The 258,929-nt window shown below is 41.2% G+C and overlaps 5 protein-coding genes across 12 annotated transcripts; 2 read left to right on the top strand and 3 right to left on the bottom strand.

Moving 5' to 3' along the window:
- Positions 1-20,120: 20,120 nt before the first annotated feature.
- Positions 20,121-22,925, bottom strand: LOC135480377 (alpha-1A adrenergic receptor-like). Its single transcript, XM_064760206.1, has 3 exons — positions 22,652-22,925; positions 20,842-21,071; positions 20,121-20,315 (listed from the first exon to the last, which is right to left on the bottom strand). The coding sequence occupies exons 1-3, from the start codon at positions 22,923-22,925 to the stop codon at positions 20,121-20,123; spliced, it is 699 nt and encodes a 232-aa protein (XP_064616276.1).
- Positions 22,926-110,522: 87,597 nt separating this feature from the next.
- LOC135480622 (uncharacterized) lies at positions 110,523-125,545 on the top strand. The gene is made up of 14 exons (XM_064760508.1): positions 110,523-110,806; positions 111,186-111,297; positions 111,945-112,159; positions 113,431-113,632; positions 115,013-115,165; positions 115,488-115,630; positions 116,820-117,045; positions 117,365-117,502; positions 117,950-118,102; positions 119,268-119,383; positions 120,418-120,634; positions 121,822-121,938; positions 122,749-122,928; positions 124,478-125,545. The coding sequence occupies exons 1-14, from the start codon at positions 110,804-110,806 to the stop codon at positions 124,783-124,785; spliced, it is 2,283 nt and encodes a 760-aa protein (XP_064616578.1). The 5' UTR covers positions 110,523-110,803; the 3' UTR covers positions 124,786-125,545.
- A 3,633-nt stretch (positions 125,546-129,178) lies between these two features.
- On the bottom strand, positions 129,179-173,451 carry LOC135480110 (endoplasmic reticulum transmembrane helix translocase-like). Its single transcript, XM_064759868.1, has 26 exons — positions 173,194-173,451; positions 171,518-171,607; positions 170,348-170,535; positions 169,488-169,716; positions 168,752-168,821; positions 168,026-168,132; positions 166,803-166,932; positions 162,423-162,605; positions 161,470-161,607; positions 161,019-161,139; positions 158,628-158,779; positions 157,634-157,809; positions 150,118-150,228; positions 148,733-148,858; positions 147,494-147,602; positions 143,540-143,649; positions 142,547-142,639; positions 141,455-141,551; positions 140,360-140,424; positions 139,011-139,136; positions 138,627-138,744; positions 137,921-138,117; positions 136,574-136,716; positions 133,414-133,525; positions 132,898-133,041; positions 129,179-131,245 (listed from the first exon to the last, which is right to left on the bottom strand). Exons 1-26 carry the CDS (start codon positions 173,449-173,451, stop codon positions 131,138-131,140), a joined length of 3,501 nt encoding a protein of 1,166 aa, XP_064615938.1. The 3' UTR covers positions 129,179-131,137.
- A 184-nt stretch (positions 173,452-173,635) lies between these two features.
- LOC135480712 (coiled-coil-helix-coiled-coil-helix domain-containing protein 5-like) lies at positions 173,636-184,066 on the top strand. The gene is made up of 4 exons (XM_064760620.1): positions 173,636-173,760; positions 176,814-176,954; positions 177,773-177,921; positions 182,825-184,066. Coding segments are annotated over exons 1-4 (330 nt in total). The 5' UTR covers positions 173,636-173,758; the 3' UTR covers positions 182,863-184,066.
- A 1,813-nt stretch (positions 184,067-185,879) lies between these two features.
- LOC135480701 (pre-B-cell leukemia transcription factor 1-like) lies at positions 185,880-238,351 on the bottom strand. 8 transcript variants are annotated; one of them, XM_064760608.1, is made up of 8 exons: positions 237,923-238,351; positions 236,172-236,245; positions 203,129-203,379; positions 201,637-201,827; positions 200,628-200,763; positions 199,633-199,777; positions 198,792-198,922; positions 185,880-185,933 (listed from the first exon to the last, which is right to left on the bottom strand). In XM_064760608.1, the coding sequence occupies exons 1-8, from the start codon at positions 238,129-238,131 to the stop codon at positions 185,895-185,897; spliced, it is 1,176 nt and encodes a 391-aa protein (XP_064616678.1). In that variant the 5' UTR covers positions 238,132-238,351; the 3' UTR covers positions 185,880-185,894. The 8 variants fall into 8 exon arrangements, with proteins under 8 accessions (XP_064616678.1, XP_064616675.1, XP_064616676.1 ...); XM_064760605.1 differs by lacking the exon at positions 185,880-185,933 and adding an exon at positions 185,986-190,554 and having other exon boundaries at positions 237,929-238,351; XM_064760606.1 differs by lacking the exon at positions 185,880-185,933 and adding an exon at positions 185,986-190,554 and having other exon boundaries at positions 198,816-198,922.
- Between the last annotated feature and the right edge of the window lie 20,578 nt (positions 238,352-258,929).

The raw sequence follows: 258,929 nt of genomic DNA on the forward strand, positions 1-258,929 counted from the left end.
TCTAGACATAATAACACACAGCAAGACAAACAAGGACCAGGAAGACGTTTATCCGCCATGACCCTGGTTGATTGTGTGACATCTGCAGAACACTGACTTAAACCCTTGGCGAAAACTGTCAGTCATCAGGAAATAGACAACAGGGTTTGAGGCGTGGTTCACGTACAGTAATGTACGTACGAACCAGGAGACAATAAATTGTGTCTTTCTGTTCATCGAAGAGATAACATTTGGTGCATAGAGAGACAGCAACATGAATATGTTAAGCGGTAGAAGGCAGACAATAAAAACTGTAAGAACCACCATGAGCATCATGGCGACTTGAGAACGTGACTTCGCTGTACCTCTACCACCGCTGCCTTGAGAGTCGCACCTCTGTGGCACCTTTGATTTCAGGGAAATTATCATCTTACTGTACAGCCAGATCAACACGGGGGCTGGTAAGACAAAGAAAACACAAATCAATACTGTGTAGTAGTGAGGGACCCAAGAAATATCCCGGGGGATAAAACAGCGTGTTTTGGTTACATTGCCATTAATGTCAGCAGCATCATATCTGGTGACTATTCCAATTGGCACGGCCACCCCAGCAGAGGTCACGAAGATGATGACCAGTAGTAGACAGACTTTCTTCCGTGTCCACCATCCTAACGACTTTAGTGGCTTGCACACAATCGTATAGCGCTTCACTCCTATCAACAGGAAAATTAGAACGGAGCAGACCAGGACTGGTCTATCCACAAACCCTAGGAAAATACCTGCAATCCAAGAAAAGATATAAGATATGGATGGCGCCTGACCAAACACAGAATTGCTCAAGCAATGTGGAGAACATTTCTAATAAAATTTTGTGTTTATTTTCTTTCTAACACTTTTTTGCATAGCGGGAAAAGGTTATTACTATCATGAATGATGGTCAGAATCTGTTTATGCATTAAGTACGTACCAAAACTTGATGTAGTTACTAACGCGTTCTTCAAATCAATGGATGACTCAAGTCATGGGTTTGGAAACCGCCTTAGTGACTGCACCAAAATTGCTATTATGATATGAATTTTATAGTTGGATTACAAGAACTGAATAACAGTCTTTATCTTATGACGGTTTTCGTTACCCACGTAGTACAGAAGCATCCTATATTTTTCCGTATATTCATCCTCTGGAAACTGGGACTACTTTCAATGTTTACGTTCAATGCGCCCTCTTTCGGGGAAAACCCTGAACTAACATGGGAATTCGCTGTTTCATCATTACTTTTCACCGCTGAACTATCACTGTTCATCAATGGTTTGGAAAATTTCCAGTACCAGCAACAGACACACATGACCAGAGGTCACACAGCCACATGATTTATTCATTTATTTGATTGGTGTTTTACGCCGTACTGAAGAATATTTCACTTGTACGCCGGCGGCCAGCATTATGGTTTGTGGAAACCGGGAAGAGCCCAGGTTGCAGTTCTTCCCACCTACGGCACAGCCGCATGAGGATGACATTGTCACTAAACAGATTTTACATCACTGTTGTTGAGCCATACTTTCAGTCAAGTCATCGTCATGTCGTTGTTCCCTTTAAACAAGATGTGATTATGGTCTACCGAATGATGAAACACCGCGTTTTCTTTGGTCATTTAGCACCAATAAATAAAGGTTTATGATAAATATCATAGGAATGTGTTTTCCCCGATGCTATACTAGTTGTCGTTGTCTGATGTAGACAACGTTAGCTGATACATCACACACTCTTATCATCATCTCTATTAAGCAGCTTAGTTTGTATTAATGAACGACATCTCTAACCGATAATGTTAGTTTTTTTAATGTTTAGTCTTCAGGCTAATATATGCGTAATTTTTATTGTGACAATTTATCCGAAATGACCCAAAAAGAACCTATCCTGCTCACAACATTTTTCCTATCGAACGACGCCACTGAGCTTTGTGAAAAGGGAGTAATTTTAATCAACAAAGCGTGTCTTTTTAGAACATATTTTAGCAAAAAAACTTTCTGTAAAAATACAGAACATTCGTAAAACTAAAAACAAATCCAGCAAGGTCATAAAGACGTTTACATGTCGTCTCTGCCAGGTAAGAACACACTGTCAAGGTCTACAAAAATTCTCATTTCTGACAAAGATGTTTTACAACAATACGAAATGAATCACAGACGTGCTCGGAGCTCAGACTCCGGCATGCATTCCTTCAAAGTAATCTGACACTTTGTGTAATCCCTGCTGGGGCATTCATACTTATTTTTATATTTATTTATTTATTTTTTTTTTTTTATTTATTTATTTGTTTATTTTTTATTAACTTAATTATCTCTTAATAACTTACAGAAGTTTCGTCCTAAAGATGAGTGTCCCATATCGTAAAGATTAAGCCACGGAGTAATAGGCAGGAACACCAGCACCATCAGATCCACCACAGCCAGACAGCCCAGACACAGGTTCACCGTAGACTGCAGCTTCTTCACCAGCACTATCAGACTAATCACCAACACATTGCCGATAATACCGATGAGAATGATGCTCCCGAAGATGACAGAGATTATAACTCTGCCGGTAAGATCAGTGTGCCGAGTATCACTGGTTTCAGTAGTGTTGTCCATGATGGCCGAGATAGCAGTATGCACTGCCCTGAACTCACCAACTGACCATTTTGCAGAGTTGCCGTCGAAGCAGGACAATAATATATATAACGGTCCTGGTCACTTTGTGGTACTTGTCATTCTAAAGGTCACTGTGGTGAACTCGCTGTCCCCTGGCTAGTGTTAATGGGCATATTCGTAACAGTAACCATTCTCATTTAAATCATATGCTTTTGAAACCAATCTCATCGGCACTCGTTGAGCTTTATATGATATGTGGAAACGCAGGTAAGAATTCCACAAAACTGATACAATTTACATCGAAAAGGTTGTAAAATTCATTATCACAGCTCAAATTTCACTGTTTTCAGTGAATCAGTCCCCAGCTCATCTGTTAAAATGCCGGGAAACATCTAGTTTACCTTTCATTAACAGATTTCAACTCATGACGTGACATTCCCGTTATTGCTCGTATTTTCTGGCAATTTTGGTGTGCTTTATAACTTAACAGGCTAACTGCCTGACTACGAATCTTAGAACTTTGGATGATTTTGCCCACAGAAGATTCAGATGTAAACAGTTTTATTGTGAAAACTCTCTCTGGCCGAGTGTTTAGAGGGCTATTGCTATTGACTGTCACCAATTCGCCCTCCTTTGATGGCAAGTCTAGATCATGATGGGGTCCTCTCCGGCCATATCACGAACCTGCTGATGGTCGTGGTTTTTGCGCGGTTTCCTCTCACCATGTTGTATTGGAGACTAAAGTCTCCTTTTCGGACGCATAACACAAAAAACTGGCCACCGATATAAAAGTTAATCTTTCTTGGATACTGTGTAAAACACCAATGGCAAGGATAAATGATCGCTTGAAAGAAACCCAAAAAAGTATCAGTTAACATTCCACTAAAAAGTTACCACTTTTTGGGCTTTTATGATTTAATACAAAACAACCAGTTACTTACATTCTAAGATAGTACACATTAATTCAAGAACTCTATACTGTTTTCAGAGCGGAGGACCCGTGTGGCCACAAAAACGTAATGCCTTCCTCGCTTCAAACAAAGCTCATTCTTGATATCCATCCAGGGGCTAAAAGGCATAGGGACCTCATTTCACCCATGTCTGTAGCCATGATGTTTTCTTTACGTAAATTCGATGGAGTTAAGCAAAACAGACAGTTTATTGATAAGTCAATAAAACTATAAATATATAGAGTGTATAGATTGTTTTCTACTTTTGGTTTTGCCTTAGCCCAGTCAGCATGTCTGCTGGGTAAACCGGACGTCATATTTCAGCACAGTACACATGTACATGGGTTTACTGGCAGGCTTGACTGTCCTGGACACTTATGTGTTACCTGACAACGACTAAAGAGGAGAACTACGAAGGTCACGAAAATGATGACCAACAGAAGGCAGACTTTCTTCCATGTCCACAATCCTAAAGATTTCGGTGTATGACACACGAGCATATAGCGCTGCATTTCCTGATACCGCTAACAGTTACTGCAGGTAGTGAAACTATCAATCAAAAAGTCAGGCCACGCTGTCATTGAAAGATGTCAAACTATGCAGTCTATTCTTATTAATTATACAAAACAAATTTCACCAGTATGCAAACTAGCCAGCTGGCATTGGAACTATCCATAAGAAAGATTGCCATGTCATTATCACCTGGATTTGATAGACAGAACATAAAAAGTCAATCGCATTCCAAAACAACCTAAATTAAAATAAAAACATCAGGTATTGTGAATTTTGAATGCTTTTTCCTAATTCCATACATCTTTATGCATGCAATCTTTCCGAAGGCCACTTTTCTTCTGTAATTTATCAGAAACTCAAAAAGAGACTGACAAAGATGGTGCTATATAATGACGCCCTGTGACTCCGAATTTTCTCTGTCCAACTCTGCCCCTCTTTTTGTGTAATGAGAATAACTTTAATCAACAATGAGTTTCTCTTTAGGGCAAGTTTCAGATACAGTATAGGCAATCAACAGCAAACAAAACCGTGTCTGAGATCAATAATAAAAAAACATTTTGGATCTATGGGAAGGTACACAGCTGTCATCAAGTACTGAACATTTATAAATCAAGATTACAATCTGACAAAATTATTTGTCTCGCCAGACAAGAGGGGAATGGAAATGCATGCATTAAACCGCAGTTGTCAAACAGCCAGAGTCTCTGTAGTAATGTCAAATAAGTCACAGACATGTACGCTCCCAACGTACAAGGGTGTCTCACTAATACAGACATTCACCACATCGTGTAAACATTAGGTGTTTATTTTTATTGATTTATTTGTGGTTTCACGTTGATTTTAAGGTCCCAAGTATAAGCAGATTGAGTCGTGTTGTCATCAATGAGGGGCGAGGTACTTGTATGTCCTCACTCTTCTAAGCTCACCAACTAACCATCTGGTAGAGAGCAACCCAAGGGATGCACGGAGCACGACAATGATATATGTTCATGTAACCGTGTAGTGGCGCCATGGTAAAGGGCATGTTGAACGTCCTCCCACTGAACTCACCTTCTAATGGCTCATACAAATCGTTACATTTATACAAATAATTAGTACTATATTTTTACTAGCATTGAACGATGATGTATATAGTCTGGGGAAATGCACACTAGAAATCCACCGAACTCATGCAATCTTCATGAACAAATGACAATTTTATTCTGCCTGTTTCCAATACCTCTATTTTCCAGTTGAATGATCTCTAGATCGTCTGTTAACATGTTAGTTAGCGAGATAGTGCTGGATAATAATACCGGAGCCTCTCATCAATGCGGTCTTTTGGAAGTTCAAGACCGGCCTTAGACTGGCTTCAGGAAGATCTATGGGCAACAAGCGGATGGTCGTGGGTTTCTCCGGGGCACTGTCCGGTTTCCACTGACCACAATGCTGTTCGACGTGGTAAAAGTGAAATATTCTTCAGCACAGCGCTGAACACCAACTACATAAATAAATGAATAAATAAAGCGTTCGCGACGACCAAAGAAACCATCTTGATTATCTCTACCAAGCAAACGAGTTCGTTATTCCATTGGTTTTCCGGGAATTTCACATAATTTTTTTCTGGAGTACTTTACAAAAATACGTGATCAGTGGCGCGAATAAGAATCTAAGGCCTTTAAATGATTTTACTTATGCATGTAGTAGGCTTTGATGTAAACATTTCCAAAGCAACAGAATGTCAGCTGACAGTCCACTTTAACCTATATTCTCACTTATCATAATTTTTTTTGGATTCGTCTGTTTAATAAAATACAGTTAGACATTTGAATGTACGTTCATAATGCCAAATAATATTGACAATATACTATAATATTCATAATGTAACATATTGTTGATAATGTAGAAGATATGTGATGCGAAATCGAGGTTTCATCCTGTATAATTCACATCTTGTAAAAAAACTTCTTTGTGAAGTATCACAGAGAAATGTTTGCTCGTGCGCCTGTGTCAACTTGATAACTTACTTGTACTGTAGGACTTGTCTGATCAGAACACCAGCAGGTATACCTGATAATGTTTAAAGGTGAGAAACTACATAAAACTCTTCATGATCCACCCCCTTCGTGTGTTGTACCTGTAAGGGTATGCGCATGGTGTTGCAAAGTAGTTCCCACATACAACGTGTATATTATGTCATATAAAAATCTGTACTGAAAAATCAATGATTTACAGTTCACCCCCTTACTGCAATGTCAGGTTATCTGCTTTCACACCGACAGCAGATACGACACTCTACATGTACCCACAGCCACAGACCGCTAACACTCGACATGTCAACCCACCTGCTGTCACAGTGCACTAACACGTGCCGTGACACCCTTCTCCCTGTCGCAGTACACTGACACTAGATACATGAATGACAACCGACCTGCAATCACAGTACAAAGACACCAAGATTGATACTCATGTTGTCACAGAACGCACAAATTAAAGTGTCTCGTTTCAGTGTCTTCTGATATGGAAATTACAGAATTTACAGAACGCAGGCTGTGAAATTTGCACTTTTTTTATTGTACCTCCCAGGGGCCGATTTCCCGCCTTACCGTTCCAGAGGCCCTTCCAGAGCGGGGGATGGGGGGGGCACCGAGTGGAGGATCTTAGCCGCCGCTGGAGAATAAGTTCAACACTGTGAGGTTTTTTTTTTACGTTTATGTACTTATGCACAAAGACCGTAGCTACAATCCATTGTAAGCCCTGAGAGTAAGTTTAGATATGATTGTAAAAGGTTACACCGCTTACACAAAAGATTGTAACTTTTTGGAGTTACCATCGCGATCGTACTCCAAAGTTGACTCGTACATAATGTCAATGTGTGAAACTGGAAAATGTACCAATGACCTTTTCTGGCCATCCCTTTGAAGAGAGTTCTACATCGTAATGATTGAGAAGATAAAGAAGAACATGTGCAAGAAATTCTCGCAACATCTTCATGAACCAATTAAATTGCACATCACTGCAAACAGAGTCGAACGTTATTAGCAAACAATCTACCGATATCTCTAACAATAATTTTGGATCGATTGTTCTTACCCGATAGTATTTTTTTATTTCTTGATTGATTGGTGTTTTACGCCGTTTTCAAGAATATTTTACTTATACAACGGCGGCCATCATTATCGAGGAAACCTGGCAGAGAAAAGAGGTGGCTAGCACTATGGTAAGAGGAAACCGGGAAAAGCAAGGTAACGACCAGCATTATAATGGGAGGAAAGCGGGCAGAGAAAGGAGGCGGCCAGCACTATGGTGGGAGGAAACCGGTAAGAGCCAGGGGGCGACCAGCATTATAATGGGAGGAATCCGGGCAGAGAATGGGGCGGCACGTAATATGCCTTGAGGAAACCGGACGGAGGACGCAACTATAATCTTTGATGGTCGATTACGACTATTCTAGTTTACAGTCTTTTCGTGCAAGATGGTGTCGATTGTAATGGAGGACTACGATCATGATTTTAATCATTTATAGTCAGTTTAGGCTTACTATCCCTTTGTGCAAGCGGTTCCTGGGAATCATTCGTAGAAGCGTGAGTTTGATTGTGATAAAAATGTAATGATCAGTTTGATAGAGATTGTGTCACTATAGTGGAATTCTAGCGTGCATTTCTACAGATCGTCCGTATCAACGAGTGCCAATGGGATTGCTTTTGCAAACATGGTTAAATGAAAGTGACTATGTTTATGAATATCGCCATTAGCAGTAAGCATGCGAGGGCGAGTGCTTTGTGATGACATTCAAAATGCCCTTTACCATCAGGCGGCCTGGCACTTGCATATGGCAATGTCGTACTTCGTTCATCATTTGAATTGTCTCCACCAAATGGTTAGTTGGTCGGTTTAGAACAGGGCGCATGTAGAAGTATCTGTTCATGGACGACAACACGACTCAATCTTCTTGCGACCAGTTTGATCTTAGCAGTAGAGTTATAATCTCTGTCATCTTCGGGAGCATCATTCTCATCGGTATTATCGGCAATATGTTGGTCATTGGCCTGATAGTGCTGGTGAAGAAGCTGCATTCAGCGGTGAACCTGTGTCTGGGTTGTCTGGCTGTGGTGGACCTGATGGCGCTGATCTTCTTGCCTATATTCCCGTGGCTTAATCTTTACGATATGGATCGCTCTTAAGTAGGGAACTTCTGTAAGTTTTCTACAGATATGGATAATGTTTTACAAAAGTTGTCATCGTGACATTGTCGTATCTGATTTTAATATGATGTAGGGCGTCACTGTTGATGTAGGCGACATCCAGGTGCCTGTTTGAGTCTGCGGCTTCAGATGTAAGCCGGGCTATGTCGTGTAGTGGGTAAATGGCGATGATAGTCTTCTTGCTCTGCCTCGTCGCCTACTCATAAACCTGAATCTGTAAGTGAAATGGCCTAACGTCATACGTGAAAAGACAAAAAATATAAAAACAAAATCATAAATGTGAATGTGAAATGCATATCCCATTTATGCCATAACTTATATTACACGGTTTTAGATGGTTGGTAAAGAAACCGTCTGCTGGTATGACAAGGATCCAAGGATGTGCAACGATTGGAGCCGTACCACACATTTCCCAAAATATAGTTCTAGAAAACATTGAAAACATCTATGATTTCTATGAACAGGAACATAACACATTCCATTGGTGTGATAAGATGACGAACTTCAACTTCTTTCGAAAATATCAGCATTCATATCTGCTCATTTATCGAATCATTTGGCTCCAAAAGTGTGACCAAAATCTTGACGTCACACGATGACTTGAAGAGTGCGAGGAGTGGTGATTTCGAAAATTAAATTGAACGAAAATATTCAACTTTAGGCTTTTAACGCGACCAATTCACATCAACACTTATGTGCTGGCTTATTAACCATCATGGAACTGGAAGAATCCAACAAAACAGTGTCTACGATTCAAAAGGCTTTATTTTTGTTTCATTTCCTTTCCCCAACCATGGCTATTTTTCACATGTCCTGAAAATTTTTCACATGTCATGAAAATAAATTGTATTCTTATCCGGTATACCAAAAACTTCAACTTTTGATACCAAGAGCGCGCTGTCAGGGTGTAGTAAGGGATCACTAGCCTGGCTTTTTTATCACTGCAACAAACAAAAGAAGTTGTTCGGTATGCCTTTATACTTTTTCATTGAATAAGCTTGACAATAAAAGTTTAGGTAGCCAATGAAAATTTCGGGTATTTATATACTCGGGTATTTATATATACGTTATATATTGATTTATATAACGTGTGATATACTGAAAATTTACATCACTGCTATTATTTCGCGGACACGGGCAAATTGTGGGATAAATAAGGTTAAACCATCCGGTTAGAGCAAGCTCTTCGCGTGACGGAGCTTCCCCTAATGTCTCCGCGAAATGACTTCATTGCTTTTCATGACAGCATACCGCACACATCCAATCTAAAACCATATTGGCGTGCAATTATGTTACAATAAATAAAATTTTAAAAATGTGAGATAAAAAAAATTCATTTATTAAAGTTATAATATACTAAACGTGTTAACAATTTCTAACATGTCAGTTTCTAGAGAAACGGGGTTAGAGTAAAGGTTTAGAGTATTGCAGGTTAGGTAACTGGTGTCGCCCTCTGTCAAAACATTAGAACTCCGCCCAGTATTCAGTACGCCACTGCTTCTTAAAATAATTTTTACGTCACCCGAAGAAATGAGTTTATGGTGTCTAAACCAAGCATATGGAGTTTAACATTATGAATGTGAAAAGATTCTCTAACTGAAGTTTCTTACAAGAATATCAATGTGTAGGTCTTGTAATGTTACGTGTTACGAACGAAATGCAATTCTCGTATTTATTTATTTATTTGGTTGGTGTTTTACGTCGTACTCAAGAATATTTCACTTATACGACGGCGGGCAATTCTCGTAGCCAGTATGACTGATTTTACACACATATACAGCTGAAGATAGGCGACTGCCTAAAAGAAAGAGACAATAGAACGGGGCGTTTGTGTTTTAACTGCATGCAAGTCCGAGGCTTATTTCATATTATTTTACAGGTTCTGACTACTTATTTATTTATTTATTTACTTATTTATTTATTTATTTATTTATTTATTTATTTATTTATTTATTTATTTATTTCATTGGTGGTTTACGCCGTACTCAAGAATATTTCACTTATATAGACAACGTTATGGTAGAACCATCAGCTGGTTGCTGCAAGATTATCCCACGTACAGCCTCAGAGGAAGCCAAAACGAGCTAACCTTGAACTCACAGCGACCGCATCCGTCAAGGGCTCCTGGGTCACCGCGCCGCGCTCACACGCTGACTACCTCGGCCACGGACCCCAATCGGACTATATTTGACAACTATAGTTTAATGTAAACACTGACATTGTCCGCGTGTGTGTGCGCAGGTGTTCACGATCGTAGAAATCCAAATTGTTTTTGGGACTGTCTCAGACAGGGTTGTCTTTGGTTTGGGTTTCTGTCATCTCCTTAATATTAACAGCTTTTCTTACGTTTATATTTTCTATTTTGACTGATTTTGTAATGCAGTACGGTCGCAAAGCACGAGACATTATGGTGTATCTCGCACAGTAACGTTTACCTACCTATAATATACTAAAGTTTCAGGCTCCTAGCTGTAGTGGCTCAGTCGGTTAGCGCGCTAACAGCGTAATGACTCAGGAGCCTCTCACCAATGCGGTGGCTGTGAGCTCAAGTCCAGCTCATATCAGATTCCTCTTCGACAGTACGTGGGAAGGTCTGCCAGCAACCTGCAGATTTCACCCGGGTCTACTTGGTTTCCTCCCACTATATTGCTGGCCACCGTCATGTAAGTGAAATACTGTTGAGTATGGGGTGAAACGCCAATCAAATAAACAATCTAATCTAACGCCTTGAAGATTTCATGCTCTTTATTGCAGGCGCTTTCCTCGTGTCTGTAGATAGAGGGATCATTTTCTGCTCCGTTTTAATTCTCCTTCTGATCGGAGTGGAGCGCTATACGCTCCTGTGTCATCCACTAAAGTCGTTAGGATGGTGGACATGGAAGAAAGTTTGCCTGGCGCTGGTCATCATCTCCGTGGTTTCTGTTGGGACGGCCGTACCATTTGGAATAGTCAGCAGATATCACGTTGCCACTTTTGAAAATGTGACAAGAAATTACTGTTATCTACATATGGATATTTCATGGGCGTATTACTATAGCGTAGCATCTGATTGTGTTGCCTACTTCTTGCCAATCCCCGTGTTGATCTGATTGTACGGAGAGATGATCGTGTCGCTGAAAACAAAGGTGCCACAGAGGAACGACCCGCAAGGAGGCGGTGGAAGAGGTGCAGCTAAGTTACGTTGTCAAGTCGCCGTGATGTTCGTGGTGGTCCTGACAGTGTTTGTTATCTCCATTCTGCCTCATTGTATATTCACGTTGATTTCTGCCTGTGCCCCGCATGTCTTCTCTTCAATGAATTGTAAACCTTATTTAATCGCTATCTGGTGTTTGCGGATATCACGTTACATAAACCAAGTAAGTAAGTATTTGTCTTTTTGACCTTCCCACAATTCCACCATCGGCTTACCATCCATTGTGTAAGCTAGCACCGAAAAACCTTTGGTAGTGTGACTAACAATTAACAACAGTTCACTTCTGACATGGAATCAGGAAGATGCTGATGTGTTTTCTGACCAGCTTAAAGATCCGGGCAGATCTGGGATCAGTCCGAACTCAGGCCATTGGTAAGAGGTTTAATTCTAATGTCAACCATAACTTAGGCTGCCGTCGTATAAGCGAAATGTTCTCTAATCAAACAAATAAATCACTAAGTAAGTCTTGTACAGTATATTGGGATGGTGTGGCCCAATGTATATGTATATGTAATTGTTGCGAACCTGGACGGTACCAAAACTTGTATACCACACCTTTTCACTACCTATGTTCACGAGATTTTTCACAGAACATGTACCTAATGTGATGTATTTTTCTAAGCTTTAGCTGCTGTAGATAGTCTCGTGGAACCGTGATATAACTGAGTACAGATTTCCGCACTGACCACAGATATTAAAGTTCGATTTGTCCATATATGCGAGTAAAACCTTTTGTAAATGTATGTGGCGGTCATGATTTCTGTAGGCGACCCTACTTATCATGTGACTGCCGTAGGAAATTATTTTATTAATTGATTGGCATTTTGCTATTCTCCTTTCAAGCTTTTGATCAGAATGCAATTATTGTTGTTGTTGTTTGATCATATTTTATTGCATTTCATGCAGATAAGCTTAGTAACCACTGTATAAACTTTGCGAAGGACCACTATATATGTGCGAAGTTGTGCGGTCCTTCGAACAGAGGCAACCTAAAGTGCTTTCTGCCAGAGTACGTTTATTACATATGTGCTATCTCACTGAAATGCCTTTTGACTCTCTAAGTCTCATAGTCACTGTTTTAATATTGTGCTAATTAGTGCAGCGTGATTAGACGCTCAGAAAATTCTATATTACTGTTCGGCGGTTATGGATTGAGGTACTTTTGAGTGGAAAATATGAAGTTCATCAAAAGATGGAACCCTATGTTATCAGGATGCTTTGATCTTCTGAATAAATTTATTCACGCATGTTTGATGCCATATCAAGCATAACAAAAAAAGACGATTATAATGTTAAGACCAGAAATGTCACAACAGCCAGAAATGTCACAACTGCCAGAAATGTCACAGGTGCCAGAAAGGTCACAACTGCCAGAAATGTCTCGATGCTCAGAAATGTCACAACAGCCAGAAATGTCACTACTGCCAGAAATCTCACAATGGTCAAAAATGTCACAACAGCCAGAAAGGTTACAACAGCCAGAAATATCACAACATCCAGAAATGTTACAACAACCAGAAATGTCACAACGGCCAAAAATGTCACAATGGTCAGAAATGTCACAACTGCCAGAAATGTCACAATGGTCAAAAAATGTCACAAATGCCAGAAATGTCACAATGGTCAAAAATGCCACAACAACCAGAAATGCCTCCACAGCCAGAAATGTCACAACAGCCAGAAATGTCACAACTGCCAGAAATGTCAGAACAGCCAGAAATACCACTACTGCCAGAAATGTCACAACGGTCAAAAATGTCACAACTGCCAGAAATGCCACCACAGCCAGAAATGTCACAACAGCCAGAAATGTCATAACAGCCAGAAATGCCACTACTGCCAGAAATGTCACAACCGCCAGAAATGTCAAAACAGCCAGAAATGTCAAAACAGCCAGAAATGCCACCACTGCCAGAAATGTCACAACGGTCAGAAACGTCACAACTGCCAGAAATGTCACAATGGCTTTAAATATCAAAATCCAGACATAACAGGGTCTTCGGTAACTTGCCAAAGGTCGGTGTATTATTTTCAAGGCATTCTGAATCCCCCGATTGTTAAATTGACTGCCATTGTACAAGTGAAACATTATTTTGTGTGGCCTAATACAACCTTCTTATAAATCAATAAATGTATAAATACAATGATATCTGTATCAAAACAAAATTCTAATGATGTGTTTGTCGAATTAGCTTCGAGTTATCCAAGAATACGTCGGTGTCAGCTAGTCACGTTGAATAAGCCTATATGTGTACGTCGGTGTGCCGATAACAATCTATTGTTGTAGAGGCCTATATATGTACGTCGGTGTCCTGACAGCAAGCTATTGTTGTATACGCCTATATATGTACACCGGGAGAATGATGTTGTTGTATAGGCCTATATGTGTATGTCGGTGTCTCGATAGCAAGCGCGATGACCCACTAGCCTCCCATGAATGCGGTTGCTATGAGTTCAAGAGCAGTTTATGCTGCCTTCCTCTCTGGCAGTAGGTGGGAAGGTCTAACAGCAACCTGGGGATGGTCCTGGATATCTCCCCTCAGCTCTGCCCGGTTTCCTCCCACTATATTGCTGGCCGTCCTCCTATAAGTGAAATATGCTTGAGTGCGGCGTAAAACACCAATCAAATAAATAAATAAATGATTTGATCAGAGAATATTTCTAAAATCAAGCAGTCCATTTAACTCAGTAATGTCAACATCTGTATTATAATTTGCGCCTCTAGGAAGCACACGGAAATCAGAAAAAGCTGTTTTACCAGTACCACGCTTCGACCACTTTATCATCTATTCAGCGACTCTCTCTCCTTATTCAACAACAAACAATAACAAGGGAAAAGTTGAATGCGTGTCTCCGGAATTAGATCTGAAAATGCATTAAATAACTATTTTAATAAAATTTCGTCATATATAATATGAATAATTTTTTAGATTAATGCACTTTTTCCTGTTCAAATTTAAATATTATATTCGGCATCAGTACATGAAAAAAATATGTTGAAATAGTAAACTTATTTAAATTGATAGAATTTACTACAAACAACAAAAACGCTGTTATCCTGTAACTGACATAGGTGTAAGAACTTTAATTTTAAAACTCTATTGCTTGTTTGTTTCGATGTAGAAGTAAGTGATATTTTAACTATTTTCTAAGCATGGTAACTCATTGTCACGGTTTTGTTTCTTATGTAAAAGCGGTAAGAAATGTACCGATACGCGATGCTGAAAAAGTTATAAATAATGAAATATAAACGATGAGATGATGAAGAGTGAAAATTGATTTGATACAATTATAAAAAGGTTATAGAGTAATACACTCAGTGGCTTGCTCAGCACATTGACTCAGGAGTCTCCTAGAATACTGAGTTGCTGAGAGTTCAAATCCAGTTCTTGTTAGCTTCCTTTCCAACCACACGTGGCAAGGTTTTCCAGCAATCTGCGAATGTTCGCGGCATTTCCCTCTACCCGGTTTCCGCCTGGTGACAGTTGAATCAATAAAACACTATTGAGTAATGCGCAAAAACACATATCAAATATGTAAATAATACAATACCGTATAATGTAATCACTTTCATTAATGCTGTTCTCCTGTGGTGTCAGTAAGATCCTCTAAATGCTAAACATTCATCTTACGTAATATTTATAGTAAGAACAAATAGTCACATGATGGAGGTCAACCAGTCAACGCCTTTTGTAATGGTAACGAACTTGACAACTAAAGAACTTTTACTTAGCTAAAGAACGTACTTATGTGTGTAACAAATGACACATTCTAGGAATATGAGAATACAAAGACAGGATTTTCCTGCTTGGCGAACTTAAAATCTATGTTGTGTTGTATGTACATCAATCCATAGCTACAGAACAGTGTTGTATGTACACCAATCCATAGCTACAGAACAGTGTTGAATGTACATCAATCTATAGCTACAGAACAGTGTTGTATGTACATCAATCCACAGCTACAGAAGAGTGTTGTGTGTACATCAATCCATACCTACAGAAGAGTGTTGTATGTACATCAATCCATAGCGACAGAACAGTGTTGTATGTACATCAATCCATAGCTACAGAACAGTGTTGTATGTACACCAATCTATAGCTACAGAACAGTGTTGTATGTACACCAATCCATAGCTACAGAACAGTGTTGTATCTACACCCATCCATAGCTACAGAACAGTGTTGTATGTACACCAATCCATAGCTACAGAACAGTGTTGTATGTACATCAATCCATAGCGACAGAACAGTGTTGTATGTACACCAATCCATAGCTACAGAACAGTGTTGTATGTACACCCATCCATAGCTACAGAACAGTGTTGTATGTACATCAATCTATAGCGACAGAACAGTGTTGTATGTACATCAATCCATACCTACAGAACAGTGTTGTATGTACATCAATCTATAGCTACAGAACAGTGTTGTATGTACACCAATCCATAGCTACAGAACAGTGTTGTATGTACACCCATCCATAGCTACAGAACAGTGTTGTATGTACATCAATCCATAGCGACAGAACAGTGTTGTATGTACACCAATCCATAGCTACAGAACAGTGTTGTATGTACACCCATCCATAGCTACAGAACAGTGTTGTATGTACATCAATCTATAGCGACAGAACAGTGTTGTATGTACATCAATCCATACCTACAGAACAGTGTTGTATGTACATCAATCTATAGCTACAGAACAGTGTTGTGTGTACACCAATCCATAGCTACAGAACAGTGTTGTATGTACACCCATCCATAGCTACAGAACAGTGTTGTATGTACATCAATCCATAGCGACAGAACAGTGTTGTATGTACATCAATCCATAGCTACAGAACAGTGTTGTATGTGCACCCATCCATAGCTACAGAACAGTGTTGTATGTACATCAATCAATAGCTACAGAACACTGTTGTATGTGCACCAATCCATAGCTACGGAACAGTGTTGTATGTACATTAATCCATAGCTACAGAACAGTGTTGTATGTACATCAATTCATAGCTACAGAACAGTGTTTTATGTACATCAATCCATAGCTACAGAACGGTGTTGTTGTATGTACATCAATCCATAGCTACAGAACAGTGTTGTAATACCAAATTTTCCGGCTACCTCATGACGCTACAGTAATACAATAACAATGGTCAAAACATTGCTAAAACAGTAAGAGTAGTTAATTGCTACAGGCAAACAGGTAAATCATTCGACCAATGAAAAAGGTGCCAACTGGTGATATGTTTAAAAGTAAACTTTCCAGTTATCTGAAGGACCACTAAACTTCCAAAAATAGCGTATCTATGCAAAAGTTATACAAGTGGTAACCGGCTGATATGTGATAAAATAATTAACGTGTTAACCGTAGCAACAATAATTGCCCCATGCTAAAGCCGTCTGGGCATGGAAAGAATATTAGAACACTGTAAAATATCAAACGATTGATAAAATACTGTACAAGGCTGGTAATATGACCAAACATTTAAAAAAGATCAAACATGTATTACTCCACATGCATTAGTATTTAGAAAAATTGGGTTGTAAGCCTTACATCAGGATAATGTTTAGATCCCAAGGTCAGATGTTTACATTTATTTCCTTAACGAATCCCGAAGGCTATTCACAGCCGCTAGAGGTCAGCAAATACATCATAATAAGTCCATGCCCACTACGGATCACGTCAACAATGACACAAAAAAGAAGATTTAATGCACGTGAATTTATGCTACGCGCAAATCCTAATCCTTATCCTAATAATAATCCAACCCAGCGGTCTACTGTACACTCCCTCACAGGTAACATCAAACATGACACCCCAAGCCAAATATGATACCCCACCTGGTGTCACAGTATACTGACACCAAACATAATATCCAACCTCGTGTCACTGTATACTGACACCAAACATAATACCCCACCTCGTGTCACTGTATACTGACACCAAACATAATATCCAACCTCGTGTCACTGTGCACTGGCACCTAACATAATACCCCACCTCGTGTCACTGTGTACTGACACCAAACACAATATCCCACCTCGTGTCACTGTGTACTGACACCAAACATAATACCCCACCTGGTGTTACTGTATACTGACACCAAACATAATACCCCACCTAGTGTTACTGTATACTGACACCAAACATAATACCCCACCTCGTGTCACTGTATACTGACACCAAACATAATATCCAACCTCGTGTCACTGTGCACTGGCACCTAACATAATACCCCACCTCGTGTCACTGTGTACTGACACCAAACACAATATCCCACCTCGTGTCACTGTATACTGACAATAAACATAATATCCCACCTCGTGTCACTGTATACTGACACCAAACATAATATCCAACCTCGTGTCACTGTGCACTGGCACCTAACATAATACCCCACCTCGTGTCACTGTGTACTGACACCAAACACAATATCCCACCTGGTGTCACTGTATACTGACAATAAACATAACATCCCACCTCGTGTCACTGTGTACTGACACCAAACATAATACCCCACCTGGTGTCACTGTGTACTGACACCTAACATAATACCCCACCTGGTGTCACTGTATACTGACACCAAATATAATATCCCACTTCGTGTCACTGTATACTGACACCAAACATAATACCCCACCTGGTGTCACTGTATACTGCCACCAAACATAGTACCCCACCTGGTGTCATTGTATACTGACACTAAACACGACCAACCTTGTGGCAATGTATTCTGACCACAAATATGACAAGTCATGTACTGTTCAAGGATACTAACACCAAATATAACGCCCCACTGATGTCTTACTATACCGGAATCAAACCTTTCACCCTACCTCGGGGCACTGTAACTGATCACAAATATGGCACCTCGCCTGCTGCCACAGTACACCACATAAGACACCCAAACTGTTGTCATAGAAAACTGGATCCATACATATCTCATACCTCGCCTACAGGTACAGGATACCGACATCAGATATGACACCCAGCTGCAGTCACAGTACACCGACAACAGACATAACAACTAGCAACAGGCACACTACACTAACATCAGACAGAACACCCACCTGCAGTCAGAGTAAAATGACAACAAACTAAACACCCAACAGCAAACACACTACACTAACAGCAGACAAGACACCCACGTGCAGTCATAGTACACCGCCAACAGATATAACACCCACCAACAGACACACTACAATAACAGCAGACAGGACATCCACCTGCAGTAATAGTACACCGACAACAGACATAACACCCACCAGCAGACAGACTACAATAACAGCAGACAGGACAACCACCTGCAGTCATCCACCTGTAGTCTTAGTACACCCACAACAGACATAACACCCACCAACAGACACACTACAGCTGTATACTAATAGCACACAGAACATCCACCTGAAGTCATAGTATACCCATAACAGGCATAACACCTAGCAGCAGACACACTACAGCTGTACACTAACAGCAGACAAGACACCCACCTGCAGTCATAGTACACCGACAACAGAGATAACACCTAGCAGCAGACAATCTACAGCTGTACACTAACAGCAGACAGGACATCCACCTGAAGTCATAATATACCCACAACAGGCATAACACCTAGTAGCAGACACACTACAGCAGTACACTAACAGCAGACAGGACATCCACCTGCAGTCATAGTACACCCACAAACAGACATAACACCCAGCACGAAACACACTACACTACCATCAGACAACACACCCACCTGCAGTTATACTACACCCATAACAGACATAATACCCAGCAGCTGACACACTAAACTGACATTAGACAGGACATCTACCTGAAGTCATAGTACCCCCACAAGCAGACATAACATCCAGCAAGAAACACACTACAGTAACAGCAGACAGGACACTCACCTGCAGTCATAGTACACCCACAACAGACATAACACCTAGCAGCTGACACACTACAGCTGTACACTAACAGCAGACAGGACACCCACCTGAAGTCAGAGATACAATGACAACAGACATAATAGCCAGCAGCAGACACACTACAGCTGTACACTAACAGCAGACAGGACATCCACCTGCAGTCATAGTACACCCACAACAGACATAACAGCCAGCAGCTGACACACTGCAGCTGTACACTAAAAGCTGACAAGACATCCATCTGCAGTCATAGTACACCGACAACAGACATAACACTTAGCAGCTGACACACTACAGCTGTACACTTACAGCAGACAGGACATCCACCTGCAGTCATAGTACACCGACAACAGACATAACACCCAGCAGCTTACACACTATAGCTGTACACTAAAAGCTGACAAGACACCCACCTGCAGTCATAATACACCCACAACAGACATAACACCCAGCAGCTTACACACTATAGCTGTACACTAAAAGCTGACAAGACACCCACCTGCAGTCATAATACACCCACAACAGACATAACACTTAGCAGCAGACACAGTATACTGACACCAGACTTGACTCCCACCCCCTTTCATAGAACACTGGAGCAATATTCATGTGGTTAAGTGTAACATTTTAAAAGAAGAAGTGATATTTTCCAAAAATTAAAAACAGCAACATGTAGTCTACAAGGACCAGAAACACGTTTTGTTCCTAGAAAATATGACATCCGGGGCTTTGAAAGCAAGGAAATAAACCTTTTTACGAGGCAGATTGCAGATAACAAATACTGTAAGGAACACCACGAGCATCACAGCGACTTGAGAACGGGACATAGCTGTACAACTTCCACCGACTCCTGGACAGTCGCTTCTCTATAGCACTTTTGGTTTTAAGGATAGGATCATTTAACTGTTGATCATTTATCAGATCAACACGGTTATTGGTCAAATTTCTCTAGACATAATAACACACAGCAAGATAAACAAGGACCAGGAAGACGTTTATCCGCCATGACCCTGGTTGATTGTGTGACATCTGCAGAACACTGACTTAAACGCTTGGCGAAAACTGTCAGTCATCAGGAAATAGACAACAGGTTTGAGGCGTGGTTCACGTACAATAATGTCCGTAGAAGCCAGGTGACAATAAATTGTGTCTTTCTGTTCATCGAAGAGATAACATTTGGTGCATAGAGAGACAGCAACATGTATATGTTAAAAGGCAGAAGGCAGACAATACAAACTGTAAGAACCACCATGAGCATTATGGCGACTTGAGAACGTGACTTCGCTGTACCTCTACCACCGCTGCCTTGAGAGTCGCACCTCTGTGGCACCTTTGATTTCAGGGAAATGATCATCTTACTGTACAGCCAGATCAAGACGGAGGCTGGTAAGACAAAGAAAACACAAATCAATACTGTGTAGTAGTGAGGGACCCAAGAAATATCCCAGGGGGTATAACAGCGTGTTTTGGTTACATTGCCATTAATGTCAGCATCATCATATCTGGTGACTATTCCAATTGGCACGGCCACCCCAGCAGAGGTCACGAAGATGATGACCAGTAGTAGACAGACTTTCTTCCGTGTCCACCATCCTAACGACTTTAGTGGATGGCACACAATCGTATAGCGCTTCACTCCTATCAACAGGAAAATTAGAACGGAGCAGACCAGGACTGGTCTATCCATAGGCCCTAGGACAATACCTGCAATCCAAGAAAAGATATAAGATATGGATGGCGCCAGACCAAACACAGAATTGCTCAAGCAATGTGGAGAACATTTCTAATAAAATTTTGTGTTTGTTTTCTTTCTAACACTTTTTTGCACAGTGGGTACAGGTTATTACTATCATGAATGATGGTTATAATCTGTTTATGGATTAAGTACGTACCAAAAATTTGGTGTAGTTACTAACACGTTCTTCAAATCAATGGATGACTCAAGTCATGGGTTTGAAAACCGCCTTAGTGACTGCACCAAAATTGCTATTATGATATGAATTTTATAGTTGGATTACAAGAACTGAATAACAGTCTTTATCTTATGAGTGTAGCCGTTACCCACGTGGTACAGAAGCATCCTATATTTTTCCGGATATTCATCGTCTGGAAACGGGACTACTTTCAATGTTTACGTTCAATGCGCCCTCTACCGGGGAAAACCCTGAACTAACATGGGAATTCGCTGTTTCATCATTACTTTTCACCGCTGAACTATCACTGTTCATCAATGGTTTGGAAAATTTCCAGTACCAGCAACAGACACACATGACCAGAGGTCACACAGCCACATGATTTATTCATTTATTTGATTGGTGTTTTACGCCGTACTGAAGAATATTTCACTTGTACGCCGGCGGCCAGCATTATGGTTTGTGGAAACTGGGAAGAGCCCAGGTTGCAGTTCTTCCCACCTACGGCACAGCCGCATGAGGATGACATTGTCACTAAACTCATATTTTACATCTCTGTTGTTGAGCCATACTTCCGGTCAGCTCATGATCATGTAGTTGTCCCTTCAAACAAGATGTGATGTCTACCGAATGACTAAACACCGCGTTTTCTTTGGTAATTTAGTACGATTAAATAAAGGTTTATGATAAATATCATAGGAATGTGTTTTCCCCGATGCTATACTAGTTGTCGTTGTCTGATGTAGACAACGTTAGCTGATACATCACACACTCTTATGATCATCTCTATTAAGCAGCTTAGTTTGTATTAATGAACGACATCTCTAACCGATAATGTTAGTTTTTTTAATCTTTAGTCTTCAGGCTAATATATGCGTAATTTTTGTTCTGACAATTTATCCGAAATTACCCAAAAAGAACCTATCTTGCTCACAACATATTTCCTATCGAACGACGCCACTGAGCTTTGTGAAAAAGGAGTAATTTTAATCAACAAAGCGTGTCTTTTTAGAACATATTTTAGCAAAAAAACTTTCTGTAAAAATACAAAACATTCGTAAAACTAAGAACAAATCCGGCAAGGTCATAAAGACGTTTACATGTCGTCTCTGCCAGGTAAGAACACACTGTCAAGGTCTACAAAAATTCTCATTTCTGACAAACATGTTTTACAACAATACGAAATGAATCACAGACGTGATCAGAGCTCAGACTCCGGCATGCATTCCTTCAAAGTAATCTGGAATCGTCTGGAATAATTTATTTATTTATTTATTTATTTATTTATTTATTTATTTATTTATTTTTTTATTCTTTTTTTTTATTTATTTGTTTATTTTTTATTAACTTAATTATCTCTAAAGAACTTACAGAAGTTTCGTCCTAAAGATGAGTGTCCCATATCGTAAAGATTAAGCCACGGAGTAATAGGCAGGAACACCAGCACCATCAGATCCACCACAGCCAGACAGCCCAGACACAGGTTCACCACTGAATGCAGCTTCTTCACCAGCACTATCAGGCTAATGACCAACATATTGCCGATAATACCGATGAGAATGATGCTCCCGAAGATGACAGAGATTATAACTCTGCCGGTAAGATCGGTGTGCCGAACATCACTGGTTTCAGTCGTGTTGTCCATGATGGCCGAGATCGCAGTATGAACTGCCCTGAACTCACCAACTGACCATTTGGCAGAGTTGCCGTCGAAGCACGACAATAATATATATAACGGTCCAGGTCGCTTTGTGGTACTTGTCATTGTAAAGGTCACCCTGCTGAACTCGCTGTCCCCTGGCTAGTGTTAATGGACATATTCGTAACAATAACCAATCTCATTTAAATCATACACTTTTGAAACCAATCTCATCGGTACTCGTTGAGCTTTATATGATATGTGGAAACGCACGTTAGAATTCCATCATACTGATGAAATGTGTATCAAAAAGGTTGCAAAATTCATTCTCACAAGTCTGGTTTTTTTTACTGTTTTCGTTGAATGAATGTTCAGATCTTCAATCTTCATCAAAACAGCTATAAAATTCATTATCACAGCTCAAATTTGACTGTTTTCAGCGAACCAGTCTCCAGTTCATCTGTTAAAATGTTGGCGACGACAAAGGAAAACATTTAGTCTAAACCCAAACAGATTTCATCTTGTGACATGACCAACATTTTATTGTCCGGATTTTCTGGTGAATTTGGTGTACATTACAAACTTAACCGGCCAACTGCCTGACTACGAACCTTAGGATTTTGGATGATTTTACCTACAGACTCACACTTCTCTACAACAACATCTCCCCCACCCAGTCATATGACGACGAAGGAGTCCTTAGAAAGTATGTAATACGTCTCCTTGTTGCAGGACGGACTTCTCTTATTTAGTGCTGCTTCAATGAGACGAGTTACCGAAAGTAAGTAAGCCGCCCCGCCCGAGCCATTATACTGATACGTGTCAAACAGTCGTTGCACTATCTCTTTACCGCTGAACGCCAAGCCAGGAAGTTACAACTTCCTCTTTGAAAGTCTTAGGTGTGACTCGACCCAAGATTGACCCTGGATCTACCGCTCCCGAAGCGGACGCTCTACCAACTGTGCTAGCTGGGCCGGGACCTCTTACTATAAGTGAAATGTTTATATGTACTACGTTAAATTATAAATAAAAAAGAAATAAACAGGAATGTCCCCTGGTGATTACATGTACATAATGCCTGAGATTTCTTTACTAGGAATACATACTTGTGCACGAAGTCCATGCAATTCCGTGGCTCATTTCATATTGTTTTACAGGTCTTTGTCACAAAGGAGGCTTTATGTAGACCTTGACAATGTTTCCTATTCTGGAAGAGATGACATGTAAACGTTCTTAACACCTTGTCAGATTTTGTTGGTTAATTTTGTTTTACAAATGTTGTTTGTGTGTACATGTGTGTGCGTGTGTGCGTGTGTGCGTGTGTGCGTGTGTGCGCGCGCGCGCGTGTGTATGTGTGTGTGTATTGTGTGTGTGTTTTCCTGAAACTTGTTCTAAAGAGCACGCTTTGTTGATTAAAATTACTCCCTTTCTACGTAGCTGGAAGGCGTAGTGACAGAAAAATGCGCACATGTTCTTTTTTGAGAAGTTTTGGACAAATTAACAGAACAAACTCACGCATATACTTGAGTCATCTACTGATTTCGAGAACATGTCAGTAACTACACGAAATCTCATCCAGAATACAGTGAGACGTAGTTAATCCCCAGACAATTCAGAATTTCCCAGTTAATTCATAAACGTATTATCGTGGCCATAATTCAACTAATCCATTTTGTACAAAAATTGCTACAAGTATGTTACAAAAATAATATTAACAAAATATTACCGTAAATTGTGTCCACTTTGCTTGAGCATTTCTGTTTATAGTCTATCGCCTGAACATCTTATATTTTGGGGCTTGAAGGTATTTTCCTGTGGTCTCTGGATAGACCAGTCCTCGTCAACTCTTATAATTATCCTGCTCATCTGAATGGAGCTCTATTCGCTTGTGTGACATCCACTGAAGTCATTAAAATGGTGGACATGGAAGAAAGCCTGGAAGATTGTTTGACTGGTTCATGTAAATGCGGTGAAAGACATTTATCCACCTTCGTTGGATTTCAAGGAAACCACAGACTCTCCAGATGGTACATTTTATCTGGACCTATGATTGTACAAAGACCAAAACGGTTCCGTACGCTCTTAATTTTCGTGGAATTGATTTCACGACATGACGTGTACATATTACGGGTTGGAGCATTTGTTACATTCTACGACGATTTCAATCAACGTCACAACTTATTACTGCAAAAACTAGTGTCGAGTTTATTCCATCAAACGCCTTCACTCCAAGTTTCTTAAGTTTTACAATAGGTATAATTCTCTTTTACGTAATTATGGACAAAACGTGCAGAAACTCTGGCGATCTACTTCATGATTTTGTCTAATTCCGCTTTAACTTGGTCTGTGATTGTGTACTCACCGTGTTGACTTAGATCACCACGTCGGATATATAAACATTTGAGATGCAACTGAGATGCATAGTCTGTTATCCACAAGTGATATTCTAGCATGGTGCACGATCTGAATTCTGATTTCGCTTAGTCACCTAGAACATACCTTGCATCTTTCCTGCATGACTAAAAACTACTGACTACTTTTCTTTACATGATTCCGTCCTATTTTCGTACTATATGCACTTTCTTAGTTATATTGTAATTGTGTTATTCGCCGTTGTTGAGAATTGATCTTATCGATTATTGATTTAGAAAATCCTTATTTGTCGACGTCTGGAATACGAATGTCTGTTTCCACACATAGATTTACCCACAATTCTGTGGTTTTGTGTCACGGTCAGTTGTAAATATCAGCGAAAATGTAAAACCACTGAACTAGTCTTCTGTCATGTGATCAAGAGGCCAGGCTACGTATGTAGCATACTTGTTATATTCAAATTTAAACATTTTTGGTAAAGTAAAAATATGGTAATCAGTTCATTTGCACAATTTTAAACATATAAAAGCGGTTTTTGCACCCCACACATATGTACTTGTTCTATCTACATAATAATTTCATCAAAATAGGCTTCGTGGTTCTCGGAAACCAGATTCTCCAAGGGTTTTCAGATATATCCGACATGATCCAGAGCTCGGCTCTTTGACATTGTTCCTATAGTTAAGCACTTTCAGCAATTCCAGAAGAATTCCAGACATACTGGATCCCAAAGGCCCCGTACTCATATCTTATATACTTGTATCTGATATAATTTTGTTCAGTTAAAATATCTCAATTTTTAATTTATCCTCATTTGTCGTATTTTCATTGGTCTAAATTTGTCTTGTTTGCATACTGACTTATGTTTAATATTTTTCAACATCTCAAATTTCAAAAATTCTGATGTATCTTTCTCTTATTCTAACGCTTTTACGGTCTTATTGCCAGTTTTCGATTGCAGGTATTATCCTACGTTGTATGGATAGACCAATCCTGGTCTGTTCCTTTTTAAATTTTTCTGCTGATCGGAGTTGAGCGCTATACGCTTGTGTGTCGCTAATCTGGTTGCACGGAAAGATGATTATGTCCATGAAAACAAAGGTGCCACAGAGGTGCGACTGTCAAGGAGCCGATGGAAGAGGTGCAGCAAAGTCACGTTCTCAGGTCTCCGTGATGCTCGTGGTGATCCTCACAGGGTTTATTATCTGTCTGCTACCTCGTACCGTATACATGTTGCTGTCTTTCTACGCCCAGAATAGTATAAATTCGATAAGCGAGTATACTCATTTCTTAGTGGCATGGTTTTTACGGACATTACTGTTCGCAAACCACGCCTCAAACCCTGTTGTCTATTTCCTGATGACTGACAGTTTTCGCCAAACGCGTAAGTCTGTGTTCTGTAGATGTCATACAAGCAACCAGGGTCATGGCGAATGAGATGTTCCTGGTTCTTGCACATCTTGTTGTTTGTCTATATTTTTGGAAAAATATGACTGTTCACGGCCTTGAAGCAAATCTATTGAACTTTTTCCCGTAAATATCTAACGTACTGAACTCAAGAGTTGTTTATTGAGAGTTAGGCACATTTGAAGTGTGCCTTTTACTTTGTAGGTTTGTATGTCTTTCAGAGGCTTTCGAAATGTTTGTCCATAGTACCAAAGCAAATCTTTGAGGCTATACAAAACTAGTTGTCTTTATTACATCCTCATCATTTTGCCACCGGCTCACCACGCATTGTGTAAACTAGCACTGAGCAAGCTTCGGCACGATAACTAACAGTTCTAACAGTCCTCTTCTGACACGGAAACAGGAAGAGGTTTGTGTGTTTTGTGAACAACTGTAGACAGGGCAGATCTTGGTTCAATGCTGGCTAACCGTCATTGGTAAGAATGTTAATTCAGCCATAATGTAGGCGCATATTACAGTGAAATGATTATCCAAAGCATTGACCAAAGGATGTCGTTCGATGACAGACACTCTGTTTTCACCTTGTAAAAGTCACTTTGTCACCTTCCATAACTACCAAAATACTTTCTATCGTGCCAGTATAAAAGGCTTCAGCAGACAGGGAAACCAGAGAAAAGACTACTGTGAGATAGCTGACGTGTGTTCATACCTAACCGCTAAAATATGGCCTTTCTTAAACATCTCTCAGTTAGGGTTTTATTCTAATTTTTCATATATATTCATAAAAATTATTAATGTAGAGGTATAAGCAGCATGGCTCGAGTGGAATAACGTAAAAACTGCAAAATTTAATGGACCTAACTGGTGTAGAATTATAAAAAGCGTCTTGCCATCACATATAATAAACAATAAAATGACACGTATGCAAAGGGACCAGGCCCCAGGGATATGTAGTCCACCGACTTAATTCTGATTTATGCACAAATACAATTTAGAACACTATAAGATGACAAATGGTCACCGTTGGGTGAAGGCTTTTCCTCAACTTAAATCACTTACGGTTTTAGTCTTATTTTGGCTTTAACAATTAGTGTTCAGATTTAGCAAGTGGTCCTAACTATAAAGATTATAATCTGCTTAAACAGTATATTACTGGGAGAGCTTCTGAGAAGCGTAATGATTTCTGGCGCTCTGCTTCATGACTTCCGTTTAACCCGGGGCTAGAGACTGCATAATCATCCCGTTGACTTATAACCTCCACTTTGGATATATGAACAGTTGGAAAGCGCAACTGAGATACACATTTTATCATCCACAGCTAATATTCTAACATGGTACACAATTTCAGTACTGATTTCATTCAGTCGCCTAGAACATATCTAGCATCTTTCCTACATCACTGAAAACTGTTGACTGCTTCTCTTCGTTTGATTTCGTCATATTTTCGTGCTTTAAATACTCTTTTAGTTCTTTGGTAGTTTGTGTTATACGTCATTCTTGACCTTGTGACAACTGTTATGTGCACGACTGCCGTCAGTTTCTAAATTTAGCTTGCCATTGTTTACATACGCTGAGTTCAGCGCCTGCTGTCTGCCTCTACCTTAGAATATTCCAGAATGCGCTCAGTTCGGTGCCTGTTTGTTTACATCAAGTGTTCAGGAATTTTCTTATTCTGGACAATTCCACCAGGCTATATAAGACCTATGAAAGCAGGTCAAGCGGAGAGAACAGAGAACGCAGAATTATTGAGAGTTTTGGATGCTTTCGCTGTGTATTATTTTAGTAGGCCTTTTGTGCTGAATTTTGGTGTCTTTATAGCCTCTGGCTTTGTTATATCCTATCTCCACCGAGCACTTGTTCAGTCTGAACTTGTATGTTTAATTTGTACTCTTGTATACACAGTGCTTATTAGTACACGGACCCTGTCTGTGGAATTTTGTGTATATTTCGTCATACACTCAGTTATACTGTGGATTTCCCTCTCGTGAATTTGCCTCTGAGCATTTATGCCTGTGTGGTATATATATTGTGGAATATATGCGTCCGTTTGGACTTGACACCGTAAGTACCTTAGTATTTGTATATATACTGCTATCCTTTCTTGTTAAACTTAAGTACTTTAGTATTTGTATAAGTCTTATTATCTGTTCTTGTTAAGCTAATAAATTGTTGTAAAATAAAATCTGCTGGTTTTGGTTACTTTTTTTTGTGCGGCTAAACTGTCGTGTATTTCGAACAAGCCATCCCTTTATAATACAGGCAGTTTGGGTCGTAACACAACTCACCCGGAACATCCTTATTGGTCGACATCTGGTATACGAATGTCTGTTTCCACGCATAGATTTAAATTGACCAAACAATAGATTTATCGCCCAAGCTGCTCTACAGCCGGTCGCCCGGAACGGCTCAGCACCTAACGCCACACATGGCCAACCCAGTCTAGCTGACCTTAAGAACCTGTGAATTCCTATCAAAACGATGTCATTTTGTTATATAGATTCTAACTACACAAAAGCAAACATACTGCTGTATCAACTTGAACCTATGGACGAGGATGAAGTTTCCATTTATGACACTGGCATCTCTGGGAAGGCTTCAGAAACTGTACAATTGCACTGGCAATACAGATTGGTAAGCTACAGCCTGTACTGTACAGCTCCAGTCGCACTGGCAATACAAACTGGTAAGCTATGGCATGTACTGTACATTTCCAGTTGCACTGACAATACAAACTGGTAAGCTATGGCCTGTACTGTACATTTCCAGTCGCACTGACAATTCAAACTGGTAAGCTATGGCCTGTACTGAACATTTCCAATTGCACTGGCAATACAAACTGGTAAGCTATGGCCTGTACTGTACATTTCCAGTCGCACTGGCAATACAGACTGGTAAGCTATGGCCTGTACTGTACATTTCCAATCGCACTGGCAATACAACCTGGTGAGCTATGGCCTGTACTGTACATTTCCAGTCGCACTGGCAATACAACCTGGTGAGCAATGGCCTGTACTGTACATTTCCAGTCGCACTGGCAATACAAACTGGTAAGCTATGGCCTGTACTGTACATTTCCAATTGCACTGGCAATACAAACTGGTAAGCTATGGCCTGTACTGTACATTTCCAATTGCACTGGCAATACAAACTGGTAAGCTATGGCCTGTACTGTACATTTCCAATTGCACTGGCAATACAAACTGGTAAGCTATGGCCTGTACTGTACATTTCCAATCGGACTGGCAATACAAACTGGTAAGCTATGGCCTGTACTGAACATTTCCAATTGCACTGGCAATACAAACTGGTAGGCTATGGCCTGTACTGTACATTTCCAATTGCACTGCCAATACAAACTGGTAGGCTATGGCCTGTACTGTACATTTCCAATTGCACTGGCAATACAAACTGGTAGGCTATGGCCTGTACTGTACATTTCCAATTGCACTGGCAATACAAACTGGTAAGCTGTGGCCTGTACTGTACATTTCTAATTGCACTGGCAATACAAACTGGAAAGCTATGGCCTGTACTGTACATTTCCAGTCGCATTGGCAATACAGACTGGTAAGCTATGGCCTGTACTGTACATTTCCAATCGCACTGGCAATACAGACTGGTAAGCTATGGCCTGTACTGTACATTTCCAGTCGCACTGGCAATACAGACTGGTAAGCTATGGCCTGTACTGTACATTTCCAGTCGCACTGGTAATACAGACTGTTAAGCTATGGCCTGTACTGTACATTTCCAGTTGCACTGGCAATACAGACTGGTAAGCTATAATATTTATTGTACATTTCCATGATTTATCTTACAATGTAACTTTTATTCACTCTTTTTTCCCTCCGCCGTCTTCCCAATAAATATCGTTCTATTCCCGAAGTATACTACATTCATACCTGTATGCGCAGACAACTGCATGTTATTGTCGGCATTGCTAATAGCCTACAGGTATGCCTATATAGTAGTGTACAATGTATATGTGGGCGTCGACGTTAGTGTACAGAGATTTCCTATGTGTCAGTTTTAAGGTCAGTTAAGCTTGAGCTTTTAGTCGACTGTGGCCACAACTGCAGCCAAGTCTTTCAAGTCCAGCTAGCTGTATTCCTCTCGTATCTTTTAGATGAATAATGGCAAGAGCTAATGCTGCTGGCTATCTTTTGCGGGTAGAAAATGCTTCCATCTTGTTCAGTATATCCACGTTTTCCTGAGAGTCAAACTGTCTGGAAACTTTAAAAAACATAACTATAAGCTTCTTCGACGACCTATTTTCACAAAAATGGGCAGAGCGGTAAACCATTTCGAAGGGAATTCGATGAGCTTGTTGTCAGCCTTATAGTTCTTTTTTAACACTGAGCTAAATGGTGAAGCTCTGACACCTCGTAACGGTTGGACTTAAATGACGTTATTCGGCTAAGACTGCCGAATGCTGGCAGAAAAAATGCACAAAACCATCCTCGTTATCTAGTGATTTGAAGTGCAATATTGCTGCGATTGTTGTGCCCTTTATTATTATTCTTTAAACTCAGTTTAATAATATATACAGAGGTAGCAAATTATGACTAAATGATAAATCTGGACACTAGTCATTTAAAAGGCAGCACATCACACATAGCGCGATGGTTTGAGGAGAAATAGGTAAAAACGATACACAACTATGCCCATGTGTAAAGTTTAAACACTTACGTTATCACATCTACAACACAGGCTACCTCTAGGTCATAGCTATCATCCCTACCTTATACGCTACCTCCGAGTCACAGATATCACACCTACACCACAGACTATCTGCGAGTCATGGCTATCACACCTACACCACAGGCTATCTCCGAGTCATAGATATCACACCTACACCACAGGCTATCTCCGAGCCATAGCTATCACACCTACGCTACAGGCTACCTCTAAGTCATAGCTATCATACCTACCTCATAGGCTATCTCCGAGTCATAGATATCACACCTACACCACAGGCTATCACCGAGTCATGGCTATCACACCTACACCACAGGCTATCTCCGAGTCATGGCTATCACACGTACACCACAGGCCATCTCCGAGTCATAGATGTCACACTTACGCCACAGGCTATCTCCGAGTCATAGATGTCACACCTACACCACAGGCTATCTCCGAGTCATGACTATCACACCTACACCACAGGCTATCTCCAAGTCATCGATATCACACCTACACCAGAGCCTATCTCCGAGTCATAGATGTCACACCTACACCACAGGCTATCTCCGAGTCATGACTATCACACCTACACCACAGGGTATCTCCAAGTCATGGGTATCAAGTAGTATGCAGAGTATAGGTTCTGGCGCACGCCCCCCTTGGGGCCCTCCCCATAACAAATAGAGGCCCCCACCCCCCTTTCCCTGCTTCCCCAGGCCAGGCCGACAAGCTTATTTACAAGTATAGCCTACACACACACATTGATATGAAGCGACCTAGTTGGCATTTAACAGACAAGGCGTATAGTCTATATATAGGCCGGCTGTGTTGCACAACAGCGTGATTCAGCTGATTTTCTCCCCAGGATAGGGCTTAAAATACGGGTTTTTTATGAAAAATAAATGTGACAGCCTTTTTCAGCGTGTCTTGTTTGATAAGATCCAGTATTTTTAGGAGGATTAGAGATATTGTGTTTATGCGGAAAAGTCCTTAGCCCATGTTTCGTGGGTCTGAGATATAGCTCAGTCGGCTGACAGAGGTGGGAAAGGCGCTGGGTGTAAGGGGTGTATTCATATACTACATGTATAAGGGGATGTTTGCTAGCTCAAATCCAGATTTGGTCTCCTGTATATGTAGTATATGAATGCGTTACCTGCATATGGCGCCGGGCTCTACACACTTCTAAGGAATCTCTGCAACTTTCGACAGTTTCGGAGGCAGAGAGACCTTACCAAGGGGTGTTGTAGATGGCCCAAAGGTAGTGGGATGTGTCAGCGCCAATTAACCCCCCTAACGATGGGTCGATAGCGCAAAAAATCCAGAGCCCGCCGTTAGTGTGGTGATTAATTGGTAACAGGCTGAGCTATAAACCAGGCCTTTTGCTTTTTTGGACCATGGGTTCGAGCCCCACACTGGGCAGATTTTTTTTTACCCCAGGACACCAGGCTAGCCAGACACCCGTCCACCCGTCCAACTGGACGGGCAATCCAGCCAAAAGGAGTATTTTTGACGGGCAAAATTTTGAATCAACATTTTTTTACGGCGAGTCCCAGCCCACAGACCACTACACTGTTTCAAAGTGTATTAACATTATATGTATGTATACTAGATTGTGAATATTTTTCTAACATGTAAGTTTTCAAAGTATATTCATATATGTATTCAGATGACAGAAATGATGTTTGACATGCACTACTGTGCCCAGAGTTAATTTCTCGACATAGATATGTGACTGATAGTACATGTATTTGAATTGTTTCTTGTTTTTTGTATTTTACAAAGTTTATTTCTACCTACTGTGACTGAGCTGCTCAAATCGTATGGTGATTCGTGCCACTACTCTTTTAGTGAGTGACAGTCACAGATTCAGTGGTGAGAATTTTGCCTGTTCTCAGTATCAGTTGTAAGAGCTATGTAAACTGTATTCTGATTTGGTTCCGTTGCATGTGAAGTAGTGTAACTGTGAGTGACATGCACCTGCTGTGCCAAATACCATGCATTTTGATTGTTTTCCTTTTTGTGTATTTTATTGTTCATTTATTTCTACCTCCTGATTCATAGCATTCACACTTGAACTGCTGCGCCAAATTGCCATTGTTTTCCTTGCATCTGTATTGAATTGTGTATTTTACAGTTCAATTTGTTTTTCTACCTCCTGTTTCACACTTGGTTGTCCAAAGCATGACAGATTGTAACCTTCCATAGTTTAATATAAAATTTATGTACTCTTTTTTAGTGATTCGCACTCAGTGTCAGTCATTGGTGGGAAAAGTGTGATATATTGGGTGGCCCTAAAAACTGTCAATTTCTTGGGGTCCAATAGTAATACATTATTTCCAGTGATATAATAGCAATTAAAGCTATTAAAAGCTCTTGATTTTCAATGATACAGTGGCGATGAAATGTTTCCGGCGGCAGACCCCCTGCTTATTTACGGGGGCCCCCAAACCCCCTGGAGGCCTTATTGTCAGATCCTGGCTAATGCCCTGCCCCCGGGGCTCTCGAGACATAGCATGGGGGTTGCGCTGGGCACCTCCCCAGAACATCATTCGGAAAGAGCGTTTTTCAGCTCTTGCCGTGCTAGTTTTCGGCCGCGATCTATAAGCTGTTTTTTCGTGCTTTCATCGATCTCTACGGCGTTGAATACCTTACGAGACTTGGCGCGTATCTCCTGCTTCAGATCAGAGTAGTTCTTGAGCTCCTGAACGATTTGCTTGAACTCTGCGTCCGAAATAACACCATCAGATAATGCCGTAGATACCTGCGCACGGATGCTGTTAAGTTTGGCCTCAGCCAACAGCTGTATATCGTTATGTTTCTTGGCCTTTGCGTGAAGTCGGCGGCTAACGAATTTTCCGGCGATATTTAAGACACCGCAAGCTAGGGCCACAGCTTAAATGGCCAAGACAGCAGGGGCTGCAATTATTGTTGTGAGTAGTCCCACGCCTGCAACCCCTAGCCCCAAACCGGCCGTGAGCATGGCCGAATCAAGGGCCTCGGCGGTTAAGACACCGCGCCGGTACTTTTTGTACAAGGCCCGACGGAGATCTCGCTCAGATTCAAGCTGATTCTGTATTTCGCTGATATACTGCAGACGATGGGCGTGCGCCACGCTCTCCGGCGGCGCGGTCGGGGCCAAGGGGTTTTCAACCATAATCGTCGGCGCGGTCGGGTCCAAAGGATGGTCATCCTTAATCGTCGGCGCCGCGCCCTCCGGCGGCAAGGAGTTTTAATCCGTGATCGCCGGGTACAGTCGTCCCATATTGTCCGTCCTACGAATCAATAACGTCGGTAAACTCTAAATCGTCTTCGGGACTACTAACACGAAAGCTGCGAAGTCTTATACCGGACCCTAAATAGATGTCATGGAGATTTAAAACGCCCCCTGCAAAGACCCGTATATCCTCGAGAGAGCTCCGGATGACTGGGTCGCCCTGGGCCGGTAATTTGATCATAAGTCTGAGCTCCTTTCCATCGCGCTCTGCAGGCCACTTTAGTCTCACCCCGGTAATCATGGAGGAACGGCGCTGAGAGGCCGCGCCAAGTATGATGTTGAAGATAAGTATAGATCCAGGGTTTATTCGTAGCATGGCCATAGATATGGTTTGCGCGCTAAGACGCACGGTCTCTACACCCGGCGCCGCAGAAAGTGTGAAGTAACCTACTCCACCCAAAGCTATATGACATTCGCTGGTTGGTACCCACGACACGAAAGAGGTTCCGGAGTTGAAAACTTTTTTCACATCGACCCCGGTGGCCTGGACCGACATCGGGGTCACCTTCACATCTATCAACCAATCGGGGTCGCGAGCTCTGGTAAGAACAAAGCGATCTTCAAGGCGAATTAATGAGAGTTTTTGTTCTTCAATCACCTTAGACGGCGACCTGCGCTCTTGCTCTGCAGAGGATGAGACATCTTGAAGGGAAGCAAACGTGGCAGGTTCTGCTTGCCCACCCCCCCCCCCCCCCTCCCGTAATCTTTTTGCGGCTGTACTTGCCACTTTGAAACTGGAAGGCATAGATTTTACCTTCCTAGCCTTGAAGTTCGAACTCCGACACATCAGCCAAGTCGCTTAAAGACAGGCACGCAGACCCGGGACCGGCCGCGTCCACCATACTCATTGTATTTCTAGGGTAGCACTGAGGTACCCTACATTCATTTACTTGCCGTCTTTGCCTAAAAGCGCCACGGTCAAGTGCGTTATATAGTCGGCGCGCAAGGTTTTGTACTGTGGGTTGGGAAATGAAACCGTCTTCCCGCAGTTAATCCCTTCACCAGTCAGGGCGATGGCCTGAAGTAGTGTTGAACCGCCACTGAAACCTGAGGTTATTCTCACGTTTTCTGAGGTGATCAGTTCATCTAAATGCACGAAGGCTTCTTTTTGCGGGACCAAGATAGATGGCTTATCACCTTCCACAGTCCCCTCTCTAGGCCTATTCCCGTTGGAGAACCCTAAGATGGGGGCAAGCTCTAGGAGCGTTATTATGGAATTTCTAGGGAGGGTAAGGACTAGGCGGCCCGTAGCTTCAGTTATTTCCAGAGAAACCCCATGCGGGCGGAATATACCCTTGTCCAGCATACAGACATTGTAGTAGCCCGTCGGCACTTCAACATGTTTCCCATCAAGCAAGAAGCCCACTCCGGTGGGGATATTCACCCAGTTCGGGTAGAATGTTATCTCGCGAAGGGCGGTTTTAAGGCGGCCGTCGAGGTTGTTAAGGGCATGAGGCAGCGTGTGCTGTGCCCCATTTAGAATGTCAGTCAATGTGATGAACATCTTAGCCACGATGAACAGCGAGGCTTACAGGTTCAATAGAGAGGCCACTTACAAGGCCGGGGCATTTCATAGTATCCAAACCCATGCAGAGCAGCTCACGCGATTTGACATCTACATCGATGAAAAGAAGGCCTTTCCAGTCCAGTTCACAGATGTATTGGCCAAGTACCGGCTGCCAAAGATAACCAGCAATGACATTGTTCGGGCCTGGAACACCAATCCTATGCAATTCTGGCAGAACCAAGTGAACTTCGCGGTCTGGTGCGCAACCACGGGCTGTGGCGTCTCTGCAAAAGACCATCTTCTCGTCCCCGACCAACGAATAAGGGCCCTGTACACGTTCCATGTGTATTACCAAGTTAGGCGGATCTTGGAAGAGATCCAGGCCCCCCTGCCGCAAGACAGAGCGTGGGCGACATTCAAAAACCCCTACGACGAGAGGGTCTATGAGAGGATTTGTAGAGAGTTCCGCTTAGATGCGCACACAGACTGGAGGCGTAGGGGGGTGAATCACGGCCTCGGAGTGGCATATTTCTATATCACGAGAACGGGCTACAGCCCCATTTTCGATGGGACCTTCGTTCTGAGCAGGATGTCGTTCTCTAGAAAGCCTACAGCGCTCCACGTCGACTACATCGAGCAGGACGCCGAGGAGGCTTGGACGTCGTTGATTGTCGACACATCCCAAGGATTCACGCAGCCGGGCGTAGAGCGCCTAAACGATTCCATCCGGACATACGTGTGGGCTATTCTAGGCGCCCAAGCGCAAACAAGGGCGCGTATTCTAGGCACAGGCACAGCCTTCAACGCGCAAAAACAGTTTGCCGCGAACGTTGAAGACGCCAGTTCCTCTCCGATCGACCTTCCGTCTGCAATCAAACGCTACCAGGACGTACTACAGTATGCCGGGAGCGCTGTAGACTTTGTGTATGGCATAGGCCTATATATGGCCCAAAGCGACATGCTTCTACAGACCGGCCATGTGGCGAACTACAACAACAAAATGGACGTGGACACAGAGGACCAGAAGCTAGGCGCCAATGAGGGTGTGAACGCTAAAGTGCCGCCCACTTTGCACAAGCGCGCAACTTCCCACGGGATCGTTGAGCCACAAGAAAGCGTCCCACCACCCACCGCGCGCGTTCAGCATGTTGCTGCCGCCAGAGGCAAACAGGAACCCCTATTTCCAAAGCAAAAGAGTCACGATGCGGAGAAGACAGCCATCGTCGTCGCTGGGGTTGGTATCGGCTTACTGCTGCTGTGGACTATGCGTTAAATACTTGCGAACAGCCACGAGCATTAGGCCACCTACTGCGACGACTAGAGCCCAGACATTATCGGCCAGCCACCCAGCCGCTTTCCCGAGAAGGTTCAGTAGCCAGGACACGATACTGCCAATAATACCCGGAATCGCAGCGGCAGCCTTCCCAGCCAGCTTGCCAAGGGCGCGCGCCAGGGAGTGGAGATGCTTTTTCACCCATTCTTTAAGACCACGCCCGTCGGATGGAGGTGGTGTTGGCTGGATGCCCCCGCCGGACCCGCCAGTCAGCGCCAACTTTATCGCTAGCCCCAGTGTCGAGATCGCCATCCCAATTGCCGTGAGAATGGAGACCACGGTTATTCCCTGCTCCTAGAAGAGGGTGCGGACGAGCTCGGCCAGACTGGTATCCTTGTGTAGAATGCGATCGATCGTCTGCTTGATGCGGCTTATTTGCGTGCGCAGGGCTTCGCCCGTTGAAGAGGCTGCTTCGAGCCGGGCCACCCTCCCGTCCTCAAGATTCCTTATCCGGTCTGCGATCCGGCGCCGGGAGAATTCATCAGTGGCCTCCTCCAACTTCTGTTTTTGTTTTGCGATGTTCTTATCGAGACTTGACAGCTTGGCGAGGTTATTCGCGTGTTCGCCTTCCGAGGTCTGCAGTGCCTTGTCAAGCCCCAGAAGTTCTCGCATGGGAAGAGGGGGGTCGTTTATCGTTTCAAGAGCCCGCCCGACCTCACTATCCGTCAAGCTTGTTTCCAGTGTGTGGACAGCATCAGCGGCCTTTTTCGCTGCTTGGTTTAAATCCTTCAGCTCCATGGTATCTGCCTCGGCGGCCGCGGCACCGAGTTCTAAACTCGCTGTCTCCGGGCTGTGACTGATGCCGGATGCAACGATGGCTGGATTGTCTTTCTCTAGCTTTCAAAGCCCAGACCCAGTCGAATAGCATCACCCCCTCCTTTTTGGTTGGCGATTGATGTGACGGCTCGCGGTCCACCTGTTCGTTTGTGGATGATTTTCACATCGCGGTTATCCTTGAGTCGCACTTTCCCTTCTTCGCTAATCTCAAAATTCATGTAATAGCGTTTGAGACTTTTGGGTCGGAGGTCATACATCTCCTCCAAGTATTTGTAATAATCATTAACGGCTTGCGCTAATATCCTTCCTTCTGATGATTTGAGGAACTCATCATCAAAGCTTTGTTGCTCGGGAACATTATTACCTGCAGGGAGAGGGGTCCGCTCGTCGTCGATGTTGTTCTCCTCTCTGGCATCGTCTTGGACGTTGTCCTCTCTGGCGTCGAACGCCTGGTCACCAATGTCAAAGTCTGTCATAATCCTCGTATTGAACATTGCAAGGTATACCTTCAGTACACACAATGGATGCATACGGACGCAGGCTAAACCCCTTCAGAACACTCCGTAAGCCTCGGGGGGTACAAGGTGTACAGCAGTCGTTGGTCGTCACCAACAACCTGAACGATCGACCAGAATCAACAACTCTTGGCCCGCTTCCCCAACCTCGGCGCAAATGACGTTATTGTGCCCGGTACCGTGCGCTTGGCCTTCTCGATCACGATCAATTCATCCGACCCGAACTCCACAGTGGTCGGGAATCTCGGACGCGCAGTAGTCAAGAAAACAACGATCAGAATCAGCGGGAATGAGGTAATGTCCATCGACGACTCTGATGTGTTTCATTGCTACGGCGACTTATGGCTGACCAAAAACGAACGGCGGAATACGGCCTACCAAGCCATCGGCAGCGAAAACATGCTTAAACTTCGAGTCGGAGCGGAGGACGCAAGTGACGACGATACTGGAGAAAAAGCCATCGCTCGCGCCTTTGGCAGCCGGTTCCACATCCCGCTAGATTTTGAGCTTCTAGATAACCACATGCCATTCTACCAGAGTGGCTTGGCCGATCGACTGGAGTACGAACTGACGTTCAACGATTACGGCCGGTTCATCCAGGCAACAGCCGACGCGACTTACACCATCGACAACATCAGCCTGGAGTTCGATATGGTCACCGAAGAGGAGCTCGCTAGACAGATCCGCACCCAGTTTGCCGGGGGCGTCTCCATTCTGTATGATCGCGTCCTCCGCCACCGAAAGTTTGTGAAGGACAAGTCTGATACTCTCTGGAACATAAACCTGAACACGCCCGCAAGAGCAATGAAGGGCATCCTCATGCTGTTCGAGACTAAGGGAACCCCATGGAAGAGGAGGTCGGAATCCTTCTACAACCCGAAGATCATCAAAGTAGAAGTCACAATAGAAGGGGTCCCAAATCAGTTGTACAGCCAGGGCATGCGGGCTTACCAGCAATGGGGCGAGGTCAAGAGGTTCTTCGCCAGCTCACCCTTACGGAAGCGGGACCCTGAGGTGGCCAGGGTCGTAAAAGACTTAGGCCTGGCAGACGTCTCCCTGGAAGAGTTCTTAACGCACAAGCACGCCTTCTGGCTTGACCTTCGGCCAAGCGACGATGACGAGCTGCATGGCAGTGGGAGGCGCGTTCTGAACGGCAGCGAGGGGATTACGATACAGGTGACAAAAGAGAGAGAAGATCCCTGCGTGTTGAACGTATATCTCTATGTGATCATGAACGCAAAGCTGCACATCCAGAATGGTAGATTCGTTAGCGCGCTGTATTGATGACGCCCACTGCGCGATTATCTGTGGGCAGACGAACTGTGGCAAAACAGTCTTCGTGCTGGGCCTGCTTGAGGGCCCTTTCCGCGGTTTCTTTCATCACATTGTGATCCTGTGCCCCACTCTTATGCATAACGAGGCGTACCGGCGGCGATGGATACTGTCTGACCCTGAGGTTTATTGTTTTCATCCCGGCGAGCGGCTCAACGACTGCCTGAGAGCTTTCTACAGATTGTTCGAGGGGGAGCCCACCCTATACATCATCGATGATTGTAGCGCGTTGGAGGCGATGAAGAAGAAACAAAAAAAAAATGCTGTCATTCATGGCTTTCTCGGGCCGTCATGCAAAGCAAAGCGTCTGGGTCCTCACTCAGAAATACAACGCCGTCCTCAAAGACTTTCGCGAGCAGACAAGGTGGGTGGCTTTATTCCACTGCAAAGATCGGCACTCGTTCAACGAATGCCTGGAGGAGAACCACATCATCGAGGCCGAGAGCGAAAAGGCGGAGGTTCGACAGAAGCTCAAGGACAATCCGCATTCTAAGCTCCTGCTAATGACTGATACGCCCGCCACATCTAAGATTATATATTAGACGTAGGCGCCCCTACGTATGAGGCATGGATACCGACGAGCTTATAGACGAGATTCTGGGCGCAGAGAAGGAGCCCGACCCCAGCCAACAGCCCGGCCCCAGCCAACAGCCCGGCCCCAGCCAACAGCCCGACCCCAGCCAACAAGATGATGCACGGCAGCTCAGGGATAGGCTGGCGGCACTTGCGGTGGGTGGGCAGGCCAAGCGATATCTGAGAAAAGACGTAACAGCCGCTGAGATCGACGCCATGAGCGACGAAGACGTTGAAAGGCTCCATTCCCGGTACGAGGCTAAGCTCGGTGCGCGGATGGTTAACGGTCTCGGAGATATATCTTGAGATCATATGTAAGGGCGGCCAGCTGGCTCCTACCAATCCCACCCGAGAATCGACCAATGCTCATTGCACAGCTCGCCACCGACCCATTTGTTGAACAGGCGCTTAGCAGTGCTAGCTGCTGGCTATACTACTGCTATGGTAAGTACTTGACACCGTTAACCATGGCGCTGACCACTGCTGAGCACTGCTCATTTGAACACCACTGCTGTCCTTGAAATGAGCCGTATGATCCGGAGGAACATGAGTACAACGATTCCGGAAGGCCCGAAGGAAGTGGAGGAGGTGACAGCGGATTCTACAAATGATGGCCCTGCAAAGAATCCCAAAAAAGTCGCTGCGGGTCGATAGGGTGCTGCAGAGAGAAAGGCCAAGGCTAAAAAGCTCAAGGATGAGGCCACAGATTTTGCGAAGGAACCGGATTCTACGAGGGCACACCAAATCACCCACTGGAGGGCGCCCCTGGCTTTATTAGGCGCTGGCAGCCTTGCAGTGCTAGTGTTGCTACGCATGTGGCGCAGCCGCTATACAGCACATGCACGAGGTGCAGATATCACGCCGCAAGAAAAGAATCTCCATTTAAATACACGTCGCGACCATTTCTATATAAAGCAGCATGTCTACTCCACCCAGTAACGGAAAAGTGCTAGTCAACGCGGCCTACCACGCCGCTGTGGTCTCTCTCCTGGCTACTGGGTACGCTCGTCTCGGCCAGATGTTCCTGAAAGGAGCCCTCCCGAAGCTGGACTTAACACCCCGTGACGTCGGCATGGTCATTGCAGATGTAGGCCTGGCCATGTTATCGAAGGAACTGATAATTAAACAAGGGCTCCTTCCTCCCAATATAATCCAGTAGTAATGGCCTCCATCGCAATGATGATGGGCGGAGCCCTCGTAAACGCTTTGGCCTTCAGCGGGAGCAGCTATATGTTTTCGATGCTGAGCAGTTCCGGTGTCGACGAAGAGCGGAGGCGCCATGACCGGGCTGTAGAGCAGCTCCAAGCCGCCCAGGAAAAATGGTCCCGAAAGCGCACTGAGCGCTTGGACTGGATCAACGATGAACTCCACCGCCAGGGCCACGCTGTCCAAACGTTCCGGGATGTCGACGCTGCAATCCGCGAGTATTCTAGGGTCACGGGCAAAACTCTTACACGCGATGCACGCGAGGCGCTGCTGGGCACAGAGCCACAGCTCTCCGATTTTTATGTGCCTAGTGAAGATCAAAAACACCGAGAGATGACCTTCGTCATCCTGGGAATGTGTGTGGTTGGGGGTGTGAGTTACGGAATCGCAAAACTCACCAAGTAATCCGACCTGATTGTGCCGGACTCACCATCGAGCTCCTCGCCGTATGGCAGGCACGATCTTAGTAGTGAGGTGGTTCTGCGCACGCAAATACGCCGAGACGATTAACATCTTTTTCGTCGCAAATCTGTTAGAGGGCTGTTAGAATACTTTGATGACATGGCTAGTAAGGTGTCTGCTCGCCTGGCAAATATCTACTACAGCCCTCGTGGGTACTGGAAGGGCCGCGCGGCCATCCAGAAACTTGCCACTGCGGCTAAAGTCTCCGAAGATGTGGTCCGGGCCTGGCTGGAAAAGCAGGCTATCTGGCAGATATACTAGCCCCGTCCCCGAAAAATACCGAGGCCTATGTTCGATGTTTCCACGCCGAATGACATCCACCAAGCCGATCTTCTAATTCTACCACATGATCGGCGAGGCCGGAAGCTGTATAAGTACGCGCTGACAATTGTTGATGTCGCTTCTCGCTACAAGGAGGCGGAACCTCTGGCTACTAAAGATTCCAAAGAAGTCGCTGATGCTCTCTCTCGCATTTACAAGCGGGGACCCCTGAGATGACCGAAGCTTCTCCAAGTTGACCCTGGGCGCGAGTTCATGGGTGCACTGAGCCAACTGCTGGCCAAACACGATGTCACAGTCCGCCGAGGCCGCGTGGATATCCACCGAGACCAAGACATAGTGGAGCGTTTCAACCGTACTCTGGCTGAGCGGCTCTTTGGACATCAGTACGCCCAGGAGATGCGCCTCCCTCCAGAACACCGGTCTACTGAATGGGCGGCTCGGCTGCCCTCTGTTGTGGCCGCACTGAATAACGAGACAACGAGACTGATCGGTAAAAAGCCGAAAGACGCCATCAAGGCAAAAGGGGTGCCCCATAAGCCTTCCTCGACGGTTCCAGGTCGTCCCGTTGGACTTAATGAGCGGAAGATCCCCGAGGGTGTTGGCGTTCGTTATCTCTATCAGCCTGGAGAGCTGGAGGGCGGCCGCCGTCGCGCGACTGATCCTGTGTGGTCTCTAGAGATATATCGGCTTGGGCGCTCAATCACAAAGCCTAATGAGCCCGTGCTGTACTATCTAGACGATACGTCGGATGGCCCGCGACGGGGATTCGTTCGTGAGGAGTTGCTTAGTGCCTCCCGATACTCAGCTTCCCCCGGATGGGGTTCTACGGCGCTAGTAGTTCCTCGATGAGGATGTCCATTCCAGCCCATCCTGCGGGCGCCGCATCTCTATGGCCATAAGCCAACGTGTGAACACACCATCGGCGGTCCAGCGCTTACTATCGAAAGGGGACGGTGAGACCTTATTCAGGTGCTGTCCGTAGATATGGTGGCGCTCTGATCGCAGCACGTCCATACCGTGACGGTATTCTCGAAGAGGGCCTCTTTGTACTGCTTATGGCGGATGCGCTTTTCCACAACTCCCTTTTTCACGCCCTTGGCCTTCTTAATGTTGGCTCCACCTGCCTCCACAATGGAGTACATCTTGGGACGCAGACCAATGTATTCGGCGATCGGCCGCCCCGCGCACTCGTCCTTCATTTTCCCCAAGACCTTCATATTTGCTACGCTGTGCAGGAAGTGGCCTTGTGGGTAACCTGAGGTGTCGTACAGGTTTGCATTCTCAGCCATACCCCTATAAACATCCTCAGTCTGAATCTCGAGTAGCAGACTATCTGTGTCAGTGTAGAGGAGCTGGCAGCGCTCTCCGTACTGGGCCTTCATGTGGTTGTAGTAGAAGTCGTACATCAGGTGCTTTGAGAGATCTAGAATGCTCATGCCCACGTAGATAGGTCGGTTTAGGACTAGACGGGTCTTGTGCATCTGAATCGCTGCGAGGTCATCATCAAATATGTTTGCCGGTGCGAAGCTCGGGCTGGCTATTAAGCGTCGGAGCTTGTCGTCTTCTCCAGAGCATACCAGCTTGACGTCCACACGCTTCCGAATGTTCTCCATGGTTTTTCCGAAGACCGAGTTGTTCATTAGCTTGCACAGGTCCTTCTCGAATTTACTCGCGGCCGTTTTTCGGAGCTCGGCGTTCATCCTGACATAGGGTTCCATCCAAGGGCTCTGGGCGAATCTCAGGGCCCGGTCAACCTTTGTCAGGTGCATTCCCAGAGATAGATACAGCTGTAGGTTCCGGTAGTGCAGGACGTACCGTTCCTTGTTGCGGAGGTTGGGGACCAGCTTTTCGACCTCGGTAGGCGCTTTCTTGCCGAGAAGGCCGTGCTGATAGTCTGACATCCACTACTTCTCGACCACCAGACGCTCCGGGGCTAATGGGTAGCCGTTATGTGCGTTATGTAGGTCGGCCAGATACTCTAGGTTGACCTCGAGGATGTAACCAGAAGGACTGTCGTTGGGGTGGGTAGCAATCGTTTCACCGAGACGCGGCGCGTCACTTACCCACTGAAAGCCGCCCGTCGGAAGAACTCATAGCCCAGCCATATAGATTATTGGCGTCTAGGTATTGGATGTAGCTGTTAGGACTTTCGGGGTTGTATCCCTCCACCTGCGGATTATTGGCTTTGGCGTGTCGCTTACTTACCATGGAGATTCCTCCTCGCAACCCCTTCTCAATAAAGAAATTTTGGTCATAGTCCGTCAACAGCTCCAGCTCTACCCCGGTCTTCTTGAACAGCGCATCCCACGAGAGAACTGGGCTCGTAAAGTAGTGAGCGGGGTCCAGTCCATACTGCCGTAAACAAGTCTTCCGGAAGGCCTCAAACACATCGGCCAACAGGAGCACGTCTGTGCGGCAGTAAAGGTCTGTGTAGTCTCCCAGATTGGTGCAGTCAAATACCTTCCATACCTGTTGAGCGTGGATGTAGTCCTCATCGCTAATGCCTCCGACTTTGAGCTTACTGTAGAAAGCCTCTTTGAGTGGGAGACTGGACTCGTCGAAGCGCTCCCAGGAGTCCATATACTCATAGGGGTAGACACCCTTGCGCATGAGTAGCTTTCGTTTTTCTTCGGCGGGCTCATACCGGGCTGTGATGTGGAAAGCCTCAGGTTTGTTGGCCTCAACCAGATTGTCAAGGGAAGTCGGTAAGAATTGAACGCTGTCGATGAAGCGGAGCTGCCCCAGCGAGAAGGAGATGTAATTTTCCGTGTTGTTGGGGATGCAGGAGATGCGGCCCTCCACCTTACTTATGGCTTGCATCAGGAGGTGCCCGTCGTAGCCCCGTAGGTTGTGGAAGACTACTGGTATGGCTGTCTTGAGACCCAGCCACAACTTTAGGTTGCATACGTTATGGGCCGCGCCTCTGGTGATATGGCAGTGATCGCGCACAGAATCGACGCCTAGAGGTTTCTCACACACGTGACAGGTTGTGGCGTTGTTGTGGGCCTGCCAGTCTTGGGGAGTGATCCTCATGGCTATAGGGTTGGCTAGAACATTTTTGATTTCCTGCTCCTCCTGTTGGAGAGCTCTGAGGAAGTGTTCCGTCGCGTTAGGGCCTCTGTATTCCACGGGGCGTTTTGTGTGGCCGTTGCAACGCACCACAACATAGCAGTAACTGCAGGGCTCGTGGTGCTTAGTCTTTTGAGTGCTACTCTCTGTGGGGCTGGGCGGCGGGCCTTCAACCTTTTTGGTCAGAGCCTCGAAGTCGGCATATATGATGAACGGACCCGGTAGCTGTTTGTGGTGGTTCTGGAAGGAGAACTTGTTTTCCGCCTCCTGGGGCATTTTCACCCTCACCGCCATCTGGCCAATCCCTCGGCATTCCGGCTTATGCGCCTCGAGCAGGTCCCCCTTTTTGTAGCCGTGTAGGCAGCGCTCGCAGAAGTGTTTTGGTGCGATTTGGCGCCTTACTTTCTTGGTATAGGAGCCGATTGAGGTCTTTTATCCACGTATAATGGAATTTGCCTGCCTTCTCAATCAGCAGCAGATTGATTCGTGGCGTGTCGCCGGGCTGCTTGCTGAGGCGGTGCACGATCACGCCCTTGTCCCACCCGAACACGTTGATGGCGAGGCCGTTCTTTTCCTCCACTTTAGGGATCTGAGAGGTGGGTGTGGGGGCGTCGACCCCCCCAAAGTCAAGACCATCCTTGGTGGGATACTTTGTTGGTCTCTGAGGGTCCCGGGCGGCTGGAAATAAGGCAGACCGGAGTGCCCATCGGAGGTAGTCGTCGTCTTTGTTCTTTATGTTGATGACTGCTTTCTTGTTACTCACGGCTGCAGGTAGGGGATGTAGGACCCCCCTTTCAGCGGCTGATACCTTGCAATGTCAAGCCAGAGTGTTTGCACGCTATTTACAGCCCACCCTGACCCTCGCTGCGTCCATTTTTCTAGCGTCTCCTGGATGGTGGGGAAGACCTTATCTAGAGCCCCATCAATGCCACCGACCTCTAGGGGGGCCTCCTGTTTGCTGCGGAGTACTGGGCTGGTATACTCTTCACTGCCATCGGCGTGGGCCTTTCGCAGCTGAACCCTGAGGCCTAGTTGGAACTTAACCCCGCTGAGTGCCAGGATCTCTTCTTCTAGCTTCTGGCGAATAATAGCTCGAATTTCTTCTAAGAAGGGTACGGGGTCCGTCCAAACACCTTCGGGTACGCCCATCTGCCAGATCCGGAGGAGATTCCTTATGGCCCTGCCGGTGTTAGTGAATTCTAGTTTCTTTTCACCCTGTATTCCGCCTAGCAGTTCATCCAACTCCTCGTTACTGAGTAAGTTCTTGTTGTCTTGCTTCAACTCCTCGTTACTTTGGGAGTTCTTGACGTCTTGCTTCAACTCCTCGTTACTTCGGGAGTTCTTGCTGTCTTGCAGCCGCTTCCACTCAGCCACAGCCGTTTTATACCTGTCGAGGATCCCCTGCAATTCTTCCAAGGCATTGCGGGACCGTGGGTACTTGGGCCGCACACCTAGGAGCGTGTCAAACTCCTCCCGTAGTGCTCGCGCTTTTTGATGGTGCCTCATTGTACGAGTCGGTGTAACTATGCACACGACTCTCTAATTGTAAATTTCTATAACCGCCAGCCGTTTGAACTCGTCCAAGAAAGCCTTGTGCCTCCACTTCCTTTCACGCGTCTGGACCCTATTATGTCCGCAGGCCATGCAAAGCCGAAATCGGTATTTAACGCCCCGACCACAGCTAATACATGGCTGGGTGCCAGGACCCTGCCACAGACGGTATAGGTGACCCCCGCAGTACTCCCCCAGACAACTCTTACCACAGAGCTCCGTGGAGCCGATGAGAAGCAGCCGGCAATTATTGTAACCCTTTCGCATCTTGTATACACGCTTGGTGTAGAAGCATACCTGGTGCAATTGGTATGTCTCATAGAACCCGAGAAGGGGGTGGGAGCCTCATATCAATGTGTGTGTGTAGGCTAGACTTGTAAATAAGCGTGTATGCCTTGGCTGGGGAAGCAGGGAAAGGGGGGTGGGGGCCTCTTTTTGTTATGGGGAGAGCCCCAAGGGGGGGGGGGGGGATGGCGTGCGCCAGAACCTGTACTCTGCATACTACTGTATCACACCTACACCACAGGCTATCTCCGAGTCATGGCTATCACACCTACACCAGAGGCTATCTCCGAGTCATAGCTATCACACCTACACCACAGGCTATCTCCGAGTCATAGATGTCACACATACACCACAGGCTGTCTCCTAGTCATCGATATCACACCTACACCACAGGCTATCTCCGAGTCATAGCTATCACACCTACGCTACAGATTCCCTCTAAGTCATAGCTATCATACCTACCTCATACGCTACCTCTGAGTCATAGCCATCACACCTACACCACAGGCTATCTCCGAGTCATAGATGTCACACCTACACCAAAGGCTATCTCCGAGTCATGACTATCACACCTACACCACAGGGTATCTCCGAGTCATGGCTACCACACCTACACCACAGGCTACCTCCGAGTCATAGCTATCACACCTACACCACAGGATATCTCCGAGTCATGGCTATAGTATCTACTATGTCATAGGCTATCTCTGAGTTATAGTTTTAATACCTACCTACGTCATACGGTATCTCCGAGTCATAACTTTCCGCCTATAGTCTTGCATTTGGCACATCCAACCATACTTTTCCTGCACTTGGTAAGCACCAAGTTCGCGTGCAGCCAATCACTATATTTGCCGCCTTTTGAACAGCGTATCAATCTCATCTAGCAAAGGGTACATATATGGACATTGTATCAAGTGGTCAGGTGCTCATACAAATCCTGACGTAGCGACCACGTAGGCCTGCAGTACTGAGACTACACAAGTTCAATTTCGAACATGTTTCGAGAGCCCTACGCAGGAAAACGCCGTCTTCACCTTGTCAACACTAAGCTTCATGCGACAGAGACGAAGCTCATAGCCGCACCAGCAGTGTGGCTCCAACGTCTGCCGCCATTCCGAGAGCATGGACTCGGAGAAAAATTACGGTGGATCGGTGTCAAGATCCCTAATGCTGGCTTTCCAAAGGCGCAGCTAGTGTCTTTTGTGACAGTTGAATATTTATTATATGCATTATATTATGTGTATGTAATTATTTATATGTATGTAGTCGAATATAGACCAGCCTTACACCACAGGTCGACTCAAGGGCTTCATGCAGCCTTACACCACGGGCCGACCCAAGAGCTGCATGTCTTTATGCCGTTGATTAGCTAATCCCAGGTACATCTGGGATTCATTTACTACTGGTACTGACCTGTTCTGTAGTATTCGCATTGGAACGCAGTGAATTTGTGTGCACCGGACACTGCATTGGGCATGCCGCCTATTACGCGGTCTTCACACTAAAGGCTTCCCACCTTGAGAGCTGTGTGCGTACCAGGCTTTTCCAAATTCCCTGTCAAGGTCATCTGATCCATAATCGGGAGAACTTCCACCATCCAACTGCGGCCACCATATTTGATCCATTATCGGGAGAACTTCCACCATCCAACTGCGGCCACCATATTTGATCCATTATCGGGAGAACTTCCACCATCCCACCGTGGCCACCATATTTGATCCATTATCGGGAGGAGTTCTACCATCCCACCGCGGCCACCATATTTGATCCATTATCAGGAGGAGCTCCACCATACCACCGCCGCCACCATATTTGATCCATTATCGGGAGAACTTCCACCATCCCACCGCGGCCACCGAATGGAGTTCCACCATCCCTCTGCGGCCGCGATATTTGATTCATTATCGGGAGAACTTCCACCATCCCACCACGGCAACCATATTTGATCCATTCTCAGGAGGAGCTCCACCATATCTGATCCATTCCACCATCCCACCGCGGCCACCGAATGGAGTTCCACCATCCCACCGCGGCCACCATATTTGATCCATTATCGGGAGAACTTCCACCATCCCACCGCGGCCACCATATTTGATCCATTATCGGGAGAACTTCCACCATCCCACCGCCGCCACCATATTTGATGCATTATCGGGAGAACTTCCACCATCCCACCGCGGCCACCATATTTGATCCATTATCGGGAGAACTTCCACCATCCCACCGCCGCCACCATATTTGATCCATGATCATGAGAACTTCCACCATCCCACCGCCTCCACCATATTTGATCCATTATCATGAGAACTTCCACCATCCCACCGCGGCCACCATATTTGATCCATTATCGGGAGAACTTTCACCATCCCACCGCGGCCATCTGATCCATTATCTAATCCCATACCAGGACTTCGCCTGCTACTCCAGAACCGCACGTAAGAGACATTTTGAAAACCATGACTTCAGCTCCTCAGCTAGGTACTCGTTTATTGTGGAAATGTGTTATAGTTGTAGAATGTTAATTTTCGGTATAGTATTATTGTCATTAATTTAGACGGGCGTCATGTCCTTTGTGCTCACTGTTGATAACTCGGAGCACTTTATACACGATAATGCAGGCAAAGACGGTGTTCACGTAGGCCAACTCGCTCAAATTCTGTGCCATATTAACGACCTACACTGGGATAAATTACCTGAGAAAAGGACGGATCCAGTGCAGCCCGCACGCAGAAGAATCTCCGTCCGGCACCACCGCACTTGGTGACCCATCATACATCGGGATTTGCGACTTGTGTTGACAACCAGTAGTTCACTCAGCATTTTCCGATACCTTTCGATGGGCGGGTAACTCCACTGCGACTTAGGGCGGGTAACTCCACTGTGACTCAGGGCGGGTAACTCCACTGTGACTTAGGGTAACAGTTAATGCAACTCGTTAATCATTACTGACCACAGATCTGGGTCCTTACTAAGAGGACTGGGCCGGACAGTCTAACCCGGCGGACATAGAGGTGTTAAGTTACCACAAGCCATGAGATCTTAGCGAGGCCATAGTGCCTAAACCAGTACCTCTTCTGTTACCACCTCGCTGGAGCTTCATACACGCCGGAATCTGTTCATACTCCACATCACTGACCGAAGGGGGCAACTCCGGGTTTGGTAAAAAAAAAAAAGCGCAACTCCAAGTTTGGTACAACAATCGCTGCACGTCACTTACCGACGGAGTCAACTCCAAGTTTGGTACAACTAGCGCTACACATCACTTACCGACGGGGGCAACTCCGAGTTTGGTAGAACAAGCGCTGCACGTCACTTGCCGACGGGATCAACTCCAAGTTCGGTACGAAAAGCTCTGCATGTCATTTACTGACGCGCAACTCCGAATTTGGTACAACAAGCGCTGCACGTTGGGGGCCAGTTCAACAGATGCAGGTGATTTACCGACCATTGGCAAAGGTGGCAACTTCCAGCGGCCACGTATGGCAGAATTGGTTAACGCACAACCCGCGGAATGGGAATAGAACAGATACTAACCGCATTATTCCACATCGAAACCAGAGAATCCCAACAGGTGAGACTTTTAAAACTCATCTGAATATTCATAAGTGACAACTGAAAAGCATCCTTTGGGACTTTCCCCTGGGCTGCCCATGTGATTTGCCTGACCTTCCAAATGCTATTCAATTAAGGAATGGTTACAGGGGACAGTTAATCGTGCTGGTTACTTTCTATACCAGATATTAAGTTGATCAGTTGAGGACAATACGGACATACATGTACCTCGTCCGTTATGGATAGCAACGCTACTCAAACTGGAGATATTTGGAGGACAAGCTTTACCGCCAGAGTTATAGTCTCTGTCATCTTCGGGAGCATCATTCCCATTGGCATTATCGGCAATATGTTGGTCATTAGTCTGATAGTGCTGGTGAAGAAGCTGCATTCAGTGGTGAACCTGTGTCTGGGCTGTCTGGCTGTGGTGGACCTGATGGTGCTGGTCTTCTTGCCTATTCTCCCGTGGCTTTATCTTTACGATATGGGACACTCATCTTTAGGACGAAGCTTCTGTAAGTTCTTTAGAGATAATTAAGTTAATAAATAAATAAATAAATTTAAATAAATAAGTAACGGCACTTTCTTTAGGAAGTAACTTTTGTAAGTATATTACGAATTTGCATGATATTTTTTCAAAATTTTGACACCGTGAAATTGATCGTATTTGGTTTAATGATAGTAGGCGTCACTATCGTTGAGGCTGCAAAAGTATGCCGGGGTACGTCAGGTAGCTGAACAATGGTGGCGGTATTCTTCTTGCTATGTCCCACCTTTAACCCATAATCCGCTATCCTCCTCGGTCTTATGTATTCGTTTATTCCATTGGTGTTTTACTTCATACTCAATTTAATTAAAGACGCACATCGTACAGAGAAAGATCAAAGCAGCGACGACAGTGTGATAGATGGAAAACGGCAACACCAACCGGTCAAACTCCGCCTCTTGTCAATTTAGAAATAGAGTTTATTTCAGTCCATGTTCAGTCCACCAGCAGGATCCTGGTTTATGCAGGACTACAATATCTTTATAGACCTACAGCATACAGAGTAAACAAGACTAGTGACGACAGTGTGGTAGCTGGCAAATGGTAACAGATTACCGGTAAAATTCGGCCTCTTGTTGATTTACATCACTCAGGGTTTTGTTCCAACTCTTCGTGTAAATGCATAAATAGTAGCAATTTGCACGCCCGCTAGCACCACCATTTAGGCAGAATTAGGGGAAATAAATGCAATAATGTTAATTGCAATTTATTAGACGCCTGTGGTGAAAATGCTAAAAGTAAATGGGGGCCTTCGTGGCTCAGTTGGTTAGCGCACTAGCGCAGCGTAATGAACCAGGAGTCTCTCACCAATGCGGTCGCTTTGAGTTCAAGTCCAGCTCATGCTGGCCTCCTCTCCGGCCGTATGTGGGAAGGTCTGCCAGCAATCTGCGGATGGTCGTGGGTTTCTGCCGGGCTCTGCCCGGTTTCCTCCCACCATAATGCTGGCCGCTGTCGTATAAGTGAAATATTCTTGAGTACGGCGTAAAACACCAAACAATTAAATAAATAAATGTAAATGCCAAATAAAAATGTAAATGCTCAAATGTAACTACTTAGACCTTCTCTAGCTCTATGATATAAACAATGATGGGCAACGAAAGTAGGTTTAACATATAGCTATGCATGTAGCGACGCCGTGTCCTGCCTGCTTTAAACTATCTGTATGTAGCAAAGGCTGTAAAAGACATTTATCCACCTTCTTTGGATTTAAAAGAAACCATAAACACTCCATAAGGTACAACTTATCTGGACTTATGTTTGTACAAAAGCCAGAACGGTTCCTCCCTCGCAGACTTTACGCTGTTAATTTTCGTGGAATTGATTTCACGACATGGCGTGTACATATTTCGCCTTGTAGCATTTGTTAGATCCTTCGTGTTATGTGACGATTTCAATCAACGTCACAAGTTATTACTGCAAAAACTTGTGTGTCAAGTTTATATAATCAAACGCCTTCAGGTTAAGTTTTACTACAGGTATAATTCTCTTAAAAGTAAATGTGGACACAACTTGCAGAAACTCTGGCGCTCTACTTCATGATTGTGTCTAATTTCGCTTTAACCTAGACTAGAACTGAAAATTCATCATGCTGAATTAGATCGCCATGTCGGATATATGAACATTTACAGTCAAAGCGCAACTGAGATGCATAGTCTGTTATCCACAAGTGATATTCAAGCACGGTACACGATCTGAATACTGATTTCACTCAGTTACCTAGAACATACCTTGTGTCTTTCCTACATCACTAAAACTGCTGACTACTTTTCTTTACATGATTCCGTCCTACTTTTGTACTATAAATACTTTCTTAGCTCTTTGGTACTTTGTATTATACGCTGCTTTTGAGAATTGGTCGTCCGATTATTTATCTGTAACGTTCTTATTGGTTGACGGCTGGTGTACGAATGTCTGTCTTCAAGGGTTTTCAGATATATCCGACATGATCCATAGCTTGGCTCTTTGACATTGTTCTTATGGTTTAGCACTTTCCTTTCTTTGTTGTATTTTCATTGGTCTAAATTTGTCTAATTTGCATACTGACTGAGTTTTAATATTTTTTCTGCTTCTCAGGTTTCAAAAATTGTGATCCATGTTTCTCCTTTTTTTAAAGACCTTGTGTTTTCGATTGCAGGTTTTTTCCTAAATTGTATGGATAAACCTGTCCTGGTCTGCTCCGTTTTAATTTCCCTGCTGATCGGAGTTGAGCGCTACACGCTTGTGTGTCATCCACTGAAGTCAATGGGATGGTGGACATGGAAGAAAGTCTGTCTGGCGCTGGTTGTCATCTTCGTGGTTTCTGTTGGGGCGGCCGTACCTTATGGATTCTTCATCGGATACCAGAAGGTTGTTATGTCTGACAATACCACAAGAGCAATCTGTTACCTTTCCCAGAGAAATAATTTGGTGGTTCACTACGAATTAGTATTGTCTTGTGCTGCCTTTTTCTTACCAATTCCCCTTTTGATCTGGTTGTACGGAAAGATGATCATGTCGCTGAAAACAAAGGTGCCGCAGAGGAACGACGCTCAAGGAGGCGGTGGGAGAGGTGCAGCAAAGTCACGTTCTCAAGTCGCCCTGATGCTCGTGGTGGTCCTCACAGTGTTTATTATCTGCAATTTACCGCTTCATATATACACTGTGCTGCATTTTTGTACCCCTCAAGTTATCTCTTTAATGAACAGTAAGACACAATTTATTGTCAACTGGCTTCTACGGATATTATTGTACGTGAACCACGCCTCAAACCCTGTTGTCTATTTTCTGATGACTGACAGTTTTCGCCAAGCGTTTAAGTCTGTATTCTGTAGATGTCGCACAGTCAACCAGAGTTATGGCGGGTAGCGTGTTCCTCGTTTTGCACGTCACCATGTTTGTCTTTATTGTTTGAAGAAATATGACTGTTCACGGCCTTAAGACGAATGTATTGCACTTTTGCATGTAGATATCTAAGAGTTGTTCCTTTATGATTGGGCACATTTTAAATGTTTCTTTTACTTTGTGGCTTTGTAAGTCAGCCATAATGTAGGCCGATGCCGTATAAGTGAAATGATCTTTAAAGCATTGACCAAAAAGTGTTGCTTGATGACGGACAGTTTCTTTCCATCTTAAACAAGTCACTTTGTCACCTTGCATAACCAACACAATGCTTTCTATCGTGCCAATATAAAAGGCTTCAGCACAGAGGGAAAACCAGGGGAGCAACGACAGTGTGATAGTTGACGTATGTCCACACCTAACCACTGAAATACGGCCTTTTTAAACATACCGCGGAGTTTTATGTTCATCTATATGTTTAAAAATAGTAATGTACGTGGTATTAGAAGTATGGGTCGAGCAGAATTACGAAAAAATGCAGAATCTAATGGACGAAACTGGTGTAGAAATATTAAACAGTATGTGTTGTTATCAAATTTAATAAACAATAAAATGAAAATTGTAGTAAGGGCCAGGCCCCGGGAGGATTTGGTCCACTGACTTAATCCTGGTTTATGCACAAATACAATTTAAAACACTATAGGGTGGTGTTAAAGGTGGCAAATGGTTACCGGTGAAACATGGCCTATCATTAACTTAACACAGTTACGTTTTTATTCTTTTTTTTCGTTTTAAGGATTAGTTTTCAGATTTAGCAAATGGTCCTAACTATAAAAATTATAATCTGTTTAAACAGTATATTACTGGGAGAGCTTCTGAGAAGCATAATAATGACTTCTGCCACTCTGCTTCATGATTGTGTTTAAATTCCGCTTAACCCGGGTTACTGACTATATATTCATCCTGTTGAATTAAAACGCTCTATAGAACCTCTTATAGGCTTAGACAACATACAGTACAAGTACAAGATTGATTAATCGACAGTGCTGTGTTCATTCTTCATATTTAAGGCCATTTTAGACCGTCTGCTACTTGCTACGGTGTCAAAAATGCCTTTTCAAAACAGCCAGTGTCTAGTTGACCTAAATAACCTTTGAATTCTTGTAAAAACGGTGTCATTTTTTACATGGGTTCTACCTACGAAAAGCAAATATACTGCTGTATCAATTTGAACCTACAATGGACGAGGATGAAATTTCGATTTATGACGCTGGCATCTCTGGCATTTTCCTCAAGGAATTTCCAATCGCATTGACAATACAAACTGGTAATTTATAGCCTGTACTGTACATTTCCAATCGCAATGACAATACAAACTGGTAAGCTATGGCCTGTACTGTACATTTCCTATCGCACTGACAATACAAGCTGGTAAGCTATGGTCTGTACTGTACATTTCCAGTCGCACTGACAATACAAACTGGTAAGCTATAACATTTATTGTACCTTTCCAATCGCACTGACAATACAAACTGGTAAGTTATAGCCTATACTGTACATTTCCAATCGCATTGACAATACAAACTGGTAAGTTATAGCCTGTACTGTACATTTCCTATCGCACTGACAATACAAACTGGTAAGTTATAGCCTGTACTGTACATTTCCAGTCGCAATGACAATACAAACTGGTAATTTATAGCCTGTACTGTACATTTCCTATCGCACTGACAATACAAACTGGTAAGCTATGGCCTGTACTGTACATTTCCAGTCGCACTGACAGTACAAACTACCGGCCCAGCTAGCACAGTTGGTAGAGCGTCCGCTTCGGGACTGGTAGATCCAGGATCAATCCTTGATAGAGTCACACCTAAGACTTTAAAAGAGGAAGTTGTAACTTCATCGCTTGGCGATCAGCATGAAGGGGATAGTGCAACGACTGGTTGACCCGTATCAGTATAATGGCTCGGGCGGGGCGGCTTACTTGCCTTCGGTAAGTCGTCTCAGTGAAGCAGCACTAAATAAAGAGCGGTGGAAATCCGTCCTGCTACAAGGAGGCACATTACACGTACACGCACCCTAAGGATTCCTTCGTCGTCATATGACTGAAAAATTGTTGAGTACGACGTTAAAACCCGAGCACTCAAGCAAGCAAGCACAATACAAACTGGTAAACTATAACATTTATTGTACATTTCCAGGATTTATCTTAGAATGGAATATTTATTCATTCTTTTTTTTTCTCTCCGTCCGCCTCACAATAAATATTGTTGTATTCTCGAGGAATTTTAAATTCATACCTGTATTCGCAGACAACTGCATGTTAATGTCGGCAAAGCCTACAGATAAATGTGGACATCAGTGTTGGTGTACAGAGATTTGCTATCTATCAGTTTTAAGTTCAGTTAAGTTTAAGCTTTCAGTCGACTGTGTCCCCAATAGTAGCCAAGACTTTCAAGTCCAGCTGTATTCATCTTGTGTCTTTCAAACTAATAATGGCAAGAGCAAGTGCTGCTGGTTATCTTTTACTAGTACAAAATTCTTTCATCGTGTTCCGTAAATCCACGTCTTCCTTATGGTCAAGCTGCCTGGAAACTTCTTGAAAAAATATTTCCAGGGTTCTTTGACCACCTATTTTCACTAAAATATGCAGAGCGGTAAACCATTTTTAAAGAAATTCGATGTGTTTGTTGTCAGTCTTGTATTTTTTTTGTAACACCGAGCTAAATGGTGAAGCTCTAACACCTCATAACGGTTAAACTTAGATGACGTAATTCGCCTAAGACTGCCGAGTGTTGGCGGAAAAAATGCATGCAACCATCCTCATTATACAGTGACTTTACGTCACTTTTAGATCATATCAGTATGTGTATTTTAATATAGGTGTTTGGAAATGGTTATGCTATTGCATGTACTTATTATTACTGTCAATCCATTTGCCCCGTTACCTTGCCCCGACTATTACAGTAAGTGAGGGATTATGTTATTATGCTTATGCGGTATTATGCTTACCACTTTGTATGTCAAATAAATGTGTTAACCTTTACGCTTTTCTCCTGGTTGTGTTTGAACTGTTTAAACTGTGCCAGCAGGTGGAATGCCATGTCTGGTGTCCATTAACTATGCCAGCAGGAGGAATGTTATGTCTGGTGTCCATTTCCCGTGCCAGCAGGTGGGATGTCATGTCTGGTGTCCATTTTCCGTGCCAGCAGGTGGAATGCCATGTCTGGTGTCCATTTCCCATGCCAGCATGTGGAATGCCATGGCTGGTGTCCATTTCCCGTGGCCAGCATGTGGAATGTCATGTCTGGTGTCCATTTTCCGTGCCAGCAGGTGAATGCCATGTCTGGTGTCCATTTTCCGTGCCAGGCAGGTGGAATGCCATGTCTGGTGTCCATTTCCCGTGCCAGCAGGTGGAATGCCATGGCTGGTGTCCATTTCCCGTGCCAGCATGTGGAATGTCATGTCTGGTGTCCATTTTCCGTGCCAGCAGGTGGAATGCCATGTCTGGTGTCCATTTCCCGTGCCAGCAGAGGAATGCCATGTCTGGTGTCCATTTCCCGTGTCAGCAGGAGGAATGCCATGTCTGGTGTCCATTTCCCGTGCCAGCAGGTTGGTGCAATATCTGCTGTCAGAGCCAAGTGACCGCAGCTGGGATCAGGGTTCGCTCGCTTCCTGGAAACTCCGTAAAACTCCTGGATTCTAATTCCTCTCCCACCAGGAAACCCCTGGAAATTTACAAAACTAAACATCCTAAGTTTATTTCAAACTACCATCATGCAGATCTCATATAATTAAGGGGTGGAGGGAGGGATTTATTACTTTGGTGCATACGCAAGCGCAGTGCGTAAGTGTGTGTCTCGATGCCCCCAGTCTGGTAGCCGAGCGATTTCTGGCGTAAGGTATACTACTCTGTTGATGAGGTGGGGCATATATATATACGACATTCATGTGAAATCCACGGTGGCCCATAGATGACATTTTCCCTTTTTCTTAACTTTTGTAACTTTTTCTTAGGTTTCCACCTGGGTGAAAACCTTTTCACCTGAGTGAAAACGTTTTCACCTGAGTGAAAACCTTTTGACCTCTGTGAAAACGTTTTCACCCAGGTGAGAACCGTTTCCACGCAGGTGGAAACCTAAGAAAAAGTTACAAAAGTTACGAAAAAAGGAAAATATGATATATCATATAATCTGAAACTATAATCATGAAGATCATATAATATAGGGCCACGTAGAAATCATGTCTGATGTCAATGTCTCCTCACGGCATTTAGATGTAACATTTGGTGTCAGTGTCCTGAGACAGCAGGTGGGATGCCATGCCTGGTGTCAATGTCTCCTCACGGCATTTAGATGTAACATTTGGTGTCAGTGTCCTGAGACAGCATGTCTGATGTCAATGTCTCCTCACGGCATTTAGATGTAACATTTGGTGTCAGTGTCCTGAGACAGCAGGTGGGATGCCAGGCCTGGTGTCAATGTCTCCTCACGCATTTAGATGTAACATTGGTGTCAGTGTCCTGAGACAGCAGGTGGGATGCCATGCCTGGTGTCAATGTCTCCTCACGGCATTTAGATGTAATATTTGGTGTCAGTGTCCTGAGACAGCAGGTGGGATGGCATGCCTGGTGTCAATGTCTCCTCACGGCATTTAGATGTAACATTTGGTGTCAGTGTCCTGAGACAGCAGGTGGGATGCCATGCCTGGTGTCAATGTCTCCTCACGGCATTTAGATGTAACATTTGGTGTCAGTGTCCTGAGACAGCAGGTGGGATGGCATGCCTGTGTCAATGTCTCCTCACGGCATTTAGATGTAACATTTGGTGTCAGTTGTCCTGAGACAGCAGGTGGGATGGCATGCCTGGTGTCAATGTCTCCTCACGGCATTTAGATGTAACATTTGGTGTCAGTGTCCTGAGACAGCAGGTGGGATGGCATGCCTGGTGTCAATGTCTCCTCACGGCATTTAGATGTAACATTTGGTGTCAGTGTCCTGAGACAGCAGGTGGGATGGCATGCCTGGTGTCAATGTCTCCTCACGGCATTTAGATGTAACATTTGGTGTCAGTGTCCTGAGACAGCAGGTGGGATGGCATGCCTGGTGTCAATGTCTCCTCACGGCATTTAGATGTAACATTTGGTGTCAGTGTCCTGAGACAGCAGGTGGGATGGCATGCCTGGTGTCAATGTCTCCTCACGGCATTTAGATGTAATATTTGGTGTCAGTGTCCTGAGACAGCAGGTGGGATGGCATGTCTGATGTCAATGTCTCCTCACGGCATTTAGATGTAATATTTGGTGTCAGTGTCCTGAGACAGCAGGTGGGATGGCATGTCTGATGTCAATGTCTCCTCACGGCATTTAGATGTAATATTTTGTGTCAGTGTCCTGAGACAGCAGGTGGGATGCCATGTCTGTTGTCAATGTCTCCTCACGGCATTTAAATGTAATATTTGGTGTCAGTGTCCTGAGACAGCAGGTAAGACGCCATGTGTGGTGTCAGTGTCCTGAGACAGCAGGTGGAATGCCATGTCTGATGCCATTGCCCTGTGACAGCAGATAAAATTCCATGTGTGGTGTCACATTGTCGTGTGACTGTAGGTGGAATGCTATGCGTGCTGTCACATTGTCCAGGGACAGCAGATAAAATTCCATGTGTGGTGTCACGTCGTCGTGTGACTGTAGGTGGAATGCCATGCGTGGTGTCACATTGCCCTGAGACATCGGATGTGATGCCATGTGTTATCTCATTGTCCTGAGACAGCAGGTGTGATGCCATGTGTAGTGTCACATTGCCCTGAGACAGCGTGTGGAATGTCATGTGTGGTGTCACATTCTCCTGAGACAGCAGGTGTGATGCCATGTGTGGCGTCATTGTCCTGAGACAGCAGGTGTGATGCCATGTGTAGTGTCACATTGCCCTGAGACAGCACGTGTGATGCCATGTGTAGTGTCTCATTGTCCTGAGACAGCAGGTGTGATGCCATGTGTTATCTCATTGTCCTGAGACAGCAGGTGTGATGCCATGTGTGGTGTCATTGTCCTGAGACAGCAGGTGTGATGCCATGTGTTATCTCATTGTCCTGAGACAGCAGGTGTGATGCCATGTGTTATCTCATTGTCCTGAGACAGCAGGTGTGATGCCATGTGTGGTGTCATTGTCCTGAGACAGCAGGTGTGATGCCATGTGTTATCTCATTGTCCTGAGACAGCAGGTGTGATGCCATGTGTGGCGTCATTGTCCTGAGACAGCAAGTGTGATGCCATGTGTGGCGTCATTGCCCTGAGACAGCAAGTGTGATGCCATGTGTGGCGTCATTGTCCTGAGACAGAAGGTGGAAAGTCATGTGTGGTGTCACATTGCCCTGAGACAGCAGGTGTGATGCCATGTGTTACCTCATTGTCCTGAGACAGCAGGTGTGATGCCATGTGTGGCGTCATTGTCCTGAGACAGCAGGTGGAAAGTCATGTGTGGTGTCACATTGCCGTGAGACAGCAGGTGTGATGCCATGTGTTATCTCATTGTCCTGAGACAGCAGGTGTGATGCCATGTGTGGTGTCATTGTCCTGAGACAGCAGGTGTGATGCCATGTGTGGCGTCATTGTCCTGAGACAGCAGGTGTGATGCCATGTGTTACCTCATTGTCCTGAGACAGCAGGTGTGATGCCATGTGTTATCTCATTGTCCTGAGACAGCAGGTGTGATGCCATGTGTGGCGTCATTGTCCTGAGACAGCAGGTGGAAAGTCATGTGTGGTGTCACATTGCCCTGAGACAGCAGGTGTGATGCCATGTGTTACCTCATTGTCCTAAGACAGCAGGTGTGATGCCATGTGTGGCGTCACATTGTCCCGAGACAGCAGGTGTGATGCCATGTGTTATCTCATTGTCCTGAGACAGCAGGTGTGATGCCATGTGTTATCTCATTGTCCTGAGACAGCAGGTGTGATGCCATGTGTTATCTCATTGCCCTGAGACAGCAGGTGTGATGCCATGTGTTACCTCATTGTCCTGAGACAGCAGGTGTGATGCCATGTGTGGTCTCATTGCCCTGAGACAGCGGGTGGAATGTCATGTGTAGTGTCACATTGTCCTGAGACAGCAGGTGTGATGCCATGTGTTATCTCATTGTCCTGAGACAGCAGGTGTGATGCCATGTGTGGTCTCATTGCCCTGAGACAGCAGGTGTGATGCCATGTGTTATCTCATTGTCCTGAGACAGCAGGTGTGATGCCATGTGTTATCTCATTGTCCTGAGACAGCAGGTGTGATGCCATGTGTTATCTCATTGTCCTGAGGCAGCAGGTGTGATGCCATGTGTGGCGTCATTGTCCTGAGACAGCAGGTGTGATGCCATGTGTGGCGTCATTGCCCTGAGACAGCAGGTGTGATGGCATGTGTTATCTCATTGCCCTGAGACAGCAGGTGTGATGCCATGTGTTATCTCATTGTCCTGAGACAGCAGGTGTGATGCCATGTGTGGCGTCATTGCCCTGAGACAGCAGGTGTGATGCCATGTGTTATCTCATTGTCCTGAGGCAGCAGGTGTGATGCCATGTGTGGCGTCATTGTCCTGAGACAGCAGGTGTGATGCCATGTGTGGCGTCATTGCCCTGAGACAGCAGGTGTGATGGCATGTGTTATCTCATTGCCCTGAGACAGCAGGTGTGATGCCATGTGTTATCTCATTGTCCTGAGACAGCAGGTGTGATGCCATGTGTGGTCACATTGTCCCGAGACAGCAGGTGTGATGCCATGTGTTATCTCATTGCCCTGAGACAGCAGGTGTGATGCCATGTGTTACCTCATTGTCCTGAGACAGCAGGTGTGATGCCATGTGTGGTCTCATTGCCCTGAGACAGCGGGTGGAATGTCATGTGTAGTGTCATATTGTCCTGAGACAGCAGGTGTGATGCCATGTGTTATCTCATTGTCCTGAGACAGCAGGTGTGATGCCATGTGTGGTCTCATTGCCCTGAGACAGCGGGTGGAATGTCATGTGTGGTGTCACATTGCCCTGAGACAGCGGGTGGAATGTCATGTGTGTTGTCACATTCCCCTGAGACAGCAGGTGTGATGCCATGTGTGATGTGATTGTCCTGTGACTGTAAGCCCTTTGTCCTGAGACAGCAGGTACGATGCCATGTGTCACATTATCCTGTGATAGTAGGTGCCTGTGACAGTCGGTTGGTTGTTTGTCTGGTGCCAGTGTGTTGTGAAACCACGTGGTATATCATTGCCGAAGAGTCGTTGCCCCATATTCTCTTATTCCTTACCTCCTTCGCTCTGTCACAGTTTCTAGACGTTGATTGCAAGATCTACTTAGCAACATGATTCGTGTGGCCTGGTGTAGGATCAACATCCCACGAATGACAAACTGCACGAAGAGACTCTGGTGCCAAATAGCATTAGCCTGGATCGCAATTTGTAAAAACGCAATAGTCAACAAATATGCTGTTAGGAAGTTATAATCATTATTCTCATTAATGACATCTGACAGTTTAGGCATGTTCATTTTCAAGTGTCTTCTTGACATGCAAAAGGTATTACAAGAAGCCATTCTAGGAGTTACATTTTGTAATAATTATTTTTTAAAAAGCCACTGTCACAATGGCTATTGTGATAATTATTACAAATTGCTGAGATTTTTTGGCCGCCGTCGTATAAGTGAAATATTCTTGAGTACGGCGTTAAACACCAATCAAAAAAATAAATAAATAGAACAGTGCGAAAATATAAGTACCTCGTCCGTCATGGATGACAACACGGCTTAACCTGCTTATACATGGCAGCATGGCCTTACCAGCAGAATTCTAATCACTGTCATTGTCGGGAGCATTGTTCTCATAGGTTCATCAGTGCTGGTGAAGAATTTACATCAGACGGTGAACTTGTGCTTGGGCTGTCTGGCTGTGATCGACCTGGTGGTTCTGGTGATGAATCTACATTCGACGGTGAACTTGTGTCTTGGGCTGTCTGGCTGTGATCGACCTGATGGTTCTGGTGATGAATCGACATTCGACGGTGAACTTGTACTTGGGCTGTCTGGCTGTGATCGACCTGATGGTTCTGGTGATGAATCGACATTTGACGGTGAACTTGTGCTTGGGCTGTCTGGCTGTGATCGACCTGATGGTTCTGGTGATGAATCTACATTCGACTGTGAACTTGTGCTTGGGCTGTCTGGCTGTGCTCGACCTGATGGTTCCGGTGATGAATCTACATTCGACGGTGAACTTGTGCTTGGGCTGTCTGGCTGTGATCGACCTGATGGTTCTGGTGATGAATCGACATTTGACGGTGAACTTGTGCTTGAGCTGTCTGGCTGTGATCGACCTGATGGTTCTGGTGATGAATCTACATTCGACGGTGAACTTGTGCTTGGGCTGTCTGGCTGTGCTCGACCTGATGGTTCCGGTGATGAATCTACATTCGACGGTGAACTTGTGCTTGGGCTGTCTGACTGTGATTGACCTGGTGGTTCTGGTGATGAATCTACATTCGACGGTGAACTTGTGCTTGGGCTGTCTGGCTGTGCTCGACCTGGTGGTTCCGGTGATGAATCTACATTCGACGGTGAACTTGTGCTTGGGCTGTCTGGCTGTGCTCGACCTGATGGTTCCGGTGATGAATCTACATTCGATGGTGAACTTATGCTTGGGCTGTCTGGCTGTGATCGACCTGATGATTCTGGTGATGAATCGACATTCGACGGAGAACTTGTGCTTGGGCTGCCTGGCTGTGATCGACCTGGTGGTTCCGGTGATGAATCTACATTCGACGGTGAACTTGTGCTTGGGCTGTCTGGCTGTGATCGACCTGATGGTTCTGGTGATGAATCTACTTTCGACGGTGAACTTGTGCTTGGGCTGTCTGGCTGTGATCGACCTGATGGTTCTGGTGATGAATCTACATTCGACGGTGAACTTGTGCTTGGGCTGTCTGGCTGTGATCGACCTGATGGTTCTGGTGATGAATCTACATTCGACGGTGAACTTGTGCTTGGGCTGTCTGGCTGTGATCGACCTGATGGTTCTGGTGATGAATCTACGTTCGACTGTGAACTCGTGTCTTGGGCTGTCTGGCTGTGATCGACCTGATGGTTCTGGTGATGAATCTACATTCGACGGTGAACTTGTGCTTGGGCTGTCTGGCTGTGATCGACCTGATGGTTCTGGTGATGAATCTACGTTCGACTGTGAACTCGTGTCTTGGGCTGTCTGGCTGTGATCGACCTGGTGGTTCTGGTGATGAATCTACATTCGACTGTGAACTCGTGTCTTGGGCTGTCTGGCTGTGATCGACCTGATGGTTCTGGTGATGAATCGACATTCGACGGTGAACTTGTACTTGGGCTGTCTGGCTGTGATCGACCTGATGGTTCCGGTGATGAATCTACATTCGACGGTGAACTTGTGCTTGGGCTGTCTGGCTGTGATCGACCTGATGGTTCCGGTGATGAATCTACATTCGATGGTGAACTTGTGCTTGGGCTGTCCGGCTGTGATCGACCTGATGGTTCTGGTGATGAATCGACATTTGACGGTGAACTTGTGCTTGGGCTGTCTGGCTGTGATCGACCTGGTGGTTCTGGTGATGAATCTACATTCGACTGTGAACTCGTGTCTTGGGCTGTCTGGCTGTGATCGACCTGGTGGTTCTAGTGATGAATCTACATTCGACGGTGAACTTGTGCTTGGGCTGTCTGGCTGTGATCGACCTGATGATTCTGGTGATGAATCTACGTTCGACTGTGAACTCGTGTCTTGGGCTGTCTGGCTGTGATCGACCTGGTGGTTCTAGTGATGAATCTACATTCGACGGTGAACTTGTACTTGGGCTGTCTGGCTGTGATCGACCTGATGGTTCTGGTGATGAATCTACATTCGACGGTGAACTTGTGCTTGGGCTGTCTGGCTGTGATCGACCTGATGGTTCTGTTGATGAATCGACATTCGATGGTGAACTTGTGCTTGGGCTGTCCGGCTGTGATCGACCTGGTGGTTCTGGTGATGAATCTACATTCGACGGTGAACTCGTGTCTTGGGCTGTCTGGCTGTGATCGACCTGATGGTTCTGGTGATGAATCTACATTCGACGGTGAACTTGTGTCTTGGGCTGTCTGGCTGTGATCGACCTGATGGTTCTGGTGATGAATCTACATTCGACGGTGAACTTGTACTTGGGCTGTCTGGCTGTGATCGACCTGATGGTTTTGGTGATGAATCGACATTCGACGGTGAACTTGTGCTTGGGCTGTCTGGCTTATGATGCTGGTCGTTTTATCAATTTTTGACTGACTTGACCTTTACTATTCTGAATGTTGTTTTAGTAAAGTTGACATAATGACATTATCGTATCTGGCTTAGTGATGTTGCGTGTTTGAATCTGCGGCTACAGATGTAAGTCAGGCTGTATCCGTTAACTAGTAAATCCATGGTGGTGGAATTTCTTCTTGCGCTGTCACGTCCTTTACTCATAAACCTCTAACTATCAGTCAAACTGTCATTAGGCACTGCGAGGATCGCGGATAATTAATAAAAAAATAAATATGACTCTCCACCAATATTTATATTAGGTAGTGAAGTTCTTCTCCAAGAATAGGTTATTGTGCTTGACTTGAAGTTCTGGATAATCTGGTGTTGTTTTACAAACGTATAAATTATTTAACGACGTGATCTAGTGTAGACATTCACATTGTCCTATTGTTTGGGACAGACGATATGTAAACATGTGAAACCCTTGTTCGATTTCCCTTCGATTTTGCAAATGTATATGATTTGACGACGGCTGTGTTAGTCCATAGAAATCCGAACGAATTTAATTTACTTTAATGTCTTAGACAGGGTTTACATGTGTTTACTTTATGTTTCTGTCAGACAGGTTTTACATGTGTTTACTCTATATTTCTGTCAGACAGGGCTTACAAGTGTTACTCTATATTTCTGTCAGACAGGGTTTACATGTGTTTACTCTATATTTCTGTCAGAAAGTAACAGGTTTATTCAGCGATTAACTAGATCGCTTTAATTTCCTAACATCCATCTCTAAAACCAAACCATGGTTTACAGTGAAGTCACCAGCAGTTAAGGTAACAGGTGTTACCCTCGTTCAAAACGTTGAACTCCGCCTAGTTTCGAGCATTCCACTGCTTTGGGAATAATTATGACTTCACCCGAGGCAATTGGTTCTTATCGTCGAAACAGAGGATATGGATTTTAAAATTATGAATTATAAAAAGTGTTTTCTAACTGCAATTTCTTTGCTATATATGGACATCCAACGTATCAATGTGTAAAGCTTGGGTTGTTACGGGACACTGACTAAAGGCAAATTTGGTAGCGAGCTTCACTGATTTTACCGACTGCTGAATACAGACGACTCTCTAAAAGAAATAGACTATACTGATCAGGTTGTCATGAGAAATATAAAAATACGTTTCATCCTTGCACGCAATCGTGGCCGATGAAATTAGTTTTTGGTACTTTCCACTCCACCCCTAGAGGGCTGTGCGCAACTATGGCACTTAGAAATCGCCATTTTGGCGTTCTGTATGTTCAGTGCTCCAAACCTTTCGTGCGCGACCTGACTGATAAATCTCTGCCTGTTCCCGGACTAATATAATAATAACATGTGCCATTGTACTGTAACCATGGGTGGGTTATCATGTCTCGTGTATTGTGACAACGGGTGGGTTATCATGTCTCGTGTATTGTGACAACGGGTGGGTTATCATGTCTCGTGTATTGTGACAACGGGTGGGTTATCATGTCTCGTGTACTGTGACAACGGGTGGGTTATCATGTCTCGTGTACTGTGACAACGGGTGGGTTATCATGTCTGGTGTACTGTGACAACGGGTGGGTTATCATGTCTGGTGTCAGCTACTGAGACAACGGGTGGGTTATAATGTCTGATGTCAGTGTACTGTAACAACGGGTGGGTTATCATGTCTGGTATCAGTGTACTGTGACAACGGGGGTTATCATTTCTGGTGTCAGTGCACTGTAACAACGGGTGGGTTATCATGTCTGGTATCAGTATACTGTGACAACGGGGGGTTATCATTTCTGGTATCAGTGCACTGTAACAACGGGTGGGTTATCATGTCTGGTATCAGTATACTGTGACAACGGGGGGTTATTATTTCTGGTGTCATTGTCCTGTAACCATGGGTGGGATATCATGTCTCGTGTTAGTGTACTGTGACAACGGGTGGGTTATCATGCCTGATGTCAATGCACTGTAACAACGGGTGGGTTATCATGTCTGGGGTCAGTGTACTGTGACAACGGGTGGGTTATCATGTCTGGCGTCAGTGTACTGTTACAACGGGTGGGTTATCATGTTTGGTGTCAGCGTACTGTAACAACGGTTGGGTTATCATGTCTGGGGTCAGTGTACTGTGACAACGGGTGGGTTATCATGTCTGGGGTCAGTGTACTGTGACAACGGGTGGGTTATCATGTTTGGTGTCAGTGTACTGTGACAAGGGGTTGACTATCGTCTTTGGTGTTAGTGGACTTTGACAACGAATGGACTATCATGTCCGGTGTGAGTGTACTTTGACAACAAATTGGGTGCCATGTCTGAGTACTGTGATAGCAAGCGAGGTGTCATGTTTGTGCACTGTGATAACAAGCGGGGTGTCATGTCTGAGTGCTGTGATAGCAAGCGAGGTGTCATGTTTATGCACTGTGATATCAAGCGGTTGCCATGTCGGAGTACTGTGATAGCAAGGTGGGTGGCATGTCTGAGTGCTGTGATAGCAAGCTGGCTGTCATGTCTTGTGTCTGCATACTCTGATAGCAGGGGTGCCATGTCTGGTGTCTGTGTATTCTGATCGCAGGGGTACCATGTCTGGTGTCTGTGTATTCTGATCGCAGGGGTACCATGTCTGGTGTCTGTGTATTCTGATCGCAGGGGTACCATGTCTGGTGTCTGTGTATTCTGATCGCAGGGGTGTCATGTCTGGTGTCTGTGTATTCTGATCGCAGGGGTGTCATGTCTGGTGTCTGTGTATTCTGATCGCAGGGGTACCATGTCTGGTGTCTGTGTATTCTGATCGCAGGGGTGTCATGTCTGGTGTCTGTGAATTGTGACATGAGGCTGATGCCATATCTGCTGCCTGAGTACTGTGGTAACAAGCGGAGTGTCCAATACTGGACCGTCCGTATGTGTAAGTAGCCTTGTGAAACTACACTTATTTCATTTATGTAGAATACTATTTGTTTGGACGAGACCAAACACTTTGACAAACCTAATGACGTAAAGTCAAACAATCTGAAGGTGGAATCGAACAAAGTTGTTTATTAGTGGTTATGAGAGGAATTAAACTAGAGCAATAAGAAAATATGGTAAGTATTCATATTGTCAAATATTAGTGTTTAAACATCTTTTTACAATTAGCGCATTAGTATCAAACGTGCTGTCTTGTAACGAACAGTTTTTGTGTAAATTTACGCTGAATCGCTTTAGTATGCGTTATTGTCCGAACTCACTTAAGAATGCACTAATTATCAGTTTTAAAAAGCGAGCGAGTAATGATAGTGTGAATAATTCAACAAAGAATTAAAACCAAGCGGTTACATCTGCTGCAATACGATACAGAGATGGTGAACGGAATCAGGAAAGCCGCTGATAGAGGAAATAATGGCTGATAACGATACTTGGGGTAAATAATTGGTTTTTACTGCGGAGTTTTAACAATGGGGGTATCGTTGGCAGAACGTTGGTGTTCGCTAGGGTGGCGCGTTCCCTCTAATATTGATTAGCGAAAACAGCACGCCTTCAACGGCATCGAGTTTGGATGGCTACTCGGCTTGGCTTACATGGTCGATAAAGCAGTTGAGAAATTAATAAAGCATCACAATGGCGGGGGAGAGCGATTAAATTACGCCACATCGATTGAAGCGATGTCAGTCTGCATACGGACGGCTAGGGTTGAGGCTGAAGCGAGTTCTGTACCTCCAACAGAGCGTGAGTGGCTTCATGTTGGCCGCGGTGTGGTTCAAGGGCCTTAATACGGTAGGCTAATGTGACCGAAACGAAAATGATTTATTGTATAATTCAGAAAGATTTACCATCACCGCCTGGCCGAGTGGTATGAGCGGTGGCCTCGACAACATTAAGCCATGACCGACCCCTCCTGTATAGGTTGCAAATTTACGATCGCAATTTTTTTCAGGATTTGTTGTTGAGATGTTTGAGAAATAGTTTTTCCTGGGGATTGTTTAGGTGATTTTCTCACTTCCGAAAGCAAATATACAGACGAAATAAATTCGACTTTACAGCCACTGGGCTGGAAAGTGGAATAAATATACAGCTCTCACTGTATATTCCATTTACAAATAAGTGGAAACTATGTTATATAGATGTAGATGCAGTGAAATTTGAATCATTTATGTGCGTTCACAAATTGATGGGGATCATGCCGCCCACATTTGTAAACGTTGCGCTTGCTGTTATTTTTTAAACAATAATGTGCTGGTACTTTGATCTATTATGAAACATAACCTTAGTTTAAATCTTATTCTCCCTAATTGTGTCTTTCGAATTTATCCACGGTGTAAAAGCAAAATGGCCCTTTTGAGAAGAAGCCAAGTGTTCGAACCATATTCTTTTCTACGCTAAAATATTTTTGCAGTTATACATGGAAGAAATTTAACTGTTCATTTTCTAATAGAAAAATGGCTCTTCTGAGAAGACGTTAAGTGTTTAAACCCATGACCTGTGGACTATTTCCTTGATAAAAGAGTTCATTGCACTAAGAAGAAAACTATGGGCAAGAACAATAGTGAAATCATTATATTGATCCGGTGGAGCACAGACAGATCTGATTCACACATGAATGTAACCCAAATTTTATACATTAGTTTTGAATTGTTCTTGGATACACGACTTCAATTTCTACCTTAGAGTGCCATCGTCCGCTTAATATGCTTAACGTTTTGTGCAGTCTTATGATTGGGAACCTCCGTGGCCGAGGTAGTTAGCATGCTAGCACGCTGCAACCACCCAGCAGCCTCTTACTAATGTGGTCAAGGTAAACTCAGGTCAAGCCCATGCTGGCTTTCTCTTCATCGTATGTGAGAAGGTCTGCCACAACCTGCGGATGGTCGTGGGTTTCCCCCGGGCTCTGCCCCGTTCCCCACAACATTATCCTGGCCGTCGCCGTACAATTGAAATATTCTTGAGTACGGCGTAAAACACCAATAAAATGAATAAATAAGTCTAACGTTCGTTCAATACTACTACTCTGCTACACACGTACATGTAAAAGTTCGCCAGTACCTTGCCAGAGCTCGGGGGCTTTACTCTCAGCCATTCGGTTTCATAAAATTGGCAAACCGACATCATGCCTTTATTTCAGTTTTTATTTGATTCAGTTTTACGCCGTTTTCAAGAATATTTCAAATATGCTAGTGTGAGCAGCATTATGATGAGAGCCCGGGGGAAACCCACAGTCAGCGGCCGGCGAGTTTGGCTTTAAATGCTAAGCAAATAAACTAAAAAAAGAAACATAAATAAATATGAGGATTTCCGCGGGATGGTCCCTCTCTGCCTTCCATACCTGTCTCTCCGCACCACTTCCGTAAACGCTTCAGAGCTTAGATGAAGAGTCGTTCGTTCTCGTTCACACCGACCACCGTGTCGTAGTCCGGGAGCTGAAAAGTGTCGGGGGAAGGGGAGAGGTTCTTGAGGAGGGGGAGCGGAAGGGAGGAGGTGATTTATGACCAAGTCACCCCAACCTGTGATCTAGCCCCTGTTTAACTCTGTCATTCCCCATATCACACTCAACCTTTTCCCCCCGATTACCTGCATATTCAGTTTCTGTTGTATCCAGGGTATTGACTCACCAACCATATGCCTTCCTGCAATATTGTCTCGGAGTACAGCAGGCGTCTGTCCCTTAGAACAGGTAAACTCACGGTGCTCAAGTAATGCCTTCCACCGAGAAGCCATTTTGTTATCTGAAAACACCACGAATAAACCAGCAGATAAAAACTACACTCATTTAGGAAGTTCACATCACTGACTGCTACAGTATATAGCCATTTTACATTTAAGCCATTAGAGTTTAACTTTATTTATTTATTTCAAGAATATTCCACTTATACGACTGCGGTCAACATTACGGTGATATTCCACTTATACGACTGCGGTCAACATTATGGTGAGACGGAACCGGACGCAGGCCAGGGGAAACCTGTCTGTACAGTACATATAGGTTGCAGAAACCGTATGCATAAATCAGTCAATCAAAAAATCATTATGAATTCTGGTGGTTTCTCACGCTACCTTTATTTTTAATTTCTAATAATTAGCGGGATTTTTCTTCAAGCGGAAAGTTACATTAAAATAATTTTGATAAGTAGTATATTAAATTGTATTTACCTCACATCTGCAGATCCGACCATTCTATACTCGGTCAAAAAAGTAACTCCGGATTGAAATTTTCTTAAATACTAGTAAGGTTATAAAAGTAGAGTCAACATTAATCTAAGGTGCAGACAACAATGGCCATTAATCTAAGGTGCAGACGACAACGGGCATTAATCTAAGGTGCAGACGACAACGGGCATTAATCTAAGGTTGCAGACGACAACGGGCATTAATCTAAGGTGCAGACGACAACGGGGTACCCAATGGGGGGGGGGGGGGTAACTTCATGCTTCATGTTTTCCATCATTGGGATCGACTACGTGTTCTCTAAAAACAAAGTACACAAGATGTCAATGAATGAATGAATGCTTGGGGTTTAACGTCGTACTTAACCATTTTTCAGTCATATGACGATGAGCAGTCATTAGGTGTGTGTACATACACTGTGTATTCTTGTGGCAGGCGAGTCTGTGCGGCTAAAGTGCTACGGCCACTGAATTATCATGCCGAAAACACCTCATGACATAAATCCCCACACAGTCACATTGTACCGACACCGGGTCGACCAGTCATGTTTCCTTGCTCTAACCTCTCAGCGCTGGGCGTCAAGCGATGCAGTAACAAGTACCACTTTTAAAATTTTTTTGGTATGACCTGATCTGGTTTCGGCAAACAGCCAACAGTCCACTTCAAAAGGCAACGTCATGACATATTGCCACACTTGACGTTAAATGAACGTAACCGATCCGCTGCTATACTTGCCGTGGGATTAACACAACAGGAAGTCACAAAACGTATGCGTTGTGACCGAAATGAGATTGCAGCAACATCAGAGAAATTTTCAGTACCTCGGGAATTGTTCCCGCTTGGACTTGCGTGGGCATATGGACACATCCAGCATTAGGCTCACAAACTTTTAGATATTGACCTTAACACTTCGTCAGAGACTCAATATTAACAACAATTGGTGATATTTTGTTTACAAATAAGCCGTTCGTTGGCCCTGAAAAGACAAAATTACAATAGATGCGTGTTAAAGGATGTACAAGTACATACAGAGTCTGAAAAGCGTCAGATGATAGAAGAGCTGAGTCGCCGTGACCATTAGGCCTTTACTTCTACAAGTACATACAGTCTGGGAGGGGTCAGATGATAAAAGAGCTGCTTTACAGTAACCATTAGGCCTTTACTTCTACAAGTACATACAGAGTATGGGAGGGGTCAGATGATAAAAGAGCTGATTCGCCGTCACCATTAGGCCTATACCTCCACAAGTACATACAGAGTCTGGGAGGAGTCAGATGATAAAAGAGCTGGTTTGCCGTCACCATTAGGCCTTTACTTCTACAAGTACATACAGAGTATCAGAGGGGTCAGATGATAAAAGAGCTGGTTCGCCGTCACATTAAGCCTTTACTTCTACAAGTACATACAAAGTCTGGGAGGGGTCAGATGATAAAAGAGCTGGTTTCCAGTGACCATTAGACCTTAACTTCTACAAGTACTCATAGTCTGGGGGGGGGGGGGGGGTCAGATGATAAAAGAGCTGGTTCGCCATGACCATTGGTCCTTTACTTCTACAAGTACATACAGAGTTTGGGAGGGGTCAGATGATAAAAGAGCTGGTTCCCCGTCACCATTAGGCCTATACTTCTACAAGTACATACAAAGTCTGGGAGGGGTCAGATGATAAAAGAGCTGGTTTCCAGTGACCATTAGACCTTAACTTCTACAAGTACTCATAGTCTGGGGGGGGGGGGGCGTCAGATGATAAAAGAGCTGGTTCGCCATGACCATTGGTCCTTTACTTCTACAATTACATACAGTCTGGGAGGGGTCAGATGATAAAAGAGCTGGTTCGCAGTGATCATTAGGCCTTTGCTTCTAGAAGTACATACAGAGTCTGGGAAGAGTCAGATAAAAAAAGAGCTGGTTCCTCGTGAACATTACGTCTTTACTTCTACAAGTACATACAGAGTCTGGAAGGGGTCAGATGATAAAAGAGCTGGTTTGCAGTGACCATTAAGCCTTCACTTCTAGAAGCACATACAGAGTCTGGGAAGAGTCAGATAAAAAAAGAGCTGGTTCCCCGTGAACATTAGGCCTTTACTTCTATAAGTACGTACAGAGTTTGGGAGGGGTCAGATGATAAAAGAGCTGGTTCGCCATCACCATTAGGCCTATACTTCTACAATTACATACAGTCTGGAAGGGGTCAGATGATAAAAGAGCTGGTTCGCCGTCACCATTAGGCCTTTATTTCTACAAGTACATACAGAGTCTGAGAGGGGTCAGATGATAAAAGAGCTGGTTCGCCGTCACCATTAGGCCTTTATTTCTACAAGTACATACAGAGTCTGAGAGGGGTCAGATGATAAAAGAGCTGGTTCCCCGTCACCATTAGGCCTTTACTTCTACAATGTACATATCGAGTTAAGGAAGCGTCAGATAATAAAAGAGCTGGTTTGCAGTGACCATTAGGCCTTTACTTCTACATGTACATACTGAGTATGGGAGGGGTCAGATGATAAAAGAGCTGCTTTACAGTGATCATTAGGCCTTTACTTCTACAAGTATTTATGGTGTGGGAGGGGTCAGATGATAAAAGAGCTGGTTTGCAGTGACCATTAGGCCTTTACTTCTACAAGTACATACAGAGTCTGAGCAGCGTCAGATGATAAAAGAGCTGGTTCCCCGTCATCATTAGGCCTTTACTTCTACAAGTACATACAGAGTATGGGAGGGGTCAGATGATAAAAGAGCTGGTTTGCCGTCACCATTAGGCCTTTACTTCTACACGTACATACTGAGTATGGGAGGGGTCAGATGATAAAAGAGCTGCTTTACAGTGGCCATTAGGCCTTTACTTCTACCAGTACATACAGACTATGGGACAGGTCAGATAATAAAAGAGCTGGTTTACAGTGACCATTAGGCCTTCACTTCTACCAGTACACACAGACTTTGGGAGGGGTCAGATAATAAAAGCGCTGGTTCGCCGTGACCATTAGGTCTTTACTTCTACAAGTACATACAGAGTATCAGAGGGGTCAGATGATAAAAGAGCTGGTTTACAGTGACCATTAGGCCTTCACTTCTACAAGTACATACAGACTATGGGAGGGGTCAGATAATAAAAGAGCTGGTTCGCCGTGACCATTGGTCCTTTACTTCTACAAGTACATACCGAGTCTGAGCAGCGTCAGATGATAAAAGATCTGGTTTGCAGTGACCATTAGGCCTTTACTTCTACAAGTACATACAGAGTTTGGGAGGGGTCAGATGATAAAAGATCTGGTTTGCAGTGACAATTAGGCCTTTACCTCTACAAGTACATACAGAGTCTGGGAGGGGTCAGATGATAAAAGAGCTGGTTCCCCGTCACCATTAGGCCTTTACTTCTACAATGTACATATCGAGTTAAGGAAGCGTCAGATGATAAAAGAGCTGGTTTGCAGTGACAATTAGGTCTTTACTTCTACAAGTACATACACAGTATATCAGGGGTCAGATAATAAAAGAGCTGGTTTACAGTGACCATTAGGCCTTTACTTCTACAAGTATTTATGGTGTGGGAGGGGTCAGATGATAAAAGAGCTGGTTTGCCGTGACCATTAGGCCTTTACTTCTACAAGTACATACAGAGTCTGAGCAGCGTCAGATGATAAAAGAGCTGGTTCCCCGTCACCATTAGCCCTTTACTTCTGCAATGTACATATTGAGTTAAGGAAGCGTCAGATGATAAAAGAGCTGGTTTGCCGTCACCATTAGGCCTTTACTTCTACACGTACATACTGAGTCTGGGAGGGGTCAGATGATAAAAGAGCTGCTTTACAGTGGCCATTAGGCCTTTACTTCTACCAGTACATACAGACTATGGGAGAGGTCAGATAATAAAAGAGCTGGTTTACAGTGACCATTAGGCCTTCACTTCTACCAGTACACACAGACTTTGGGAGGGGTCAGATAATAAAAGCGCTGGTTCGCCGTGACCATTAGGTCTTTACTTCTACAAGTACATACAGAGTCTGGGGGGGGTCAGATGACAAAAGAGCTGGTTTACAGTGACCATTAGGCCTTCACTTCTACCAGTACATACAGACTATGGGAGGGGTCAGATAATAAAAGAGCTGGTTCGCCGTGACCATTGGTCCTTTACTTCTACAAGTACATACAGAGTCTGAGCAGCGTCAGATGATAAAAGATCTGGTTTGCAGTGACCATTAGGCCTTTACTTCTACAAGTACATACAGAGTTTGGGAGGGGTCAGATGATAAAAGATCTGGTTTGCAGTGACCATTAGGCCTTTACCTCTACAAGTACATACAGAGTCTGGGAGGGGTCAGATGATAAAAGAGCTGGTTCCCCGTCACCATTAGGCCTTTACCTCTACAAGTACATACAGAGTCTGAGAGGGGTCAGATGATAAAAGAGCTGGTTTGCCATGAACATTAGACCTTTACCTCTACAAGTACATACAGAGTCTGAGAGGGGTCAGATGATAAAAGAGCTGGTTCGCCGTCACCATTAGGCCTTTACCTCTACAAGTACATACAGAGTCTCAGCAGCGTCAGATGATAAAAGAGCTGGTTTGCCGTGACCATTAGGTCTTTACTTTTACAAGTACATACAGAGTCTGAGCAGTGTCAGATGATAAAAGAGCTGGTTCGCCGTCACATTAGGCCTTTACTTCTACAAGTACATACAGAGTCTGAGCAGCGTCAGATGATAAAAGAGCTGGTTTGCCGTGACCATTAGGCCTTTACTTCTACAAGTACATACAGAGTCTGAGCAGCGTCAGATGATAAAAGAGCTGGTTCGCCGTCACATTAGGCCTTTACTTCTACAAGTACATACAGAGTCTGAGCAGCGTCAGATGATAAAAGAGCTGGTTTGCCGTGACCATTAGGCCTTTACTTCTACAAGTACATACAGAGTCTGAGCAGCGTCAGATGATAAAACAGCTGGTTTGCCGTGACCATTAGGCCTTTACTTCTACAAGTACATACAGAGTCTCAGAGAGGTTAGAGGATAAAAGAGCTGGTTTGCCGTGACCATTAGGCCTTTACCTCTACAAGTACATACAGAGTCTGAGAGGGGTCAGATGATAAAAGAGCTGGTTCGCCGTGACCATTAGGCCTTTACTTCTACAAGTACATACAGAGTCTGAGCAGCGTCAGATGATAAGAGCTGGTTCGCCGTGACCATTAGGCCTTTACTTCTACAAGTACATACAGAGTCTGAGCAGCGTCAGATGATAAAAGAGCTGGTTTGCCGTGACCATTAGGCCTTTACTTCTACAAGTACATACAGAGTCTCAGAGAGGTTAGATGAGAAAAGAGCTGGTTCGCCATGACCATTAGGCCTTTACCTCTACAAGTACATACAGAGTCTGAGAGGGGTCAGATGATAAAAGAGCTGGTTCGCCGTGACCATTAGGTCTTTACTTCTACAAGTACATACAGAGTCTGAGCAGCGTCAGATGATAAAAGAGCTGGTTTACCATGACCACTAGGCCTTTACTTCTACAAGTACATACAGAGTCTGAGCAGCGTCAGATAATAAAAGAGCTGGTTCGCCGTGACCACTAGGCCTTTACTTCTACAAGTACATACAGAGTCTGAGCAGCGTCAGATGATAAAAGAGCTGGTTCGCCGTGACCATTAGGCCTTTACTTCTACAAGTACATACAGAGTCTGAGCAGCGTCAGATGATAAAAGAGCTGGTTTACCATGACCATTAGGCCTTTACCTCTACAAGTACATACAGAGTCTGAGAGGGGTCAGATGATAAAAGAGCTGGTTCGCCGTGACCATTAGGCCTTTACCTCTACAAGTACATAAAGAGTCTGAGAGGGGTCAGATGATAAAAGAGCTGGTTCCCCGTCACCATTAGGCCTTTACCTCTACAAGTACATACAGAGTCTGGGAGGGGTCAGATGATAAAAGAGCTGGTTTGCAGTGACCATTAGACCTTTACTTCTACAACTACATACAGACTATGGGAGGGGTCAGATAATAAAAAAGCTGGTTCGCCGTGACCATTGGTCCTTTACTTCTACAAGTACATACAGAGTCTCAGAGAGGTTAGATGATAAAAGAGCTGGTTCGCCGTGACCATTAGGCCTTTACTTCTACAAGTACATACAGAGTCTGGGAGGGGTCAGATAATAAAAGAGCTGGTTCGCCGTGACCATTAGGCCTTTACTTCTTCAAGTACATACAGAGTCTAACAGGGGTCATATGATAAAAGATCTGGTTTGCAGTAACCATTAGGCCTTTACCTCTACAAGTACATACAGAGTATGGGAGGGGTCAGATGATAAAAGAGCTGGCTCGCCGTGAACATTAGGCCTTTACCTCTACAAGTACATACAGACTATGGGAGGGGTCAGATGATAAAAGAGCTGTTTCACGGTGACCACTAGGCCTTCACTTCTACAAGTACATACAGAGTCTGGGAGGGGTCAGATGATAAAGGGGCTAGTTCCTCGTCACCATTAGGCCTTTACTTCTACAAGTACATACAGAGTCTGAGCATCGTCAGATGATAAAAGAGCTCGTTCCCCGTGACCATTAGGCCTTTATTTCTACAAGTACATACAGTCTGGGAGGGGTCAGATGATAAATGAGTTGGTTCGCCATGACCATTAGGCCTTTACCTCTACAAGTACATACAGAGTCTGAGCAGCGTCAGATGATGAAAGAGCTGGTTCGCCGTGACCATTAGGCCTTTACTTCTACAAGTACATACAGAGTCTGAGCAGCGTCAGATGATAAAAGAGCTGGTTTACCATGACCACTAGGCCTTTACTTCTACACGTACATACAGAGTCTGAGCAGCGTCAGATAATAAAAGAGCTGGTTCGCCGTGACCACTAGGCCTTTACTTCTACAAGTACATACAGAGTCTGAGCAGCGTCAGATGATAAAAGATCTGGTTCGCCGTGACCACTAGGCCTTTACCTCTACAAGTACATACAGAGTCTGAGAGGGGTTAGAGGATAAAAGAGCTGGTTCGCCGTGACCATTAGGCCTTTACCTCTACAAGTACATACAGAGTCTGAGAGGGGTTAGAGGATAAAAGAGCTGGTTCCCCGTCACCATTAGGCCTTTACCTCTACAAGTACATACAGAGTCTGGGAGGGGTCAGATGATAAAATAGCTGGTTTGCAGTGACCATTAGACCTTTACTTCTACAAGTACATACAGACTATGGGAGGGGTCAGATAATAAAAAAGCTGGTTCGCCGTGACCATTGGTCTTTTACATCTACAAGTACATACAGAGTCTCAGAGAGGTTAGATGATAAAAGAGCTGGTTCGCCGTGACCATTAGGCCTTTACTTCTACAAGTACATACAGAGTCTGGGAGGGGTCAGATAATAAAAGAGCTGGTTCGCCGTGACCATTAGGCCTTTACTTCTACAAGTACATACAGAGTCTAACAGGGGTCATATGATAAAAGATCTGGTTTGCAGTGACCATTAGGCCTTTACCTCTACAAGTACATACAGAGTATGGGAGGGGTCAGATGATAAAAGAGCTGGTTCGCCGTGAACATTAGGCCTTTACCTCTACAAGTACATACAGAGTATGGGAGGGGTCAGATGATAAAAGAGCTGTTTCACGGTGACCACTAGGCCTTCACTTCTACAAGTACATACAGAGTCTGGGAGGGGTCAGATGATAAAGGGGCTAGTTCCTCGTCACCATTAGGCCTTTACTTCTACAATTACATACAGAGTCTGAGCAGCGTCAGATGATAAAAGAGCTCGTTCCCCGTGACCATTAGGCCTTTATTTCTACAAGTACATACAGTCTGGGAGGGGTCAGATGATATATGAGTTGGTTCGCCATGACCATTAGGCCTTTACCTCTACAAGTACATACAGAGTCTGGGAGGGGTCAGATGATAAAAGAGCTGGTTCGCCGTGACCATTAGGCCTTTATTTCTACAAGTACATACAGAGTCTGGGAGGGGTCAGATGATAAATGAGTTGGTTCGCCATGACCATTAGGCCTTTACCTCTACAAGTACATACAGAGTCTGGGAGGGGTCAGATGATAAAAGAGCTGGTTTGCCGTGACCATTAGACCTTTACTTCTACAAGTACATACAGAGTCTGTGATTGGTCAGATGATAAAAGAGCTGGTTTGCAGTGACCATTAGACCTTTACTTCTACAAGTACATACAGAGTCTGGGAGAGGTCAGATGATAAAAGAGCTGGTTCCCCGTGACCATTAGGCCTTTATTTCTACAAGTACATACAGAGTCCGGGAGGGGTCAGATGATAAATGAGTTGGTTCGCCATGACCATTAGGCCTTTACCTCTACAAGTACATACAGAGTCTGGGAGGGGTCAGATGATAAAAGAGCTGGTTCCCCGTGACCATTAGGCCTTGATTTCTACAAGTACATACAGAGTCTGGGAGAGGTCAGATGTTAAAAGAGTTGGTTCCCCGTGACCATGTATGTATGTATTTCTACAAGTACATACAGAGTCTGGGAGAGGTCAGATGATAAAAGAGCTGGTTCCCCGTGACCATTAGGCCTTTACCTCTACAAGTACATACAGAGTCTGGAAGGGGTCAGATGAGAAAAGAGCTGGTTTGCAGTGACCATTAGACCTTTACTTCTACAAGTACATACAGACTATGGGAGAGGTCAGATAATAAAAGAGCTGGTTCGCCGTGACCTTTAGGCCTTTACTTCTACAAGTACATACAGAGTCTGGGAGAGGTTAGATGATAAAAGAGCTGGTTCGCCGTGACCTTTAGGCCTTTACTTCTACAAGTACATACAGAGTCTGGGAGAGGTCAGATGATAAAAGAGCTGGTTCCCTGTGACCATTAGTCTTTTGCTTCTACAAGTACATACAGAGTCTTGGAGAGGTCAGATGATAAAAGAGCTGGTTTGCAGTGACCATTAGACCTTTACTTCTACAAGTACATACAGACTATGGGAGGGGTCAGATAATAAAAGAGCTGGTTCGCCGTGACCATTGGTCCTTTACTTCTACAAGTACATACAGAGTCTCAGAGAGGTTAGATAATAAAAGAGCTGGTTCGCCGTGACCTTTAGGCCTTTACTTCTACAAGTACATACAGAGTCTTGGAGAGGTCAGATGATAAAAGAGCTGGTTCCCTGTGATCATTAGTTCTTTGCTTCTACAAGTACATACAGAGTCTGGGATAGGTCAGATGATAAAAGAGCTGGTTTGCCATGACCATTAGGCCTTTATTTCTACAAGTACATACAGAGTCTGAGTGGGGTCAGATGATAAAAGAGCTGGTTTGCAGTGACCATTAGGCCTTTACTTCTACAAGTACATACAGAGTATGGGAGGGGTCAGAAGATAAAAGAGCTGGTTCACCGCGACCATTGGTCCTTTACTTCTACAAGTACATACAGAGTCTGGGAATAGTCAGATGATAAAAGAGCCGTGACCTTTAGGCCTTTACTTCTACAAGTACATACAGAGTCTGGGAGAGGTCAGATGATAAAAGAGCTGGTTCCCTGTGACCATTAGTCTTTTGCTTCTACAAGTACATACAGAGTCTTGGAGAGGTCAGATGATAAAAGAGCTGGTTTGCAGTGACCATTAGACCTTTACTTCTACAAGTACATACAGACTATGGGAGGGGTCAGATAATAAAAGAGCTGGTTCGCCGTGACCATTGGTCCTTTACTTCTACAAGTACATACAGAGTCTCAGAGAGGTTAGATAATAAAAGAGCTGGTTCGCCGTGACCTTTAGGCCTTTACTTCTACAAGTACATACAGAGTCTTGGAGAGGTCAGATGATAAAAGAGCTGGTTCCCTGTGATCATTAGTTCTTTGCTTCTACAAGTACATACAGAGTCTGGGATAGGTCAGATGATAAAAGAGCTGGTTTGCCATGACCATTAGGCCTTTATTTCTACAAGTACATACAGAGTCTGAGTGGGGTCAGATGATAAAAGAGCTGGTTTGCAGTGACCATTAGGCCTTTACTTCTACAAGTACATACAGAGTATGGGAGGGGTCAGAAGATAAAAGAGCTGGTTCACCGCGACCATTGGTCCTTTACTTCTACAAGTACATACAGAGTCTGGGAATAGTCAGATGATAAAAGAGCTGGTTTGCAGTGACCACTAGGCCTTTACTTCTACAAGTACATACAGAGTTTGGGAGGGGTCAGATGATAAAAGGGCTAGTTCCCCGTCACCATTAGGCTTTTACTTCTACAAGTACATACAGAGTCTGGGAGGGGTCAGATGATAAAAGAGCTGGTTCCCCGTCACCATTAGGCCTTTACTTCTACAAGTACATACAGAGTATCAGAGGGGTCAGATGATAAAAGAGCTGGTTTGCCGTCACCATTAGGCCTTTACTTCTACAAGTACATACAGAGTATGTGAGGGGTCAGATGATAAAAGAGCTGGTTCGCCATGACCATTAGGCCTTTACTTCTACGAGTACATACAGAGTCTGAGAGGGGTCAGATGATAAAAGAGCTGGTTCGCCGTCACCATTAGGCCTTTACTTCTACAAGTACATACAAAGTCTGGGAGGGGTCAGATGATAATAAGATCTGGTTTGCAGTGACCATTAGGCCTTTACTTCTACAAGTACACACAGTCTGGGAGAGGTCAGATGATAAAAGAGCTGGTTTGCAGTGACCATTAGGCCTTTACTTCTACAAGTACATACAGAGTCTGGGAGGGGTCAGATGATAAAAGAGCTGGTTCACCGCGACCATTAGGCCTTTACTTCTACAAGTACATACAGAATCTGGGAATAGTCAGATGATAAAAGAGCTGGTTTGCCATGATTATTGGGCCTTTAATTTTACAAGCAAATACAGAGTCTGGGAGGTGTCAGAAGATAAAAGAGCTTGTTCGCCGTGACCATTAGACCTTTGATTAACGGTCTAGATAACTTGTTTATCGATCTATTTGATTGGTGTTTTACGCCGAACTCAAGAATATTTTCATTTATACCAGCATGATGGTTGACGGAAACAGGGAAGAGCCCAGGGGAAACCCAAAACCATACGCACTTTGCTGGCGTTGATCAAGGACTGTGGCTTTAAGTAAGAAAGTTTGTCAGGTACTGAGCGGGGATCGGTGGTTTACTCCCGCCACCCCGATTTCCTTGGATTAAATACATCAAACTGAAATTGAGGAATATCTGGTGTTTAGATGGCGTTTAACCCTAATGGAACGAAAACATCAATCTGAAACTGAAGAATATCTGGTGTGTAGACGGCCTTTAACCCTAATGGAATGAATACATTAAATTCAAATTGAGGAATATCTAGTGTTTAGACGGCCTTTAACCCTAGTGGAATAAATACATCAAACTGAAATTGAGGAATATCTGGTGTTTAGACGGCCTGTAACCCTAATGGAATAAATACATCAAACTAAAATTGAGGAATATCTGGTGTTTAGACGGCCTTTAACCCTAGTGGAATGAATACATCAAACTGAAATTGAGGGATATATGGTGTTTAGATGGCCTTTAACCCTAGTGGAATAAATACATCATACTGAAATTGAGGAATATCTGGTGTTTAGACGGCCTTTAACCCTAGTGGAATGAATACATCAAACTGAAATTGAGGGATATATGGTGTTTAGACGGCCTTTAACCCTAGTGGAATAAATACATCAAACTGAAATTGAGGAATATCTGGTGTTTAGACGGCCTTTAACCCTAGTGGAATAAATACATCAAACTGAAATTGAGGAATATCTGGTGTTTAGACGGCCTTTAACCCTAATGGAATAAATACATCAAACTAAAATTGAGGAATATCTGGTGTTTAGACGGCCTTTAACCCTAGTGGAATGAATACATCAAACTGAAATTGAGAGATATATAGTGCTTAGACGGCCTTTAACCCTAATGGAATAAATACATCAAACTGAAAATGAGGAATATCTGGTGTTTAGACGGCCTTTAACCCTAGTGGAATGAATACATCAAACTAAAATTGAGGAATATCTGGTGTTCAGACGGCCTTTAACCCTAGTGGAATGAATACATCAAACTGAAATTGAGGGATATATAGTGTTTAGACGGCCTTTAACCCTAGTGGAATAAATACATCAAACTGAAATTGAGGGATATCTGGTGTTTAGTTATCCGCTTGGGATATTTCCGGCGTGAAACTGAATGACCGTTGTCTGTACGTTAATAAAACTAATGGGCTAGCGTCCATTGCATGTCTATTTACAAATTGTCTCTCTGAAATTTCCACGTGAAATCAAAAGGCGAACACGAGATGAAAGGGCCCGTGTTAATAGAGCGAGGTGTGTAACAAATCCAATCGCTGTACACCCTCGAGCTAAGCAACAAACAAGAACACGTCGGGTGGGGACACAAACATGCATCTACTTGAACGTCTATATATTCGGGTGAGGCCTTTGATCTTCTGTCGCCATACACGTGCCACATACCCATGGAAATTGGACTGAATTAACAGTGCAGGTGTGAAGTGTTAATTGAGTCGACAAACAGACAGGTAATGTAAACGAGTGAGTTTAACTTGTAGGTTTCATCAAGTTCTGTTTGGGTCACAAATAAAATATACATGCGCGTTATAATCACAATTAACAAGGTCTACAGCGACGAAATGTGCACTCAGCCATGTCAGCTGAATGTATGGTATGTGCGAGACTACAAACATACAGCCTGTCTATATGTACTCCATGTAGGCCTATACGCTGTGTGCAAAAAACAGAATGCTGTAATGACAAATGGTGTTGATTACAGTACGATTTGCTGCCAGTTTAGGATACAGTGTATATTTACTCTACAATTTTTGTCGTTTTGTGCTACAGTGTATGATTACAGTACGATTTGCTGTCAGTTTGGGCTATTGTATTTTTACAGTATGATTTGCCGCCTGTTTTCTGTACCAACGTCTTTTGGCTGTAAATTTACAGCCAACTGCGTAGATAAGCATTGCGCTGTTCAGCGTAGCATTGCGTTTTTCCGCAGCCAAAGCGCTGTAAATGTATGCAGTCAGAAGAGAGCTGTTTGAACGTGCACAAAATACAATCTTGCCCAAACTACCAGCAAATCTTACTGTTGAACTACCCTAGACCACTTGTCATTACAGTGTGGACAAAAGTTGGCACGATGGCCGCTTTTGCCACGGTATAGTCATGTTTAGGGAGAACTATAATCTAGACAGGCTCCATGAGAAGACTTACATCAGATTAAATGTGTAGCTAACACACCAACACGTATCTACAGCTGAAAATTGATTAGCGAGCCAGGAAATCGAACTAATGATCGAGACAACTTCTCTAGGCTCTAGGATCGGCCTGCATGCCACAAGGAGGCACCGCCGTAAAATGAGCGTTGCGTTTTAGATGTTAATCCAGACACTGTCAGAAAATGATGGCACAAATTACATTTTTCAGTGTAAATTTACAAGCTGTAAATATTTCTTTGTCACAGAACGCTGTAAATTGTAACTATTTTCTTTAATAATATATGTATTATTAAAAAATGTTTGTGAGCCTTCTCGTTTATGGCTCTTTGGACTGCTGTCTTATATTTTCCAGTAAAACTAACAATTTTTAAAGTGTAGAAAAACAAAATAAAGAAACAAAAAGTGATGCGTTTCTTAGTAAAACAAATAACATGAAATTCGGAGGGTTTTTTGTTTTGTTTTTTTGGGGGGGGGGTTGTTTTTGTTTTTGTTTTTTGTTTTTGTTTTTGTTTTTTTTAGACAATTAATTATAACATTAGGGAAAAGTTAATTCGAACTATTTTGTCAATGTTTTTGCGTTCATATACCTGAAGGTTTATTTGATTTGTACAAAGCATTTACATGTAGATTAGAAATGTTCATATTTGCAGTTGTGTTTATAGTTTAAGACAAGGGCTCGTAAATCTAAGCGTGAACGACATTTACATTTGAGCAAAGTTTCGTCAAGAGTCGATGTTGTATGTTGGCCATATATTACAAACAAAGCTTTATTATTTACAAAGAAATGGTCAATTTGAGTCGCCGGGATTGGTCCTATGTCATACGTCTTCTGAATACCGCATGGGTACAGTGTAAGCACTAAGAATTTGTAGAATACTCATCCCGAAACATTCCGCATTTGAAATCACATTTGAAATGTTTCCGTCAAGATCATGTAACAAAGATATTTCGGTGTAAATTACATATCGACAGATCTCTAATGCTAACCACAAGCTCCTTGCTCAGTCATCGAATGTCTGGACAGTGAAGATCATAGGACTTGATTCAGTTACTTGCCTTCAACAGCTCAAAAGCTTATTTCCAGTATGCTGTCGTGGATTTCCCGCCGGGTTTCCTCCCACCATAATGCTGGCCACCGTCGTATATGGGAAATATTCTGGAGTACGTCGTAAAACACCAATCAAATATATATTGCCGGTATGTTTTTTTTGTTTTTTTTTTCATTTGTTGTGTTTGTAGACATCAGACTTATTATTGGGGCTCTCCACAAGATATACTTTATAGATGCCATGAAAAACGTTTTGGTAGTGTTGGAAGGGTTAAAAAACGAATGGCCCATCTGAAAGGTTAAACAAAACGCAGAAAAATAGCTTGTGGCGACTTGTAGTAGCTGAAGGGCGCATACCCTACTCTAGGAGAAAGAGAAGTATGCCCTTTTGGGATGCCCTTACCTAAATCGTCGGAAACAAGATGGCCGTGGTTTTTGAGCTGCATTCAGCTCTCTCCAGCGACACCATTAATCATCCGGGTAACACCGCCACAAACATTTCATGTTTTCCTCGTTGCCAAGCGATGAGGACAAGCCTGAACTGAGGAAAATGCAAATGAACTCGGCAGCGGAATTCTGAATAAGCTTTGAATGACAGCAGATTCTAGAGCAGCCAAATTTGATGTGATCTCGGATGATGAACAATTCCAACATGGGACATGCACATTATATTGTAAGCAATGCACCGCCATTGCAACCAGTCCCCCATCAAAGGCAAAGATGGATTTTGGGGTGTACTTAATTTGCACATTACACCCTACAAGTCGCGTTTTATAACATCGAAGCCCAGTTAGTAGCTAGAGGGAAGGCGAGTGTCAGGTGACTAACTAAATGTGGATCTGAAAATAAAATGCTTGTATGTTTAGGGGTTAGTCTCCGTAAGAAAACCTGTCAAATAAACACCTACTGATCCCACGGACGCGTGTAGTACAGGCTCCAGAATAGGCTGACGTAACAAGCCGTATTCGCACAAGTGCGAATATCGAGGCGACACGTCATATTCGACTTTTCGAATGTAAATAGGACGTGCTATTTCACGAAATTGCAGCTTTCGGCAAATCGCATCGTCTGAACACCGATTATGTAATAAAAATGTATTAAATTAGTTCAAATCTGACATTTGTAATCTTAATTCTACCCACACTTTTTATATAAGCAAGAAAACAGCCGGGTAAGCCAACAATTTAAATTCATCCCAAACTGTCACATTAACAAACCACCAAACTGAGCTCGGCAAACAAGTGATCATAGCATCCTAATGTATTCACCAAGTATTAGTACAACAATAAAACCAGCTTTTGATTCCAACACTAAAGCAAATCCAAACAATAATCAAGCAAAAGACAAACAAACAGCTGAACATGAACCCAGCAATCAGAGAGGGGAAATTAGAAAATAATACATGCAGGATTAATGTTAACGACGCAAACATGTATTTATAAAAGCACACGTAATGTGCAAACTCCTTGTTGTTTTTATTTAAACGCACACGTCATATCCATAAACGCGTTACATGTACATGGTGGGACTATACAGGCATATGTTTTTGTGGAAACATGATGTTAAACTTTGTTAAAACTTTGTTAAAACATTGCCGTTTTTAGAAAATCATTTCCAACGTTTTCTAAAAAAAAAACATTGCTGTTACAGAAAACATCTGACAAATCTACTGGAGTGGTCAAATAATTGGTTTTATTTGTCTATTAGATTTTGGTGTATAGTCATGGTAAAGCCAGAGACGCAACTGCAATGTGTCGCAAAGTAGTCACACGTCACCGGCGAAACCTGGCCTCTTGTCATTCCTCATGCAGTTATCACGATTTTACTCTGACTGTTCATGTAAATGCTTGAATGGTAGTAACTCTCACGCCCTTAGCACCATGGCTTAAGCAGAATTAGGCAAAACAAATACAATGGTGTTATTACAGTTTATTGGCCACACTAACTAGAATTACTCAGAAGGCTGTGTTGTCATCACGTTTAATAGACAATGACATGAAAAGAACGCAGATGAAGAAATGTAACCGACATAAACCGTAAACTTTGGATGATTAGTATGACACTTATTGTCAGAAATTTCCAAACATGTAGATAGGGTGCCCTAAAGGGATGCACAAGGCTTGTTTTGTGCCATAGTCTTCGTCGTTAAATTTAAAATTTAGAAGGCTCTGCGCGTTATTGTCCATGCCATTGTGTTACAAGATAAAGCCAAGCACGGTAGTCAGAAACGATTTCGTTAAAATAGTCTGGATATGGTCTGTATACCCTATGTATTCTGGGTCTGGACGTTCAAACTTATTGTAAGACTTAATACCAGACTTAACTTTAGGTCAAATCTTCCATTTTCTACTTATTTAAAAAATAATAGCGTAACAGTATATTAAATATGAAATTAATGTGCTACTGTCATACTTTGTACTTTAACAGTTGGATTGTCTACTGAGTTTGGCTAAGATTTTAGATATATAATATGACGTAATACCCGTATTAGCTAATAAACTTTCGAACAGCCGAACCCAGAGGATTATTTTGATGGTTGGTTGTTGTGCAGTGCAAAATAGGGGACAAAGATACAGTCATATACAGATATGCATATTTTCTGACAAATACCACACAGGATGTACTTGATATAGAACGTCAAAGTCACACTTCGTACAATCAACATAATGCAGGAAGTGTACATACATTGCGCTGTTATATCCTGAATTCCAACGTGTCTTAATACATGACTATACACGTGCGTAGTTTCATTAAACTCTGGACTTCCTCCACCCACAAACTTAACCACCTGACCAAAGTGAATATTCCTTGCGGACAGAGTTAGACATCAATAGTCAGTCAATCCATCAATCCGTCGTTTTTTCCAAGCACATGTTTAGACGAAAATAAAAAGGGTTAAAGACATACCGTACCGTCACAAGTTTGCAGGTATGTTCATGCATTGGTAAATTGATCTATATATATACCTATATATTCTCTATTCGCGCCCATGCGGGAGTACGCTGAGTGCGCTGTGTACAAAAGGCTAATAATTTCCGTGTCTGATTGTAATATAGCAACATGGGGGAGTTGTTCGCAAAAACGCGTGAGGAAGGTGGGGGGGGGGGGGAGAGGGAATATTTCAATCTAGCTATGAAGTTGAAGGTCGCGTTACACTTAAAGTCAGGCTTGTATAGTCATGTTTTGACAACAGATCGCGTTCCTTTCGGGTGGGGAGAATGGGGCTGTTCAGATATTCACGCCCCGATGGAGATTTATGACAATTTCATCTCACAACCGGCCTCATCCCGCGTCTATGTCATATTGAACACAAGCACGCGGACCCATGTGAAAACCGCAATATATAGGCTGATAACCTATAGTCATCAACATCCCAGCCTGATGCGGAGTAATGTTACGTTTTGCACGCTTGGCCCTTCAGGTATTATACCGCTCTTGTACTTGAAAATGCTTGTCTTCAATGAAAACGTTTCATCAATCAAAGACGTAACGAGTTAATTAGTTTCATTAAAAGTGATTCAAATATTGGTTATTTATACGAATTAAGGTTTCTATTTTTGTGCGTGTCATACAAAATCTATTATGCACGCGTTTAACTTGTAACATCGAGACTTTACCCTGATCTCAGACTGTGAATGCTTCTTATATGGCCTTTAATGCAAAGCTTATCATTTTACATTATAATTATATTTATTAACATACAGGAAAATGCCTTGTAGGACAAAACAGCACCTGGTTAAACACACATTTAAATCGAAAGCATGGAGGATACTCAAGCTTTCTAAAAGTTATCATACTTTATTATTTTAATGACATTTCCCCTAATAACATATAGAACAAAATGACAATACTGCTCAAATGACTGGTGTAGGTCTAGGCAGCCATCTTGAGAATATTATCCAATCAAACACGTTGCTATCAGGTTGAGCGATCTAAGTTGTGACGTAGCCTATACCCATTCATTCCATGAAGTGAAATATGATAACACAAAATTACAGCATAAGACATCATTTTGGGATCGTTTATAACGATTTAGTTACGTGTTGCCGAAGGGCCATGTCATAAATTGTTATGGGGCAGGTCTGTATCATTTGCGGATGACCACAGGCTTGAAATCAGTTGATTTACAAGCCGTATAATATTCAACGATGATATCACAAATTATGTCAGACAGTAGCGTACCGTCTCGGCCCAAACCACATTAATCTCCCAAATACATTTTTTGTCGTTCATTTTAGCGTTCAGTCAGCAGTTACTAAATAACAAATATCAGAGTCAGCGCAAAATTCATTAGGGAAGCCGAAGGTTTATGGGAATAAAAAGACGGCATCTCACTGGACAATGCTTAAAATTAATTACAAATCTTATGATATAATTTTTTTCTCTGCATTTATTGCAACTGAAGAATTTAAACTTTGCTCCTTGGTCTTTCTCCCATACAAGGGATTTTTTCTGTTTTCTTTCATAAAATACAGTCAAATTATTGACACGCCGTGATCAAGCCGAGGTGCTATCTCTGACATTCGCGATAACTTGGTCGGCACTGATTTCATCTTAAAAGCCGCCGCTACAAAACTGAAGCATAATATCCAGCGACAGTGGAATGCCTAGATCAGCCTCAGTATTTAGATTTATTGAGCATGAATCTAGATGTACAGCAATCGCATTGTAATTCTGTAAACATTTAATAGGGGTCAAAATCACAAGCACAACCTGTCCGGTGCCTACGAACTGAACCACGAATACCCCGGCCGTGTATTTGCAGCTATGCTATTGAAACAGGGTCGCTGTAGTTCCTTGTAAATGACATAGCAGGCCTACTGTATCAAAAGTTCAGGCGGTTGAAGAAATATTCTTCCAGTATGTCCCATTTCCGAGAAAATTATATTTATCACTTAAGCCTTCATAGCCGAAGTCCACAACTAATATCTGTCATAGGGTATGGCTTAGACTATTATATGGAAAATACCTTCGACGCTAAAGCTAGAGTAAACGTTACGTCACCTTGCCCTCGATAATGGAAACGTGCTAAAGCTGTGTCAAGACGAAGTTTCACTAAGCTATTACTATGTTGAAAAACTCTTTAAAAAATATTTAATGTCAGTTTAAGATACTTTAAATCGTAGTTTTTCAGTGGTCATAAGCATTTGTCACGTGCTGTCTTTCACTTTAAATTTCTCTCAGAAATTTGCAGTGTTCAAGGTAAATAAATGTCAGAAAATGCTACTTTTGGTGCCAAAACGTTTACCCAGTGCTGTAATTCTTCAGCATTTAGACATGTTTGCAAGGTGTTTATTCAAGCATATTCTGACAACATTATTCTGTGTAGGCTGATAAAATTCTCAGCTTTTTGTGATGCCCTGACACTGGCCAATCCAAACAATGTTAGTAGTTTTGTCTTCAAAATCAAATTAAAAATGTGCATAAACTGCAGTGAAAGTTGCTCTTTAATATGCGAAAAGGTTGAGGAATTAGGGTAGTATATCTACCAAAGAAACCTCAAAACACTTTTCTGAGAGAATCAGAGCTCTCAGAGTCAGGTAATATGAGGAACTAAGTGATGGAGGGTCATTTGCCATAATGAATACGGAAAGCTTCAAAACCTCAGTCAACTAGAAACGAAAACCGCACACATCGACAGTTGTACATCGTTTGGAAGATAAACAGAATTTGTCTACTTTCTGTTTCATTTAACTAGGGAATGTATATTATGCGTCAAGTTGAGCTAATCACTGTTCCTGTTGGAATAAATCCAGATCACCTGAGCTTGTAAATCGGCAGGTTTATAATAGTTCCCGCCATGCACGAGATGCACGAGATGCGGGTTTCCTGTCAATTGTTTTGGTTTGTATCGACTTGGTATACGGTGGTGCACAGCAGGACGATCCTATATGTCAGCGTGTGTGTGTACAGCCTGCCAGTATGCAGGCTATAGGACGGTCCGTTCCGCCCAACTGCCTCTCTCCCTACCTTTCTGTCTCCCCGTCTCTGTGCTGATTGCACAGGTCGGCAGCACGAGTGTGTATGTGTTTCTCTACCCCGGGACACCGGCAACGCTGCTGAAATTAGGGCAGGGTGAGTTACAGTACCTGTCCCACGTGATGTATTGTCGATAGTGGTCAGCTAACCCCACGGATATAAAGGATTACAAACAGCGATACAGATAATTTCATTTGGACAGGTGAAAATGACGCTAGGCCTCGTGTGATGTGATTACCACTTGTGACACTCGACGCCTGGGGCTGATACGTTGGACTATCGAGGACAATTTCCCTAGGAGGGAGACGGGACGGACCCATGGGACGAACAGACCCTGTATCCTCACATATTACCTGAGGACGAAGTGATAATTTCCTTGTAGCTTGACCACATCCTGCCTGTCACTGGAGTGAGATGTACACTCTATTACATTTTACATTTTAAGCACTCAATGCAATAAACAACAAAGGATAGGCCAGCTTTTGATTCTTTTCTAATTTAATTGGTTTAAAGTATCTCGAACGTTCGCTAAAATGACAGGTTTTGTCATTCCTAGGCAAATGTTTATACCTGTTTGATAAAATACACAAGGCACTCTACCCGAAGTAAAACTGTGGCCCCACAGCAGTGTGTAGAATAACTAAGCGGCTGTTAGTCTGAAAACTTGGCGGCAACAGACGAGTACGCTCTGAAGCCTCGCCTTACCTGTGCTCTGGTCTTTGAAGATGCCGCCTTTGTCAGGTAAGTATGTCTTTATTCAACCAGTTTTTCAGGGTATGGTTCATTTTATGACCTGGCTTCTCAACAGCAAACATACTTGGCTGCTTATACATCATTCAAGCAATCATTCAACGCTAGAGTTTACAAGCATTGTGGGATCTCAAAACATCCTTGTGCGCATACTACAAGTAATAGGCACTTGTCCATTCTCATTCTGCTAGATTGTCTTTGTTATTTGAAAAAACAAATTTCTAAAAATATCCTCCGTTTCGAAAACTCCGGACTGCAGACCTAGGAAAAACAGAAGTTCAAGCAAAACTGTGCTAATCAAATTGCGTCCTTAAAATTTGAAGTTTAGAACAAAGAACTTTAATTCATAGGAAAAAAAATTCTCGGACTGTATACTTAGAATTCTAATTTTTCAGCACATGGCTTCAATTAAATCAGTCTAAATTTAATAAGAAATATTTGGATAGAATTATATTTATTGACTGATGATTTGGGGAACTGTTGAGCGTTAATTAGAAATTTAGAGCCCTCCTATAAAATTCGATGCCATTCGCGATTTGTCTGAAACCCTCCAGTTTGTCTGAAACCTTCATTTCTGGGAATATTTCTACTTCATAAATTTTCTGTAAAAAATTGACTTAAATTTATTTGTTATATTCTTACGCAAAGCGCAGTAGCTTTATAGTCTACAGACTCGGCATTGATCTGCTGAATGCTATATTGTAATTTGTTTCTTAAACTAACGTATAGACATCGAGCAAAATGTCAAACAATGCTGAAATACCTATTGCTTAACCGTCGATTTACAATTAAATGACAGTAAAAGATTTCTTAATGACAAGTAGCTCGAAACTATCGTTGTTAATCTGAGTTCCCGGATGTAAAATACTTTTCATTTGTATTTTTGTTTTTGATAATAGCTTAGACCAGTCGAACAGGCGTGACTAAGACATAGTACAGTCCATACTCTCAAAAAATAATCCGTTAAATTTCACATAAATTTTGTCGTCAGTCATGCTAGAATTATTCTATTAATAATAATAATTATTATTGCAGCAGAATATTCTGTTAATTATAGTACACATATTCTATTAATTCAACGTAAAGATCGCTGTAAATTAACAGGATGTTACGTTGAATATGACACAGTATGATGTTATAGTATCAAAATACATTTTACCATCACTCAGACAACAGATTTTCTGTTAAAATTAACAGATTTTTTTTTTATTTACAGTGTCAGCGAGTTAATGTTTAGGGGCTTGAACCGTAATGTTTAAAGGTATATATATCGGTTATGTAAGAGCTTTACAGAATACATACATATAATTAACATTATATATAGACAGAACCCATGCAAAACTATGATACAAAGTCAAAGTCAAAATAGTTAATTTTAAAAATTCGGTGAAAAAGCTATCTGTATATATTTATAAAAATATATATAAAGACTTGGAATCTTGTGATCTAATATAGATGTCCACAATAGTCCGTAAATATTCTCTTCGTGGGAGAAAAGTTACATTTTTTGCAACCCCAAAAAAAGGAAAATTACAAAGCCAGAAAAGTCAGTACGAGGAATAATTATCACACAATGGTCGTTAAACTTATTAAACAGCTGGATTTTACATAATAAAATGCAGCTCATGGTGGGACGTGGGAAGGTCTGACCGGTAGATACAAAAAAGCCTTATTACAAATCACATGGCATATACAAAAGCTATTCTCAGATGTTCGCCATATACGTGGCGCAAATATTTTATTGTATGTCTTTTACCTTCGCCATTTTGAAACAGGTAGGCTACTTAGATAATAAAAGTTGATTACAAAATCACTATCAGCCTGCGAGCAACCTGCGCGTGGTCGTGGGGCCTCCTCGGACTCTTCACATCATTATACTGACCGGCGTCGCGTAAGTGAAATACCCGTCAGTGCTGCGTAAACACACCTAAAAATAATAAATAAATCAAAATAACTATCAAGGGTGAATCCGCGAAATTTAGACTTTTAGAGTTTAGACTTTATGCAGGCGTATCGCACCTGTTCTGACTCGCTTGGGATTGTAAGGTGCAATGCGTTCCTCTCTAGTCCTTTGTGTCAAGATTGGATGTACAGCTATAAAACATAAGTTACATAGTCTGACTCGCGGTGCGTGTCCTTGTGGTGTCTGGTACCTAGCTACAGCTCATGTGACCACAGATCACCCAATTACCTCTGCACACGCGGCGACACGGAATCCGGTCCATTTTTGGAACCTTTATTGTAATAAATACTATTGTTGATAAAACGTGTAACTGCTTGTATAAGTATAAGGGGTGTAATAATATCATTAAGACATGCACTAGAGAAAAAGTAATAAATTTGTATACAGTAGACGAAATCACTGTTTGAGCTGAAGTCTTGTTACTGCCCATGCTTTATGATTGTGTCCAGTTCCGCGTTACCCGGGATAGAGGCTGGATATTCATCGTGTTGAATTAGATCGACACGTTAGATACACGAACAGTTGCAATCAAAGCACAACTGAGATACATATACTATTGTTGACAACTTAGACACTAGCATGGTTCACATACATATACTATTGTTGACAACTTAGACACTAGCATGGTTCACATACATATACTATTGTTGACAACTTAGAAACTAGCATGGTTCACAATTGAATACTGATTTGACTCATTCACCTAGAACACTCCTCGCGTCGTTCCAAAATCATTGAAAACTGTTGACTGCTTCTCTTTGCAAGATTTCCTCATAATTTCGTACTTTATATACTTTCTTAGTTCTTTGGTAGTTTGTGTTAAATGTCGTTTTGGGAATTGCCTTGCGATTATTGACCTGGAACGTCCATCTTGGTTGACGGCTGGAATAAAAATGTCTGTTTAGACTCATAGATATAGCTGGAAAACAACCTTAACCCACAAGTTTGATAATTGTACACGATATGTATGAATTCAAACGGAATAAAACTGTTATGACTGTAATGACTATGTTTGTATTTAATACAATTTTAACACAAAATAGAAAAACACGTAATCATTTGTACATTAACACACAATTGACGGAATAGTAGAAGTGTTTTTGTTAATCTATATATAAGATAAATGTCGAACAGAAAGACACACCCTGATTTACCCATTTGTACACAAATAAGAGAATGGAGTCATCATTATTTGTCCAAAACTAATCTGCTGAGTTGACAGCATACTTTTTCTGAGTGATGGCAGACCACGACATTGCTACAAACAAGTATGTGATATATGACAGATTTATTCTGTACATTCCAACAGAATACCATGAACGTATCCGGTGAAAAAGAGCCTCTTGTCATTTACCTCAGTCAGGGTTTTATTCTAACTGTTCATGTAGATGCATAAATAGTAGTAATTTACAGGTCCCCCTAGCACCTTGGATTAAGGAGAATTAGGTGAAAAAAATACAGTGATGTTAATAACAATTTAGTAGACGCCACTGGTATAGAAGTGCTACATACTTGTAGCTTATTGAGGATTGAAACGAAAATACAAAAATGCTAAAGTTTAATTTATTGAAGAGTAAAGAGAAAGACTAATCTGGTAATTCCTGGAAGAATGAAGGTAAAATGAGAAGAATGAACTGTTAATTCATTGGAGAGTGAAAAGAAAAGACATTCTATTAGTGTGGGGCGAAGGGGACGTTCATGTGTGTACCCTGAAACTTTTACCTGTTCAGATTTAGATATGCCCGTAAACACTGTATAGCCATCGTCTACTGTTATATGATTCTGTGGACACCGTGTAACTGTTCAGTGATTCCCACGGACACCGTATGTCATTTACCAGTTATTACATGTAAACACTGTATAGCCATCGTCTACTGTTATATGATTCTGTGGACACCGTGTAACTGTTCAGTGATTCCCACGGACACCGTATGTCATTTACCAGTTATTACATGTAAACACTGTATAGCCATCGTCTACTGTTATATGATTCTGTGGACACCGTGTAACTGTTCAGTGATTCCCACGGACACCGTATACCATTTACCAGTTATTACATGTAAACACTGTATAGCCATCGTCTACTGTTATATGATTCTGTGGACACCGTGTAACTGTTCAGTGATTCCCACGGACACCGTATACCATTTACCAGTTATTACATGTAAACACTGTATAGCCATCGTCTACTGTTATATGATTCTGTGGACACCGTGTAACTGTTCAGTGATTCCCACGGACACCGTATGTCATTTACCAGTTATTACATAATCCCACGGACACCGTACATCCTATGTATCCTTCAACAGTTATTAGATAACCCTGTTAGCCAATGAAGGCTGTAGTCTCCCTTGGTCTGGCACACTGACACGTGCTAGAACAGAGGTCGTAGTATGTTGTCACATAGGCTTGGTGAACTTATTTTCACTGCAGGCCTAATGTCCCTTACGTCACTGTAATCACTGTGTTACAATGATTACAGTGACGTGAATCATTACGGCATGAAAAAGAGAACTGACGAGGTCTAATGCATTATCAACATACCGAAAAAATAATGAACGTCAATGACGTTCAATGACGTCTTAACTTAACGATGGTTCATTTCAGATGTTCATTTGTTGAAATACTCAAATTATTCCAAATCGTGATGCTACATTTCCTTTTTATTATTTTTAATGTCAATATTCTTGTTGGATTTGTACAGTTATATATATATATATATATATATATATATATATATATATATATATATATATATATATATATATATATATATATATATATATATATATATATATATATATATACATATACACACAAATGTAGGCTTTTGTCCTTGCAAATATACAATGCTGTGTTGGCCTTCCTTATTATACTCTGTTATAATGAATTTACTAGCTGTTGCGTACATACATTATCAACAGTTTCGACCTGTCAGCTGACTGTGACAGACCACTCATTTACAATATGCTAATTCCGACATATACTGCATGATACCACAATATGTCGCCGAAAAAATATTCAATAATAACAAAATGTTGCACGCTGGCTTTTATCTTAGGAAAACTGACACTTCAAGTTTAAAAATTTAATTGAATAGTGAAATATCATACTTTTTAAAATAAACGCAAAACCAGCTCAACGGCCTGTTTAATTAAGCTATACAGTTACGAGGATACTTTGCTTTGTTTAATTATGTTGAAAAATCTGCTGTCAAACGTGGACGCCATTTGTAATTCAGATCAATACTATACCGTTGCTCGGCTCGCAAATTAATCTTTTCCGCCACCAGATGGCGCGGTGTTGAGGGAAGTGCAGAGGGAAATACAGAACGAGGGAAATGTTGTAACAGCGGGAGGTATGGTGTCACGTGACTTGACGAGTACCTTGCCAATTATGACACAAAAGCAATAATATCCTGATGTTCATAGCTCACTCTGAAGAATTAAGCTATGAACGAATTTAAAGTGAGAAGGTGCGGAAAAGCTGTGATTGTCTTGTGAGCCCTGTTGGTTGAGTCTTGTGACATTTAATACAGCAGATTTCTCGAATAAGTATGAAATAATAATAACGTTAAAACTACAACCCAAATACAGAAATAGACATGATCAAAATGTTGCAGGAATTAAAGAATAAACGATTAGGTTCTAACGCCACATAGAAAGTATGTCAGTCATGTCCTGGCGAAAATATGTTAGAATCAGGTGATGGTTGTCTTTCTACATGAGAATGATAACATTCAAAATCACAATAAACAGACGCTAAAATAAAAATAAAAAATAAAAAAAAACAATAACTACAGTTAAAATTCTATAATCACATTAAATAGGGTTTTTATACAATATCCTTACAAATATCAGTTGATTATTTAACTGCAGCATCGTCAGCCATGCTGTCATATAATTGAAATCCAGTTACTTTCATTACGCCAACTCGTAATGTATAGTATAGTAATATATAGTAATATATCGGCAAAGCATTGCGATTGCGGAACTGTTGAAACATTACCCCTCGTTTCATTTATAATGCGAGATTCCGGACCATGCTTTCCCAACTAAGGCCCACATTTTCCTTTACTGCATTGTAATAGCGATAGTACAGACGCATTTCTGATCATTGCATTTCGATAGCAAAACTATGAACACCTTGCTGCTCATTCCACTGTGCTGCGAAACTATCAAGGCCCACATGACTCCCCATTTCATTCAGAACGCGAGTACATTGCCTGTTACACCACGCTGCTATATTGAAACTACAAACACAATGCCTCAGCTTCATTGGAAATGCGAAACTATGGCTGAATTGCCCAGAATGAGATTTGACATGCATGCATCATAATAAACCAGGATTTGCTTATTGATCTTCCTATGTATGCTAACCATACCGTGCTGACTTAATATAGCAAATGTACTCAAAACGTGAAGCTTCTTCAAAGCGCGCATGCGTAGAGCTAACTTGTGATCACTGTAATCAAATCAGCTCTGCACCGAAATAGACTACAGACGAGATCTAATGCATCCCGAACCTAATGAAGAGAGTTGCAGTCATTAATCGTGCAAAAATTAGCCCACAAAGGAGAAAATATCGGCACAGGTGTTGTGGAATTGTGGATATTGTGATGTACGGAGGTATATTAATATGATTTATTAAACTCAATAGTGGATCTCTCTCTGGCCCAATCAACTACAGCCTTGGTTTTACGGGTTCCTTCCAGACCAATGAGATCGCTGTCTCGCATCCAGCTCTCAATAGTTCGACTGCGGATTTAAGTGAAGAGGCTTACATGTGAGCATTTGCCAGCCACACTGTCGTCGCTGCTTTAGTTTTACTTCCTGTGCTGTAGTCTTTTATATTGTCCAGTATTTGGTGGTCAGTGGTTAACCCCTGGTTCTGTGGTTTCCTCACCAACAAACTAGACTGCCTTCGTATAAGTGATGACTCCTTGAGTAAACCGTTAAAGTAGATATTAATTCCACGGATTTTACTATCCGTCCTCAATCAACTGTCATATATAAGAATCGGTAAATAAAGTAAACAAAAAGGCAGAGTATACCATACTTGACAAACACACTTGACATTCTACAAGAATTCCAAGAAAAGGCGATTCTCGATGTTCTGTCTGACTTCCGTCCGTGGTTTTAGGTGAGATTGGTTGTGTGATACCTGGTGATGTGTGGAGGACTATTTAGGTTTCGATGTCAACATCCGGCCCACCGCCGGTCCACATCCGGCCATAGACACATTGAAAAGGCTATACAAGTCTCCTTATATTATCTTTTATATTGTATTCTTGCATAAGCCATGATTCTGCTGGCCTGGGCCCTTTGTATTGTTTTCATGTTATTATATATTAAATGGGATGATAATACACCATTTTGAATATCTGATTCGTGCTTTACGCCGTACTCAAGAGTATTTCACATACGACTGCCAGCATTATGGTGGGAGGAAACCGGGCAGAGCCTTGGGGATACCCACGACCATCCGTAGGCTACTGCTAGATCTTCACACGAACAGTACACCATTTTGAGAATCGGTGTTTCCGGATTAATTCAGTGACGCCAAATGAATTGTATCACTTCATTTTTATCTTTTTATGTTTAAACCATGGTTCCAGTGGAAGTATACGTTGCTATTAATTATGCATTTACATGAAGAGTTGGAATAAAAACTTAACTGAGGTAAATTGACAAGAAGCCGTATTTCACCGGTTACGTGTGACAACTTGCCGGGTATCACACTGTCGCCACTGCTCTGGTTTTACTCTCTGTGCTGTAGCCGTATTTCACCGGTTACGTGTGACAACTTGCCGGGTATCACACTGTCGCCACTGCTCTGGTTTTACTCTCTGTGCTGTAGTCTATTTCACCGGATACGTGTGACAACTTGCCGGGTATCATACTGTCGTGGCAGCTCTGGTTTTACTCTCTGTGCTGTAGCCGTATTTCACCGGTTACGTGTTACAACTTGCCGAGTATCACACTGTCGCCACTGCTCTGGTTTTACTCTCTGTATCCATGTGTATTCCATTCAGTCAGATCTCACTTCCTTTTGTCCGAGCACGACTGGTTAGCAGAGCCGAGTACTACCGGTTAGCAGAGAAAGTCTTGTGTTGTACAGGGAAACTTACTTACCGACCAGCATTCTACCATCTCATTCATTAGCATTAACTATGTATAGCATAAAGCCCCCAACCTCCAGAATTAGTATTAGTATACAACTGTACAACATTCCATATATACACAAATAATTTTATTTCATATTTTTATATATTATTTAATCATATATTCATTATGATGCTAATTCCCGCGGGAAAAAACCTTAATCTGACGAAATCTGCCTTTGACCTTTGTTTGTTTTCTGACAAAACAAAAAGGATAAATCATAACACTCCAATTTTTCAAGTGAGTTTTCCTACGTGAAAAATACACCTCACTACAGCACCGCATGGGGACGATTTTATACAGTAGGAAGAGGTCCTTTGAAACTTTTTAATCTTGAGGGTTTGGATTTAGGTAGAGTCAGGAGCCCTTTATTCCCACTGCGGACTGTACAGACCTGTATAATTTTGCCATATGATGATAGATATTGTCCTACCATATACAGCCAATGACCCCACAGTAAATCGCTTACGTACAGTGTAGTTCTAAACAGAGAAGCACTTTACTCGTTGTGTATGACATTCTAACATTGTGATTATTCACGTGTATCTGTCTCCAGCCTTTATGAATGGACTCATAAATGCGCTCAATTTGAAATGTTCTGTTTAATGGATCTGTGTGGTGCCCTCTACAAGATAAAAGCCTCCTTCGTGGGGGTCGCCAGCTGTCAGAGCTGGCCATTTGTGTCGTGGAGTATGTCAGCATTAACCTGTCGCAACCTTATACGAACTGGCATCCATTGTATAGGTTGCACCATGCCGAAATCCCAGGCTTACGGATTTGTATTTAGGTGTTTTTTAGTTCAAAAGCGAATTTCACGTTTAAATATCAGAGTTTTAGAATGTCACCGGATTGATGAAGCAGAAATACCGCTTTTAAATCTAGTGATGCTCACTCCCGATTTTGTCATTGAAATTCCCAAAACGTTGCTTAGGTCTTTGTTGTAGACTTCTATTTGAGTGAAAAGCGTGTCGGGTTGATCGCGGGGTACGGTCGTGTGTACGTTCAGACTGGTACACAACATCAAGACAACAAGAGTATGTTTATTTATGTCGCTGGTTTACTTCCACAGAGTGCCATGGCAAATGTTTCTGGCATAAAGGAAATTTGTGAGAAAGAGATGGACATATCCTGAAAATGATCTTGAATCCTCGATCATGGTCACCTTGAATTCTAGTCAGACACATATAAGAGCTGGGGTTTTTTTTTGGGGGGGGGGGGGGGGTTGGGGGGGGTCGGTTTCTTTGGCTTTTGGTGATTATAGCATCTGTTCGTTTTGCCAACGTTGATGTAATAGGTCGAAGATAAAAAAGCTTAATCGTTCAGTCAATGAAAATTTGAAGAGAAGAAAATCGATGCCAAAATCAGATGAAAGAGCATGAAGTCTTACATGCAAATATGGCTTTAAATTTTTTTTTTCAATTTTTTTGTTTGAGGAGAAAAGAATATTTGAGAATGTGTTTGTAATATGCGCATTTGGGATCACAATTTGATATCTATCGTTGTTGGATAATAATGTTCTAATTAAGAATGTGAATTTCTAATTTGAATGAAAAAATGGTCGAAGACCACTTATTATCAACCAACATGGTGTGCATATCTGTATGCGTGGCGTGTGGGAATATTCGTCATTACGTTGTTAAAGTCAGATGGGTTACACCGAAAAACCGAGATTCTTTCTTCCATTCTTCCCTTCCTCTCTCGCCGCTAAAGTAAAAGTAAAGATAATGTGATAATTTTCGATGGCAGTGTCCCTTAAAAGGAATTGTGACGTCTTCATTGCTTAACTTACTGGAACAATTTTTCGATAGCCCACACTAATGCTCTCTCTTTGGTCCCTAAGCAATACACGCCCGTCCAGGGTGAAGAATGAACGGTTGTAGAGAAAATAAAAATGTATACAGAGAGAGATAGTTGTCCAAAGACAATCGTGTTGGTTGCTAAGAACACGCTTTGTGAATTATGAACATACTCTCTGGTCGTCTTCCATAAACCTGTTTAGGAACAGGTCGGCTTAAAGTGAAAGAAAACAAAGCATAAAGGGTCAGCCAGTTTGCTGTTAAATGTATCCCAAATTCACTTTATGTATTATTAGAATTCCAAGCTGTCCAAAGATGAGTGTCAGATAGAATGGTTTGATTCCAGAGTCACTTTAGAAATTACAGCTTCATGTGAAAGTGTTTGAAATGTCAAATACAGGTAGTGGAGTTTGTTAATGGTTTAGAAAGCAGGAAAACGGAAACGGATAGTTGGTGTTTATATCTACACATTTGCGGTCAACCATGCTTGAATCATGGTTCTATAGTGGAATGCTTTTCCGTGAATGATTGTTTGTAAGATAAACTATTCCTGTGTGATAATGAGGTGGATGGTGATGCTCATGATGACAGAAATGGCGTGGCACGTGTTCACTAAGTTAACATCTGTACTTTCGTGTCATTTAAATGAAAAGCATAGCCTAATTAACATTATAAGTCAGTTTTAAGGTCGGCCTTTTCAAATTTGTATTCTAGTGTATAATGCAATTTTAAAAATAAACTTGAACTATGATAAAATGTTAAACTCCAAATTTCTGACAAGAGGAAGCCATTTCCCGCGTTGATGAAGTCAATTTTGTTGCTTAGTACACTTCTGCACTGCACATTCAGCCCAGTTTACGTCAGCGGAAGTTGATTTTATTGGCTACTGCAATATATGGCCAGGCTATGACCTCATATGGATGTAAACATTGCCCCATAGAACAAAAACAATTAATATGACTGACAGCTAAGGTCGCTTGTTCAAAGTGTTAAAAGTTAAATCAGGTGAAAATATTCTTATTCAAACTATAGTATAATAACAAATATGACTTGAGCCCAAATCTAGAACAATATATACCTTTAATTGTCATTAGATTTTTAAAGAAAAAAAAACCTTCAGGGTTTGAATTTTGGGTAGAAAATTATTATATTTTGGGTAGGATCATTATTATGTTAGATACGAAATATAGTGTGAAGGTAAGCAGAACAATACGAAATATAGACAAAAAAGTGAGTAGGATAACATGAAATATAAACAAAAGGTAAGCAGGACAACATGAAATATAGACAAAAAAGTGAGCAGGACAACATGAAATATAGACAAACGGTAAGCAGGACAATATGAAATATAGACAAAAGGTAAGCAGGACAACATAAATATAGACAAAAAAGTGAGCAAGACAGCATGAAATATAGACAAAAGGTAAGCAGAACAACATAAATATAGACAAAAACGTGAGCAGGACAACATGAAATATAGGCAAAAGGTAAGCAGGACAACATGAAATATAGACAAAAGGTAAGCAGGACAATATGAAATATAGACAAGAGGTAAGCAGAACAACATGAAATATAGACAAAAGGTAAGCAGAACAACATGAAATATAGACAAAAGGTAAGCAGGACAACATGAAATATAGAGAAAAGGTAAGCAAGACAACATGGAATATAGACAAGAGGTAAGCAATACAGCATGAAATATAGAAAAAAGGTAAGCAGGACAACATGTAGCCAGCGACATATATTTGTAAAGGGAATGGCAAAGCAGACCAAATTTAGTCTTGACAGTGGATATAGATATCAGTAGGAGGAATGGATATCAGGAGGAGGAATGGATATCAGAAGGAGGAACGGATATCAGCAGGAGGATTGGATATCAGTAGGAGGAATGGATATTAGTTGACAGGCAATGATTGTCCAAACGCAATTCTTGTACCTATTTTAATACCAAGAACTGTGCCTGGACATCAGTGTTTGAAGCAATATTCGACCCATTCAGATTCATAGGGAGAAAGGATTCCACTGAGAATCTGAAGCAATACTCGACCCACTCACATTCATAGGGAGAAAGGATTCAACTGAGAATCTGAAGCAATACTCGACCCACTCACATTCACAGGGAGAAAGGATTCCACTGAGAATCTGAAGCAATACTCCACCCACTCACATTCACAGGGAGAAACGATTCCACTGAGAATCTAAAGCAATATTCCACCCACTCACATTCGCAAAAAGAACGGATCCCACTGAGAATCTGAAGCAATACTCCACCCATTCACATTCACAGGGAGAAAGGATTCCACCGAGAATCTGAAGCAATACTCCACCCATTCACATTCACAGGGAGAAAGGATTCCACTGAGAATCTGAAGCAATACTCGACCCACTCACATTCACAGGGAGAAAGGATTCCACTGAGAATCTGAAGCAATACTCGACCCACTCACATTCACAGGGAGAAACGATTCCACTGAGAATCTAAAACAATATTCCACCCACTCACATTCACAAAAAGAACGGATCCCACTGAGAATCTGAAGCAATACTCCACCCATTCACATTCACAGGGAGAAAGGATTCCACTGAGAACCTGAAGCAATACTCCACCCATTCACATTCACATCGAGAAAGGATTCCACCGAGAATCTGAAGCAATACTCGACCCACTCACATTCACAGGGAGAAAGGATTCCACCGAGAATCTGAAGCAAAACTCGACCCATTCACATTCACATCGAGAAAGGATTCCACCGAGAATCTGAAGCAATACTCGACCCACTCACATTCACAGGGAGAAAGGATTCCACCGAGAATCTGAAGCAAAACTCGAACCACTCACATTCACAGGGAGAAAGGATTCCACTGAGAATCTAAAGCAATATTCCACCCACTCACATTCACAAAAAGAACGGATTCCACTGAGAATCTGAAGCAATACTCGACCCATTCACATTCACATCGAGAGAGGATTCCACTGAGAATCTGAAGCAATACTCGACCCACTCACATTCACAGGGAGAAATGATTCCACTGAGAATCTGAAGCAAAACTCCACCCACTCACATTAACAGGGAGAAAGGATTCCCCTGAGAATCTGAAGCAATACTCGACCCATTCACATTCACAGGGAGAAAGGATTCCACTGAGAATCTGTTGTATTTGTCCACTAGGAATTTTCTATAGCCATTGGCAGAGCAAATGAGTGCTGAATAAACGGAATCTTCCGTCATTATAGGCAGATCAAATGACTACTGTTTTATCTTTGCTTTAATTCGAATTCTTTAATTCGATCGTGAAATAAAACTGAACTTTGCTCAGTCATGGAACAGAAACGGAATTTCCCATGACTACAGTCAGGGCAAATGGCTGCTGACAAGGAGATTGTTTTATCTTTGCCCGATCTTGAAAGGGAATTTGCTTAATCATGCACCAAAAAACGAATGTTTGAGTTGTATAATTCTCTCAGAATCTTCCAGGCAAAGTTTCGTGCCATTTACCTTGTGCTAACCATGTATACCTCATGGTTTATTTTTCAGGGTATTTTTTTTCGAAGACCCTTCTCAAAGCCATGAGAGGCCTTCGTGGCTTAGTTGGTTAGCGCGCTAGCGCAGCGAAGTGACCCAGGAGTCTCTCACCAATGCGGTCGCTGTAAGTTCGAGTCCAGCTCATGCTGGCTTCCTCTCCGGCAGTATGTGGGAAGGTCGGTCAGCAGCCTGCCGATGGTCGTGGGTTTCCCCCGGGCTCTGCCTGGTTTCCTCCCACCATAATGCTGGCCGCCGTCATATAAGTGAAATATTCTTGAGTACAGCGTAAAACACCAATCAAATAAATAAATAAATCAGCACCACGAAAATCCTAGACTATACGTAAGTCTGGAGATAAACCACAAATAAAATGTTTGGATAAGATATTTTATACATAACAACCTACGCTTTTGACATGTCTGAGTGAAATGTGTATCATGCACACTGTTTGATGGATCTATGATCACGTTACATTTCTGCGGTGACCATACTTGCTGAGAGTGACCGACGAAAAAGCATTTAAAAGACAAAACAGTACTGAACATCGCAATATGACCGTGACTAGCAACAAATCGGTGTCATTCCTATTGCCAAACCCCCAATGTACTGAAAGACATAACCCACAGGTTTGGACGTGTTGCCAGCAGACGGCCAAATTTCTTTTTGTTTTGCGCCTCCTGTGAAGTTTAACGCTTACATGTGACCACAACAAATGTTATATATGATGTAATGTATCATTATATACATCGCTGTGTCAGTATGTCGGTGATATATTCAATGATATATTCACTGAAATACCCACGCCATGATTTATTCAGTGTATCGTGACCTTGAACAAAGTAGACAAAAACAAAATAAAGGTTAGCCCTAGCTTTCAAAAAAAAAAATGTTCAGCACGCTTACAAATGTACAGTAATGGTTCACGGTGTGTGGTTTTATTGATTTCACGCATATATCTAACTGATCCGAATTGTAATTTCATCAAATGACCGATATGTCCACCATTTAAACTGAAAACTGCTTCTAGGTATTATGTGTGTTCGAAATGCCGAAGTGATTGTCTCGTGGCTTTGTGTGTGTGCTCTCTTTGTGACGGTGGCACGTCCAGTGAATCCACGTGGAGGGTGGAGTATGTTAAGACAACCGTTATTAAAGTTTAACAATGAACAATACTCCTTTTTTCTCTCTCTCAGGCTTTTTCTCTCGTGACTTCAATTATGGATAAGCAATTGGACACGAGGTATCTGGCATTCTCACGATCCATTCTCTGAAACTTAACCGGGTGACGTTTAACTTAATGAAAAGGGTAAAAACTAAAAAAGCCATAAACGTTTCATACACCTATACAAATTGTAACTTGATAATTTGGCGGAGTCTTTTTGAAAATAACATACGCGGACTTGTCCCCAGCAAGCCCCTACGAGAGATGGCCATTAAATGAAACCCGATACTCATACACGAGTTGTATTCCGCTCAAAGTCGTACCGGGACGATTCAATGCATGTCAGTACCAGCACAGGCTTGTCCTCGATTATACTGGTCTGGCCCAGTGACTGCACGATGTTATCCAGAACGAGGCTCCGCTCATGCGTCCTTGTTACCTAATACCATGGAAACTTGATTCGACAGCACATTTCATTTGTACGGATAAGCGAAAATGCGACAGACTAAACGTGTATATACCGTGTCATATGTGCCCCATGGACTTCACACCATTTAGAGCTAACAGATTATCCTTGCGAACCAAAAAGAAAATAATAAAAAGACGTGGAGCAAACAAAGTAATTTATTAACATACACGTATTCCATTTCTATATTTGTTGCCTAACGCTATACTGAAGAATTTTTGACTTCCACGTTGGCGTTGGTATTGACATGGTTGGCGTTGGTATTGACATGGTTGACATTGGTATTGACATGGTTGGCATTGGTATTGACATGGTTGACATTGGTATTGACATGGTTGACATTGGTATTGACATGGGCGGGTGGTATTCTTGACTAAAGTGTCAGGAAAAACACAACAGAACAAATATCAATTAAATAAAGATACTTAGCGTGTGACTTGATACTAATTAAGTATTTACATGAACAGTTAACAAATAAAATCACAATTGAGATAAACTGAGAACAGGCCATTTTTCACCGGTTACGTCACCTATTACATTGTCGTCCCTGCTCTGGTTTTATTCTGTGCTGTGGTCTTTTGATGTTCATGAACTGTCTTTGTGGTAATTTTAAGCTTTGGAGACGATAGGTCTGTTTTATTGTACGATACGATAGATGTGATCGGCGTCTTTTATATCGCTATCACTCATCTACCTCGCTATGTAAATGACGCCTGTTTGTAAGGCGCGAAACAGCAAATGAGTGAATGAATGAATGAATGAATCAATCAATGAACGAATTAATCAATCAATCAATCAATCAATCAATTAAGATGTCCATTTACAACCAAACTTAAACGCTATAGCATATTGCCCTAGAATATGGCAAATGCTGAACTTTCAGTCAGAGGCCATCTTCTTCAAATATGTTCAGACATTGATATTTCTGGAATATACAATTGTATAAATCTTAATGAATAAGGAGTACTGTTGGGCTGTTCAGCCAGTGCCCTGTTGGGCTGTTCAGCCAGTGCCCTGTTGGGCTGTTCAGCCAGTGCCCTGTTGGGCTGTTCAGCCAGTGCCCTGTTGGGCTGTTCAGCCAGTGCCCTGTTGGGCTGTTCAGCCAGTGTCTTCCTTCTTCTTCTCAATACATCTGATGGCCTAAATCATGAATAAAACTTGTCCACATCTCGTCTCCCGTCAAGTGATGAACGTGCTATTGGCATACTGGAAGTTCGAAAGCAAATTTCGAAATGCTCTCTATCCGGACTTACGTGAAAGTCATGCAAATTATCTGCACAGTATCATTTCAAACGACCTATATCACAACGACCTGGAATATCCCCTGTTTTGTTTTGTTTTTTTTCATTACATGTAGTGTATTGATCTTATAAGTGGTGGACATTGGAGACAAGCAGGAAGACACTGTAGTGCTTATACGGTGGTACTAAAACTATAGTCCGGAAAATGCCCAGCTGTCATTGACAATGTCAGCAAAGGAACATTCACGTTTGCGTTGATGAGAACTGTTTAATACACCTGACGCTGACTGTTACAACAGACGTCAGTATAGACTGTTACTTAACGAGTGTCAAATGTAATGTTTTCGTCAGTATGTTGTGACTGGATGGATTGTCATCCAGATTGAGTCCATGTCATGTTTTATTCATTTATTTATTTATTTATTTGATTTGATTGGTGTTTTACGCCGTACACTAGAATATTTAACTTAAAGGACGGGGGTCAGCATTATGGGAGGGAGAAAATCTGGCCCGGGGATCATACTTTGATGGTTCTGTACATCTGGTGTCCGTGCCGTGGTGATTCAGTACATCTGGTGTCCATGCCGCGGTGATTCAGCACATCTGGTGTTCATGTTGTGGTGATTCAGTACATCTGGTGTCATGGTGGTTCAGTACATCTGGTGTCCTTGTCATTATTGTTCAGTACATCTGATGTCCATGTCATGATGGTTCAGTGAATTCAGTGTCCGTTTCATGATTATTCTGTGCATCGGGGGCCCTTTTTTGGCATCTGGTCATGATCGCTCAGTGCATCTGGTGTCCGTTTCGAGATAGTACAGTGCATTTGGTGTCCAGGTCACTCATTACATCTGATGTCCATATCACGATATCTCACCTGCTGTACCCTAGGCAAATATGGATGTGATATGACCGAACTAATATGCAAGAAAAGAGCGGGAAACAAATCACCCTAGCTGGGTACTGTAGCTTACGTGGCTTACGGATATGATTGCTCTGGAGATGGTCTAAGTTAACATCTGATTGTAAATTTGTGAGTTTATCAAAGCTCGTGTAAAATGGTTCGTTTGAACCCATTTAGTTGATTGGATCTTCTTGATCTACTTATCGTAGACAACTGCTGCATAAAATGTTAGCATGTTGAGTCAAACTCACTTGAAGCAGATGTATTTCCCATTGTAATACATACATATACATCCTGACCCACATGGATCGTTCTGTGTACGTTGTATCCGCTGCAGTAGGCTGTATAGATCTCCCCAGTGCAGTACAGACGATCCGGGCTCACTGTTCATACAGACACATACTTTAACCCCGTGACCTAGTTTGCAGAACATGCTGGTGATCAGGTATTGCGCGATAAACGCCAGCAGCTGTACAAAGGTGTTCCGTGCATGTGTCCAGTTTAACACATGATGTTCAGAGGTGTGAAGGGGTGTGCTCGCAGTGATAAAATCTCATCGGAACCAGTACACAGGTATCTCTACCGGTTGAGTCTCGGAATAGCGCTGCTTCTGCCTGATCTAACAGACTGACGGTCTGTCCCACGTCATACCTAACAGAACCCATATCAGCGCAGACAAGAATCATTTGTGAAGCGTAGTCTCACCACAAGAGTTATCGGCCCTGACACCACAATATGGTACGTATATGTAACTCTACTTATATTTTTATCTTCATGGGCTTATGTTCAAAGAGATAACCTTGACCTCGTGCACTCCTCTACACCACCGTAATAAGAAACTGGACGTGATTTCGTTTGTTATCAGAAAAGATTTTACACATGGATTAGAAAGACAATGGATACTGTACCTTAGCTTCAGTCGTATTTATTTATTTATTTATTTGGGGTTCAAGCCTTTCTGTTTACCCCCTGCTCTGCACAGTTTTATAACTGAAATATTCTTGAGCACTCATGAAACACCAATCAAATAAATAAATTAAGTTTTCATTTAAATTCAGTAAAACTGGAATAATTTAAGTTTTACTGAATTTACTGATAAATAACTGTGTTTCCCTAGGCTGTAATATCTAAATGGATCCTGCTGTGTTGTCTTCTCGTGCGATCTCGAGTGACCACGGAGAAGGCGGAAGATATTGACACTGTTCACGTGATCTTCATGAATCATCTTGGTAAGAGAAATTACCCTTTTGCATGTGTTAAATATGTGACGTTATTTGACGTCGATTATTTTGCGCACATGGTGATATATATAATAACAAGCACTAATTTTGTATATCTACAATTTTCAGCTTAAATATAATTACATTTCAGTGAAAACTGAAATTCAGTAAAGACATAACAAAGTTCAAAAGATTTTCTTTTGAAGCTATATCGAAATATCGAAGCTTTCATTTGAAATAACAAGTTGTATGATGCTAATGGCATATTTTCTCTTCAAATGTTGATTACAACGGCATTTCTTCTTATTTTAGTTTATCTACATATCCCAGTATTTCCCGAGATTTTGGTTACAACCCGGTATTTCGTAACATCTTGTTTATCCCAAGAATTACACTGATACATTGGTATCTTTAACATCAGGTGTTTGTTTCATCACATCTTGGTTACTGAGACATTGGTATTGTCTTCTGCAGATGTTGGCTACAACGGAATTTCTTCTCCTCTGGGTTCATAATTAAACTAAGACAATGGTATTTCTTCTCCTCTGGGTTCATAATTATACTGAGACAATGGTATTTTTTCACAGGATGTTGTAATAGTATTTCTTCTCATCTGATTCATGATTCCACTGTAATATTGATATCTTTCTTCACAGACATTGGTTATAACGGCATATCCCCTCAGACTGGTTTCATCAACAACATCCTCAACAAATACTTCAAGGAGTACTTCCCACGGGCCGCCGCCCTGGCGGACACCCTGAGGAAGAAGAAGTACGAGAGAGGCTTTATCTACACCACTCACCCCTGGGTGACCAGCCTGTACGTGGACTGTCCCCCGAACCTTGTTCTGAACGGAATCAAACTGCAGGTAAATGTATGACAGACATAGAACTGGTGATGTGATTGGACATTTCAGGTCATGATATACATCACAGCTGAGTATTGTAGATACAGACGGCATCACTAGGCTCCTTACAGCACTAATTTCTTCGTCTGCGTTATTTATTTATTTATTTATTTGATTGGTGTTTTATGCCGTACTCAAGAATATTTGACTTATAAGGCGGTGGTCAACATTATGATGGAAGGAAAGCAGACAGAGCCCGGGTAAAACCCATCACAATTCGCAAGTTGCTGACCAGGAGATATTGGAGAAATTGTGGGCGAGGAACTGTGGAATGCAAACAATGAAATCTTTAAAGCTTACCCTTCAATTTTACTCGTCCCTTGAAAAATATTTTGGGACACATAAAATGAGATCATTCTTAGGTGGCTTCTCAAACGGTGAGTGTAATGATTTGAAATGAATACCAGATTGTGTCAATATAATGTAAGTTTTAAATTATAATGGTGTGGCCATTCGTCGAACAGTTAACATTGTAAATTGGACTGTCTTTTGGTGATGAAGTATTACCAGAAAGTCATAATCATGTATTACTAGAAGGTCATGATAGAGTATTATTGGGAAGTCGCAAAGTATTGCTAAAGAGTCGTGATGAAGTATTACTAGAAGATCGTGGTGAAGTATTACTAGAAAGACGTAATGAAGTATTATGAGAAAGTCATGGTGAAGTATTACAAGAAAGTCGTGGTGAAGTATTACTAAAAGGGTATGATGAAGTATTACTAGGAAGTCGTGATGTGTTGCTAAAGAGTCGTGATGAAGTATTACTAGAAGGTCGTGGTGAAGTATTACTAGAAAGACGTAATGAAGTATTATGAGAAAGTCATGGTGAAGTATTACAAGAAAGTCGTGGTGAAGTATTACTAAGAGGGTATGATGAAGTATTACTAGGAAGTCGGGAAGTATTGCTAAAGAGTCGTGATGAAGTATTACTAGAAAGTCGTAGTGAAGTATTACTAGACAGTCAAGAAATAGGTTATTCTTTTTGTAGCAGTTTGAGATGAATGGAAGAAAGTGTACCCATAAATCATTCATACCTACATTTATACAGAAGTTTTACTTAATTTTGACTAAAAAAATAGCAATGTATGAGACATGTAAATAGAATGAAAATGAATACAGCTATACTTGAACTAAATGGGACGTTCACTCTTCAAAAAATAATTTTGGCGTTCTCGGAAATGACATTCGTCTTACTTAGAACTGTAAGCCTTTACCGTCCTTTGCCCCACCAGTGTCCTACATCGGACGAGCTGGCGACGTTTGAGCGCGCGGTGCGCCTGGGAGATATCACGTGGCATGCTGGACCAATGAACATGCAGCCTGAAAACATGAACGAGATGTTGTTCGAGATGAGTTTGAACATCAGCCTTGACCTTGACAGCAGGTTTGGCATTGACCGACGATTCCGAACACTCAGTCAGAGGGACGTCCCGGGTTAGTCTCTGGAATGTTTCTTGCCGATCGGCAAAACCACTTCGCAACTGTTTTTCTGAGAATTCATTTCTTTTATATTTTTTGTTCCAAACTTATTTTGAGACAGCCAGTGGACTATAAAATATACTCACTTTTAGAGAAGATTTTGTAACCCAATTTATTTACTCCAGTTAACTCCTTGTAGCATGCCCGTGCTCTCACGACGGTGTCTCCTTGTAACATGCCTGTTATATCACGACGGTGTCTCCTTGTAGCATGCCCGTTATATCACGACGGTGTTTCCTTGTAGCATGCTTGTTATATCACGACGGTGTCTCCTTGTAGTAAGCCCGTTATATCACGACGGTGTTTCCTTGAAGCATGCTCGTTATATCACGACGGTGTCTCCTTGTGGCATGCCTGTGTTCTCACGACGGTGTTTCCTTGTAGCATGCCAGTTATGTCACGACGGTGTCTCCTTGTAGCATGTCTGTGTTCTCACGACGGTGTCTCCTTGTAGCATGCTCGTTATATCACGACGGTGTCTCCTTGTAGTATGCCCGTTATATCACGACGGTGTTTCCTTGAAGCATGCTCGTTATATCACGACGGTGTCTCCTTGTAGCATGCCTGTGTTCTCACGACGGTGTTTCCTTGTAGCATGTCAGTTATGTCACGACGGTGTCTCCTTGTAGCATGTCTGTGTTCTCACGACGGTGTCTCTGACTCCTAGTGCTGACCTTATGACTCCCATTGCTGACAACCTGTGCTGTCTGACTCCCAATGTCGACTATCTGACTCCCACTGCTGTCTCTCTGTGCTGACTATCTGACTCCCAGTGTTGATTACCTGACTCCCAATCCTGTCTGACTCCCTGGGTTGACTATCTGGCTTCCAATATTGTCTACCTGATTACCAATGCTGACTATCTGACTCCCATAGCTGAGTATCTCCCTCCCAATGCTGACTACCTGACTCCCAATGACGCCTACCTGGCCCCCAATGCTGACTACCTGACCACCAAGGCTGAGTACCTGACTCCCAGTGTTGATTGCCTGATTATTAGTATTGACTACATGACTCTCATTCCTGACAACTTGACTCCCTGTGCTGACTACCTGTAGTTTAGCCTTACTGAAGCATCCAATATAACATCCAACATCATAGTGACGCCAAGCCTACAAGCGAGTGGCCTGAGCACCAAACCAAGAAGCTTTGGCACCAAGATTGCCAATTTTTAAGCCAAAGGTTTTAATTGATTTGGATTTGAACCCAAATCTTTCGCATACTAAAGCCAGTTAAGAGTGATATAATTTCATGCGGTAGAGTAACTCAGTATTTCATAAATGAAATTCCACTTTCAATAAAACTCCTTAAATGTATTTTTCGTTTTCTGTTTAGGCATGAGTCAGGCTGTCATCCCAACCCTGGTGAAGAAGCAGGTGCTCGCCGTCTCCGTGGGGGTCAACCCGGACACTGCCCCGCCCGCCGTGCCCCAGGGGGTGTTCCTCTGGGAGTTTGGGCAGTTTTCCGCTATAGCCATGTGGCACCCAGGTAGGTGTGGCACACCAGCACTCCCTGAATAATTAATTATCACGGTAATAACTGTACATTCTTTGGCCAATCAGCTTGGACTGCGCGGATTAATCATAATATTTACAGTTCAATTTATTGGACGCTTTTCTTGTTCTTAAACAGTCGCCTATCTGACTTTCGCCACAAGAAGATCGTACAAGAAGAATATATTTCTGGTTGTATGCACTGGCGACCACAAGTGGGTGTGCCAAACTTTGCAGGATACAAGTAAATTACTTACTGACAAACTCTATAAGTTTTACTGGGTACAACTCGTGCATTGGGCATCATTTACCCACAGGTGGCTACCCGCTGAATCCAGGCCCGTCACCGAGGCAACCAGGCGGTCTGTCACGTGATGACTGCATCACCACAAACAGTTTGAATCATGCGCTGTGCTTCGCCTTTCGGACGGATAACAGCGGCCCTCCAGTAAATATAACGGTAAGTAGGTGAAATAGTATCGGTGGAAAAAGACAATCTGGCACAGAATGTAGCCTTGCATAGAAGCCGGTATAAATAAAGCAAACGATAAAAGTGTAGTGTATCATTGCATACAAATGAGAGGACGTGCAACTGTAGTAATGTACGCTGGATACCCTGGACGAGTTACGCCTGACGAGTTATTACCTGGTTATCATCATTCTTCGTTGGCGTTCATGCACTATTATGGTATGAAGCAAGTACTTACATCCTGATCCACAAAACTATCTTGAGGTAAGGAAATCATAGCTACCATGATAACACGTGTTAAAGATACACGGCAGTTACAATCAACTTGACCTACGATCGACTACTCTGTGGCACAAATCCCAGGTCTGTATCGTGTGACAGACTGGAACGTTATGTTATATGTCTTGTGCATGGCGTTCCACTGAGGCAGCACTATAGACATATCGCCATTGCCACCGGCCAATTATATATATATATATATATATATATATATATATATATATATATATATATATATATATATATATATATATATATTGTACAGCATGACCGTGATGTGACTGAACATCACAAAATCTGTGTTAAAACCAATCAAAAAAGCAGCCAACAATAGCAAATAGCAGGTCAGTTAACATTTAGGGGGCCCTCTGTGGCCAAGGGGCTAGCACGCCAGCGCGGCGCATTGATCCAGGAGGATCTCCCCAATGCGGTCGCTGTGAGTTCAAGTCCAGTTTATGCCGGCTTTCTCTCCGGTCGTACGTGGGAAAGTCTCCCAGCAAGCTGCGAATGGCCACGGGTTTACCCCCGGACTCTGCCCGAGTACGGCGTAAAACACTAATGAAATCAATAAATAAAATAACAGTTAGTGGATGGGAGACGTGGGGGGGCCCTTTGTACATGTGTGAGATGCATCTGAGAAAAATAGGATTTTGTAAAACGATAATAAACCAGTATAAAAATGGTCAAAAAGCTTTACCGGTACTACGTATGATACGCTCTCGCCGGTTTCAGAGCTGTTACGTAGAAGTGTACTAATCATCTCGAGATTCAGATGAATTATACACTGGCAACGAAATGCAACTTATTGTCTGACGGTTTCGGAATATTGTAAAATGGTAGGTGATTATTTCTGGAAAAGGACACATATTTTATGTTTTTCCTTTCCTTTGTGCACAAACAGGAAATTATAGAAAACTACGGCATCCTGGAAGCTGAATTTCCTGAGGCCACCATTAAGGCCTCGACCTTTGAGAACTTTGTGGAGGCCATTTTGCCGAACGTGAATAAGCTACCAGTCTACAGTCAGGAGATCGGTGACACATGGATTATGGGCGTGGCCTCCGATCCTAGGAAAATGGCGGAATACCGAACAATTAGCGACACTCTTATGTCTTGTGTCGTAGCCGGTATGATTTTTCTCATATTCCTTTTTGAACTGCATGGTGTTTTAAGTTGTTTGTAAATTTGTCTTGGGGTTATCAAATTGGAAGGCCCTTCATGGACTCTGAGTGGTACGCGAATGTTGGACATGAGGCTTCAATTTTACCGAACATTGGCCGTTCCTTTTCACTCATACGACGCTGTTCAGGTTTCTGGGCGGAGGAAACCGGAGCTCCAGGACGAAACCATCGACCATGTGCTGTTCTCACAATCTCCTGACTTAAAGTCGTAGCCGAAGCTACCTATGATTGTTCTTGTATCAGCCTGACCTTCCATATTTTGCAGGTGACTGTGACAGCCGGGACGCCAGGATTTCCGGGGCCGTCCGGTTCCTCATTAAACCCCCGGAACACACATGGGGACTACCAGGAGTTAACGATAATGTCAACTGGACCAACACAGACTTCCAGAAAGCAAAATCAGGTACAGAAGGGCAGGTGGAAACGTTATCTATTTAAAGCCGAGTGTTCTGAACTTCTGGGTATTTTTAAAAACAGTATATACCTCTTGTCCCGGATATAGTTCAAAGTTGTGTTAAAAGTTAAATTAGGCGTAAAGCTTAATACGTTACAAATGGCACTGTAGCCATGATCAGGTAACCGTTATTATCAGGCGTAAATGTAAATAACGCATTGGGTAAAGACGCACCCCTTTATTCACTGTGCATAGTCATCAAATGATAACTATTGTATTATGTGTATAATTCAGAATTCAGAGTAACAAATGGAAAATCAACTACCCGTAAGTAAAAGTAAGATGTATACCTAATTGAGGAAACTAGTCTTTACCGACATAGCACAATGGAATACCAATACGCGACACAGAATTACCATGGCAGATTCCTGTACAGATTGTATGTATGTTGATAAGGTGCTAATTTCAAGAACAGTTCTGCGGCGTGGGCTGAACAGCGTCGCTTCAACCAGTTAGCCGTGGAGACGTTGGGAAACCACTCAGTTGTGGAAGAAATAAAGACAAATTTGGCAGATTTGGCACCGCAAGAGCCTAAACCGGACAAAGACGGTAGGACTGGGAGTAAGCTCCTTTTCCACGCCTTCAAAGTGCTAGATTTTAGTGTAAGGTGTAAACCCACTTGCTCAAAGTGTCAGATAATAGATCTAGAAGCTATGCGGAAGTGTAAAATTCACTTACGCAAATTGTCAGTCGCTAGGTCTAAAGACTATGCGGAAGTGTAAAGCTCACTTATGCGAAGTGACAGTTAATATCTAGAGAATATGCCAAAGTGTAAAACTCAAGCGAGGTGTCAGTTAATAGATCTAGAGACTCTTCGGAAGTGTAAAACTCACTTACGCGAAGTGTCAGTTAATAGATCTAGAGACTATTCGGAAGTGTAAAACTCACTTACGCGAAGTGTCAGTTACTAGATCTAAAGACTATGCGGAAGTGTAAAGCTCACTTATGCGAAGTGACAGTTAATATCTAGAGAATATGCCAAAGTGTAAAACTCAAGCGAGGTGTCAGTTAATAGATCTAGAGACTCTTCGGAAGTGTAAAACTCACTTACGCGAAGTGTCAGTTACTAGATCTAAAGACTGTGCGGAAGTATAAAACTCACTTACGCGAAGTGTCAGTTAATAGATCTAGAGACTATTCGGAAGTGTAAAACTCACTTACGCGAAGTGTCAGTTACTAGATCTAAAGACTATGCGGAAGTGTAAAGCTCACTTATGCGAAGTGACAGTTAATATCTAGAGAATATGCCAAAGTGTAAAACTCAAGCGAAGTGTCAGTTAATAGATCTGGAGACTATGCGGAAGTGTAAAACTCACTTACGCGAAGCGTCAGTTAATAGATCTTGCTAGAGGCTGTGCGAAAGTTCACAGATGTAACCTGCAATACACATGCTTGGTAAATAGCGTAAGCCATACAAATGCAAATATCTGTTTAGTCAAACATTACAGCTCTACACATGATGTTAACATCAACTCCGGGAATTGATAGTCCTGAAACCTGGAATGTAATCATTTACCCACCTAGAAACTTCTTTGTGCAGATTTTTAAAGACTTTTTGGTGTTTCGAAAATGTAACCCTCTGTTTTTTTATGAGCTACAATATAATACCATAATATCAAAGGCAGGATAGTCTTGCTTGAGACTTCGAAATGAACTCGTGGTAAAATTAAAGCGCACACCATTTGGCACCCGACAATTATGGTCGTGTTTTCAGAATACGTGGAAATTCCGTACACACCAGACAACATGTTTTCCTGTCCGACAAGAGGAATAAAACTTTCCTTCGGGCCCGGGGGTCAAATCAAATATCTGTATGACACAGTGAGCCAGGTAGGTGCACGTCGTGATTTAGTCGAAATGATCCATGCTTAGATCTACTTATGACCAGACTGTGTGGGTAGGCTGTACAGTAACAGTTTGACATCAGAACGTATGGGAAGGCTGTACAGCAACAATTTTGTTGGCAGGCTGTACAGTAACAGTTTGACATCAGAACGTATGAGAAGGCTGTGCAACAACAATTTTGTCATCAAATTGTGTGGGCAGGCTGTACAGTACCAGTTTGACATCAGAATGTATAGGCAGGCTGTATACTGACAATTTGTCATCAGATTGTGTGGGCAGGCTGTACAATAACAATTTGTCATTAGAACGTGTGGATAGGCTGTATACTAACAATTTGTCATCAGAATGTGTGGACAGACTGTACAGTAACAATTTGTCATTAGAATGTGTGGGTAAGCTGTGCACTAACAATTTTTGATCAGACTGTGTGGGCACGCTGTACAGTAACAATTTGTCATCAGAATGTGTGGACAGACTGTACAGTAACAATTTGTCATTAGAATGTGTGGGTAAGCTGTGCACTAACAATTTTTGATCAGACTGTGTGGGCACGCTGTACAGTAATAATTTGTCATCTGAATGTGTGGGTAGGCTGTACAGCAACAATTTGTCATCAGAACGTATGGGTAGGCTGTACACTAACAATTTGCCATTAGAATGTGTGGGTAGGCTGTACACTAACACTTTGTCATCAGAATGTATGAGTAACCTGTACAGTAAAAATTTGTCATCTGAATGTGTGGGTAGGCTGTACAGTAACAATTTGTCATCAGAATGTGTTGGTAGGCTGTACACTAACAATTTGTCATCAGAATGTGTTGGTAGGCTGTACGATAACAATTTGTCATCAAAATGTGTAAATGGGCTGTACACATACAATCGTTAGTACACTAGGTAGTATTTTATACCTTAAAAACATTAACATAATTTTATCTCCTCTTTAGCTATGAGGTTGAGTGACATACTTAGTCTAAGGAGTGACTGTCCCAAAGGCACAATATACATTTTTGCCTCATCAGATCACGTGGGCTAATGGATCCAATTCCCTGGCGGAATTCCTCTACCGGACGTATGACGAACAAGACTTTGCTGCTATGGTAACGGAGTACAACTACCGGCCCGGGAACACATTTGGAACTGGAATTCATAAAATAGACGCTGACAAATACGCTCATCCCGAGTCCAAGTTCTGGGAGAGTCAAATTACCAGATTATACCAAAGAACGGCAACCATCAGTTAGTTTGACACGAGTTTTTTTTTATCTGTATCCTTTGTCTAATTAAGATGAAATTTGTTAATTTAGCAGGTGGAGGGGGAGGGGATAACAGGGTGTTGATGTAATGAGTAAGTTGTTACGGTATATATTAAGTCCACTTGCATTCCACCAGGTTCACATATTTATTTATTAATTTGACTGGCGTTTTACGCCATACTCATGGGTATTTCACAACCACCAATGTTGCATGTGCAATCTACGCCACAGTTCGTCAGTTACTTGCAAACGTATGGTGGTTTAAGACCGAAAACCGTCGTATGTAAGTGACATGTTACTCGGTTAAACTGCGTAATATTAAAAATATCAATAAGTAAATTATTTAAATTAATAAAAAAGTAAGTAAAGTATTTGCGGACTAGAGTTTGTTAGGTTTTTTTTTGTTAAGTTAAATATTCTTGAGTGTGACGTTAAACCAAAATCAAATAAATCAGTCAATGGACCAATACACTTTTTATCAGGTTTTGAAACATCCCTGGCCTGCCAGTTGCGAGCGTGTGAACCTAACACTTTTTGGCAGGTTCGTACGCAGTACACATCCCCCTTCCCTCCCTCTCCCCATCTCCCCCTCCTCCGACAGCAACCTGCGACACGTTTACGTGACGTGATGAGTTATCCATATAGGTTATAGTAAAAGCCAAGAAAACACTAACGTGAAGTATATGTCGAATGAATGCCCAATACAAACTGTCCTCAAAAATAGTTCTATCTATTTTCTTTATTTTTTTTTCAACTCAGTAAAATGCATTTTGAACTTTGGATTCTACGGAGACCTTTTTGTGGCCATATTGGGGCCAGTGACGTAACATGTCACTTGACACACATAGACCGTACGATTTCATCGTTTTAAATGCATGTACATATTGACTTCTGCACGCATTCGCCGAATGGTCCTTGAAAAGAACAATTTCTAGGAAAAAATATGAAGGTGACGTAACTGATGCCCTCTGGGTCACTACACACCAACGTAGAATCTGATTATTCAAAACCATTTTACTTGATTGGAGAAATCCACTGGAGTTCGATCCAGAAAAAATAAATTGAACCACTTTCCAGGACAGTGTTAAATGGTCTTTCTTTTGGTATAAATTTCACTTTGGTAGTTTCTTTGCCTTAAACAATTCAACTGATTGCTGACCTTTATCACAGGCGACATGTGTCACTTCCTGATAAAGATAGAGCTGGTGAAGGCAGAGGCACACACATACTACGGCGCCCCGGACAGGATCTGGCTAGAGTACGTGGTGAGGAGGTCTCCCGATCCAGGTATGGATCACACACACCATCGTAAACATCATGACTTCTTCAGAAACTTTCAGAGAAAAATCGCTGCGACGTCAAGTAAAGGTGTTAATCTTAAAGGTTTTTTCAAAATAGTTTTTCACCGCCAAATACTTGCCAGTGATGAATTAATGACGCAGCACTGACTGATAGTGTTGGGACAGATTTCACGCAAAACCCGAACTCGGGTTCGACCCGGGGTCGCGTCATACCAAAGATTTTATTTTTACCGGCCCGGATAGCACAGTTGGTAGAGCGTCCGCTTCGGGACCGGTAGATCCAGGATCAATCCTTGATCGAGTCACACCTAAGACTTTAAAAGAGGAAAAATTGCGGAGGAGTATGACGTTAAACCCCGGGCACTCACTCACTCACCAAAGATTTTAAACATGGTACTTGTTGCTGTCTCACTTGGCGCTTAGCACTGAGACGGTAGAGCAAGGGAACAGGACTGGTTGGCTCGGTATCAGTATAATGTGAGTGAGTAGGGTGTCATATCTGGTGTCTTCGACATGATACTTCAGTGGCGGTAGCACTCTGGCGGCATGAACTCGCCCTGCCACAAGAAAACATGATTCCTCGCCCTCATATGACTTAAAATTTGACGTTAAATCCCAAGCGTTCATTCACTCATTTATGGCGTGCACTCTGCCCCTGATATGAGTGAAAAGTTGCTCAGTATCGAGTCAAGCAACAAAAATAAATAAATAAAAAAAATTAAAAGAATAAAACTTCACTCAGAGGAAAAGGTCATTAGATGTGAATTCACAATGATTCACCGTTCTGGTTCTCTAGGCCTCTTAGAAGTGGACATCACGCTTCAGTGGTTCAGCAAAACAGCTACCCGGCTTCCAGAGGCCATGTTCTTCTCGTTCCGACCAGAGAGTCAACCAGGAATGTCCTGGAAGATGTCTAAATTAGGTCAGCTGATCGACCCCACGATGGTCGGGTTGAACGGCAGCCAGCACTTCCACGGTGAGTTACATCAAGTTTCATGTGCAGTCAACTCCCCCACGGGCTGAACGGCAGCCAGCACTTCTACGGTGAGTTACATCAAGTTCTTTCTGTAGTCCACCCTCCCACAGGATGAACGGCAGCCAGCACTTCCACGGTGAGTCACATCAAGTTCCATGTGCAGTCAACCCTCCCACGGGCTGAACGGCAGCCAGCACTTCCACGGTGAGTTACATCAAGTTCCATGTGCAGTCAACTCCCCCACGGGCTGAACGGCAGCCAGCACTTCCACGGTGAGTTACATCAAGTTTTTTCTGTAGTCCACCCTCCCACAGGATGAACGGCAGCCAGCACTTCCACGGTGAGTTACATCAAGTTCCATGTGCAGTCAACTCCCCCACGGGCTGAACGGCAGCCAGCACTTCCACGGTGAGTTACATCAAGTTTTTTCTGTAGTCCACCCTCCCACAGGATGAACGGCAGCCAGCACTTCCACGGTGAGTTACATCAAGTTCCATGTGCAGTCAACTCCCCCACGGGCTGAACGGCAGCCAGCACTTCCACGGTGAGTTACATCAAGTTCTTTCTGTAGTCCACCCTCCCACGACTGAACGGCAGCCAGCACTTCCACGGTAAGTAACGTCAAGTTCCATGTGTAGTCAGCTCTCCCACGGGGTGAGTGACGTCAACTTTCTTGCGTAATCCACGTTTCTCAAAACTACGTTTAACAAATTTTCTTCCGATTTTTTTCTTATCCATGCAGCACATTAAGTCGGAATGGTTCCTTAATTCACTTAGTCTGGTGAATTCTTAAATTCAAGTATTGAAATCGTTTAGTCGGAATGGTTGCAGAGTGCGTCGAGAAAGGTTCGCGAATGCACGCCGTCGGAAAGGGTTCGTAAATTTCTTGAGTGCAGCAAAATTCACTCTTGAACTGGTTTAGTGATGAAAAGTGACAGCATTCATTTTGATCTAACAGATGCTCACATTTGATAATAGGCCAGTTTGGGGCCATGCACCCATCAGAATTTTATGAAGTGCGTCATATGATAGGCATATATGTCTTCTCTGACCCAACAGAGATTCCTTGTGAAGCAACACGTGGTCTTTGTGAAGTACGTGTTCATTTTGTAGCAGCATATGTTCCGTGTGAAGCAGCACATGTTCTGTGTGAAACAACGCCCGTTCTTTTTGAACCACATGTTCATATTGAATCAGCATATGTTTTGTTTGACGCAAGACATATTCTCTATGAAACGGAACTGTTCTCTTTGGGAAGCAACACATGTTTCTTGTGAAGTACGTGCTCACGTTGAAACAGCACATGTTCTCTGCGAACCAAGACATATTTTCTCTGAAGTATCGCATGTTCTTTGGGAAGCGAAACGTTTTCTTTGTGAAGCAGCACATGGTTTTTGTGAAGCAGCACGTGTTCTTTGTGAAGTAACACATGTTCTCTGTGAAACCGCACGTGTTCTTTGTGAAGTAGCACGTTCTCTGTGAAACAGCACATGCTCTTTGTGAAATAAGACATATTCTCCGTGAGACAGCACGTGTTCTTTGGTTTCAGGTATTGACGACGCCATTTACTACACTAGCGAGGACATGGGAATGGGGTTAAAGATCACATCTCGTGACGTCCCCCTGGTGTGTCCATTCAATGTCGACAGCCCTCCAACCCCGATCCCAGTACCCTTATCTCCCATCAAGCAAGTGGACGGCATGGCATTTAACTTATATAACAACGTGTGGGATACCAATTACATTCTATGGTATCCCTATTTAGATGATGATGAAAATTTTAAAAGTCGTTTTTCGATTTCACTCCTTAGAAAAAATACGAAAAATGTTAATGATGAAAAACTAACTTTTATATGAGTGTATGTATATTACAATTAAGGTCGTGGTTGAATATTGTATTAAGGATTGTATACATTGACTGGTATCAAAGACTTCACACTGGTATTGTTAATTCAATGTTTCAATCATGGAAAATTTAGGTTTATTTTCGAAATGATGGTCCTTCATATGAAAGCATGGCTGACACGCCTGAAATGTACAGTACGTACATCACCAAAGATAAATAAAAACGCCGCACATGGGTTTCAAACTCAAAAGTTACCTGAAGAATACACGGGAAATATTTCGTGCCTGGAAGTTTTTTATTTTATTATGAGCCTGCTCACGACTCGGATTGAGTTTTGACTCCAGTCCTTTCAGATTTGGAATGTGGGAAACTCAGGAAAGAGCCTATTCAAATTTGGAAATCGTGTGTGTCAAACGATAAGGCTGTGTTTTTGACGCCATTCAAACTTTTTAATCGAAACTGTAACAGTTGAAAAAGGAAATTGCAGTTCAACCTTCTACACAAAATATGAAATCTGAACTGTACGTAGGAAGGTCTACCAGCTAACTACTGGTGGTTGTGGGTTACCCCGGCCTTTGCCAATTTTTGTTCCACCATAATGCCGGGCGCCGTCGTATAAGTGAAATACTTTTGAGTGTAGTGTAAACACAAATCAAATAAATACATTTATCTGAAGAGGTTTGACTTCTATTGCGATTACGTCTTAAAAGCTTGTGATCAGTTGCCATGGAAACCAGAAATGTTTCCGCAACGCCACCAGTTTAAATAGGAAGCTAGTTCACCTCATTAAAAAAAAAATGCATGCATACATATTGGAATCTGCTCTTCATTTTATCAAGGCAGCCACTTCGTGTACAGAAAACGGAGTGATATAAAAACTTAGTACTGTCCATGATGTCTATCTTGTTTAATGAAAATGACCTAACGTAAAATCCTTAACCCATCCTTTCCCATGTTCTCTCCAGATCTTTCAAATGCGAATTGTTGAAAATAAAGGAATCATGGGTGCTGCCTGGATACTTCCCAATGATGCTGGTAAACAAATGTACATCAGATATATAGATATACTGAATAACTGATTATCAAAAATAACACAAAGAGAATAATAAAACTTAAAAAAATTATTTTGCTTGCACCTGAAAATGGAGAGGTAGTGTGTGTGTGTGTGTCGCACTGGCCTGTGACGGGCTGTAGTAACAAATAGTTTTGTTTATTTTCATCAAAACTCTATGATTAACACCCACTTGAATAAGTTATGCGAAGACACACCCCCGCGTTTTTGTTTATGGCAAAGCAGGTCGCAGCCTTGACCCATTGAAAAAGTCTTGTCGGTGATTTGCCTGTGACGAGTGTTTGTAAATACGGCACACATTTTGACAGCTGAAATGCTCACCTAAGACTTATGGCCACACATGGCTTCCACATTAATCACATGGTACCCCTTCCTTCCAACAAAACTGGGCTTGTATTCGACAGCTGTAGATGCTTTAATATTGACGACGATTTTGTATGAGGAGGTATAAGTATGGTTTGCATAACTTTCAGTTTTTCAGACAGTCTGAATATTTCTGCGGAGCTTTCGTGATACTATTTTGTACACATAGGCCTTACTGGTGGCAAAGCAAAGTGGTAAAATATGACCTTTTCAAGCATTGGGTGGCCATTTTGTTTTCGACACGAAAGAGTGGTCATGTGACCCCCAACTTCCGACCCGTCAGAATGGAACGACACATCAATGGCCACTACCTCCTCCCGTGGCCGCCTGGGAGCGAATGGAACAGGCCTAAAGGGAGATAACAGTATTATCGTTAATAGGGATTACACTTTCTGAATATAGCACAGATTCTAGTGCTGAAATTTGGCTGAGACCACTGCGGGTTTCGAACCAACGACCTCAGAGTCAGGCACCTAACCGCCAGCAATACATGTCAACCGTCTAGACCACTCGACCAACAGGCCTTCCACAAAAATGGAAGGTAGTTGACCAGTAGACTTTACAGCGAACATGCATTACCCCTCTGATGATCACAAACGACGTCACTCCCCTTAGGTGAATATATCAGATAGGCATAGATGTCATTTAGAAAGTGGATTAAGTAACAGTATTATCGTTAATAGGGATTACACTTTCTGAATGACATCTATATGTAATCCCTATTAACGATAATACTGTTACTTAATCCACAGTAAGTAACAGTATTATCGTTAATAGGGATTACACTTTCTGAATGACATCTATATGTAATCCCTATTAACGATAATACTGTTACTTAATCCACTTTCTAAATGACATCTATACCTATCTAAAGGGAGATAACCTGGCCAGAAGACATTTATGACGTCAGCTACAGGACAGAATATAAACGTCGCGCATGTCATCGATGTTGTCAAATGAAAAGATAAGTCGGCGAAACACGTTACAGAAAAGTAACAACACGAAGAAAAAGATAGTACGGTAGTTTTAGTATTTATTTTGTGTCCATCGTGAGATGAAATGAAAATCAGTTCACGTTTATAAAACATTTAACAATCGTGAGCTGGTCTTCACGGCACAACCTTACCAGTATATATACAATACCCCATATACACAACAGCAACTGCTTGGCAAATACAAATTCAACAAGTAGGCGGTCTAAATAATTCATCATCAACAAACTTTGCCGAGTTGTCTCCCCACAGGATAAATATGAGCCCGTAAACGCGTTAAAGTGATACCGAGACTTGCGCACTCAAAAAATCAGTGTTAATTTTAGCAGAGAGTCTGTTGTCTGAGTGATGCTAGCACGTATTCTGTTATTATAACACAATATTCTGTCGTATTCAACATAATACCGTGTTAGTTTAATAGAATCTTTATGATGAATCAGTATAATATGTGTGTAATATTAACAGAGTAATCCGCTTCAATAGCAATTTCTAGCATCACTAGGGCAACAGATTTTGGCAAATTTAAGAGATTATTTTTTTTTGAGTGTATATTATTAGGATGTTATGGTTTTAACATTGTCATATTGCAAATGATTCATCGAACATGTTTTACTTGAAAAAAATGACGTAATTTCTACACGTAAAAAATTAAATTAAAAAAAGTGAAAACATAAAAGGGCGTTTTTAATACTTGGCCAGTTTTTGTACGGTTGCTTTTTAATCAACAACAATTCTCTTCCGCTTGAAATATTTTAGAATAATTTATTATAAGGCAAACACTTATCAAAGTGCTTAGTGCCTGGGATAAGCCGTCTGCCTCTGGCAAGTTACTGACCAACTTTCCCACGTATGACTTACACACACATGCACACTATACTGACGACAAACGGTCTCCGACAAACGTCATAGACTGCGCAATCCGTCAGACAAGCATCGTCGTCAGCAAGGTTTACGGATGCAGTAACACCCCTCGCCTCATCAGCTACCTGACAAACCTTCTGACCTGAGAGAAACGCGCAACCCTGATGTTGGTTGAAGGATGGACCTCTTCCTGAAGAGTTAGGAAAGACGGTCTGGACAACGGGAGATTGAGAGGTAAATGACCTTGAGAAAAACTGCTACTCTGTCCTATTATCTTACAAACGGCTTGGTCAGCGATAGCCTTACAGTAAATGACCTTTACAAAAACAACAAGATAATAATTTTGAAGATAATAATCAGCTTACAAATGGCTTGGTCAGCGATAGCCTTGCAGTAAACAAAAACGACAGTCCTATTGCGTTTCCCTTTTTTTTTGGGGGGGGGGGGGGTAATAATCAGCTTAGAAACTGCTTGGTCAGCGATAGCCTTCCAGTAAATGACCTTTACAAAAACAACATCCCTATCGTGTTATTTTGAAGATAATAATCAGCTTAGAAACGGCTTGGTCAGCGATAGCCTTCCAGTAATTGATCTTTACAAACAAACAACAGCCCTATCTTGTTATTCTGAAGATAGTATTCAGCCCACTAATGTCTTGGGCAGCGAGAAACTTAATGTCCTTGACAAAAACAGCCCCGTTTTTCTAAGTGAATGTATGTTATCAGCGGTTAGGGCAACGACAGCCTTACTGTACATGTCTTAGAGAAAAACTATAGACGTAACTTATTGTTTGGATGTTATTCAGCGCACTAACGAAACAAGCGAAGATAAAGGAGGTGAATACCTACATAAGTAACTCGATACTGTAAATCACATCCACAAAGGGTACGGTGCAAGGTGATCTGTTCTTTGAAGGTGCCGCTATTTGAAAATTTTGCTATGGGGAAAATTAACTTCCTTAGATGTTCATATACAACAGTCCATCTTATCAACTTGATACACATCATTATTTTCAAATGCATTCCGAAAAATATTTTTATATATTGTGCAGATTTTAAACAATCAATCCCCAAGACATTTATAATCCATCGTAATATTGTAGTGTTTTTTGTTGTTGTTGTTGTTGTTGTCGTTGTTTTGTCACCAACACTTTGACACCGAGGGCATTCTATCTTGTCCCCAAGCCATAGTCTTCTTAGTAACATGCACAATCACATGTTTACCTATTGTCATATTTGTTTCTTTACTTGACCGATGTTTAACGTGTTTTTCTACGATGGCGATCAGTTTTATGGCTGGATGAAACCGGAGAGCCACTTGTAAACCACTGGCCTTTGGCAGGCTACTGACAACCTTTCCCACGTGTGACGTACAGACAGGCACACTACATCAGTGGAAGACAACTGGTCTTTATCAACAGGCAAGCGCCCATGGACCGCAATTTCTCACCAGGAACAGCCAGACCTGGAAATTTACAAATTCCATGTCCCAGACCGGGTCTTCACACGCATCTCGTGTGACTTAGTGATTCAAAAGAAAGACCCTTTTAACGACCTGGCCACGGCATGCTCTCACCACGGAGGTATATACCTCCACGCTCCCACCAACAAGGTATACGCAGAGGCAGTGTAACGGTGCAATGTAAAATTTTGGCATTTGGGTGTCTAAGAAGCATGTTTATAAAACAAAGAAAATACCCATCAATGAAATGAACTTCATTCTAACTTCTATCAGATATTTATGGTGTTCTGTACATTTCTATAAACACATACGCTTCCAAATTCTTGCCTCATAAAAACTTAGCATAAATAAATTCTTATTTCCAACAATTTGATATATATCACATAATCTATGCACGATGCCATACCATAAGGGACTTGACAAATTGGCCTCCGCAAACTTTTGTACACACTTACGTTCAGATCGTACTTACACTGCCCAGGCCGGAACCTCACTTACCTTTTGGTACATATATTGATCCAATTGTTACGAAATACATCATATAAAATCACAACTACACACAAATATAGGTGTTTCTGGGTGAAAATACAATGTTTAATGGAGGGAAATGAAAGCTTGTAGTGTCATCCGTAAACAATACCATGTATTTGAGCCTTAAGGCCAATTTTAAGACTGACATACTCGAATGCATTTCATTCTGTTAGAAAAAAAAAGAGTGCACTACATACAAGAACAGTTGTTTTTGGTTTGTCTGATAAGAATGACGCAGTATAAAAGCAGTTCAGTCTAAAATGAATAAACCGTGGACTGATGTTGACCACTGTTTTGGTGATTCAAGCTTTATTAACCCCAGATCTTGAAAAAGAATGTGTCCTGTTTTGATGTTCTCCTTTGGTTAAGAACACTTCACCAGAGATTAACTGATTACAGGTAGTTAGAAACACAAATACTGAACAGGGTCCATACACTTTACAGACTTCAAATACCCAGGCTCCAGAAATCAGTTCTAGACACTTATACAAAACTAAACCCATGTGAAATGACTTTTTTAACCAATTTCAAATATGCTGGATAGGAAATGTCGCCGTGAGAATCTCAGCTATGACACAGTGGCTCAACTTAGTCACATTATATACATGTACATCAATCTACAATATGTATACCAAGTTGGTTCACAATTTGATGGCTTTTCTACGTCCAACTACAAAAATCTTCATCGTTTTTCAAGGCCTGGGACAGACTCCTTCGATTTCCAAGCTTTTCAGGGACCCACATAAACCAGTGTTAAAACTATACTCGAGTACAGAAGAAACATGGAGCCCTGTATCCAGTTTTGGTGACTTTCATTTCTTCCAAACTGAAGTCATAGTTTGGTTCACAAACACAACTGAGAGGATTCTAAAAGACCGTCAAAGTCCTAAAACGTTAATTCCCAAAAAGGGCATATTTATTGGTAAATAAATAAGATATCAACCTGCTTTCCAAACAAACCTCCAAACACCAACAGGACTCTCAGAAGAAAATGAGCAATTTAGTTGCGATAGAAAGTTCTGGGTCATTAACAGTAATACATATTACATAATTAAACAACTTAATTTGTATTCCCTATGTCTTTCAGCCTGTCCGTAGTCTCCCTCTCCCAAACACAAACTGCAGGATTCGGTCCACAACAAATGCTGTTGAAATGTCCGCTGACAACACCAAGAGAACAACTACACAAAACTGAAACAGAAAGTAACGAAATTAAACTTTCAGGCCACAACAGTGAAAGCCAAGTGGAGTGTCAGACTGGAGTGTCATTATCAAGTCCCTATCAAATATACTGGATGAATAGGTATTTATTTATTTTATTGATGCTTTACAAATTATTCAAGAATATTTCACTTGTTTGATGGCATTCAATTTTGTGCGTGGAGGAAATTGGAGTGCACACGGAAACAGTAGAGGCCAACCTTTGGCAAGATACTGACAACCTTTCCGTACAGACATGCACGCTGCATTCACCGAATAAAAGCCCCACCCACAGATAAGACATATGCAATTACCCAACTTCTTCAACCACTTCAACGGCCCCTGCAAACCAATATTTGGAAACATTCTGAGAGAACTGTGGGGTGTTAAGAAATAATTTGCACAGTTTTATGAAGCTTGCAGAACACACGTAAATCATTTTTAGTGTCTTTTTCATAACACACTGTAATTGTATGCACAAATTCCACTAAAAAAAGTGCTTTAGTGGTTGAAAGGTTGAGGATATACAATATTTGATTTGTTTGTGTTTCACACCATCCTCAAGAATATTTCATGTACAGAATCCCGTTATGTTTAATGGAGAAAAATTAAACAGCGCCATGAGAAAAATACTCAATGGCTTAAACCACTATATTAACAGCACAGCTGGATTTGAACACACAACCTTATCATTGGTCCCGGGCTATTCATCAAACGGCCCTGCCAAACTGCACGTCAGCGAGACCCTCAATACAGTATTAACTTGTCATAAAACACAAAATGTAAGTACATGTAGTCAGGCATTCCCTTTCTTCTACTCAAACACAAACAGAATGGTCAGCCTTTCTTATCTAAACTTATTTGGGCCAAAACTGGCTAACCTAGTTTACAATATAAAAATGAAGATATCAAAGCATTACCACATGAATGTAAAAGCTTTCAAAAGCTTTCGACCCTTACAGCCCGGTTCTCTGAAATATCGTACTGTCTATCGCTGTCTTTGCTATGATGATTCGCTCACAAACTGGTAACATAGTACCCTAATTCTTCTAATTTTTGGCAGATCTGGTCTGCTCTTATTAGCTAATATTAATATTAATATTAACACTATGAATACCTGTCCTGAAAACTGGAAGAATAAGGGTACACATAATAAGAGAGCAATGGGCAATCCAGCTGGGACGTGAGTACCCTGACATGGATCACCTTCCATCACAGCCAATCAGGGACTATTCTGCCTCCTTATACGTCTACAGGAAGTCAATCATTTTTATATGTGTGCATGCCTTTGATGGTTTAGTCATGAAAGTGTCCACCTCAAAGTGAAGAGATTGGGATTAAAACCCCGGTCGAAAAGACCAAAGGCTTACTAAAAGACATACTAAAAATAGTACTTGTTGCTGCTTTCAGCACTGACAGGTTAGAGAAAGCAAACAGAACTGGTTTGCCCGGTGTCAGTTTAATGTGACATTTTGGGGTGTCATGTCTGGTGTCTTTGGTGCCACAAGATGACACAATATATATATATATATATATATCTACACACATATCGCATGACTCCTCATCGGCGTAAGCCTGAAAAATTGCTAAGTTTCACATAAAAATCCAACCACACAACCATGTTTAAGTACACATGTACTTACCTCCTCTGGTAATGTGACTAACTCAAAATGGTTGTTGACATCGGGCACAACTCCACTGGCCAGAGCAACGATTGCTGAGACGGAAAATATCAAGCTAAAGAGCAGAGGCTTGTTTTCTGTCAGCCCCTCCATGAATGGAATCCCCTGACGACAGAAAATAGTTTATATGACAGATATGTTGTGTTGAAAACGAGTCCAAGAGGAAAAAAATTATTTTAAGTTGAATTAATCAGTATTTCAAAATTATCAATTAAAAAACTTTTCATGAGATATTAAAGTGAAAGGTCTGAACTGTCAAAAATAGTTTTTAGAAAGCATCATACTGTGGCAACAATAACTAGTGATTTTCATTCAGAAGATCACATGAAAGGTATGGGGTTCCGCCAGCACTCGCGAATATACAGAAATAATGTCATCAATGGACACAGTTGATACCCTAAACCAGCTTAGTGCCCCCAATACAGGCTAAATTCCAACTCTGTGTGAGGATGAAACAGGCAACCAACAAGTTTTTACCTTATAGTTAACTGCAAATGTTGAGACTTGTAAAGCCATGGATATGATATATACAGTTGTGTTGAGTATAGACGGTTCAAATTCCTTCTCTAAATCCACAAACTCTTCCTCCCTAAAAAAAACAAAAAACAAAAAAAACCAATCTATACGGATGGTTAATCGGGGTTCACACCAGTATCCTAACAGAACACCTCTGGAAATCATTCAGATTATTATTATTATTATTATTAGTGAAAAACTGCAATATCTCAGAAACTGGTAAACGTAGAAAAACCAAAGTTTGCAGTCTTAATGAGGAACATATGAAGCAACTTTTGGCATTTTGTTCTGTTTTAACAGTCACATGATGAATCTAAAAAAATCTTCTCAAAAAAACTAAACCTATCCAGAAAAACTCTTTTTTTTTTACACCTTTTAGGTGGATCGCCCTACCAATATTGCAAAAAAAACTTTTAGTTTGGTATGCTAATAAGGCCAAAACTGACCAATTAACTTGGCTCAAAACTAGGTGAATTTTTAAAATTGTTTAAATTCATTAAAGAAACACACTACCTGGTGCCCCTTGAGGTCACCATTGCAAATATACAAGAATTATTTTTGTACTTTGTGTTATTTTCATATTATCAAAAAAAAAAGAACAACAAAAATTAGACAAACTGTCCTTTGTAAATAAGACAGGAGCTTCATGCTAGACTGCATAAAACCATTCACTGCAGTTTATGGTCGGAACGGGTATCAGCTCTGCAACAATGTATTCTTTCTGTCCTTTGTGTCTTTGGCTACCAGCAGAAGATCAAAGCCACTTAATCTCTATGCTAGCCTTCAGTACTTGACCAAAAGTAAATGATACCTGGCAGTGTGGGGTTCAAATCCAGCACATTTCTTTTCATTTTTCTGGTGTTTTTTCCCAATTATCATGAAGTCTATCCACACCATGCTACCAGAACTGGTAAAAGACTAGTGGCGTTGACCCCGGCAACAATGATAGATAGCAGTTTTAATTTATTTATTTATTTTTTCAACATTACTACTTTTGAAGCATTTTTGCAACAGATACACCAGAGAATGTCTGTGTCTTGTCCTGAAGTCTGAATACAACGGAATGTTACTTTAAAGGCAAAGAACACACTAGCATGAAGTACAAATCAGATAAAAGACCATTAAATATTGTCCGGGAAAATTGTTTGATTTATCTTTTTAGAATATTTTCGATCTTGTAAAATGCATTTAAAACTTTGGATTCTACTGTGGCTCTTACTGACCATGCTGGAAACAGTGATCTCACTTCAGCTTTTTGCCACTTAACACATAGACTGCTATATTTCATCGTTCAAAATGCATCTTCATTTAGCGCTTTGAATGCTTTCAACAAATGGCCCCTGAAACGAACTATTTTCAAGCCAAAAATATTGCTGTGACTTTACTGATACTCTCTGGGTGCCCACAGACCACCATAGAATCTTATGTTTTCAATGTATTTTACTCGGTTAAAAAAAAACAAGGAAGTCGTAGAGGAAGCCACCATGAACTGGACTTGAATTCACAGCGACCGCATAGGTGAGATGCTCCTGGGTCACTCCGTTGCGCTGGCAAGCTAACCACATCGACCCGAAGGCAAACTGATACGAGTACATGTTTAAGTGAATGCTCTGACAGTGAACACTAAACTCATTTTTTTTTTGTATCAAACATATTCATATTAAACACACACAAAACAGCTAATGGATTTAAAATACAAGCACATGACAAAAAAAACCCTCACTTTTGGTTAGAAAACAAAAAAAACTCATTACCACAGGTAAAATTATCTTTAAGATCCATCTGATTTTTTGGAAAAGGCCTTTTAAGTACATGTAAACAAAGACTGGTGTAGAACAATGGTGAAGTAAGATTCTCTATCAATGTCATTACAGACCCATACCTGAATCATTTATTTGTGATTCTAAACACTGTAAAGCACCATATTCGAGAATATATGGGAAGGTCTTTTAACAACTTGTGGAGGGTTGTGGGTTTCCCCAGCCCAGTTTCCTTCCATCACATTACTGGCCTCCTCTCCGGTCATATATGGGAAGGTTTTTCTACAACCTGTGGAGGATTGTGGGTTTCCCAAGCCCAGTTTCCTTCCATCACATTACTGGCCTCCTCTCCGGTCATATATGGGAAGGTTTTTTTACAACCTGTGGAGGGTTGTGGGTTTCCCCAGCCGAGTTTCCTTCCATCACATTACTGGCCTCCTCTCCGGTCATATATGGGAAGTTTTTTTTACAACTTGTGGAGGGTTGTGGGTTTCCCCAGCCCAGTTTCCTTCCATCACATTACTGGCCTCCTCTCCAGTCATATATGGGAAGTTTTTTTTACAACTTGTGGAGGGTTGTGGGTTTCCCAAGCCCAGTTTCCTTCTATCACATTACTGGCCTCCTCTTTGGTCATATTTGGGAAGTTTTTTTTACAACTTGTGGAGGGTTGTGGGTTTCCCCAGCCCAGTTCCCTTCCATCACATTACTGGCCTCCTCTCTGGTCATATATGGGAAGGTTGTTTTACAACTTGTGGAGGGTTGTGTGTTTCCCCAGCCCAGTTTCCTTCCATCACATTACTGGCCTTCTCTCCGGTCATATATGGGAGGGTCTTTCAACAACCTGTGGAGGGTTGTGGGTTTCCCCAGCCCAGTTTCCTTCCATCACATTACTGGCCTCCTCTCCGGTCATATATGGGAAGTTTTTTTTACAACTTGTGGAGGGTTGTGTGTTTCCCCAGCCCAGTTCCCTTCCATCACATTACTGGCCTCCTCTTCGGTCATATTTGGGAAGTTTTTTTTACAACTTGTGGAGGGTTGTGTGTTTCCCCAGCCCAGTTTCCTTCCATCACATTACTGACCACCATCGCTTAAGAGAAATATTCTTGAGTATGCCATAAAACACCAATAAAATAAATAAATAGATAGACAGATAGATATAGTGATAAGCAGGCCATGCTTGTGGAGGACAAGAGGTCTTCAATGAACAAATGGCCACAAAAGTGACGTTGACCACTTATAGTCCCTCAGGACCCCCAAACAGTTAGAGCAGAGGAAACTACAAATTTTTCTGCTGCCCAAGGCCTGGTTTCTACCTGCACTGTGTGTCCTAACGACTGCCAGTATGTATGAATTAAGCTTACCTTGGAGGTGACCTGGCTTTAGACTCTTGTACCAGGTAAACTAAGGCAGTAAAATGTACAGCAAACTGGAGAAACACAGTCAATAAAGTATACACATTGAAGATGTTTGGGAGTGGTCGCTCCTTGGACAACACCTTAAGGGGCTAAAACAGAAAATGACATTAACTGTTACAATGAAAGAATACAAAAAACATACTGCACAAACTACTAAATGTACATACCCCATTGGCCATAAAAATAGTTGCAAGAGATTGTTTGTTCACAAATGTTAATGGAGGCACAGGTGCAAAACTTAGGCCAATTTCAATGAACAACAATAGTAATCTTCAAAATGTGGTATTAGTTTGATGAGCATGGCTTAATAACTTCAGATATCACTTTAACAAACCAGTCACAAAATGAAGCTAAAAATCCATAACCCTACCAACCTTAAAGAAATTGGCCAAGGTCAAAAGAAATTGGCCAAGGTCAAAAGAAACTGACCAAGGTCAAAAGAAATTGGCCAAGGTCAAAAGAAATTGGCCAAGGTCAAAAGAAATAAATGGGTTCTCCCAAATGCATAACTGTACATTTGTGTGGAAATCTATAATAAGTGTCCATGATGTAGAGTCTTAACAAAGGTGTCTAAAAACAGGCCAATTTTTGCCTCAATGAACTATAAACCAACCCCCAGCCTTGGTTATTTACGTGAGCAAACTTTGAATTTTAAAGGAATGATCAATATCACTCCCTACAACAAATCATACTAAGTTCAACACGTCGTTCATTGGTCTCCGTTCCTAGTGGTAAAAAACCAGTGTACTTGTCGGTCTCCGTTCCTAGTGGTAAAAAACCAGTGCACTTGTTGGTCTCCATTCCTAGCGGTAAAAAACCAGCGCACTTGTCGGTCTCCCTTCCTAGTGGTAAAAAAACCAGCACACTTGTCGGTCTCCGTTCCTAGTGGTAAAAAACCAGTGTACTTGTCGGTCTCCCTTCCTAGTGGTAAAAAAACCAGCACACTTGTCGGTCTCCATTCCTAGCGGTAAAAAAACAGCGCACTTGTCGGTCTCCCTTCCTAGTGGTAAAAAAACCAGCACACTTGTCGGTCTCCGTTCCTAGCCGTAAAAAACCAGTGTACTTGTCGGTCTTCGATTACTGTTGGTCGGTTAACATTTTGCGGTCATGCCTTTTTCATTAGTTAGAATATTCATCGTATAAGCTCTGCACAGGACTACTGAACCATGAACAAACCGGAGCAGAGAAACAGCAAGATCTATCTGTAGATGTAAGTTATTACTGAGTAAGAACACTCAGTAAAGGTTCAGTTACAAACACATAAAGCTGGGAATACATGAATGAAAGTCTCACCTTTGACCTTGAAATAAATAAGAAGCATCCGGCCAGGAGCAGCCCTTGCATGGTGGCCTGGCTGTCACTGAACTTGATCCCATCCAAGTAGAGAACACTCTGGCTGTAGGCAAGGATCAACGCATTCAGCGCCAAGATCTTGAACATTTGTAATGTGGTCACCAGTGTGCACCGGCCCTGCTTGATGATGTGACAGACTAAGGGCAAAAGAGAGAGAGAGAGTGGTCACCAGTTTGCACCGGCCCTGCTTGATGATGTGACAGACTAAGGGCAAAAGAGAGAGAGAGAGTGGTCACCAGTTTGCACCGGCCCTGCTTGATGATGTGACAGACTAAAGGCAAGAGAGAGAGAGTGGTCACCAGTTTGCACCGGCCCTGCTTGATGATGTGACAGACTAAAGGCAAGAGAGAGAGAGAGAGAGCTGTTTAATGACCTGAAATCCTAGACAGCTTCCCATCACTGTGTATAATGACAAGGTGTATCAAAACTGATCAATTTGTTTTTTCATGCAATAGTTTGAAGAACTGAAAAAAGACTGATCTTACTATTTAACGCACTATTGAACAGACATTGGCATGCCATAACTCCTATAAAGATACTGTGAATTCCTCCACTGCCACAACAATGACTGTGTGGTTAGCGAAAAGTTCTTGAGTATGCTGTTAGACAATATCAAAACTGAAGGCGGACAAAGAGCTGTACTTACTGCCCATGGGTGAAGAAAGTTTAGAGGTGAATGGTGAAGCTATGCTGGCATCCCCTAGCCTAACTACTGAGGCTTTCTCTTCCTCCTCCATCTCTTTTAGCAGATTCTGGAGTTTTTTCTGTAAAAGAACAGAAAATTCCACTTATGGACCACTGCACATTTGGCAACAGCTAAGCAACCCAGTACATTCAGACACACAAACAATCAAAGACTTTATTCCACAAGTTAGACCAAAATTAATAACAAGTTTATCACTATACTAGGTGACACCACTGACACAGCTACATGTATATCTTTTCTGCACCTTTCTGCCTGCCTGACATTTTTTTTTTCTGACTCTGTACTTTTTTCTGCCCAGATGTACTTTCAGTGGTGAATACTCACTTGTGATGAAGGAATGGCTTGGTTACCGCCCCGTGACTTGCTGGCCCGACTTCCAATTTTGCCCCTGGCCGCCAGAGCTGCCAGTCTGTCATTCGGTGAACTGCTATCATCCACACTGCTGGATGGCTAGAAGAGAAGAAGTCATGCATGTGTCAAATTTATCATTTGGGGAACAGCTAGCATCCACACTACTAGGTACCTACAAGAGATCAAGTCACACATGTGTCAAATTGTTTACTTGGTGGATATGGACTAGTATTGTCCACACAAGAGATGAAAGTCACACGTGTCAAATTTTGTCATCTGGTGAACTGCAATCGTCCACACTGCTAGATGGCTATAAGAGATGAAGTCTCAAGTGGGTCAAATTTATCTTTTGGGGATTCTGCTGTTGACATCCACATTGGCTATAAGGGATCAAGTCACAAGTGTGTCAAATTTATCATTTGGAGGGGGGGGGGACTTCTGTTGATGTCCACACTGCTAGAAGGCCATAAGAGATCAAGTCATACGCGTGTCAAATTTAGCATTTGAGGGAACTGCTGTTGACGTCCACATTGCTAGAAGGCTATAAAGGATGAGTATACATGTGTCAGATTTATCATTTGAGAGGACTGCTGCTGACGTCCACACTGCTAGAAGGCTATAAAAGATGAGTATACACGTGTCATATTTAGCACTTGAGGGAACTGCTGTTGACATCCACATTGCTAGAAGGCTATAAAAGATGAGTATACATGTGTCAGATTTATCATTTGGGGGGACTGTTGTTGAAGTCCACACTGCTAGAGGGCTTTAAAGGATGAGTGTACATGTGTCAAATTTATCATCTGAGGGAACTGCTGGTGACATCCACATTGCAAGAAGGCCATAAGAGATCAAGTCACAAGTGTGTCAGATTTATCATTTGGGGGGACTGCTGCTGAAGTCCACACTGCTAGAAGGCTAAAAGAGTCATATGGGGGTCAAATTTATTGCTCAGAAAAAATCACAGAATGTTTTATAATTACTTAGATGATGTTTGTTTACATTTTAACATCCATTTGTTTTTAATTTATATATTTATTTGACTGGTACTTTATGCCATAGTCAAGAATATTTCACAATGTATACAATGGTGGCAGCGTTATTGTAGGAGGAAGCCGGCAGTGTCTGGGGGAAACCCATCATCATCCACATGTTGCTGTCAGACTTTCCCAAGTACAGCTGGTGAGGAGGCCAGCATTAGCTGGGCTGCATTGGTGAGAGGCTCCTGGGTCATTGTGCCGTGCTGGCACGCCGGCCACCTCGGCCACAGAGGCACCCATTTGTGTTGAATAAAAGTCCTGTTTGACTGTCTGTATGCTCACCTCTTCTTTCTTGGCTTTCCTCCTATCAGGAGGCCTCTCTGGGGCATTGGCTAACAAAGCCACTCCTGCAAAATACACAGTATTACACGGATTATAACCAAAATATTTCCCTTCCTATAATATTCTTTCTATTTTTCAAAAATAAACAAAAAAAGAACGACACAGAACATTTCAAATTTTCAGCTCTCACCATTAAAGGAATGAATGGATGACTATGGCTTAATGGTTATTACATCAGCCATATCGTGGCGAGAACATGTTTAAAACAAGAATATGTTTAAAACAAGAACATGTTTAAAACAAGACGCAGTACATAGTTTTTGACATGATAAAGAGAACATTCAAAATAAAACAAAATATACAAACTTTGTTTAAAGCCAGTTAGAAAGAACAAAACTTTCGTTAAAACTCAAAAACCACAATAAAATTATACATTATCTAGAGATGTGTACATATACGTATACATAACAAACAACTACATTTTTTTATTTTTCATTAAATTACACCTCATGATAACACAACGTTTAAGGAACACAAGACTAGCTACCTACTCAGACTTTATCATTTCTCTGTGTTTAAATATAACTGTCACATGACAAAGACAATGATTTCCAGTGGTTCCATGAAATTCATGTGCCTCCCAGAAACATGTATTTACTCGCAGGTCAAACTTGTTGAATGACCTGAAGTTTTGCACATGACTAAAATTGCACATTTTGCCTGATTTCAAAAGTTCCAAAAATCTCAGACAGGCATTCTGATGATTAAAGGCAGGATAATATCCTACTTGAAAAATGAAAAGCTTAAGTACCAAAAGTAATATTTTATGGCATTCATTTGTTTTTCAAAATGGACTTTTTGAGGCAAAATTTTAGGTCATTTTTTAATACCGTAAAAATTACGTGACATGACTGGAAGAGCAATGATTGAAATAGTATTTCATATTAAGGCCACCTGAATGACCTTACACATGCAGCTGTCTGTTTAGTCTCATCAAGGTCTCCAACAACAGTGCATGTAACAGTCACAAGACAAGCAAGCCCTCATCCAAATCTTACACCATTGGTCCCTTCTCCAACACATAAATGTTCTCACCGACATGAGCGTGTTTTAAGGCCCCCACATCATTGGTTCCGTCCCCACACATCAGAGTGGTGTATCCCAGGTCCTTCAGTGTCAGAATCACAAACTCCTACAACCCAGGTCAAAAGAGCATCATGCAGACGAAGGTACAGGTACATGTAAAAGTCCTGGTCATTTACACCACGGTCAAGTTAACAGCTGACTGATTAACTGGGCCCAGTTGTTTAAAAGTGTATCAGCAGTTAAGCCCAATATTAACATAAGTCTTTCCCTTATATGTCTATGACAGGGATCAGGTTTATGGCTTGAGTAAACAACCAACCTTAGCCAGGTACCGGACAAGTCTCCTGACTTAAAACTCTGGGCCCAGTTGTTCAAAAATATATTACCTAATACTGGCATTATGTCACTTTTTATATATTTAGCCAAGATTTAGCCAAATTCAGCAACAAATTTAGGCCATATTTAATATACTGTTATGCAATTACTTTGGGGCTAAGTACTAAACTAAAGGCTTGGCTTAAAGTTAAATCTGGTATTTAGTCCTAAAATTGTTTTTGAACAACCAGGCCCTGGCCACAGCAGCTAGAGCTGGATTTGAACCCTCGACCACCTTGGTCTAGGGCCTGATAGTCACAGCCACCCGTTGATTTAACCATCTGAGGCAGCTGAGCCTCTCTTTTCACAGACTGAGCCAGCCTGCTAGAACCCCTGAATTAAAATTTGCTGACAGAGTTTGAACTGTTCTGGCTATTAAATCGTTCTTACTTGTAACAATTTTTCAGTCATATCACGAGGAGGAGTCAGTAGGAGCGTGTACATATACTGTGTTTACTTGTGACAGGACGAGTCCATGCCGTCAAAGTGCTGCTACCACTCAAGTATCATGCAGAAGACACCAGACATGACACTCCACCCAGTCACATTCTACTGACACCGGGCCAGCCAGTCCTGTTTCCTTGCTCTAGCCTCTCACTGCTGAGAGCCAAGCAAGGCAGCAACCCAACCCGGGTTTGATCCCTGGCATATGTGTTTGGATGATCTGTACACCTAGACAATAATCGACATTCTTGCATTCAAACAGACAGATTTGTTTGCACTTACCTTTTGCTTAGGAGCTACTCTAGCGAATACCTTCACGTGAGGTAAGAGCTTTCGTAACAATTTCATATTCTCATTTTGTAGATATACAATCGCCTGTATAATGTAAAAAAAAAAACAAAAACAACACAAAACATAGTAAGTATTCAAAACAGTCCAAAAAAGAATAAAAGTTATGATATTGATTGACAATGACAATAATAGGCTCAATTTCATCACAGTTCTTGTTTTAAAAAATAATTCATTTACATATTTATTTGAGTTTTCACCTCTAAAATGGTGAGGTTTACAGCTGGAGGAAAACCATAGTAAGTCACTGCCTCCTTCCCTGGTCTATGTACCTGACAAACCTTCTGGCTTAGACAAAAACCGCTGCCAAACCTGGAAAAGCTGGGATCAAGTCTGCAACCTCACTGGTCAAGAGTCTTTCCTGTGAAGAATATATTCCCAGTTTTCTCCCACCATAATGCTGGTCACCGCCATATAAGTCAAATATTCCTGAGTACGGCGTAAGACACCAATCAAATAATTAAACTTATTTGTATAACTATTTCATTAGTGTTTTTGTACTGTACTTTTGTACTGAATATTTCACTTTAATATACGATGGCAACCAGCATTAAGGAGGGAAGAAACCAAGCGCAGATCGGAGGAAACCCACAACCATTCGCAGGTTGCTGGCATGCCTTCTCACTTACGGCTGGAGAGGAAGCCAAGCCAGCATGAGCTGGACTTAAACTCACAGTGACCACATTGATGACAGGCTCCTGGGTCATTCCGCAGAGCTGGCATGCTAACACTCTCGGCCAGGGAGGCTCCAATTATTACATAAATAACTAAATATGAAGAATACAATGTCCCACGGTCCCACAAAAGGAGAAACAGAAAGTCATCGGAACTCAGAGCTCTTTTGTCTCTAATCTTAAGATACACTTTTACTTTATTAAAATACCGTACTGTTTGATTGTGTACATGAGATTCAATGTCATCACTTACCTCCCCTGTCAAACACAGGTCATAGGCGAGCAATAAATCCTTTTTGAAATCTTCAGGTTGTGCAGGAACAATGATTCTATCATCAATAGATTGCCAGTGCCAAGCTGAATCTGAAAAAATATTGGTTCCACTCATGTAAAAATCAAAACAAAAACACAAAGGTATCTAAAATCTCATCCACGCCTAGAACTTCTCATTTTTCCTGATTCTGTTAATTCTATTCATCTTAGAAACATGTTTTGCCTCTAAACAACCATTTTTCTGAGTGAATACTTTAGACTGCACACAGCATCACCAGCTCAGAATGCAGACACAAAACACGGTTAAGGCATATTTTTCATGCTCGGAGGTTATCTATTTGTGACCTCCGTGCACAAAGGCTAGTCACCCTTTCAGGGCAGTGTTTGGCTTATCATGAGCCTATCTTTCTGGTAGTATCCTTATAATAAACCTACGCACAAAAACATTATTTGTACAGCAACAATTTGACAAAAACTGGGTTTCAGCTCGATGCAGAAGAAAGAAATCCATAACGCAAGTTACAAAAGTGAAACACCTGATTTCTTGGATATGCTGTCAGCACATTTTACAACTTTTTATCTTCTGAGGGTGACAAATGATGAACATTTACTCTGTCAGTTACAAAAACTGTTCTTCCCAGAGGCCCTCTGACAGGGTGACAAACACGACATGTTTACAAGTAAACATTTACAATGACCAGACAAATAGTATTACAGTATATTAACTGTGTATATTTGAAAATGGGTTTTTAAGCATTTACATTGTGTATTTTAAGCATGGTCAAATGAAACTTTTTACAGAAGACTTTTGGAGATTTTGACTCTTTAAGTGCCTTTGTAATGAGTTCCACAGTTTTGGACCATTGTATGCAGGCTTTGTTTGAGGAGGGGAATGGCACTTGGAGACTACCATTCGTTGTTGATCGGAGATGTTTTGTAGTTGCAGAGTTGACAGATTTAAATAGTGTATTCAGGTATGTTGGGCACTTTCCGTTTAGTATCTTATACATGTAGGCTCCTTTTTGCTGGGAAATTTTGACCTGGATACAGAGCCAGCTTAGTTGCTTGAAAAGGTTGGAGGTTGGTGTTAAATAAGGGGCATTTAATATTGGTCTAGCTGCTCTCTTTTGAAGTTTTAAGATTCTTTCTATCTGGTACTTGCTGGTATATCCCCAGATCGTACAAGAGTAGTTGATACATGGCAGAATGAAGGAATTATAATACAGAATTTTTGCATATTTTTTCAGTATGTGTTTGTTCCAAGTTAGGTTGTGATCTTTTCACAGACAGAATCAATGTGGGAATTCCAGTTAAGGCTTGGATTCATATGAAGACCATGAATTTTGTCAGATTGTACGCGTTTAAGACGCAAACTCTCCATTTGTTCTACGTCCTGACTCATAGCAGCCTCTAATTCTGTTAGATTTGTGCCATGGTTATATACAGTGGTGTCATCAGCATACAAGCCAATTGTGCTCATGGCTGGGCATGACAAAAGGTCATTTACATAAATTATAAATAGTAGGGGGCTTAGAATGGACCATCCAGACAAAAAAATTGTTTTGGGGTCAAAAAAGTATGATTTCATGAGTTTTAGTGCAGTATTCTCAAGTTTGTAAAGTTTAAGTTTTTGTAAGATGATATCATGATTAATCGTATCAAAGGCTTTTTGAAAATCAAGCTTGGCACAAGCTACAAAATGTCCTTGGTCAATTGAAGCTAGCCATGATTACACCATTTCTGTCAATGCATTTCGGCAGGAGTGCTGTGCTTGGAATCCTGACTGTCCTTCGCAAAGTAGGCTGAAATTGGTCTGATAATTGTACAGGTGATCATGAATGTATCTTTCGATAATTTTTGATAAGGCAGATATGATAGAAATTGGACGATACTTTTTGCACTGTTCGGTCTCTCCAGTTTTGTATATGAGCACCACCTTAGCTACTTTCCATGCTTGAGGGAACTCCCCTGTTTCTAGACATTTATTTATTATAATTGTAACAGGTTCTGCAATCACAGCAGCACTCATTTGAAGAAAGGAAGGGCCAATCAGGTCAGGGCCTGTACTTTTTTTGACTTCAAATTCACATAAGTGTTTTTACACAGATTCTATGTCTATCTTTGGTAAAGTGAACTTTGTGCCTTGTGGGATTTTTCCACCTACAAACAGTTTTCATTTTTCATGAGGGTCCGTAACTGGTTTAATGTTGTTAGGAATTTTTGGTTTGGTTAGTTTTGACGGAATGTTAGCAAAGAAGCTGTTCATTTCATCTGACATAAGTTTCTTGCCAGTGAAGAAGTGATCATAGTTTGGATTAATTAGATATTTTAAGCTTTTCTGGGACTTGATTGTTGTTGTTTTTAGGATCCATTTCTCTTAACACTTTCCATATATTCTCCTGATGTTTGTTGTTTTCTTTGATCAGTTCTTCAAAGATATTTTTCCTTGCTTTTTTCAGCAAACAGTTGGCTTTGTTATGCCACTTCCTGCATTCTCAAAATCTTTTTTGGCATGGTATTGATCCTGCAACTTTCTAGCATTGACAGTTTCTTCATCTTTTAACCATTTTGGCAGTTTTTTAACTTTTTACACTCTTTTCTCTAATTTGTGCATGATTATTTAGTGTTTCACTGAATAACTGAGTAAAGACAGTCAGTGCCTTATCTGGATTCTTCAAATTTTATAGCTGACCATGGCTTTTCAAGTAAATCTGATAGAAAAGATTCTATATTAAAGTTTTTTAGATTTCCATATTTAACAGACTTGTGGGTTTGATCTTTTACTTTTATATACCAAGCATACAGGATAGTGATCAGTTATTGTCACTGATCACGTAAACATGATCCATCAATGTGCTTGTCGCATTTGTTACTCTGGTTGCTTCTGTGATAACCTGCTGAAGTTGATATGTTCTAAAGGTTTGTTCCCACAGCTTACATGCATTCTTTACACTTAAGAGATCATAGCTGAAATCTCCAGACAGAATAATTTCTTTGGATTCTATGGAAGCAGTGTCCATCATTTGTTCAAAATCATCTAACCACGCAATCCTGGTGATCTGTATATAAATCCAATTAGTACGGGTTTGACACGGGTAACTCCACTTTCAATCCAGACCACTTCTCAGATATCAGACTCGAGATCTTTGCGACGTTTATACTGGATATTTTCATTTATAAATAGAGCAATCCCCCCTCCCTGTTTAAGCGGTCTATCCTTTCTTGCCAGTTTGAAGCCGCTAATATTTATAAGTTTCTCTTGGTCTCTTTTCTTGAGTAAAGTTTCTGTGCAGGCAAATATGTCTGCTTCGTTGGATGTGGTTGAAAGAATTGATCTGAGTTCATCAATTTTTGGTTTTATATGTTGAATGTTTTCAATAAAGTTCTCCTATTTATTTTAAAAACAAGATGACCAGGTAAAATGTTGGGATTACTTCATGTATCTCAAGAGCGAAAGTAAGACTGATGGTTCTTCAGGACAGAAGACAACAATACAACAATACCCTGATTCCTTAGCCTTTTCCCAAGAACAACTTTCAGTGCAATTTATGCACACTTGTAATTTGATTTTGAGGACAATACTACACTGTATGGATTGGTCAATTTCAGGGCTTCTCAAAAAGTGTCATTTTATCAGTCTACACAGAGTAATGCCCTCAGAATCAGCTTGAATAAACACCTTGCAAACATGTGAAAAGGTTGAAGAATTACAATAATAATTCTTAATTAAACAAATTTGAAGAATTACAATAATAATTCTTTTATCAGGCTGAGTAGTCCAGATCACAAATCATTAGAAGAAATAAAAGAAAAAGAAATAAAAAAAAAGAAAAGAAACAAAAATGCAACATGTTAAACAGGTGCACTGCATAATAAAGAATAGATGATCAGCATACTGTATAAACATACATGTACAACACAATGTAGAATGTACCTGAATCATTGGGAGGCTGGAGAATCAGGGTGGCCTCCTTCCTGGTAAACTTCAGCTCTTTGGCCACATGACAGGCTGTGAGAGGGTTATCTCCTGTTATCATCACAACCTGAGGGGTGGGGAAAGCTCAAAAAGTCAAGACCACCTCTTAACCCCGAGATCATTATTATCATCTTGGATCATTATTATTGGCATGTATCATTATCATTGTCATTGATTATCATTATTATCATGGATGACTGTTATCATAGTTCATTATTACTATCATGGCTCATCATTATCATGGATCACCATTATTATCATGAATCATTATAACTATCATGGCTCACCATTATCGTCATAGAGCATTATTATTATCATGATCACTATTATTATCATGGATCACCATTATTATCATGGAAGTACATATCGGACAACAGGCTCCTTGTCTGAAGAACAGGCAAAGTTAAGTGATTTCACACTGGTTTTTTAACTTGCAAATTTCCAGGATTATACACATTCTTCATTACATTTGTGCCTTTTGTCATATTGTAAAACATCTCACCTACATGAAGCTGATCAACTTTATCCGTAAAGGACAATAATGCTCATGTACAGCAATAAGTTACATCTAGAGGGACAAGTTAATGCTTTATTAGGAGACAGCTTGACAGAAATTTCTTCACAATAATAATACCATGGGAAGGCGGCATATTTTGTTATTTCTGTGAGGCGATGCTAGTGTGAAGTGTCGAGCCATTGTTACATCAAAAGTAGATTGTGGTGCAACATCAACAATGTTCTAACCTAGCTATTTCTATTGTAACGTTGTACTGTCGTTTATGTGACGCCATCATGATGAGCTGGTAAAGGAGCATTTGACGTCCCAATGTGAGTTAAAGTTTATTATGGCTGTTATATACATTGACATCAATACTATTTGTCTAATACAATCAGACCGTGACCAAAAATGTCGCAGCCTCAAATTTGGTTACAGCTTTAAGTATGGGAATTTTTCAGCTGCCTGCCAAAGGGTGCTGCTTTACTCTGGTTTCCCCTACCATTACTCCTGTTTCCCCTACCTTTACTCTGCTTTCCCTACCTTTAATCTGGTTTGCCCTACCTTTACTCCGGTTTCCCCTACCTTTAAACCAGGCTGTCATTTACATGTACCTGAAATGAAATATTTTTGGGAATGGTGCTAAAACACAATCAAATGAATAAATACTCATTATAATAGCAGGATAGATCTGAGCTCACCAGATGAGAGGCATTCTGTATTTCCTTAAGGACAGCCTTAGAGTCAGACTTGAGGGGACAGGAAATGATGACAAACCCCACAAACTTCAGGTTCTTCTCCACATCATCACGGGTCATGTCACGCACCTACAAAATGAACACAGGGAACGTGAACACAGGGAACGTGAACACAGGTCACAAGAGCTACGATAAATGACTACAATGAAGTTTCACCCTGGGACTCCTAAAGTGTATCCCAGGATTCACTCTGTTGGTTGTGGTTGTTACTCAATGAGTGCCACAGGAAACTATCAGGAGTGGTCGGGGGATTATACTCACAGTTCAAGAATGTAATAAACAAGCTCACGCTTCACTGAGCAGTTAATCTATGCTCCTACCACCAACATTTCATGTTTTCCTCAGTTTTTAGTCATAATAATTTTAGTACATGCACTTCGCAACAGGTTATTTTATTATCGTTATTTTGTGATGTGTTTTTCTGTGTTTGGAGGTTCTCTATATAAAAACGTAGTTAAAGGAACTCTTCTGGGATCGGAGGACAGTTCTGACTGTAAAGAAACAAAATGTGTGTGTAGACTGATATACTCAATTGGAATAACATGTACATGAGAAGCTGATAACAAAGTTTTCTCAGTGAAATTCATTTATAGCTAAATACATCTGTACACCTAATCATTGCATAATGAGGGCTCTCAGCAGACACCCGTTCACCAGATAATGGTGTGAGGTGACTTCCACATAGGCCTAACCTGAATAATCGGTTCATCTGTAGTGTATACTGCGCATGTACTTCCCTTGTTTGGTGTGGTCATGCTTTCAGACAGTGTTTGGAAATTAAAGGTTTGTAATAGACATCGCCCATCTTAATACTTTCTTCACTTTCATTCATGGGTATATTTAGAGATGTATCTGTAGGCCTACTAGTCAGGAGACCTGCACACCTCACTGTGACAGACTTGACCGCACGTGGCGAGGATTAGCAACCAGAGCTGCTAAGTGGCATGCATGAATGAAGCTGGTTTTGATACTTGATTTGATTGGCCACAAAATAGAACTGTACACAGAATATTTTAATGAAAATCGGACTGTCAGTTACGGCATGGAAACCAATGACCTGCCAGAATCAAGAAAATCATAAAACACACAAAACTTAGGCATGTATCCAACTGGTTTTTAAACCTTGATTTAAGCCTTGCACACCAAAAATCAGACAATACTTGAAGCAATTATTCCAAGGAAAGCAAAGGCTTGACAGACAAAGCAAACGCACAGACAAACCCATTAATTAATACCCCTTAGTTTCGTGTATGCATGGGATGGTAAAAGTATTCATGGCATGAGAATCATGATCGAAATCTGCTGGACTATTCAACTTCCTGTCTCACCTGTTGATGTGAGAGACTGCCAAGTTTGCGGTAACCAAGGGCCAGCACTCTAGCTCCTCTTCGAGCCATCGTCAAGTACACCTGATCGTAGTCAGACGGGCACTCAGAAAACTGCAAACATAAACACAGTGAGAGATCTTGTACAAGAGTCACACAGTCCTATCTGAATTTATTACTCGGATAAATCTATCTTCACTTGTACCAAAGCATGGCCTAAACAGGAATCAGAACTCAAAATAACACAACTGTGTTTTAATAGCTTATCTCAAACTTAACCTTAACTTCTGGCACTGAGCTGTTTAAATTCCCCCCAAATTAATACTTGAATAAAACTAATTTAATATAATATAAACCTCAGAACAGCGGAGAGCTGAATTTGATTACATAACCATTATTCCAGTTGGGCGTTGGTGGGAGCTGAACAGTTTAATCATGAGAGGTCCATTTTGTCCGTTCCTTCTGTCGCGAAAACGGTATATATGCTACCCAATCTATTTATTTATTTGACTAGTGTTTTACGTCGTAATCAATATTTCACTTAAATGACGACAGCCAGCATTATGGTGGGAGGAGATTCTGCCCAGGGGAAATTCACGACCATCTGCAGCTAGCTGGCATATACTACTCAAAGTTCATGGAATAATAATCAATTTTTTTTTTTCAAAATATTAACAATTTTTACAGAGTAATGTTTCCAATGCTCTCACATGCAGTTCAAAGGTCACTGTTCACAATCATCTATGTATGCATTTATGCCAAATGCACTTATGCCAAACTTGGGCACTTGATATGAACAAATGCGCTTGTCCCAAACTTGGGCACTTGATATGAACAAATGCACTTGTCCCACACTTGGGCACTTGATATGAACAAATGTGCTTGTCCCAAACTTGGGCACTTGGTATGATCAAATGCACTTGTCCCAAACTAGGGCACTTGATATGAACAAATGTGCTCATTCCAAACTAGGGCACTTGATATGAACAAATGCACTTATCCCAAACTAGGGCACTTGATATGAACAAATGCACTTATCCCAAACTTTGGTAAGAGCAAATGCGCTTGTCCCACACTTGGACACTTAGTATGATCAAATGCACTTGTCCCAAACTTGGGCACTTGGTATGATCAAATGCGCTTGTCCCAAACTTGGGCACTTGGTATGAACAAATGTACTTGTCCCACACTTGGGCACTTGGTAAGAACATAATGCCCTTGTCCCAAACCTCGGTTTTTGTAATAATGTTAGTGTCACTTGAAAAATGCTTAACTTTAGGCCCTGGGGAACCCACAACCATAGGCAGGTTCCTGGCAAACCTTACCATGTCTGACCGGAGGGGAAGCCAGTATGACCTTAACTTGAAACTCACCACGATCGGCATTCTTGTGGGGCTCCTGTGTCAGAGACCGGGTATTTCACATTCCTTACATGATATCTTACTTACACCATTCAGATTAGTGCATAGGACAGCCATTCCTCAGAGACCGGGTATTTCACATTCCTTACATGATATCTTACTTACACCATTCAGATCAGTGCATAGGACAGTTTTCCTCAGAGACCGGGTATTTCACAATCCTTACATGATACTTACACCATTCAGATTAGTGCATAGGACAGTTTTCCTCAGAGACCGGGGTATTTCACAATCCTTACATGATACTTACACCATTCAGGTTAGTGCATAGGACAGTTTTCCCTCAGAGACCGGGTGTTTCACATTCCTTACATGATATCTTACTTACACCATTCAAGTTAGTGCATAGGACAGCTTTCCTCAGAGACCGGGTGTTTCACATTCCCTTACATGATATCTTACTTACACCATTCAGGTTAGTGCATAGGACAGTTTTCCTCAGAGACTGGGTATTTCACATTCCTTACATGATATCTTACTTACACCATTCAGATTAGTGCATAGGACAGCTTTCCTCAGAGACCGGGTATTTCACATTCCTTACATGATATCTTACTTACACCATTCAGGTTAGTGCATAGGACAGCTTTTCCTCAGAGACCGGGTATTTCACATTCCTTACATGATATCTTACTTACACCATTCAGATTAGTGCATAGGACAGCTTTCCTCAGAGACCGGGTATTTCACATTCCTTACATGATATCTTACTTACACCATTCAGATTAGTGCATAGGACAGCTTTCCCTCAGAGACTGGGTATTTCACATTCCTTACATGCATATCTTACTTACACCATTCAGATTAGTGGCATAGGACAGTTTTCCTCAGAGACCGGTGTTTCACATTCCTTACATGATACCTTACTTACCCCATTCACATTAGTGCATAGGGACAGTTTTCCTCAGAGACCGGTGTTTCACATTCCTTACATGATACCTTACTTACCCCATTCAGGTTAGTGCATAGGACAGTTTTTCCTCAGTTACCGGGTATTTCACATTCCTTACATGATATCTTACTTACACCATTCAGATTAGTGCATAGGGACAGATTTCCTCAGAGACCGGGTGTTTCACATTCCTTACATGATATCTTACTTACACCATTCAGATTAGTGCATAGGACAGTTATCCTCAGTTACCGGGTATTTCACATTCCTTACATGATATCTTACTTACACCATTCAGATTAGTGCATAGGACAGATTTCCTCAGAGACCAGGTGTTTCACATTCCTTACATGATATCTTACTTACACCATTCAGATTAGTGCATACGACAGATTTCCTCAGAGGACCGGGTGTTTCACATTCCTTACATGATATCTTACTTACACCATTCAGATTAGTGCATAGGACAGTTTTCCTCAGAGACCGGGTATTTTCACATTCCTTACATGATATCTTACTTACACCATTCAGATTAGTGCATAGGACGGCTTCCTCAGAGACCGGGTATTTCACATTCCTTACATGATATCTTACTTACACCATTCAGGTTAGTGCATAGGACAGTTTTCCTCAGAGACCGAGTGTTTCACATTCCTTACATGATATCTTACTTACACCATTCACATTAGTGCATAGGGCAGCTTTTCTCAGAGACCGGGTGTTTCACATTCCTTACATGATATCTTACTTACACCATTCAGATTAGTGCATAGGACAGTTTTCCTCAGAGACAGGGGTGTTTCACATTCCTTACATGATATCTTACTTACACCATTCACATTAGTGCATAGGGCAGCTTTTCTCAGAGACCGGTGTTTCACATTCCTTACATGATATCTTACTTACACCATTCAGATTAGTGCATAGGACAGTTTTCCTCAGAGACAGGGTGTTTCACATTCCTTACATGATATCTTACTTACACCATTCAGATTAGTGCATAGAACGGCTTTCCTCAGAGGACCGGGTATTTCACATTCCTTACATGATATCTTACTTACACCATTCAGGTTAGTGCATAGGACAGTTTTCCTCAGAGACCGAGTGTTTCACATTCCTTACATGATATCTTACTTACACCATTCAGATTAGTGCATAGGACAGTTTTCCTCAGAGACCGGGTGTTTCACATTCCTTACATGATATCTTACACCATTCAGGTTAGTGCATAGGACAGCTTTCCTCAGTTACCAGGTATTTCACAATCCTTACATGCTATCTTACTTACACCATTCAGATTAGTGCATAGGACAGTTTTCCTCAGAGACCGGGTATTTCACATTCCTTACATGATATCTTTACTTACACCATTCAGATTAGTGCATAGGACAGTTTTCCTCAGAGACCGGGTATTTCACATTCCTTACATGATATCTTACTTACACCATTCAGATTAGGTGCATAGGACGGCTTTCTCAGAGACCGGGTATTTCACATTCCTTACATGATATCTTACTTACACCATTCAGGTTAGTGCATAGGACAGTTTTCCTCAGAGACCGAGTGTTTCACATTCCTTACATTATATCTTACTTACACCATTCACATTAGTGCATAGGGCAGCTTTTCTCAGAGACCGGGTGTTTCACATTCCTCACATGATATCTTACTTACCCCATTCACATTAGTGCATAGGACAGTTTTCCTCAGAGACCGGGTATTTCACATTCCTTACATGATATCTACTTACCCCATTCAGGTTAGTGCATAGGACAGTTTTCCTCAGAGACCGGGTATTTCACATTCCTTACATGATACCTTACTTACCCCATTCACATTAGTGCATAGGGCAGCTTTCCTCAGTTACCAGGTATTTCACAATCCTTACATGATATCTTACTTACACCATTCAGATTAGTGCATAGGACAGTTTTCCTCAGAGACCGAGTGTTTCACATTCCTTACATGATATCTTACTTACACCATTCAGATTAGTGCATAGGGCAGTTTTCCTCAGAGACCGAGTGCTTTCACATTCCTTACATGATATCTTACTTACACCATTCAGATTAGTGCATAGGACAGTTTTCCTCAGAGACCGGGTGTTTCACATTCCTTACATGATATCTTACTTACCCCATTCAGATTAGTGCATAGGACAGTTTTCCTCAGAGACCGAGTGTTTCACATTCCTTACATGATATCTTACTTACACCATTCAGATTAGTGCATAGGACAGTTTTCCTCAGAGACCGAGTGTTTCACATTCCTTACATGATATCTTACTTACACCATTCAGATTAGTGCATAGGGACAGTTTTCCTCAGAGACCGGGTATTTCACATTCCTTACATGATATCTTACTTACCCCATTCAGGTTAGTGCATAGGACAAGTTTTCCTCAGAGACCGGGTGTTTCACATTCCTTACATGATACCTTACTTACCCCATTCACATTAGTGCATAGGACAGTTTTCCTCAGAGACCGAGTGTTTCACATTCCTTACATGATACCTTACTTACCCCATTCAGGTTAGTGCATAGGACAGTTTTCCTCAGTTACCGGGTATTTCACATTCCTTACATGATATCTTACTTACACCATTCACATTAGTGCATAGGGCAGCTTTTCTCAGAGACCGGGTGTTTCACATTCCTTACATGATATCTTACTTACACCATTCAGATTAGTGCATAGGACAGTTTTCCTCAGAGACAGGGTGTTTCACATTCCTTACATGATATCTTACTTACACCATTCAGATTAGTGCATAGGACGGCTTTCCTCAGAGACCGGCTATTTCACATTCCTTACATGATATCTTACTTACACCATTCAGGTTAGTGCATAGGACAGTTTTCCTCAGAGACCGAGTGTTTCACATTCCTTACATGATATCTTACTTACACCATTCAGATTAGTGCATAGGGACAGTTTTCCTCAGAGACCGGGTATTTCACATTCCTTACATGATATCTTACACCATTCAGGTTAGTGCATAGGACAGCTTTCCTCAGTTACCAGGTATTTCACAATCCTTACATGCTATCTTACTTACACCATTCAGATTAGTGCATAGGGCAGCTTTCCTCAGAGACCGGGTATTTCACATTCCTTACATGATATCTTACTTACACCATTCAGATTAGTGCATAGGACAGTTTTCCTCAGAGACCGGGTATTTCACATTCCTTACATGATATCTTACTTACACCATTCAGATTAGTGCATAGGACGGCTTTCCTCAGAGACCGGGTATTTCACATTCCTAACATGATATCTTACTTACACCATTCAGGTTAGTGCATAGGACAGTTTTCCTCAGAGACCGAGTGTTTCACATTCCTTACATGATATCTTACTTACACCATTCAGATTAGTGCATAGGACAGTTTTCCTCAGAGGACGGGTATTTCACATTCCTTACATGATATCTTACTTACACCATTCACATTAGTGCATAGGACAGCTTTCCTCAGTTACCAGGTATTTCACAATCCTTACATGATATCTTACTTACACCATTCAGATTAGTGCATAGGACAGCTTTCCTCAGTTACCAGGTATTTCACAATCCTTACATGATATCTTACTTACACCATTCAGATTAGTGCATAGGGCAGTTTTCCTCAGAGACCGAGTGTTTCACATTCCTTACATGATATCTTACTTACACCATTCAGATTAGTGCATAGGGCAGTTTTCCTCAGAGACCGAGTGTTTCACATTCCTTACATGATATCTTACTTACACCATTCAGATTAGTGCATAGGACAGTTTTCCTCAGAGACCGGGTGTTTCACATTCCTTACATGATATCTTACTTACCCCATTCAGAGTAGTGCATAGGACAGTTTTCCTCAGAGACCGAGTGTTTCACATTCCTTACATGATATCTTACTTACACCATTCAGATTAGTGCATAGGACAGTTTTCCTCAGAGACCGAGTGTTTCACATTCCTTACATGATATCTTACTTACACCATTCAGATTAGTGCATAGGACAGTTTTCCTCAGAGACCGGGTATTTCACATTCCTTACATGATATCTTACTTACCCCATTCAGGTTAGTGCATAGGGCAGCTTTCCTCAGAGACCGAGTATTTCACATTCCTTACATGATATCTTACTTACACCATTCAGATTAGTGCATAGGACAGTTTTCCTCAGAGACCGGGTGTTTCACATTCCTTACATGATATCTTACACCATTCAGATTAGTGCATAGGACAGTTTTCCTCAGAGACCGGGTATTTCACATTCCTTACATGATATCTTACTTACACCATTCACATTAGTGCATAGGACAGTTTTCCTCAGAGACCGGGTATTTCACATTCCTTACATGATATCTTACTTACCCCATTCAGGTTAGTGCACAGGACAGTTTTCCTCAGAGACCGAGTGTTTCACATTCCTTACATGATATCTTACTTACACCATTCACATTAGTGCATAGGACAGTTTTCCTCAGAGACCGGGTATTTCACATTCCTTACATGATATCTTACTTACCCCATTCAGGTTAGTGCATAGGACAGTTTTCCTCAGAGACCGGGTATTTCACATTCCTTACATGATACCTTACTTACCCCATTCACATTAGTGCATAGGGCAGTTTTCCTCAGAGACCGGGTATTTCACATTCCTTACATGATATCTTACTTACACCATTCAGATTAGTGCATAGGACAGTTTTCCTCAGAGACCGAGTGTTTCACATTCCTTACATGATACCTTACTTACCCCATTCAGGTTAGTGCATAGGGCAGCTTTCCTCAGAGACCGAGTGTTTCACATTCCTTACATGATATCTTACTTACACCATTCAGATTAGTATATAGGGCATACACTACTAGAATTCCTCAACCTTTTCGCATGTTTGTAAGGTGTTTATTCAAGACTATTCAGTAGGCATTAGTCTGTGTTGACTGATAATAATCAACCAATCCGATCCAACCAATGCAGTTTTGTCTCCAAAATCCAATTAACAATGTGCATAAATTGCACTGAAAGTTGCTCATATGAGAAAAAGTTGAGGAATTAGAGTAAAGGTATATAACCTCACAGGTTATGAGGGGTTTGGAGCAAATCAAAATCACAAATCTTGAACCCCAAAACACAGATATTTAACAATTTCTGAGGTTTTCTGCAAATTCCTGCAAGCATCAAAGCTTAATATTGTCAGATGCAGTCTGCTAACCATGGGCTTCAAGGTCTCTGGGGCGCCTTTCACGGATGCAATGTAGACGACATCAGAGGAGCCGGGAGGGGTGTGGCCAGCAATAACAGACATACGCTTGAGGGCACTGCTGAAGTGGAAGCGGTGATAGATCTTCAGGTTCTGACCTTTGTACTTCCTGGGAATAACAGACTCACCTGTGGTAGGTAACGAGAAATCGTGTGAATACATGGTGCATGTACAGACAGACAGGGGCACTGGTCACGCTGCCGCCCATAAAAATATCATGTGCCAATCAAAATATCACATCTGTCAATCAAAATATCACATCTGTCAATCAAAATATCACATCTGTCAATCAAAATATCGTGTGTGCCAATGAAAATACCATGTCTGCCAATTAGGGGCCTTCCTGTTTACACTTTGAATTTACCTTCTTTTATATATCAATTGTAAGAATTGTAATGTATATTAAGGGAAGATATTAATGAAAAGGCAAAATGTATTTGGTCATGAGCTATGTACTGTATATTTTTGATCCCATAACCTACGCAAAACCTACGCAAGAGGCACTTTGAATAAACTAATCTGAAGAAAATACAAAGTCAGAATTTTGAAGTTCGAGCATTTCCAGAAAGTTTCGTTTTGTTTCACCTCTCCTAAAGGTTAGGAACAAACCTTTGTCCAAATATCACATTATCTGGAGTGTCCATGCTTTTGCTTAACTGCTGCATCAAGAGATCTAGCAGGAACTCATGAAGAAAAACAGAAAGCCAAAAGCAGATGTTCTCAAATTTCAACCAAAGTTACATATTTTCCGGGATAACAGAGTTCTGAGAGCTTAGAAAGGTGCCTTGGGGTTTTGTTTGGAAGGCAAGATCAAACCCTTCAGAAAAAAAGTGTATATTTCACTCCTAAAAAGTAGTGTTTTGGGACATTTATTTTCTTCCAAAAATGCCCACTATGGGGTGAAGATTTAGGTGATTTACTGTAGCTCTGGCTGAGGAGAGCTTACCTTTGGTGAGGATCCAGTCCACAGAGCTGAGTGTTGCCTTCTCCAGGGGGTCACCCACCAAGTCATCGTCCAGCTGGACCAATGAGTGACAGGTGGCCATAACCTGTATCGTCTCCAGGGGCGTGTCCGTTGCAGCCATCATTTCCTTCCCACTGGTGGAAAAGACGAGTGAATGAGTAAGCTTTACACAAAGTTCATGAGGATTTTAAAATTCCAGGTATTTTCAAGGTTTTTCCATGCCAAACTTCGCATCTTCAACACTATGCGGAATAAATATTCCACGCTTTTTCTACCACCGGAGACTCTTCAGGTAAAAATGTCTCTACATGGACTGGAAAGAGATGTTTGATGTATTACCAATTGATTTCATTTCTTGTATTAATTAGTGTGATTGTTGGGTATGAAGAAAACAACAGCCTTTTGCCACATGCCTTAAAAATCTACTGGATGAACCCAAACCCATGAAACCAAACCATCCCATATTTATACACATAAACCTACTTGAGTCCAACCACGCCTTCCACCACCAGATTGTCACTGGTCAGTGTCCCATGAAGCTGAACCATCCCATATTTATACATGTAAACCTACTTGAGTCCAACCACACCTTCCACCACCAGACTGTCACTGGTCAGTGTCCCATGAAACTGAACCATCCCACATCTATACACATAAACCCACCTGAGTCCAACCATGCCTTCCACCACCAGACTGTCACTGGTCAGTGTCCCATGATGCTGAACCATCCCATATTTATACATGTAAACCTACTTGAGTCCAACCACACCTTCCACCACCAGATTGTCACTGGTCAGTGTCCCATGAAACCAAACCATCCCATATTTATACATGTAAACCTACTTGAGTCCAACCACGCCTTCCACCACCAGACTGTCACTGGTCAGTGTCCCATGATGCTGAACCATCCCATATTTATACATGTAAACCTACTTGAGTCCAACCACCCCTTCCACCACCAGACTGTCACTGGTCAGTGTCCCATGAAGCTGAACCATCCCATATTTATACATGTAAACCTACTTGAGTCCAACCACACCTTCCACCACCAGACTGTCACTGGTCAGTGTCCCATGATGCTGAACCATCCCATATTTATACATGTAAACCTACTTGAGTCCAACCACACCTTCCACCACCAGACTGTCACTGGTCAGTGTCCCATGAAGCTGAACCATCCCATATTTATACATGTAAACCTACTTGAGTCCAACCACACCTTCCACCACCAGACTGTCACTGGTCAGTGTCCCATGGAGCTGAACCATCCCATATTTATACACTTAAACCTACTTGAGTCCAACCACGCCTTCCACCACCAGATTGTCACTGGTTAGTGTCCCATGGAGCTGAACCATCCCATATTTATACACTTAAACCTACTTGAGTCCAACCACGCCTTCCACCACCAGATTGTCACTGGTTAGTGTCCCATGAAGCTGAACCATCCCATATTTATACACGTAAACCTACTTGAGTCCAACCACACCTTCCACCACCAGACTGTCACTGGTCAGTGTCCCATGAAGCTGAACCATCCCATATTTATACATGTAAACCTACTTGAGTCCAACCACACCTTCCACCACAAGATTGTCACTGGTCAGTGTCCCATGGAGCTGAACCATCCCATATTTATACACTTAAACCTACTTGAGTCCAACCACGCCTTCCACCACCAGATTGTCACTGGTTAGTGTACCATGAAGCTGAACCATCCCATATTTATACACGTAAACCTACTTGAGTCCAACCACACCTTCCACCACCAGATTGTCACTGGTCAGTGTCCCATGAAGCTGAACCATCCCATATTTATACACTTAAACCTACTTGAGTCCAACCACGCCTTCCACCACCAGATTGTCACTGGTTAGTGTACCATGAAGCTGAACCATCCCATATTTATACACGTAAACCTACTTGAGTCCAACCACACCTTCCACCACCAGATTGTCACTGGTCAGTGTCCCATGAAGCTGAACCATCCCATATTTATACATATAAACCTACTTGAGTCCAACCACACCTTCCACCACCAGATTGTCACTGGTCAGTGTCCCATGAAGCTGAACCATCCCATATTTATACACGTAAACCTACTTGAGTCCAACCACGCCTTCCACCACCAGACTGTCACTGGTCAGTGTCCCACGAAGCTGAACCATCCCATATTTATACATGTAAACCTACTTGAGTCCAACCACCCCTTCCACCACCAGATTGTCACTAGTCAGTGTCCCATGAAGCTGAACCATCCCATATTTATACATGTAAACCTACTTGAGTCCAACCACGCCTTCCACCACCAGATTGTCACTGGTCAGTGTCCCATGAAGCTGAACCATCCCATATTTATACATGTAAACCTACTTGAGTCCAACCACGCCTTCCACCACCAGATTGTCACTGGTCAGTGTTCCCGTCTTGTCAAAACAGCACACGTCCACTTTACCCGCAAATGGAATTCTGAAGGGTTCTGTACAGTAGATGTCTATCAAATGGAATGGACGACTAAATGAAAATCAATCACACTAGATGCATATCACATAATTAGGGAAAAGGAATACAACATTTAAATAAATGTAATTTTACTGTAATCACTTTTAAATAAATCGGTCAAACATTTACTCATTTACAGAGTTAAGATACTCTGGCAGAGCCTTGAGAATGGATGCTTTCACGAATTCAAATCCTGCCTGTTTTTGAAGACTTAGGTTATCTTCAAAATAACTATTTCCTCACAGTTTTAATTCAATATTTCTATAAATTTCCTCTTATTCAAGAATGTTGTTTCCACAAGAGGTCATGATGGCGGCCTTACACAGTTTGCTGAGTGCCAGTAGAGATGTGTTGACAGCCAGGGACAACTCAATGGGTAACTCAGGGGGTACAACTGATGTGAGGATCAGTGTACACTCCAGGAATAGCTTGTAACGGTTTCTGTCTGGGTTCTCAGTGCCTGAAAACAGATGGTTAAGTGTGAAATTTTAAATACTTTATTAGCAGTATGCTACATGATATATAATATTGTGAACGAAACCAGGCAAAGCTCAGGTTTTGGAGGAACCAGGAAGTCAGGTTCTGAGGTAAAGGAAACAAGGCAAAACCCAGGTTTTCATGCGGAGGAAACCAGACAGAGCTGAGGTTTTGAGTTAGAGGAAACCAGACAGGCCAAAGTCAGTGGTGGAAAACACTGAAGAAAGCTCATGGAAAATGTAACCCTTTCTAACAGTCACTAATATGTGAGCAAACACTGGGCATTCATACTGCTTCAAAGATAGGAGATTTGCAGGTTAAAGTAACATCTCCTTCAGAGCCTCAACTTCAGAGGTGCGAGATTTGCAGGCTAAAGTGACATCTCCTTCAGAGTCTCAACTTCAAAGGTGCGAAATTTGCAGGCTAAAGTGACATCTCCTTCAGAGTCTCAACTGATTTCAGTTACTGCATTTCACCTAAAGTTTAGCCTTGTTGAAGTGACACGTTTTAACCGATTCTGACTGATCCATCCACCTTATGGAGCCACTATGGAGTTTTTTGATTGATTGATTGATTTATTTGATTGGCGTTTTCATGACATACTCAGCATTATGGGGGGAGCCCGGGGGAACCCATGACCATCTGAAGGTTGCTGGAAGACCTTTCCAAATACGACTGAAAAGAGTTTTTGTGAAGTTTCATTAATTTCTTATCTAAATGCCTGAAGTTTTGGTATCAAAATGATCATGTTAAGGCCTCTATGTGGTTCTCTTCACTCCTTCTCTTCAAAAAACTTACCCTTTATCCAAACATATGCAGCTGCAGTAATGGCAAATATAAGCAAGAAGAGAATAAATGCAAAGGTCTCCAGGTTATTGGCAGTTACCCTCTTGACACCAAACAGGATAGTGCGGAGTAACTTCCCTTGTGATGTATTGAAGCTGTGACGAAGCACGTAAGCTACGCAGCCGTTGTCACTAGCTGAAACAGAGATTACCATCAGTTTACAGAGTATACATCAAAGGTGTAAAAGCATTTTTGGCAAAGAGCCAGATGTTGTTTATTCAGTAGGAGTTAAAAATTATGACATACAAATACATTTAGAAACCGTCCCTAATTATCGTTTGGTATCTACTCGTTAAACGTGAACTGGTTAAAATGTATGTGGTTTAACGAATTCGTTTATTTTGCTCTTTTCGCTTGAGTGACACGCTTCATTGCACATGTTAGACCTGCATCAAAACACGAACAGAACACGAAATCGTTTGCGTATTAATACACCAAGGGTGTATTGTGATGTGTAACATAGACAGAAGTAGGCCTACACCGGTCTCCTACCGCTGAAATCGGCAAATAGTGCCTGCTACAACAACAACATGCCACGCGACTGGTATAGGCTATGGATTTCTCAAGGTTATCGAGTAAAAATGAATGGCAATACTTACACGCATACATGTACTTGTCAAATTATGAAGAGCCGGTATTATTACCAAAAAGAAATGTTACAGTATATTGAAACGCTGATCTTTAAAGACATAAATTAGCCAGATGAATGCATGGATTGAGCTGATGTATATAGAAATTAACTACATAAGTGAAGTTTTAAGACGAAAACAGAGCAAACAATATTACGAAAATAACTAGTATATACAACAATTTTATCCCAGGCTTCTGCATACCTTACAATCAATAACGAACTTTAATTGATAAGTATATTTAAAAAAGGCATATTTCTGCAGGTCGGTCCTGACTGACACATTGACGTTCACTTACATAAATAGCCAAAATAGAATATGATGCAAGATGAAGAAGTTAGAATCGGCTGTTCATAATATTAGATTTATCATTACTAAATCTCAAACTAGTTAGACACTGTTATACGACGGGTTACATGTTGAGGTAGATCTGCATAGACACAACACAAATATACCCAAATAACAGTTCAGTAGGCTATATAAGTGTTATGTATAGTTTTAGTGTTTTAATGCACAGAATTCTCACAACAACCAACTCACATCCGAGTCTATGGGCTGTTGTTTGGTTTGTTTTTTTTTTGTTTGTTTGACCGATGTTCAAGAAATAATATAAAGTTGATCGGTTGTGAGCTGAAACAATGTAAAAGACATATTTTCCGCTTCTTTTGTTTATCATAAGTCCTAAACAGTAAACCATTGATAATTATACCCACACCATTGAACGTCCAATTTTCTCCACACGCTGTATTTCAAGTTTAGCTTCCTTTTTAATATTGATTAAATTAACCTAATTTTGAGTTGGTGTTGAGTCATTGCAGGACGGCGTAATCTTTGAGGCCTTCGCGGGTCAGGGTACATAAAGTTGTTTCTGCTCAACAATGATCAGATAAAATCATTTCTTCATACCGTTTACATACTTTTTATCAGAAAATTAACCATAATGATAAACTGACTGATTTGTGCGGCTATTGACAACGTTTAAAATTCCAACTTACCTTTAAATATGGCACCCTCACAACAAAATGGTAAGTTTTAATTTTAAGTTTTAAAATGGTAAGTTTTTATTTTGTTTCTGAAATTTAGACTTGTATTCCATGCACCACTTCCTCCACTGTGTCATACCTGATTTCAGATTATTTGGTGGTATAGTAAATTAATTAATCCAAAGAAAACCTGTGATCAGTATTTTACTGTTTTATTCCAGATCTCAAAATTCATGACAGCACTATTATGAGTAAAGAATAACCAAAAAACACATCCACAGTCAATTTAAAAACAAAAAAGGTTCTGTAAAGTACTTATTATTTTTTCGCGGATTGTCTTCAAAAATATGTTTACAGGAAATTATTTTCGTGTATTTAAGAGAATACTGAAAAACAAATCTTAAAATCTTAAAATTTTCCAAGATATAATATGGCCGAAATTATTCAAGCATGTCAAACAGGTATCATCATGGGTGGCTTTAATCCTCCTTTGATTCCTGCAATGTCGCTAATCTTTATGATCTGGATCAGAGATTAAAACAATGGAGCATGGATTATCACTACGCAAAAAAATTACTTTGGTAAGTGACAGGTGACAATTCTTTTCGAATCACTGATGAGTACCTTTAAACACCTGGCAAAGTGACCTGTCACCTTTTGAGCAAATCAATGCAAAACATATGAATTCACCAATATCAACGCCAGTCACTCATTCTTTATGGTAAGTTTGCGTTGTTTTTAGTTTTAATCGTCCTCTGTAGCAGGTCAGAAACCGCAAACATTGCCGTAGCTGTCTAACAGCCATTGCGTTGTTGCACACACTTCACAGTTTGTTAGAAGCTCACTCATTGGATCACTGGAGAGACACAGCCAATGGGATAGTGTGTGTCAAAGTGACATTAATCAGAAGCCAGCATATGCTGGTATCTACTTTTCTTTCATTTAACAGGAACAGCGGATCAAAAGAGGAATAAACTCGCATTTTGTTTTATACCCACCAAACCCTTAACACCTGAGTTTGCATATATTTAAACCATAATTTCCTTTTCCTGCTCTTAAAAAAATTTAGCTGGACTGTTGGGCTTTCTTAGCGCAACTTCCGGCACCCTGGCAAAGATTTCACTTCATTATTACTACTACCTATAGTATATTATTCAATACTGGATATTTCTTTCGCTGGAATTATTTTTCGCAGTAACTTATTGACCGCGAAATCCGCGAAAATTAGAAACTTCACGGTATTGTTTTGTAACTGCCTGGTAGCAGTCGACTCTGTATCGGATATCCCGCAGCGCTGATCATGTAACCACAGGCGCACAGACTACGTTCTCACAACACAACAACAAACAGCACATGAAGTCGTTTTTCTCTACACAGGTGTTTTTACTATGTATTTCAGTCGTCTTAAACGAATGACAGATAACCAAATCCTCTTTTTCCATTTGTTTACAGCATATAAAAAACGAACAATAATTGGGGACAGTTCCTTATAAAGATGTCACATAAAAGGCAGACATTACTGTGGTGTGCTATTTGTACGGTGAATTTGATTTATTTATTTATTTTATGGGTGTTTTATGCCATACTCAAGAATATTTCACTTAAACAGCGGCACCCAGAATTATGGTGGGAGGAAACCGGGCAGATTCAGGGGGAAACTCACGACAATCCACAGCTTAACAAAGCAATTTGTCTGTGAAGTACTACGTATAATCTCAGCTACTAATACAAATCGCATCCACTTGGTTATTCTGTCTGCTACCACACCTCACACTCACCTGAATACATCTAGACATAAATCTGAATTTGTTCACACGTCTTCAACCCACACCTCACACTCACCTGAACACATCTAGACATAAATCTGAATTTGCTCACACGTTTTCAACCCACACCTCACACTCACCTGAACACATCTAGACATAAATCTGAATTTGCTCACACGTCTTCAACCCACACCTCACACTCACCTGAACACATCTAGACATAAATCTGAATTTGCTCACACGTTTTCAACCCACACCTCACACTCACCTGAACACATCTAGACATAAATCTGAATTTGCTCACACGTTTTTTAACCCACACCTCACACTCACCTGAATACATCTAGACACAAATCTGAATTTGCTCACACGTTTTCAACCCACACCTCACTCACCTGAACACATCTAGACATAAATCTGAATTTGCTCACATGTTTTCAACCCACACCTCACTCACCTCAATACATCTAGACACAAATCTGAATTTGCTCACACGTTTTCAACCCACACCTCACTCCCCTGAACACATCTAGACATAAATCTGAATTTGCTCACATGTTTTCAACCCACACCTCACTCACCTGAATACATCTAGACACAAATCTGAATTTGCTCACACGTTTTCAACCCACACCTCACTCACCTGAACACATCTAGACATAAATCTGAATTTGCTCACATGTTTTCAACCCACACCTCACACTCACCTGAATACATCTAGACATCAATCTGAATTCGCTCACACGTTTTCAACCCACTCCTCACACTCACCTGAACACATCTAGACATAAATCTGAATTTGCTCACACGTTTTCAACCCACACCTCACTCTCACCTGAATACATCTAGACACAAATCTGAATTTGCCCACGTTTTCAACCCAATCTTGTAGCCAACTTTCCCAAGCCAATACAAAAGAGCCATGCCTGGATGTGAACTCCCTTCCAGCCATACCTTTTAATCCTGGGCCTGTTTTACTAGGGGGGGAGTGCTGCACCACTTTGGTACCTCCGTATAACACATGAAGTTTTCCGTCCATCTCCAGGTCTAGGTAGCGATCCAAATCCATGGTCTCAGCTGGCTCCTGTGACAACATCAGAAGTTTCAATTTCATCATGTATGTATAATCAAGATTATTTTACTTACAAGATGGTGATCAGAATAAGGAGCTGAAGAAATCAAGCTCGCCTCTGCACAACCAACGACACATTTCCTGTCCCAAACGCACAATCAATAATAGCAGGCTAAAGCTGAAAAAGAAGCCTCAAAATACCCTGACTTCATACCCAGGCACCCCATGAGGTCTAGATTAAGAAAACAGGAACTCAGCCCATTGGGCAAGCTTGGCAAAAAAGGCAACTAAACTAAAGCTCCCCCATCTGGGCCCTGTGAACAGAACCGGTCCACATCAAATTTGCTCTTAACAAGTGTGGTGTGTCATGATTAAGTCAGTGTTGCTGGCGATACTGTTGACGGATATTTTAAATATAGTTTTAGTTCACTGTATAAGAACTATATTTCATGATACTGAAGGCCATTGTATAAGAACTATAGTTCATGATACTGAAGGCCATTGTATGAGAACTATATTTCATGATACTGAAGGCCACTGTATAAGAACTATATTTCATGATACTGAAGGCCACTGTATGAGAACTATATTTCATGATACTGAAGGCCACTGTATGAGAGCTATAGTTCATGATACTGAAGGCCACTGTATGAGAACTATATTTCATGATACTGAAGGCCATCGTATAAGAACTATATTTCATGATACTGAAGACCACTGTATGAGAACTATATTTCATGATACTGAAGGCCATCGTATAAGAACTATATTTCATGATACTGAAGACCACTGTATGAGAAATATATTTCATGATACTGAAGGCCACTGTATAAGAATTATATGTAATTAATTTTGTGTGATTTTTGTTCATCACGGTTGTTTTAAAACTTGTCTTTCATGTTTGTTCTTATTGTTTTGAAAATATCTGTCTATTTTTGTTTGATTTTGGATGTTCTCATTCCAATGAAAACCATTTACGCCAGATGAACATCCATTATGGGGCACTTCAAGCTGCTGTGTGGGCACTTTAAAACTTTGAATCAAACAAGTTGTGCATCCACTCAGTGCATCTTCACCACTGTGCTGACTAAATTATCTCCCTTGCCTTCATCACAGGAACAGACTCCCCCGTTAACATGGACTCGTCCACGATGCACGGCCCTCTTAGCAACAGCATGTCACATGGTACAAGCTTCTCATCTTGTGATCTACCTGAAAATAAAATCATCACCGCATGACCAAAGTTTTAATATTCTTTGCCAAATATAACACATTAAGTGTGCTGTGTACAAGTGTAAAATACAAACACTGTCTTAAGAGTTCCACTTAAGAGTACATGTATTTTGATTGATTGATTTATTTATTTGATTGGTGTTTTATGCCGTACTCAAGAATGTTTCACTTATACAACGATGACCAGCAATATAGTGGGAGGAATCCGGGCAAAGACTTGGGGAAATCCACGACCATCTGCAGGCCAGACTATCCCGCTTACGGTCAGAGGGGAAGCTTTGGTGAGGGGCTCCTGAGTCACTGTGCTGCGCCGGCATGATAACCACCTCGGCGGGATTTTCTGATGACTCAAATTTTCCCAGGTTATACATAACGTCGTGTAAGGTGTACATTTTATAATACTCCAAGGTAAGAATTAAGTCACGTAATTAAATACAGGTCACATGACAATTTACTTCTGGAAATGTTTTCACATCTTTGACAATATAGACAGCATGGAGTTGTGACAGCCTGTGGTCTTTTGCTGCTAACAACCGATGTGTCAAAACTGAGCCTTTCATCTCCGGCAGCTGAATGTAATTAGCTGGTTGATAATTACCTATAGACACAATGTCACCAGGTACGAGCTCATCACTCTTTATACCTCTCCATTTTCTGTTCCTATAAACCTGCAGAAACAAACAGAACTTACTGAGAACAAGATAACACAGGTAATGGAAAGGTAACAAACAATGTAGCAAAAGTAGGTAACAGTTGTTCTTATATCTGGTACAAAGTTTTGAACTTTAAAACCAATGTATGTTGTCTGTTTTTTTTGTTTGCTAGGTCACATTTAACATCATTTCTGTCATTTTATGACCAGAAGAGGAGGCCAGTGTCAGTGCTGACATACTAACAGTGCTGCCTCACTGTAACACTTTATCAAAGGCATCAAACATAACACTCCACTCAAGACACAGTATATGGTTACCTAGCAGATGTGCACTGAGCCTTCCCCCTCTAGCTGAGCACTAAGCCTACCACCTCCAGCTGAGCACTAAGCCTACCACCTCCAGCTGAGCACTAAGCCATGTCTGTACCTATATTGCCAATGTTTATTTTCAACATAAATGAGTTGGCCTTGAACCTGGGTCTCCCATTTAAATGGTAAATGCTCTGAAATTTGAAACTTATCCGAAGTTTTGGGCCCAGTTTCACGAAGATATAGTACACGTACGATAATGGCACATATAGGACAGTGGTACGGTAATAGTGACGTACAAAATACCATACACTGCTTTCTGAAACTGAGCCCTGGTTATCACCTGAAAAGAAGCAAACTAAAAATCTCTTACCTGAATCTGATAAGGTTTATTCCCCATTTTACGGATCTCTGACATGTTTCTCAGTTGTTGTTGTACAAGCGTGGCCTCAAACGCAACCAGCATGGCCAGCGTGAAGAGACTGTAATACCAGTACTCGTCCAAACACCAAAGACCCACGCAGAAGACTTGAAAGACGAAGAATGGAGCTGTGGCCCTTTCCTTGAACAGCTCCGCAAATAAGGGAATGTCCAACTGCATCCTTGATGGGGAATAAGCAGATCTTACTAAATTAAGGACTTAATTACAATTCTTCTTCTCGTGGTGCTTTGAGCCACAATGATCATTCTCATTACCACAATTATACAGTGTAGTGCTGCCTAACTGAAATACCATGCTTATTTTATTTGGGGACTTTAAGACTCAAATATAATTTTGAATGCAAGCAATGCACTTTACCATTAATTTGTGGTACTTTGCTAGAATTTTACTTTAATTCTTAATCATGTTAACAACAACAAAATTTATAAACCTGCAGTCCTAAATAAAAACAGAACAATTTCTCTTTGACTAACCAATGAATATTTTTGTTCACATTTACTTATTATCTGCTTGGGTTTAATGCCAACTGCAAGAATTTTCCACCTCTTACTTAGGTATAGGTGAGGACACAGGGCACGTTCTAAAGAGAACAAACACCTTTAGCCAGTTACCTGACCAACCTTCTGAGCTAGACAATGACAGTATTACCCTTCAAGACTATCCAAATACATCATTGACTTCGTACATGATTGTTCAAAGAGTCCTGCTTAACATATGCTTTCTATCCAATATCATTAGCTGTTTGATTTTTCATGTCTCCATCTCCTACTTTTTTTTTTTTTTCAGCTTACACATTTTTGCCAAACTTTTTCTCTGCTGCTTTGATGTCACTTTCTTCCTGGAAGCCTTTCCACTCCATGTAGGTCTGGATCTTGAGATCTACTGGGAATTCAAGCGGAACAAACTGCTTCTTCTCCTCAAAGTCAAACTTGTATCGGGTTTTCTGGAACAAGAACCATAACTCTTCCTCCCCATCACTCTGTAAAAGCAGAAACATTCAGGAGTTACATTTTGTTTACTTATTTGATTGTTGTTTTATGTCATAATCAAGAATATTTCACTTACATGACAGGGGCCAGCATTGTTTTGGGAGGAAACTGGACAGAGCCTGGGGGAAAACCCATGACCATCAGCAGGTTGCTGGCAGACCTTCCCACCTGTGTGGGAACTGCGACTGTCAAATTACATCACAGAATTGCATCCCAATATTCAAACATTTCTCTCTTCAAAATAAAAGTTGTTGCCTAATAACAGTGAAAGTAAAACCTAAAAACTAAGACTGCTATCTTGGAATAATTGTGAACTTAACTCATTACAAAATTATATTCATTATCCATTGGTGAGTAAAATAACTATAAAGAGTTGAGGGAACCAAAGCTATCATCACTTCTGGTCTTTAGATAATGTTTTACTTCTCATACTTTGTTAAGCAACAGTAAATTCACACTGCCCTAGAATCTCTTTTCTGTGAACCTTATCTCAAACTCTTTATTATCCCACATCAGACACACTACTCTGCGTTTCACTGAATCGCATCGGTCATGTGGGGGACCTTTATATTCAAGAACCCTGCAGCGATATGAGGTACAGCTGACTAGGTTATCTCCCTTTGTTTGGTTGTGAAAACCAGGTTACATCAGTGAAGTGCTTAGCCTGTACATCCATCTGAGCGCTGAATTGATTGGTCTTTTGCAGGGGAGAATGTGCTAACATGATGTACATAGGTCTGAGCGCTGAATTGATTGGTCTTTTGCAGGATAAATTTGTTGCATGGCTGCTTAGTGACATTATACAGAAATATATAGTGTCAGTAACCCTCTCTCAATATGAGGGTTGCAGACACCATATATTTCCATATGCTGTCAGTGAGTAACTAATACTATAATGCTTTACATTTTAACCTATGTACATCATGTTAGTACATTCTCCCCTGGGAGATAAATTCCTAGGAGCACCCTCACCTTATCATGGTGTAACTTGAGGAGCTCTGTGGAGCCATTATTCGGGGTAGGGACTACCTTAACCCAGGAGGCCTTGGTAGGATCAGATACCTGTAACATAGAGACAGACAGACTGGGTGTAAATGGGAAACTGCAGACTAAAAACTCGACAAAAAGTTCTCTCAAAACTATATTACTCTGATTTAGGCATACATGAGTGCACCCTCCATTATAATTCTTCCAGTCAGACAGCTACCACAAAACAGAAGTTGTGTAAGTTGTTACCTCTTCCCAGGTTGTTTTACTACCTGTTCTTGTCTGTTGGCTAAAAACAAGAGCTAATACAACTGTGAACAAAAGAGGCCATTTGGTGCTGTGATGCTGCAAAGTATTCCACTGAACTTGAACTCCATGTCATTATACACAAAAATTTATGCAGTCACCAGCTTTCCACTCTGATTAAATTTTTGTTGAGGTCTGTGCTCTACTTATTAACTGGGTCAATGCAATTGCGCTGTCTCCTGTCATTTGTGCTGTCCAGTCTACAGACAACATATTAACTTCGTAACGGCGTGCAGGTAACTTCTGAGAACACAGAGGGCTTCTGAGTTAAAATAACATTAAAACTTTTGGTTAAGAAATCACTATTCAACTTTCAGCCACATTTTTTTGCCGTAAATATGTGCACTACATGTCTCCTTTGTTATGCACACAACACGTGCTAGCTGACGGCATTTATGCATTGTGCTCTTGGTGAGCTAGCAGTGGGCAGAGAAAGGTGGCAATCAATTTAAACAGAATTTACACTTCACTAGTCAAAAACTTTCCATGAGCTGGTCATCGTTGACATTCCCTCATCTCGATAGTTATATTATTTCCCTCGGTGGACATTGTATCAGACAGGGATAGTGAGGGTTCCACATGCCAGTTGGGTATTACACACACTGCAAGTAGCTAACTGTAGATATAATTACTAATTATCAAAAGAAAATAAACCTGCAGATGGTTGTGGGTTCCAATTTGTGCGAATGATTGGTCTCACATCATGGTGAAACCGAACGATCGGTTATTTAAGGCTTGATTTGTTTATTTATTTGATTGGTGTTTTACGCCGTACTCAAGAATATTTCACTTATACGACGGCACCAGCATTATGGTGGGTGGAAACCGGGCAGAGCCCGGGGGAAACCCACGACCATCCGCAGGTTGCTGACAGACCTTCCCATGTACTATTTAAGGCTTGAAACCTGAAAGAAAACATATAACAATGGCATAACTATTGACTTTTACAGACTTTCAATGTTTTACCCTCAAGTCAAGAATGACAGCTGCAGACAGGGCCAAGAAATAAGCCTGAAAATAAACTTAATCATGACTCTGTGGACTGCGTGAATCTGTTACCAATAGCAGTGTTGAAAGATGTCCATGCAGTAGTGTCTGTGTTACAGTCACTTATGTGTAGTCGACCTTTCAGAATCGTCCGGTCTATCATTCGAATCTTTAGATAGGCATCACTGAGTATGACAACAGTAAACTTTTATTTCTATGACATATCGGTTAAAATCCCCATAAAGATTGGAGTATTTATGCTGCTTTTCACTTGTATTACCAACGATGCCGATTGTGCTAGAATCGTCACTTAGAAAAGCCACATAGTCAAAATACTTCATTCACAAAAGTGAATCTAGCATCCTCACCGAAGAGCAAGTAAGAGCACATCTCACGTGCACAGACCACAGGCAAAATAGCGACGTTAGGATCTGCAGCACGCCGATAATCGCCAAAACGATCAGCCCCGCTTCGAAATAATCCTGTAGACCGTACAGCACTGTCCAACAATAAAACCATAATACATATATCAGAGCGAACGGCCCAACATAGCCATGGAAAACAAGGGGCCGTATGTTGTAATAAGCGACCCGCTGTATTTCTTCGTTCAGGGAACCGGCTGCCATCTTTAAAACTAATGGCAATGAATACGCTACGGGCGTTTGGTTGGTTATTTCTCACCATACCACAAACTGTTAAAATGTGATAGTGAAATCAACAAAATAGTTTTAAAGTGATACAAGGTAAAAATTATACAAAGATAAAAATTGTGTCGTCTGCTTATTTGTTTCCCTGTTGTTACGACTTCCGGTAATTTGTAAACATTTCAAACTGGAACACGTGGTTGTCGAGTAAAGTGACGGTGTAAACAGCTGTTTTAGGAGATTCGTGATGATGCTAAGTAGCACATCATTTCGTTTCATTTGTTGAACTATGTAAGCAATGTGTCAAGGACGTGAAACTTTGACAATCATCTTGCCATTTTTTTCCGATTCTAAAATAACACATCCCCATCCTGCTCTAGTACTCACCAATAGAGTCGCTGCGAGTTTAAATCTAGCACATGCTGGCCGTATTTACATCTTCGATTGTACATGGGATCGTTGGTTTCCGGTGTCCTCCCACAATAATGCTGGCTGCCGTTGTTTAAGGGAAATATTCTTTACAACAGCATAAAACGGTTACCAAACTACGTTCAATGTATAAATATACCTGTGAATTGTGCAGATTAACCAAAATATTCAAACTCTACGCACCATAAACTACACACAATGGCAAAAACGTATTTTACTATTGAACACTCAACCTTTTTAATCCCAATTAAGTAATTTGTGTACCCATGCCGTTTCATTCCAAGTCATTTCATACCTAAGTCTTTTAATCGCAAGTCACTTCATACCCAATATAATTAGGGAGTATTGGTTTCCAACAGGTATACTTCATCAAAAGATGATACCTGCCTCTAATTTATAAAATGTGAGTATACTTTGCAGTAAATGGAATGGATTAAAAGATGAAAGACTCTAAATTGTCAGATCCACAGTCAGGCATTTTGCAATTCTGTAAGCCATACTTTTTACATTGTTTCTATTAAAATTGTGGGTGCATGTGTTTCAGGGATAACCTGTTGTTATGGGTGAAATTTACATGAACAGTTTAATGGATTACCTTAAGCCGTTAATTAAACATCAGTGATAACACAGAGATGTCTGACTGTGGTGACACAGTGCCATCAGATCACAAAGTCTACACTCATCACACAGACAAATTTAAGTCTACAGGTATCACACAGACAAAACAAAGTCTACAGTCATCACACAGACAAATTTAAGTCTACAGGTATCACACAGACAAAACAAAGTCTACAGTCATCACACAGACAAATTTAAGTCTACAGGTACCACACAGACAAAACAAAGTCTACACTCATCACACAGACAAATTTAAGTCTACAGGTATCACACAGACAAAACAGAGTCTACACTCGTCACAGAGACAAATTTAAGTCTACAGGTATCACACAGACAAAACAAAGTCTACACTCGTCATACAGACAAATTTAAGTCTACAGGTACCACACAGACAAAACAAAGCCTACACTCGTCACACAGACAAATTTAAGTCTACAGGTACCACACAGACAAAACAAAGTCTACAGTCATCACACAGACAAATTTAAGTCTACAGGTACCACACAGACAAAACAAAGTCTACAGTCATCACACAGACAAATTTAAGTCTACAGGTACCACACAGACAAAACAAAGTCTACAGTCATCACACAGACAAAACAAAGTCTACAGTCATCACACAGACAAAACAAAGTCTACACTCATCACATAGACAAAATAAAGTATTGCACATACTTGAGGTTTTCTAACCAAACAGGTCATACTTACATGAAGTCAAATATAGTGTGAAGTGTATAGATATTTTAAGCTTTACAGGGTTAAATGTACAGGGTTGGAAATGACTTGGTATGAAGGGGTGTGGGCAAGGCATGATAATGAAATCACCTGGTACAGCAGCAAAAATGTCAGTAATTTAGCTGTAAGCCTTTGATTTATTTATTTATTTGATTGGTGTTTTATGCCGTACTCAAGAATATTTCACTTATACAACAGCCGCCAGCATTATGGTGGTAGGAAACTGGGCAGAGCCCGGTGGAAACCTGCGACCATCCGCACATACCTTCCCACATACTGCCGGACAGGAAGCTAGCATGAGCTGGACTTGAACTCACAGCGACCGCATTGGTGAAAGTCTCCTGGGTCATTACGCTGCAATAACGTGCTAACCAGCTGAGCCACGGAGACCTCCTGTAAGCTTTTGAGAACTTTTCGATTCAGTCTCATGCATGGGGTGCGTTAGACTGTGTTTGTTAGAAGTTAGCATTACAGATATGGGCAGATGAATGTCTGCGTTAATATCCAGTCTGTTTTGTATGGTTTTACAGGGATTCAGTCTCATGCATGGGGTGCCATTAGGCCGTTTGTGTTAGAAGTTAGCATTACAGATATGGGCAGATGAATATCTGCAGTAATATCCAGTCTGTTTTGTATGGTTTTACAGGGATTCAGTCTCATGCATGGGGTGCCATTAGGCCGTTTGTGTTAGAAGTTAGCATTACAGATATAGGCAGATGAATGTCTGCGTTAATATCCAGTCTGTTTTGTCTGGTTTTACAGGGATTCAGTCTCATGCATGGGGTGCCATTAGGCCGTTTGTGTTAGAAGTTAGCATTACAGATATGGGCAGATGAATATCTGCAGTAATATCCAGTCTGTTTTGTATGGTTTTACAGGGATTCAGTCTCATGCATGGGGTGCCATTAGGCCGTTTGTGTTAGAAGTTAGCATTACAGATATGGGCAGATGAATATCTGCAGTAATATCTAATCTGTTTTGTATGGTTTTACAGGGATTCAGTCTCATGCATGGGGTGCCATTAGGCCGTTTGTGTTAGAAGTTAGCATTACAGATATGGGCAGATGAATGTCTGCAGTAATATCTAATCTGTTTTGTATGGTTTTACAGGGATTCAGTCTCATGCATGGGGTGCCATTAGGCCGTTTGTGTTAGAAGTTAGCATTACAGATATGGGCAGATGAATATCTGCAGTAATATCTAGTCTGTTTTGTCTGGTTTTACAGGGATTCAGTCTCATGCATGGGGTGCGTTAGGCTGTGTGTGTTAGAAGTTAGCATTACAGATATGGGCAGATGAATGTCTGCAGTAATATCTAATCTGTTTTGTCTGGTTTTACAGGGATTCAGTCTCATGCCTGGGGTGCCGTTAGTCTGTGCGTGTTAGAAGTTAGCATTACAGATGAATATCTGCGGTAATATCTAGTCTGTTTTGTATGGTTTTACAGGGATTCAGTCTCATGCATGGGGTGCGTTAGTCTGTGTGTGTTAGAAGTTAGCATTACAGATATGGGTAGATGAATGTCTGCGTTAATATCAAGTCTGTTTTGTATGGTTTCACAGGGACATATCCATTGAGCTGGTGAAGCGGCATTGTAGTCGATATTTTGAGAGTTATGCTTCATGTGTGGACAAGTTCCCCTACACGTGGCACTTGGATTGTGACAAACAGAAAGCCAAGCTGAACAAATGTGCTGAAGGACAGTAAGTTTATTTTCTTACAGCTGCATGCAGCAGGATTGTCTGTTACTGAACTTACGCTGACTTTAAAGTGGAAGGCTGCCTTTCCAATGTTCGCATAAGGCTACCATTAACAATTGCTTGAATCTTATTCTGATTAATGAACTGTCTGTTTAAGTACTACTTTTATGGAGGGAACCATGGGGAAATGATTAAAATGCTTGTCTCTATGACACACAGGTTGTGGGTTCAATCCCAGTTGTGGACAGGGAATTTGTAGATTTCCCTGCTCTCACTGACTGTGAAGCCTAGGTGACCATAAAAGGTCGACAATGCTTGTATGGCCGTTTGCACGGACTAATGTTTGTTGAAAACTGCATGACTTTTATCAATATGATGTGTTTATCACATGTGTGAAAGTTCGTCAGCTACTTGTCAAAGGTTGGTGGCTTATGTCATGCACTCTGCACTTTTCTCGCACTAAAACTGGCCACTGTGGCATAGGTGAAAAATTCAGGAGTACTGTAATCCTTCAACTTTTTCGTGTGTTTACAAGGTGATTATTAAAGCATATTCTGAGGGCATTTTTCTGTGTACACTGATAAAATTATACTTTTTGTGAAGGCCTGAAATTGGCCCAACAAACCCGTATAGTTTTGTCTCCTTTAATAAATCAATGTTGTTTTTCCAAGGTACTAAAATTGTCTGCCATCTTTATCTCTCAATTATTATTAAATGATATAAATTGTGTGCTGTGCTGTATTTCCTGGAAGTCTTGTTGTTTAATGATAAAAGGGAAATAACTCCAGCTGAAATCTTAGAACTCCTTAATCTGTTTCCAGCCCAACGATACAGAACATAAAATATGGATGTGTGGACTCCTTCGAAAAGTATGACGAATGTATCAGCACTCACCCATCCAAAGCTGAGCTTTGTGGCCAGTTTTTAAATGCGTTTAAAAAATGCGCCAAAAAATTTTACACTGCAGAAGGTAAGATTTGGTACAGGATCACAGTGATGAACACAGATGAAAATGGGCAGGTAATGGATGAAAGTGATGGTCATTTGGGATAACTCCTCATGATATTTTCATTTCTGTTGTGTATCATGTAACCCATCCCTGTCAGGTTGTACATTAAAGGCGTGAAACAATGGACTGATCCTCAGATTAGTGTTGTGACAGATCCAGTCTAGCTGTGTTTATATTCTTTGTTACAGTCCACATATTGAAGCTAGCACACGTACATGTACATTGGACTGATCCTCAGGTTAGTGTTGTGACTGATCCAGTCTAGCTGTGTTTATATTCTTTGTTACAGTCCGCATATTGAAGCTAGCACACGTACATGTACAATGGACTGATCCTCAGGTTAGTGTTGTGACTGATCCAGTCTAGCTGTATTTATATTCTTTGTTACAGTCCGCATATTGAAGCTAGCACACGTACATGTACAATGGACTGATCCTCAGATTAGTGTTGTGACAGATCCAGTCTAGCTGTGTTTATATTCTTTGTGACAGTCCGCATATTGAAGCTAGCACACGTACATGTACAATGCACTGATCCTCAGATTAGTGTTGTGACAGATCCAGTCTAGCTGTGTTTATATTCTTTGTTACAGTCCGCATATTGAAGCTAGCACACGTACATGTACATTGGACTGATCCTCAGGTTAGTGTTGTGACTGATCCAGTCTAGCTGTGTTTATATTCTTTGTTACAGTCCGCATATTGAAGCTAGCACACGTACGTACAATGGACTGATCCTCAGGTTAGTGTTGTGACTGATCCAGTCTAGCTGTATTTATATTCTTTGTTACAGTCCACATATTGAAGCTAGCACACGTACATGTACAATGGACTGATCCTCAGATTAGTGTTGTGACAGATCCAGTCTAGCTGTGTTTATATTCTTTGTGACAGTCCGCATATTGAAGCTAGCACACGTACATGTACAATGCACTGATCCTCAGATTAGTGTTGTGACAGATCCAGTCTAGCTGTGTTTATATTCTTTGTGACAGTCCGCATATTGAAGCTAGCACACGTACATGTACAATGGACTGATCCTCAGATTAGTGTTGTGACAGATCCAGTCTAGCTGTGTTTATATTCTTTGTGACAGTCCGCATATTGAAGCTAGCACACGTACATGTACAGTGGACTGATCCTCAGATTAGTGTTGTGACAGATCCAGTCTAGCTGTGTTTATATTCTTTGTGACAGTCCGCATATTGAAGCTAGCACACGTACATATACAATGGACTGATCCTCAGATTAGTGTTGTGACAGATCCAGTCTAGCTGTGTTTATATTCTTTGTGACAGTCCGCATATTGAAGCTAGCACACGTACATGTACAATGGACTGATCCTCAGATTAGTGTTGTGACAGATCCAGTCTAGCTGTGTTTATATTCTTTGTGACAGTCCGCATATTGAAGCTAGCACACGTACATGTACAATGGACTGATCCTCAGATTAGTGTTGTGACAGATCCAGTCTAGCTGTGTTTATATTCTTTGTGACAGTCTGCATATTGAAGCTAGCACACGTACATGTACAATAGACTGATCCTCAGATTAGTGTTGTGACCGATCCAGTCTAGCTGTGTTTATATTCTTTGTGACAATCTGCATATTGAAGCTAGCACACGTACATGTACAATAGACTGATCCTCAGATTAGTGTTGTGACTGATCCAGTCTAGCTGTGTTTATATTCTTTGTGACAATCTGCATATTGAAGTTAGCACACGTACATGTACAATGGACTGATCCTCAGATTAGTGTTGTGACAGATCCAGTCTAGCTGTGTTTATATTCTTTGTGACAGTCTGCATATTGAAGCTAGCACACGTACATGTACAATAGACTGATCCTCAGATTAGTGTTGTGACCGATCCAGTCTAGCTGTGTTTATATTCTTTGTGACAATCTGCATATTGAAGTTAGCACACGTACATGTACAATGGACTGATCCTCAGATTAGTGTTGTGACAGATCCAGTCTAGCTGTGTTTATATTCTTTGTGACAATCTGCATATTGAAGTTAGCACACGTACATGTACAATGGACTGATCCTCAGATTAGTGTTGTGACTGATCCAGTCTAGCTGTGTTTATATTCTTTGTGACAGTCCGCATATTGAAGCTAGCACACGTACATGTATAATGGACTGATCCTCAGATTAGTGTTGTGACAGATCCAGTCTAGCTGTGTTTATATTCTTTGTGACAGTCCGCATATTGAAGCTAGCACATGTACATGTACAATGGACTGATCCTCAGGTTAGTGTTGTGACTGATCCAGTGTAGAGAGGTCATACTTATCCTTCAGATCAAGACAGATGAAGGGCTGTAAACTTCCATTGCCTCCTCTTCTCGTGGGGAACTAGCACTTGGCTGATATTTGTGATCAGATGGCTGTTTACTTGGCTGACATTTGTGATCAGTTGGCTGTTCACTTGGCTGACATTTGTGATCAGTTGGCTGTTCACTTGGCTGACATTTGTGATCAGATAGCTGTTCACTTGACTGACATTTCTGATCAGATGGCTGTTCACTTGACATACATTTGTGATCAGATGGCTGTTCACTTGGCTGACATGGTCAGATGGTTGTTCACTAGGATGACATTAATGGCCAGATGGTCGTTCATTGAGCTGACATTCATGATTAGGTGGTCGTTCAATTGGCTGACATTTGTGGTCAGATGGCCGTTCACTTGGCAGACATTTGTGGTCAGATGACCGTTCATGATATCTTACATGAAGTTTGTCAGGAATCACTTGTAAGTCCCCCCAATATGCCATACCCTGACTGGACTCTCTTTCCTGGAGAAAATCGTTGGTGCTTTAATCCAAGCACTCGCATTCACACACCCATAAAGTGAAGGACAGACATTGACCAGAATAGCGGAATTTAATTTGTCACCATTATTAACAAGATGTGGCTGAGTAGCCTCTGGGGGGTATTTCTCTTTTGGAAATGCTTTTGTTTTGGAAATTGATATATTGTCACCTTTTGGTTCTTGGCTTCCCAGAATTAGTTAAGCAATGTTTCTAGAATTGCTGTGTATAGCCTGAAGCACCTTAGGTAAGCCGCCCTTGTCACGTCTGGACTAGCCGCCAGAGTATTTATGACATCTAGCACCGTCACTTGCAGAATTCATGCAACGCTGTCTGCAAAGCTGTGCAGAAATGTGGATCTGGCGTGAAATTTCAACAGTGTACTCAACTTGAGAAGGCTCCAAAGGCTGATTTCACACAACCATTTCTGACTTAAGTCAAAAATTGAAACGTGATCATGAAGCCTACTTTTCAATTTTAGAAATTATAACTTTGGCCACGTCATCAATATGTAGCTAAAGACAAAATGTGTCCAATTTTCTACTTCCAAAACCAAAAACTAAGCATTGTGACAATGTTTTAAATCATGACTTGTCAGAAATTGCTTTGTGGAATTGGTCTCAGTAGTCCTGTGATACTGTATACTTAAGCTGAGCCTAAGATAGCAGAGTTAACATCCCAGATCAGTTATACCTTAGTTAGGTAGGCACACAGTCACTACTGCCCTTTGTTACACCAGCATTGTCATGGTGGTAAGATGCTAATGTGATACCCAGACTGTTGGCCTTGGTCAGTGTGACCAATAAACCCTGGTTATGTAGGCACACAGTCAGTGCTGCCCTTTGTTACACCAGCATTGTCATGGTTGTAATGTACTAATGTGATACCCAGACTGTTGGCCTTGGTCAGTGTGACCAATAAACCCTGATTATGTAGGCACACAGTCAGTGCTGCCCTTTGTTACACCAGCATTGTCATGGTTGTAATGTACTAATGTGATACCCAGACTGTTGGCCTTGGTCAGTGTGACCAATAAACCCTGGTTATGTAGGCACACAGTCAGTGCTGCCCTTTGTTACACTAGCATTGTCATGGTGGTAACATGCTAATGTGATACCTAGACTGTTGGCCTTGGTCAGTGTGACCAATAAACCCTGGTTATGTAGGCATACAGTCAGTGCTGCCCTTTGTTACACCAGCATTGTCATGGTTGTAACATGCTAATGTGATACCCAGACTGTTGGCCTTGGTCAGTGTGACCAATAAACCCTGATTATGTAGGCATACAGTCAGTACTGCCCTTTGTTACACCAGCATTGTCGTGGTTGTAACATGCTAATGTGATACCCAGACTGTTGGCCTTGGTCAGTGTGACCAATAAACCCTGATTATGTAGGCACACAGTCAGTGCTGCCCTTTGTTACACCAGCATTGTCATGGTTGTAATGTACTAATGTGATACCTAGACTGTTGGCCTTGGTCAGTGTGACCAATAAACCCTGATTATGTAGGCACACAGTCAGTGCTGCCCTTTGTTACACCAGCATTGTCATGGTTGTAACATGCTAATGTGATACCTAGACTGTTGGCCTTGGTCAGTGTGACCAATAAACCCTGGTTATGTAGGCATACAGTCAGTGCTGCCCTTTGTTACACCAGCATTGTCATGGTTGTAACATGCTAATGTGATACCCAGACTGTTGGCCTTGGTCAGTGTGACCAATAAACCCTGGTTATGTAGACACACAGTCAGTACTGCCCTTTGTTACACCAGCATTGTCATGGTTGTAATGTACTAATGTGATACCCAGACTGTTGGCCTTGGTCAGTGTGACCAATAAACCCTGATTATGTAGGCACACAGTCAGTGCTGCCCTTTGTTACACCAGCATTGTCATGGTTGTAACATGCTAATGTGATACCCAGACTGTTGGCCTTGGTCAGTGTGACCAATAAACCCTAATTATCCTTTCATCAAAAACTTATCTTGTACACAGATATAAAACTATGCTTTGTAATAGAGATTTTTAATTCTTGTTTATTTGCAGATATTAAAAGTGTTTCTGACAGAGGAGCCAAATCTTGATACTTACCATATGTTACAACCAAGGACAATACAGAAAGTGTCATTCACATACACTCAAGAGCCAAATGCAGATCTCTGTGGCTTGCATCACCTGCAGCCATGTGACAGTTGTACGAGCGGCATGAAAACAGATTTGTATCCAATTGGGTTTAGGACGTGGGTGTACCTCTGTTTTGTGATGAAAGTGATGATGGCCATCAACAGATATATGTTTTTTGGGCTTAACCCCACCTTACCCTCTAGAACAGTTTTTATTGTCCTTTTGAAAGAATATTTTGGTCCAAGTTTTAATTTCTTTAAAATGCCTCTTTCATTAGCCAGAATAAGAAAAAAAAATCCATACTGACCTTCCATGTTTTTTTCAGATAGGGTTGGTATATTTGAACAAAACCTTCTTTGAAATTAGTCTGGGGCTACAGTAAAACTGTTGCCTGTGTTCTGCTTTTCTGTTCATGGACAGATCTTGGAAACCAAGCCTTCTCATTTCTTTCACATTTTTTCTGAGTTGTGCCCAGAGTTTGTTACAAATGAATTCATAGAAAAATAATCACATTTTACTTAGAATGCAACTTCTGACCATAATGAACATGTCTTTGCTGTGGCCACATATCTTAATATGATCAAATATATCAGCCATAATTGTGTGGAGAGTGGCGTCGTCGTCGTCGAAGGCTATATACATGTATGCGTTTGGACTTCTGATCAAATATATCAGACATAATTGTGTGGAGAGTGTCGTCGTCGTCGAAGGCTATATACATGTATGCGCATGGACTTCTGATCAAATATATCAGACATAATTGTGTGGAGAGTGGCGTCGTCGTCGTCGAAGGCTATATACATGTATGCGCATGGACTTCTGATCAAATATATCAGACATAATTGTGTGGAGAGTGGCGTCGTCGTCGAAGGCTATATACATGTATGCGTTTGGACTTCTGATCAAATATATCAGCCATAATTGTGTGGAGAGTGGCCTCGTCGTCGTCGAAGGCTATATACATGTATGCGTTTGGACTTCTGATCAAATATATCAGACATAATTGTGTGGAGAGTGGCGTCGTCGTCGAAGGCTATATACATGTATGCGCATGGACTTCTGATCAAATATATCAGCCATAATTGTGTGGAGAGTGGCGTCGTCGTCGAAGGCTATATACATGTATGCGCATGGACCTCTGATCAAATATATCAGCCATAATTGTGTGGGAAAATACTTGGGTTTGTGCAATATATGTGTGTTTTTTGTAGACAGATGTTTTCACAGATTTCACATACAAGAATATTACCCTTTTCAGTAGGCTTCACACTGGTTTGTGGATGAAGCACTCAAGGTACAGGTTACTGCCTTTGTCTCTGAGGATAAGGTTTGTTGGAGGAAGAAACCACAGTAATGATGACGGATTAGAAGAGACCACTTTGATAGCCTAATGAAGTTGAGAGAACTGGGATCAAACCCAAAGACTTTAAAAATGGTACGTGTTGCTGCCTCAGTGGGTGCTCACATGAAGTTGGGAGAACTGGGATCAAACCCAAAGACTTTAAAAATGGTACGTGTTGTTGCCTCAGTGGGTGCTCACATGAAGTTGGGAGAACTGGGATCAAACCCAAAGACTTTAAAAATGGTACGTGTTGCTGCCTCAGTGGGTGCTCACATGAAGTTGGGAGAACTGGGATCAAACCCAAAGACTTTAAAAATGGTACGTGTTGCTGCCTCAGTGGGTGCTCACATGAAGTTGGGAGAACTGGGGTCAAACCCAAAGACTTTAAAAATGGTACATGTTGCTGCCTCAGTGGGTGCTCACACGGAGAGGCTAGAGCAAGGAATCAGCACTGGTTGGTCCGGTGTCAGTATAATGTAACTGGGTGGGGGTGTCATGTCTGGCGTCTTTGGCAAGATACTTCAGTGCTGGCAGCACTTTGACGGCATGAACTCGCGCTGCCGCAGGAAGACACAATATACATGTAGGTTCACACACCTCTTACCAACGTCACTGGGAACCCATACTTCTCAAGTACCAGAAGTACAACTGAATTAACACTTCCAATAATGCAAGGACACATACATTGTTTATTTATTGATTCTCTATATCTGATCGGCGTGTGAAGAATTGTTCAAGTACTTACACAGGTGTATGATCATGCCGTCGGATTTATGGGCAGAGGAAACCAGAAGTCAGGGACTAACTCATGTGACTTCCCTCTGCCATGAGAGTGACAAACCTACCCACTTGAAGAAAGTCTGTCCCGGTACATTGCGAATGGGAGAGGCTTCATTACATGTTGCTTGCTGTTTGATGCTGAGCTCCCCGCCCCGGGGTAACAAAGCAATCTTGGACTTTAGGTAAAATTTCAAATCGCTTTAAAATTGGTATTTCCTATGTAACAATGTCAAAATATTCTGGGTAAGCCAGTGGTAAAACAAATTTCAGCTAAAATAACCAAAAGGAAAAAACCTAGTTTAATGATTGAAATTTTGACTTTAAGTCTAAGATAGCTTCGCGATCTTGGGGTCAGGATATTTCTGCTATAAGACAGCCATCAGTGCTATGTGTGGATATGTGTGGACATGCTCAAGAATGTTTCACTTATATGACAGCTGCAGATATTACGGTGGGGGGAAAATGGGGAGAGCTTAAGGGAACCCTTGGCCATCTTCAGCAAATGTATTAAACAAGCATTTTCAACTGCTTGGTGCCTCCCGAGACATTAGAGGCACTGGAATCTGCAAAATCTCCAGTCCAAGCCAGGGATTTAATCAACAGTCTGTGTGTCAATGCTGAATCTTTCCTGCATGCAGTAATGCAGGCCAGTGCAGTGTAGTGTGTTTGATGTTCCTACCTTTCTGATGATGAAGTCATGACAGCCTTGTAATGCAGCGCCGGCAGCTTGGTAACGTAGTGCCGGCAGCCTGGTAACGTAGAGCTTGGTAACGTAGTGCCGGCAGCCTGGTAACGTAGAGCTTGGTAACGTAGTGCCGGCAGCCTGGTGACGTAGTGCTGGCAGCCTGGTAACGTAGTGCAGACTGCCTGTTAATGTAGTGCACTGCATCTTGAACCTGCTACCTGAGTCTGATGGTAAAAACAGTTTGATTATCAACACTGTTTCAAAGCTGGACCAGATTGGTTTGACATCCTTTATTGAAATACTTTGAATATTATTCACGATATGATAGACACTGATACACATGATGGTGGACTACATTTAGAAACGTATACATTTATTACAGAGATTTACTACTAGCTTTTGATAACATTGTCAGTTGGGTTACCTCCCATTTGTGTCAGAGATGTCTCCCTTCAACGCATCATCAATCTGTAAACACACTCGGCGTATAACTAACAGTATTGATTTGAATCAAGTGGTGTAATAGTACCATAATAGACATATAATTCACAAATATCTGAAAACAATTCCAGTTTACTCTCATAACTACCACTGTAATCATTATGCTTAACAATTTAAATTGATCATTATGCCTAACAATTTAAATTGATCATTATGCTTAACAATTTAAATTGATCATCAAAGAAATACTTGTAGAGACAAACATGCAGGCCTACTTAGGACACATCACAATTAAAACAAACGCAAGAAACACAAACTGTCTGAAGATCACATTATAAAATGCCATTTTGTAAAAGTTTGACAAAATGCTTATTTTCACATCCTGATAAAATGCTAATTTCACATCCTGACTGTGTACATATGTACATCTAATTTTAAAACTTCATAAAAGTGTATGCATGCTTAAGACAAAAATCAGATATATTTTTTCATGATTTAATCAACTTAAAAAAAAAATCAAGTGAATACACTTCATTAAAACAAAAATTGTTCATAGCTAACAAGTTTGACATAAACATCTTCAAAAACCTTTAGAGTGAATAAAAAAAAGAGATGTCTGGAGCAGATGTGGGCATCTTAATACATGAATTCTATAAAATACACAAAAAAACTAGAATTCCATACTGTAACCCACAGTGGATATACATTGGTATATATTAATACATGTACTCTCTTCGTAATATGACTCAATGTACACCAAATACAAGCGATCATCAGTGCTTGGGGAAACTTCAGATCATGTGACCGAGCAAACCATCCTGTACGTTTCTCTCAGTATCTACCCTAATTCTTCAACCTTTTCAACCATCCCTGTGACCAATATTTTGAAACATTCTGAGAGAACTGTGCAGTTCAGGGAAATAATTTGCGCAGTTTTATGAAGCTTGCATCTTTATCGCCACAAACAAATAATTTTTGGTGTCATTTTCATAACAGTATGCATAAATGCAACTGAAGAAAGTGCATTAGCTGGTGAAAAGGTTGAAGATTTACAGTAGACACATGTATGTGACCAGTTTGTGTGAATTCAACCTACAGTTTCTGTCCACTGGCCACTTTCACAAAGTGATTTACAAGAAAAAACCCACTGATTTACAGTTTGCCCAGAAATCAAACCTGACCGGGGTTTAACAGATGAAGGGTGGCAAGATTAATTTGTACACACTGACTCATAATACACGTCCTGCAGATTTAATCGTTGTTTTTTTGAACACTGAATGTGAATTATTCAGTTATTCCCTACAAAGATGTAATGTATCAAATTGCTTGTGCTCGGAATTTTCCCAAAAGTGTCTGGGTACTCTATCTGCTGTTCTTCAAAACTTCAGAAAAAAAAACAACACCTGTACAAAATGTGAATGTTGATTCAGGAGTCTACAGGTTCATTGAAACCGATCTTGTCAGAGTTATTAAAACTTCTAAAATAATGTAGATCGTCAAGCCTTACAATGTAATTAACCGTAAACATTGCAAACCAAAATTTACAACATTCCCTTTCATTGTATATACAGGTGCTGTAACTAAGATGTCTCTTTGTAAAGTCAGTTTCAAAAACTTTCTCAATTCTCCATGCAGATCTTAATACCTTCAAAACAAAAGATGTTTTTCTTTGCCTAACATATAATGCCAACAAAAAAGATGTTCACATAGACATACTAGCAGTTTAGCAAAACACAATTAATATAAGCACAGTATTGTAGCAAAAAGAGTAAATTTCACACAAAGCACTTTGTATATATACACGCATGAACAACACACCAGATGAAACTTTCATAATAATTTGTATGAAACAGCTTCTTCTCCAGGAATGTGCACAAAATCTTGACGGAGAAGTCAGTAGAAAATACTCAAAAATCCATTTCTCTTGTGAGACCAACCCCACTTTGTAAAACTGCCAAGTGCTACATGCATGTGTACATTCATCGCCTTTGGTATGGACGTGTGACGCCAAAACATGCAAACTCATACTTCAAGGTATTAAAGCGACTGAGTGAAAACAGAGCTGCCCTATTTCCTGGACTACAATCACCCAGGGTGATTTGTTAACTTCTACACTTAGTGGCAAACTGAATGAGCCAATGAAAACAGGACTGCCCTATTTCTTACACTACAATCACCCAGGGAGATTTGTTAACTTCTACACTTGGTGGCAAACTGAATGAGCCAATGAAAACAGAACTGCCCTATTTCCTAGACTACAATCACCCAGGGAGATTTGTTAACTTCCACACTTGGTGGCAAACTGAATGAGCCAATGAAAACAGAACTGCCCTATTTCCTAGACTACAATCGCCCAGGGAGATTTGTTAACCTCTACACTTGGCGGCAAACTGAATGAGCCAATGAAAACAGAACTGCCCTATTTCCTAGACTACAATCACCCAGGGAGATTTGTTAACTTCTACACTTGGTGGCAAACTGAATGAGCCAATGAAAACAGAACTGCCCTATTTTCTACACTACAATCACCCAGGGAGATTTGTTAACTTCTACACTTGGTGGCAAACTGAATGAGCCAATGAAAACAGAACTGCCCTATTTCCTACACTACAATCACCCAGGGAGATTTGTTAACTTCTACACTTGGTGGCAAACTGAATGAGCCAATGAAAACAGAACTGCCCTATTTCCTACACTACAATCACCCAGGGAGATTTGTTAACTTCTACACTTGGTGGCAAACTGAATGAGCCAATGAAAACAGAACTGCCCTATTTCCTACACTACAATCACCCAGGGAGATTTGTTAACTTCTACACTTGGTGGCAAACTGAATGAGCCAATGAAAACAGAACTGCCCTATTTCCTAGACTACAACCACCCAGGGAGATTTGTTAACTTCTACACTTGGTGGCAAACTGAATGAGCCAATGAAACAGGACTGCCCTATTTCCTAGACTCACTCACCCAATATGTTTAGTCAAATTTTACTAATCATATCAAACGGTGCTATTTTCATTGGACTAATTGACTGAATAACAAGTTCTACCATGCGAGTACAGCAGAAGGTTAAATATGGGAAATGTCAAGAGGAAGTGTGAACCAAATGAAACCATCTTCAAGTTTCTTTCCTACATATTAAATTAGTCAGTTTTATTTTGTCGCAGTTTCAATTCCTTCATTATACAACAGGAATTCCAAGACTTTTGTCACAAACTTTGCCAAAAAATGGAACTTTTTGTGAATTTTTTTACAGTCACATTATACAATTATTAACATTTGAACTTTTAATGTTAACAAAGGTCAGTGGTAAATCACAACAACATGGAATAAGAGCAAAGTTTTACACAGCCAATCAACTGCTAGTAAAAAACGAATAATGCATGTGTCGATTAGTTCAAACAGAAACTCCACTGAGGACAAGCAAAATGGAAGACCAAATAATGCCATTTCAATATGAGCAAATCAGTTTTCCTACTGACATGAAAATATGATAGTAGCAACAGAGTTATGCTAATTCCTTCTAGATTTTTAAGTAATAATAAAACACTGCAAAGATCAAGCAAAAATCTGCCACTGAGTTTAGTCTAAGTGAGCACGCTGAAATACTAGGTTAACCAAGGCAACCTAAGCTGGGACTCTGAGCAGAATATTGCAACTGACTGATTTCACAAAAATCAATCCACAAACTGCGTGTGCGAGCGAATAGCTTGCTACGATGACAAGCAGAGTTGTACTTCAACAAGAATCAGCACCAACCACTCAAACCACGCCTTGAAAACTGTATGTAAACCAGTGAAAACCAAAGGCACAGCCAAACTCTTTCAGTCATGGCAACCAGCCATCAACCAATCATATCAAAGTTCTTTTATGCATGGCCATAATTCATCAATCAAGCATGGCGATTCATCAATCAAGCATGGCCATGATTCATCAATCAAGCATGGCCATAATTCATCAATCAATCAAACCTGGGATAAATTTTTCAGGCTCCTTGCAGCCATAAATAGCAATCATGTAAAGAATCAATTAAAAGCAAGATGACATATGAAAGAGTAGCCATGGCAACCACACATCAACCAATGAACATGAATTTGACATAAGGGGCAAGGATGCTGACTTCTTAAAAAAAAAGAAATTTGGTGACACACTGAAAAGACTGTGACTGCCACAAATCAAAGAGTAGCAATCAGCTGAGCTTGAATGCAGGCTTCTCCATTACACTTTTGAGCGTTTTGAGGAGGGTTCATCTGCAGATCCCTCATAGTCCGCTGAATTTTCCTCGTCGAGGCTCTGCATGAAACTGAGGCTAGACTGGCCAGACGGCCACCCTTCTCCATCCTCTGCGACTTTACGATCCTGTTCTCCAGGAGAGCTACCTTGACTGAGGGAGCGCGAGGGGCCCTAAAACGAGAAAAAGTGATGTGATCTTTTGAGAACTTGGCTGAGTTTTTGAATTTCACCCTTGCTGACTAAATTCAATACTTTTTCAGACATTTTTGAAAAGAAAAACGATGAAAAGAGTGAGACGACATGGGTGTCCCCCACATACTGTGAAGACATACAGAACATGTGTAAAAAGGGAAAAAAAAGATACACTTTTGGAAAAAAAAAAAATCAAATAGTGAGAGAATGTAAATCAAGACAAAAACAGATCTGCTTAAAAGATGCAAAATATCTTTTTTCTCATTTTTTTCCCTTGAACTAAGCTTTTACCCCTGAATTTGTATTTTTCTTAAACTAAGAAATTTAGAGTGTGTCATGCCACCATGCAGATTTTTCCCATGCTGGGTGAAATGAAGTTCAGTCCCTTAATCACATCAGTTTTTCTAGTTTTTCATATTTGATAATGGGCCAGAAAAATACCACAACACAATAGTATAGACAAAGCCATCAAAAATGGGTCAGTGAGTCAGGCAAAACCAGGATTAGAGGAATTTCTCTCAACAGAAATGTGTTGGGGGAAAAAAAATAAGACAAACTATACACAGAAAATACAACATCTACAGTTAGTATGGATTACTGTGCGAAACTTTAAGCAGATCTGTGCGGGGATATACATGTACATTAGTGGCATTAGGTCAACAACTGTCCATTGTTCAAGGTCAGATGGAAACATCAGCTTGTTCATTCTTCAATTTGATCATTGTCCAATGTGAGTTGAAAACACCAGCTTGTTCATTGTTCAAGGTCAGAAGTAAACACCAACTTGTTCATTAGTTAAGGTTAGAAGAAAACACCAGCTTGTTCACTGTTCAAGGTCAGAAAAAAACACAAGCTTGTTCATTGTTCAAGGTCAAATGAGAACATCAATGCATAATAGTGCATGTGAACATATGTAAAACCCCCAAAAATGTGTTATTTTATGCTCACTTGCACTGTCATGTTTCAATCTGGTGTTTGGAAAAAACAGAATGTGAAGAAATGCATGGTGGTTTTAAGCATTACGGTCACAGTGGAATATGAAGAAAGGCACATGTTAAATGCTGAACATCAATACTTTATTTCTACAATAAAAACCATCAGATATGTTTAAATCTTTCCTGAAAGAGAAATACAGAAAACAAAATGCTCTCTGATTTTAATTGGTAAAACACACATGTATTCATCCTTTAACATCTTTCAAAACTTTGCAAAACAACAGAAAAATTTGTTCTTAAAAATTTTGAAAGAGGCGCCTGGGCTAGTCAAGGAAACATCAAACTAAAGGACAGAAAAAGTGACAAAAACACTGACAATACGAAAACTGATGAGGTTTGATGTGTTTATTTTCACCGTAACATATCATGGCACGTCACATGACGAGTACAGACAATATCCTGGGACTGAAAATGACCTCAGCTGAAACAAGACAACATAATACATGGTCTAAAAAACATCATAAGCCAGCTAACTAACCCGAAATTAGTTCTCCTTTCAGCTCAAAGCAAAAGTCTTTTTTAAAATTTTCTGAAATCCATTCCATAGTGCCCTTCCCGACAATTAATACAGGATATAAAACCTTTCGATGTTCTGATTTTTCATAAAGCTTCTTTTTTTTCATATTTTTCTTTCACGTCAAGGTAACCAAAATTCCATAGGGTCAAGGTCAAATTAATCAGTACCAGCAAAGTCGTGAAAATATTCTGTATTATGATATTAACCTTAAACATACCATGAAAAAAAATTTACTGTTCTAGAAGTGCGGTAGATGCAAATACCAAGCAAAATATGTTTTAAGTTGAACTGAACACTACCACATCACTGTGCAGAAATATATGGGACTAAAATCTATTAAAATTGAAAGTTCATTTTGGTACTGTATTTCATACATGGTTTTAAAATCATTTTGGTTGCTAAACTTGTTTTTTTGTTGTTTTTTTGTTCTGCAAATTGGCTCACCACAGGTACAAAATGGTTATGTCTACCGCTATACTTACACAGAGGCACCTACAGTTACACATTTTCAACAACATACAAATAACAATCAGATTAAAACAGATAAAGCTTCCAGCTTTCAATACAGCTAAAAATCTTTCGAGTCAAGGTGTTAAACCAACCAAGTTGATGAATATTCTGTTATTTTTGGACTTTACCAACACCCCACATTCCTGCTAACTTATCCTCCACACACCTGCTAACTTATCCTCCTCATATCTGCATTTATATATGTGATCTGTATGTATGTAACTCGTCCACAATCTGCACAATCTAGGTAACTCATCCCCAATCTGCACAATCTAGGTAACTCATCCACAATCTGCACAATCTAGGTAACTCATCCACAATCTGCACAATCTAGGTAACTCATCCACAATCTAGGTGACTCATCCACAATCTGCACAATCTAGGTAATTCATCCACAATCTGCACACTCCATGTAACTAATCCACAATCTGCACAATCTAAGTAACTCATCCACAATCTAGGTAACTAATCCACAATCTGCACAATCTAGGTAATTCATCCACAATCTGCACACTCCATGTAACTAATCCACAATCTGCACAATCTAGGTAATTCATCCACAATCTGCACACTCCATGTAACTAATCCACAATCTGCACAATCTGCACAATCTAGGTAATTCATCCACACTCTACGTAACTCATCCACACTCTATGTAACTCATCCACAATCTGCACAATCTATGTAACTCGTCCACAATCTATATAACTTATCCATAACCTATCCAAAATACCACAAACTCTTCCACAATCCTATTCTTCATTCACAATCCAACTATTTAACAAACCAAGACTTGGGTCCATCCTTGTTACAGGGGTAATTTGGTAAAGTACTCTGATTACAATGACTGGGCACAATATCTGTTTCAATCTCACTGTCCTTCAAAATGACATGTTTACATGATGATAAAATAATACTTTTTTTTTCTCATTTTGTTGCAAACACATAATACCCTGTTTTCCAGTTCACAATGAAATACAAAGCTGGATAATGTAAGAAATCTACCACTACCAAATGACGTACAATGGATACATGTGTGTGTATATATATATGTGTGTGTGTGTGTATATATATGTGTGTGTCTGTATAGACTACGTGTATTTTGTAACTCAAACTTTGTACACATCAATGCATGGTTTTTTACCCTACCAATGGGTCCTGTGAATCATAACATGGATACTTTGTTATCTATCTCTATATTAAAGTAACAATACAACAAAAGACATTTTCTGTAGTTTCTTTGAACATTATGAGGTTTGTTCTCCAGTAGATACATTTTTTTTCTTCATTAAGTTGCATTTACAAGAACTTGGCAATACTTTCACAAAACACCATAAATCTTCTGGCATCAACAACGGCATTCTAACCCTGACCACGCAATATGATGATCACCCCCTCACACTCTCCCCCCCCCCCCCCAAAAAAATGCAGAAGAATGACTTACACTGTTTTGTGAAAAATAAAAAAAAATGCCTGGTTCCGGTAGAACTCTATATCTTACTCCACAATCAGTTAAAATGTCAATTCAAGTACATCAATAGTCTGGTACTTGTAGTAAGCTGTATACCAGAAACAAACAAGTCATGGGTATCATGGACCTATTATGCACTTCTTATCATATCTTACGTCAAAAACAACAACAACTCATGAAAAAATCCATGAGGTTATGAATTATGCATGCACTTTAAAAACTGCGACCTTCAAAATACTTGACATTCAAAGCAATAAGTACGTAAATTTTGCCCCTATCAATAATGGGATATGTACATACATACATAATAACATGAACATGGCTATATGTTAATCCTACAACAAAACGATCAAATGCAGAAAAAAAAACAAACAAAAACAACAGCTCAGAATGTATACGTTTTCAGCATCAAACTGAACAGGAAAAACAACAATATACGGGCGAAATTTAAGGTCATTTAGCATACATCTTTAAAATGTGTCTCAATCACCAAATTAACTTTTAAATAATTAAGAACATGGTACAGTTATGTAATTAAAAAAAGTCTCCAAACCATATTTGGTCTGGAGCAACTACTGACAACTTTATGATGTTGACAAATAAACATAAAGACAGAAAACAAAATTTCCGAAAAGGAACCCCCCCCCCCCAAAAAAAAATATGCTGTCTCAATTGTGTGGAAATTTTCTATATAACCAGAAGTTAGTCACAGCTAGTACCATAACATTACCTGACCGAGTAGTTTGAGCACCTTAAGACACATTAAACATAAAACTCAAAACGACAACAATTATGCTGGTAGCATAAACACAAGAAGTGGTACGGATAAAATAAGTTCAAACAAAAAAAAACAACAGATTCCTCCCCCACACCAACTCCCCCAAAAAAATCACTGTTTAAAAATTGTGAAGCATAAAAGTTTGCTTTCTGCATGATATGTCTTAACAACGACATAGCCCTAAACTCACTCACCCTATCAATCATTCAATCAAACACTCTCTGATTTCTCAATAAGCTCACACTTGCATACTTAACTGTAAGAGTTCAGTACACAAGAAATGTGTAAAATACTTGTAAAACAAAATGCCTCTGATAAAATTCCTAGTCAATGAAGCTTCAGGCAAAACAAGTAACATGCATCTTTTTGTTGGTGTTTTTTTTTTCGTTTCATTTTCTTTTTCCTTTTAACATTTTCATACAACGAAGCAAATGTCACCCGAATAAACATAATGAAATGATATGAGCATGAAAATGAACATTTGAGCCATCGTTTCTGTTCTTTCTCCTAGAATCCAACTTCCTGTTTTCAGAGCTCCCTCTATGAACTACCTGATTCCCATGTCCATCTGGGATGAGAGACCTAGTTTCCGAAGTCATCCAAATGGTTCGAAGAGCCCTGTGCCAGGATGAATATAGGATAACCATGGGAAAGGGGTGGAAGCATCACAAAGACGTCAGGTGGAGTCAACTCCTCACATTACATTTAAGATTCAGGTAATCAAAATTAGGAATCAACATAACATATGCAAGCAATATGAATTATGAGAAAGTTTAACAAAATTTGGCACATACACGATTAAACACTGAACGTCACAAAGATGTTATCAGTCTTATCGGTAAGCTGGTTTGCGCTTAAAATAGTAGACTGATCTCGCTTGCTGGCTGATAACACCCAGTATATCCCTAATATAATCTAGAATATCCCTGATATCGTTGATAATCTGGCTGATATAACCAAGAATATCCATGATATCACTTATAATCTGGCTGATATCAACTAGAATATCCCTGATATCATTAATAATCTGGCTGCTTTAACCCAGAATATCCATGATATCACTAATAACCTTGCTCATATGACCCAGTATATCCCAGATATAACCTAGAATATCTCAGATATCACGGATATTCTGGCTAATATCGCCTGGAATATCCCTGCTATCATTGATAATCTGGCTGATAGCACCCAGTATGTCCATGGTATCACTGCTAGTCTGACTGATATCATTAACAATCTGCATGATATCACTGTCAGTCTAGCTTCAAACAAGCTGTCCTGTTAAACCTGCAATAACACATAAGCTTTTACTGCACTCATTTTGGACAAAAACAAGAACACAATTTAACTCATTTTGCATTATTTTGGTGTATATACCATTACAAGTATTAATGTGTACTTGTAAGCACATTAAATCAAATTATTCACTAATTTAAAGTAATATAAACTGTAATATAAAATGTACTGTTCTACAATGTCAATACAATGCTAGCACAAGAGAGTCCAACAACATGTAGCTTTACAAAGATAAACACTGACATTCACAACACAGCAGGTCTAGACAGGCTTCACAAAATAAACACTGACATGCAACATGGCTTCCATCACCCCTTCATCTACAGCCACATTAATAAACAGGTCTGTTTACACCATACGGATATGAAATCACCGGTGCTCTGAACAGGATCTACACAATTTTGATATGTGTAATGTATTCCAAGGGCACAACAGCACCTGATTCCATAAAGTGAATCTGGACGTGACATTTAGGATGCATATGTTATGGGAAGAGAAGATCAAATTAACAGAGATTTGTTTTGTGTCAACAGTTTCAATCCAAACTCCAAACAAAATCAGTTTTAATGCTTTGGACGGTCAAACCTGCCGATGTGGAACTGACCCGTTTATACTGTATCTCACTACTTTCATTACTACACAAACGATGTTAACTTTGAATAATCACTTATAAATTTAAACCCTGCTTTCACTTTCAGATCTGCAGAAACAGGGTTAATATCTCTAACGGCTTTGAGAAATGGGCTTAATGTCAATGTCTACCACCAGATGGAGCTGATGGTGGCATGCGAGGTTCATAAATCGTGCCTGAAGTTGACGTGGAGACACCGTTGTGACTGAAGCCACCCGTTTGCGCAATAACATGGCGTAACGCGTTAACCTACAGACAGAACAACAACAACAACATTCAACAAAACATCACAACCACTTGTAACGTGGAATTACAAAAACAACTGCGGTTCTCGTTGTAAAACAACAAGCTTTAGAAAAATTTATGGTCGAAACCTTTGAAGAAATATGATGGCTACATCTGCAATAATTTCTATCTCTGATATAGAAGGCAAGATTACATACATAAATGGATTAAAAAATTTTAAAGAGACCATAAAGAATCAGAATATATATGGACAATGTCTCGACTGAAACCCAAAACAAATTTTAAGCATTAGAAAAGTCAAGACTGTGAAAACACTACACATACTGCACAGCATTCTGATATTTACAAAAGGCTGAACAACAACCACTACTCTGGTCATCTTATTTTGTCGTTCACATGATGGTCATGAGTTAATCCCCCTTACCAATCAGTTTGGATGCTCTTAGAGGAAACCTTTAAAAAGTCATCAGTTTGAATGGGAGATTTAAATAGACACACGGGTGTCAATGAAGCCCTACACCATGGAACCACAAAGCTACAGTAAACCTAGCATACACTTTGAATTCCTTTCACAGATAAACACGTGTGAGTCTTTCATCTGGTCATCACAGATGAAACACTAGCAATGTGACTGGTTCATGACAGCATTACTGGTTCACAGAAATGTGACAGGTTCACAGACATTTGACACCAAGGGTGCTGGCTGTATTTTGATATGATTTGAAGAACATGGTATCCTGATGCTACATGAGCTACATGACAAATGGATACATGATATCACATGACAAAACAGATATCACATGACAAATATGATATGATATCAGGGGACACACAAATATCACATGACAAATATGATATCATGATATCAGATGGCAGAAATATCACCAGATGGCAAACAGATAAGATAGCACGATATCACATGGTAGACAGATATCATCAGACACACACTTCAGCATGATGTCATGAAGACAAATACGCTATCATGGTATCATGAGACAAACACTCTACCATATCATGAGACAAACTTGGCCAGATGATATCTCACGATATGACACAATATCATGTTATCACATGATAAAAACAACACAGTAACATGCCTCACAATCACAGACAAGGTTAAAAATACAACAACCACATGAGCAAAAAGACAACACACATGCACTGTCAGAATGGGTAAAGCAATGGACCAGACAAAAGGACTTCTTCACCATTCCAGCATTTGAACAAAAAACATACTGTCACAGAATCACCCCAGCCTAGTAAAGGTATATAAACACATGTATATATTGGCTTAGATGTCACCTCATGGCCTCCCATAAAGAGGAAAGAGGATGGGGGGAAAGGGGAGATAACCAAGCATTACTGATGTAATGACATGGGACAATATACAAGTATAGGTCATTTGTAAATCAGGTGAAATAAGGTCAAATCACTAGAGCTAACAGGTGTTCACACATTATGATTCGTAGTAATAGCCCATGGCAGGAAAACAGGACATTCATTCAACTGTTTAATATTTTGATGCTAACTCTGGGTAAAATGGCATTACTTTACAAAAATTTCCAAAAATTTTTCATTTTTTCCCCTTTTTTAAATGTTGTCTTCAGCGCTAAATATCAGAACCAACCCACGGATAAGAAAAACTGGTTAGGAACATCAAAATGCAGTTGTGTAAAGCGCCTGCCTGCGGGTTATCATCACAGCTCAGGAAGTGTGAACGCAAGTTATCAATCATACAGGTAAGCTGGTGATCATACAGAGTTGATCGTTACCTGAGACTGGATGTTAGCACTCACATTGGTCTCTGGACTTTGGTAGTTCTCCCCGTTCAGGTTCATGTACATTCCCTGCCCCCCGAGGCCGCCAGGCTGTGAGGTGGGGGCCATTCCGTAACCAACAGATCCTGCAACAATGTACAACATGGTGTTAGGGCAGGTAACATTAAACAGGTGGAGAAAAAAACTACTCGTGGCCAATTCCACAGCGCCATTACTGAATTAAATCAAAATTTTAACATTATTGCAATGCTTAATTTTTGGCAATGGAATTTGAAATTCGATACAGATGTCTTAAAGGGGTACAGAATCGTTCATGTAAATGATTGGTTGGTGTAAGAGATAGGCAAGTCCTGCCTCAGTCTGGCTTCAGCTGAATTCAGGAAAGGCAGATGTATTTAAGCGTGCCCCAAGGTGGTCTTTTTGATGATAAGAAATCAATCGAACTTCACAAAAATGCTATGTGGTGGGTGGATCAAACAGAATCTAGCAAAATGTGTAATTTGAAAAATGCTAAACTTGAGGTGAATTTAAAACTTTACAGTAATTTCTCATTAGAAAAATTAGGTGTTGACATCAAAAGTACCATTCTCAGGCCTTTATGAGCTTTTGAGAGAGCACTTTTACAGATCGACCTTCACGAGAAAAACAGAATTTTTTTTTCATGGTGTATCCTTAAATTGAGGTACATATATGTTCAAAATGGTACGTAATACATTCTTTGTCAAAGTACTCATGACTAGTCCAGCTTTAGTACTTTACAGACTTGCTCAGTAAATTATCCTCTGACTGGTGCGGTGTTAACACGGGCCTGTAGGCCCTAGTGCTGCGCCCCTACCCTGTGACGACCCATCCTGACCCCCCACAGACTGTTGAGCGGCTGCAGCCGCCGCAGACTTTGCCGCATACAGATTAGCCTCCTCCTGAGCCTTGCCTATGTTTTTCTTGTAGCGAATCCTCTTGTTACCAAACCAGTTGGACACCTGCAAACAGCAACATCTACATGTAACAGTGTATTTCATGTATTCATACCCGAAAAACCTCCTGACTTTCTCAGGTATGTGATTATGGTCACGGAAAAAGGATTTTTGTTTGCTGTATTCAAACTGTGACACAGGTTCCAGTTTTTGTCACCTAATACAAAACATAATTATTGGATATTGCAATGCTCAAAATAAGTACTTCCAGAAGTAGTAGGTAGCGAAGCACACTACTGAAGTTGTAGGTGTCTCTGAATCAATTATTCTACATCATAAACATAAAAAAAAACTTCTAATAAATTCTTTTCTTGTTGCTGCAAACGGAATTATTGATTTGTCAAAACAAAGGAATTCCTCACTTTGCAGAAAAATCATGTGCCCCTTTACGGACAGACAAACCTATAGAAGCTGAGTTAAACATTCAGCCTCATTAATCAGACACTAATTGCCCTCATGTGCAACCTATTAGATCGCTTGGCCCATGTAGCATGGCCTCAAGGAAATAGCAAAAATAGGAGTAACTGTAAAAGCCCTAACAAGTACTGTTGTCTTAAATGCAAAGAAAACACTAAAATGAAGTATGTATCAGATGAAAGGCCCTTAAAAACGAATATTTTCAGGCAAAAAGTATAGATGGGATGCAAGTGATATCTTCTGGGTCACAAGAGATCACTGTGTAACAATTTTACTGTTAGAAAAACTTCAAAAAAAAAATAAACCTAACTTTTTTCCTGGAGACTTTTTTTATGGTCATCTGATATATACTTCATTTTATAGTGGTCTTTGCTTTTAAGAACAAAACCAGCACACGCGTCATAAACAGGCATATAGGTGAGGTGCCAGATGTGCTTACCTGTGAGACAGCAATACCGCACTTCCTGGCCAGTTCCTCCTTGGCTTCCTCACTGGGGTATGGATTACTCAGGTGAGAGTAAAAATACTCGTTGAGAATCTCTGTCGCCTGTTTGCTAAAATTTCTCCTCTTTCGCCTGAAATAAAAAAAAACAAAAAAAAACAATCTTGATAAAACATTTACACCATATTTGTAAAAACTGATTTTAAATTATCAACAATGGTACATCAGCAGGTCATTCAGGACTAGACAAGAAGTGTGCATTTGCTGGTTTGTATGCCATTTTACATATCCTTCCACACCTACTGACACCTACATTAAGGGACTTCCTTGCAGCAGACCTATTCCAATGCTGACATAATTATAGTGCAGCCTCACTGCAGTGCCATGCTAAAGACACCAGTCAGTTACAGTATACTCAAAGAGTCAACCAGTACTTTGCCATTCAGACTGAGCCAAAAGCCAGGGAAGTAGCTAGAAATCTGCCAACCAAGGTCTCTGCAATAACCTACTGTGGATTTGAACCCCGAGTCTAGTGCTTATGGGACGGATGCTCGACCCCTTTCCCACTCCAATGTTGTGATTGGAGACATGGGAATTATACCAGTAAATTTTTGAGACCGTGTCTTAATTTGCTAAGCTGCTTTACTGAATACCATCTGGGCTGTTTCCAATTTGTCATTCAATATGTCAGACTTACCTGGCATCCAGGAAGTGTGACCTAAAAATCATCAATGCCTTACAGGTAGCTCTGCTCTAGCTATTAGAATGACTTATTTCTTATCAGATACGACAGACCTACCTTGCGTCCAGGAAGCGTGACCTAAGAATCATGACTGCCTCGCAGGTGCTCTGCTCTAACTATTAGAATGACTTATTTCTTATCAGATATGATAGACCTACCTTGCGTCCAGGAAGCGTGACCTAAGAATCATGACTGCCTCGCAGGTGCTCTGCTCTAACTATTAGAATGACTTATTTCTTATTAGATATGATAGACCTACAGTACCTGGCATCCAGGAAGCGTGACCTAAGAATCATCACTGCCTCACAGGTGCTCTGTTTCAGCTGCATCTCGATGGCTGCAAACTTCTTCCTGATGATGCTGACCATTCTCTCAATCTCTTTGGGGGCGATAGGACGGGTGCGGCTCTGTTCCCGCAGCAGGTTCACCACGTGGGTCGTAAACTCGTTACAAGCCTAAAAAAATGAAGTGGGGTATCAGATTATAGCACACATATACAAGACGAATGAATGAATGAATGATTATGGCTTAACGCCACATCAGCAATATTTCACCCATATCATGGTGACATATACCAGACGAGATACAACCAAAGATAGTGACTAGCTTCTATGCCAACCAACACTGCTTTTCATAATCATACAGCATACCTTTAACATACACTCAAGTACAATGTATGTTCAGAGGGTAACATACAGAATTTCAAATTTCCAACAGACCAAAAGATTGGCATCAGCAGCACCCACAAGTGTCTCATATACCCAATGCAACCTGACAGTTTCATGATTCTCTTCTCATTAGTTTTCAAGATATGAGCAAGCTAGACTGATGAACAGATAATAAGGGGTGTATACATATAGAACTGATAAATGATCTAAAATCCTAAAATGAGAAAAAGTAGACTTTGTCACCTTTAAGTACCTCTAGAAATGGCCTTTTTAGGGGCGCAATTTTAGGTCAAAAACACTAATTGTTCCATCTCTATTCTGGAAATCCTTCTACAAAGACATTTCTGACGTGTCAAAATTGAAGTCCCACTTTAAAGTTTATTTCTGGACGCTAGAGTTTACAATTTTGACCACCTCCTAAATCAAACCTTCAGACAAATGTTTCCCAATATCAACTCCCATAAGCACTTCAACAAGGTTTTAAATATTGACTTGAATCAGAAATCTTACAAATAATCACACACTGTATTGAACCTCTAGGCTTGTGACAGGTAACTAAAGTAGCTCTGGTAACCAACTGACAGATACATGGTGGTCGTACGCCCATATTCCTGTACCTGTAGACATATACCTGCCCAGAGGTTCGTGCAGGTTGTGCAATCAGGTATCCCCATACCTGTAGACTTATATACCTGCCCAGAGGTTTGTGCATGTTGTGCAATCAGGTATCCCCATACCTGTAGACTTATATACCTACACAGAGATCTGTGCATGTTGTGCAATCAGGTATCCCCGTACCTGTAGACTAATATACCTGCCAAGAGGTTTGTGCATGTTGTGCAATCAGGTATCCCTGTACCTGTAGACTTATATACCTGCCCAGAGGTTTGTGCATGTTGTGCAATCAGGTATCCCTGTACCTGTAGACTTTTATACCTGCCCAGAGGTCATTCCTGTAACTATCGATTTACCTGTATATACTTCATATATACTCCACTACATGTTGCACAGGCACCGTGATTTACATCCTCCTATCACTGAACTCAGGTGAGAAATCTAAGACAACTGACCTGCTTCCCGAGGCTCACCTGTTCATATTTCTCCAGCTCTGTGTGGTAGATTTGTCTGATCTGTGCGAGCTTGGCCCTATAGTCTGAGTGTTCTATGGCATTGTCGGGTTGGCCTGGCCCACCTGAAGCTGCCGCTGTTGCACTTGCCGCAGCCGACGGGCCCCCACCCTTCTCTGGCCCGGCCACGCCCTCCGCTATCAACATGTTGTCCAATCTCATAAGCTGAGGGTCAGGGGGTTCTTCTTCTTGTGCCCCTCGGATACTCAATACTGTAACACATGATTAGAGGTCAGGTGAAAAAATCGGACGCAGAGAAACTATATACTCAACACATGAACAGAGGTCAGGGGAACACACAATACTCAACACTGTATCACATGAATGGAGCTCTGGGGAACATTAGGCTAGAGATACTAAATACTGAATTCTGTAACACATAATCAGAGGCCAGTTGAACGTAAGGCCAAAGACATACTCAATACTGTAACACTTGAATAGAAATAAATTTTCAATATACATGTATTAACTGATGAATACAATCCTATTATATAAATAAGCAAGTGAGGGCCACTAAATTTACATCTCTGTGTTATTTGTACATTTACCTCAACATTTACATGTAAAAGTAAGTGTATACAGGTAACTGTGGGAAGTACGACATATGAGGCATATCAACCTTTTAGTCCATTATACATGTACTTATAGCTCTACGAACAAGAGGTATTCAGTCTTGCGAAAGACTGTAAAACACCTGGGGGCTGAAAGTCATTAAAACACTCATGCATAATAAATCCACTAACACTCTCAGATATCATCACAGTTTACTCATTACGTTTACCAAAATCACTGGTATTACAAGTAGTCAAGTTACTGCATTTTTTTAATCTCAGATCTCAAATTACATTTTAAGAATCCCATTCTGGTTTAATGTGGTGGAATGTGTGATAGTACAGTGTAATTACATATGCATGTACAACCCTCAGTGGCAAGTTGAGCATGTGCTTGGCCCTCATGTATTAAATATGCCAAATACCTTGTAACCTACTTACAGCACTAAGGCTAGTACTCAAGTAGCACTCACTTAATAACAGTATGGGAAAGTACAATAAGTAGTGTCACTAATATAACCACGAATATATGTTGCAATGTGTCAATTATGCAAGAAATTACAATAAGTAGTGTCATTAATATAACCACGAATATATGTTGCAATGTGTCAATTATGCAAGTAATTACAATAAGTAGTGTCACTAATATAACCACGAACATATGTTGCAATGTGTCAATTATGCAAGTAATTACAATAAGTAGTGTCACTAATATAACCACGAACATATGTTGCAATGTGTCAATTATGCAAGTAATTACAATAAGTAGTGTCACTAATATAACCACGAATATATGTTGCAATGTGTCAATTATGCAAGTAATTACAATAAGTAGTGTCACTAATATAACCACAAGTACATGTCGGGATGTGTCAATTATGCAAGAAATTACAGTAAGTAGTGTTGCTAATACAATCTGCGATGTGTCAATTATACAAGAAATTACAATAAATAGTGTCGTTAATACAACCTGCAATATGTCAATTGTAGAAGTAATTACAATAAGTGGTGTTGCTAATACAACCTGCGCTGTGACAACTGTAGAAGTAATTACAGTAAGTGGTGTTGCCAATACAACCTGCGCTGTGTCAATTGTAGAAGTAATTACAATAAGTGGTGTTGATAATACAACCTGTGATGTGTCAATTGTAGAAGTAGTTACAATAAGTGGTGTTGATAATACAACCTGCGCTGTGTCAATTGTAGAAGTAATTACAATAAGTGGTGTTGATAATACAACCTGTGCTGTGTCATTTGTAGAAGTAATTACAATAAGTGGTGTTGAAAATATACCTGCGCTGTGTCAATTGTAGAAGTAATTACAATAAGTGGTGTTGATAATACAACCTGTGATGTGTCAATTGTAGAAGTAGTTACAATAAGTGGTGTTGATAATACAACCTGCGCTGTGTCAATTGTAGAAGTAATTACAATAAGTGGTGTCGCTAATACAACCTGCGATGTGTCAATTGTAGAAGTAATTACAATAAATGGTGTTGATAATACAACCTGCGCTGTGTCGATTATACAAGTATCCTAAATGACGTCCACAAAAACGCATTATCAGAGGTAAATAAAAATGTCACAAAATCTTATTTTTGGTGCTGAGACTTACAATTTTCCAGTACAATATCACTGCGTATTCTAAACAAACCTTAAAACAAATCAAAAGAACTCGACAGCAGTTAGTCATGGCAGAAATTTATAGTCATTTAGGCTAATATACCTTATACAATGAACCTACCCATCAAACACACACATGTAAATGGAGGTCAATATTCATCACAGCCATGGGGGTTTTCTTTTGTTATTATGTATTTATTTATTTATTTGATTGGTGCTTTATGCCATACTCAAGAATATTTCACTTCTCTTTTGTTACTAAGACCAAGTTTCCACATTTCCTGCTGGTATCACTCGCATAATGACAGGGACTGAAGTAGCTACCTGTAACGGCACATATGCTTGTTTCTTACCTACGACAATTATGGAAACTTTGGAGCCTGGACTGATTCAAATTCAATGTAACTGCGCATAAAAACTTGCAGACATATGTAAGTGTAAGTACAAGGTCACCACAAGGTCAAATTCACCTTTAACAGAGGTGTTATTTATTAAAATTTAATTCCAGCTTTCATTTCAGATTTCAATATAAACTTGTGTGTTAATATTTTCCAGAACATCTTTATTGTTAACACTTCTCTCTCGCACTCTGCCCAGACCACAGGACAGTCAATAAATTGATCTGGGTTTGGTGGGTTTCTCTCTGCCTGCTTTCCTCCCACCATAATGCTAGCCACAGTTGTACACGTATGAGTGAAAAGTTCTTGAGTATGACGTAAAACACCAATCATATAAATAAATAAATAAATCTTAATGCTTCCAGCCTTCTCGCTACCCTGTAAATATCTCTGCACAGTTTGAGTTGAAAGCAAGCAAATGTCACCATAACAGACATAATCGGTTCAAGGACGTAAAAAAAGATGCTGTGACTTGTCCCTGGGGAGGATGGGGAGAAGCCTCACAGTAATCCAGCCACTAAGACCTCCCAGATCCGGACACAGGATGAAATATTCGGGCGATTTGCCTGCTGCCTTGTTCCATTAATTAAACTTTGATGAGACTGTAGGCAGACACTGCTTGACAAAATCCTGCAGGAGATGCCATGGCCTGGCAGTGACTTATTCTCCCTGTTCAGGCTTAGTTGTTCTCAAGTGACATCTCACAGGGGCCCGTCTCAGAGGGGCCATCTCACAGGGGCCCTCCCACAGAGGCCCTCTAACAGGGGCCGATTACATGTGAGGGTGAGCTTGTGCCTGGGTGGATGGTGGAGAGGAGGGGCTGTATTATGTGAGGGTGAGCTTGTACAGGCGTGGATGGTGGAGGGGAGGTGGACTTTGTAGTCAGGTGGAACAGGGAGAGATTGTGAGAGAATGAAGTCAGAGAAGGAAATGAAGTCAGTGGAACAGCACATGAGATCAATGGGAACCCCAAATGAGCTCAATGGGAAAACCAAATGAGCTACATGTAAGTGTAACATGGTAATATTCACTCCACAAGAAGGCTTTTAAAGAACTGAGCTTTTCACATATTCACATCTATACACACAAGTGGATCAAGCAAGTGACCTTATTACAAGTAGCTTACCTTTTCACATTCACATCTATACCCACAAGTGGATCAAGCAAGTGACCTTATTACATTGTACCTGAGCTTTTCAAATTCACATCTATACACACAAGTGGATCAAGCAAGTGACCTTATTACAAGTAGCTTACCTTTTCACATTCACATCCATACACACAAGTGGATCAAGCAAGTGACCTTATTACAAGTAGCTTACCTTTTCACATTCACATCTATACACACAAGTGGATCAAGCAAGTGACCTTATTACATTGTACCTGAGCTTTTCAAATTCACATCTATACACACAAGTGGATCAAGCAAGTGACCTTATTACAAGTAGCTTACCTTTTCACATTCACATCTATACACACAAGTGGATCAAGCAAGTGACCTTATTACAAGTAGCTTACCTTTTCACATTCACATCTATACACACAAGTGGATCAAGCAAGTGACCTTATTACAAGTAGCTTACCTTTTCAAATTCACATCTATACACACAAGTGGATCAAGCAAGTGACCTTATTACAAGTAGCTTACCTTTTCACATTCACATCTATACACACAAGTGGATCAAGCAAGTGACCTTATTACATTGTACCTGAGCTTTTCAAATTCACATCTATACGCACAAGTGGATCAAGCAAGTGACCTTATTACAAGTAGCTTACCTTTTCACATTCACATCTATACGCACAAGTGGATCAAGCAAGTGACCTTATTACATTGTACCTGAGCTTTTCACATTCACATCTATACACACAAGTGGATCAAGCAAATGACCTTATTACAAGTAGCTTACCTTTTCACATTCACATCTATACACACAAGTGGATCAAGCAAGTGACCTTATTACAAGTAGCTTACCTTTTCACATTCACATCTATACACACAAGTGGATCAAGCAAGTGACCTTATTACAAGTAGCTTACCTTTTGACATTCACATCTATACACACAAGTGGATCAAGCAAGTGACCTTATTACAAGTAGCTTACCTTTTCACATTCACATCTATACACACAAGTGGATCAAGCAAATGACCTTATTATTTGTTATTATTATTTAACAACTTTATTTGATGTTGGAAGTCCAGTTTTAAATATCAAACTTTAGGTCAAATGCAGTATAAGTTGATGCTCAATTCCTGGGCTTTCTTATAATATAAACAAGATCTGCTGCTCTTCTACTTGACTTTGGACAACTCGGGCTGCCGAGTTTGGCTAAAATTTATAATTCCACTACCAGCTAATATACTTTAAGCCCACTGGGCCCTGGTTTTCAAGGTTTTAAAGCCCCCACATGGGCGCTAACATTCAGAAGCATATGTGCTGATCTCCAACTGCAGGTACCGTCTATGTGTGTCCAACACCACCATGATTCACCATTCCTCTAAATCTCTTACAGACTTGCTAACAGCCTAACATAAATGAAAACAAAGCAAAAAAAAACCAACAGAGAAGACCTTGAAGTCTAATGCTAAGCCTCAGTAAGGACAAGACCACGCTACACGTTAATCTAAATGTAGAAGATCCGGAATGAGCAATGCTCTTAACAAGACAGCATATTAATTGGCACATAAACTGGACTACAGAGAACTGCTATCTCTGCCACAAACTCCTCAATATTGCATGAGCCATACATCCATTATATCTCCATAAATTCAATTCCCAGACAGTTATATCGTATTAGAAATAAATATTATATGAAATAATGCTTTTGATTACCCACTTATAGAGCAGGGCGTCCGTTCCAGACGTCCCATAAAGGCATCGTTAATCAGAATGTACAACGATACACCAACCAGCAGGTCTCTATTAATTTAACCAATCCATGGGATGGTGACATACATGTACTGCCATGTATTAAATAAACACACCGTGTTGCTCACCTGAAGTAGTAAAATTCAAATGTAATGAATTCATTTCTTTTCCTTGTTAACATAATTTTATGGGGGTTTTTTTTATGAAATTCAGACTGATTTTTTAACTTCAACAGTCAGTGTTGTTGTGTTCAAGACATGGTAAAAGATTTTTGAAAAACTTGCATTCCATATGCATGAATTACCACACTTAACAACTATCCCAGAGATAGTTTTTGTTTAATAAGTGCTTCACTGAAAGTGCATTTGTGAACACGGGGAAACTGCTACAAGCACATTTTCAGAGACAAATGAAGGTCACAAAATATTAACTCATAGGTGCAGCAAACTCCTATTTTTCCAGTAGGACATGATCCTACTTTCCAAACAACCCTCAAAACACCTTTGCAAGGTCAATGATACTCTCAAAATGTGGCAAACTTAGTCATGGGCAGAAATGTTAAGTCAAATACAATACTCACGTAAGAAGTATTTAGCACCAAACTTCTGACGTGTACATGTTTCTTCATGTAATGTAATGCAACAGGAGTTAGCACCAAATCTCTGAGGTGTGTCTCCATGTAATGTAATAGGAAAAGCCCATAGGTTACAATATTCATGTATGAAGTATTTAACACCAAACCTCTGAGGCATATCTCCATGTAATGTAATAGGAAAAGCCCATAGGTTACAATATTCTTGTATGAAGTATTTAACACCAAACCTCTGAGGCATATCTCCATGTAATGTAATAGGAAAAGCCCATAGGTTACAATATTCTTGTATGAAGTATTTAACACCAAACCTCTGAGGCATATCTCCATGTAATGTAATAGGAAAACCCCACAAATTACAATATTCATGTATGTAGTAGTTAGCACCAAACCTCTGAGGCATACCTCCATGTAATGTAATAGGAAAACCCCACAAATTACAATATTCATGTATGAAGTATTTAACACCAAACCTCTGAGGCATATCTCCATGTAATGTAATAGGAAAACCCTACAGGTTACAATATTCATGTATGAAGTATTTAACACCAAACCTCTGAGGCATATCTCCATGTAATGTAATAGGAAAACCCCACAGGTTACAATATTCATGTATGAAGTATTTAACACCAAACCTCTGAGGCATATCTCCATGTAATGTAATAGGAAAAGCCCATAGGTTACAATATTCATGTATTAAGTATTTAACACCAAACCTCTGAGGCATACCTCCATGTAATGTAATAGGAAAACCCTACAGGTTACAATATTCATGTATGAAGTATTTAACACCAAACCTCTGAGGCATATCTCCATGTAATGTAATAGGAAAACCCCACAGGTTACAATATTCATGTATGAAGTATTTAACACCAAACCTCTGAGGCATATCTCCATGTAATGTAATAGGAAAAGCCCATAGGTTACAATATTCTTGTATGAAGTATTTAACACCAAACCTCTGAGGCATATCTCCATGTAATGTAATAGGAAAACCCCACAAATTACAATATTCATGTATGAAGTATTTAACACCAAACCTCTGAGGCATATCTCCATGTAATGTAATAGGAAAACCCCACAAATTACAATATTCATGTATGAAGTATTTAACACCAAGCCTCTGAGGCATATCTCCATGTAATGTAATAGGAAAACCCCACAGGTTACAATATTCATGTATGAAGTATTTAACACCAAACCTCTGAAGCATACCTCCATGTAATGTAATAGGAAAACCCCACAGGTTACTGTCCAAGATACATGTACCGGAAGCCACTTTTTATGGCCATCTTTTAACATGTACCTTTATCGACCTACCAGAAACAAACCTCAAATCCACAAATATATATATATTTTTTTTATATTCTACTGACATTGCATGTGTTTATGGTATTATTATAAATAATTTTCATATTTATCTAGAAGTTCAACAAAAACAAATTCTATTAGAATTCAAAACGGATTAGAAGAAGTCCCTAGGGGTTTCATTCCCACCTTTCCAAGTGATATATTCCATAAACATGTTGTAAACATTAAGTGAAATAAAACATCAGAAATAAAATGTACATCCATGAGCATAAGGTTTGAACACGCTGGCTTTGTGACACAGTTAAGCCAGCCTTATCAGATGTGTAATGTTAATCCCAGTGTCTCTGGCTCCAATTAACACGCATCTCACACAGCATTTTTTTTTTAGATCAATTTCCAATAAGAAAATGGTATACTTTTAATCCAGAACTTGCACACGTACCTCTAACCAATTCCAAATTGATGATACTGTATATTTAATGAAAAATTTCCATGGTTTCACCTCAGAATAAAAATCTGAAAGTACCGTATTTTTCATACAAGAACAACACACCTGCTACACACATCATTGTATTTCACTAAAAAAAACAAAACTACCACGCTTCCTATTGATTAAAACAAAACAATTACACAGCTGTATCATGTCTAGGTTTTAGTGCCCACAATCTGATCTAGCCTGATCCTGAACCCTATATATAGGGTCTGGGTGTCGTTAGTTCCAGCACTCAGATGACATGTAGTGATAACATCAAAACCTGCAATACATTTACATGTACTGCATATCAAAATTAATCACTCCTGTCAAATGTCACTTTATTTAATGTCAAAAGTTAGTTTCCACAAGTCATTGTGACAACATTACAGTAACAACAGTAAGATGTAACAGTAGAAACGAATGCACTGTGACATTGTAGACACCACAATAAATGTTTGCCGTAATGGTGGATCGAGATCCTGCGTCCCACTAGCGCCACCTCATGGGGTTAGAAAACAAGCTGCTTCCCCATTGGTTTGCTTTCTGTGGAGTCGTTCTGGAAAAGCTTTATGATATTACTATGTATGGCAGTGTTGTCATATATTGTCTCCAGCTAGGGCAGGAAACTTATTATCCAAACCATCTGAATATAACAACATCTTGTATCATCCCAAACTTTTATCATCCATTTACAGCAACTGTTACTTAAGCCTTGTTTGCTCAGGAAACTGGCTGACTCAGCCATTAATTCAACAAGAATACATATTGCGTGTTTTCGTAATACATAGATTCCATGGATTATCCGCCCTTGACAGCCGCTAACGGTTCAACTAATCCAATGCTGTCAGCATTTGGAAGTACTATGAGGGAATTCAAATAACTACAACCACCACTTTGACTATTCCACCTGGTAAAGTTTCTTGTAGGGTTAACTACATGTACTTTTCAATGCAATTAACTCGCCTCTGTCCACTGAGAGAGTGGCAAAGTAAACGGCCATATTTTCCATATGCTTCAATACTGAAATAAAGGACAGGTGCCTGCAGTCAAGGCAGCTAGATCCTGGAAGAGAAATGTAATCCAGGTATTGCGTAAAATACGGAGCAGATGTGTCTGGAAAGATGCAAATTTCAGTCCATACAGAATGCAGCACCCCTATTTAATACCACAGACTACTGGACACACTCTCGTGTATATCAACAACTCCATCAACTTCTACTTAGGAATTTTCATGAGGCTAATGGGATGTGCCATGTTACAGTAGCTGGAAACATGGTGTTGGGTCGCTTGTCCCCCAGCCACACACGGTAGGGTTAAAAGGCAAACCAGATAATGGTACCCAAATTCCTCAACTTTTTCACATATGAAGAGCAAATTTCAGTGTAATTTGTGCACATTTTTTAATTTGACTTTGGTGATTTTGGAAACAAAACTACATTGGTTTAACTGGCCAATTTCAGCGCTTCACAAAAAGTATAAATTGATCAGGCTACACAGAATAATGCCTTCAGAATACGCTTGAATAAACACCTTGCAAAAATGCGAAAAGGTTGAAGAATTACAGTAATGGAACCCTGTCCCACTCCACATACATGTACACTACGAGACGTAACTTTTTTCAGCCTCATTACATCAGGTCAGCTTGCTGATACCGTGATTTGTCGGGGCTGTATCCTGATATCAGAAAGACGCCTCCAGGCTTTTATCCAATCAATAAGTATGGAAACATTGACGGAATTCAGCTGCCAAAACAGTCGGAAGACATTTGGCTGAGGTCAACACTGCCGCCCTGAATTGGCCGAGCTGAGTTCACAGGGCCGGGCCAACAGACACTGCGCTTGCCAGAAAAACGAGGTGCAGTCTACGAGGTCTGCCGTTGTTGGATCAATACCTAGCCGTGGGTCTGTCACTAGTAAATCATGCCGTCCTGCGGCCGCAATGCGCTTCATCAGCAATATCAAACCAGCTCATGCAAGCAGACATCATTGGCTGATACCCAGCTGTACTCAACTCCACATGTACGTCACTACAGAGAGCATCGGTAACATCCAGGATTATGGTCTATGGTATACCACTGCTGTAAATCTCACCCTGCACAATCCACGCATTCAGTCAGATACAGAAAATCAGGCTGTCTGAATTTTAATTAAAAGGGCACATGGACACTGAAAACCACAATGGTAAACCTGAGCATACATGCCAGATTTTGCAACACTTACAGAACAGGTATTATGCCATATCTCGAATGGTACCGTAAATGTGAACTGCTGCACTGCAGATCATAGCCACAGCAGCACTACAAACTGCTTGATTAAGGGACTAAAACCTTGAATACAGGTCATGCACAAACACGTGCTTTGTACATTCAAGATTTGCACCTGCCCCCAGAGACACTTTCCTTTGCAGACAAATCACTTAGACCACTGGGTGTTTCTGTCCTCAGCACACCTACAGGTGATTCCATGTGTGATCCGTCTGAATCAGCTTTACCTGTGACAGATCAGTGACAGCTATCACCTGCCCACTGTCAACACTGACCACTGAGTGCTCTTGTCCCAAGCACATCTACAGGAGTTCCCAGATGTCTGAATCAGCTGCACCTGTGATGGATCAGTGACAGCTATCACCTGCCCACTGTGGACATATCACTTAGACCACTGGGTGTTTCTGTCCTCAGCACACCTACAGGTGATTCCATGTGTGATCCGTCTGAATCAGCATCACCTGTGACAGATCAGTGACAGCTATCACCTGCCCACTGTGGACATATGACTTAGACTACAGGGTGTTCCTGTCCTTAGCACACCTTCAGGTGATTCTATCTGTGATCCGTTTAAATCAGCTGTACCTGTGATGGATCAGTGACAGCTATCACCTGCCCACTGTGGACATATCACTTAGACCACTGGGTGTTTCTGTCCTCAGCACACCTACAGGTGATTCCATGTGTGATCCGTCTGAATCAGCTGTACCTGTGACGGATCAGTCACAGCTATCACCTGCCCACTGTGGACATACCACTTAAACCACTGGGTGTTTCTGTCCTCAGCACACCTACAGGTGATTCTATGTATGATCCGTCTGAATCAGCGACACCTGTGATGGATCAGTCACAGCTATCACCTGCCCACTGTGGACATATCACTTAGACCACTGGGTTTTTCTGTCCTCAACAAACCTACAGGGTAAAGGGGCCTCCGGGGCTCAGTCGGTTAGCGCGCTAGCGCAGCGTAATGACCCAGGAGCCTCTCACCAATGCGGTCGCTGTGAGTTCAAGTCCAACTCATGCTGGCTTCCTCTCCGGCCGTAAGTGGGAAGGTCTGCCAGCAACCTGCGGATGGTCGTGGGTTTCCCCCGGGCTGTGCCCGGTTTCCACTCACCATAATGCTGGCCGCCGTCGTATAAGTGAAATATTCTTGAGTACGGCGTAAAACACCAATCAAAAAAAAAAAAAAAAAATCAAACCTACAGGTGATTCTATCTGTGATCCGTCTGGATCAGCATCACCTGTGATGGATCAGTGACAGCTATCACGTGCCCACTGTGGACAAATCACTTAGACCACTGGGTGTTTCTGTCCTCAGCACACCTACAGGTGATTCTATGTGTGATCCGTTTAAATCAGCTTTACCTGTGACGGATCAGTGACAGCTATCACCTGCCCACTGTGGACATATCACTTAGACCACTGGGTGTTTCTGTCCTCAGCACACCTACAGGTGATTCTATGTGTGATCCGTCTGAATCAGCTTCACCTGTGATGGATCAGTCACAGCTATCACCTGCCCACTGTCAACACTGACCACTGAGTGCTCTTGTCCCAAGCACATCTACAGGAGTTCCCAGATGTGATGTCTGGATCAGCTGCACCTGTGACAGATCAGTCACAGCTATCACCTGCCCACTGTGGGCATATCACTTAGACCACTGGGTGTTTCTGTCCTCAGCACACCTACAGGTGATTCTATGTGTAATCCGTCTGAATCAGCTGTAGCTGTGACGGATCAGTCACAGCTATCACCTGCCCACTGTGGACATATACTTAGACCACTGGGTGTTTCTGTCCTCAGCACACCTACAGGTGATTCTATGTGTGATCCGTCTGAATCAGCTTCACCTGTGATGGATCAGTCACAGCTATCACCTGCCCACTGTCAACACTGACCACTGAGTGCTCTTGTCCCAAGCACATCTACAGGAGTTCCCAGATGTGATGTCTGGATCAGCTGCACCTGTGACAGATCAGTCACAGCTATCACCTGCCCACTGTGGGCATATCACTTAGACCACTGGGTGTTTCTGTCCTCAGCACACCTACAGGTGATTCTATGTGTAATCGTCTGAATCAGCTGTACCTGTGACGGATCAGTCACGGCTATCACCTGCCCACTGTGGACATTCACTTAGACCACTGGGTGTTCCTGTCCTCAGCACACCTTCAGGTGACTCTATGTGTGATCCGTCTGAATCAGCTTCACCTGTGATGGATCAGTCACAGCTATCACCTGCCCACTGTCAACACTGACCAATGAGTGCTCCTGTCCCCAGCACACCTACAGGTGATTCCATGTGTGATCCGTCTGTATCAGCATCACCTGTGACGGATTAACCACTACTACCACTATCAGCTGCATACTATTTTGATTTTGGCAATATCTGCACTTTGCTGCATGCAAAGACTTCATTACTGTAGTATAAAAGCCTTCTGGGTGGCTGCTGGCCGCTACAGTTTATTGGTAGTTTCAGCCATTCAACTACGATGGAATCACCATTCAAGAGTCCTCATTGGTTAACACAGGTGACATGTGCATGTATGATCATATCATGGAGCTATGCAGTATCTCTGTAGGCAGCTACAGAGACACTGATGAACAAACGTTTTTGCACTCTGGTACATGCCCTCTTTGAAAATCCTGGATTTTTTCACAAGACTCGTACATTTGTAAGCCAAGGTTTAGGCTAGGCCTGAAGTCCTGAGGGCATCAGTAAGAAAGTATTTTTCGGAATTCCACTGAAGCACTGTAAGATCAAGAAGAGACCCATTTGCCAAGCTGAGATTTTTAGTTAAACTTGGCTCAACAGACCAGTTTTTTTTTTCCTGAAAATTGGATTCCGAGTATTCCCTGGTCCCACTTTCACTGTAATCTACTAGACCACTTTCTTCTGAAATTGTATACTGCACGATGAGTAATCCTGCAGGTAAACACAGGTTGACTTTACATGTACTTTGAAGGTATGAAATCTTTAACATGAAAAACACCTACGGCCATGACCTCAATGTGCCAAAGTAATGGTCCAGAATTAATTTATTTATTTATTTATTTATTTGATTTGTGTTTTACGCTGTAACCAAGAAAATTTCACAAATGTGACCGCAGCCAGCATTATGGTGCAAAAAAACCCACGACAATCCTCAAGTTGATGAGAGACCTTCCCACATACTACTGGAGAGGGGAAGGCAACATTAGATGTACAGGCCCAGAATGTACAGGAATAGTGAAAGGTGAGCTCACACAAGTTGAAGATAGCAAAGTCCCTCCACTTCAAGTATTACTGTCTTGCAAAAGGCTAGCTTTTGACTGGCTGCAGCTCATCTGACTGCTTACAGATTTGCTATGGGACAGAGTTTTTGTATCCTTCGGGGTGCATGTGGCAACATTTTTGTGAGTATTGGGAAGAAACTGTGAGTAAAATACACAGGATTTCTGCATCAGAGCAACCTTACTTAAGACTTACAAAAATCTACTTTCCACCAGATGTCAAACTGCACAGACAAAGGTCAGACAATTGTAAATGTAAATAAAGACAAATGTCAAGTCCGCAAATGACACTTTTTATACAACGGCTCCACCCCCCTCTTCATCCCCCCTCCCCTCTTCATCCCCCCTTCCCTCTTCATCCCCCCTCCCCTCTTCATCCCCCACCACTTCCCACACACATACAGTGTATTGTAAAATAATTTGATTTATAGATGGAGGCTGTCTGTGACTTGTTCCATGATGTATTTGATGTCCTGTTCTGACCAGTTTTAAAAAGTTGTTTTCATGCAACAAAATTTATTTACTTCAGCTGCTGACATTTTATAAACAAAAAATATTTGTGTTTCTTTTGATCTGACAATTTTATTTATGTGCAATTTCCTTTGACAGTTGACTTTTAACCCGTAAAAATTTAAGAGCATACTACATACTCAAAAATTAATTTTATTAATTAAAATACCCATATATTTTTTTTTTTCAATATTTCAACAGGGTATCATTAAAATTAACCCACCCAGAATGAACAGGTCTTCAACTTGACAACAACATGGTCTATTTACTGTATTGGTTAAGCCAGGCAATCCTTACATGACTGAGTTACATCTGCTAATTTAAAAGTTTAAACCTCCAGTAATTACTTGCGCTACAACTGCAAATGTGGACAGATTGCTGTATTCCTAGTTTTCAAGGTTACACAGTCTTCAGCACAGGTTTATCCTCCTCTATGGCTGTTAACCGTGATGGTGAAGACAGTGTGTCACGGACAGTTTGTACAGCACAACTTTGCAGTTGTCACCTAAGCAGTTTTGGGTTCAGTCTAACAGTTAACACCCCATATATGACAATAACAACTCACATAAAATACTCAGTTCCCCTAAACTAACACTGATACAGCTCTCTGATGATCCTTTCTGGGAGAGAGATAAACTGAGCCCTCGACAATATCAAATTCTAGGCTGTATTGAACTCCATACTTCACTACTGGCATCCAGAAGAGAGTCTATAAGTAATCTATGCAAAGAACATTCTTACACCAGATGCCAACCAAAATGGACATTCCAGGTCAATAATCCCAAGTCCAATTCCCAAGACAGATATATTTATTTATTTATTTATTTGATTGGTGTTCTACGCCATCCTCAAGAATGTTTCACTTATACAACGACGGCCAGCATTTTGGTGGGAGGAAGCCAGGCAAAGCCCGGAGGAAACCCACCACCATCCGCAGGTTGCTGGCAGACCAAGACAAATATATTCAACAACATGTAAGTGATTTCACCAACTACAGTAACCACCCTGCTGTACAAATACTGGCACAGAAGTGTGATCTATACACCTGGAGTAAAAATTATTCAAATTAAATGAACACCATTTTAGCATTAAACTTAATTTCTTTTAATCCCTCCTGTTCCACCGGATCACACCTGTCAGATATCTCCCACAGTCTGGATGAATTAAACCTGCCAGTTTCATAGTATGTTGATCATCAAGCCCAATGTTTCACAACACAACCCCCTTTAAAAGTACATCCCCACTTGATACCCCCATATCATCTGGACACCCTAGATATCCAACCCTGAATGACTAAGAGAATACACCACATCCCACTTCACCACTGGGAAACCTTATTGGTTAACCAAAATGAATCTCACTAGCTGGTTTTAGAAATATCCAACCACTGTAAATATGTTAATGGCAAACTGCATTGTTTTCAAATTTTCACAAAACAAAAATGTATCAGCAGTCTAATCTCACATATCTTATAAGATAGTGTATATGGCAATTTTCATTGTGAAAATAATTCAACAAGTATTTTTAACATAAATACTTATAATGTGTAATGTTGTAGCAGATAAATGTTAATCAACTTTCACACCTGTTGTAGACCACATAGGCTTGCAATGTCCATCTTATCTTATGTTGTAGCAGATAAATGTCAATCAACTTTCACACCTGTTGTAGGCCACATAGGCTTGCAATGTCCATCTTATCTTATGTTGTAGCAGATAAATGTCAATCAACTTTCACACCTGTTGTAGGCCACATAGGCTTGCAATGTCCATCTTATCTTATGTTGTAGCAGACAAATGTCAATCAACTTTCACACCTGTTGTAGGCCACATAGGCTTGCAATGTCCATCTTATCTTATGTTGTAGCAGATAAATGTCAATCAACTTTCACACCTGTTGTAGGCCACATAGGCTTGCAATGTCCATCTTATCTTATGTTGTAGCAGACAAATGTCAATCAACTTTCACACCTGTTGTAGGCCACATAGGCTTGCAATGTCCATCTTATCTTAATCTTAGTACATACTCAATCCTAAATTTAAGCTATGGGGCCATCCTTAAATATTCTTTATTCGAAGGGGTTTTTCCGTGTTTTCATTTTAGCCAATGAAAAAAATATGAGTTTTAATAAAATCAACATGGGGAGAAACACACACAAAAATTCTATCAAAATCCCAATAAAAACTTTATCTTACTTTTCTTTTGTAGGATCGTTAAGGTTATGTCCAACAAAAAAATTTTTACTGATGGCCTGGCATTGTTCTTTGTAGTTTTGCTTTATTCTGTTAAAATTATCATCTTTGTAAATCTATGTGAATTAGGCCCAGCTGGCCTATTAGCAGTCTAGATGTCAATACCACAGTGTAAATGCTTATTTGTAGCCCAGTCCTGTCTGTCAGCTGGAGTAACATTACACAACCATGAGCCCATTAAAACCCCATCACTGCCTGCTCCTCTCATTACACATCACTAATGGGGAAATGACCAGACATATGGTCAACTGCTGGACAACCAGAGGACTGGACGCTCCATAGGTGTATACACCCTCCACACCAACTACAGAACTGGACTATAACTTCAATAGTTAACTGTATATTAAGTGGCAATGACCAGGGATGAAACGAGCCTCACTGTGTTAACTAAAAACTTGTCTCCCTTGGAACAGCTCTTCTACAAGTGAGGTACAAACCCACCTCATTGTTGTATCATGAAATAGCATGGATATAAGCTAAGTTGAACAAAGAATTCTACACAATCACTGCTGTAATAAATGTACTTCAGCTTGTTCTTCCGAAAAGGCGCACTAGTTTAGTATTCACATGTACTTCTGTTTGAGCTTAAATTCCCTTTAACTTTGAAAACCACTTTGGTATTTGCAAGAATTGTGACTGAAACTTCACTGGCAATGTCCCAGATACTAGTAATATATTTAATATGCGTCCAATAATTGTAGAGAAAATTCTGACGACGAAAACAAATCAGCCCACAGTACAATACCTATACAGGATCGTGTTTCGGTGCCAACAGGCTAATAATACACAATGTATGTGTGCACACAGTCCTGATAAATTCAGAAATTTTGAAATTTATAAAACCTTTATAATAATCATCATGTAAAATGGCTTGATTATGAAATCAACAGGCAAGTTGCAGTAATGGTTAATGTGCACTGCAGACTCAAACTATCAAACCATATTTCAATACAGGGTAACACTTTTGTTACATTTTGAAGAAGATGTACAGTACTTCTTCTATATAGCACTCATGTGATCTACACTGTACATGACTGAAACTGAAGTGATACATGCAAATGTCCTGGGTATCGCTTCACAAACAGTGCTGAGGCAGCTTGCAAGAAGCACAGCATGAACACCAAGGGGATCCTGGGGAGCAAAAGTCAGGCAGAATGACAGGCAGGATGTGGTTTGAGCTTGTCACTTCAAATACAGGAATTATAAAAAGGAAAAAACATTTGAAAGGAAAAATCCCCCAAAGAAACACCTGACAACCTATAATAAATGTCTTAATGAAGCAGCATGGGCAGGCCTTCTTTGGCTTGTGTTTTCACAGACACTGCTGTACCTGCTGTACTGCGCCGCTCACAGTCACATCCTACTCCCTTCGTGTATCGCGTAACTCTGTCCAGCCACCTATTGATTTTTTCTGACGTTATGACCTGGGCTATGGTGTAAGCTTACACACACACATGTATATTATGTTTAGCTGGGTGAGGCTGGGCAAGTTCATGTGTAATCACAAATAAACCCTGTCTATTCTCGCGTGAAAAAATAGAGGGAGGTGACGAAATCCACATGTATATTAGTAGTATACAGGGTAGTGGCCAATCAAAACCCCAAATCTACTGGAGCTGATACCGGCCAATCAAAACCCCAAATCTACATGTACATGCCAATCAAATCCCCAAATCTTCAGGAGCTGATACTGGACAATCAAAACCCCAAATCTACACGTACATGCCAATCAAAACCCCAAATCTACAGGAGCTGATACCGGCCAATCAAAACCCCAAATCTACATGTACATGCCAATCAAATCCCCAAATCTACAGAAGCTGATACTGGCCAATCAAAACCCCAAATCTACATGTACATGCCAATCAAATCCCCAAATCTACAGGAGCTGATACCGGCCAATCAAAACCCCAAATCTACATGTACATGCCAATCAAATCCCCAAATCTACAGGAGCTGATACCGGCCAATCAAAACCCCAAATCTACATGTACATGCCAATCAAATCCCCAAATCTTCAGGAGCTGATACTGGACAATCAAAACGCCAGATTTACAGGTACAGGCCAATCAATCACCAAATCTACAGGAGCTGATACTGGACAATCAAAACCCCAAATCTACATGTACATGCCAATCAAATCCCCAAATCTACAGGAGCTGATACTGGCCAATCAAAACCCCAAATCTACATGTATATGCCAATCAAATCCCCAAATCTTCAGGAGCTGATACTGGACAATCAAAACCCCAAATACACAGGTACAGGCCAATCAAATCCCCAAATCTACAGGAGCTGATACTGGACAATCAAAACCCCAAATCTACAGGCACAGGCCGATCAAGCCCCCAAATCTATAGGAGCTGATACTGGACAATCAAAACCCCAAATCAACAGGTACAGGCCAATCAAATCCCCAAATCTATAGGAGCTGATACTGGCCAATGAAAATCCCAAATCTACAGGTATAGGCTGATCAAATCCCCAAATCTACAGGAGCTGATACTGGACAATCAAAACCCCAAATACACAGGTACAGGCCAATCAAATCCCCAAATCTACAGGAGCTGATACTGGACAATCAAAACCCCAAATCTACAGGTACAGGCCAATCAAATCCCCAAATCTACAGGAGCTGATACTGGCCAATCAAAATCCCAAATCTACAGGAGCTGATACTTGCCAATCAAAATCCCAAATCTACAGGTACAGATCAATCAAATCCCCAAAACTATAGGAGCTGATACTGGCCAATCAAAACCCCAAATCTACAGATAGATCTACTGGCCAATCAAAACCCCAAATCCACAGATAGATCTACTGGCCAATCCCAAATCTTCTTAAAAGTCCTGGGCAATCAAAACCCCAAATCTTCAGGTATTGACCAATCAAAACCTCAACTCAATATGTACATGTCCTGGCCAATCAAAATCTCAAATCTGCATGTACATGTACTGGCCAATCAAAAGCCCACATCTACATGTGCTGGCCAATCAAGACCCCAGATCTAGATGTACATGTTCTGATCAATCAAAATCTCAGATCTACATGTACTGACCAATCAAACTGCTTAAGCTTACACATGTATGTATGTTGTACTAATGTACACATGGAATTTAAAAATGAAGTGTTAAAGAAACAGAAGCTCTTTTTTTTCCTTTTGGAGTGTACGTGTGTGTGTGTGTGTGTGGGGGGGGGGGGGGGCTCTCTCCTAAATTACTCCTCAGCATAGGTGTATAACCATGTATTTATTTCTTTCTTTCTTTACTTGTTTATTTAATTGTTTCATTTTGCAGTTGTAGAGAGATTCAGTGGGTGTGTGTTGGTGTGGGGGGGGGGAATGTTGACGGGCACCATCCAAAAGGCACATAAATGTATTGTGATTTGCCTGGGTTTTCAAACACTGCACGGCCATTCTTTTATTCTGAGCCAGTAGTTCACAGAGCCTGGCTACTATAGCTCTTCTGTTCATAACTCCCCTTATCATGCCCTTCCCACAGCACTAGTCAAAAGCAGAGGGCAGACCCAGGGGCTCAACAAAACCCCCCAAACAGGGGGAAGAGTTGGGGGGGGGGGGGGAATGATCCCTTGTTTCCTTCAGTGATACCCTCACAGCTTTACACCCCTTTCTTTCCCTGCCCCTCCCCCACAGACTGGTGGAGAACAAATTACAAGAGTGCAGGAAACTTCACTGAACATTATCACCCTCAGTTCTTCCACTACCGTAGATATTCTACAAATCTCCTGCAGAGGTGAGGAGTGCCTCTTAGTTTTGAGGAAGCTGTGAACAGGTCACACGACAGCACCCATTTTTCTTCATATTCAGGGGTTAGCCTAGAGCAGTTTACGAATGAGGGAGAATATCACTGTTTTAAAATTAATCACGTTTGGATTCACAAAATTCCTGAGATCATTGTTACAAAATTACAACCACACTTAGATGTATCAGATGGCTATAAAAATGGCCAGGCAAGTAACTTGGAAATCACTGCTCACATCACTGTTCAGTACATTACCACAAAGTACCATCACAGCACATGTTATCTGTGCCACCCCACACTGTGAAGAACACTCAATGCTGTACATTGCCACAAAGTACCATCAAAGCACATGTTATCTGCGCCACGCCACACTGTGAAGAACACTCAATGCTGTACATTACCACAAAGTACCATCACAGAACATGTTATCTGTCCCACCCCACACTGTGAAGAACACTCAATGCTGTACATTACCACAAAGTACCATCACAGAACATGTTATCTATCCCACCCCACACTGTGAAGAACACTCAATGCTGTACATTACCACAAAGTACCATCAAAGCACGTTATCTGTGCCACCCCACACTGTGAAGAACACTCAATGCTGTACATTATCACAAAGTACTATCACAGCACATGTTATCTGTGCCACCCCACACTGTGAAGAACACTCAATGCTGTACATTGCCACAAAGTAACATCACAGCACATATTATCTGTGCCACCCCACACTGTGAAGAACACTCAATGCTGTACATTACCACAAAGTACCATCACAGCACGTTATCTGCGCCACCCCACACTGTGAAGAACACTCAGTGCTGTACATAACCACAAAGTAACATCACAGCACATGTCATCTGCGCCACCCCACACTGTGAAGAACACTCACTGGACTTTTGGACGGCGCTGATCAGCAGAATCGTGCCCCCAAAATCAACTCCAGTGATATATGAAGCATATTTGTCAACTTCAACTCCAAAGAGACTTACCACCAAGTGTATAATAGGTGGCACTATTAAAAACCACAACATGTATATGCAGCTTGCAATTTTCCCTACGATGTATCACAAACATCATCAATACTGAGGAAAGTGTCAGTGTATAAACTGCACGTATGAAACACATACATGTGTCTTCACAGACTGATCCCAAACTCATGATCTCTGAGACTCATCTCACCTTTTGATGCTGCATCTTTTCCCAAGGCGAAGGGCTTTCAATAGCCACCCGAAGCTGCTTCCACTCACTGTATCCAGGCATTGCCTGTAACACCTGTACACAGATACCTGCAGTCACTGTGCAGATTTACAGGACAGGCAAGATGTGCACATACCTGTGTTTGTGACTATTATTCACTCACATATGAGATCTTGAGCAACTTTCAGCGTAATTCATGCACATTTCAAATTTGATTTTGGAGATAAAACTACACGGGTTGAGTTGGCTAATTTCAGAGCTTCACAAAAAGAATAATTTTATCAGTCTACTCAGAATATTTTTTTCAAAATATGGTTGAGTGAACCACCTTGCAAACAAGCTAAAAGGTTGAAGAACTACAGTTCTATAACAGCGCCATGTGATCTGAAATCGTTTGTTCATTGGCTGGGGAAGATCAGGAACAAACACTTTTTTCCCCTCTCCAGCCACTGCTGGCCCTGGGTATCATGTCAAGGAACTGTTCCAGGAGAACCAAAACTGAGAACTTTCAGGAGTCAAACTGTGTCAGAAATCCAAGACAGTATGTCAACCACAGCACCACAAAGCCCTGTTGGATCTCTACAGGTGAGCAGCCACTTTTACCTACATCCAGTTGGATAGTGGTTTTCATTTTGCCTTCAGGGCATGGCCTTGTACTTCAAGCTGTTTAACAGTTAATGAATCAACTCTATTTTGAGATGTTTGCAAATTTTCAGTCTTCAATCTGCCTACAAGTATTTAACTCCACATAATATTTAATTTTCTTCAAATGTTCTTTGATTAATTCTTCTAAAAATTCAAACAAGGGATCCAATTCTGCTACATGACTCAAACAAATTTCACCTTCTTTGTGCTGACCTCCCCCCATTCATCTTAAGTGTGAGTTTCCAGACTTTTGACAGAGAGGAACAGGGTGGACATGGTGGGAACCAAGGAGAACAGCAGCCAATACAGGCCTCAGAGATGAGGATGTAATAGCAGGCTGCTGTATGGACTATGTGTATATGTACAAAGCCTATAAATATATAGCAGTAAGAAGCCAGTTTCTTCTCCCCCCTCCCCTTCCCCCTTTTGTGGAATGCTGGCAGAAACCTCATCAATTTCCCCCCAGTCTGACAGCTCTCAAACCTGTAAGGAGACTTGGAGGCATTGAAGGCTCTAGTCTTGTAACAACAGGCCCTCTGTGATCCAAACTACCGTAGTCTTCATAAAGAAAAACCGGGCAGGATGGAATACGCAAATACATGTATCAGCCCTACAGGCGCGATCACCATAACAAGGCTTAACAAAAAATCTGACCAAACCAGAAACACTTACTTAAGGTACCAATCACATCAGCGTTTAAAGCTTACCATTCTCCGTAACAGGAAATAGTCCAAAAATTATTTAAACTACATTCAGCTTTATGGATTTTTTTAGACAATACAGCTTGATGTTTCCTAGTTTCTTTTCTCTTCTTTTAAGTGTGTGACTTATACTAGCCATAAAAAGTGCCTTCCACAAATCCCTGTTTCTGTGCAGTCTGAAGGTGGCATCAACAAAAAACAACATCAAACCTCACTGGGGTCTTCTTTCAGCTTCAACGGCCTTTTGTATACATGTTTGTGTGATAGGGAAAAATATCAAGCACTTCCAGGATGCGTTTTCCATTCCTTTCAGTGCAGAAGCCTTAATTAATGACAAATCTCATCTCAGGATAATAGCCTGTCCCTAACTCCCACCAAGGGAGAAAACACTCCAAAGGCTGCAAACAAATGAGATATACATGTACAGTAATTCTTCAAACTTTATCACATGTTTTCAAGTCGTTATTTCAAACATATTTTGAGAACGTTATTCTGTGTAGACTGATAAAATTATACTTTCTGTGAAGCCCTGAAATTGGTCAACCCAACCGATGTGGCTTTGTCTCCAAAGGCAAATTACAAAGGTGCATAAATCTCACAGAAAGTTGCCCTTTCATATGCGAAAAGGTAACGGAATTAGGGTATGTCACAAATCTGGCATACACACTGGTAGAAATACATGTAAGCCTTCATGAAAATTTCATTGTTTTCAAATACTAAGGTGATACGTGGGTTTTACCTACGATTTCTCACTCACAGATAGATGTCCTTAAAAAAAAAAATTTGGTAAACTTTTTACTGAAGTGAAAATGAAGATCTTGTGTTCTAAATTTTAATCAAAGATTGGTAGAGGAGACTGCAGAGTGGTACATGTATATGGTTTCATCGTACATGAGACTGTGATATTCAGCAAACAGTTGTATCATATACATGCACTTATATCAGTAGGCCTACGGTATCCATTTTATACCAATATAGGTCCCAACAGCAAAACTATTTGGTCCTGGCAAAGTTTTCTATTTCAGTCAAATTTAAAGCAATCTTCTTTCAGTATCATTATTATACTATGTTAAAAAACTGCATAACATGGTGTTCCAAAGACAGAATTATCACAAAATGTCGTCCGACTAATGTGACATAATACAAAATATTGCTGCAAAGTAAGACAGTACAAGGTACAAGATTGCTTCCACACCATTCACAATACGATTTCATAGAATACAATTTTACAAAACGCACCACTGAACTGAGAGTGAACCATTATTTTGAAATGCATGTAGGCTATTAGCAACCAGTGTCCTACTTCATTATCTGGAATAGTGTTGTATTCTAGGGCAAAATGGCAGGAGCTATGGTTTACTTTAAGCTGCTGTAAATTATCAAAAACAACAAGATCCTTGTCCATGCTTAATACTGAGTGTTTGGATCCTCTTCCATGCTTAATACTGCCTGTGTTTGGATCCTCTTCCATGCTTAATACTGCCTGTGTTTGGATCCTCTTCCAAGCTTAGTACTGAGTGTTTGGATCCTCTTCCATTCTTAATACTGAGTGTTTGGATCCTCTTCCATTCTTAGTACTGAGTGTTTGGATCCTCTTCCATGCTTAATACTGAGTGTTTGGATCCTCTTCCATTCTTAATACTGAGTGTTTGTACACCTGTTTGGTCACCTGAGTGACTCAACCTGTGTTTTGGATCAGGGACATCATTATACTCAAGTTACTGGGTTTTTTCTTTTTCTTATTTTTGTACATACATGTACATATACACTGATGTTTAATATTTTAGACACCTGAGAAATTGAAAATTTAGGTGTTATTGAGCCTTATGTTCAGCTATTTATGGTACCAAAGAATGAATGAATGATTGAATGATTATAGCTTAACACCACATCAGATGGCACCAAAAAGGTCTTGTGGTGTTTGGATGTCTACATATACAAACCACTGAAAATTACATGCAAACACTATGATTTCAAAAAGGAGAAGTCTACAAAACTACAGTGTATTGATCACAATCCTGTGCAAAGGTTTTTTTGGTCTAAATGTACCAAACAGAAAACCTCCAAATAAACAGCCAGATAAGGACACTGTCAGGCATCAATTCCCATCTTGTCACATACTACCTGTGACAGTGGTATTTGACAAACTTCACATGAAAGTAATATCATGAATTTTCAAAACGCTAGCAAAACGGAACAGGTTTCAGAATTCGACAGCCATTTCACCGCAAGTTTTCTGCAGTAATGTGACAGTAAATCCAAAAGTACCAGTGTACACCCATGTCCATGTAGCTTCATAGTGGAACAACACAGGAAAAAAGCCTTTGTACTTTTCCACCAAGGCAGACAAATCCACAACCATGCAGGTGCTCTGAGTACAAACAAATGCACTTAGCCATAAGTTATCAAGTACAACAGATAAAATCCTGACTTGCTGGTCAGCCAGTTTTATAAGTAACAGGCAATAAAACCGAGTAGTTAAGTCTCACCATGTAATATGATGAACTATTTGCATTAGGCTGCCATTGTGGATGACATTGTTCCCAAATGGACCCTTAATCTGGCCATTCATGGTCAGTTAATCCTGTAATCACCCATATTCAATTGACCAGTCTCCCTGGACAATGTCACAGTAAGTGTTCGGCTACTGTCCCCTCCAGGCCTCTGCTGATTATCTGTAACAGAGTCATGTGGTCATCGCCAGACGAAATGGCCCCAGGAGAAATTTCTCAGTAGGTCATAAAAGTATTTATTTATGGTAACAGGCACCTGTATTGTCCTGATTTCTACCTGTGCCTGTATGTATAGTAGAATCAGGTGAAAGGCTATGTGGAGAAAAATGCATGTTGACGGTTCCTTAGTGTGTGTAACTGGACACACTGTTAGCAAGCAAAACATATGAATATGTATAAATATTGTATTATACGCCATTTGACCTACAATTTCACCCATGTTCTTCGTTTACCAGATTCTGAGAACTCTACTGATCTGTGACAGGCGTGTGTGTGTGTGGTGGTGGTGTGTGTGTGGTGGTGTGTGTATGTGGTTGTGGTGGTGCTGGTGGGGGCTGGTTTGTTCAAGAAGGATGGTATCCCACTGGAAAACAGAAGGTTTCAGCACCAAAAGTAATAGTTTATTACCCATATTTTGCTCAGTGGAAATAAACTTTTTGGGACATATATTTAGGCCAAATTTACATGTAATCTATACATGCATGAACATGCATGTAAATTTAGCCTACTTTGATGAAAGTAACATTGGTGAGACAGAGTAAATATGTGTTGGAAAATTGGACATAAGGGACCTTGATTTGAAAACTGAGCTAAAGTTATGTGTACATACAATACATGTACGTATGCATCAGGTGAAGCATAGAAATAGTCCGCAGTTGTATGGGTGAAATTTTCTTCAGACATCAAAACCACAACATGATTTAGCTTAGCAATTTTTGAAAATTAAAAAATGTATATGATGCAGAGCTGTGACCGTGTGGATCCGGAGGGGTAACCAGTTTCTCACGACAGTCACACTTGAAATGACCCATTTACAGCTTAACACTAATCCTTTTAATTAAATGAGATTTCCATGGCAGGTAGCCTGGGGTGATGTCACTGTGTAAAAAACCAGTCAAGCGAAACTGTGTCACTGCCGACATCCCTGTCCGCACAATCTGAATTCCTCAATCTCACAGCATGTTAGACAACAAGTTTCATCGCGACATTATAGGCATCCAGATGATGAGTTAAAAATACACTGCTTGGTTTTGAATATTCAATACCATTCTCACTGTAGTCCACATCAACATTTTGCAATGAAATAAAGGTGTTTTTAACAAGCATAAATATGCTTTTTATTCAATTGCAGTAGGATTATACACACTTTCACAACGCTCCTGCTCAAATGGACATTTAGGATATCATCAGCATTGTCAGACTGAAAAGTGAAAATAACCCAAAAGTGAAACAACAAATATGACAGAGTGAACATGGCCAAACATGGATGGTTACAGGAAGCCCAGGGTAGGGGAGGAGGGGTGGTGAGGGTGATGGAGGAGGGGAGGGGTCTGCAGAAGCTCCCTGGTAAAGTCATCAGAAAATGATAGCATCTGCTGAACTACAAAAATCTAACTGGCCAGTACCTGGGTCTGTTGATCATGGTTTACCCCAGCCCTCAAGACATCTAGCCTACTTCTGATCATGTACACAACAAACTCCAATGATGTGCACCCAAACAGTTTACTAATTTCTTTATTTGACTGGTGTTCTACGCCGTACTCAAGAATATCCCATACAGTATACATTACATACATATCAACACGTATCAATATGGACCATCCACAGGCTGCTGGCAGACCTTCCCTGCTTATGGTCATCACCATTACCAGGTTAATTTATGTACATGTATGTCCCTAAATCTGGCTGTGCAATATTACTCCTCTTACTACATGTGGTAGTCAGAACATGGTCTGTGTAAACAGCCCTAAACAAACTGAGCCCAGTGTTATGTACAGTCAAGTTCTAAACTATTCAAATCCTGCACAATGATTTCCCAGCCTGTGAGAATTGACCTACACAGACTGTAGTGTAGTATTTCAACGTCACTATAGCCTGAAGTTTGTTCTTACCCTATATACTTGAAAAATCCTTTTCCACAAAGATGACTGCTGTATTTATATTGCAAGGTCACAAGGCCTATAAGCCTATGCCACATGTAAAGACTGCCTTGTTTGTTTGTTTTAACATCTTTAGGAACATTATTTAAGTCAATTCATCCGTGAGGGGGTGGGGGGGATGTCTAGGCAAATCACTGTGGCAGGCAGGCTGACATACTGGCACCTTTACATAGGTGCTGTCTCACTAGAAGGCTATTTTAAACACACCAGACATGACACCCGACTTTCAATGCACAAATGTATGCTGTCAAAGCAAAAGTGTGACAAATGAGTGCATGGCCTACATGTATCTGAAGAGTATTTTCACTCTTCTCACAGCACGTGTCATCACGTATTATCACCTCACACTTCGCATCTTGCAGCAGAAAAGCTGCGATTATGGCGCCTGCCCATCCATTCATAATCATTGCACACTTCTCAGAATTAACATTCAAATGCCCCAACGTCCATTATGTCATGTCAAAGCACTTTTTACATCACTATGATGATTTTATCCCCATGCCTGTGAATGTTTTTACAAAAATCATGTGTGCCCATGTTTTCTGCTACATGGAGCACAAAACACTGCCTGATTAAAGCACCCTGATTCAGCCTGTCATTTCCACGCCTCATCACACTGCCAATTAGCAATGATGCAATTTCATGCAAATCATTGTCACATCTCGACCATTTGTTGTAGGGCATGTCATTAGAGCAACCGTATGATTTTATCAATGACACACTGCTTACAAGCAGAACTGAGGCTCTCAAACATCACTGCATCAACACACAACCTCCATTTATCAATATCGCAAGAATGGGGGAGGGGAATACTGTTATAATCAGCCATATTGGAGTACAGTAGTTTACGGCCATCTTGGTTCCTCATCAAAATGAGCAACACTGCTCCAAAATGACAGCCACACTTGTCATACCATTTTCATGTCAATGAAAAAGGGAAGAACAAAGTCTTCCAGTTTATCCACTGTCAAAGAGTCTGATTTCTGTAAAAGCCCAATCACTGTCACAATTTAGACAGCTACATGTTGGGTGTATGAATGCTAGGAAGGAGTTATCCAATCAAGGTCTAATTGGCACCCAAGGGAATACCCTAAATGATGGCGTCTGGGTCGATTCAGGGGCATATCTGAACGACATCGTGTCAATTATCACACTCTTACAAAACACACCAGGAGCGGACTGAATCCAAATGGGCGCAATACCTAGTGGCAATGTCACTCACGTCAGTCTCTACTCTCCCACAAAGACAAATCTCTGACTTCAAAGGCAAGTTGAACTGCCTCATTACCATGTACATTGAGTGCCATTTATCACTTTTTTGCCACCAGTAACAGTAATAAAACAATTTCATCACCATTTGTTCACTGAAAACATCATTCACGAATGTCTACTCTCAAAAAAATAAATCAAAATGCCATGCAACAGTCTCTTTGTTCAAATGTTAAAAAGAGCAACTGTACAAACTCCATCCACAGCTGTAGTTGAAGTACATATAGATGAATAGATCACACCTTATCAGTGCACTGGCTAACTGATGCTACTGTAACTCTTCAACCCTTTCGCATATTTGCAAGGTTTTTTTCAAGCATATTCTGAAGGCATTATTATGTGTAGACGGATAAAATTATACATTTTATGAAGCCCTAAAGTTGGAATATCTGACGAATGTAGTTTTGTCTCCAAAATCAAATTAAATATGTGCATAAATTGCACAGGAAGTTGTTCTCTGATACGTGAAAAGATTGCAGAATTAGAGTGGCTATATGTTTAATTCCACCTCACTGTAGTAATCCTGTCAGACATTTATAACTGTATATTCACACCCTGCTAAAAGATAAGTGGACTATTTTCTTTATTTATCTGTAACTCTCTTGCTCTTTCTCTCATTCTCATTAGGCCTCAGAGAACAGTTCCATACACAAACACGGATATTATCCCAAAATACACAACTCTTATTTCTCCATGCCATTTAAAACTTGGCTATAAAAGAACACTGCACATACATGTACATTTCATTTCTTTTAATGACACCCTTACAAACGACAAAACTCTCAGCATAACAGATATACATGTATGCTACACTTGTGAAACTGGCTTCAGGCATAATAACTTCCAACTAAACATCATGTCCGTTTGGACAATTGTTGTCTTCGTGTACCATCGCACAGCTTTTCATCAGTACTACAAAAGCTGACACATTTTACTGTGTCAACACTAATGTCAGAAATCTTTCAATTCATCACTTCGGACCAGGATGGAAGAAGTACACATTGTCATTAGTACTGACACATTTTACTGTGTCAACACTAATGTCAGAAATCTTTCAATTCATCAGTTCGGACCAGGATGGAAGAAGTACACATTGTCATTAGTACTGACACATTTTACTGTGTCAACACTAATGTCAGAAATCTTTCGATTCATCACTTCGGACCAGGATGGAAGAAGTACACATTGTCATTAGTACTGACACATTTTACTGTGTCAACACTAATGTCAGAAATCTTTCAATTCATCAGTTCGGACCAGGATGGAAGAAGTACACATTGTCATTAGTACTGACACATTTTACTGTGTCAACACTAATGTCAGAAATCTTTCAATTCATCAGTTCAGACCAGGATGGAAGAAGTACACATTGTCATTAGTACTGACACATTTTACTGTGTCAACACTAATGTCAGAAATCTTTCAATTCATCAGTTCAGACCAGGATGGAAGAAGTACACATTGTCATTAGTACTGACACATTTTACTGTGTCAACACTAATGTCAGAAATCTTTCAATTCATCAGTTCGGACCAGGATGGAAGAAGTACACATTGTCACTGATGATAATTTCAATAACAATGCAAGGCTCGACATTAACACAGGTCTGCTGGTACGATGACAGTTTTGGTTAGGCCAGTAGAGTTCAACAAGCTCTGGTAGAGGACAATTTTGGCTGGGACAGTAGAGCTTGACAAGCACTGGTCCAAATGGACTGCAATTTATCAAACTTTAATTCTGTTACTATTGACTGTATCTACATTTATAAACACAATCATCTGGAAATATGACTTGTATTAGATGATATATATATAGATGTACTATAAGTCCTCAACATTTTCGCGTGTTCACAAGGTGTTTATTCAAGCATATTCTGAAGGCATTTTTCTGTGTTGACTGATAAAAATTATACCTTTTGTGTAGCCCTGAAATTGGCCAATGTAATTTTGTCCTCAAAATCAAATTCAAAATGGGCGAAAATATGCACTGAAAGTTGTTTGCTCGTTTTAAAAAAGGTTGAGGAATTACTGTAAATTATTTACTGTTATCAGTTTGATCAGTGTTTTCCTTTATTTAACTGACCGCCCAGTTAACATTGGGGAGGACCAGTAGACCTTAAGGAACACTAATCCTGTAGGCCATTCAACTGGCCTATGACACTCTTAGAGTAAATTTCCTCCCTTGCAATGTCCCTTAAAGGTGGCAAACACAGACCCTGCCTCAGTTAGCTCACCCCACCACCCTTCCCCAGGGATCAATCCCCTCATGTCAAGTTCTGATGAATGAGCTACCTAACAAAATCTAAGGCTGGTCTGCTGGTTAAATTATGGAAGGACTGCTGGCAGTAGTTGGGCGATTTAATTGGAAATGGCTTCCATGGCAACGCTTTTGGCATCGGATTTCTAGGATTTCCTCTCCACATGATTGACAGCTGTGGTCAGAAAAACTGGTGAGTGGCCAGCAGAAGGGACTAGAGAGTTATTAATGAATTCATCTTATCTCCAATGGTGTGGGCTCTGCTAGATTGCACTCCAACTTATCCTGGAAACTTCATGTGTTGTACTCCTACAAATATTGAAATTCTGCCAACTTTTAAGCACTATTTTACACCCCAAGCCATCCTGGAAATTCTATTTAGTGTGCCCCTATCAATAATGAAATTATTTCACCAGCACTACAAGTCAACTTGTCTGCCTGAAGAAGACATGCTTATTTAAATACTAGTACCAGTCATTGTACACCAATGACGATAAATATATTTGTATTTTGATTACATTCTCAAGACCAAAGGTGCTCCTGTATTACATGCTCATAAAATTGCGGTAAATTCTTTATTACCTTTTCTTTTCACAATTACTGAAAGAAAGTTAAATGCGACATTGGCTTGAGGGTTATTGTATATGTAGAAGTATTACATAATAATAATATGCTCCCTTATCTTACATGTGTGTTTATTTATTTGATTGTTGTTTTACTCCATACTCAGGAATATTTCACTTACACAATGGCGGCAAGCATTATGGTGGGATATGTACATAAACAATGAATTTGCATGCATCAAAACTGAACGTCCAATAAAATCAGGGAAAAACATCTTCAACCCTACCAGAGCCACAGCTACAATGAGTTATTTAGTAGGAACTGTATTATTTCTCAGTATTCTGTGAGGGCAACAAAAAGTAAAAATCCCGTGCTCAATGAATTCCCTCTTTTCACAAGTGCACATACAGCTGCACATAAATCATACATATTTACCATTTCTGCCAATTTGAAATTAATAATTCAGGACATCTACATAAAACCTGTCAAACATGTCACAATATGTCACGCACGTACATAATTCCAGAATAAAGACTCGTAAATTGTTAACTGGGTAAATTCACTTACATCCTCCCCTGGCATCTTCTCCAAATCTTAGCAGGGCCGTCTCAATGCTGATTGGGACAATTGCAGGAACAGCTCTATTGCTGGGGTTGCTGCTTTTCGTTCGTTTGAATGCATGTAGCTCCCCTATTCAAATTACATGTTGCCTTATCCTGTTTTATATATAATGAAGTATTTTTGGACCGGATTCTTAAGTACACGTTTCCTATATGTGTATATTGTTTTCTCTGTGACAGCCTTGGGGAAGGACAGCTCTACTGTAAACTGACTGAGCTACCATCGATAAATAAAGACATTATTATTAGTTGACTGGGCATACAGGCCCTGTCAACTCCTTCGCTCAGTCTGGTCCTAAAAAAAACTTGTAACTCCTAAATCAAAATGGTCAATGTATAAATTAACAGTTGACTTTAACAAAGACACATATGCAGCCTCATCAAAGTCATCTTCATTTAATCAAGCTAGCGATGTCCAACATCATCAACCTTGATTTACTGAGGCATATTAACGCTTCAACACCCTGAACTTTCCATCACAAACATGCAGGATTCATGGTCCCATCGGATTTAACCTTACTTATTGACACTGATAGGCGTTCAAAACAACATGGGATGTGGCTGTAGTGAAAAGTATGCAACAGTTTACAAACTGTTTCACTATTTTCACAAGCTATGAGAATGAGGTGTCCATGAAAGCACGGCTAAATAGGGCAAAATATCAAACATTTCGAGCTCTACAGAGTTATGACCCTGACAAAAATTGAGTGCATCCAATGTGACTGATAGGTGTGAAATGTATCAGATTTCAGTTATTTCATCGTAAAACAATTTAGACACTCGTAAAACAATTTAGACACTCATACAACAATTTAGACACTCATACAACAATTTAGACACTCGTAAAACAATTTAGAAACTCGTACAAATGATGTCATCTGGTACGCCTTACACTGTATTTCTCATTAAGCTGACCTGACATAAACAACAATTATTTTTAACACTGGAAGATATTTAGATGTATCAGTAAATCAAAAACTGATAAAAACAAATCACACACCTGAAAAGAGGAAGGCATTTTGCAGGATACATCTTAGCTACATATAGTTCAACGCACAAGCAATGATGGCATCCTTCAACAAAGACATACATGCGAATGAAGAAGTAAATATCTCCCTTTTGATAAAATTCACACACAGAAAAAACAACACAACATACACTAAGCATGAGATTGGGTAGGGCAAATCTTACCTGTTTTTTCTTTGATCTCACAGAGAACACTGAACAAAGCTGGTTTCATCCGATGACAATTTAGTGTGTGTTTTCTGAAAGAAAAATGTTCTGTGCAAATAACTGGGACCTTTTTTTCCCCGAAACCCTAAAGGTTTCAGGAAAGCAGTCAATGAGCAGACTTCAACTTAAAAACTTAAAAAATAAACTTAACAGATCATACCTTATAATAATTCTGTTTTTTTTCATCCAATTCAAAAACTTTGAAATTACTCCGTTATCAGACTAGTGTGTCACAACTGTACACGTATAGCATTTTCTTGACTTTTTCTCACTTTCTTGTCTTTGGGCATACTGTGATATTACATAGGTCACACAAATTTATGTTATATTGTCTTGTACGATTTTTTTTTTTAACCCTGCCACTTTATCAACGTATCGCAGTATACCTGATCAACAAAGTTAGGCCTAACAACATTTTCATAAATATTTTTCTTATTGCACTTAGACTGCAAATGTTTCAAATTGTTTGTTTTCTGTATCACACGTGAAGAAGACAGAGTGGCTTTGTTCAATCAGAGCCATGTTGTTCAATAGTCTCTTTGCAAATCCATTTTCTTCAACCTTTTTTTTTTGTAAATCAACTTATCTGAGAACTGGTAATAATACCACAAAGCAACATGTTTTATGCAAAAATGATAAAAATTTAGTTTGGGGTTCAGTTATTAAAGTTCAGTAGTCAAAGTTTCATTGTTCAACAATCATTTTATCAGCTGTTCAGAAAGTTAATCTGCATGTGATAGTCTAGGACAAAAAATGAGATTGAGAGTGATAAACCTAAAAAGGACCTACAAGACATTTACGGACAAAAATCCATATTCACTACTGAACCATCAAATTTTCTGTATTTACCAAGAACAGGTCAAATTAAGTGCATCACAGTAAATATTGTACCTGTATATATCCACTCATACCTTTACTGTATATAGTGGTAAAAGGATTATAAACTTTGAAAAAGCTCATCTTCCCTAAAAGGTTGATCATTTGGGCAATAACAGTAAAAACATGACTAAATGCAATAATTTATATTTTGCCGAAAGTTTTCTGGCATTGGTATAGACTACTGAAGTAGTGAGTAATTTTAAATTCTTGGAAAAAAAATTTTACTTCACAGAAATACCACAGTACTACTTCGAAGATACTTGCAGTTTTAGAACACCATTACTGCTACTAATTAATAGAATAAGCATTAATCTGTGCTTATTAAAATTACATACACAATGAAATCTGCTGATTGACTGACTTGAATGACAAAGTTACAACACCAAAAGCAACAACATTGACACAATGATTACACCTGTACAGGCTAGTCGCAACATTGGCAGGTGAGAATTGGACCAAGAAATCATCTGAGCTATTACGGACAGGAAACTGTATATGGGCTAGTTTCATCGAAGCGTGCATTAATATTAGGACATATGTTCCTCTCCTTTCTACACAACCAATGTAAAATAAATTACCACGGGTTATAGAACAAGAGGAACGTTTTGAAAAACTGCGCTAAGGGATTTGCTGGTGAAATGTCCACATGCTGCAGATCTGTTACAAGATGTTTGGCTATTTATTTACATCAAGCTAACGTGCTAAGGCAGTAGTGCTTCTCTTGAGGAGCGAAGGTGGGAGGGGGTATAGAGAAACGCTGCCAGTTTAGCACATGAGCTTGAGTATACAAAACACAATCACACGAGGGAAATAAAAAAATGTGCTCCTACCCGTACCTCGCTTGTGCCTCGTCTAGAGATTGGTCAGTTATCGTCATGATTTGCTGTAGAATGTCTCCTATTTCTTGTTTCCTTTGGTCCGGGTCGTCGGACTGAGGGGGTGGCTGCTGTCCCCCCATATAATGCTGGGACATCACGTTAGCCATACTCACTCCACCTTGGCTTGGATGCATCAGCCTTTGTTGGTCACCAGTATCCATTTTTGCTGCCCCTGTTCGTCGTCTCAAAAAGATCGGAGGAAAAGGGAGCGCATTTGTTGCGATTCTCCTGACGAATGTTCGCTCCGATTGTCCGTCACTACCGGCTTTGATCACTCTTTTGTCATCCAGCCGACTTGTAACAACCGACAACAGACCGCCAACTCCGTGTTTTGACTGAAATAACTGATGACCGCTCCGACACTTCGACGACGACCAAACCTTTCTGCTGCCAGTCAACGAGCTGCGTAAGCGATCACGTGACCACAAGTTTCCCGTAGATATTTCACCCGGGATAAAAATTCGCACGACTGCTGACAAATCGGTTACATTGTTATGTTAAGTGTGTAACTGCAACATTGTACAACACTGATTGACACAGTCAACGACTCTTCTACTGTGATTACAAATAAAATCGTTCATCGCTAAATTGTTGCTTCTCATGTTACTATCCGAAGAACCCAATTTTCTCCAGTCTACTGTCTTCATGAAAGAAAATGAATGAACTTAACACAAAACTAATGGTAAAGTTTACAAACGCCTCATTATTACATATACTAATGTCCAATGTTATACCTATCCTTATACATTTTTGTAAACGAACTGTGAACTACGTCATGAAAACAGATGAGACTGTTTGCCAGAACAGTTGTAACATTAACGCTTGTGTCCGAAAATTTACACCACACATTTTCCACCCATCTACGGAAGACCAAGACAATGTCTAAATCTGAACATCAGCTGCATACTCTCGAACTCGCTGACAGGGGTTGGTGAGGGTAAATATACTTCTGTAAATTTTGCATTCCGTTCAGCCACAAGCAGATTAGGAAGCCCTCAAAAACCTCAGCTATCATATACATTGCATTTTACACCGTCAGTGAAATGTGTAGCGTACGTGGGCTGAATATAAGGTATCAACTGATAGTATAAAGGGAAACATAAAACTGAGTTTCATATTTTATTTCATTTGTTTATTTGTTGATTTATTGCATACTCAGGATTACTTTCCTTCAATATTACAATAGCTGTGGAGTAAACTATGTATGTTGTTTATTACTGTATCAGGTGTTTGATCATTGTCACACTTGTATGCCATGAAGTGCATGTCACGCGCCATGAAGTGCGTGTCTCGCTCCGTAAAGTGCATGTCACGCGCCATGAAGTGCATGTCACGCACCATGAAGTGCGCGTCTCGCTCCGTGATGTGCGTGTCACGCTCCGTGAAGTGCATATCACGTAGCATGAAGTGCATGTCACGGGCCGTGAAATGCATGTCACGGGCTATGAAATACGTCACAGAATTTATATGTAGATGTTATACGACGATGGATGTTTTTTAATGCTGTTATAGCTTTATGTTATTAAAAGAATTGTAAACTTTTTAAATTTTTTATATCTTTATATCTCATCTTTCATTCAAAAGTGTGGAGTACTTGGCAATAAATAAATAATTTACACAAAAGCTAACGCAAAAGTAAAGTGCTAAAAACGATATTGAGTGGGTGAGGGTTGAAAGATTTCAAAGTTTCCATTATAAAAAGTAAACAACACCAAAATGTATCTGTTCCAGCTTTCTGTCAACCGAAGCCTCGGATCTGCATTGAAGCCTTTAACTTAACAAGAGCCAGAATTGATATTGTTGTCATCTAATTTGTCATTGTTCATTTACTTTATTGGTGTTTCACGCCGTACTCAAGAATATTTCTCCTATACGACGGCGGCCAGCATTATTGTGGGAGGAAACCGGTCATGGAAAAGCCAGCGGAAAACCCCGCCACTACGGCGTTGTATGATGCTGACAGACCTCCCCAGGTACGACTAGAGAGCAAATCAGCACGAGCTGAACTTGAACTCACAGCAAGCGCTTTGACGAGAGGCTCCTGAGGCTACTACACCAACCAGATGGCTACAGAGACCCGAGTTTGTCATTTTAAGAAGTGGTAAGTTTCACCCACTCGAGCTCGCATCGCGTGTTTTAATAATTTAAGGAAGCGTTGATTACTTAACGACATTTTTAGCAATGTCAGACAGATAATTGAGAAGAAGAAACATTGTTGGCAAACCTCGAGAACATGCTGTGTGGTTTGTACCTATGCATGTTTCTGCACAAGCAAAAATTACCCGGGTCTTATTTTTGAGGGAACCGTCCATGGCGTGCTTAAAATGGGTGATTAGTATCTTCTTTACGGTATTGATTCGTCCGCTATTAAATCTACATGCGTGTGTTACGATCCCAGTGTGACCTAGATTTGATGCACGAATTCTTTACGCCTCGCGACGAAAGGTGATTTCAGGTCAGCCTAGCGGACTTTGAGCTGTGTGTAGCCAAAACAATGGAAAGGCCTGTCCATGTCATACCAGAACAAAAAGAACAGCAATAATGCGGTGATTTCTACATAAATGTCAGTTACATGTCATGGGAATTGGCTATTGGGATTGGCTATTGAAGCTCATTCATATATAACAGAATTTAATCCAAGAACTGTAGCACGGCACATAATATAACATGTAATTATTCATGAGCGATATAATACTGGCTGGGGGTAGGGGTGTTATAGGCCTACTCCCATTATCTGTTTTAATGTCGTTGTGTTTTACGTCAACTAATATTAGCATTCACACCAACGCCCAAACCTGTTTAAGACATTACGTGATACAAGCTATGGGATACTAGTACATAGGCCTATGTATACTCTTCCGAAGAAAGCACCTCAATTTGTTGTAAGCTATCTTCGTTCAGTGATTTATTTATTTCATTGGTGTTTTCGTTAGTGATATGTTCCACATGTGTATGGATGATGTTAAATCGTATGCTGAAGTCCCTCAATGTTTGCCTATTCGCCCACTTGTAGGAAAGAACATAGGCTGTAGGCCTATTTATTCTCTGATTACATATATAGCCTATATATGGAAAAATTGTTGGGAAAATTGGAGGATATCCTATACACTTGGAAAATGTATGTTTCAACGACAAAATATAATAATCTATCACATTTATTTGCGCGTGAAATTTTGTAGGGGGGGGGGGGATATGTGATTTGCAGTATTCAAGGTTTTAAATGAAGTTTTGCATTCTCGTGCACGAACAAAGATTTTGTTTAAGAATCTTTTTTAAAAATCTGTTAAAAAATTGCTGTTTACAATATCTTCCATATTGCTAATCTGAATACAATTCAGAAAAACGTACGTTTCCATGTCTTTTCATTCATTGTGCTTGGCACGCGTAACGACTAGATGCTAAACTTACACAATTCGAACACATTCAGGTTTACCTTTTCCCGGCATCAAGCAGAACGATAAAAATAAATTTATGCAGAAGTTATACGTGTGTCTTTTCATGAAACTTTCTTATGCTATATTTATTCTTGCTTGTCTGTCACTGCACTGGGCATACAGTGACAATGTAATTAAACTGATGTAGAGAAAATATGTGTATGGGTGATTGTATCTATTATCGGACACTACCTATATAGTTATCGGCCGTTCTCCAATAAAGAGCTAAAATTAATGAACTCTCCAACAACCAGCAAATGCCTGCAAACGAAATAATGGTTACTCCCTTCGAGTCTCGACCTGGATTCGGGATTGTGGCAGACGACAGCAGCAAGAAGCAGGAAGGTCCAAAGTTGTGTGTTAGTATTTTTTTTTTTTACTGATTTGTTTACTGACTTTTTTACCAGTTTGGTAACAAACGGCATGCAAGTGGATGGGGTTAGTCATGAATCTGAGGAAATTACGTTTATTTAGCGATCATTTAAATCTATTTTACCAGTCAGGTTCTACAAAGTTAATGTGACGGCTTATAACTGAATTAGTAATCGAGCGTCTTTTTTTGAAATGTTGTCCTTAACCAATTTCTCCTACAAAACGCAAAAATAAAATATATTAGATGTCCAGATGTGCTAGAGTTCTCCACCAGAAGGATCAAAATTCAGTTACAGGCCGATATGGTCGATGATTAGGATGACTGCATAAAAACAAATCAATATTCAATTCATATGTCGACCACCAGAAAAATCATCATTGTAAAGTGTTTTGTGATAATTTTTTCCCCTAGTCTGGTCACAAATCTCCATCAAAATCAAAATATATAGAGGTTCTAAATTACATAGGCGGATTTATAAGCAGTGCCCACAGTTCCACGGCCACCGTAAGAGTTTGTCAGTTATGTACATTTTTGATTGGTATAATATTTTGACCGTCTAAGGAAATAAGGATTCTAACATTTTTCCTTTCTCTAGTATGACAAGTCATAAATTGGAATAATACGACCATATATACGATTGTTGCAAACCAAATGACCGCAGGTTTTTGGGACATAAATTTAATAGATTAAAGCACAGAAGTTTATTATAAATGCTTATAACTATGTATGTCATAAAAATCTGTACGTGAATGGTGTGCTTTGCTTTACAAACTATGGCAAAACGGTTCCAGTATGGCGTTGAAGACATGCATGTAGAAAGCACTGGAAGCAGAGCGGAATGGGGCAAGTCAGCACTCAGCGTGTCGGGAATTTAACCTTCCAAGAGGTACTTTGCAAGACAAGTTGGCTGGACGCGTACCAGAGGGCAAAAGCATCGAACTTCCCACTGTCTAAACATTTCACGAAGAAGAAACATTAGGGAGTTGCATGACCGAGTTGTCGAAGGATGGTTTTCAAAAAAAAAAAATATCCGATGTTATAAGCATTGTAGAAATGATTATCAACGAACACGGAATAGAGAATCCATTTCGCAACAACCTTCCTGGAGAAACATGGTGTAGGAACTTTCTTAGACGTCACCTAAAGATAGTGACAGTAAATAAAGCCAGAGCTTGTGTGAGCGAATAGAGCATTAGAGGTTGGTTTCTGGGTTTGGAAAGCTTTCTTCAGAAACAGGGACGACTTGATATTTTATTGGATGGACGGAGAATCATCAATGCCGATGAAAGCAACTTTCAACTGTGTTCCAAAAGTGGAAAAGTGCTAGGTTTAAAGGGGTGGGAAAATTTAGGCTGTTCCTCTTCCGCTTCTTATTATCGCTGATGGACACAAAACTCACTTAACATACCAACCAAGCGAGTTTTGCTCTAAGAATGACGACATCATCTTGTATTGCCTTTGGCCAAATGCAACTCACATTTTATACCCTCCGGACCTTCGACCTTTGAAGATGCAGTGGAAAACATGCGTCAGGAAATTGCAGATCCACAACGTTGGTAAGGCTTTATCCATGAGTCACTTCGCACCTTTAACAGACAAGGCCATAGGCGGATTAAGTCGGGTTGTTATAAGCAATGGATTCATATGTATGGAAGCATGCATCCCTTCAGTTCAAATGCTCTAGACTATTCCAAGTGCGTGGGTTCCAAAAATGTACCAGACAAAACTCAAGACAATGTTACTGAGTGTAATCTTGCTCCGTCTGTCCTGGGGCAGATTTGACACTGCCTTGGAAGTTATGCAGAGGCTGCACGTTGAATAATAGTCACCCAGAACACACAGAAGGGGGAATAAATCTGTAACATTCTGGCAAAAATCATGTGGTCAGTCCGCAGGCCATACGTGAGAACGACAACTTGGCTGTCATCGCAGACACTGAAGTCTTGGACAACACTATGATTTCCGAGTTTGACTGAACGGTTGCAAGGGCAGATTCAGATTCTGCCACAGACCTTGCGATTGTCACACTGTCACACTGTCACATTGTCACACTGTTAGATTCTGACGCAACCCAGATGCAGTCTACCATGCAACAAGTTTTAACCGACCAGAGGAAAATATCTTCAGCAGAATGTAACATCCACTAAAAAACACCCAGTAAGCGGATTTAGAGAGTCAACCCACAGTATCAGAACTCGACATTCAAACACCAGAAGATGCCCCTGTGATAGGTGTAGTCTGCTGTGAATGGTACCCTAGCATAAGAAATGAAATGGAGCTGAGATAAGCAGAGCAGAGTGTAACCACTGCAATCGTGGAACAAAGCTTAAGATTTGTCACGTTACACATGTTGTATATACAATGAAATCATTCACCTCTGCTGATCTCTCCTTGTGTTTTTGGGACCCAGAGGAAATCGTGTAGAATAAACGTCATCATGTAAGGAACTCTTCTGTGTTTCTGTATATATTTACATCTTTATATTGGTGATATCCCACTGGTGTTTTTCACCACCTGGCGAAGGGTAATTTTCCGAAGTACATCTATAGGTGAAAAACTCGATGATGAATCGGCACAAAATAGAAACTAAATATCAATATTCGAACTAATCCTTGTAATAATATCAGAATTTTCTAGTAACACAGGCCCAAAGGCTTATCTTTTGATTGGAGTAATAATATGTAGGAAATGGCCGAACAGAGAAGGCACTACTCCTGGTATCGACATGGGTGGCCGACAACTAGACTTAAATGACAGCAAGTAGATATTTGTTGGCCGATATCTGAAAGCAAACGCCATTTTAATACGTAAAGGCGTAATTACATTTTGTTAACTTGCCAAAACAGCAAAATCAGATGATATAAGTCATTTATACCTATTCAAGTGATCGATATTTCTGTCAAAATCTCTCGCATAAGAGCAACTGTAAAGTTGAGGGCAAATTTCGGATTAGCCACACTTTTAGGTGGCCGATAATAGGTGTATTCCCCCCTACCCTCTGAAGGATTTATAACGAGGTCCACGCCAGAGCAAAGAACGCATGCATGTCGGCGTTTTCTGCATCTTGTAACGTTGCATTGCGTAGATATCTCTATAGGTGTTTTGTAAGCGTACATACAGTGAAAAAGTATGGCGTGATCTAGAGGAAAGAACTAAATTAAACGCATACATATGTCACTTCAAAAAGGATAAAAACGTTTCCACAATAACGAATTCTACAGTCCTTTTCACCCATAAGAGCAACACCCCCATATATATAATTTATTTTACCGTGGATTAGCGCCATCTTGAATTAAGAATAAATGAATGAATGCTTGGGGTTAAACGTCGTTCTTAACAATTTTTCAGTCATATGACAATGAGGAGTCATTAGGTGTGTGTACACATAATGTGTCTTCTGGTGGCAGGGCGAGTGACGCCAAAGTGCTGCCGCCACTGAAGTATCATGCCGAAGACACCAGACATGACATGCCACCCAGTCACATTATACTGACACCGGGCCAACCAGTCCTGTTGCCTTGCTCTAACTTCTCAGTGCTGAACCCCAACGAGCAGCAACAAGTACTATTTTTAAATTCTCTGGTATGACCCGATCCAGGTTTGATCCCGGTTCTCTGGATTTCAAGGCGGACGCTCTAACCATTAGGCCACCGAAGTGGATCCTTGAATAAAGAACTGTTCACACTGTCCTATATAAGCGCTATGACATAAGACACCATGACGTAACGCATCTAGTAAATGCAGTTATTTGTAAAATTATAATTTTTTCACCTGATTATTTCAGATTGTCACACCAACGTATACACAAGCTATACATATAGGCCCCCCATTCTGTCGTCTGAAGATCTGATCTGGAAGATGACAGGCCCGTGACAAATGAAGATCTGATCTGGAAGATGACAGACCCGTGACCAATGCAGATTTGATCTGGGAGATGACAGACCCGTGACTAATGAAGATGTGATCTGGAAGATGACAGACCCATGACTAATGAACATCTGATCTGGAAGATGACAGGCCCGTGACAAATGAAGATCTGACCTGGAAGATGACAGACCCGTGACCAATGCAGATTTGATCTGGGAGATGACAGACCCGTGACAAATGCAGATTTGATCTGGAAGATGACAGACCCGTGACAAATGAAGATGTGATCTGGAAGATGACAGACCCATGACCAATGCAGATTTGATCTGGAAGATAACAGACCCATGACCAATGAAGATCTGATCTGGAAGATAACAGACCCGTGACAAATGAAGATCTGATCTGGAAGATGACAGACCCATGACCAATGCAGATTTGATCTGGAAGATGACAGACCCATGACTATGAAAATATGATCTGGAATATGACCGACCCATGATCAATGAAGATGTGATCTGGAAGATGACAGACCCATGACTGATGGAGATGTGATCTGGAAGATGACAGACCCATGATAAATGAAGATGTGATCTGGAAGATGACAGACCCATGACCAATGAAGATTTGATCTGGAAGATGGCAGACCCGTGACAAATGAAGATGTGATCTGGAAGATGACAGACCCATGACCAATCAAGATGTGATTTGGAAGATGACAGACCCGTGACAAATGAAGATGTGATCTGGAAGATGACAGACCCATGATAAATGAAGATCTGATCTCTGGAAGATGACAGACCCATGACAAATGAAGATTTGATCTGGAAGATGACAGACCCATGACCAATGAAGATTTGATCTGGAAGATGACAGACCCATGACTAATGAAGATGTGATCTGGAAGATGACAGACCCATGACTAATGAAGATGTGATCTGGAAGATGACAGACCCATGATAAATGAAGATCTGATCTGGAAGATAACAGACCCATGACCAATGAAGATGTGACCTGGAAGATGACAGACCTATGACCAATGAAGATTTGATCTGGAAGATGACAGACCCATGACTAATGAAGATGTGATCTGGAAGGTGACAGACCCATGATAAATGAAGATCTGATCTGGAAGATGACAGACCCATGACCAATGAAGATTTGATCTGGAAGATGACAGGCCCGTGACCAATGAAGATCTGATCTGGACGATGACAGACCTATGACCAATGAAGATTTGATCTGGAAGATGACAGACCCATGACTATTGAAGATGTGATCTGGAAGATGACAGACACGTGACTAATGAAGATGTGACCTGGAAGATGACAGACCTATGACCAATGAAGATTTGATCTGGAAGATCACAGACCCATGACCAATGAAGATGTGACCTGGAAGATGACAGACCTGTGACCAATGAAGATTTGATCTGGAAGATGACAGACCCATGACTAATGAAGATGTGATCTGGAAGATGACAGACCCGTGACTAATGAAGATGTGATCTGGAAGATGACAGACCCATGAATAATGAAGATGTGATCTGGAAGATGACAGACCCATGATAAATGAAGATCTGATCTGGAAGATAACAGACCCATGACCAATGAAGATGTGACCTGGAAGATGACAGACCTATGACCAATGAAGATTTGATCTGGAAGATGACAGACCCATGACAAATGAAGATATGATCTGGAAGATGACAAACCCATGACTAATGAACATCTGATCTGGAAGATGACAGACCCGTGACTAATGAAGATGTGATCTGGAAGATGACAGACCCGTGACAAATGAAGATGTGATCTGGAAGATGACAAACCCATGACTAATGAACATCTGATCTGGAAGATGACAGACCCGTGACTAATGAAGATGTGATCTGGAAGATGACAGACCCGTGACTAATGAAGATGTGATCTGGAAGATGACAGACCCATGATAAATGAAGATCTGATCTGGAAGATGACAGACCCATGACCAATGAAGATGTGACCTGGAAGATGACAGACCTATGACCAATGAAGATTTGATCTGGAAGATGACAGACCCATGACCAATGAAGATCTGATCTGGAAGATGACAGACCCATGACCAATGAAGATGTGACCTGGAAGATGACAGACCTATGACCAATGAAGATTTGATCTGGAAGATGACAGACCCATGACTAATGAAGATGTGATCTGGAAGGTGACAGACCCATGATAAATGAAGATCTGATCTGGAAGATGACAGACCCATGACCAATGAAGATTTGATCTGGAAGATGACAGACCCGTGACCAATGAAGATCTGATCTGGACGATGACAGACCCGTGACTAATGAAGATGTGATCTGGAAGATGACAGACTTATGACTAATGAAGACGTGATCTGGAAGATGACAGACCCATGACAAATGAAGATGTGATCTGGAAGATGACAGACCCATGACTAATGAAGATATGATCTGGAAGATGACAGACCCATGACTAATGAAGATCTGATCTGGAAGATGACAGACCCGTGACAAATGAAGACGTGATCTGGAAGATGACAGACCCATGACAAATGAAGGTGTGATCTGGAAGATGATAGACCCATGATCAATGAAGATTTGATCTGGAAGATAACAGACCCATGACCAATGAAGATCTGATCTGGAAGATGACAGACCCATGACCAATGAAGATCTGATCTGGAAAATGACAGACCCATGACAAATGAAGATTTGATCTGGAAGATGACAGACCCATGACCAATGAAGATTTGATCTGGAAGATAACAGACCCGTGACAAATGAAGATCTGATCTGGAAGATGACAGACCCGTGACAAATGAAGATGTGATCTGGAAGATGACAGACCCGTGACAAATGAAGATCTGATCTGGAAGATGACAGACCCATGACCAATGCAGATTTGATCTGGAAGATGACAGACCCATGACCAATGAAGATGTGATCTGGAAGATGACAGACCCATGACCAATCAAGATGTGATCTGGAAGATGACAGACCTATGACCAATGAAGATTTGATCTGGAAGATGACAGACCCGTGACAAATGAAGATTTGATCTGGAAGATGACAGACCCATGACCAATGAAGATTTGATCTGGAAAATGACAGACCCATGACTAATGGAGATGTGATCTGGAAGATGACAGACCTATGACCAATGAAGACCCATGAATAATGTAGCCACGAGTTCGAATCCTGCTCTCGCTCGTCCGACTGCGGCTATGAGTCATGGCGTTTGTTACAGTAGTATCAATAGCTCGCCAGGCGCAGTGGTTTTGTCTTGCCCCCTGCTTAATCCTCCGACCACAAACCTGATGATCGAAAATAGGCAAATAACTGGCATGGAGTTAAACTGCTGAAATGCTGATTTTTTCCCATTCCCATATACTATACAGTACATTAAAACTACCTTATCCCAAGGGTAGATACATTTTGATTAGATTTTCTGAAAGAATTTCTTACCTAAAAGCTATATTTTTTATTTTCTGTGCTAAAATCGTCTTCGGTGTGTGTTTCACCTGGGTTAAATTCGCTTTGTAATATGACTCAATGCACTTATTAATATCATACAAATATCTATACATATTTGTTTCAAACCATGGGCACAAAACGAAAACTGAAATGAACATGGAAATGCATATTTTTAAAATATAATTGCAATTTTCAGTTTAACGTCAGCTGATTTGTGAGCCTGTGACAATCCACTTTTTGAGACCAAAAATACCCAGATAGTAGGGAAGTAAGTATGATCGAACCATCATTACATTAGCCCGCTTGCACGCTTACCTCCCTTTGTTTCTCATTTGACACGCCGAAAGAAGTGTTATGGGGATGGGTTTTTTTCAGTTTTCCGTGGAATTTCTTGTTCGTCTTAAGCCAGTATGGACAGTATGGATTGACCGCAAATTGTTGGACTCAATCAGATCATATCTTACAAACAAAGCAAGGCAGGGTGCCATTCGACCAATCAAATCCCACACTACAAAACCCAATTTCACTTCACAGTGGAGAACGGTATAACAACAACCAGGTGTGTGCTATTTACAACATACGCACAGCAATATCTGGTACCTGTGTACAGTACCGGTAGGATACTGAGCATTTGTAGTTTAGCAATAATATAGTTATTAATGCGTGTATCTTATATTAAGATCATTCAATCGTATTTGGTTCACCTTTAAACATGTGAATTTCAAACCTTGAAATTCCCCACCGGACTCAGTGTAATACATAAGCATATATACTGCTGTCTTGCCACTAGTCCCATATTGCTCTGTAGTGCCCTACCGTTAGGTTTGGCCAAGGATGGCCCCCATTCCAACGTCAGAGCGCGCTCCATTCAAAAACCTGATATATTCTTGGGTATGGAGTAAAACACCAATCAAACAAATACATAAATCAATAAATGAAGATCTGATACAGTTGCCATTGCAGTATGTCACGGCGTTTGAGACCAAAATTACCTACCAAGTACATCTGCACGGACTTCAGTTTGCAGACATTTATGTTCCTTATCTTTTCGTCTGTCGATTTATCCTATGCATCTGTTATTACCTAGGCCCCACTGGGTTCGACATTCCTTCGTGATGCTCAAAGCGAACGGCTGTGCTGACATCCGCGACATACTTGACAAAGCGAGGTATTTGACATAGGCGTCGGAACCAGGGGGGGAGGAGGACAGATATCTTTTCGATACCAACACCTCCCCCACCCACCTCGCCAGACCCCAACCCAGGATTGCCTTTGGTGAATTTTTGCAAGTCAAGGCGAATGTTATGAAATGCTTTGGGCAGTGACTAACAAGTGATGAAATTGCCCCAGCACGGCCGTAAAAAGCCTACATCCTGGACGCAAAAGCTTATCATGATATCCATTATGACACCACAATAATCAAGGCTTAGTGTATAAGCCTATTGTTTTCTAGGATAAGACATAGATACGAAAAGAGAGTGGCCAGAGACAAATGAAAAGATAGTCGTACTTTACCATATGTACGCTGTATTACTTAATATAGCTCTCTCAGAGTTCAAGCTTGTAATTTACCTAGACATTATGATATTTTATATCAAATTTTAAATAAGGAGTTTTGATATGGTCGTTCTTTTCCTGTGTCGCCAAATCAGCCGAGGAGGATGAGCGAGGAGGATGAGGGTGTCGTGCTCGATAAGTGAGCAAAATAACATTGTATAGCATAACATTGTATAGCATTGTATAGTATAACATTGTATAGTATAACATTTGTATAGTATAACATTGTATAGTATAACATTTGTATAGTATAACATTGTAACTGTGTGGATAGTATTACATCATTTCGCGCCAAAACTAATGTCACGCGCGAGAGCGGCTCCTTCAGCTCCATTTCGCACCAAAACTGATGTCACGCGCGAGTGCCGTTTGTCAAACCCCACGTTGGTCTCATCTGTCCTGTCAAACATCTCTGGGGTGTCCGTGTACCACAAGGGGGAAGACAGCTGGGTGTTCTAAGACAACAACGTCTCCAAGTAGGCACGGTACGGGTACATGTTGGTGGAAGCGGTGATGAGTTTGTCGTTCAGTAGTGAATGTTGCAAACGTGTCGGATTGTGGAGGCGTTTGTGAAGGGAGTGTGTCTTTGAGTCCGCGATCCTGCATGCGCGAGGCGCATGCACGTGACGTCACACATCACGCGAGGCGCGCCATTTTTCCGCTCGCGCCGAAAGTGTTGTATGGTATAACATTTTAACCGTGTGTATAGTATTTCATTAGTATTATATAGTATTATAATTTTGGGTAGGCTTGTAAAGAAAAAAAAACGCACGTCACGCAAGGCGCGCCAACGAACCAATGAGCGCAGCTCCTTTAGCTCTCTCGCGCCAAAACTGACCTATGGGAGAGCTCCATTTTGCACCAAAACTGACCAGTGGGTGTGCGTGGAGTTACGCACGAAAGCAACTCCTTGAACTCTATTTCACGCCAAAACAGACCCATGGGTGAGATCTATTTCGCGCCAAAACTGATGTCACGCGCGAGAGCAGTTCTGTTTTCCCGCTCGGTTACTTCGTTGAGGTCCAATGATCGAGAAGGATGGGGGAGTCGTGCTCGAGAAGGAAGCAAAATAACATTGTATAGCATTGTATAGTATAATAACGTATAGCATAATGTTGTATAGTATAACATTGTAACTGTGTATAGTATTACATTAGTATTGTATAGTATTATATTTTTCGGTAGGCTTGTGAAGAAAAAAATACATCCCCCATGGGTCAGTTTTGGCGCCACATGGAGCTGAAGGAGTTGCTCTCGCGCGTGACATCAGTTTTGGCGCGAAAATGGGGCTCACCCAGTTTTGACGCGACATGGAACGTGTGACGTCACGAAACTGACGTCACGCGTAGAGCGCGGACTCAACGACACACTCCCTCATCCTCAATCCCTCCTCCTCAATGCGGGACGTTTGCAACATTTACTACTATTGCGGTGGAAGGAAACTGACAATACACCGCAAACTACGCTGGCAGGCTTTCAAACGTAAAGCCAGGGAGAAGACAGCGTGAACCGAATTCGAGCCCCTGACCCTATAGGTGGGAGGACACAGTGATCCGTATTTATTTATTTGTTTAATTAATGTTTTACGCCGTATTCCAGGATATTTCACTTATACAACGATGGCCAGCATTATAGTGGGAGGAAACGGGGCAGAAATCCCGGTAAACCCACGATCACCCGCAGGTTGCTGGGGAAATTTTCCACGCACGGCAGTGATCCGTAGGCGAGCGCCTAGACTACTCGGCCACCAATAACATGGTCGTTAATTGGTATTGCATTTTAAGTTACCTTCATAATATTTCCTGAATGATTTATGATTTTTCTCAACGACACGTTTTTACTGAAAGTATGTAAATGAAGTTTTCAATTTTATTCCCCCCCCCCCCCCACCCATCAAATAATATTAAATGAGAAGCACTGGAGGTACATTTCTCCTTGAGAATGAGTAGTATTTAGGTCGCTTTCTTCAAGTCTATTTGATAAAGATTTTGATTCAAGTCCTGTATCATTGCATAGATGCCTAACTGCTATCAACATTGAACAATCAGGAAATAACTTGAAACGTGAAGGTGAATCACCCAACCAAATTACTGTTAAAAGAAAATGCTATGTTGATGTTCTGTAAAAATTAGGGGAATTCCATGCCCTGATTTTTTTTTTAAAGCTATGTGACATGTAAGAGATAAGTATGCATGATGAAATGCTTCTACCTGTCTCCAAATTGCCATGTTACACGTTAGGTTGAAGGAGTCATTTTGATTTAGCAGTTTGTTGGAGTGTTTCCCAGTGAAAAGATTTAAATTTACATTCAACTGTTTCAGAATACGAAGATTATTAACGTTTAAAACAAACGTAAATAACGACAGAAAAATAAACCCAAGTACAATGTCACAAAGTTCACCAGGTGTGTGAGTCATTTTGCCATGTTAACACGTACGCGCCAAGCACAAGTGTCCAGGTTTAGCCCTTGGCTAGGTTGTACCTAAGACTGAAAGAATGAGGAAGTTGCCGCTCCCTCGCTCACCATTATGGGGAAATAACAATGACTGGTCATGGTCACCCTGGTATAATGAACTACATGCAGGTTGTTATGTATGACTATTTAACGTTTTCATGTACTGTTAGTCTGCGGACCTTTGTGAAATTTTTCGTTTATTTACTGGTTTTAGGGCCACTTTCCTGGCGGATATCGTGGCCCATCAAATCAGTGTTTTATTTATTTTTTTTTTTAACACATGAATATTTTGATTACATAACAGCAGTGCGTTTGTATACTATTTACATATGTACATGAGTCAATTAGTGGTATTAACCTCTTTGTGGTAGCATGTTACAGCTTATTCTATAGGTTCAAATGCTGCCATGGTCATTTAACAGAAAGGGGATAAATAGTAAGCTATTTACAGGGATTAACGTTATCTTTACATTAGAAATACATAGATCTGCATTAAAAGATTACAATGAGTTGCCTATACAGAAATTTACACAGAGAGAAAACAACAGTAGTGCCTTTATTTATTGGTTAACAGTTTTGTTCTCTTGCTTCCTCCTCTGTGGCGTGGAGTTAAGGAGCTCCCGCCACTTATACCGGACGCCGTCCAGGAAAAACCAGCGTACTGGAAACCTGTGCCTGTAACAGGTGCGACAAGTATAAATGAGGAGCAAGGATGTCAGGCCTCATCCACTTAGTTGAAGCAAGAGATAGTCCTATTGTCATGATGTCTTTCATGTTTCTGGTCTTCGTTTCCTGGTTGTTAAGTTTCTTTGGTCCCATGGGTCTTCTTATTGTTTTCCCTGTCTTCTTCTTTAATTGATTTCCTTCTCTATTTCCAATTTTTATTTTCTGCCTCCCATGGCGGCGCAGACAGCACGTTTCATAGACCGGTAGAACAGTTCCTGGCCTAGAGTGTTTAGGTGCACTCCGTCGTTGGTTAGAATTTGTTTTTGTGGTCGGATCAGTCCCCGGTGTCTCCAGAAGGTGGCCAATTGGTTGTTTGTCAGCTTCTTGTTAATTTCATGGATTTTTGTATTATACCTTTGTGAAAGCATAACAGGCCCTGTTATATGTGTACAGCGCGGACCGGATCGAAAGCACCTTGTTCAGTGCTTCGTTTATTTCATTGGCTGTTAATTCTGTGTTTAAGAATAGTTGAATCCACCTGGAACGTATATAAGCCGTGTTTTCTGTGCAGAGAGGGGGTATTTTTGCTGCATCCACTGGGAGCCAGGAGAGTGTGCGACGCTCTCGTATCGAGTTCATTATATTGATATAAGCTGGTGATGCCAGTCTCGTTTGGGAGGACAGATTTCTATGCCGGCACCGTTTGTGTACCACAGTTGTACTGATGTCTGGTTTAAGTGAATTTCTGCGGAAGTCACGTTTATTGGTGTTCGGATCTTTATTATGATTATACAGTGTTGACTGTGTAATTTGTTTAACACGCTGACCTCACCTGACCGACAAGGTCGTCACGGACTCTAAACTGAAGTTTTCAGTTTTGCAAAGGACGTTCGTTCTGCCACAAGGTGACATTACTCTACGTCTCTGAACGGCTCGTTTGTGAGTTTCTGCGGGAGCTGTGACTGTTCTAAAGTGGATTATACCTCCATGCCTGGATTTACCCTGTGTTGTGCTCTGCGGGTGTGACGTCATTCAAAGGCTTGACTGTTCCAGTTATGTGTAACCTGTGTTCGCGTTCGCTAACCTAGCGAAGTACCTGACTGGGACAATTTGTGACTTGTGTGAATTGTGTGTTTATCCCATGGTCTTTACGTTGGATCTCCTGGAATACGTTCCTTGGGATGCAAAGGTGAACTGGAAACTTTTAAAGACCGGTAATACTGATGTGTATGTTTTTTTTTATGTTGTTGTTGTTGAACTGTCTGTAAAACTGTACGTCTCATTTTATATATAAAGCATTGTTTACATTGTAATATTGAGTCACTGAGTCTGTTTTCTGTTGCTGTTTTCAATACCGTAACAGAAATTGGGGGCTCGTCCGGGAACTGATTGTTTCCCTTTTGTTTTGCACCGGATATTTGAAGTTAAACATATGTGAGAAGCGATTGCTTAATTTTAACGGTGAATGATTCAGTGGCTAAATATTTACAATGGGAGATTTTGATCCTAAACAGTTTGTTAATGCGCCCGATCAGGATGTTTTTGAGAGTTTAAAGAAGGAAGACTTGGTTAAGTTAGGGGCATTTTTAGGTTTGTCCGTAAAGTCTTCATGGAGGAAAAGAGATATGCAGTATACTTTGTTGAAACATTTAGTGGAGATAGGTAAGTTTGATAGTTCTGCATTATCTGATTATGAGTTCGAGGGTCAGTCTGATGCCGAGCTTAAGTTTAAGCAGTTTGAGTTAAAGTTGAGATTGGAGAAAGAGGAGAAAGAGAAAGAGAGGGAACATGACATACAGTTAGAAAAGTTGAAAATGCAGAGAGAGGAAAGAGAGAGGGAAGTGCAGAGAGAGGAAAGAGAGAGGGAAAGAGAATTGGAGTTCCAAATGAAAAAGTTAGAGGTTGAGAGAGATGAGAAACCGGGTCCTTCCGGTAGACAGGATTCAGGATTTGATGTGACCAAATACATTCGGTTAGTTCCATCCTTTCAGGAAAAAGAGGTGGATAAATATTTTCTGCATTTTGAGAAAATTGCAAATAGTTTGAAGTGGCCTAAAGAGTTTTGGACTATGTTATTACAGGGTGTGCTAATTGGAAAGGCCAGGGAAATTTACACTCAGTTAAGTGTAGAGAATGCTTCCAATTATGACTATGTGAAAGAGGTAATTTTGAAGGGTTATGAATTGGTGCCTGAAGCTTACCGCCAGAAATTTCGTAACTATGAAAAAGGTAGAGATCAGACATACGTTGAGTTTGGTCGAGCTAAGGAGCAGTTGTTTGATCGCTGGTGTACAGCCAAGAAAATAGGCAAGGATTTTGAAAGTTTGCGTCAGCTTGTGCTGGTAGAAGAGTTCAAGCGTTGTATTCATAATGATGTAAAGGTGTTCATTAATGAGCAGAAGGCGAGTACACTTGAAGAGGCAGCCAGTTTAGCTGATGATTATTCCTTGACACATAAGGTTACATACACGGGTAAGCCATTTAATTCATTTACACGTAGAAATACCCAGTCACATGCAACAGGTAGAGGTAGCTCTACACAGAAGAGTTCTACACCAGGCTCAAGTGGTTCTACAGCTCATGGTTCACGTAGTTCAGATTGGAATGGTAGTCCTCGAAATAGGGTCACTTGTAATTTTTGCAAGCAGGGAGGTCACGTGATGAGTGAATGTTACAAGTTGAAAAGGAGACGGGAAGATCAGAATGAGTCTAAGCCCACAGGTCTTTGTGTTACAATGCACAAAACATTGCCGGAAGTTACATCAGCAGTTAAAAGCAGATCTGAGTTAGCTGATACGGGATTGGATAAGATTCCCAAATGCTCTATGGATAGCTTCGCTCCGTTTATCAATTCTGGTTCAGTGTCGCTTAGAAGCGACATGTCTTGTGCTACCCCTATAAAGATATTAAGGGATACTGGGGCATCTCAGTCTCTGTTGTTGATGAATACTCTGCCCTTTTCTGAAGAGTCATACTCTGGGGTTCGTGCCCATATTAGATGTGTAGAGTCTAGTGACTTTGTCAGTGTTCCCCTTCATGATATTTATTTGTCATCAGATTTGATATCTGAACCTGTCAGGGTAGGCATTAAGCCTTCATTACCTTTTGAGGGTATTCATTTGTTGTTGGGAAATGACTTGATAAAGCACATGATAAAGTTACTGTTGATCCCTTAATGGTTGATAAGCCTTCTCTGAATTCAGTCACAGAGCCAGTTGAAAGCGAGATAGCGGGTTTATATCCGTCCTGTGTTGTTACAAGAGCTATGTCTAGAAAAGTCAGTACAGACCAGGGTAGTACTGTTGATTTGAGCGAGACTTTTCTCAACAACATGTTGGATGGAGATTCTTCCAAATTAGACAGCCAGCAGGAAGTAGATACTAATTCTGTTAGTGGTGATCAGCCATTTTGTAGGACTGAGTTGATTGCTGAACAACACAATGATCCAAGTATTTCTTGCTTGTTTAATGATGCAGCTAAAGATGGTGAATCTTTACCTGACCCATGTTACTACTATGTCAAGTCTGGCATATTGATGCGGCAGTGGAGGCCTCCCGATGTTTCGTTGGAGGATGAATGGGCAGTTAAGCATCAGGTAGTTGTGCCCAAGTCTTATCGTAAAGACATACTGACCATAGCGCATGAAACGCCGTTAGCAGGTCATTTAGGTGTTAATTAGACCTATCATTAGATTCTCAGTCATTTTTATTGGCCAGGAATAAGGAAAGATGTTACTGAATTTTGCAGGTCTTGTCATGCATGTCAGTTAGTGGGGAAACCTAACCAGACAATCCCCAAGGCAGCCTTGAGGCCTATTCCTGCAATTGGTGAGCCATTCAGTAGAATCTTAATAGATTGTGTTGGTCCGCTACCTAAGGCAAAGTCTGGAAATCAGTATATGTTAACTATAATGTGTACTTCAACTCGTTTCCCTGAGGCAATTCCACTAAGGAATATTACTGCTAAGACTGTAATTAAGGCTTTAGTTAAGTTCTTCACCATGTTTGGTCTGCCTAAGTCAGTACAGTCAGACCAGGGTTCAAATTTCATGTCTGGTGTGTTCCAACAAGTTATGCATGAGCTAGGTATTAGCCAGTATAAGTCCTCAGCTTATCACCCACAAAGTCAAGGAGCACTAGAGAGATTCCATCAGACACTGAAAAGTATGATAAGAACTTACTGCTTTGAGACAGGGAAAGATTGGGACGAGGGTGTGCCTTTGTTAATGTTTGCTGTAAGAGGGACTGTACAAGAGTCACTTGGATTTAGTCCATTTGAGCTTGTGTTTGGCCATACTGTGCGTGGTCCACTACAGTTGTTCAAGGAAAAGTTTGTGTCTGGTGATAGTGACAATGTTAACCTATTACAGTATGTGTCAAGTTTTCGTACTAAGCTCAACAGAGTATGTGAGTTAGCCAGAGAGAATCTTACAGCTTCTCAGAAGAGTATGAAAACTAAGTATGACAAAGAGACAGTAAGACGCAGATTTGAAGTTGGTCAGAAGGTATTGGCCTTACTTCCAGTTAGTGGTAAGCCACTTGAAGCTCGTTATTTTGGACCTTATGTAGTAGACAAGAGGCTATGTGATCTTAATTATATTATTTTCACTCCTGATCGGCGCAAATCTAGACAACTTTGTCACATTAACATGTTAAAGCCATATGTAGACAGAGATAGCACTGATCTCAATGTTGTACATCCTAGTGGAGTTGTTACCTCTAACTTAGGCCCTGATTCAGCTGTTAGGGATGATCAAGATTTTTACTTAAGGTTCCGGTCAGCCAAACTCCAGAATTCAAGTATTCTTGAGGACATTGATTCTGTGTTGGGTCATCTGGAATATCAGCAACGCCAGCAGTTGAAGGATTTGGTTTGTCGATATGAACATTTGTTCCCTGATGTTCCAACCAGGACTGAATCCATCTACCATGATGTTGAAGTTGGAGATTCCAAACCGATTAAACAGCACCCATACAGACTGAACCTAACTAAAACTGAATACTTGAGAAAAGAAGTTCAGTATTTACTAGAAAATGATCTGGTCGAGTCCAGTAACAGTAACTGGAGTTCACCTTGTATTCTTGTGCCAAAACCAGATGGGACTTACCGTATGAGTACAGACTATCGCA

The sequence above is a fragment of the Liolophura sinensis genome, chromosome 13, assembly GCF_032854445.1.
Source record: "Liolophura sinensis isolate JHLJ2023 chromosome 13, CUHK_Ljap_v2, whole genome shotgun sequence".
NCBI classification, from domain to species: Eukaryota; Metazoa; Mollusca; class Polyplacophora; order Chitonida; family Chitonidae; genus Liolophura; species Liolophura sinensis.

Bases quoted from the DNA above. Each gene is read 5' to 3' on its own strand.
- LOC135480110 (XM_064759868.1), bottom strand. From the start codon at position 173,451: ATGGCAGCCGGTTCCCTGAACGAAGAAATACAGCGGGTCGCTTATTAC. The intron at 143,650-147,493 runs GTACATTCTACA...ATATTTTTTCAG, and splicing joins CCAGCCTCCCAATGATTCAG to ATTCAGCTTGGCACTGGCAA. The intron at 133,042-133,413 runs GTAAAAACTTGT...TTCTGTCGTCAG, and splicing joins CATTTGCAGTTAACTATAAG to GGGATTCCATTCATGGAGGG.
- LOC135480377 (XM_064760206.1), bottom strand. From the start codon at position 22,925: ATGGACAACACGACTGAAACCAGTGATGTTCGGCACACCGATCTTACC. The intron at 21,072-22,651 runs GTAAGTTCTTTA...CTTGGATTGCAG, and splicing joins ATCTTTAGGACGAAACTTCT to GTATTGTCCTAGGGCCTATG. The intron at 20,316-20,841 runs GTAACCAAAACA...TATTATGTCTAG, and splicing joins ATGCTGACATTAATGGCAAT to AGAAATTTGACCAATAACCG.
- LOC135480712 (XM_064760620.1), top strand. The intron at 176,955-177,772 runs GTAAGTTTATTT...ATCTGTTTCCAG, and splicing joins AACAAATGTGCTGAAGGACA to CCCAACGATACAGAACATAA. The intron at 177,922-182,824 runs GTAAGATTTGGT...GTTTATTTGCAG, and splicing joins AAAATTTTACACTGCAGAAG to ATATTAAAAGTGTTTCTGAC.
- LOC135480701 (XM_064760604.1), bottom strand. From the start codon at position 238,131: ATGGATACTGGTGACCAACAAAGGCTGATGCATCCAAGCCAAGGTGGA. The intron at 203,380-236,171 runs GTAAGATTTGCC...CATGTGTTACAG, and splicing joins TGAGATCAAAGAAAAAACAG to TATTGAGTATCCGAGGGGCA. The intron at 199,778-200,627 runs GTAAGCACATCT...TGCTGTTTGCAG, and splicing joins GCGGTATTGCTGTCTCACAG to GTGTCCAACTGGTTTGGTAA.
- LOC135480622 (XM_064760508.1), top strand. The intron at 117,046-117,364 runs GTATGATTTTTC...CATATTTTGCAG, and splicing joins TATGTCTTGTGTCGTAGCCG to GTGACTGTGACAGCCGGGAC. The intron at 117,503-117,949 runs GTACAGAAGGGC...TATGTTGATAAG, and splicing joins CTTCCAGAAAGCAAAATCAG to GTGCTAATTTCAAGAACAGT.